Raw genomic sequence first — 288,358 nt, forward strand, 5'->3', positions numbered from 1 at the left:
CCCATTACGGTCGGAGGAAGGTAATGGCAAACCACCTCCGCTAGGACCTGGCCTAGTCTGGCGGTACGGGTCTCCCGCATTGTCTCCTACACTCATCGGAGTGTGGGACCGCATCATCACATGACTGGGGTTTGTACTTGGATTTCTTATTTATATCGTGGTAAAACATAATATGAACATTTGATCTATCAACAAACTTCCTGGCAGATTAAAACTGTGTGCTGGACTGAGACTCAAACTCAGGACTGTCACCTTTCACAGGCAAGTACTCTACTGACTAAGCTACCCAAGCAAAACTTATGACCTGACCTCGCAGCTTTACTTCCATCAGTACCTCATCTCATACTTTCCAAACTTGATATATTGAGGTGTAAAATTTTTAATGTAGTCTCTTTTAGTTATAATATTGAGTGGAATTTCTTAGTTGAGTGCTGCTCTTTGAACAAAAATTGATGGGTTGTAAGACTCCTTTCAGCTGATGACTAAGGACAACTTTCTTAACAAATATTTGGAAAATGAAGGCTTATGGTGAATATCCTGTAACCGACAATGTATTCAATGCTTGAACTAAAAGTATAACAGTCAATTAAGTATGTGTTGAAATTTCATAGCAGTGTTGATTGGTTTTTGTGTATGCTGTTTCTAAAATCTTTGCTCTTACCATTACAGTAAAACTCCTATTTAACGAATCTCTGGGTACCCAAATATTTTTTCCTTAAATGGAGGTTTTGGCAGAATACATGGAAGGAGTGACCCAGAATCATAATTCAAGCACGTTTAAGTGATATAAGTGTCAGTTAATTAAGAAATTACCAGTATCCTGTGCTACAAAATTAAAATGCAGAAATATATAATTTATATATCTAAAAACAAAGATGATGTGACTTACCAAACGAAAGCGCTGGCACGTCGATAGACACACAAACATACACACAAAATTCAAGCTTTCGCAACAAACTGTTGCCTCATCAGGAAAGAGGGAAGGAGAGGGAAAGACAAAAGGATGTGGGTTTTAAGGGAGAGGGTAAGGAGTCATTCCAATCCCGGGAGCGGAAAGACTTACCTTAGGGGGAAAAAACAGTTTGTTGCGAAAGCTTGAATTTTGTGTGTATGTTTGTGTGTCTATCGACGTGCCAGCACTTTCGTTTGGTAAGTCACATCATCTTTGTTTTTAGATATATTTTTCCCACGTGGAATGTTTCCCTCTATTAATTGAAATATATAATTTGTTACACTTTTCACTGTATGTATCTTTTTTTTTTTAAAAAAAATCAGTTAGTCTTGTTTCTTTTGTCCTTCCAGTATATTGTAGTGAAAGCTGTCACTACAACTGGTTAACCATAGTTAGAATTGATTCATCTGCATCAAAAGAAGTAAAATAAATTCTTGATAGTATAAATTTCTTGTTCAGCAGCAGTGAAACTTGATGAAACACCCTCCTCCTGTTATTCTTATTCATCATTCTCACCACCAGCTCCTATCTGTATCCCTTCATAAGCATTACACTTGCACCAGTGTCAGACTTGGAACCCAGGACTTCGTCACCACAACAAACAGTGTCCTGGAATGTTGCACTTTCAGAAATATTAGTTTTGCTACTCCATACTTCATCTGGAACAATGTTGCCTTCAACAGCAGCTGTACTGCAGCCAGCCTTTGTGGTACAATTTAACAAAGTCTGTTGTTTGACAGAATTCAAAGCAGCAGCAAATATATGCGTAGCCTGTACAACACTTGCATCTCATCACTTCCTGTATCCAACTGCTACTTTGTTTTTGGTTTTAACAGAGTGTGTTATACCCAGGCCCAGAGGCTGCAGATGACTTGTGCAGTTTGGGGGAAGGGACACAACATTTACGTGTGTCAGAAATGGTGTTTCCGTGGGATGTACATCGTAGGTCAATAATAAGTACAATTTTCTTTCCTGCTTCACTCTTCCTGGCATATAAATGCCCAAAAAAGTCATAAGGATTACTGATGTCTCCAGGGACTGCTTTTGTACTTTTGAGTGCAAGATACTGTTTTTGTATTTTGGAAACACCGGGGCGTTAATAGTGGCACCAGCTTTTCACTTCCATCACTATTTAGTGTACACACAATAGTGGCATAATCCTTTCTTTACTTTTTTTATGTCTTTGGCATTTTTTCTCCCTTCACAAAATGATTTTGCAGGATGTGAATTATAAAAGACACCAGCTTCATCAGTGCTGAAGATGTATCTGGGCTCATAACCCTTATCAGTCTTCGCAATGTAATGTTCTTCCAATAGTTTACGCTTCTATGACCAGAGCCTCACTTTCTCCACTTACACTTTAAAAAGACAGGTTATGACGTCTCTTAAGATTATTTAACTAGCCCTTCCATGCATAAAATTTTCAATGCTGACCTCCAGAGCAATTGTGTGAACTTTCTTTTATAGTATGTTTTTACTTACAGGAATGCTGCCAGTTCTCAGTGTGTGAAACTACTTTAAAAATATTTTCCACATCATTGAATGCAGACATACGAATGTTGTTCCTTTTTGGATCCATAGGAATCGTTAGCTTCAGCATTTAAGAATGCTTACTTATTTTTGAATATGCCGCACACGTAGATGGTGCAAAATTGTATTTCTTTGCCATGTAAGAAAGATTTATGATATTATTGTGATCGAGATTGCGAATTACCATCAACTTTCGCTGAAATGTAAGCTTTCTACATTTGCAAGACAGAACTTCACAAAAGTAGAATCCATAACTTTGACACACGAAGTAAACAGACAGTTACACTTTTCCCTGCTTTGTAGACTCGGTGACTATGACATCAGATCACATGACCTGAGTCACATGGAAATCAGTTTCCAGTTTCTTCAGTGCATCTTCCGATATCCCTACATCCCTACAATCTTGGGATGAGTTGACCGCTTGAATCAGTTAAAAGCGGACTTCTTCTCAAAGTGAGGTTCGTTAAATGTGGGGTGAAATAACATTGTTCTTATGAGAGTTTTTCTGGGATTGACAGAAATATTCGTTAAAAGTGTGTTTGTTAATTCAGGTTTTTACTGTATTTTGTTTAATATGTTGACTTTTAGCTAAAGGTAAGTTTTGACATACTGTACATTCATGTTGACATGGGTTAAGGTTTAACTTGTACAAAACACATTTTTACATAAAGACAGAGATAACACCACTCACCTGTTATGAGGAATTTGTAGGTGATGAGTATCAGAGGTAATTATAGGAAATCAAGCACACATGATGAAACAGAAACAGAATACTTATTTCTGCACAGAGAGAGAGAGAAAGGGGGGGGAGGGGAGGATCACATGGGAGTTGATGCACAAAATGTTGTTTGGATATAGAATGTAACATTGTATCACAAAAAGTACTAAAATTAAGTTTTTTCCTTCTGCCTCTTCTTCTTCTGGTAGGTTTCATGGATGGTATGCCAGATACGGAATAGCATTCACTTTTTAATGGTTTACAGAGTATAGGTGCAAGAGAAACACCTTGACCCTTCTCTGTAACATTTGTAATTTGTCTGGTTACCACATTTCCAAATATCATCTTTTGGTAACATTTTTGTGTCAATATTCTTGTTTTCCTACTCTTCTTTGTATCCTTTGAGCAGAGTGTCAAAATTACTTTCATAAACGCTCTGCTTAAATTTTCTTCATTTAACCCATTATGTGTCATTGCCGCCACTTGCTAAATAACATGCTTTCCGTCCTTTTATATGTTTCATCTTGGTGACCATTATCCTGGTAAATGTTTGCTGCTGAGTCTGACAACAATAACAATACTTCTTACCAACACCTGTGGTTCAACAAACAAACATTTACCATTGTCAAGACGAATTTTGAACATTTCACCTTCTCAAGTGAGTATATTGTCTCGTCCATTTTCTATAGATAGTGTCTTTGTAACAGAATGAAAAAGTACTATGGGGAATAGGTTTCTTTGCTTAGTAGAGCACCCATCATTTTTCTTCTTTCAGACTTAATGCAACATTCCATTTTCCAACAATGATTAACATTTCAGTTAGTTCTAACATTTGTTAAATTATGAAGTGGCATTTGTTAGCTACTTGTATCCTGCATGCAAACATAATCTTTAGTATAAGGATGAACAGTTCTGCTCTCAAAAAAAGACCAATATGAGGCATAAAGAGCTAGTGTACAATAGTGAAAAAAGAACTGCAAGTTTGTTCCCTCCCTCTTCCTATATTTTTGCTCATGTTTCATTCAGTAGTTTACAGTGTGGCAGCTGGACTTGGGTTAAGGAATGGTCATCCAAGAGAACACGCTTCATCATCAAATTTGTCTGTGTTATGTAAACTGAAATTTTGTCCCTTTACTTTATGAACAGTAAAGTCCCTCAAATTTAGGTGAGGAAATGTTCCTTTGAATGGATAATAGTACATAAAATTTTACCTCTTTTATTGACTTTGTAACTCACTTCCTAACAATGCCTAGATCCAACCACACTCATATTAACGGTTAAATTTATTCCATTCTCATTCTGAAGTTTGTCATTGCTGTACTGCTTTTCCAAATTAATCATTCATGGTTTAATGGTCCACAGTAACCTTTATAGCTGTTCAAACAATATCATTTCGCACTATCAAATGCTAATGACAAAGAATGATATTACTGATTTGTCCCTTGATATTGATTTCGTGTGTAATTATGTGTACTCTCTGTAAATAAACTAAATAATTACTCACTGTCTCCCCCCCCCCCTCCCCCCACCACCACCACCACCACCACCACCACCTACCTTCTGCTCCCTCCTCCCAATCAGTCTTTTGACTGGTTTGATGCAGCCTGCCATGAATTCATCACCTGTGTCAACCTTGAAGGGTAGCAATTGCAACCTGCATCGCCAATTTGTGCTGGATGTATTCCAATCTCTCCCTTCCTCTACAGTTTTTACCTTCTACAGCTCTCTTTAGTACCATGGAAGTTATTCCCAGGCATCTTGACGGGTGCCCTACCACCATGTCCCTTCCTCTTGTAAGTGTTTTCCATGTATTCATTTCCTCGTGGATTCTGCAGAGAACCTTCTCATTGCTTATCAGTCCACGTAATTTTCAACATTTGTCTGTAGCACCACATCTCAAATACTTCAAATTTTCTTCTGTCCTAGTTTTCCTACAGTCCGTGTTTCACTACCGTACAATGCTGTGCTCAAAACATACATTCTCAGAAATTTCTTCAGCCCATTCTTCATCATTACTAAATTGTGATCTGAATCGATGTCTGCTTCTGGGTACAACTTGCCATCCAATATTTGACATCAGAATCTCAGCCTGACCATAAAGTAGTCTCCAAGTAACCTGTTCCTCTTATGATTCTTGAACAGAGTACTCACTATTACTAGCTGAAATGTATTACAGAACTCAATTAGTCTTCCTCCTTTCACATTCCTACTACCAACCTCATATTCTCCTGTAACCATTTCTTCTACTCTTTGTGCTGCAATTGCATTCAGTACCCCATGACTATTAGACTTTCATCTCCCTTTCCGCACTGAATTAACTATTTAATAACCTCATATATTTTCTCTATCTCTTCCTCTCCTCCTTGCGATGTCCTGTTATACAGTTTTCTGATTATGTTACTTTGTACTCGTCTGACCAGAAATCCCAGTTGCTCCACTAAAAAAAAAAAAAGAGAAAAGGGGTTAATTCATGAAAAGGATAGATTGCTACTCACCATGTAGAGTAGATATTGAGTCACAGGCTACAACAAAAAGCCTGCTATACATTTGAGCTTTCAGCCAAAAGGCCTTTTTTAAGGTAGAAAACACACACACACACACACACACACACACACACACACACACACACACGCCAGGCCGGCTCTAAGTTTAACAAGTCGGCCGTAGCACTAAAATCAAAACTTCCGGTGAACGTCCTTCTGCGTCTGCTGCCACTGTGCCACAGCCCGGAAGTTGTGGTTTGATAACTGTCAGCTATATAAGTAATGAATCTGGAAATACAGTTTCAGTCGTCGAGCAGCCACACGTGCAGCAGCATCGAGATAGATTAGTTATGCCTTGTTATTTTAGGAGGAGTAGGTGTTCGCGTCTTACAGTTTTTAAAGCAATAGACAACATTTCTATTACTACCAAGGATTTCGTAGGTGCCCAAGCCATCTTGCATGGTCCATTGGTGTTTGGGGTCTAGTTTTGAACTTCACCCTCACTAACAAGGATACGAATGAATACGATAACGGCTGGGTCACCGTTGCTCTTGTACGTGGACCAAAAGTCTATAAAGTAAAAGGGCTAGATATTTTCAATTCACGTGATGTCATCACTTATCGGACATTTCAGATTTGTGAAGTGTACAACAGAGATAAGGGTTCATTGTATTACATGTCGAGTGCGAGCGATCACTTTCCCTGGCCACTGAGGCCAGACTGCAAGCAACTGTGCCCGATGGAGAAGCAATCTGTAAGTGGTAAGGTAAGGGAGAGGGAGGGACGGCAATATAGGAGTAGGGCAGTGCGGTGTGTTGCTTGTGGGATCGTGCATGGATGTCGTGGGGCTAGGGTAGGGCCGCTAGGTGCAGTGAGAGGTTTGAAGAGGGGTGGGAGGGATGGAGCAGACAAGGACAGAAGCAGAAAGGGAGAAAAAGACAAGTGGATGTGTTGGTGAATACAAGGCTATGTGGAGTGGGAACAGGGAAGGGGGTAGGTGGGTCAATGACAAGGGAATATTAAAGGTTGTGGCCGGGGGGAGTTCCGGGAAGGAAGGCTACATTGCAGGGAGAGTTCGTAGAAAGGATCCAAATGTCGCAGGCTGTGAAGCAGTCATTGAAGAGAAGCACGTTGTGTTGGGAAGTGTGTTCAGCAGCTGGGTGGTCCAGCTGTCCTTTGACTGCTTTCACAAGTATTCCTGCCTTTGATGGGATAGGTGATGCCTGTGAACAGACTGGAGTAGGGAGTGGTTGGAGGATGTATGGGACAGGTCGTGCACTTATGTCTAGGTTTTGAGGCAAAGGGTTGGGAGTAGAGGTAGAGCAGAGATGTACAAGGATATTTCATAGGTTTGGTGGGCAGCAGAATACCACTGTAGTAGGGATGGGAAGGACAGAGGGTAGTATATTCCTCATTTCAGGAAACGATGAGAGTTAGTTGAAACACTGATGGAGAATGTGAATCAGTTGTTCCACTCCTGTGTGGTACTGAGTCATGAGGGGGTGCTCCTTTGTGGCCAGATGATGGGAAAGTGGGAGGTGGTATGTGACTAAAGAGACGAGGCATGCCAAGGGTCTTGCTGGAGTGTACATTTGGATGATTGGTTGTGTGTGTGAATGTGTGTACTTTGGCTAGAAAAAGAGAAAGTGCTTGAAAGCCAGTGTGAATGCTGTTTCCTGTTATGTGTATCTGTCCCCTATAGATGAGTGGTTGCCTTTCCCTTATTTTAGAAAGATTACCTTGCTACACAGTAATTAGTACTGGACAATCCATATTAGTGGCAAATTTTGAAAAGCTGAATTGCTGTTGTTATACTTGTGCTACATATTACAAGAAAAAATGTAACCAGGAAAATAAACTGGTTTTCGTAACTTCCGTAAAACATCAAAACATCAGTGACATGGGAAAAAGAAAGAAACAGATGACATGACAAATGCTGTGTGTTATTATTACTGAGAAACTAACTACAGAGAGAGTTGGTGTAGCTGTGTTTCTTTGACATGAAACTTCAGATGCAGTGGATGACTTGAAATTTCCAACCCCGGGTATCATATGACACAAGTTGTGCAGTGCAACCAGCACTCCATACCGCACCAGTCGACATAACAGACACACTTGTTGGTGTGATATCACTGTTGACCCACTGCGAATTAGTTAAGTCACTTCAACTACGTTTCTATGTAAGCCGATCATGTGGGTCACTTCTGTGTTGCATCGCAAGTCGCATCGTGTTGTATCGCATACCATATTGCCTCAGTGTGAACTGTGTCCGAGACTCACAGTTACTGCAGTGTTGCACTGAAGTACCGCATCCAAACCAGCAACACTTCAATCCATTTGAGTCGTTTTTGTGCAGCAAACAGCTGCCCAACTGACAGTAGAATGGCAGGTGGTGTGTGTGTGTGTGTGTGTGTGTGTGTGTGTGAGAGAGAGAGAGAGAGAGAGAGAGAGAGAGAGAGAGAGAGCCAAAGCATCCTTTATTGGATCATTTGCAATTGGGAGCCGTTCATAGATTGGAGGCAAGTTAAACTGATAGAGGTGGCCATATTGTTAAATATTCATATTTCTGCTGTTCAGAGACAGGACAACAATTTTTAACCACAGGTTTGACATTCAGAAAGTGCTGCCAGAGTTGACCAAGACTCATAGTGTACTCTTTAATATTTATTTCTGCACACTTCCAAGAATAGTATTGTAATCCCATTTCAGGTTCAGTTTACCCTCATTTGCAGCCATGGAACAGTCAAATCGTGGAGTGATGTGTGCAATTGGCTTAACAAAGATGATGTGCCTGAGGGTCAACTACCCAGTACTGCTCACAAACTGTTACATGAGGGAGTGTTAATAGTTAACATGCTATGTACACAGGATTACAGATCAGCTGGTGACCATTCTCCTGATAAGTGAAACCTGTTTAACTGGCAGAGTGAGAGAAAACTTGTTTCCATTGCTGAGAAACTGAAATGTGCATCTTTTGTACATTAAATGTCTGTGAAAGGGTTGTCTTGAGGTGAGTTGTGTGTTGATGTATCTTGGAGCAGAATCAAAGACCTCCATATTTTTCCATTGAGAAGTGTTATGGCTGAGATCTATAAACAGGATGCCTGTCTTAATGCTGGTCCAATCAATGGTGACTGCATCCTACAGTACAATAAAACTTAAAAAAAGAATCTTATGGGTGGATATCTTCTACAGCAAACAATTCACCACTTAGTGTGGGGAAACTTTAATTTCCTGACTGACATAGCGTAGTTGGGATGTTCTTCGGGTTGTGTATCTTTTTGCATACCGTTACACAAAGAGTGGTGGTGTTATGAAGAACAATATCCTTTTGGACTCCTTAGAAAACCATATAAATACATAATTTTACTTGCTGTATTATTGCTCAGAGCGACCACACACTGTATTGAGATTATTTGTACTACACCAAAGTTTATAGACCTGTTTTGTATACTTTAAAGATAATGTAAGCTTTAGCACAGTTTTTTTTATATTCAGCTGGGCCTTAAATTTTTGGTTATGCTATATTCTCTTTTAAACTTCAGCAAAGCTTCATCACAGATATATTAGTTATTGCTATGTTTATGGTTTTTCTCTTTATTTATTGAAACCAATAATGATAGTCATTAAGTCATAAATAAAACAGTGTTTTCGCCTTAAGCAATTTTCATAATGAAATATTACTCTGTCATGATTTCTGAGATTGTCTCACCATGATTGATTGGTGTCACATATCTAGGTTACCACCTGTATTGATGATTCCATGTTTGCACAGGATATTTTGATGGCTAACCTAGTCATCTTCTTCATGTGCCACAGATTGTAAGGTAGTGCAGGTGACACCCCATGTTTATAGCAGAGTTTTAATTCTGGCATCTGCTAAGTCCTAAGATACATATATAGTTACAAGTGCTCCAGCTATTGTTTCCTCTATGTCCACTATCTTAGGTGCAGTTCACAGTGAGGCAATACAGCAAGCAATACAACACATGATTCGACTTGCAATGTTACAAAGACGCAACCTGCATCATCGGAGCACATAGAAAAGTTGTTGAAGTGACTTAACTGATTCACAATGGGTCAACAATGATATGGCACCAGCAAGTATATCTGTTGTGTGGATCAGTGCAGCATGGAGTGCTGGTCACCCTATGCAACTTGTTTCATATGGTACCCAGGAATGGAAATTTTCAGGTCACCCACTGCACCTGAAGTTTCATGTTGAGGAAGTAAATCTACACCCATCTCTCTCTGTAGGTAGTTCCTCAGTAAACCTTTTACCCTTTGTGTAAAAAATTAAAATCAACTGTTGTAGGGATCCCCATGTGTTCGCCGCAATGTGTTCTTTCTCATTAGATTTTGAGGAACCATTTTAGTAAAAAAAAATTGATTTTATTGCATCTTATTGTGTAACATCACAGCTTGATAATGAACTTGTTTCCTTTTTGTTATTGCTCATAGCTATTGTGATACTTTGCAAGTAAGTAAACCTCCAGTAATATTTTGAGAAGTTTGCAGTGAAGAATGTATTTGCTGGCCAGTTTGTTCGGTGGGTTTTAGGTCATACATTGCAGCATGCAAAATAGAGCTAATGTGTTGAAATTATCTTTAATGGTGTAAGGAGAGCAATACCTCATTCTGTTCTCAAGAAAGTACACGAGATACATTGGAAGTTGTCCGTGATGAAGTTGGCAGCTACACGTGATGCTATTGCTGCCTACTGTATAGAGTGCAGTGGTACCTCATGTTTCTCTTTTTTGTATGCTACCGATACAAGCCAAGGCTGGAAATGAAATGACACTGGGAGTCATCAATTGATGATGATGATGATGACTGGATGTTTTTTAATCTATGCTCCTTGATTTCATGAGACTTTGTGACAGACATATAAGAGATCTGAAAGCTAAATTCCTATTAGCTCTGAATGAGAAGCTGGACGACACCAAGAAGGTCATGTTGGTGTTTTTTCTTATCATCATGGGCTGCTTCTGTTTCTTCAGATACATTGTGTACCCCTGTGTGTTCACCACTCACTGCTATACCATTGTTGGTGACTGATATCGCTCCAGATCCAACAATGTTTCTTCGGTCTACTCCTCAAGCTGAATCATACACTACTTAGCAATACTGAAAGGTTGTAGAAATGCTATTGTCCATTTCTTAATTTGTAACCATTATTTATATACCACACTGAATAAAGTAGTGTGCTAGATTTTATTACAAAAAATATACTTTTTACTGTGGGACGGTACTGTTATTCACATACTTTAACCTACTTACGTTATTGTAATGAATAGCTGCTCAACAGGAAAAATAACAAGTCAAAAATTTGTGTCCTGCTGTGTCAGAATGGCTAATATTAGTTGCTCCAAAAAGTGGTAACTGTCTGGATTCATTCTGTAGAACTCATTCTGTAAAATTTGTGGAATTTTTTGTGTTGACAGACCCCACAAGAAACCACACCTGAATTATGTTTGATATTTATAACGTTGTACGGGTGCATCCAGTACTTCCTTTCCTTTTTCAGTTTTTTTGAGCTTTAAATGATGACAGGCCACAATAATGTCCTCTGCAGAAGCGCTCATGATTGCAACTGAAACTGAAACAGAAACACAATTCATACTGACTTGTCGCTTGCCATATGCTGAGTCACGTTCCTTATCATATCACATAACATGTCATCCCAGTTGGAATACAAGTGCCACATCAATAAGTGTCACGTCACTCTATGTTTATTACAATTTGTCGTATCACACATTGGACCAGCTCAGTGTGAACCATGCCTTAGAATCTTCTAGTTATTGATGGTAACAAAAAAGTAACTGTAGGCCTATATATTGAAACTTCTATCCTTGTTTCCCAACATCACTATTGTGATAGATTTCCTAGTTCGTCTGGCCCAAAAACTAGGAGTTTATATTTTTTCTTTGCATTTGCATCTCCTTCTACTGTTTAATGGAGCAAAATGTCAGGTAGATTGTTTTTGATAACTGCAAACTGGCAGCCACTAATCATATTTTTAATCATGTGATGTCTCGGTTTTTCATCATCTGTGATCATAGTCTTACCTATAAGAGTACTGTTGTATGTGGGATTTGCTCAAGGCCCACGGTTGCAGCTATAGTAAATCTTCCATATGAAACAATCCTATATCAATGCAGTTGCAAATAATTATGGTATTACTCTGATTTTGCAACTTATATGTGGTGTATAGCTTGCTGAATTTTCAAAATTATTAAAAGTATCCTCACGCTTCTCATTTCCTGTGTGTTTGCTACAGTACAGTTAACAGAGGAAAAACTTGAAGGGTCAGTAAGTGTTTTTAGACTGCTCTTTCAAAAACAAACTTTTCTGAAAACAATTCAGGTGTACTGGGATCAGTATTAATTTGCACTCATTTATATTCATTCAGTTTTATTAAATATTTTACCCTGGAAGTACTGTATATTACAGTTTTGGAAAAAACTATTTTATTTGGAATAATTGTAGGAAAATTGGTGGAAATTGTTTACACATATGTATCACATTTGAGAAATTAAAAAAATAAACATTATACATGCAAATGAACATAACATTTCATATATAAAGATCTTACACATTGTCTTCATGAGAACACATTTTATTTTGTCATCATTAAACCATGTATAAGGCAGCTTGTGTAATACAGATGACACTTTAGCAAACAGCATTATACAGAAATGTGGCATACGTTGTCTTAACTACTATCTTATCAAAATTTGTTTCTTCTTTTGCCACTACTTTTGAATACCATTAAATTTAATTACAACACTGAACTACATAAATTCCATTTACATCTTTATTCCTCAACATTTCTATGTATGTCATTTGCACTCACATGTCCATAGAAAAATGTTGCTACCATATTCTAACACAATAGTCGATACATTATTAGAGGTAGATGTGCCTTATTTTGGTTTGCTGGGTTTTAATAATACTCAAGGCAGTGTACAATTGTGAAATAAGTTTAATCATTAGCCCATTCATCTCTCTTCTGGTAAAGTTCAGTGGGTAAACATAACACTGGAGTTCAATAACTCTCAGTTTGCTGTATCAGCAAAAGAAAGATTAACAAAACATGGATTTTATTGCATAAATTATTCATTATGTCTTACATACTACCTCTGCCAACTTTATTTTCAGGTAAAATAGTTTACATTTTTGGAAATAGTGAAGATTGCTAAAGTAGCTGTGTATAGGAGTGTAGGACAATAATTTAGAGTGAATTTGAAAGCCAAATACAGAAAATATTGTGGGTGAGGGAGAGAAGGAAAGCTGACTGGAAGGTTGAAATAAAACCGAAATATGAAAATACTAAAATGAGCCAGTTACAAAACTTGGTTCAGAAATGTCGTTCTGATTGGGAAATAAATGTTTCTAATTCTGGGGTCTTCAGGTCTGATCATGAGGAGAATTTTATTACAATAAATTTCACTGTAATTTAGTGGTAATTGTAATATACTAAATAAGTGGCAACGATTGCAGTGGTACAAAAATGTTGTTAACATGTTCCAAAAAGTAAACATATGACATGTCACTGAATCTATGTGGATAATCACAGTTAAATATTTCAGTAATGACAAAAAAATCATCATCACAGTAAACTTTATTTGGTGATGATTAAATTTTTTATGTTATTATTCAGTAATGTTCATGCTAACAGTTGATACAACACAGTTTTAAAAAAATGATTTATCATTTAGCACTTAAAATTTTGATTCTTATAAAGCACAAATGTATGATGTAAGCAGACATATTTATACAATACTCTTATGTGAATCATTTTAATTTAAAACTACATGTTATTCGAATATGGAGAATATGATATTGCATTTTTACTGAGTGGTCCATCAGTTATTTGTGCCACAGAAAACTAGTGTAATCAGAACAACACAGTTATTTCAGATTAGATTCTTGGGCTAGAATCTGGCATCCAAGGCATAGTTATTAAATTTACAACATTTGAGTTGGCTGTAACTGTTCACAGATGTTTTTGTGGTGTTATTGATATCAAATTGCATTGAATAAAGATATCTGAACACCATCATAAATAGATAACTTTGGTACAAATCAGTTGCATACCAAGTCTTTATACACTCTCCTTGCCTGTGGCAGAACATGGGACCAATGAAGAGGTCTTGGTGAAGGCTGTCTTTTCCATTTACAGTGTGTAGTTTGTGTTTGGAGGGGAAGAGGAAAAGGGGGGGAGGGGGGGGGGAGAGAGAGAGAGAGAGAGAGAGAGAGAGAGAGAGAGAGAGAGAGAGAGAGAGACGGGGGGGGGGGGGGGGGGGTGCTTACTATCTGACTCTGACTGACAATAACCTGTAGAAAAGAATTGTGGGTGTCTCAATTATGAAATATACGATAGAACTAAGTAACCTAGTGAGCCTGTTTATTTCTGTAACAATTGTCTGTTTTCACAACTTGTCCAATTGCAATTTTTTTTCCAGTCATAATTTCTTCCTACAGTCATCTTTTCTGGCAAGAAATTCTCACCCACTCATTACCTCTTGTTAACCATTTTCTGTTCTTGTGATTTTTATACAAATTTTTGTAATCTTTTCCCTTGCTTTTCTTCCTTTTTTTTCTCTTTTCCCCTGCCTCTGCTTCTTTTTTGCCACTTCCAACATCTCTTAACACTCCAGCCTTCCTCTCTTGCCATGACGAATCCCATCAAATATTACATTTGGTTCTTTCAAAAACATGATTTTGCACTATCAGAACTAAGGTCTCACATTCCGTTTCTTGAAGCCTGCTCGACCCTGGGACATTGAAAGTCCCCATTTCTGGATGTAATCCTGTTCTACACCAGCTCCCCTTACAATTCCAAGTACAGCAATTTCTTGCAGTTATGTGGCTAATCTGTGTCCTATGTGTCTCATCTGTTAATTTCTTCTCCACCAGACTTCTCTCATACAAAATCTTGCGCTTATCTGGCATCTCTTGTTTCATTGGATGGTATCATTCAGCAAACCAAGTTCAGAATGCAACAACAGGCCAGGCTTCGCCTCAAAAAGCTATCCCACCTTCTCCTAAACTACATCAATAGTGGTTTTTCCTGTCCTGTCCCTCTCCAGCTTCCTAAACAGCCACAATATCAACCACCTCTCCTGTCTGCAAACTGAGCTTGGATAACCTGATTAATGTCTCCCAGCCTTCACTAATGTCTTCTAGAGCAATGATAACTCATGATCACAAGAACCAGCCAGAACAGCACAGTGTTCTTAACCTCTCCCCTCCTCAGTTATCTGTATTATTCAAAGGTGTCACTTTCACCCATAAATCTGCATTTAATCATGTGGTTTTGGTGAAGGACCTACTTTCCTTCACACACAATGTCTACTGGAAATTTAATTTTCCAACCTAATTCCTAAACCTTTCCAACAACAAACCTGATATTGAACCCTGCTTTGAACGTTCCAATCATGATTCAACTTGATGCACTGCCACAACCTCAAAATTGTTCCTTACAAGACTAACACCCAACATTGGTTCACAACCCTTCCTCAGGTCCCTCCAATATAACCTGAAGCTGTCCACCGTAGAACTCCAGGCTCTCATTGTCTAAAACCTAATGACTCCATCATTATCCTCCTAGCGATTTAGGGATCTACCACTGTGGTACTTGATCAACAGTTGTATGTAAACAACGGTCTACGCCAGCTGTCTGACAGCTCTACATACAGCATCTGACATCAGGATCCCATCCCTGTGATTCAAGCTGGCCTACAGACCCTCCTTAACATCTCTGGCCCCTAACACCTCAATCCATATAACTTCTTACACCACCCGAACCAAGGACTCCAATCTTCTACCTTCTTAAGATCCAGAAACCCAATCACCCTGGCTGTCCCATAGTTACTGGCTTCAAAGCACTCATTGAAATTGTATCTGCATTAGTTGATCAACACTTGCAACCAGTAATACAAAGACTTCCCTCCTATCTTACAGACAGCAATTATTTTCTAGACCATCTGAGGTCTGTGCCTGTCCTACTCCCATCACACACCTCGCTTGTCACCAATGATGCCACCTCCATCTATACCAACATCCACCACATCCATGATCTGTCTGCTGCTGAACATTTCCTCAATCAGTACGTATCTGATTGCTGATCTCGAGTCTTTCCTTCCCATCCCATCCATCAAGTCTTCCCTGACCTGGGGTTCTGGACAACTTTTTCGGACTCTCCCCATTTCCTAAACCTCACCAGTCCTTTTCCTTCACCCCTTGTCCTTCCCATTCAACACTTCTGCCAGAATAAGGAACTGCTGGCTCTGAAAGCTTACATATTTCAATACATTTATGTATATTTTCTCCTGCAGCGACTTGGTGAGTAGATTTTTTTATCAATCCAGTCAAACTATATTTTCAAAAATTGATTATTTTCTTTGATATATTAGCTTGGTGGAATATAAATAATTTAAGGAGTAAAGATAACAACTTACTGAATAGTTGAGGTGCTGAGTTACTGACAGACACAAAACAAAGATAAAGAACTGTGCTAGCTTTCAGTTGAACCCTCCTTCCAAACTATAGACTACATGTACACATACCTCTAGGGCTACATTGTTCTGGCTGACTACACTGTGCGGGTACTGCATCTCAATTTGAGTGAGAGATTTTGTCAAATGAATTGGTCAGTGAGGCAGGAGACAGGGAACAAGAGGGAGGGTTGGGGCAGGTGGATAACACCTGTTAGCAAGAGGCAGAGGATCAGAATGTGGCACCTGTGAACTCTTTTGAGCCACAGGCAGGGGCAACTGAACTGAGCACATGATGAAGTGGAGGAGACCAAACAGAGAGGTCATTGGATTGGGGAAGGAAGTCGGCCATGCCCTTTCGAGGGAACCATCCCGGCATTTGCTTGGTAGGGAAATCGTGGGAAACCTAAACCAGGATGGCCGGACGCGGGATTGAACCGTTATTATTCCGGATGTGAGACCAGTGTGCTAACCACTACGCCACCTTGCTCCGTGAGTGGATTGCAAGGGTTAATAGAACACAGGAAGGGAGAGGCTAGAGAAGAGCATGTGGGTGAGTGCAGGATGAGTGAAATTAGGGTCAGAGGGAAAGATGGAGGTGACTGTGGGGCATGGGCTAACAGAGATTAAGGCTGGGAGGATTACGGGATCAAAGGACATGTTCAAAGGACAACTCCCATCATGTAATTCAAAGAAAGAAATGAAGACTAGGGTTTAATGTCCTGTTGACATTGAGGTCCTTAGAGACTGAACATAAGATGGAACATTTCAAGGATGGGGAAGGAAATTGGCTGTGCCCTCTCAAAGGAACCATTCCAGCATTTGTCTGGAGCAGTTTAAGAAAAGTACAGAAAACTTAAATCAGGATAGTCACAGATGCATATTTGAACTGTCATCCTCTCGAATGTGAGTCCAGTGTGCTAACCATTGCAGTTTAATTCAGGGAAGCTTGTGTTGGGACAAGGATCCAGATGGCATAGGTTGTTTACTGTTTAAATTCTGAGTGTATACTTCCTAGGAGAATGGTCAAGAAGGTAAAACTAGATAGATTCGACTTCACACAGTGGTTTGCCAACAGTTGTTCAACCCAAGGACCATTTGCGGCTGGAACAGGAAATGAAGTAAGTAACAGTGGTACAGAAAGTACTCTCTGCCCACACCCTAAAGACGTAAATAAAGAAGAAGATGAAGCACCCTTTGAAATTGAGCATATTGTACTCCGCAGTGTGTTCTGCCAATGGGTGGTCAGCAGTTTGATCTGCCAATGGCTAGTCAACTCCGCTTTTGGTCCCGGTTTGGCAGTGGTCATTTGCGTGGTTGGACAGCACCTGCAAAGTTCAGAGTTGACCACCCAGCGGCAGAAAACACCGCTGAGCACAACATGCTCTCTTTCAGTAGTTGCAACACAAGTCTTGCCGCATCTGGATCCTTTCCCCCAATACTAGCTTCTCTGAATTACCTAGATCGGAGTTATCCTTGCAACACATCCTTTGATCCCATAAGCCTCCTTGCCTTAATCTGCACTAGTCCCTACCCCACAGTCATCCAACTGCTGCCCCATGACCCTAACCCACTCATCCTGTTCTCACAGCCTCTTCTACTTAGTCTCCCCTTTCCTCTGATCTGCCTCCACCTCTCAACCCCTTCCCCATCATTTTGCATTGCACACAAGTCCCCCTTCCTCCAGCCAGAATGTGCTTAATGGTGCTACATTTCTATCCTTACTTCTGGGTGCCTTTCTCTGCCGTCATCCAGCCACCCGTCCCCAATACTCCTTGGAACACTCCACCTCCTTTGAGCTGCAATGCCAGCACAATTTAGCCATCTAGAACAATACAGCTTTTGAGGTGTGTATGGAGTGTGTGTGTGTGTGTGTGTGTGTGTGTGTGTGTGTGTGTGTGTAGCTATGAAGAAGGTTTCCATCCGAAAGCTAGCAATATTCTCAGTTTGCTTACGTGCCTGTTGACGATTCACCTGGTCAACTATTCGGTGAATTGTTATTCTCATTAAATTAAAAATTCAAGTAAAATCTTTACAATGTAGGAAAAGATAGATTTCTACTTGCTGTAGAGATGACACATTAAGCTGCAGGCAATCACAATTAAAAGACACTTATACATAAGCTTCTGGCCCCAGCCATTGTCAGAAAAAGAGAAACACACACTATTCATTCACGCAAGCAAGCACACCTCACACATGTGGCCAACTCCGGCCTGACCTCCCAGAGTTGGAGATCATGTGTGATTGAGGTTTTCTTGCTTATGTGAATGATTGGTGTGTTTTTCTTTTTTTGTGATGAAGGATATGGCTGAAAGCTTATGTGTAAGTGTCTTTTAATAATGCCTATCTGCAACTTAATGTGTCAGCTTTATGGTAAGGAGCAATTTATCTTTCCCTACATTGTTGATATTCCTACGTGGTGTTTCCAAGCAAAATGTTTGATGTTTGTTTGTTTTTTTGTTCAGATATTATCTTTATTCCTTGAGTTATTACCACGGAGGGTGGGATATTGGATGTTTGATCACACTGTCTTCATTGCAGCTTCCTAGTTCAACAAGTCAAGCAATTGACAACTATTTTCTCAATTGATTCATACTTTTATCTTCCTGTGATGCAAACTTGACTTCAGAGCTTTGTTATTATGTAGCGGTCTGTTGACTCATTCATTCTGACTGGCAATTGTAATCCACACACTGACAATTCTTTATTCACAGTCCCTTTTTGCTGTGTCTTCAGTTGAATCTCTTAAACACATCATGTTGCTTTTTAGTCACTGCAACTTTCTTTATTTTCTTTTATTTACTGTCACATATAATCATGAGTATAACGGTACAATAAAACTGATACTTGCTTATTACCGTTTGCGGCTATTTTAAAAGTGAATTAACATTTTTCTTTTCTGTTCTACACTTACTTTTATTTACTGTCACATCTAATCATGAATAAAAATAATGATAACACCAATATATATTTACTTCCTTCTGTACTTACTCTGATGTTGAAGTAATGTGTCTCTCTTAAACATGTGATGAAGGATATGGCTGAAAGCTTATGTGTAAGTGTCTTTTAATAATGCCTATCTGCAACTTAATGTGTCAGCTTTATGGTAAGGAGCACATGTCTCTCTTCTGTTTCATATTCCTAGGACAACATAGGCTAATGAAAGCTTCTATGGAATGTCTGATTAAATTGTTTGGAAAAAAAGGCAAATTCAGTTTTTGATGGTACAACAGTAGTTCAAATCAATGAGGAGAGATGTTATTTAACAAGAAAATTTACTTCATGGTGGGTACCACAGCCAACTAATGGAAGCACATCATGTGAATTCTCAGTCATTTTCTTATGTATGGAATCTTCTTCTATCTCATCACTCAGTAATGGCTTAAAAATTGAAAATAGTTGTTAAATGAAGAACTGGTCAAAATAAATATAGCCTAAATGGAAAAATGTCACATGAAACGTAGAAATCATCTGGGACCAGTGGATAAGAAGACAGTTTAGTCAGGTGGTTGGGGATATCTTGATAAGTTTCTGGAACAATGTCAGACAGTTTACACTGTACAAGATAAAGACATGGCTACTGGGAATAATTGGTCAGGAAAAGGAAAATCAAAAAGAAGGGGGGAAAGCAGGAAAGTAATGAAGAGAGAAGAAAAAAAAGCTACTGTCATACAGAATTATAAAAGTGTACTTTAACAACATTATGAAAAGAATCATTGCTACTCATCATATATTGGAGATGCTGAGTCGCAGATAGGCACAACAAAGATTGTCAGAAAACGAGCTTTCAGCCAACAAGGCCTTCAGTGAAAACAGACAATAAAATACAAATGCAGCTCATACACATATGACCATAGTCTCTGGTCGCTGTAGCCTGACAGTTGGCTACAGCAGCCAGAGACTGTGGTTGTGTGTGTCTGAGTTACATTTGCGCGCGCGTGCAGCTGTGCGTGTGTGTGTGGGGGGGGGGGGGGTGCATGCGCGTATGCGCGCGCATTGTCTGCTTTCGACGACGGTCTTATTGCCCAAAAGCTCATTTGCTGACACTCTTTTCGATGTGCCTATCTGTGACAATCCTTTTCATAATATTGCCCCACATTCCATCCTGGATTTTCCATTGTTCAAAAGTGTACTTTATTTTTAGAAGTGGAAGAAAGTAGCAGAAAAGAAGGTGCAACAGATTAGAACTCCTTTTTTTGGTATCATCAGTACTGAGTACTTGTTTTATAATGTATTTTCATATATGGAGTTGTAAAGAACTGGTATAGAGAGGGACACTCAAGATTGAATCATTAGTCTGTAACATAGCAAAGTCTACATCATTGTGTTGCAGAGTGAGTTCTACAACATGGTGCTGTATGTTAATGTGTATAATATTTACTTGTGCTGTTTCATTCTTACATAAAGCATTGTGTTGGTCAGCATAGTGCAGAAACCTGAAATTGTGTTCAGATTAACTGATGTGCAACATGAATATTTTAGAGATGGATGTCGCTGAAGGCTATGTAGGGTCCATAGGGCGTATTTAGAGTAGGCAGAATTCTTCTGAGGCACAATAATCACTTCTCAAATACCTCTCAGCACCATTTCACATATTGCTGTCCTAACTTCAAAATGAATGTGTGTGTGTGTGTGTGTGTGTGTGTGTGTGTGTGTGTGTGTGTGTGTGTGTGGAGAAGGACTCCGCCTACTACTATCCACTTCATATCTGTTAGTGGCAAATCTTGTGGTATCTCTAATATTCTACATTAGTAGAAGCTACTCATACAACAGACCAGTTCACTGCAGTGTTCTGGAACACAGTAGAGGAAGTAGATAGCAACTCAAACCATCATGGTAGTTGCTCCCTAAATTAATATTTCAGATCTCTGCTGATTGTAACCTACTTTGCAGTGTGCATTTGATTCCTTTAACCGCCATCTCGTATCTCTCCCAGTCTTGACTAATTCTACACCCTCCTTATAGTTCTAGTACTTGCTCTTGTCTTCCATTCCAACTTTTTCATGTCTCTGTAATAATTCTTTTGCTTTTCTTTTCCTAACTACCTCTGCTAAGTTTACCTGTATTTTTCACTATATTGAAATCATGTGTTCCTTCTTCATGGGGTCAGTTGGTTATGCAATCCAAGTCTTTCTGAAATTTATTGCTTTTCATATTATGTACTTTTATTTTATGATTTTCTGTTACAGTTTCGTATTACAATGTATAAACACACCTTTCCCATATATACCACATTTCCTCCACAGTGACTTCCGTGGTAGTAGTACTACACAGGGATATAGCAGATGGCATTAAACGTGTCTCATCTGCAGAAACATAGCTGACAGATGCCCAAGGAGTTTTGATTAAGATGTGTGTTTCAGTTTTGCTTGTCAACCTTTATAAACATTGAAATCCACAACTACAACTGCCAAAATGTTTCTTCATTTTTATTGTACCTTTAATAAATTTTATTACCCTTTGACTGTTTCATGCTTATATACCTATGAATAAATAACAGTAGTAAAAATATTTCATTGCACATTTCAAGGAAAAAAATAGAAGCCCTTTGCTCAGGGGTGAGGCTATTCATGACATCTTAACAACATGTAAAAATGACTTCATGCTTTGAAATTTTAATATGCCAAAATAAAGTTTTGCTCACATTCTGTGCATTTCAAAAATGTGATTTTCCAGCAACTCATACCATCAGATTATTTTATTTTATTATGGTCTGTGAACATCGTATGTGTATCTGATGTTTTAAAAGAGCCAACATATCAACATAGCAAAAAAAATGAACATCTTGCATAATGGAATATAAGCTGTTGCCCTGTTATATCGTGCACAATATGGAGGCACATATCCTGTTTTTGACATCATCCAATAAAAGCCCTTCATTCTCTTCTGGTGTTTCAGTTCTGCTCCCACTAAGCTTCGAATCTGTGAGTTGTATTCATTCAGCCAGTCCCTCTGGTAACACAAGTACATATTAGTACAGCAAATAAGTTATAATGAATAAAATGTGTGTTTCTGATTTTGAATGGACTTACTTGTTCGCTGGTAAGCATTTCTTCCTTTATAAGTTTTGGTTCATATGGTACAAGTGTTACAGTTTTAAACCCATAATAGGTCTTGTGAGATTGGTGCTGGAAAATAAGATGGGAGATAACTAATGCCAGACTGCAAGTATATACACTGTAAAAGTCACATGACTCTTCATAATTAAATTATACTTAAAAGTCAGAGCAAGCAGGAATATTTCATTGTTCACTTGACTGGGCAGGCCCGCAATATCTAAACAAGTCAGTAAACTTACTCACAGTGATTGAAAAACATTTCGGACACATTGCTCCAAATGATAATTTAAAAATTATAAAATTTTAATTTTTAAAAAAAATTCCTAAAGAATATTAAGTAACTTACTGAGTAACCTGTTATGTTCACATAAACATAGTCAGTCTTATGTTATGCTATCTTCATAACTGTTGATTAAAGCTGGGGGGGGGGGGGGGGGGGGGATGAAAAAAGACAAGCATAGAAATTATTCCATTACTTTACATCGGTATTTTGGATTTACTTCAGGGAAGAGGTTACAAAGTTAATCAAGTCTCTCAAAAGAAGTAATTTTGCAGGTTATGGCAAATTTTCTTGCGCAGACTACTGAAGTTGGTGTCACAAGTGGGAAGAATGCAGTGAGGTGTGCTAGTGAGATTAACAGGTGCTGACCAAATGACCCCAAATGATGCATTGTTGGTAATTTTAGGAATATTCCTGTGGACTTGGAAATTGGGAAACATTAAGCCCTATAATTTCTTAGAGAAAGGTGGTCAGATTGAAGTTTAAAGGATGCTTGGAACTGAGGGGCCATTACAAAAATATTGATACAAGATCTCACGTTACAACTGTGACCAAATAAATTGGGCACTTCAGACGTAGGCAAGAAAACAGATGAATTTCTCCCTGACATCAGTGGGAAATTTCTTCACCCATCGAGTGGACCAGCAAATTACCTGACTGAATCAGTGCCCATGTGCTAAGCTTTTATACAGAATCAAAAGACAGAAGAATGATAGTTGCATCTGGAGCACTCCACAGCACTCACTGTGGGGCCATACGACTATTCCTGCCATACAGAGTGAGGTGGCACTGTAGTCAACACACTGAATTCATCTAGATTGAATTTTTCCAGGGTTTCCTCAAATCGCTTAAGCAAATACCAGTGCCGCATCTCTCTCTCTCTCTCTCTCTCTCTCTCAACTATTAACAGCTATTAAAACAGGTAAGTCAGCATCCACTCAGTTCCTACAAATATGAGAGTTATTTTTTCTCAGTGCTTTTTTGACTGAACGAATCAAAACTACAGTATATACTAATGAGATTAAGCAACTTATCAGCATGTAATTATTTTTCCTTTATCATTGCCTGAGACATTTTGCTTCTTGGGCTGAAGCATCATTAGAGCTGTTTTACTATGAAGTTATTCAAAAAGATAAATTTTGTAGTTGTACATTAACGTACCCACAATTGTGGAATGAATCCTTCTACAAAATTTTGGAGTGCAGCAGCCCTACTGATACACTGATATAAAAGGCGAAAGGTGTCTGATGCTAGTAAAAACATAGTTAAGTAATTTCTTGCAAATGACTTTAACCTCATTGCTCAAGGGATAACTGCTGAAAATGGGTACACAAATGTTCTTCAAATTAACTGCCTTGAGGCATAAAATCATTTGTGGTATAAATTATTGTTTCTGTGGAAAATTTTCTCCTGCTTCACTGAATGTTAACATTCTATCTATCATAAGTCATACAATAAATTGATATATTTTTTTCTATACTGTGGCCGTCGAGCACAGACTTGGATCAGGTGAAGGATGGAGAAGGAAATTGACAGTGTCCTTTTCAAAGAAACCATCTTGGCATTTGTGTAAACAATTTAGGGAAACCATGGAAAACCTTAAACTGGATGAACAGACACATAACTCAAATAAAAATATGTTATAACTCTTCAGGCTTTCCCGGCAAGATCTTGACATGTGGAATAATCGAGTCTACTGCTGAATGTTTGTGTCGCTCTGGCACAATATTTCGGCCATGTAACTCGTTGCCTTCTTCAGGTGGTACCTGGACAAGATCCTCCAATACGGCAGTCTCAGGTAGCACCTGAAGAAGGCAACGAGTTACGTGGCTGAAATATTGTGCCAGAGACTGCCGTATTGGAGGATCTTGTCCAGGTAGCACCTGAAGAAGGCAACGAGTTACATGGCCGAAATATTGTGCCAGAGCGGCACAAACATCCAGCAGTAGACCCGATTATTCCACACGTCAAAAATATGTTAAATAAAAATTCCTTGGTTTTACTCTAGAAAGGGCAAAGATGAAATCAGAAATGAAGACATATGGAAAGACCTGCAAGTGGAAGTGACCATGGAGGAAAGCCTTAGAGCAGCGAGACTGAAGCAGTTTGGTCATGTGAAGTGGATGCAGTCCAACTAAATTGTGCGTCAGTATTAGAAAGGAATGTGTCTGGACATCCAAGAAAGAGGTAGATGGGGCAGGTTAACAAAGAATTTTGAAAGGAAAGGATATGTAGGCAAAGCATCTGAAAACATCCTACCCACCTTGGTGTAAGAACCATATGACAACAATGATGTGGCACTCTAAATCTTAAGTGAAACATAAGATAAGGGAAAGCAACTACTCGCCTTTAGCAGGCTATGTGTGGTGCAGACACATGTGACAGAAAGTACTGTTCAGTAGCTTTCGAGTTTTGGCTCTTTTTGTAATAGAAAGGCGCACACACACACACACACACACACACACACACACACACACACACACACACACTGCCGAGCTGTTTGTTGAGAGCAGTTACCTGGACCAACGGATGGGGGCATGTGATAGGGAAGGACACACAAGGCAAGGGGGTGGGGGCAAGGTAGTGTGAGGCAGGAGTGGGAAAAACATATGACTCAGCAGCTGCACAAGAAGATGACAGGAGTTATGAGAGGGTAGATATAGAAAGATGGAGAGGGGGCAAGATGGAGTTGAGTGAGGAGGAAAGGGGAAAAGAGAGAGAAAATGGGGGTCGGGTGGGGAGGGTGGAAGATGATGGGAGAAGGCAGTACACAATCTAGTTGGGGAAGGAGTAGTGTGGAAAAAGGTAAGGTGAGGCAATGGGAAACAGGTTAGCAGACTTTTAGGCTAGGAGAATTGTGAGAAAGCAGGATATGGCTGGAGAGAGAATTCTCACTTTTGTAGTTGAGAGAAAGTTGTGCTGGAAGGGAATATCCAAATGGCATGTGTAATGACGCAGCTATTGAAGTATCTTTGGTTGTAGTTAGGCTTCTGGATAGTCAAGTTTGCTGTTGGCAACTGTTTGGCAGTGGCTGTTCATGCAAGTAGAGAGTTGGTCACCTACCATGCCCTAGAATGCTGCACAGGAATTGCAGCATGGCTGCTTTGACATGTGGCTCTGCCTTTTATAGGATGGCAAATGCCTATGACTGGATTGCAATTGCGGTTGGAGGTGGTAGATGGTTGTATGGGACAAGTCTTCCAGTACGGAATGACCCATGCGGTGCCGGACTAAAACAGGGGTGGTCAAGGATATTCTGTAGGTTGGGTTGGCGGCAGAACACAATGTTGGGTGTTTTAGGTGGGATATCCCTTATCTCAAGATTCAATGAGAAGCAGTCAAAATCCTGGTGAAGGATACAGTTGAGCTTTTCAATGCCTGGCTGATAATGGATGAACAACATCAGAGAAGGTTGTCAGTCAACAGGTTTATTGGTGCCAGACGAAGAGAGATTTTTGTATGAGCTGGATAAGATATTGTCTGTCAATAAAGGCTCTGGTAAGATTATCGGTATATTTGTGCAACTCTTGCTTTCCAATGCAGATGGAATGTCCATGGATGGTGAGGCTGTAAGGAAGAGACTCTTTTTGACATGGAATAGGTTACAGCTTTCAAAGTGGAGGTATTGTTGGTGGTTGGTGTGCTCGAAATGAACAGACATATTTATGGAGCCATCTGAGAGTTGGGGATCGACATCTGGGAAGGTGCATTGTTGAGGTGAGAACGAGGTGAACTGGGTTTGGCAGTAAGTGTTGAGGTTATGAAGGAAAGAGCAGATGTTGGTCTTTTGGTGAGTCCAGAACTAAAACTAAAAATTTCTGTTCTGTGCTGGATGAATATCTACTCGAAAAGTCACTTTCTAACAGCCTTTTTTTCTTGACTATCTGCAACTCAGCATCTCTGCTATATGGTGAGTAGTAACTGCCTTTTTCGTAAGATTTTTACATTCCATCATGGATTTTCCAAAGAATATATAGAATTTTGGTTGTACAATGTAATACAGAAGCAAATTCCACGGCATCTGAAGATGGAATTTTCAAGTCTGAAACCTGTCATCATGAGTCTCTGAATAAAGCTATTTAAAGCAAAATTGCACTTGGTTGAAATTTTTAATTCAATATGGTTACAATTTTATTTAACCTCATTTCTCAAATGCTAATGACAGAATAATAAAGTGTATGGTTTTGATACTTATGTACATATAAATGTGACAGCTTTTTTCTATAACATGCCTCAACTTTTTATCAAAAACATATTTTGTGTAAGTGTAAGAATCACACCATATCCTGACAAAATACCACCAATATGAAAGGTTGAATATGTTATCCACAAATGCTTTATACCTCCGTTTGTCTTCGTTCTACTTCCAAGATGTTTTCTAGACGAACGCCAAAGTGACCTTCCTTATAGTAACCAGGTTCTGAAAGATGTTTCAATGAAAATAGATTTACTAAAAATTAGCTTTTAGTATATTACTTTTGTTATTGTTTCGTATCATTTGAATGAAAATTGTTTCAGTAAATTAAAGATTAGAGTTTTAGGAATACTTGCCATTAGAGAAGAACTGACCCTTCTGGAATGTCTCATTTCCTGTGCTGTACACTACTATAATTGGAGCTGCAAAATACCATTAGTCCAATTTATGTCCTTCCACAAAATGCTTAGGGGTAAGAAATATCTTTTAAAGTGATTGATGACAATATGCATATGTGATACATAATCTTAGATTGAAAACCTTTTTAAACGAAGTCATTTTAGGACTGTTTTATTACTTACATTCATGTACACTTAGATAAGAACCTATTCCATGCCCTGTGCCATGCTGATAATCAAGACCAACTTTCCACAAAGGAGCACGGGCAAGTACATCTATGTTTGATGTTTGTACATCCTCTGGAAATATCAACGAGGCCATCTGTATGGAACCAATTAATACACGTGTGTATACTTCTTTCTGAAAGTCTGTGGGTTCCCCAAAATGCAAAGTGCGTGTGACATCAGTTGTCCCATCTGGAAAAAAAAAAGATTAATGCTAAGTATGAAAACTTTGTACCTTAAGTCCTGTAAACAAAAAGAAATTTTTAATGCCACATTATTTGGAAGCCTTTGCAATTACATTACAAGCCACAGCAAATTGCACCTACATATCTGCGTCTGACAAAACTCTCAGAAATTTAACATGTTTTATAGAGCCTGGTTCATCCCTTTTTAGTTTAATGGGTCAGCCAGCCACATGTATCTGCTGTAGAATTTTAATATCTTCTTGTTTGAGCTCTTTCGTCATTTTATAACCAGATTTTTAGTATAGTTGGTAAAGATCTTTACATCGGGTGCCCAAACAATTCTGTCACCACAATTACCATCACCACTGCTACTCATAGAGGCATTTGTTATCTGAAGCAAGTGCTTTTATAGATTGTTGGACAATTAATTGGTCAGTTTAGAAGTTACCACCATTTATTCTGATCATTGCTGCCACTTAATCATTTCCTGCTTTTTGATTTTTTTTTGCGTGGTTATGTACTATCACATCAATTGCCATTTGCTAAGAAATTGGTGTTTCCAAATATGTATGACTTGCAAGTTATAATGTGAATCTTTTTTTAAATAATAATAAATCATGGATGTAGCTTAGAAATTAGTAAAAGTTTTTAAAACATTATCTTCCACTTGGTTTCACTTACCTAAATATTGTCCACCAGAGTCAAGCACAAGCATGCTACTGTTATCAATTGTGAGGCTAGTGATGTTGTTTGGCTCATAGTGTGGTAATGCTCCATTGGGACCAAATCCTGCAATTGTAGCAAAACTAGGCCCACGACTCAGCTTTTGCTCCCTGCGAAACTCGTCTACTGTTTCTGCTACAGTGAGTTCATCCCAAATGAAGCCATCTTTCATCTGAAACATTCAGTCACGATTAATAAGACAGTTTTACCAAGGTAACTTTCCTAGTATGTATGTAATCACAGCGGGGCTTATTCATGTTACTAGCTGTGAAATAACTAGCGGTGGTAACTAAGTTTACAGAGATTACAAGAGTTTTAATATTATGTCCTCATATAAAATGACAAAGTTTGAGAATTACTGGAAGATTTTCATGGTTGATTTCCCTACTGCTGCCAAAAAGAACTGTCACAGGCATCTCCTATCCAATCACAGGCAGGGCTGCCTGTGAAAGCAGCCATGTGATCTACTAATTAAGGTGCAGCCACTGTAATGCTTTGTACATGGGCCTGATAACTAACAAGCTGCCTGTCCAACGAATGGCCGCCTCCAAACTGTGACCAAGACGCAGCTGGACCACCCAGTTGCAGAACATTACACTCAGCATGTTCTGCTTCACTTTAATGACTGCTTCACAGCCTGTGCCATCTAGATACTTCCTACCAATACCAGCTCTTCTGAACTGTGTAGGCAGGAACTCTCCCTACAACATATCCTTCGTCTCCCTGGCCTCAACCTTTGCTAATCCCCACTTTCACAAATTACTACTGAAAATGTCGTGTTCAGTTAAGGCAATATCTCCCCAGTCTTTGTCCATTTAGCAATAGAAATAGCTAAAACAAATTTTGTTTAATTGGATAGATAAAAAAACTACTCACCAAGCGGCGGCAGAATGCACATATAAAAGACTGCGGTGATTGACAAGCTGTCGGAGTCAAAGGAAAATGGGTGAAGGAAAAGGACTGGAGAGGTCTAGGAAAAGGAGTAGATTTTGGGAAAGTCACCTAGAACTGCAGGTAAGGGGAGACTTCCCGTACAAGATGAGAAGGAAAGACTGATTGTTGGGGACTGCATTGGATGAGATTTGAAAACCTGAGAGCTTAAGGGGGGAAACCACATTAGAAGGCTGTTTGACAGTGATTTTTTGGGATTGTTTTGGGTGGGAAGAATTAATTAGAATTTAATCAAATTTTGACATAATTTCATTCATATTTTGAACAGTTTTTTTAAATAATTTCAGCCAAAAATAACAAAGTTACGCTCTGATGCCTCCTGAAGGTTGTGAGTAAAGTTCTCAAATTGTGTACAGTGCAGTCATTCTGATTTTCACCTGAAATGGAAAAGGTTTTGATTTTACATTAATAACTTATTTTCTAAGAATATTAACCTCAATGCAGGTGAAAATTATGAAAATTTAAAATTTTGCAGACGTGGGAACAATTTACTTCGATTTTCATGATTTTTGCCTCTAAATGTGCAAAGAAAAATACCCTTAAAAGCATGATATCTTCTCACAAGTTGGTTCATATAATTCGTAATTTTATAAAGAATCAGACTATCAATTTTCATAATGATCAGTTCTATACTTTTTGAGTTAGGCTGCACACAAATGTGAAAAAAGTCATTTATAGATAAACGCGATTGAAAAATAAATTCTCGGAAACTAGAAATTCAAGGAAGTTACCAATAATGTAAAATGCTTACCAATTAATCTGCGATTTGAGCACCGCATAGTAATCCTTCTTCCTCACAGGCTTTGTTTTACGCTTGCAGCAATGCTTTCTGACCTTCCTTTGATTCCAATGAGCTACGTCAATTCTTCCAGCTCACGCACTGGTTATCGATTTGTTTGGCATAATTGAAGCTTTCCATGCCTCTTACAATTCCTGCCTCGTTCATGACCATCAGAAGGGATGAATTTCCTTCATGGAATAAGTCCGCCGCTAAATATATTGCCAATTCAATGACTTTTAGTCAGGAGTGCAAGTGTTTATGAGCTATTCGCCAAATAGTGGAATTAAAACTTTCATTCACATTTTGTGTGTGGCCACCTGAACATCTCTTCAGTAATTCAGCCCTTGATAAATCTTTACATATTGGAAGAATTTCCTTCTTTACGTCAGGGTGCAATGGAGTAGGGTGCGGTTCATGTTCCATTCCAAGGGCTGTTTGTTTCTGCCACTTGCACCAGCTGTATTCTCCCTCTGGGCAATACTCGTGTCGAGGATTTTCACGCATGGAAATCATATGATAGTATATCGCTTGAGTGGATTTTTTGAGCTTCCCCTTAAAGGTGGAAGACAGGGTAATATGCAAGACAGAGATTACTACTAAAACATTGTGCGCAAGTTAATAAGAGTGAAAAGCTAAGTGCATTGTATGTAACAGAGGTGGGAAGGGGGCAGGGTGGTGAAAATAGATGGGAAAGAAATGAAAGATGTAGAAAACTAAAATGGAGTGAAGCAAAGATTAGTTCCATGTCAAATATTCCCTAATATACAGCCTTGGCATCTGAGGCAGATGTATTTGTTCGGATGCAGACTCTTTACAGCGATACACCACCATTCTCACCTCAGCCTTCACTGTAAGTAATTACGCCACCAGCCTAGTTAAAAAAACAGATTTCCCAGGCCATCACATCCAATCCTGGTACTACTGATCCCTCCACAAAACAGCTTCGGATCACACCATTGGTGACACAGTATTATCCTGGTCTGGAATGCCTTCATCAGCTACTTTGACAGGACTATGAGTTCCTAAAATCATGCCCTGAAATGAGATCCATTCTCTCTGAAATTTTGCCCAGCACACCTAGAATAGCTTTCCGTCGCCCTCCCTATCTTTGCAATATTCTTGTCAGACCCTATGCTCCTTCTGCACCCATCTCCCTACCCTATGGCTCTTACCCCTGCGACCATCCCCATTACAAGACTTGCGCCACCACCTATAATAGCCCTGTAACTGGCAAAACATATACTGTCAAAGGGAGAGCCACCTGTGAAACAACACGTCATAACCAGCTATTATGTAAACACTGTTCAGCCTTCTGCATCGGCATGACTACCACCAAATCATCAATTACAGTGAATGGGCATAGGCAGAGGGTATATACTGGCAACTTGCAATATCCTGTTGCAGAGCATGCTCTACAACATGATGTTCGTGACCTCAGCACCTGTTTCACCACACACGACATCTGGATTCTTCCCCCCAGACACCAGTTTCCCAGAAGTCTGCAGGTGGGAACTAGCACTACAACATGTCCTTGGTTCTTGCCACCCACCTGACCTTAATTTATGTTAATTTCTTCCATCTCAGCTTTTCTTCACTGTAACTACTCTTTGCTTCACTCCATTTTACAGGGTGTACAACTTTGCTTCCGCTGTTTGCCGATAGGTGGCAACTCTCTCAAGGCTATGGGCATGATTCAGAAAGAAGGAACTTGGGTCCTGTGTGAGCTGAAACCAAGAGATGTTGAACGGCGTTTGTGTGTTTGTGAACAATTGCTTCAGAGGCAAAAACGGAAGGGTTTTCTGCATCCCATTGTAACCAGGGGCAAAAAATGGGTTCATTACGATAACCCTAAATGCAAAAAATCATGGGGATATCCCAGCCATGCTTCCACATCAACGGCCAAACCAAATTTAATGGCTCCAAGATCATGCTCTGCGTTTGCTGGGACCAGCTCAGCGTCATGTATTATGAGATGTTAAAGCCAAGTGAAACAATCACAAGTGCTCATTATCGAATGCAGTTAATGCATATGGGCAGAGCATTAAAAGACAAATGGCTGCAATACAGCGAGAGGCACAATAAAGTGACCCCACTTTGAAAAAGAGGTCAAAACATACTTGGAAACGTTAAAATGGGAAGTCCTACCCCACCTGCCGTATTCTCCAGACATTGCTCCCTCTGACTATCACCTGTTTAAACGAATGGTGCACGGCGTGGCTGACCAACACTTCCGATCTAATGAAGAGGTCACAAATTGGATCGATTCGCGGATTGCTTCAAAAGATGAACAATTTTTTCGATGCGGAATTCATACACTGCCCGAAAGGTGGGAGAAAGTAGTGGCCAGCGATGGAAAATAATTGGAATGATACATATGTAACCACTTTGTTTCATTAAAGCATCAAATGTTGGGGAAAAAAACGGAGGAAGCAAAGTTGTACATCTTGTAGTTTTCTACATTTTTCATTGTCTTTCTCATCTATTTTTCCACTGTCGTTTCCCACTCCTGTTACGTACAATGCACTTACCTTACTCACTCTTATAAACTCATGCACTATGTTTTAGTAGTAATCTCTGTCTCGCAATTACCCTGCCTTCCACCTTTAAGCTCTCAGGTTTTCAAATCACATCTGATGCAGTCCCCAACAATCAGTCTTTCCTTCTCATCCCGTGTGTTAAGTCTCCTCTGACCCGCGGACTTTCCCGAATCTACCCCTTTTCCTAGACCTCTCCAGTCCTGTTCCTTCACCCTTCTTCCTTCCCCTTCAACCCTTCTGCCTGAAGGAGGAGCCACTGGCTCCGGAAGTGTGCCAGTCACAATAGTTGTTAATGTGTGTGTTCTGCCGCCACTTGGTGAGTAGATTTTTTGTCTATCTAGTTAAATAATTTTAACAATAATGGATTGTTTTTGTTTTTATAAAACAAATATTAAGCTCATCAGTAACTCTACTGGTGTTATCTAGCCAACTTTGATTACAGTCAAACCTCGATATATCGAATAGGGAAGACAAAATTCATTCAATGTGTTGAAAGTTTAGCATAACAAAGTTTCTGAGAAAGGAAAAAAAAGTTTACAACCCATGAATTTTTTTATTATTGTTGTGCAATATTTTCACATTTGTGTATGAGGTGGCCCTATGTTTAGTTTTGGTAATATATAAAAGAAATCAAGATAGATTGTTACGCTTATTGTTCTACTGCTTCTGAGATAGACAAGAATTTTTAAGTTTAAAATAAAATATTTTCACCTTAAAAAAATTAAATTTGGTAAAAGAACACACAATACGTACATAAAAATTTCCAGAAATCATTGGCTTTAAAAGTAATCTGTAATTTTTGCTTGCTTTAAACTTTTGATCACCTGTGAGTTGATTTCATTGTCTGTGATTACTGTGGCTTTGGCCTGGCTGGCCGTCACTGGCAGTGATGCTTCGACCTCCCCCTCCCCCTCTTCCCCTTCCTCTTCAGGAATTTTGCCGCCACCTTTTTCATTCACTGTCTTCATGGAGTCAACAGTCTCAGCATCTGTTAATGATGCTGCTATGCAGCATCATTGTCCACATCCATGAAATCTTCAAAACAAACATGATTAGTGTTATAATGAGTCACCACTTTCGTCCTTTTGGACTCGAGGGTACTGAAAGGGAGCGTCTACTGTAAGTGCCATATAAAATAAAAACTTTAATCAAAATTCCCATAAACCAATGTCAGAATCAAACTAAGATTTTACATGTTGCTTATTTTCATTTGTCACCAAAAATCCAAATTTTTTGGGAAGTATTGATGGTCATTTGCTCTTTCACATTTCTCCTCACTTTGTCCAGCATTCCCATAGCGCCTGAAATGCCGATAGTTGCAGGTTTGTCATCATCAATGTTGCGGACTGTCATTCAGACCACTTCATACCTCTAGTTCTCTTTGGTGTTCTTGATTATTGCATCATCCAAGGGCAGGAATTTTGATGTGGTGTTAGTGGTAAAAATTGTATGTCCATGGATTTTAACTGCAGGATAGCATTGCGTGCACTGCAGATGTCCACAAACAACACAACTTTTTGATTTTTTTTGTCATTTTCATATTAAAATCCTTGAACCATTTGGAAAATACTTATGGAGCCATCCATGCTTTCTCGTTCGCAGCATACTCCACAGGGAATGACTTACACCCAGAAAAAATTCATAGTTTCGTAGGTTATCCAGTCATAAAGTGGCTTGAGTTTTTATTTTCTGGTCATATTTGCTGCCAAGGCATGTTCCCTTGAGTTGAGTGTAACAAGACGAGACAGATTGCGAAATGTGTGTGTGAGGGAAAGACTAAAGGAGGAACCAGTACAGGACAGGATAGAAAAATCAAGACTGCAGTGGTATGGACACATGAAGAGAATGGATGAGGGAAGAATTCCAAGGAGGATGTTTGATCTGCAACTGGAGGGGAAGAGGCCCAGAGGAAGACCAAGAGATAGATGGGTGAAGGGAGTGAAGGAATGTGTGACGAGAAGAGGAGAGAACTGGACGAAGGTGGAAGAGGGGGAATGGTGGAAAGACAGAACACGATGGAGAGGCTTGTGTTCCCGACAGACCCAGCCAGTGGCTGGAAACTGTCCAAGATGATGATGGTGATTTGCTGCCAACAGAGTGGTAACATGATCTTTGTTTAGCTTGCCCCTAGTTTTTCTCCTCAGAAAGTCAGTTTTGTCTGGAAGACATTGTAAAAAAGTCAAAGTTCATCTGCGCTAAAAAAGGCATCTGGTTTGTAATTTTGAAGGATCCTCAGCAATTTTAACTTCCACCCATCACAAACTTTGTTATCTACACTGGAACTTTCTCTACTCATTTTTTGGGAAACAATACCATGTTATAACCTGAAATTTTTTAACCCCCCATTACTTAACACAAACCTTATTGCATCTAATTGACTGTTCTTCTAAATCTGGAAACTCAGGCTTTTGTTGTCATTACCAATCTGTCCCTTCACCTCTGGTAATCACGTAGTCTTCACTCTTGATTACTGTCAACAGTGTACTTTCTGGAATCCAAAACTCTGCACCTATGTCTTTCTTTTTCTTCACTCCTGCTTTCACTTCATCAATTACCATTTCCACTTAGAGCCCATGGCTGACACTTACAGCTCACACTTAATAAAAACAAACACTGTCTAACATCTCACCTGCACAGAGGGTGTGGTAACTGCAGCGCAACTCGGATCTCACTAACGCATCGATGCAGGGAGAGAATGGACTGGGATTCCCTTATTTATGTCCACTTAGATATATAGAGGTACCATATGAAAGACTTAGATATAGAAAGGTGACTCTGATACAATGAGTTTTTGTCCACTGAACTTCGACATATAGAGGTAAAATCTGTCATTCTTGAGCCTTCCAAATACTTCAATATTATGGCAGGTTTTCTTCAAAATATCAAGGTTTTGGGCTTCAAAGGGAAGGAAATGAAGATTAAATTTGATGTAGACATGTCTTCGATATATTGAGGTTTGACTGTACATCTGTGGGTTTGGGGGGGGGGGGGGGGGGGACCTTCTCTATAGAAAATGGATTTATGTCCTTATTACCAGACACAGCAAATTCTAACTGACAAGCTGTTATCAACAATAAACGACGACGGTTCAAACCTGCACCTGGCCATCCAAATTTAAGTTTTCTGATTTCCCAAAATCACTCCAGGCTCTTTGAAAGAGCAGGGCCAGTTTCTTTCCCAACCTTGACACAATATGAGTTTGTGCTCCATCTTTAATGACCTCAATGTCGAGAAGATGTTAAACCCTGTTTTCATTCCTTCAACCACAAATGTGTAGTTGGGTACTGACAGGCAAGTGTAGGAATCCAAGTGCCCTTACTAAGTTTTGGCAATAGCTTTAATTATCAACTGCATTTTAACGTGTGTTTTATGTAATAAAAGCCATGAGTCAAAGTATGTAAATACATCCAATATGGAAAGGATAGTTGTTACCACATAGAGGAAGTGTTGAGTTGCAGAAGGTACAATGAAAAATAGTGCTCAAATATTAAAATTTTTGGGAAAAAGTTCTTCTTCTGCATTAGAAAACACTCACATGAGAAAATGCACACACAAATGGCCACTGTCTCACGACACTGGAACCCGAATGTCATTATTACTGATATTGTTGTCATTCCATCCTGGACTTTCCAGTGTTTGATTTCATGCAAGTACATTAGCATTTTCCTCTGACAGTGAAGACAGTGAGTAATACGGGCTGAACTGTGAGCTTATTGATCAGCTTATCATTGTATGATGCATTTTAATTCGTCATCCATCTGCCCAAGAAATTGTAGACATAATACTTCATCTAGTAACTGCTCAATATAATCAAGTTTTAATTTTTTGATCCATTTTCATCTACAGGTGCACAATGTGCAAGAGATATTTGGATTTTTATGTTAATATTAACAGTTTTACATATAACATACCTTTGTGCATAACAACACATATTAATATATCAATTAATGATGAATACTTAAATAAATGTTGTTACGCTATACACAGAGAGATAAAATACAAATGTTCTGAATGCGACTATGTTGGGTTAACATAGAAAAATTTATTTTTGTAGCTATTCATTTACTGTGTAAAAGCAGTGATCAACCAAGTATGACTTCAATTTGGATTTGAAGTGACCAATGTTTTATATGTGCTTAATGGTATCTGGTAAGGCACTGTATAGTTTGATGCTAGGATAGATAAGACTGTTTTGAAATAACTTTGTGTTGGTGCTTTGAACATGTACATCCAATTTTTGTCTTGCTGCCATAGCTGTGTATTGTGTGATTTTGAGTGATGAGTGGTCTTTTTGTATGTAAGTTTTGCTTTAAATACATTGTATTTTCAAGTATATATATATGCAAGGAAGTGGCACAATCATCCTTTTTTGAAACAATGGTCTGCATGATTTGCAATTATCTACCCCTTCCATTATTCTTATAATTTTTTTTTGAATTTTGAATATTTTGATGGCACCTCCACAATTTCCCCAGAACATAATTCCATACTGGAGGTGAGAGTGTACAACTGTATAATATACACACTGAAGAGTGTTGTAGTTGGTACAATTTTTAATGTATGTAACACAAAACAAGAAGTACTTAATTTTTTGATCATTTGCTCAATATGTGCTTTCCATTTCAAGTTGTCTTGTAGATGAAGTCCAAGAAATTTGGTACAGGCTGTTTTGGCAATTGTCTGTCTGTATAGCTCTAGATTGGGTGGTATCAGATTTTTTGTTTGTGCTGTGTGTATATCCATTATTACAGTTTTTCCGGTGTTTATTATTAAGTCGTTGTCATCAAAGTAACATGTTAGCCTGTCAGCAGCTTCTCTTATGTTTTTTTACAAGAGTTTCTTCTGAGTTTCCTGTAATTAGAACACTCGTATCATCAGCAAATTGAAATATTTTACTGCTGTCATTGCTTATGTTTAGGTCATTTACATAGAGTAAGAACAGAACAGGACCCATTACTGATCCTTGTGACACTCCATATTTAACAGTCAGTAGCTTGGAATTATATTTCCTAATGACACTATGCCTTTCCTGATCTATTTCCACATATTGTTCTCTGTTCTTAAGATAAGAGCTGAGCCAGTTGTTAGCTGTTCCCCTAATGCCAAGATTTTGTAGCTTGTGTAGTAATTTGTCATGAGTTATGGTGTCAAATGCCTTTGACGAATCTAAAAGTATGCCCATGGTAAGTATTTTGCTGTCTAATGCTATCATTGCCTCTAATAGAAGGGAGTGAACTGCTGATTTGGTTGAACGGTTTGCTCTAAATCCATGTTGTTTCCTTTCTTGTGTAATGGCTTTACTTTTGCTATTTTCAAGCATGAAGGAAAAGTTCCTGTAGCAAAAGATAGGTTTCATAGGTGAGTTAAGGGCTCAGTGATCAAGTTCCCACATTTCTTTATAAAGAAATCAGGTATATCATCAATGCCTGCAGAGTGTTTCATTTTTAGACTTTTTATTGTGGGATATTAATGTTTTCCATGCCAGCCTTTAATACTATATTATTAACTCCATTTTGGTAAGATTTGGTTTCTTTCTGTACAACTTGCCAGATTGCTTTGGTTCTGTTTGAAACATCTTCTATGCATTTGTCATTGTCTCTCATTTCTTTGCCTCCTTCATTATTTTATTTAATATAGATTTATATTTTTTAAAGTAACTATCGAACTCCTGAGTTGTGTTGTAGCTTCTTGCAATTTTGTGAAGGTACCATTTTCTAACACAAGATTTCATTATACCACTAGTAATCCACTTGTTACTTTTAGTGGTTTGGGTTGTTTTGGCTTTCAGTGGAAAAGCAAGATCACAATAATATTTAAAAATATTCATGAATGTCTGAAACTTATCAGAAATATTTTCTGTAGTATACACTAGCTCCCATGATTCTTGTTGGAGATAATTCTGGAATGTTTGTACTGAAAGTTCTGCCCGTGTGTGTAGTATTCTTCATATAATTATAGGATGGATTAGTGTTTACACAAAAGCTTATAGCCTGTGCATGATGGTCTGCCAGTCCAGCTTTAATTACAACTGATTTATATTTTGTTTTGGAGCTAATTATTATTTGGTCTATAGTAGTACTAGAATGATTCGTTTCACGTATAGGGGGGTGGATTGTAATCTCCAAATTATTGGCTGTTAATATGTTCATCAGCTCAGATTTTGAATTGCTTCACTTATTAAAGTCTACCTTTAGGTCCCCACATATAAGAACTGTTTTTCGATTTGTCACTACTTTATTTAGTAAAGTATCAAGCCGAGTGTTGAATTTTTTTAGGTGGGTATCTGGAGGTTTATATAAACATATTGCAATTAACTTGAATGCTGGAATTTCTATGCCTGATATTTCAAAATCTTTCTCAATGTTTAAGGATTCAACATTGTCTAAGTTATTGAATTTGATAACTTTCTTTATGTGTATGCAGTTCCCTCCATGTGTAAACTGATTTGTACAAGTTTGTGCTGCTAACACATAATCCGTTATTTTCACTGTCTTTAACTCATTTTCTTTCAGCCAGCGTTCAGTTAAGCAAAGTATATTAACATATCTGAGTTCACTTGAGAACAAGATTTCCAGCTCTCTTACTTTATTCCTAAGTAACCGTATATTCTCACGAAGAAGAGTGATGTGGTAAGATTTTAGGTTTGTTCTGATTGTACTTGGTTGACCACTTACTTTTATTCCTGAATTTAAATTATTTGGGAAATCTTCATTCTCATCTTGAAGTGTGAGTTGGTTTTTTCCCATTGGTCACAAGAAAATGTCCTGATGGTGAAAGGGGCAGTTCTCCATCTCTTTGGTCATTTTACTTGTGTGGTCAATGTTGAGGTGGATTCTGTTTTTGCTGCAAGGACTGCTACTGGAGGTGGTGTTGATAGGTGCATTAGTTATCCTAATTTGGTCTTGAGGCTTTTTGGGAATAAAAAATCTTGTAGATGACATGGTCACCTTACATTACTTCTCACTGGAATTGCTGAACTTCCTCCTGTTGCTGGGGTGGTAGTAGTTGATTGTTGGTGTTCACTGATACATGTAAAATTAGATGTCCTTGGTGACACTTTTGAGACTGGATCTGCTGATGTCCTTAGTGGGTCTCCTGTGGGTACTGCTTCTGGTTTCCAGTGCCCAGTTCTTCTTGTTGTATCTTGAATATCTTCGGGTGTGGAACTTGGTTCAGTTGCTTTTTTTGGGTTAGATGCTTTTCCTGGTATCACAGCCTGGTTTAGTCAATGGTAGTTTTGTTTTGCTGTGTCTTCTTTGAGTGATGAAGGTGTAGTACAGTTCTTTTTTGCGGCTCCTCGTTTATCTTTCATAACTATCGAGTTAGATAGGTCCGTTTTTGCTACTGATTTTTCTTGCGTTTTCACTGTCATATTTGCTGAAAGGTCTTCTCATTGTATGTGTGTTAGAGCTGGTATTTGCAGATTGGCACTTACTGCTATGTCTACATAATTTCTCTTTGCCTTCCATTCACAAGTGAAGGCCATGCTTTGTATAATCGCTTCTGCTGACTGCTGAGGAATGTATTGATGTCCATTACCATTAAATGCTCATAATTTTTTGCAGTGTTCATTAAGAATTCATTTGCAGCATAGATTCTGTTGTTCAGTTTTGGTGCATCGTATCTTTACGGAATTGTGCACAAGATAACTTTTGTGTGGATTTGACTGCCGTAAATCATCATATAAATAATAGGAATTAAGCTGTTGTATTTTATTAATGGGCCAGCTACTGTACACTTCATTCTTTCATGAAACATCTTTGATATACAGACTAATTGCAAAGTTTGTTCAAAATACAGCCTATTTGTGATCACATGATTTCAAAACTTTACTGGAAAGCCAGAAGTGTCCATGATGGGGTGGTGGGAGGTAGAAGTGGGCACATGCCTTCCTCCTGGAAGCTGGAGTGCACAGTTTTGAAGACAGTCTTAATTTAGCCATCAAAATGTATGTTTGGCACATGAGTAATATGAATTCATTACATTAACAATGTAGGAAAAGAAGACACATTAAGTTGGCGACAGGTATAATTAAAAGGCACTTACATAAAGCTTTTGGCCAGCAAAACAGAAACACAGACACCACTCATACATGCAAGCACACGTCATCCATACATGACTGCCACCTGATTGTATATACATAATGAGAATGGAGGATGTGAATAATTTGGCCACTGCCTATGCTTACTCACTACAAGAGAGAAGGCACTGAGATGTACAGGTTGTCCAAAAACTGACCATGTCATGTAGTGTTGGTAAAGGTTACTCCAGGAAACGGTCAGAAAAAATTTTACGGAATCATCCACTGATGTGTGCAGACTTCATTAAGAACATTGCAGTATCACAAGTAGAGCACACTCAGTACCACAAGCAGTATTACATATTACATTCCTCTAAAAATATACTTTTTGGACATCCTGTCGAGATGATAGCTTGTTGTCATAGTTACCCAGTCTCTCTTACCCTCTGTTCCATGTAAGCAAAGAAGTCACAAAGTGCAGCTGCATCTCGTATGTGAGCATTTTGCATTCCACGAATTTCAGCAGAATTTTTTACTGATTTCATGAAAATGATTGGTGACTGCTGAGGCATCCACTTGTTTTCACTGACCTTAAATAATGAGAGAGATTACACGATATATATTAATATCAGAGTAATTATTAATGCATATGTAAAACTTTTTTAAACTTGGTCTATATAAATATACAATTGTTGTAACAATTTTCTGATCCATATGAATAATTTTTAAAAACAGAAGCGTAAATTTCTGAATTTATTGTTCTAGTAGTTTGGATAAAAATTCCGGGCAGGCAACCACTGACCTACAGGTGGAATGTGGGTGGCACACGGCATTCGCAGAGATGATTTAAGTGTTAGTTTTTGAACATTTTTCTACCAGTTTGATCTAAATTTTGTATGACATTACATTAACAACATTTCATCTGTAGGTTTATTGTTTTTGTGCTGTTTTTATCATCTGATTTTTATTGTTGTACTTTTCTAGTTTTTTGTGTAGGACCTTAGAATTACTCATTATAGCACATGTTTGAAAAATAAATGACTTAGTTGATTGCTCATTTTATTATATCATAACCTATCTTCTTCATGTATTATTTTTGCAGAATTGCTGTCTCTACAGTTTTCCAAGGTGAAATAATTAGTGAGAGGTATTCTATTTTATCAGAATTTTACTTTCTTGGTAAATTAATGATAGTAATAGGAGGGAAGAAAAGCTGGTGTATTTTTGTTCTCAAGAAGAGATAAATGTACATCACAGTGTTGCTTATTTTCTGTGTTTCTTAAAAACACTATACTTTTCGCTTTGAAAAACACTACTTACTCTCTTTAAGAGATATCATGTCTAAAGGCACTAATGAAAGTGGGAGGCTTCAGGAAACTCTATCAGTAATTTTATTTGACAGTGGGTAACTGTAGATGAGATTGCCTCAACATCTGCATTTTCACTTACGTTGTTATGAAGCAGAGCATGCCATAATTTGGGTGAAGATTTAGTGAAGGAACGAATTCCTATTTTTTTTATTTTCTAATGATTATTTTTGCATAGTGAAAATTATGTGATACAATATATCTCTCACTGTGCAACAATCTGAGGAGAAAGTGTGGCTCATAGGCGTAATACTAATACAAATTTTTCTGTAACTAATTTGAAATTAAGGTATGCAGTAAGCTTACAGAAAATACAACAATTTGAAAATATGAAGGCTTTGTGAAACAGAATTCATAAGCTGTTCCATGCAATGCATATGAATAACTTGAAAACTGACTCAAAGATGCATGCACCTTACTAATTCAGCCAGACAGATGCTATCCTTACAGCTGAGTAGATGGCCTGGCTGGCACCTTTGCTGTAGGTACACTCTGTTGGGAGGAGCACAGTGTTCCACTGCTGTGACTCAGTGTGCAGACCAGCCAGGATACTTGAGTAAGGCCGTACGCTGCATAACACACAGAAAAGAAAACCTCTTATGAAAAACACATACTACATCAAGGAGAAAGATGGATGGTAAGTATTAAGTCTCAATTACAATGTTGTTGGAATTATTTTCTGTGGTCAGTTTTTTAATGTTCCATTGTGCACCAGACTTAGATGTGATCCCTCCTCTTTGAAGATAATATCTTATAATTAACACAGATGAGCATATGTTTCAGAGCAGCTCAGGGCCTGCCACTACTAATATGAATATTTGGAAACAAAATGAATCAAGCCATGACATATGTCATGAAGTTAATGGATAGTGACTTGAATATTAATCTGTATTAAGTTTCAATGTGGCATAAAGGTTAATGACATGTGTTGTGCCAACTAATAGAATATTCCATACAGAAATCATTTTTATTCAAAAGATACCTCCGCATGTAATAAACTACATGAGTTAAAGACTGAACCATGAATAATGTACCAAATATGTCAGTTAGATTACACATATTTTGCATTCTTTTAATATGTCATCAATTCATTCATTAACTGCTGTAGGTCTGAGATAAGTTAAACATTAACAAAGAGAAATAGCAGTCATAAACTAAGTTTTTATACTGTATCACTAAATTGCTGTGTACTAATCATGCATAATGATAATCAGTGATGACATTTAGACATTCCTGCTGGATAAAGGCCGCCTCCAGACTTCTTCATGCATTATAGTCTTTAGCTGTACACATCCATGTTACTCCTTCATGTTTTGTAATGTCATCTATTCAGCTGCTATTAGACTGTTACCTCTGTCTTTTCTTATCTCTCTGAATCCAACAAAGAACTACTTTTGATCATCAGTCATCTATTCTTTGAGTTATGAGTACATGTTCGGGTCACCTTCTTCTTGTTTTCATTGCAGTCATCATTACATTTTCCACTCAAGTATGTTTCATGACCCAGTTAGTTGCTTTCTTGTTTCTTGCAGTAAATTGCGACAAACACCTCTCCATTGTTTGCTGAGCTGTCACAGCTTCTGAATGGTTTTTACATTTGAAGTCCTTGCCTCAATATGCCACGACTTGAAACAAGCAATTATGTGCTGTGTAACCACTTGTTTCAGATTTACTACAAATTCCACAAAATGGCCTGCCTCAAGATTCATTTCTCATTCTTATACTGTTCAAGTTATATATCCATGATCTGCCAGAAACTGTCTTGCAAATGGCAATGACATTTGGATTAGAAACAGTGACCCTGTGTTTATTTCAGGATGTGGAAGCTAAAGGGGGGGGGGGGGGGGGGATGAGCAGATGGCATCGTTGGCCGGGAGGCCTGTATTCAGGGAAGTTCGGCCGCCAAGTGCAAGTCTTATTATGATGATGAGGACAACACAACACCCAGTCCGCGAGCAGAGAAAATCTCCTACCCGGCCGGGAATCAAACCCGGGCCTGCTTGCATGGGAGGTGAACACGTTACCACCCAGCTAATCAGGCTGACGGTGGAAGCTAAACCCAAACCCAACAAAGGTACATTTATGAATGAGAAGCTTCAATGTGGAACGAGTAAAGAAAGTCCACTAACGTAAGGTTTGTGTGTTTGCTATAACAGTAGATAATCACAATTAATATTATTCTACTCATGGCATTAATGAAAGCATTAGCTATAAATTTACACAGTGTAAGACTGGGGCTTATTCCACTCTTTAATTTATCCCTTAGAATATTTGCTGGTACCCGCAGTCCCTAAATCTAGGTATTCAGCTAATTTGTGATGGAACTGTTCAACGAAATATTTATTTAAATTTATCTGTGACTTCCTGACTCCCTGCATGCATTGGCCACTTGGTAAAAACTTGGAGCTCAATGTAGGGAGTTCCACTTTGAATATGAGTAATTGATGCTAAGTCTATGGGAGAATTGTTTCTATATCTGTTGTTGTTGTTGTTGTTGTTGTTGTTGTTGTTGTCGGTGGTGGTGGTGGTGGTGGTGGTGGTGGTATATGTATCAAAGGTGAAGCTGACTGCTGTTATCACTCAAAGTTGGCATCATATAGTAAATGCACTGATACGGGAACTCCAAGGTACTTAAAGTGTCTGTTTGATGTTAGGTTACCAATGTACAGAATATTAATATTGCTCAATTTTGTACAATATGTATTTATTTAGCACTGTTGTATTATCTTAGGGAATAATAGCCTTCTTGTCAACAAATCAGCAGACTAAGAGATTCTTCAAAGAGCATAGCCAGTCAAACTAATGTTTTGAATAGCTTACAACTTCAGTTTGTTGGGTACTTCAACATTAAAATTCCCGTATATGAGTGCTTGGTGTCTGTTCTTTCAGACATGCTGAAAGAACAGACACAATGCAGGATCCAAAGCTATGGTATGTACAAGGCCTGTTCAGAAAATTCCAGACCTTTGTCCACAAAATTTTTCCACACTTACCTTTTACTTATTGTGTACGGTCTTCTTCGAAATGCTCCCCTCCACAATGCTGTTTCCACTTCAACAAGTGATTTTGGTAAGCCTCTTTTTGGATCACACGAAATGCTGCCTGCGAATTTTCTTTTAACTTATCTGTCATTGCAAGTCTTCATCAACAGGTTTTTCAACTTTGGAAATAAAAAAAAAGTCTGCTGGGGCCAGGTCTCGAGAGTACGGAGGATGAGGCAGCACAGTGATTTCGTTTTTTGTGCAATAGTCATGCATGACTCATGAGCCATGGGATGAACTTGGTGGCAACATGATGCATTCCAAGATGCTGTGTCAGGATTTAATGACACAATCCAACTGAAATTTTACATTCTTCTGCAATCTCTCTGACAGACAGTCTTTGATTGGCATGCACAGTTTTGTTGACTTTCCTGACATGACCATCTTTGGTAGATATCAAAGGCCTTCCTGAACAAGGGCCATCTTTAACTTCTGTCCGGCCATTTTTAAACTGTGTGAGCCATTTGTAACACCAAGTATGGCTTATGCATTCATCACCGTAGGCTCTGTAAAGCTTTTCTTGAGTTTCATGCAAAGTTTAATGCAGAAGTGTTACTCCTCTAACACTGCCATCTCGAAATTTGTAAACTGTGCAACACAACGTTCTACTCAATAAAGCACTGAAGAATACCCAACTGACATACAACTATGAAACTTCTGGCAGTTACACATTAAACACAGGTGTGTACAGGGATGACAACTGCATTTCACTCCAACACACCATTGGCATGAAATTATGAATGTTCTGGAATTTTTTGAACAGACCTCATATTATGTAAATTGAAGGTAATGGGTCTGGAATTTTTTGAACAGACCTCATATTATGTTAATTGAAGGTAATGGGAAGGGAAGGAACTAATGATCCCAGCTGCATCAGGACTTTGTGCAGAATCAGCAGCAATGAGTGAAAAAGCATGCCAGACTGGGACTCAAACCCAGGATCTTCTACTTACTATACAGTTGTGTTACCCAATGTGCCACACAGACAGTGTCTGTCGCAAATGTGTGGACTATCTCATCATGCTCCAGACTGACTCGCACTTCCACGTAACACAACCTATCCGCAGTCCCCATCCATGTCCTCCAGGCTCACTAACATTAGATTCCTGCAGGAGGTCGAACACAAATGTGCATCCTCACTGAAGGTTTTGATTCACTGCTTGTCGAGGAAAATCAATTATATGAAGGTGTGGTGTCTGTTCTTTCAGACATGCCCAGCTAGGTAAATCAGTTATGTTAATGTGTGGTGTCTGTTATTTTGGACATGTCTGCAAGAACAGACACCACACATTCGTATAGTTGAATCACCTCAACGGGCAATGAATCCACAACCTTCAGTGTGGGTGCACACTTATGTTTGACCTCCTGTGGGAATCTAAAATTAATGACCATGGAAGATATGTACAGGAATCGCAGATAGGTGGCACTAGTTGGAAATGTGAGTCAGCCAGGGAGCGTGCCAAGATAGCCCACACATTTGTGATAAATACTGTGCCCTGGTTAATGCAAGTGCCTAGTAAGCAAGTGATCCCAGGTTCAAATCCCAGTCCAGCATGCATTATCACTCATTGTTGGTGATTCCACACACAGTCCTGATGCAGCTAATATTGGTAGTTTCTTCCTTTTCCCAGCCCCCCTTCCCTCCACCCCTCCCCCTCCAATCCTTCCCCTCAAATTAATATAGAATAAAATTACACTTTGGACACAAGACATTAATGCAAAGTCTGTATGGCAATTATTTTTAAATTTATTTCTATAACTGGGAACTGTAAATCACCATCTGAACATTGTTTTTGGAGGTTACTGATTATTAGATATTAGCAGTAGTGCTTCTTTCTACAGATATTAAGGAAGTTTACAAGTGGTAAAAAATTCCTTTAAACTGCTGTCTTTACAAAAATGCCATCCAGTATTGCATGGGCACTTCAAAACAATTTGTTAGTACTAAATCCTGGTGAACTCCTCTGTGTTTCCCAGATATGATAATTGTTGTTAATAGGGGAAAAAATATTTGTGTATTATGAACTTCACTTTCAGTTTCTGGACATTCAGCATAATATGTTTACTTTGAACATACATTATTGAGTGACATGCTTGATAATTATACAAACAGTAAATAGATGTGAAAAACAGAATGACAGAGCAGCTTACCTAAAACAGTTTGCACTAAAACACTTTTCAATCTTGAGATGTTCCCTTACTTCATCAGATAAATTTGCAGGATCAATGAAGAGGAGCAACATGTTCTGACTTACAATAACATACGCATGCACTACTGGATAATATGGAATGTCGTGTCCTCGTATGTTGAGCAACCAGGCAACTTCATCAAGAGCCGTCACTACCATAGCATCAGCTCCTGTCAAAGCTAGATGAGATCTCAGTCTCGAAACTTTATTTTCCCAAGTTTCTCCTGAAAGAAAAATATTTATTACACTTTGTTATACATCTTGGTAGCTTCTGCAAATTATATTTTCAGAAATACATTACAAAACAATCTGGTTATATCAGTGGCCACCCAAAGTAAATACAAACTTTGTTGATCTCTTACTGGGACATATTGTATTTTATAGACATGGAGCACAGATAGCAAAATTGTAAGTTACAACGTATTTATAAACTTAAAATATACAGGGTGGTGCAGGATAGGTATTAGAAAGTGCTTGTGTATTGTGGTTTAATCGTATGCCATTAATGGTTCTCCTTGTGATCTTGTTGTACTGTAGCACTAAAAATTTTCCCTTACAAAATTCAACTGTGCCAACCTTTGAAGGACAGGTATGTGGAACGCCAATATTATTTTGCAGATGAGACAATTGATGTCTTTGAAAATGGAATAATTGATAAGGGTCAGATCTGGTTTAACGATGAGGCACACTTTTGTCTCCATGGTTATGTCAACAAACAGAACTGGTGCCACTGGGATACTAAGAATCCATACATTCAAGCAGGTACTCCACTTCATCCACAAAGAGTTACTGTTTGGTATGTGATCAGTGCACAATGCATCACGATTTTTAATGAGGGACCTCTCAAAACAGAGTATTACAGACAGGTCCTGGAATACAAATTTGTACCGTCTGCATGCCATCACTGACTGCTCCGAAACTAGCAGTCCAGGCACAATGGGGTACTGCGGACATCTTTGATTGTCTTCAGGTGATGTTAAGAGATTGCATCATTGGTCTGGACACCTTGGCATTCACTAGACATGGCCTGGAATAGCCCCTTATAGTGCTGATATCAATTCAGACATTTTACCTAAAGGACAGAGTACAAAGATGTATCTGCAATACACCAGTATCTCTATACTGCAATTTCCATAGAGATTTGTGTAGTTGAAAAGGATGTTCTTCAGAAAATAATCATGAAATTCAGTTCAAAGCCCTACTTTTATGAAATTTCATCTTCTAAGGAATTCTTTTAATGTTATTTATTATAATGTTCGCACATAGACACTGAAGAACCAAAGAAACTGGTACACACGCCTAACATCTTGTAGGGCCCCCACGAGCACATAGAAGTGTCGCAACATTAGGTGGTATGGACTCGACTAATGTCTGAAGTAGTTCTGGAGGGAAATGACATCATGAATCCTGCAGGGCTGTCCACAAATCCATAAAAGTACAAGGGGGCGGAGATCTCTTCTGAACAGCATGTTGCAAGACATCCCGGATATTCTCAATAATGTTCATGTCTGGGGAGTTTGGTGCCCAGCAGAAGTGTTTAAACTCCAAAGAGCGTTTCTGGAGGCACTCTGTAGCAATTCTGGATGTGTTAGGTGTTGCATTGTTCTGCTGGAATTGCCCAAATCTGTTGGAATGTACAATGGACATGAATGGATGCAGGTGATTAGACAGGATGCTTATGTACATGTCACCTGTGAGAGTCATAACTAGACTTATCAGCGGTCCCATATCACTCCAACTGCACACGTCCCATACCATTACAGAGCTTCCACCAGTTTGAAAAGTCCCCTGCTGACATGCAGGGTCCATGGATTCATGAGGTTGTCTCATACCTGTACACATCCATCTTCTCGATACAATTTTAAATGATGGCCCAGCATTGAAATTTGTAGCAATTTCGAACGATTCTCTTGAGGCATTCTTGGTCCCATTCTTGCAGGATCTTTTTCCGACTGCAGTGATGTCAGAAATTTGATGTTTTATCAGATTCCTGATATTCACAGTACACTCATGAAATGGTCATACAGGAAAATTCTCACTCCATTGCTACCTCAGATATGCTGTGTCCCATCGCCCATGTACCGACTATAACACCACATTCAAACTCAAAATCTTGATAACCTGTCATTGTAGCAGAGTAATCAATCTACCAACTATGCCAGACAATTGTTGTCTTATATAGGCTTTGCTGACTGCAGTGCCATATTCTGCCTGTTTACATATCTCTTAATTTGAATATGCATGCCTATACCAGTTTCTTTGTCACTTCAGTGTAGTTATATGAAGATAAAAAAGTGTGCAGAAATTCTGCATACTACTTTATATGTCTAATTATCCTATGGCACAATACATGTACACCTGCTTTTGCACCTACGTGTGTACTGGTCCAGCCACCTTAAAGTCTGTGGTGGATGATACATGTAAGAAGGCACATTACTTGTAGTAGAAAATCCTGGTTAAAGAAACCACCATTTCTGCTAAAACTTTTCTTTATTAATTCTTATAAATGCAACTTACCAATCTCATTTTCATGTGTCTCTATTGGGAATGTACAAGCAAAACAAAAATCATATTTATTAATATCTAAGCATCACAGTTCCAGTTATCCTAGTCTACCAGTGTTTCATTTATTTATTGTGATATGTATTCCATAGGTCAATTTTTGCATTGTAATGTATGGATATGGAACGAGTCAAAACATTCAATTCTTTATTTTGTCCATGCCATTAAGCACGACAAACAAAGATTTAAGAGTACAAATCATGAAATAATAACAAAATATACAATCAGTAAGTTCTAATTACACTCACAAAGAGATGTTAAGATGCAGTTGTCAGATATTATCTAAACAGTTATTTACAAAGTAAAAAAGACCATTTTCTTGAAGTACAGAATTCATATTGAGAATAGAAAGATTTTTTGGGTAAGAACTCCTTTAGCTTATTTTTATTACCTCATAGACACTTAATATTACTTGGAAGCACATTGAAGATTTTTGTGCTTGTGAATTTTAAATCTTTTTGCACCAAACACAAATTTATCAGGTGACAGTGTATGTCACTTTTACTTCTTGTGTTATGATGATAGTATGACTCATTTGTTTTAATATGAATCTGTAATTGAAGTCATTCTCAGGTCATGTGATAGTGAACATGTTTATTCATAAAGAGATCTAGCTCACTGGATACCCTCAGTTTCAACTTTCCCCAGTAAACACTTTACTTTCTCCAAAAATTCATTAACTTAGAAATTATTCATGAGGCTTCAGTTCTTTGTGCACTACTGAGGACTTACAATAACATCACCATGTTAGTAGGCTTACTGTTATACAAGGCAGTTTCCTTAACCAGGATTTCCTATGTCAATTACAGCTAACTGAAGCAGCAACATAAATGAACAAATTTTTAAGCCAGTTGAGTATCAGTTTATGAACATGCCAATTCTATTTGAAATTAATTTAACATGATTTGTGGAATAAAATTCAATTAAATACCTGCATATTCCACAGGAAGAACATGTGCTGGATATTTCTTAAACATCATCCTCTCAGTCCATATTTTATCTATTAAATTTTCTCGAATTTCCACCAATGTCACATTAATACTTGCTGTAAGATGGAAACTACCATAAATATTTCATCACCAAATGAAGTACATTTTATGCATATAGAAATATTAAGTAGTGTTGAATACTCAATGCAAAGTGAAACATATTAAAACAAGTTCTTCAAATGAACAGTCAACGTGATGAAGTCCTGCCAGAGCACTGTCAAGATTTCCCTAGTGCTCACCTTGAATAAGAAGGAGAGAATATTACAAACATGAGATCAAACAAAAATTCAATATGAAGCCCTTGGGTTAAATCGTCAATATTTAGGAGCCCAGTCATCTGGAATGTACTTTATTACTCAGAAATGCAACTCCTGATCTGACTGCTCAAGACGTAAGTTCCTTTTCATCTAAGTTTCTAACTATTTATCACTTAAGGTACATCATCTGTCAAATGTATCACAGCATTTTAACAAAAAGGACAAATAAAGATCAAATAACTGAAATGACTGTGGTTAGTGCTCTGCAGAGACAGGAAAATGAAGGCAGAGAAAATACTTGATGTGATATCAATAAACGTAAGACACTGATTAATTGTAGGAAGTTAATGTAATCTCAGAATGAGAACTTTATTTACTTACATTATAGTGAAAAGTTAACTATTTTAATAACAACATAATAAAGATGCTGAGAACAACAAGGTCCAGAAGCACACCATTGCTGTTTTTGAGATAGTAGCATCTGTCGATCTTAAAGTGAACCATCTTTATCAGTGGTGTGCCCCTCTGCTGCATATATGAACATTTGCAAAAAGATGTGTCTCCCATTTCTCTGATATTCACTTATGTATGGGCCCAAAGCACAAATTTTTATTGCTGTAGGACTGCTCACTGGCTACACTGATGCCCCTTCATAAACAGCTGGAAGCTCTTGCAGGAATGTCCCATTGTAACCTCATGTTCCATGGTTTCAGCGTTCCAGTCTGTAAAATGGATACTGAGGATTTCAGGGTGCTACCAACCTCAGTACCAAACCACAAATGTATGTTCAAGGCAACAATGTACATTTCAAAAATGAAGTTTGTAAAATGTTCTCATGAATCATTCTTCCCACTAACACCAACCTATCTGAACTCCGGAGATGGGAACTTGCTCTTCAATATATCCTCTCTTCCCGTTATCCACCAGGCCTCAATCTCCGCTAATTTCAAGTTGCCGCCACTCAAGCTTTCGTGGCGGACGGTTGCTTCGTTGGGGGGGGGGGGATGTGGGCTGTGGGGGGGGAGGGCGGGGAGTCGCACCGGTCCCGGGGGCGGTGGGGCCCGCGTCCGTCCACACACGCACAGACACAAGCCTTTACAAGTGTCTGCTTGTGTCTGTGTGTGTGTGTGGATGGGTGTGTGTGAGTGTGTGCCTGTCCTTTTTTCCCCCTAGGGTGGGTCTTTCCACTCCCGGGATTGGGGTGACTCCTTGCCCTCTCCCTTAGAGCCCACATCCTTTTGTCTTTCCCTCTCCTTCCCTCTTTCCTGATGAAGCAACCGTTTGTTGCGAAAGCTTGAATTTTGTGTGTATGTATGTGTCTGTTTGTGTTTCTATCGACCTGCCAGCGCTTTCGTATGGTAAGTCAAATCATCATTGTTTTTAAATATATTATTTAAAGTAATATATTCTCCTCTGGAGTTGTGGGAGGCACCATTCTCTTCATGTCATTTTGAGGGAGACCACAAGTTGTTATTTTCCCACAATTTGTAGATGCCTCTAAAATCTATGGCCTAAATACATAGGTGGAAGGCAAATATCAGCCTTCAAGCACAAAGAATGAAACTACTAGATCAAGCTCAAAACATATACACTTAACAAAACTATTAGATTTCATGGCTGAGGTGAACACACAGTTTAATCTGAACATCAGGCCAGAGAATGTTCTTAATAAACATAATGATAATGCATATTAAGGTGTGTTGGGATAGGTCATAATATTGTGTGTGTGTGTGTGTGTGTGTTTGTGTGTGTGTGTGTGTGTGTGTGTGTGTGTGGTACGTATCTGTTTTTTTGTATGTTCTGGTTATAGTTTTACATTAATACAAACTAAACAGCAGTCAAAAAGATGGTCATTACTGACAGACCTGTAGTCTGAGGACCTAACAAGTTTGTGATCATAGACAGAAATAAAGAAATTTATTCTACAAAAAGACGCCATTGTCACTAATCTGTATATCAAAATTTTGTAGGTTAACATTAATAATAACAATAATCCTAAATAACATAAAGTGGGTACATTTTTTATAGGAAATATAGGATGATGAGATTTGGACAAAAAACAAGTCATACCAAACTGGCGATTTGCCTGTAAGTTTTATTTTCACAAACATATATTTTTCTCAAAACTTTGTGTCTGTGCTTTGGGCCCTTATGATTCTCAGTGCCTCATTTCTTCATAACAGTAACAATTGTTATCAGCAAGATGCAACATCTTGCATGGGTTTCGAAAAAGGATGATCTACAACAACAGAGTTAGCAACTTTTTTCCATGAACTACTGAACAGGCTGGATGAAGGAAACAAAGTTATAGGGACTTTCCTAGATCTGTATAAAGCATTCGATTCTGTGAATCACGCAGTACTGTTATCCAAGTTAGAAAATTACGGGATAAGAGGAGTAGCTCTAAAATTACTAAGTTCTTATCTCCGTGATAGAAGACAGTGCACAAAACTAAATTATAAGAATGAAAGTAAGATCCAAACAGTAAAGTCAGCATACAGAACTCTCAATTGTGGAGTTCCCCAAGGAAGTATACTTGGACCATTCTTGTTTATAGTATATATTAATGATATAACACGGCCACAAAACTCCAAACTAGTGAACTATGCTGATGATACATCTTTTATTAGCTGGGGCTGTACAGAGCGGACAGCATTCCAAAGCAACAAAGAGAACTTTAAAATGATCACAGAATATCTAACAGTGGATAAGCTTACACTGAATAAGGACAATACTGTAGTAATCAAGTTCTTGTTGCATTTTAATAATACTCATACTCAATCACTTCCTACAGTTGAAACATCTGACAAACATAAGTTTTTAGGCATATTGATTGATGAACATCTCACATGTAAAGAGCATATCAACTCCACCTGTAAAAAGGTTTCTAGTAATATTTACTTACTAAAATGTCTTGCAAATATAGTAGCTTCCCTTGTCCTTAAACAAGTGTATTATGGGTTAATACACTCACATCTGCAATATGGGATCGAAGTCTGGGGTGGGGCACCCACTGTCTATATGGATTGCATTTTCAGGCTTCAAAAGAGAGCAGTTAGGATAATTGCTAATATAAGCAAATCCCAATTCTGTAGGGATTATTTCAAAAATTATAAATTACTGACTGTTTACTCATTGTATGTATTTAAGACCATAATGTTTGTAAAGAGAATGAGGAAAATAGTGTAAAGAACATTGACACACATAATTACGATACTCAACCCAAAAGTGACTACCATAGGATACGGACTAACAAGAAAGCTACAGACCACAGTCCATATGTAACTGAGAGACAATTCTATAATAAGTTGCCAAAAAATATAAAGCAACTCCAAGGCAATATTTTCAAGGGCAAGTTGAAAACTATGTTAATAGAAAGGTGTTTATACTCATTAAAAGAATTCTGAGCTGCAGCACTGTTAGTTTATTCTTTTACGTACTGCAGTATATTAGTGGTGGTATTGTTATAATTGGCTAATTGATGTATATAATCATTATATGTATGGAGTGATATATAATGTGCTAATGTGTTTATAACATTATTGCATGGAATGATACACAATGTGCTACTTGATGTATATATTCATTCTTGGAATGACATGATATTGATATAATTGTACAAGAAATGACAATGTCCAAGACTGTAAAGTTAACATGGACAAATAAACATTATTATTATTATTATTATTATTATTATTATTATTATTATTATTATTATCTACACAGTTACTCTGCAATTAACACTTAAGTGCCTGGCAGAAGGTTCATCAAACCATTTTCATACTACATCTCTACCATTCCACTCTTGAATTGCGCATGGGAAAAAGGAACACCTAAATCTTTCTGTTCAACCTCTGATTTCTCTTATTTTATTATGATGATCATTTCTCCCTACGTAGGAGGGTGTCAACAAAATACTCATGCACTCGGAAGAGAAAGTTGGTGATTGAAATTTCATAAATAGATCTCGCCACAAAGAAAACTGCCATTGTCTCAGTGACTGCCACCCCAACTCGCATATCATATCAGTGACACTCTCACCCCTATTGCGCAATAACACAAAACGAGCTGCCCTTCTTTGCACTTTTTCGATGTTCTCTGTCAATCCTACCTGGTAAGGATCCCATACCATGCAGCAATATTCCAGCAGAGGACAGCAAGCATAATGTAGGCTGTCTCTTTGGTTGGTTTGTCGCATCTTCTAAGTGTTCTGCCAACAAAGCACAGTCTTTGTTTCACCTTCCCCACAACATCATTTATGTGGTCTTTCCAACTTAAGTTGCTCGTAATTGTAATTCCTAGGTATTTAGTCAAATTGACAGCCCTTAGATTTGTGCAATTTATCACATACCCTAAATTTATTGGATTTCTTTTAGTACCCATTTGGATGACATCACACTTTTCTTTGTTTAGTGCTAATTGCCACTTTTCACACCATACAGAAATTCTTTCTAGATCATTTTGTAATTGGAATTGATCATCTGATGATTTTACTAGATGGTAAATTACAGCATCATCTGCAAACATTCTAAGGGGGCCACTCAGATTATCACCTAGATCATTTACATAAATCAGGAACAGCAAAGGGCCTATGACACTACCTTGCAAAATGCCAGATATCACTTCTGTTCTACTCAATAATTTACCATCTATAATTACGAACTGTGACCTCTCTGAGAGGAAATCATGAATCCAGTCACACAACTGAGACGATACTCCATATGCATGCAATTTGATTAATAGTCGCTTGAGAGGAACGGTATCAAAAGCCTTCTGGAAATCTATGAATATGGAATCGATCTGAGATCCCTTGTCGACAGCACTCATTACTTCATGGGAATAAAGAACTATCTGTGTTGCACAAGAACAATATTTTCTGAATGCTTGTTAGTTATGTATCAATAAGTCATTTTCTTCAAGGTGATTCATAATGTTTGAGTACAGTATATGCTCTAAAATCCTACTGCAAATTGAGGTCAGTGATATGGGTCTGTAATTCAATGGGTTACTCCTATTTCCCTTCTTGAATATTGGTATGACCTGTGCTACTTTCCAGTCTTTAGGAACAGACCTTTCATCAAGTGGGCGGTTGTATATGATTGCTAAGAAAGGCGCTATTGTGTCTGCATACTCTGAAAGGAATCTGATCCGTAACCCATCTGGACTGGAAGAATTGCCTTTCTTAAGTCATTTGAGTTGTTTCACAACACCTAAGATATCTACTTTTATGTCCCTCATGCTAACAGCTGTTCTGGTTTTGAATTCTGGGATATTTACATCATCTTTCGTGAAGGAATTACGGAGAAGTGTATTTAGTAACTCCGCTTTAGTGGCGCCATGATCAATAACATTTCCATCGCTATCGCGCGGTGAGAGTATTGACTGTTTTTTGCCACTGGTGTACTTTACATACGACCAGAATCTTTTTGAGTTTTCTACCATATTTTGAGACAATGTTTCATTGTGGAAACTATTAAAAGCATTTCGCATTGACATCTGCACTAAATTTTGAGCTTCCGTGAAACTTAGCCAGTCTTGGGGATTTTGCATTCTTCTGAATTTGGCATTCTTTTTTTTGTTGTTCTGTAACAGTGTTCTGACGTGTTTTGTGTCCCATGGTGGATCAGTCCCGTCTCTTATTAACTTATGTGGTATGAATCTATCTACTGCTGTCGATACTGTATCTTTGAATTCAAGCCATATCTGGTCTACATTTACATAATTAACTTGGAAGGAATGGGGACTCTCTCTTAGGAAGGCATCAAGCGAATTTTTGTGTGCTGTTTTAAATAGATATATTTTGCATTTATTTTTAGTGGTTTTGGTTGATATGGTTTTGAGCCTCGCTACAATGACCTCGTGTTCACTAATCCCTGTATCCGTCATGACACTCTCTATTAGATTAGGTTTATTTGTATCTAAGACATCAAGTGTGTTTTCACGACCAGTTACAATTCATGTGGGCTCATGTACTAATCGTTCAAAGTAAGAGAAAGCATTTAATACAATTTTTAGTACATTATTAAGTCTCTGAAGAAGAACACTTTGTAGAACTCCAGAAAAAGATGGTGACCACATTTGACTTATAAAATCAGGTATAATTCTAATACCCGAAGTTAAACTGAAAGGAATTTCCAGGGGTAGATGTGGACTCTGACTACAATTTATTGGTTATGAACTGTAGATCTTTTACTAAAAAAAAAAAAACACTTCAAAAAGGTAGGAAATTAAGGAGATGGTAACAGGATAAGTTGAAAGAACCAGAGGTTTTTGAGAGTTACAGATGGACCATTAAGCAACAATTGACTGAAATGGGTGAAACGAATACAGTAGAAGACAAATTGGTAGCTTTGAGACATGAAATAGTGAAGGCAGCAGAGGATCAAATAAATAAAAAGATAAGGCCTAGCAGAAATTCTTAGATATCACAGGAGATCCTGAGTTTAATTGATGAAAGGAGAAAATATAAAAATACTGCAAATGAAGCAGGCATAAGGGAATATACATATCTAAAAAATGGTAGTGACAGAAAGTACAAGATGACAAACAGGAATTGTTAGAGGACAAATGCAGGGGTATACAAGCATACATAACTAGGTCTTCATAACTGACCTCAGCAACTAGAGACTGCTGTTATGTGTGTGTGAGTTGCAGTTGTACGAATGTGTGTGTGTCTGTGTATTTCTGATGAAGGCCTTGTTGGCTGAAAGCCTACTTTCTGACAGTCTTTTTGTTGCATCTATTTGCAACTCAACATCATTGCTACAAAGTGATTAGCAACTATTCTTTTCATAATATTGTGATATTCCATCCTGGATTTTCCATTGTTTGATTTTAACTAGGGGAAAGATAGATATCATCTACAGGATGTAACTGTATGAATATCAAGAGCTGAGATGGAAAACCGGTACTAAGCAGTGAAGGAAAAGCTGAAAGGTGGAAGGAATGTATGACATGAGTTCAGTAAGTAACCCAATACTTTTTTTTCTGGTCAAATTTGGTTTAAAAAATGTGGAATTTGTTGCAGGACATCGTGGAATATTTCTTCTCCAGCCCCTACAGTTTCATGAAGTTCTGGTGGCGGCGCTACACATAGCCTTCAAAATGGTGTTTGTAACAGAGGTGTATTACAGGCAGAGAGCTGTCACTGAGTTTCCTTTGATGGAAAGCCAGAGCCTCACAGCTATTCATAGGTGCTTATAGAATGTCTTCAGAAACCTGGCAGTGACAAAACCATGGTGAGTCATTGGGTGAGGCATCTGTCGTCATCGCAACAAGGTTACACAAACTTGTCCGGTCTCCCTATCCCCCAGATCTCGCGCCTTCTGACTTCCATCTGTTTGGCCCAATGAAGGATGCACTCCATGGGAAGCAGTACATGGGTGATGGGGAGGCTACTGATGCAGCAAGACATTGGCTCCAACATCAACCAGTAGAGTGGTACCAAGTGGGAATACAAACCCTCCCAGTAAGGTGACGTAAGTCCATTACATTGAACAGAGATTACGGTGAAAAATAGGGCTTTGTAGCCCTAAGAGTGGGGGATAATAGAGTGTACTGAAATCCTGAATAAAACCAACCTGCTGTCAGAGAAAAAATGTGTTGGAGCACTTATTGAACGCCCCTTGTATATAGAGGCTATATGACAGAAATGAACTTGGAAGGGAAGAGGAAGTAGATGAAGATGAGGTGGGAAATATGATACTGCAGGAAACATTTGATAGAGTACTGAAAGACTCCATGGAATAGACAAAATTCCCGCAGAACTACTGATATCCACCGGATGGCCAGCCATGACCTCACTATTCCAACTGGTGTGCAAGATATATGAGACAGGCAAAATACCCTCAGACTTAAAGAAGAATGTAACAATTTGAATTCCATAGAAACAGGTGTTGATAGGTATGAATATTACTGAACCATTAGTTTAATAAGTCATGGTTGTAAAATACCAACATGAATTATTTACAGAAGAATGGAGAAACTGGTAGAAGCCAACCTCAGGGAAGATCAGTTTGGATTCTGGAGAAATGTAGGGATGTGTGAGGCAGTAATGATCCTATGACTTCTCTTATAAGATAGGTTAAGGAAAGACAAACCTATGTTTATAGTATTTGTAGGCTTAGAAAAAGCTTTTGACGATGTTGACTGGAATACACTCTGAAATTCTCAAAGTATCAGGAGTAAAACACAGGAAGTGAAAGATTATTTATAACTTGTGCAGAAACTGTACAGTAATTGTGAGTCGAGCAGCACAAAAGGTGTACAATAGGGGTTGTAGCCTATCCCAAATACTATTCAATGTGTACATTGAGCAAGCAGTAAAGGAGACCAAAGAAAAATTTGGAGAAGAAATTAAAGTTCAAGGAGAAGAAATAAAAAGTTTTGAGCTTTACTGATAACAGCAGAAACAGCAAAGGACTTGGAATAGCAGTTGAATGGAATGTACAGTATCTTGAGAAGAAGATACGTAATGAAAATCAACAAAACCAAAAGAAAGGTAATGGAACAAAGTCGGCCTAAATCAGGTGATGCTGAGAGAACTGGATTAGAAAATGAGACACTAAAAATATTAGATGAGTTGTGCTGTTTTGGCAGTGGCAATGAAAGTGTTTCCAAAGAAGAGAAATTTGTTAGCATCAAATATAAATTTAAGTGTTAGGAAGTCTTTTCTGAAGGTATTTGTCTAGAGTGTAGCCTCGTATGGAAGTGAAACATGGATGATCAACAGTTCAGACAAGAAGAGAATAGAAGGTTTTGAAAGGTGGTGCAATAAAAGAATAATGAAGATTAGATGGGTAGATCACATAAATAATGAGGAGGTACTGAGTAGAATTGGGGAAAAGAGTAATTTATGGTACAGCTCGACTAAGAGTAGGGATCGGTTGATAGGGCATGTTCTGGGACCCTAGGAATCATAAGGTTAGGGTTGGAGGGAAGAGTGGGTGATAAAAACTGCAGAGGAAGACAGAGATGAATACAGTAAGCTATTTCAAAGAGATGTAGGTTGCAGTAGTTATTTGGAAGTAAAGAGGCTTGCACAGGATAAAGTAGCATGCAGAGCTGCATCAAGCCAGTCTTTAGACTAAAGACAACCACTACCACAATAACTACAACTACAACAACAACAACAACAACAACAACTCTAATATGAACTCAATAGGCTGCTGGGAATGGTAGAAGACAAACAGCTGTTAACAATTCGGTGAAGCTCATTGTAGATGATGAAATGGAAATTAGGAATGTAAAGTATTAGTGATCACGTACGGACATCAGATGAATTTTTGAGGGGGCGGGGAGTTGTATGCCTGACTCTACTGCAGAAAAAAATGAAAGGCTCACTTTTTTGAAACCCCATCATTTTCCCCCACTGCAATGAAGAAGTTCGAAATTTTGCTCAAAGGCACCTACAAGTCTCCCCTGTAAAAATTCATGTGAGGTATAATATGGGTTAATGACGTCATATTTGCACCAACTTCACAACAATTCTGCCCAACATCACTGTGGCTGTGTCATATGATGCGAAGATTGTCACACAACCCTTACCCACATCTCACCCCTTCTCTTGACACCTAGCTTTGAAATCATGCACTTTTCTTATGGGTGGCTGAGGAAAGAATTTCAGATGTACCACCACTCAGAATCAACATGAAAAGCCCTCAGGTTCATTTATACACTTTTCATTGTCGAAAATGACAGTTTACAGTGTGATGTGCCACAGAACGTCGTTCTTGACAACTTTTGCCACTGCGAACACCATCTGGATAATTCAGTCCTTCTCAAATGAGATTGTGAGGCTACAACCCCATTGAACTTCATCTGACACCTTTGGAGTGTAGGGTGATCACAATTTTTGCTCTGATATATACGGTTGAACCACTAGGGACCATTCAAAATCATTCAAGGAAATCTGAACAGGATCTGAAAGATGTTTATGGTTTTTCAGGCCCCACGTTTGACACCATCCACTGGCATGGTCATGGGAAGGTGTACAGAGACAATCCTCGACCAATTCCTAGAAGCCCGCAGCCATGCAACCAGTTCAACACTATTCAGATTCTGCACACCTGCAAGCAGCTGAAGAATGTCAAGGGATGCCTCTGCTTGTAGGTGCCTAGAATAGATCAAAGATTGTCTCTGTACAGGTGCATTTTTAAATTGCTCAGCAAAGGTGAGCAAGTGACACCAAGGGTCTTGCTGAACTGGGGTGTCTTTAGAGGGTCTGTCTGCCATTTTATTTACACACATGATGTTGTCGCACCTTCACCCTCCTTCCTCCTCTCCTGTGATCACACCACAGAAAGGTGCAAAACACAAGGGCTTATAAAGCTTTAACACCCTTTGCTGCTTCAAATCATGGCCGAATTTTGCTGAATGGTTTTGAACAATCCCCAGTGGTTTCACTCTGTATACCAGAGCAAAAGTTGTGGTCACGCTATGCTCCAAAGAGATCAGATTGCATTCAGTGAGTTTGCAGCCCCACAGTGTCTTTAGAGAATGCTTGAATTATGTGTGGGATCCCAGCAGTGTCAAAGGTTGTCACAGTTCTGACATTAATCATAGAGGTGTCAAGAGAAGGGATGAGATGTGGGTAAGGTGGTGTGCTACAACTTCCCTATCATGTGACACATCCACAGTGGCATTGGGCTGAGTTGGTTCCAATCTGAGATCATTAACTGGGCTTACACATCAAACAAACTTCTGAGCTGAAGTCTTTTTTATTTTGCATGTGTTGACACCTCGCTATTTGAAGTGTCACCAAACCTGAGGGAGATGTCTTAGGGCATACCATACTTTTGTACCATTATAGAGGAAGGTTATAGGAAATTCGAGCCAAATTTCACACTTCTGCAATGGAGTGAGGGAAAATGATGGGGGGTTCATAAAATTGATCCTTTAATTCCTTTGTATAGTGTAGATAGAAGTCAGCTGATGAGGAGTTGAGATATGGGGTGTACATAAAGTCCAGAAATACTTTCAGTTATTTATTGCACAAGAACCAAACATGGTACAGATGTCATATGTATTGCATTTTGAAGAGAGACTCTGAAAGTTTTTTTTTTTTTACAAACGTTCAATATGCGAACCATGAGTGATCTGGCAGATGTCAATACGGTAATCAAATTCTTGCCATACCTGTCCCAGCATGGCATTTTTGACTGTGGCAGATGCTTCCCGTATCCTCTCCCGGAGCTCTGCTACATCATGTGGTAGAGGCATACATACACCAGATGTTTAATGTGCCCCACAGAAAAAAGTCACACGGAGTGAGATATGGTGATTAGGGAGGCCATTTCATGAAACAGCTGTCTCCTTCTGTAACAGGGCCAATCCATCGATGTGGCAGCTCCGTTTTCAGGTACCCACGAACTTCACAATGAAAATGGAATGGAGCCCCATCCTGCTGAAAGGTGACTGGAGAGTCCGATTGCATTTGAGGCATCAGCCACTGCTGCAACATGTCCAAGTAGGAATATCCAGTGACAATGCCCTCGGTGCTCCACATTCACTTCACTCACACTGGACATTCTCTTCTCTTTGCTGGGCACAAGCAACCCGTTGTAACGAATTCATTGTGCCAGTGGTAAATGGCCTTCCTTGTTGGTGGCTTCTTACTGTACTTGGTCCTAAACATCCGTTGAACAGCCATAACACACTTGTTTTTGTCGAACTCCAACACACAGAAAGCTCACTCTGCACCTGAACTCGCCATGTTTGCGACTGGTGGTGACTATCGGCAAATTACCAAACTACTCTGTGGCGGTATAAGTGAAAAATATGAAAAAAACTTTCATGGTTTCTCTTCAAAGTGACATATGTATGATATCTGTACAATGTTAGGTTCTTGTGCAATAAATAAGTGAAGGTTTCCCCAGACTTTATGTACACCCTGCATAAAATGAACAAAGTGAACACAAGTGTGTCAGGAACAGTTACAAATGGGTGTCAGGTCTGGAAATGAGAAAAATATCTGGAGTTAATGACAGGAACATCATTCATTCATTCATAGCACATGAACAAGTGGAAGTAGTTGCATTTTGTTGTTAATGATCATTTAATTAAGCCTATATATTACTCAGAATAACATACATATGAGAATCAACTTGACTTTGGGTCTCTATAAACTGTTCTCCTTTCCAACCTTCCTAAACCTACCCTTCTTTCATCCTTGGTTAAGGAACTAGCAGATTTGAAAGCTACAAGTACCTCTTCTTAAGTTTTTACAAAAACAATGAAAGGGAAAAATTGGTACAAATAGTCCCACTGTTTCCAACAATATTTATTTACTTTTGCATGAATTTGAACTAATTCAAAACCTTTCAGGGGTGGCAAGAACAAAAAAAGTAGTTAGGTGATAAATCAGATGCATGACATTACTTGGACTTTTCTCTGTCAAACAGTCAACTTCCCAATGTTTTGTGTGTAGCCAACACTGTCACAATGAAGAATGTTGCAAAGTTTTTAATTTATTTTCCTGATTGCATCAGTGAATTGTAGTAAGCAAACTGTGGTATCCTTTTCAGCATCACTATTCTTTGATCCTCTAAAGCATTGGTTGCAACATGCCCAGTGTAACCAAAGGAACAAGCGATCATTTTCTTGGAAATGCTTCACAAACTGACCAGTTTTGTTGGTTTTGATTCATCTTGGACGTACAGACAGTTGACTGCTGATTAGTTTATGGCTGATATGAATATATCCAAGTTTTACTCCCTCCTATGATGTTGTATACAGAATTTCCATTTCCTCAATCAAATTTTCTGAACGTTTACTTACACTAATTAACAGGAGCCTGTTTCCGAGCTTGAGTCAAGTTGTGCAAAATCCATCAGGAACAGACCTTTTCCACAGTAACTGTTCACACAGAACTGAATGTATGCAATATTCTGTATGTCCAAGGATTCTCTCTTTTTCAATGAGCCACCTGCCATTCAGCTTGAATCATGTTTTGCACAGCACCAATGTTTTTCAGACCAACAACTGATTTGGGTCAACTTGATGAAATTCAGTATAGGTGGAAGAACAACCACGGCAAAAGGTCTGAATGTGGTTGCTTACTAAAAGATGACAATTCAGGATATTGTTCTTGGGTTAGTCCTTTACAAAAATCTTAAAAAAAATCATCCAAAGGAAACCTTCACATGAAATTTCCATTTTTTCACAGAACTGTTTCTTCAAATGTTTTTTCGTAAACAGACTGCATGGCCAGTTTCTGATCTGCCACTGTTTTAATGATAATAAATGACAAATTTAAAGCACTTGTTGTCTCACATCTCAATAACCCCATCCACTAATTGTCTGTAAAAACTGAAGGTACGGCACATTCTCCTTTAATTTGTCTATCAGTGGTACTTATGCTTTCTGAAGGTCAATACAATGTATCATAGAATTACTCTGTTTTTTACATGTGCAAATTTATGTGGACTCTAAAATATAGAAGATTAAGAGATAAACAGATGGAAGCACTTTTTTTTTAGATGCATCAGACAAACTGAAAAGTGCTTGGGGTAATACATGCAGAGAAAACCAAGTTATAAAGTAAAGAACATTGTTCATTCACTGATGTTGCCTACTTTGGCAGTATTACCAAGGTCAACCGATAATGCATGCCAATCGGTGTGAGGCAGTAAGTGTGGGTCAGCACCCACACGAGCAGCAGGCACATGGAGGACGTCTGACAGCCATCCCTGTAAAGCATTAGAACAAAGCTATCATTAGACATCAGTTTCTTAGAAAGAAGTTGGGTAAGTACTTAGAAATTAGTGTTTAAATTAGATTGTTCTTTTTATTCTGAACCCAGGAAGAGCAGTCAACAATTAATCTAAGTATTGTCAAAAACAAAACAGAAAACCACATTTATGGCAAGTGATGAGTAAGTCATATCTTAAATATTCCAAGATATATATGGACAGACACAGATTTTCGATGAAATACTTTGAATATGAAACATACCTAATGGAAAATGTTCACTAAGAACTACTGCTAATGTAACTCTAATTGTTGTCTTTATGGTCTTCAAAGATTCTGGTCATTGCAACCTACAAAAGCTGCACATTTATAATGAAACACATCATATACTAATTGAAACCCTAGATTTTAACCATTCCTTTTTTGTATAGGCCATTCGAAACCTTCCAGAGTCTTGACCCCAGAAAATGCTTTCACACACTAGGAATAACACGTTCACACATGACCCAGCTAGCTTTTCAAGCTGTGGACATGCCCAGGACAACAACTGAATATTACGTGGATTGATATGAATTATTAAAGATAGTGCTAATAACCCAATTATTGTGAAACTTTGTATAAACTTTTGTAATGATGATTGTCAACAACAGTATAAATTTAAGATTGCTCCTATACTAATTTTTTATGTATAAAAAATTACCTAAAATACACAATTTATGGCTTTCCTTGAGAAATAACAACCGGGGTGCTATGTTACTATATTTTGTGTTGAAGTCAGGGAAGAATTTAAATTAAATGCCTGACCTTTAAATTTTGGAATGAACAACATTTTGGTCAAAACATCAAAATATTTTGTAGTAACTTCAATTTCAGACCGCTATTGTTATTTGTAATGGCCAATATTCTTTTTATTTGTTTTGTTGTCTGAGTGGATGAGTGAATGAATATGGCATGCATGTGAAGTGTGAATCATTGAAATAGTGAATGGCTAAGTGTGAATGAGCATGGGAAATAGATATGCAGCCTTGATGTAAGTCACATGCATGGGGGAAAATTATGACTGTAAAACAGCCAGGCTGCTGGGTGGGCTGAAACCTGCACCATGCAGACTCTAGATGGGACCATACCAATCAGTTCACCCTCTGTATCTGCTGAGGCTTCACACACTAATGATTTCATGGACAAGTGATGAGCTCTCATTGATGAATCTTGTTCTACAGGACCCAGTGTAATTTCTTTAAATTCTACTGTGGGAACAATTCTTTGCTGATAACCTTGTGACTTGAACAACTCTGTTTCTCATTAAGTTTCTATCTACAGTGATAATTTTCTTATAGTTAGGATGGCACTTTTTGTGAAACTTGTCTCTGTACCTACATTCCCCCAGATTTTGGGGCTTGACATCTACATCTACATTTATATCTATACTCTGCAAACCACCATGGTACACATGACAGAGGATATGTCCCATTGTTCCAGTTATTAGAGTTTCTTCCTGTTTCATTCATGTATGGTGTGCAAGAAGAATGATTGTTTGAGTGTCTCTATGCATCCTGCAATATTCTAATCTTATGCTCATGATCCTGATGTCAGCAATAAGTAGGGGGTTGTAGTATATTCCTAGGGTCACCATTTAAAGCCAATTCTTCAAACTTTGTTAGTAGACTTTCTCAGAATAATTTATGTCTATCTTCAAGAGTCTGCCTGTTCAATTCTTCCAATGTCTCAGTGACACTCTCACATGGGTCAAACAAACTTGTGACCACTCATGCTGCCCTGCCCTGTATACATACACAACCCCTGTTAGTCCTGTTTGGTATGGATCCCACACACTTGAGCAATATTCTAGAATCGGTTGCATGAGTGATTTGTTAGCAATCTTCTTTGTAGACTGATTGCACTTCCCCAGTACTCTACCAATAGTCCAAAGTCTGCCACCCACTTTACCCATGAATGAGCCTATGTGATCAATCCATTTACGATCCCTACACAGTGTTACACCCAGGTATTTGTATGAGTTGGTCAATTCCAACAGTGACTCATTGACATTATAGTTATAAGATACTAATTTTTTTGTTTTGTGAAGTGCACAATTTTACATTGTGGAACATTTAAAGCAAGTTGCCAATCTTTGCACCACTCTGAAAGCTTATCAAGTTTTGACTGAATATTTATGCAGCCTCCGCCAGACAGTACTTCATTATAGATAACTGTATCATCTGCAAAATGTCTGAGGTTACTGTTAATATCATCCACAGGGTCATTAGTACAGAACATGAACAGCAAGGGCTTCAACTCATTTCCCTGGGGCACATCCAAAGTTACTTCTACATCTGACGATTCTCCACTCGACATAACACGCTGTGTCCTCTCCACCAAAAAAATCTTCAATCCAGTCACAAATTTCACTTGACACATCATGATGCAGCCTACTTAAATGCATGTCTGCAGGTTCTTGTAATTAATAATGGTCCATTTTTGATAATCAGCTATAAACCAATAACTTTGATACATTTATCACAAAGGATTGTCCATTTTTCTTTAAGATAGATAACCAACGCTTGTGTAAGTGAAAGTTGTTTGGTATGAAACTTACTGGTATCAGAAACAGAGGTCACTGAGTAAACAGAAAATGAAAATTCATGTGTGAAATCCTTTGGCATCCTGATAATTAACCAAACAGCTTCATTTGACTTACTTTGCACAGCTATAATATAACAAGTAAAAATAGTTTCCATATAAATTTTACATTAATATCTAGAGAGCAATGCAAAGTTTATATGGCATTTATTTTTGTTTTTAGTATTATAGTTGTAGACTGCACTGTTTATCCCGTGTTAGGTCTTGTTATTAATGATGAATACTATTAGAGAGTAAATGCAAACAACAAATACCGTTATGGAATTAGTGAAATGGCACATAAGTGTAAGAATTCATAGCTCCATGAAGATGCTTCTGTGAGATGTTTGCTTATCAATTTTACTAAATATTCTAAAAAGAAAGATGATGAAACTTACCAAACAAAAGCGCTGGCAGGTCGATAGACACACAAACAAACACAAACATACACACAAAATTCTAGCTTTCGCAACCAATGGTTGCCTCGTCAGGAAAGAGGGAAGGAGAAGGAAAGACATAAGGATATGGGTTTTAAGGGAGAGGGTAAGGAGTCATTCCAATCCCGGGAGCGGAAAGACTTACCTTAGGGGGAAAAAAGGACAGGTATACACTCGCACACACACACATATCCATCCACACATACACAGACACAAGCAGACATTTGTAAAAAAAAAACAAATGTCTGCTTGTGTCTGTGTATGTGTGGATGGATATGTGTGTGTGTGCGAGTGTATACCTGTCCTTTTTTCCCCCTAAGGTAAGTCTTTCCGCTCCCGGGATTGGAATGACTCCTTACCCTCTCCCTTAAAACCCATATCCTTATGTCTTTCCTTCTCCTTCCCTCTTTCCTGACGAGGCAACCATTGGTTGCGAAAGCTAGAATTTTGTGTGTATGTTTGTGTTTGTTTGTGTGTCTATCGACCTGCCAGCGCTTTTGTTTGGTAAGTTTCATCATCTTTCTTTTTAGATATATTTTTCCCACGTGGAATGTTTCCCTCTATTATATTCATATTACTAAATATTCTTATTTCTATAGAAGAAATAGTCTTTTATTCTTAACTGCCTAGTCCTCAAAAGATTAGGCAATAGAATGGAGCTGAGTGAAATTGTGGAAAAGTATGTTATCTGCAGGTTGAGAGAGATTTCTAAGTACAAAGCAAGCTAAATGGAGCATTTTTGTTAATTTAGCCTTGTGCTGATGCCACCTTGGTACATTATCTGCTCAGATGCCCAAGAATTTGCATATTATAATGAAGGTTAGGTAGGAAACTGTGAATCTCTAGCTATTCAGAAACAAACTAAAAGACTACTTTATTAGCAACTCCTATAATTTCTCAAATAATTTGTGTTTGAAGTTGTTAATTCTGATAAATATTAATTTTATTTGAAGATTGTTTTACCTTTTCCAGTATGTAGACAGTTTCATTTAGCAAGTGTGAAAGCGGCACTGAGATGCTTAGCCAATCCCAGTGGCAGATGCTGCAAGAAGTGTGCTTTACAGCACAGTGTGGTGTATTGTTAAACTTCTGAAACCTTTGATCCAGAAGAGTCAGGCAGTACATTGCTTCCTCATACTTATATCTTGCATAAATACCATGAAGATAAAATTAGAGGGATTTGAATTTGCACAAAGGCTTACTAGCAATTTTTCGTCTTGCAAACCTTTTGTGTCTGGAATGGGTAAGGGGGGAAGTGATACCGGCACACAGAGTACCCTCTGCCACACACTGTACGGTGGCTTATGGAGCATAGATATAGACTGCTCACAGTTTCTTCTGACATCACTAAAGTGCCTTTCTTAAAAGTAGCTGGTTTTCTCCTAAGATACTATAATATATGTAAACTAATGTACGAGGATTTGCTGAAAAGTAAGCCTCCCAATTTTTAATGTGAAAACTCTTAAAGCTTTTTAAATAAAACAAAATTTCTTAACATTCTACATCTTCATTCTTCATGTTACCATAACAGTTTCTCAGCATACTCCCCTAGTGACTACGTCATTGAAACATAAATGGTGTGATCAAGACTGAACTTTAGTCAAAATATAATAATAAACAGTTTCTCAGCATACTCCCCTAGTGACTACGTCATTGAAACATAAATGGTGTGATCAAGACTGAACTTTAGTCAAAATATAATAATCTATTGATCACTGTATTCCAAAAATGTTTACCAAAAAAGAAGACTAATTAGTTGATACCATCACAGTACAATGTTTGACTTCGTTGATGGATGGATGGAGGATGATCAATGGCAGTGAACCCAAGGCACTGGATTGTTGCACTTGTGGCAGTGTTCATGGATGGATGGAGGATGATCAATGGCAGTGAACCCAAGGCACTGGATTGTTGCACTTGTGGCAGTGTTCATGAGTGGTCTGGCACTGTCATGCTGAAGAAGAGAGTGCTCCATGTGTGGATGAATTCTTTGAGTTCAAAACTCTCCCAGCAGGAGACCAATTATATTTTGACTAAAGTTCAGTCTTGATCACACCATTTATGTTTCAATGACATAGGTAACCGGTTGACTTTGTAGCAGCTGAGGAGAGCTCCGCCAACCATCCTAAGGGAGCCATGGGTCTGATGATGGTTATGTAAAAATAATCGAAACCGGTCACCTACGTCATTGAAACATAAATGGTGTGATCAAGACTGAACTTTAGTCAAAATATAATAATCTATTGATCACTGTATTCCAAAAATGTTTACCAAAAAAGAAGACTAATTAGTTGATACCATCACAGTACAATGTTTGACTTCGTTGATGGAGCCACAACACCACCTCTGCTTCTATTGCTTCATCACTATCAAAGTGAAATCCTCAAAGCTGTCCTTTAAGTTTTGGAAACAGATGAAAATTAGATGATGCCAAGTTGGGACTGTATGGAGGATGATCAATGGCAGTGAACCCAAGGCACTGGATTGTTGCACTTGTGGCAGTGTTCATGAGTGGTCTGGCACTGTCATGCTGAAGAAGAGAGTGCTCCATGTGTGGATGAATTCTTTGAGTTCAAAACTCGATTACGTCACACTGTTTCTCATGCTTCACCATAGTTACGTTACACACTGTCATGTTACATGTTACAATTTGGAGCCATCTAGTGGTAAACTTTTATTTATTTATTTTATTTATTTATTTATTTATTGTTCCGTGGGGCCAAATTAAGGAGAAGTCTCCATGGTCATGGAACGAGTCAATACATGAAATTATAACACGATATTAGAAACAGATAAAATGAAATATAAAAAAACATATTCAGGTGACAAGTCGTAAATTTAAATGAAGAAAATCAACAATGTAACACTGGAATTTGCTTAATTTTTTAGCTCTTCCAGGAGCTCCTCGACAGAATAGAAGGAGTGAGCCATGAGGAAACTCTTCAGTTTAGACTTAAAAGAGTTTGGGCTACTGCTAAGATTTTTGAGCTCTTGTGGTAGCTTATTGAAAATGAATGCAGCAGAATACTGGACTCCTTTCTGCACAAGAGTCAAGGAAGTGCATTCTACATGCAGATTTGATTTCTGCCTAGTATTAACTGAGTGAAAGCTGCTAACTCGTGGTAATAGGCTAATATTGCTAACAACAAACGACATAAAAGAAAATATATACTGTGAGGGCAATGTCAGAATTCCCAGATTTTTGAATAGGGGTCGACAAGAGGTTCTCGAACTTACACCACATATAGCTCGAACAGCCCGTTTTTGAGCCAAAAATACCCTTTTTGAATCAGAAGAATTACCCCAAAAAATAATACCATACGACATAAGCGTATGAAAATATGCAAAGTAGACTACTTTTCGTGTTGAAGTGTCACTTATTTCAGATACTGTTCTAATGGTAAATAAAGCAGCATTTAGCTTCTGAACAAGATCCTGGACATGGGCTTTCCACAACAGCTTACTATGTATCCGAACGCCTAGGAACTTGAACTGTTCCGTCTCGCTTATAATATGCCTATTCTGTCTGATCAAAATATCGGTTCTTGTTGAATTGTGAGTTAGAAACTGTAAAAACTCAGTCTTACTGTGATTTAGCATCAAATTATTTTCCACAAGCCATGAACTTATTTCATGAACTACATTATTTGTTACTGTTTCAATATTACACACAAGATCCTTCACTATCAAGCTGGTGTCATCAGCAAACAGAAATATATTTGAATCACCTGTAATACTAGAAAGCATATCATTTATATAAATAACAAACAGCAGTGGCACCAGCACCGACCCTTGGGGAACGCCCCACTTAACAGTGCCCCATTGGGACTGAACATCACTACCACTCTGAATATTGCGGAGAATTACCCTCTGCTTTCTGTTCTTAAAGTAAGAGGTGAACCAATTGTAACCTACTCCCCTTACTCCATAATGGTACAGCTTCTGCAGTAATATTTTGTGGTCAACACAGTCAAAAGCCTTCGTTAAATCAAAGAAAACACCTAGCGTTCGCAACCTTTTATTTAATCCGTCCAAAACCTCACAGAGAAAAGAGAATATAGCATTTTCAGTTGTTAAACCATTTCTAAAACCAAACTGAACATTTGACAGCAAATTATGTGAATTTAAATGCTCCAGTAACCTTGTATATACAACCTTCTCGATAACTTTAGCAAACACCGATGGCATAGAAATAGGTCTAAAATTGTCAACATTATCAATGTCTCCCTTTTTATAAAGTGGCTTCACTACCGAGTACTTTAATCGGTCAGGAAACCGACCACTCCTTAAGGAAAAGTTACAGATACGGCTGAGAACTGGGCTAACATACATAGAACAATACTTCAGTATTCTGCTAGATACCCCGTCATATCCATGAGAGTTCTTGGTCTTTAGTGATTTAATTATTAACTCAATCTCCCTCTTGTCAGTATCATGGAGGAGCATTTCAGGTAACAGTCTCGGAGCACTTTTTTCTAAGAACGCTATATGATTCCCTGTTGGGACTAGGTTTCTATTTAGTTCACCTGCTATATTCAGAAAGTGATTATTAAATACTGTACATATATGCGACTTATCAGTAACACGGACATTCCCACTACGCACTTTCAAAGAGCATGAGAAAAGTCTTGAGGAAAGCATTATATTTATCGTCTACTGTATCAGCGCTATAAACATCTTGCCACTCTTGTTCCTTGATAAGGTTTACAAAGGTCTCTACAGCAACTGGATCAGCTTTCCTAAACAGCTGATGACTATATTTAACACATGTTGCAGCACAAAAATCTTTTAGAGTTAAAATTTGTGCATCATGATCTGAAAGGCCATTCACCTTTTTGCTAACAGAATGCCCTTCTAGTAATGAGGAATGAACAAAAATGTTGTCTATGGTTGTTCTACTGTTACCTTGCACTCTCATTGGAAAGAATACAGTTTGCATAAGATTATATGAGTTAAAGAGGTCTACCAGCATCCTCTTCCTTGCACAATCACGTATACAATTAATATTGAAGTCACCACATACATTTAACTTTTTGTATTTCCTATATAGTGAACCATGAACCTCCTCTGGCTTTAGCAAAAATGTTGTGAAATCGGAGTCTGGGGATCTATAAATAACAACAGTTAGAAGTTTAGCTCCGTTAAATTTAACCACACCTGCACAACATTCAAACACCTTTTCAGTGCAGTGCTTTGAAACATCAATTGACTCAAATGGGATGCCGTTTTTCACATACATGGCTACTCCCCCACACCGCAAAGAGCTCCTCTAAAAGCTGCCAGCCAACCTGTATCCTGGTAAAGGAGGCCTCTGAATTATCTCCTTATTTAAGAAGTGTTCAGATAAACCAATAATTTCAGAGTCAACATCTATAAGCAGTTCACTAACTTTACCTCTAATACCTTGTATATTTTGCTGAAATATACTAATTCCCTCATTACTCGGATACCTAAGCTTTGTCAAAAGTGATTCCCTTGTTAGAGAGACTTCCCTTAAGCAGGAATACCTATCAGCTGACTTCAATCTAAAAAAGGTGCAGCTCTAACACCCACTACTGCAGGAATTTTCCCATGAGTGATCCCACCAACCCCACCTATGCTGTCACCTATAAGCTTTGCTAGCCTCCCCTTCCCATACCTGTTGAGGTGCAGGCCATGTCTAGTGAAACCCGTCCTGCTGATGGACTCCACCGACACCACTGAAATGTGACCCATGCTTTCTGTCATCAGCGCACCCTAAAGTCTCATGTTATTACACCTGATGGCTGTATTAAGATGAGGCCGATTGTGATGCTGAAACAGTTCCACGAAATGCACATTTGTGTTGCCAGTCTGAGTGGCTATCTTTTCCAGGGCACCATCTATGTTATACTCCCCATCCCTATCAATACTATTACCAGCCCCACCCACAATCACTACCTGATCCTCTTTAGTAAAATCCCTACATAACCCACCTATGTTAACAGTCACCTGAGCCAACCCTGCATTAGGCTTCACAATGCTGGTGACCTGGTACTCACTCCCCAGCACTTCCTGCAACTGCTGGCCTACACCTCTACCTAACAGCAGAACCTTCTTCTTCCTCTTCGACTTTGCAACTGTTCTAGGCACAGTAACTACTGAGGTCTGCTGCATACTTCCTACATCTACAGCTACTAGAGATTCCTCTCCACTAGACTCTGACAGTTGGTCATATCTATTGTAAACACCAATAGTAAAACTATCTGAAAATCTTCTTCTCCTAGCAGATCTCTTGCCAACAGCCAGCTCCCATTCCCCATCCCCCTTCTCCCTCCTCATCCTATCTAGCTGCTCCTGTGCGTTTTTCAACTGCACCTGAAGGGCACAGATATTACGCTCCTGCTCCTCTATCAACTTACTCTTGCTTCATAACCTGAAGTTCCAGGAGAGGATCTCACCAGAATGCCCACTGGCTTCCCCACTGCATTCCCTCCAGTGAAAATACTTCGAACAAGTCTCACACCGCAATCCACTACTCACGAACCTACGGCAAAGCCCACACTTCTCACTCATTGTAAAATTTTACTTTTTCTAAGTTTCGCTACTACAATAAGAAGATGTTAAAAACCTGACTACAATAATCACAAACTTAATGTACAAGGGAAGTAACTACTATTATTAACAGTATTAATAAACAACAAATGTGAATATAACAAAAGACTAATACAGAAAGAGAATCAAACGTCTAATGACACAGTAACAAAGCTGAAAACAGTTCCCAAAAGGTTCTTCTGAAATTATTTCACCAGAAAACACCAAGAACACCGGTTGAAGACTACTAAAGTTCCTAAATAAACCAATATACACAAACAATTAATTAGTACTTAGCTTTTGATGCGCCGCTACAGCTGCAACTGGTCAGCGCGGAATGTAAACACAGGCAAGAAGTTAAGTTGCTCGATACGAAACACTCACAAATATCAGGTCACAACACAAGAAAGCAGAGGTGAATGAAGAAACCACTAATATGTCACTTATATAGTAAATATTATCACAAAACCCGTTAAAATATGTAGCTGAAACCTAAAAATATATGAAAACTTAGAGAGCGATCTCACACGCAGTCACTCGCTTATGATGTCACTACCCTTCTTGTAGACAGGTGTGACCTGTGCCTTCTTCCAAGAACTGGGCATGGTTTTTTCTTCAAGGGATCTATGACAGATTGTGGTTACAAGAGGGGCTAACTCAACTGTGAATTCAGTATAGAATCTGACCGGTGTTCCTTGGGGCCGTGGAGCTTTGTTCAATTTTAATGATTTCATCTGTACTAATACTTTTCTCTCTCGTCTTTTCAGTGGTATGAGGATTAAATTGGGACAATTCGCCTGGACTTTTCTTTGTAAGGGAACATTTGAAAATGAGTAAGCATTTCACATTTTGCTTTGCTACCATCAATTTCAGTTTCTGCCTCATTTGCTAGGGACTGGATACTAAATATGGCACCACTAACAGCCTTTACATGTGTCCAGAATTTCTTTGGGTTCTTGACAATATTCTGCTGCAGTAGTCATTGAATGCACCACACATTGCACTCTTGACAGCCAGATGTGTTTCATTCAGCGTATCTCATTCAGCGTCTCTCTATCTGTAGCTCTACAATTTGTTTTACACCTATTATGCAGTAATCTTTGTTTCTTTACAACTTTCTTTACAATGACTGTACACTGTGGAGATTCCCTCCCAGTAGCAGCTGTTCTACTAGGTATATATCCATTCAGTGCTTGGTCAACTATTCTTTTAAACTTGAGCCAGAATAACGAAGGAAATGACAACTATACGAAGGTGGGAGAAACAGAAACATTACATGGAGCTAATAGAGCGAGCCAAAGAGGACTGTATCCATCACTAGAAAACACAAATGTTCCAAAAAGTAAAGAAATATAAGTAATTAGATAGATAAAAATCTACTCACCAAGCACACACATATAATGGGTATCACAGTTTGCAAGCTTTTGGAGCCAGTACTCCTCTTTCTGGCAGAAGAGCTGAAGGGGAAGGAGGAGCAGTGAAGGAAAATGACTGATGAGGTGTAGGGAAATGAGTAGAATTTGGAAAAGTCACCCAAAACCACGGGTCAGGGGAGACTTACCAGATGGGATGAGAAGGAAAGACTGGTTGTTTGGGACTACACTGGATGAGATTTGGAAATCTGAGAACTTAACCATGAAAGATAGGATAATATGCAAGACAGAGATTACTACTAAAACATGACACACAAGTTAATAAGGCGAAAAAGCAAAATAGAGGTGGGAAGGAGACGGTGAATAATAGACAAGTCAGAAAATGAAAGAAGTGTGAAACTAAAAGGGAGTGAAGAACGGAATAGTAACAATGAAGGAATGCTTCGATCAAAGAAATTAACACAAATTAATGACAGGTGGGTAGTGAGAACCAAGGACATGTTGTAGCACCAGTTCCCACATGCAAATATCTGAGAAACTTCTGTCTGAGCAAAGAATCTAGATGACAACTGAGGTGAAACAGGCACTGAGGTCATTAATGTTAAGTTGTAGAGCATGCACCCATTCATCCTAACTGATAACTTTATGGTAGCCATGCCGATGTAAAATGCCAAATGGTGTTTGCGTAGCACTCTGTATTATCCTGGTGTTGAATGTATAAATCAGCTACTTCAACAAGGCTATGACTACTTAAAATTATGCCCTGACATGAGATCCACTCTGTCTGAGATTTCACCCACCAGGCCTAGAATAGCTTTTCATCACCCTGCCGATCTCCAAAATATCTTTGTCAGACCCTATGCTCCTTCTGCACACTTCTTCCTACCCCATTCAGCTTCAGTGCTTTCTATTAGTGCTTGGAGTTCTAGTTCTTTCCCAAAACAACTATGAAAACTTACAACTGCAATATTGATTGTTGGTGTGGCCACCCTCTTCCTGTGTTTGTCCTGCACCCTCTGAAACTGAAGCCCTTTCTTCACTTTCCCGAGAGCCTCTAACCTAAAAAAACAGCCCAGTCCATTCCACACAGCTCCCACCATCTGTGTAGCCACCTCCCACATGTAGTGGATATCTGGCCTGTTAAGAAAAACTTGAAATTCTACCACCCAGTGGCACAAGTTGAGGAATCTGCATGGTTGCAGAACTGTCTGAGCCTTTGATTCAGACCCTCTGTTTGGCTCTGTACCAAAGGTTCACAACTGGCCCTGTTGACGATGCTACAGATGGTGAGCTCTGCCTTCATATTGCAAGTAAGACTAACAGTCTTTACAATTTCAGCTAGCTGCCTGAAACCAGAGAGAATCTCTTCTGATCCATAGTGACACACATCTTTAATACTGGCATGAGTCACCACCTGCAGTTGGCTGTACCCTTTGCATTCAAAAGGACTTGTTCCATATCTGGAATGGCTACTCCCAGTATGCACACAGAGTGCTCACTGGACTTCTTACCACCCTTGGCAGCCATATCTGTAAGGAGCGCCATTATGTGCCTCACATTGGAGCTCCCAATTACCAGTAAATCCACCCTATGTTAATGCCCAGATCCTGTGGGCTGAGAGACTTCCTCAGGAACAGGATGAGCAACTGCCAGGTAATATCCTCACTGACTTCTGATATTTCCACAGGTCCAAATGAAATGAGAGATGGCTGTGCATGCCACCTGAAACTCTTGGTGCATGGCGCTACACTGGCCAGGAACCAAAAGATGGCATGTGCAGAAAAATAGCATATACAGTATACACCTATCACCATCATATGACCAAAGGTGACTAACATCAAACTTTATTTATAGTGAAATATTAATTAACAGTGAATGATCAAGTAACACTAACTCTGTTTCTCAGCCATTTGACCACGAAGAGTGCAGGATTCTGATAAGCAGAAACCTCCATCTGTATTTATAAGGTCACTTGCTAGTTTAATCACAACAGCTTCCTTAACAATACTATCCCAGTAACCGAGAGTGCAGACCAGAACCTCTTTGTTGTTATATCCCATTGGATGACTGGTACCAATGCAGTGATCTTAGTCACAAAGTTGCTGGTAGGTGTTGTAACTGTACATGATGCTTACGCTTTATGCACCAACCATCCACAGTCTTTATGGGCTGACCAATGTGTGACATGACAGAAATGTGCAATGTGTGGTAGACACCTGCCTTATGCAATCCAAGATCATTCTTTACAGACCCTGAAAGAACTGTGTCTTACATAGCGTTCAAAAACCACAATTTACATCATTTTCACTCAGTATACAATCAGTCCTGTTGGAAATACTACCTGCACAAAGAGAAAAAGTTCTTAACTTAGATGCCACCACATTATTCTCATTACTCATCTGATTCATGGTTGGTGGATGGTGCAACATGCATATGATCTGTCTCTCACTACAAACATTCCTATGAAAGGTAACGTGAAGGTGGGCTAACTCAACCAGTGATGAAGCAAGCTGGGGTCTTTTTACTTCCTCTCCTGTTTTGCCATCTGCCTCCTTGAATTCATTTTATTTCCATTTATGCCTAATTACCATTTACATATATGAGTATAATCTACATTTTCATAAAAGAGAGAGGTTGGTCCTCAGTCTTAAAGAATATAATACCGGGTCTAATTCTGTGTATGTAATTAATTTCCTAATTTATTTTGACTATTCCTAGTTAATATCTTTTGTTATAGGATGAAATCAGTAATTTTTTCGTGACTTAAATTCTATTGTTGACTTATAAACAAATATAAATTATTTATTAATTATAAACATGTGGAAGAAGAACTGTTAGGATTCTTAAAATATTTATTTGGCTCTATTCAAAAACATATTAGCAAAGCCAGCCCTTAATTAATTCCAAAGTAATTACCAGGTTTGTGAAAAACCTTGTTTGCTTTAGTATATCTGTTAATTTCATTATTTAAACAAATAATTTGACCTTACCTTTGTTATAGAAGGAACTGTTAAAAAGGAGGAATTTTTGAATGTATTCAGTTGATTAAATGAGTCATGTTTTAATTGCAATTACTGTAAATTAAACATCAAACAATGTATAATTTAAGTACCTATTATTGTGAGGATATATAATGGCCCAATTTTTTGTTCGAGTCAGTCAGTCCATAGCCGATTTTCAGAGGGAAATTATGTACTATTTCAAGTGGAATTAATGTAACACAAATAGGCCATGTGTTAAAACAAAGACAGTGTCTGTTCAATTTATTTGAGAGATAGTGTCACACATACCTTATTCTTCTGCGAGAACTGTGAACTGTGAGGTTAGGTATTTACTGCTCATAGATGTTCAACAGCAAACTATTGTAGCAGTATGCTGAAGGTTTGTCCACAACCTATTAATGAGGCTTAACATTTACCATTAGTGAAATGGCCATATAACTGTGTAATATAAGGGGGGTGAAAGTAAAGAACTGTGAAATGCAACTGTGCAACTGTTGCCTACATCATTTACAGTAGTCAGTGTTGAACTTCCACCCCACATTTTTCAGCCAGTATAACAGTGCAGTATGTTGACACCGAGACCTATCAACGAAGAAATAAAGTAAGTGAACATCACAAACTGGCAAACTTTTGGGGCCTGACATGACAAAGGCCCCATGAAGCAAGGTATGAAATATCTCGTCATGCTGAACAAGATGCTGCCAACTAATAGCCTGAAGATACAAATTAATTTTAGTTGATTTCCTAAAAGTGTCATGTCACAACATGCTGTCATCCTTCCTCCTTAGCAACCCATCAAGCAAGGAAAGCTACCCGTCCTTTCTCACCTCCATGGTGAAACAAATGCTCAGATGGACTGAATTGATATATCCTAAAAAGCTGTGCAAATTTTCACTGCAAAGAGAAAAAATAACAAAAAGTACCATCTATGTATGTAAACACAATATTATAAAGGCGATGAATAACCTGATGACACTGGGTGCAAACTCAGTTTAGCCCGCGATCATGCAATGGGGGCAGCAGGAGAACTCCATAGAAAGAAGGACTGACAATGTAGACATCAGAAACAAGCCGCAGATAGAAAGCACAGAAGAAACTTAAAGACTGGAATAACACATTCAAAAATTGTGGACTAAAAATAAGTAAAACAAAGGCAGTAGAAATGATCATCAACATTCAAGGAACAACCTTAAATGTATTTCTAGTAGTCAAAGCAGACTCTGTGTCCTATTTCAAGTATCTAGGAAATATGATCTTGAAAGACAACACCACTAAGCAGGAAGTACTCAGCGGGGCGCAGAAAGCATCCAGCTTTTACAGTCAAATCAGAAATTTTCTCTGGAACAATAAAAAGCCATGAAAAGCAAAAGCAACCTTATGTCACATGTATTTTGTACCAAGCCTGCCTCAGCAGAATTCAGGCAACAGAAATGAGATTCATTACAACTATGAGCCAAACAAGGGAGAAGGACAAAATCAGGAATAAGGTGAATAGAAAAGTGGTTGGCATTGAGGTTCCTGTTACCAGTGTCATAAAAAAACAGGCTTCAGTGGTATGGGAACATAACGAGAATGAACAGTGAAAGAACTGCCAAAAGGTATTTCAACCTGAACCTCGTAAGAAGAAGATCTCAGGGAAGACCAAGAAAATGCTGGATAGAGACTGTAAGATCAGATGTGGAGGAGGAAGGACACAAATGGGAAGTTGTCCTGGAACAGAAGATGTATGAAGATAGGAGGACTATTTATAAGATCTCACTTGCAAAATCGGCTGATATTTGTGGATGATTTGTTGATAGCTAAATCAACCTGGCAAGAACTTATAGAATTATTAGCGTGTGTGCTGGAAGCTTTTAAGGAGGCCAGAGTAACAGTGAACTTGTAAAAATTGCATTTCACATTTTACCATATTTAGAACAGATATGCACAAGTATCAAGGACTACGAGACAACTCAAGAGTTTCTTGGTCTCACTTAATTTTTCTGCTGGATCAGTTGTTGAATGCTGAAGCATTGATGAACGTGCTACGCAAAAATGTAGCATGTCAGTGAACCAATGAGTGTTCAGCGATACAAAGAGAGCATTAGCGAATTTGAGATTATTATATCATCTGGAGTTTGACGATGGATGTATCCTTGGTTGGACTGAGTGCATGTCTGTTTCAAATGAGGATAATTGATGGCATACTGACATTTTACCCCGTAGCATTCACCAGTAGGACCTTGTCTCCATGTGAGTGATATTTTATCACTACAGAGCAAGAAGCACTGGCTGTGATTTGGGCTTTCCACAAATTCAACTATCATCTGTGTGGATCACAAGCAGTTGTATTTGTAATCACAAAGCTTTAACATTTTTCCAAACTTTTAAGTTGTTACGTTCAAGACTTGTAAGATGGATATTCACTTTACAGGAGTATAGCTTTAAGACTGTATATACTAGTGGAAAGGAGAAGGGCTCTATCAGAAAGCAGCTGTAGAAGAACAAACAGAGTAGTTTACCATCTTACTAATGAAAGATCAATTGAATTGAAGATAATACTTGAAATTGTTCGTTAGTGTGCCTGGAATTCAAGACAACATGATTGATTGTCAAATTTCAGCAGTTACTTCAGTGGAAACAGGTCATAGTAACAGACAATTGTCCTCAGTTTATTTCAGCAGACTTTCAAGTTAATGGTTTCAGCATGTTACTACTGCTCTCTTCCATCCACAATCTAATGGGAAGGTTGCACTTTTTGTAAGAACCTTTAGAAGTCATATGGACAAACTGCATTCCTGCCACTCCCAGGAACAAGCCCTTATCACTGATAAAAGTGTGGCGTCACCGCCAGACACCACACTTGCTAGGTGGTAGCCTTTAAATCGGCCGCGGTTCGTTAGTATACGTCTGACCCGCGTGTCGCCACTATCAGTGATTGCAGACCGAGCGCCGCCACACGGCAGGTCTAGAGAGACTTCCTAGCACTCGCCCCAGTTAGACAGCCGACTTTGCTAGCGATGGTTCACTGACAAATTACGCTCTCATTTGCCGAGACGATAGTTAGCATAGCCTTCAGCTACGTCATTTGCTACGACCTAGCAAGGCGCCATTACCAGTTACTATTGATGCTGTAAAACATGTACCGTCAAGAGCGATGTTCACTAATTATGAATTAAAGTTAAGTATTCCAGTAGTTACGTACGTTCTTTGCTACTATAAATTCCTTGTCCTGTTCCAGACCTCACGCCAGCCTGCGTGAGCTTAAACGCGTGCCTTTCGGCTTCCTCATAGTGGCTTGGCTGTCTTGCCAGGCCACAGCAAAAAGTGGTTTAAAATCCATGAGCTTTCGGTCTAGTACTCCTTGTACATTGTCAAGTGGTGACTGTCTTCAAGTTGCTGTTGCCTCCTTATATAGCCGCACTGCCTTCTGTGACGTCACTGGTATCCGCTCTGGCACCATATATGGTAATGTTTGCGCGGTGTGGCCGCCGCGCCTTCTTAAACCTTCCGATGGCTAGATCCCACGCTGTGTGTAGCTTCAGGCCACGTTCTTTATTGCGCGTGTTGTCACAAATTTTTATTTCGATCAATTCTTTTATTATGCTATCCCAAAAACTGTTAGTCAATATAACACAGGCCAACGAAAAATTTTTTTGAAAAACGTTTTTTACTTTGATAGCTGATCTTTATAGATTTTTATGAGCTGAATCCAAATCTAGCCTTAGTTTTTTTGTATCACCCATAGTTTTTGAGCAATATGCCTTTTAATATATAGTATAAAAATCCTATGCTATGCGGTAAATGGGGAAATTAATGAAACTCATTGTTACAATGTAAGCATGGTTTGTATTTACAGTAAGCTACTTAAAACAATGATATGTGTTAATAGACGTTTCACTTGTCATCTGGAATTGGTTTGTATTTTCTTTCTGTTTTTTATTTGAAGCTTCTTGTGTAGCTTCTTCTACGATGAGTCGCTGCTGAACTTCTCGATGTATTTATTTTATTTATTTCGTCCTTCAAATCCTATATGTGTAGAATATATACAAGAATATTGGACATGGTTAGGTATTTACAAGATGAAATACAGTTTGTATTGCAATCCTAAGGACTAGATATTGAAGTAATTTTGCAAAGATTCATACATACAACAAACATTACAGGCAACATACAAAAGCCTTAAAACTACAGAGTTTACCTATTGATTTAATATGGTTAGGTAGATTATTGAAATTCTTTATCCCCGTATGTAGTGTGCCTTTTTTGCACAATGTTGTTCTCACCTGTTTCATATGAAGATCAGATTTTTGCCTTGTATTGTGTGCATGTATATCTTCATTTTTTAATAAGATATCTGGGTGTCTATCGATATATTGTTTGATGAAAACTGATGTTTCGTAGATCAAAATGCAAGCAAGAGGAAGAACTGACAGTTTTTTGAATATGGGTCTGCATGATTTCGTATTGTTTACCCCTTCAAGTGACCAACAGTAGCCCTCCATCATGTTGGCGTTACAGCGGCCTTGGTACCGTTTTTCCATCATTTTAATATCCTGGTGAAAATGCTATCCTTGCTCGGATGGCAGACGGAACTTTGGGTAGCTTATTACCTTCTTGTTCTTCAAATTATGACCAGTAATATTTACATTGCAAAAGTATCAGTCATCGGAATGATTTCTTAGCTCCCTCCATATCATAGGAACAGCAAATGTACAGGCTTTTTTCTCCTGTTTGGACCATTTTCTCAGATCTTCGACACACACATAACATATCTTATGTGGCGCCCAAGATTTATCTTGATCACCAAGTTTAGATCCGAAGTATTATAGATAAATCTTTTTCACAAAGTCTGTAATGTTTCTTTGGTACTTTTTAATCACAAATATAACAAAAACTGTCAGCAGAGTTCTTACAACCACGATTAGGCATTGTACTGAGCAAATGTACAGGAAACTGGAAAGTGAGGTTAGGTTAACAGTAAACAAAACACAATCTGTTAATAAAAAAATAAAACCGACCTTTTTTGCCAGCAAATGTTTTTCAGTAGTGCTATCAACGTCATTTACATTCATTACACCTCCTTTTTAAAATTATTTTAACTATATAAAAGCTGTTAAATTCTTTAAAAAATCGTTAAATTTAGTAAATTTAACTGTAAAATGTAAAGAAATGGTGGGTGATACAGTTTTTTAAGTATCGTATTTGGATTTCCCAAGCTAAAAAACATAAGAGTAAGGTATTTTCAGCAAAAAAGTTTTTTCCGTCATTGGCCTGTGTAATAGATGTCTCATCAAATGCAATGTGATGACCACTTTCTAATACATGCTCTGCTACTGCTGATTTTTCTGGGTACCACAGACGAAAACATATCTCATATTCTACACAGCGCTATTCAATGGTATGTGCAGTCTGTCCAATATAGAACTGTCCATGCCCACATGGTATTTTTTATACTCCTGGCGTTCTGAGGCCTACATCGTCTTTCACAGGCCTCAAGAGTTGTCGAATTTTTGTTGGATCCCTGAAGACCAAATTGATTTTATGCCTCTTTAGAGCCGGGTTATCTTTCCTGTTATTGAGTCACAGAATGGCAAGAACGTAAAGTTCTTTGAGTCCTCCTCGGAGTCTTTCTGCTTGCGTATTTTCGGAAAGATAGCTTGCGAAATCTGGCGGTTGTTGTAGCCGTTTTCCTGAAATACTTTCCGTAAGTGGCTCAGTTCCTTTGGCAAGTTTTCAGAATCTGAGACGGTTTCAGCTCAATGCACTAAGGTCCTCAGCAGAACGTTTCTGCAACGGATGGTGATAGCTGTTAGCATGCAGATATCGGTCTGTGTGGGTGGGTTTCCGCTAAACACTGTGGCTGAGGCATCCATTTGCTTTGCAGCAGACGGGGACATCAAGGAACGGCAAGGCACCATCTGTCTCTATCCCCATCGAGAACTTGATGTTGTCATGGATGTTGTTGATGTGGTCCAAGAATTCTCCCAGCTTTTCACGTCCATGAGACCAGACAACAAACGTGTGATCGACGTAACGATAAAAGCAACTAGGATTTTCAGAAGTCATGTCCAGGGCAATGTTATCAAAGTACTCCGTGAACAGATTGGCTAAAATTGGAGCTAAAGGCCTTTCCATTGCAGTGTCGCCCGTCTGGTTGAAATATTCTCCAGCATACAAGAAATACAATAGCATACCAGTGACCATTTTAGCTGTTTTAATTTTGATAGGAAAGGTCCTGTAGTAGAGTAAGTGCAAAAAATTTAAGTCACCTCTACTATAACATGGGCAACAGAAAACCTCGATTTATCCTTGGTACGGGACCAAAGAGATCAACAGTCACTAACTCTCCCAATTTTACAGGTGCTATAGGATACAATGAAGCCATGTGTGAAAAGTGGGAAGTTCCGCCTTCTGACTCAGTATGAACACAGAAGCCATTCAACGGATTCTCAGCTGGATTCTTACACCCAAAAAGAATATTATTCTCCACAAGATAATGTCCCAATGCCATACTCATCTTTTCAGTCCTTTGCTCCTTAACTTCCAGCCAAACAGGATCATCATCCTGTTTTCTTAAATATCCATAAGAGAAGAAGAAACAAAGTTCTCAAATGCAATCTTCTTATGATACAAAAGATTGAAATTATTCTCGTAGCAGTCTTCCTAAATTCCTCTTATTAAACCAACAAGATACCATGAATGATGTTCTGAGCCTCAGGAACATATACAGTAGTAAAGCTGAACTGCATATACAGACTCCAGTGCATTAAGCCGCCATGGGTTAACTCGACAGCCATGTGAAACAGGATGGGGTGATTATCAGTTTGCACTCTCACATTCCTTCCAAATAAGTAAAAACCAAATTCAAAGAAGGCCCAAAATATTAGAAATGGTTCCAGCTCCATGATGGAGTCATTGTGTTCACACATTGATAACATTCTCTTAGAAGTATTGAAACCTGTTCAGTAAGACTAAAAATAATAGTGACTGAGGGCTCATTTGTTTCAACTTTACTTCAGTTACTTTGTTCTTAGTATACGTCAATCACTGGACTTGTACTACTACTGAGATTTTCTGGTAGGAGTGTGGTATGAGTCGTATCACCAGGAGTAGAGCATTCATACGTCTCGTTGCTATTTTTTTCCTGAATTAAGAATCCTTCAGTAATAAAGCTAAGTGTATTCCTATAATTGGTTTCATATCTACTTGAAGGTTCCTCCCCTACAGCAGCAGAACTCCAGATTCAAAAGATTGATTAAGATCTCTAGAGTATGCAACCAGTGAAATTTCTAGAGAGAAACATTCTGTTAGTAGTATAATAATTCCCATGGTAAAATGAAACGCAGAATAAAGTTGAAGCATTGCAGCTTGATGGTTCTTTAGCAGGGAAACGTAAAGAAGATATGTATGTAAGTCTTTTTCCTTGAAATTAGTAATTAATTTATATAAAAAAATAACTGATGAAACTCTTTTTAAGTTCTTATTGGAGAAATAACTGAGGATTTCCAAAAAATTAAGAGCCTGTCGATCCTTGGTGTAAGCATTATTGGACGCAAGGTTCAAAGATTCCTGCTCTTCAAACCCAGTTGCTAAGGCTGAAGTTATGAGTGAACTGAATAAGATGACAATAGTGGAAAGGAATCTTCATGTCCTGGGATAGGTGCTGCTGCTTCAGTAGGTAAGGTCTTAATACTAACAACATAATTTAACATAAAGAAATCTAATAAGATAAAACAAGTATAATGATAATAATAATATACTGGGGAAACAAATAATTATTGTGTGTTTAGATGCGGATTTTGCATGTGAAATAGCCATCAAAATATTGTCTAAAAGTGGAAGCTGAACAAATAGACTTTAAAGAAACTTCTCCAGAATTACTGGTATATTTACAAGTGCCCCCTGGATGGTTAGGAGGTAAGCCATTCACAATCTGGAGGGAAATACCTCAACCTGGTTCCAGCCTGCATCAGATAGCTAGGAAATATTTATGTGTTGCTGGGACTTCAGTTCTGGCGAAAGGTTATTTTCAAAACCTTGTGAACAGATTTCTGCTCAAAGTAGACTAAAAGCAGAACATGCCAACAAATTATTTTTTTAAATTTCTTTAAAAATTAGTTTTGGACCTTATTTCTGTTTCATTTATATTTTCTCTATCTTGAGTGATTCTGGTTATCTTTTTTTTCTGTCTATTTCTTCATTTTAAATTTTTTTCTCTATTTATATTGTGGTGCCTCTGGCACAAAACGCCATATCTTTGGACCCAAGCATCTTTGACTTACTTTTGTCTATGTTCTTCACAGTGCGCTACGTTTGTACAGCTATGTTGTATTTGCCTTGTTCTGTGCTTAAATAAATGCTCATTCGACAGCTAAAGTGTGTTATTACCGATCTGTGACACATAATATCCACAGTGGTGACCCTGACATCATTGTCGTGCGTTTGGGAATTATTAATTATTTTTTGCTTTGTTTCATCATTAACGGACTGCGTGTGCCAGTCCACATTATCTTCGGAACAATGGATCTACCAGTGTCTTTTTGTGCTAGTGTCTCGCACCCTATTAACTGCACTTGCGTATTTACTAGTGTACCTAATGTGCATTTGGTGAAAAGTGAACAATTACCTGGGCCCAGCCATGCCAGTGGCCACTTGACTGTAACCAGTCCAAGATGGACACCATCAAGTGCAACTACGCAGCAACAGCTGCTACCCAGACAGTGCACACCGTTTAGTGACATTGTGAATGATAAACGAGTGATGGATATAATGGTTCATCCCTCAGCTAGGCAGTCCTCTTCGGTTTGGTCTGATGTGCCGACGAAATTCGAGAACTGTAATTCGAACGTTCATGTGCACGGGGTCGCACATTCTTGTATATCTGATGTCATAGCACTGCCCCCGCACGCTGTCTTGGCGACACCGGTCGCTTCAACCCTGCCGGTTTCTGCGACCATTGCTCCGTGATCACACCATGATCGCCTTCCGCCCGCTTTCGTGACGGCACCGGCCATTCCATCCATACCGGTTACCGGATCAGCCCCCGTGGCTGCGTCACGACTGTCTTCCACCCGCTGTTGCAATGGGACAATGGCACCGGCCATTACACCCGTGCCGCGTTCGCCTTCATGCTTGCAGCTGGGACACATCATGCCATCGGTTGCACCGGCTCACTCCACATCGTGTGTTGCTTAGGTCGCCCCCCCACGCAGATAGCGGGCGACGCATTGTCCACCGCTACTGCACTCCGAGTGTTGGGGGCTTCCTGTCCTGCTGACACAGATCTTCACCTCCCACTGCTGCATCAACATGTGTTACCCAGCAGGTTTCCTAAGCTGCCTGCATTGCAAAAGGACAACCCTAAGACTTGGTTCACTTTGGTGGGTCATCTACTTGATATCCACGGGAATTCGGACGACGACGCATGTTTCGTCTGCCTGGTGAGCCACCTCCATGCCCATCTGCACCTCATCAGTGACCTGCTCCTCTCACCGCCTGTCTCACCCAAGTATTTAACGATGAAAACATTGCTCATTGAACGGCTTTCTCGCCCACCAGCAGAAGCTATCCACCACATCATCCATGATGGGCACATCGACAACCGCACACTTTTGCAGCTTTAGCAGCACCTTCGTGCATTAATTGATGATCAAACACTACCAGACACCATGCTGTTGGCCTTTTGGATGGTCAGACTTCCATTGGGCCTACAACTTCACCTGCTTTCTCACGTAGCTGACCCCCTTGAGGTTTGTCTACACATGGTTGATCGGGCCTACGCAATCATTCGTCACCGACACCATCTGTCACGTACGACATCACCATCACCTTCAGTTGGCATACGTGCACCTTCAGTTCCGCACCCTGCCAGCAGGGGCCAGCACACATGCTTCAGCAGCCTTTCAGGAGCTGTCACCTGGCAGTCTTCAGTAGATCCCTCCTGACAGCAGCTGACCCCACCTGAGCAGCAGCCCGAGCGGTCTCAGGCAATGACGCAGTCAGCTGCATCACCCGACCACTCCACACTGCCTCACCTCCAGGCTTACCCGCTATGCTGGTACCATGTGACTTACGGGGACGCCGCTCACAACTAACACATGCCTTGTGCGTACCCAAACGATTGTGGCGGACACGTTTAGGCGCCACGTCTCGCCACGATCATCCACAGTGGCTACCGTCCAATGCCGCACCATTTGCTCCAGTGGCATGATGCCTCTAAGTCACGGACTTGTCATCGGGCACTCGCTTTCTCGTCGACACCGTCGCTGATGTCAGCATTATCCCGGCCAAGCACACAGGCAAAATGCTTTCTCCTGCTAACCTCGCTTTGATCACCGTGAATCACTCTCCTATAGCGGACCTTGGCTCCATCAACATGTCGCTTCGCCTATCACCAGTCGCCAGTTTTCCTTGGACTTAACACATCACTGACGTGGATGAACCTGTGATTGGGTTGGACTTTCTACACCATTACAAAGTTTCGCCAGACCTGCAAGCCACAACGCTCTGCCACGTGTCAGGTTCTACCGTTCCGTGTTTTAATGAATTCAACACAACTCCGCTCTCCGCCCCCTTGGCTACGCTTCCCGCATGTGCAACTCTGCTCAAGTGTATTACTGCATGGCTCTCTGATTTATTGAACATGCATACACAGGTTGATGAGCTTCGCACACACAACGAGGTGTTAATGCACCCGCATTGCCACCATCTCTGCTGAATTGGCTCACGCATGGAGTATGATTCGCTGTCTGTCTCCAGAGCTGCATCTTTCGGAACCGTCATCCACTTCTCCTGCGTCTGCACACTGCATTAGTCCTGTGTTGAGTTTCCCTCCTCCTACTGCCAGTTCCGTGCTGTCGCAGGTGAATCTACTAGACGCTCATGTTCTCGCTTCGAGAGATTCCTCGCATCGTGTACCTGCTGCGCTACGTCCTCCATAATTACCTTCTGCCGATGCCCTACCCACGCCATTCTGGCCTGGCAAGGAAGCTCATATACTCACTTCACAGGATTCCTCGCATCACGTGGCTGACGCACCACACCCTACACTGTCGTCTGCTGCCAATGCCATTCCGGCACGGAAAGGTAAGTGAACAACTCATGTCCTCCATCTTCCACCCCACCCCTCACCCCCCCGCCTGCCTCCCTTCACGATTATCAGCCATCAGAACAGCACTTGTCAAAGAATCCGCACCACGGACAGCCCACCTGTATGTTATAAAGCTAGACGTCTTAACAGTTCCAAACTTGTGCGAGCACTTGTGCGAGCGAAAGAAATTGTGCAGGATTTATTGGCTTCCAGCGTGCTCCAACCATCGGACAGCAACAGGTCTTCTTCATCTATCCACCTCGTTTCTAAGAAGGATGGCTCATTACACATGTGCAGGGACTATACATCCATAAATGCTCAGACAATTATCGATAAATATCTTATTCATATCCAGGATTTCACACAAGTTCTTCTCTGTCTTAGATTGTTCGAAGGTGTATCACCAAATTCCCATGCACCCACCAGATATTCCGAAGACAGCCATCATCACACCCTTTCGCCTATTTGAATTCTGTTACATGCCTTAAGGCTTGAAAAATGCTGCGCAGGCGTAGCAACAATTCATCGATTCCATTTTGCTGACTCTGCCTTTCGCTTTTGCTGTTTTGGATGACATCCTGATTTTTTCCTCATCTGCCAAGGATCACCAGTTTCACCTCCATGCAATTCATTTGGTTCTTGCAGCCAACTGCATGGTGATCAACCATGACCAATCTCAACTCTGTTCTACATCTGTTACATTCCTTGCCATATGGTCTCGGCCGACAGCCTCCAGCCAACGGATTCTAGTGTTGAAACCATTCTCGCACTGCCTTTTCCTGAGGATTACGCTGAACTCCGTCGTTTTCTGGGTATGGTAAACTTTTATCGACGCTATATCCCTTGGGCTGTCTCCATCCAATCAGCCCTTACTGACACCATCTCCGGTAAAAATACCACGGGGAAGCGAAAGTTGGACTGGACTAAGTCCATGCTTGACGCATTTGATAATCTGAAAACTGCAATAGCGAAAGCGCTCACTCTCGCCACCCCGACCCTGAGGCCCGTATTTCTATTACAACCGACGTTAGCGAGTCAGCTGTGGGCGCTGTCTTACAACAACACGCTGTGGACTCTACTCAGCCGCTCCGTTTCTTTTCAAAAAAACTAACCAGGAGTCAGCGTAAGGGGTCGGCTTTCGACTGCAAGTTTCTCGCGGTTTATGAGGCAGTCAAACACTTCCGGAGCGACTTGGAGGGGCGTCCTTTCACTACCTATTTGGACCAAAATCCTCTTGTTGACACAATACGCATCCCGGTGAAGGATCTCCCACCGTGATGCTTCTGGCACGTGGTCTTTATTTGCCAACATTCATCGGACGCTTGTTACATCCGCAGTGCAGAAAATGGACTATTTATCTCGTATCTCGGTGCTCTCCACACACTTGAACTTAGACGACCTTGCCCGACTCCAGACTGAAGACACAGATACACAGCGATTGGTTTCGGACGAGTCTTTGCTCACTATCAAACCTGTTGTTATATGGAGAACACCTCCTCCTGCCAGCTGAATTCGTCAACTATGCACCCCCGACTGATGCAGTCGACCTTCTGGTCCTTGTAGAATGGGTGCGTGCGCACATCGCCGGCCTTCGACAACCCCTGCCTCGCGCTCATTCCTCGCCGCCAGTGTTTGTCCGCAAAGACCTGGCATCGTGTGAGTTCATAATGCTGCGTGACGACTCTGTACATGCAGCCTTGCAACCACCTTACTCGGGTCCGCACCGCATGTTACGCTGCGGAGCAAATACTTTCGTGATACTTCTCAATGGACGACCCAATACGGTTTCAGTTAACCGATTAAAACTGGAGTGGTCCCTCGCTGAATCACGTTCCGTCGCCTCTGGTCTGCCTGCCATCGCCGCCGCCTTGCCCGCTGACACTGCCAATGTGACCTCCAGTGACGCTTCACCGCCTGCTCGGTAGTCCGGCGCACGTGACCCTGTTGCGTGGCTTCTGAGGTGCCCACTTCATGCGCTGGACGCCGCCTTGAACCGCCACGTGAGATTTTGTGTTCAAGTGAGAAAGCAGCTTCCCTCCGTCATGCTCCGCACTGCTGGGGGGGGGGAGGTGTCTCTGTGGCCCCTCTGGCGTAAAGCGCCATATCTTTGTATCTTTGACTTACTTTTGTCTATGTTCTTCACAGCGTGCTATGTTTGTACAGCCATGTTGTATTCGTCTTGTTCTGTGCTTAAAGTGTGTTATTACCATCTACGACACGTAATATCCACAATATGTAATGTAATGTACACTCCTGGAAATGGAAAAAAGAACACATTGACACCGGTGTGTAAGACCCACCATATTTGCTCCGGACACTGCGAGAGGGCTGTACAAGCAATGATCACACGCACGGCACAGCGGACACACCAGGAACCGCGGTGTTGGCCGTCGAATGGCGCTAGCTGCGCAGCATTTGTGCACCGCCGCCGTCAGTGTCAGCCAGTTTGCCGTGGCATACGGAGCTCCATCGCAGTCTTTAACACTGGTAGCATGCCGCGACAGCGTGGACGTGAACCGTATGTGCAGTTGACGGACTTTGAGCGAGGGCGTATAGTGGGCATGCGGGAGGCCGGGTGGACGTACCGCCGAATTGCTCAACACGTGGGGCGTGAGGTCTCCACAGTACATCGATGTTGTCGCCAGTGGTCGGCGGAAGGTGCACGTGCCCGTCGACCTACGACCGGACCGCAGCGACGCACGGATGCACGCCAAGACCGTAGGACCCTACGCAGTGCCGTAGGGGACCGCACCGCCACTTCCCAGCAAATTAGGGACACTGTTGGTCCTGGGGTATCGGCGAGGACCATTCGCAACCGTCTCCATGAAGCTGGGCTACGGTCCCGCACACCGTTAGGCCGTCTTGCGCTCACGCCCCAACATCGTGCAGCCCGCCTCCAGTGGTGTCGCGACAGGCGTGAATGGAGGGACGAATGGAGACGTGTCGTCTTCAGCGATGAGAGTCGTTTCTGTCTTGGTACCAATGATGGTCGTATGCGTGTTTGGCGCCGTGCAGGTGAGCGCCACAATCAGGACTGCATACGACCGAGGCACACAGGGCCAACACCCGGCATCATGGTGTGGGGAGCGATCTCCTACACTGGCCGTACACCACTGGTGATCGTCGAGGGGACACTGAGTAGTGCACGGTACATCCAAATCGTCATCGAACCCATCGTTCTACCATTCCTAGACCGGCAAGGGAACTTGCTGTTCCAACAGGACAATGCACGTCCGCATGTATCCCGTGCCACCCAACGTGCTCTAGAAGGTGTAAGTCAACTACCCTGGCCAGCAAGATCTCCGGATCTGTCCCCCATTGAGCATGTTTGGGCTGGATGAAGCGTCGTCTCGCGCGGTCTGCACGTCCAGCACGAACGCTGGTCCAACTGAGGCGCCAGGTGGAAATGGCATGGCAAGCCGTTCCACAGGACTACATCCAGCATCTCTACGATCGTCTCCATGGGAGAATAGCAGCCTGCATTTCTGCGAAAGGTGGATATACACTGTACTAGTGCCGACATTGTGCATGCTCTGTTGCCTGTGTCTATGTGCCTGTGGTTCTGTCAGTGTGATCATGTGATGTATCTGACCCCAGGAGTGTGTCAATAAAGTTTCCCCTTCCTGGGACAATGAATTCACGGTGTTCTTATTTCAATTTCCAGGAGTGTAGTATGAAGGGTAACGCTCTGTGAAATGAATGATAAGGTGGTATTGGGAACAGAGTGGTTTTGGTTTGTGTACTACCATCGACAAAAACTTTATTAAACACCTTCATACGTTTCTGAGAGCTTCTGGATCTTCTCGTTGTCAATAACTTACAAATTAACCATGATACATGGAAATGCGAGTGAATATTCAAAACATGTTGATTACCTAGTTAAAAAAAAACTGTACTCAATGGCAGAATAAGAAACATGAAAAGTGTAAAGGACTATACATGTGAGAAAGAATTAAAAAGAGATTTAGTTTCACCGTCCAACGCCTGTAAAGCATAAAAAATTTACTAGCTAGTTATTTTAGGAGATTTCTTTTCCAAAGAAGAATGTCCCCAAATAACGGAAATATGCAGACGAAATATATTCTGGTACTGGTACAGCCATATTCCTGTTGGTATTTTTTCTTGTTGTTTCAGGTTCTTTCAAGAGGCAAAGGAAGAATTTACTTTCCTGGCAAATGAGTTGTAATTTTTTTGCACAAATTAGAACACACTTTACACAGCCAGCACATATATTTAGCACTGGGGGAGCTTCTTAGGTACTTTTCGTGCTGCATACTGCTACGTAAATAATGAGTGCGAAGGGGGCAGCGTCTCACTCCAAAGAACGAAAAGACAGCGATAGTTTCCAAATTTGCAGTGAATGAACAAACTGAATATATAAATAATTCGTCTGCTAGAATGCCTGCCGCAATAAACACTATACCTTGATAACAGGGACATCTATCGGTGCCTTCGAGAAAGCCAAAGTACGTCCACAGTTTAATACATGAAGTAACGAAACTCTGAATAACCGGACATCACCCATTGGTATTTTTTGTGATCTCTCAAAGGCCTTTGGTTGTGTAAATCATGGAATTCTTTTATATAAGCTAAATCATTATGGTTTGAGGGGGGCAGTGCACAAATGGTTTAATTCATACTTAACTGGAAGAATGCAGAAAGTTGAAATAAGTGGTTCATCTAATGTTAAAACAACAGCTGATTTCTCAAACTTGGGGGCTATCAGGTACGGGGTCCCACAGGGTTCAGTCTTAGGTCCTTTACTGTTCTTGATATACATTAATGACTTACCATTCCACATTGATGAAGATGCAAAGTTAGTTCTTTTTGCTGATGATACAAGTATAGTAATAACATCCAAAATCCAAGAACTAAGTGATGTAATTGTAAATGATGTTTTTCACAAAATTATTAAGTGGTTCTCAGCAAACGGAGTCTCTTTAAATTTTGATAAAACACTGTATATACAGTTCTGTACAGTAACTGGCACAACTCCAGTAGTAAATATAGACTTTGAGCAGAAGTCTGTAGCTAAGGTAGAATTTTCAAAATTTTTAGGTGTGTCCATTGATGAGAGGTTAAACTGGAAGCAACACATTGATGGTCTGCTGAAACGTCCGAGTTCAGCTACGTATGCTATTAGGGTTATTGCAAATTTTAGTGATAAGAATCTCAGTAAATTAGCTTACTATGCCTACTTTCATTCACTGCTTTCGTATGGCATCATATTCTGGGGTAATTCATCGTTGAGTAGAAAAGTATTCATTGCTCAAAAACGTGTAATCAGAATAATTGCTGCTGCCCACCCACGGTCATCCTGCAGACATCTATTTAAGGACCTAGGGATCCTCACAGTAACCTCACAGTATATATATTCACTTATGAAAGTTGTTGTTAATAATCCAACCCAGTTCAAAAGTAATAGCAGTGTGGATAGCTATAACACCAGGAGAAAGGATGATCTTCACTATCCAGGGTTAAATCTGACTTTGGCACAGAAAGGGGTAAATTATGCTGCCACAAAAGTCTTTGGTCACCTACCAAACAGCATCAAAAGCCTGACAGATAGCCAACCAACATTTAAAAATAAATTAAAAGAATTTCTAGATGACAACTCCTTCTACTCATTGGCTGAATTTTTAGATATAAATTAAGGGAGGGAAAAAAAACCAACTTAAACATTAGTGTCATGCAATATTTTGTGTAATGTAACATCTTGTACAGACATCTTTTATTAACCTGACACAGTCCACATCATTACGAAGTGTCGTATTCATGATCTATGGAACAAGTATTAATCTAATCTAATCTTTGGTGCGAAAGTTGTTCCCGTTTGTTAGCTGGAGCGACACTAACGCTCCAAGCAGTGAAAAAGCAGTCACATGCGTCGTAGTGACCATCATCATCATCTTGGACAGTTTCCAGCCACTGGAAAGTGACAGTGTTTGTTTCTAATTATTTTCTAATTAATTAACGGAATAGTTGTTATATTTCTGCGTTCTGTGCGTTACTAAGTTTCCAAGAGACGTGAATTATCGTGAAATACAAATAAAAGTGAAAGTCCAAGTTCATGTAGGCAATGAACTGCTTGAACAAGTTGATAAATTTACTTATCTGGGCAGTAATATTACCAGGAATGGAAGGAGCAAGGCAGAAGTGAGAAGTAGAATAGCTCAAGCAAAGGCTGCTTTTAACAAGAAGAAAAACATATTAATGTCTAAGAGCATCAGCCTTGAAATCAGGAAAAGATTTTTGAAATCATATGTGTGGAGTGTGGCATGCTATGGGTGTGAAACATGGACTCTCGGGACAGAGGAAGACCAGAAGCTAAATTCTTTTGAAATGTGGTGCTATAGATGCATGCTCAAAATAAAATGTATCGACAAGGTCACAAACGAAGTGGTTCTGGAAAGAGCAGGTGAGAAGAGAAGCTTCTGGAGTTTCATTGTTAAAAGAAGAGTGCTATTTACAGGCCATCTATTAAGACATAAAGGACTCCTGAACACAATCATAGAGGGATATGTCGAGGGAAAAAGACCAAGAGGAAGACCACGACTGAGGTACATGGATCAAATCGTGAAAGATGTGGGATGTAACACCTATAAAGAAATGAAGAAAAAGCTGAAAGATGCACAGAATGGAGACAAGCTGCCATTGTAGCTGTTGCAAACCAATCCTTGGATTGACCACTACAGAAGAGAGACAAATAAAAACAGCCGAATCACTCTGATTCAACGACATGGGCTACAACTCAGTCATGAAGAAATACTTGCGAATATGTCTATATTTGCAGCTTATTCCGCTGAAAGCAAGAGATTATAAATACGTCTCATGCATGAGAAGCATATATTTCTGTAGTTGTGTGTTGATATTATCATAGGCAGTTCAATTTAAACTTAAAAAGTTTCTATGGAGTCCATTGATTTGCTCATTCCTACACTTCATTCGACTTTCTAATACACAAACACTTTTCTGAATGTAATTACTTATGCTTTAAAAGCGGATGTGTTGAAGATATGTGGCTCAGATTTAGCAACAATTGTGGAATCGATTTCTTCTGTTTTGGGGAATCAATTTTATTGCTTTTGCCCATTTATTATCGAATCTGTATGGTCTTCCCGTAAGCTATGGTTGTGGTGGCTTATGTGGGTATGACATTCCGTATAGGTGTCCTAAGTTCCACATTCACTGATTTAACTGAAAGCATAGCAAATAAAACTCTGCTTTCTTGGAGAGGTATGTGACATCTTTGTGTAAAAAGTAAGATCTTCTGGTATTTACAGGCAACTTTAGGTTATTAAAGGAATACGACATTATTCAGTAAGTGTCGTACATTACAAGAGAATCGTAAATAGACTGTCCTGTACAGGACTGTTTCGTTCCTCCCAGGGTCCTTAGGGAACTAAATAACGACTAACGTGGGGTTATTTTTTAGTTATTGTCGTTTGTTATGGCACTACATACACTTCCTATTATAAAAACTACGTTACGAATATCTGAACGTCAGTATTCGCAGTCATCCGATGTCGTATTTAGTAGTGTTGCTTGCTGGTCGCTTGTGGCGCTGCTATCGCTGTGGGAACAAAAACGAGATGGAGTGTCGCGACTGTTATTTTCAACGAGTTAAAATTTCATAGAGTGGCTGAGATACTAGTTACAGCGCTCCTAGCGGCAATCAACGCTAACTCGGCCGCCATGTTCTCCTTAGTCAAAACATTAGGAAAGCGTTACTGTTGTTTGTGTTGGAAGCGTGTCAGCTGTTGTGATATTACTGCAATATTTAGCTTTTCTTGTTGACTTTTTTGCTACAAAATATAAAGTCAACATGCCTGCAGTGTGTTCAGCGTTCAACTGCACAAATCGGAGCGATAAAACAACAAATATTTCATATTATAAGTAAGTATATTAGTACCGAAATACGACACACGTTTGTTAATGTTTATTAAAGAGTCATTTGCATTGGAACTGTAATTATGCTTAAGACAAATGCAGGAAAGTAATTTATTTATCGTTGATTACAGATTTCCTTTAAAAGATAAGGAAATTACAAAAAGATGGGTTATAAATATGAAGCGAGAATACTGGTTTCCTACAACAGCCAGTTACCTCTGTTCAGCTCATTTTGAAGAGAAATATATGTACCACACAAATGTCCAGAGGCGCCTTTTGTCAAAAGCAGTACCTACTATCTTTAACTTTCCGCCACATTTACAAAAGCAAGATAAAGTATTACGACCACAACCCAGAAAGCGATCTTTCGACAATTTGCAAGATAGTGCTGTTACAGTGACATCATTAGCACAAAGTAAGTCAATAATTTAATTTTACTCTGTGTTCTTATTACTTTGAATTACATACTTTCTATTATAATCTTATGGTGTAACTCTGTTATAAACTTAGGATGTAGCTGCATTCTTTCAGTGCCTGTCGGACCCACATCTGTTTCTGCTGACAACAATTACTGTCTACCAAGCCCTAAGAAGTTGAAAACACAACATAACAGAGTACAAGCAGAGAATGTGCGACTAAAGAAGCGGATAAAGCAAATGAAGCAACTTAGTGTACGACACAAAAGAAGAATAGTGCAGTTACAGACTTTAGTTGCTGGTTTGAGAAGAAGGCTATGTAGTTCAGTTTCTGATATGTTAAACTGCGAACATGTAATTGGTTTGTTGAAGGAGCTATTGGAACTTCAGTGCAGTGCTAAAGTTTGCCATTATTCTCAGCAAATAAGGAAATTTGCCCTGACCCTACACTTTTATTCTGCCAAGGCATACAGCTACTTACGAAAATTTGTGAAATTACCCCACCCAAGAACGCTTCGCCGTTGGGCAATGTCAGTGGGTGGCCATCCAGGTTTTACTGAGGAGGGGTTCACTAAAATTGCCTCTGAAGTTGAGAATAGCACAACCCAAATGTTTGCAACATTGATGTTTGATGAGATGGCTATTAAGAAGGACCTTGTTTGGGATGGGGAAAAAATAAGAGGCTATGTTGATTTTGGGGAGGGTGGCATAGAAAGTGCTGATAGCGAGGCAGCAAAAGAGGCTCTTGTGCTCATGGTCACAGCGCTAAACAGAAATTGGAAAATTCCTGTGGGTTATTGTTTAGGTCACTCCCTATCTACTACTGTAAAGCTAAATTTGGTACAACAGTATCTCCGAAAACTTGAAGACACTGGTGTTACTATAGTAGCTGTGGTTTGCTATGGTACTGCCACAAATAGAACTCTAATGGCAAATTTAGGGATCAGATGGGATGAACAGGGAGCACAGTGTTGGTTTCCCCACCCTTCAAATAATGATATGAGGGTATTTTGCATGTTTGACACAGCTCACATGCTAAAGCTGGCACATAATTTACTTGCAGAAAAGAATTTTTTGTTAGATGGTACCATTTCAGGCAGTGATAACATAATTAAATGGGAACATTTTAAAAAGTTAGTGGACTTGCATGAAAGGGAAGGTTTGCATGCTGCAAACAAACTTAGGAGGCAGCACATTCTGTACCATACTCAAAAAATGAAAGTGGCTTTGGCAGCATAAACCCTTAGCAATTCTGTTGCAAATGCCATGTTGTTCTGCAAAGATTTAGGCACTAAAGAATTTTATGGGTGTGAGGCAACAGTTAAATATATCAAAATGTTAGACAGTGCCTTTGATTTATTAAATTCTTGTCACACAATGGGCAAGGGCACTAAGGCACCAATTTTCAGAGGGAACAGAGACACAGTCTGTAAAAGGATCAATGAATACAGTAAGTGTTTCAAGTCTTTAAAGCTTTCTGATGGAAGTCCTGTTATTCTGTCTAACAGAAAAATGCCGTTGTATGGACTTATCCTGAATTTAATGAGCATAAGGCAAATTGCAGAATTGTATGTTTGGAAAGAAAATGCAGAGCTCAATTATATTTTGACCTGTAGAACAAGTCAAGATAACTTGGAATTATTTTTCTCCAGTATTCGTAGTAGAGGAGGAAACAGAAATAACCCAAATGCTGTGCAGTTTAGATCAGATTACAGGAAATGCTTAATTGCATAGATAGAAGGTTCTCAAAATGGCAATTGCCAAGAATCAAATACTAGTATGCTACCTCCTGCTACTGTTCCATCACTTCCTTTTGCTAAGGTAAGCCCTGCAGCTGTAGACCATGATTATGTGCCAGATTATGCCTCACTGAGTATGTACTCAGAATATGTCATTGTGTACATAGCTGGAAGTATAGACAGGTGACAAACAAAATTAACTGTACTGACTGCTTAGAAGTTTTTTTGCTTGTATTGAGGCTAAAAGAACTGGATTGATTGCAGTGAAAGATGTGAAAACCAGTTTAAACAATCCAGCTAATGATGTTAAACTTTGTAATGTTGCTGAGAAGGTTTTCAGAAATAATGAGGACATAATCCTGAAATGTAAGAAAAACGTTTTGTTGAGGTTCCAGACAGAAGTGTTGCAATTGGTGAGAGGCTCCTTATTTATAAACAATGAACATCTTTTTACAGAAACTGAATTTAGTGAAGAAACCCATTATGTTAAACTGATAAAACTGCTGCTCAAACATTATTTTGTATGTCGAATAAATCACTTATGCAAATCAAAATCATCTGAGCAGAGAGGTAAAGTTGTGAGACAACTATACACGAAGCTTATTTTATTTAAAGGTCAGCGAAAAGACTGAAAAAATACGAATGCCAGTTAAAACATTGTAAAAATTAAATGTAAATAAATTATTTTACTTTGCTTGTAGATTATTATTGAATTACTATGCTTGTGTTAACTACTAGTAACACATATTTCAAATAATATTCTCTTTCACAGTGTACTGGTTTTTGAGGCTTTGACAGTTTACTTTGAAATAGCGACAAAAATATCGCATTTCTGCGCCCGTTACTGTTTCTAATAGTTAACCACAGCATGTTTAGAAGTTTCACCGTAATATTCTGGTGGTACCTGCTCTAATTGCATTAATTTATGGGCAACAAGTAACGTTATAGTGGATGGACAGACTTATTTGAGTTGTCTTGTAGTATTATTTACATCGAAACGTTTAGCCATATGTCGACAAAAACATCCCTTTTTGCTGTCGGTGTACACTGAAATCACTGCTGTCTATTGCTTGTTTTAGAAAAAATAAAGCTAGTATGGGCTATTTCAAGTAAGTCAAACGCAGTTACAAGGGGGCGGGACACAGCAGATGAATGCCTTGACTAAAGAAAACATGGCGGACAGAACTTCAATTTGCTTCAAACATGGCGGACCTATAGCCACTCTATGAAATCTTAATTCGTTGGTTATTTTAGATTGTGGAATATCTTTGGAAGGAGCGCAACCACAGTACCTCTCGTGAAGTATGTACAAGTAAAAGCACAGTCTAACATAACAGTCGCGACACTTGGCCTCGATTTTGTCGCCTACCGCGCCAGCAGCGCCGCAAGTGGCCAGTAACTTATACTGTGAGTTCGGCGCGATCGTGAAAGCGAATAGTGGTTGTTTATTTTGATTTCTACAATGGTTTTTATAAGCGGGAGCTTTCGTAGCGCAATAAATTGCAGCAACAACGGGAAGAAGACACCACAGCTGCCTTTTTTTGGTTTCCTAAGGATGCTGAGAGGTATATACCATCATGTTACTAAACTGTATCGTCAGGATCCACTTGCTAACTACATGTGTATTAATGATTAATGTTTCGTTTTAGGAGCAGAAAATGGCTCGTTAATAGCAGACGAGAAGACCTTATGAAAAAAGACCCAGTTTAAATGTATAATAATTTAGGTTTTGTTCGCTAAATTTAGAATAAAACCAGTTCATGAACGCAGATAATAATAAACTCATGTGGAATGCAGTACGCACACTGTTTGACATCCCAAATAAGCCACCTCAACTGACGATGAGGAGGAATCTACAACAAAGATTCGACAATCCATCTAAAGCTGTAAAACAGTCCTATGACACAGAAGCAGCCAGTTCAGCTCTCCATGTATCAGTGCCAGGTTCGTGTGAGTCGTCAACACAGTCCTGCTTTGACGATGAAGTGGTTAGATTAAGTGCAGTTATTCGTGTCTTACAAATCGTAATGTTCGGTATGTATTTCATTCACTTCTGTTGTTAGTCACTTAATTTTCCTTGCTTCCATCGTGTGATGACATTATTTTGTCACTGACAGATTGTTTGCAAATTATTCAATATTTGGTTTTGCGTGAAATGTAATGTAATCAGCTCATTATAATGTTTTCAACATATTTCACCCACTATTTGGCAGTTGCTTGACCCACTTAGAATAATATAAAGATGAAGGTCGTACTTGTGGCAACAGGCGACAATGACAAACTGGCCTATAGAACGATAAATGAGCTGTCGATCCCTTTTGGATGTGCTTATTATGTGTGAATCTGTGTGTTTATATTCTTTTGATATCAACGACGTGAGCTGCAATTCTATCCAACGTCACAAGTGTTTCCTCACGAATGTGTTGTAGCTTGCCACTCGATGGTTTTTGTCCATACTTGCGCTTATTTTAGAATCATTTTTAGAAACATATATGCCTTATAATACTACACAAACCCTTGAAGGCAAGAAAATAACTCAATTATTTCGTAAATTACGTAGGCGCGCACTGGCGATTTTCCGTCGCGCGATTTATTTGTAGCAAGAATGAAACCCAGTGGCTCGAATAGGAGCGCGCGCACGTGCGACAAAAAAGTAGTGGCGATTTAAAAGACGCAACCGGCGCTATTTCATGCGCGACGCGGTTGTCGCAGGTGTGGAATGATTCACAGGCACTGGCATGGGCCCGCGCGCACTAGCGACGCGATTTGTCAGTTAGTCGCTCTCGCTCTGTGTTGCATACACACAAGTTCAGTGCGCCAGCATGTCTGATAACGGGAGTTGCGCTACGGATGACATTGTAAGCCGTGTTGTCGATTCAGAAAGACTAATTGCAGAAGTACAAAAGCGACCAGCTCTCTACAACAGGAAATTAAAAGAATACAGTGGCCGCAATTTGAAAGAGAAACTATGGCGAGAAGTATGCTGCAGCCTAATTCGGAACTGGACCGAACTGCCTGGACCAGAAAAGACTAACAAAGGTATATCATGGTTCACTTATTTCATTCATTCATGTAGACATTGTAACGGAACCTATTAAAGGCTTTACTTTACCGAAGTATGCGATACCCTCCAAATTCAACCAGTTTAACGAGTATTTATGATTATAGAAAAGTTATTTTGTATGTTAACAATGATTGCACAACATGTCTCCATAAACAGTCAACCCATTAAATTATACTGAATAACTGACCCACACAAAAGTTAATATCACTTGATCACTGATACAGCAAATATCATGTAAAAACACGAAGTTCATCTTAAATAATTAATATGAAGTACGAAAAATAGTGGCCAACTTACGTATTTTGGATCCCCTTAAATAAAAATCACCCAGTGAAACCTATTTGTTCACTAGGACAGTTTTCACTCAGTATTCACGTAAACACTCCTATTTTAGGCGAAAACCAATGTAATTCTTAATAATTCATGTTATTTACTTATTTATGCAAATTAGAGAAGTCAATTGACAAACTTCTAAAAAACGGTCTTTTTGTAACAAAGAATTATTCTGTCAAGTCAACAAATCTGTCTGTCATTTTAATACCGAGCGAGGTGGCGCAGTGGTTAGCACACTGGACTCGCATTCGGGAGGATGACGGTTCAATCCCGTCTCCAGCCATCCTGATTTAGGTTTTCCGTGATTTCCCTAAATCGCTTCAGGCAAATGCCGGGATGGTTCCTTTGAAAGGGCACGGCCGATTTCCTTCCCAATCCTTCCCTAACCCGAGCATGAGCTCCGTCTCTAATGACCTCGTTGTCGACGGGACGTTAAACTCTAACCACCACCACCACCATTTTAATAAGCTGTTAAATTATGTCACTCGATATAAATTAATAACTTTTCTTCACAAATTACGATAACGGATGTACATGTGACTTATAAACTATATTTCTTTTTAGTAGTTCTTTGACAAGGTTATAAATACAAGCAGCAAGAAGGGTCGGGGGCAGAGTCTGAATGTCACTTTGGTAAAGTGTATGTGTGTTATTGTTCGAGGTGGATAAACATTGCAAAGAACATGTAAAAGAAGTGCTAGTTTGTGTTGTGTCATTGTTTTTGGTGGACAGTGGAATTAAGATGGCCACCAGAGTAATAAATATTGAAGTTTAAATATTTGTTGGTTTCGCTCATTATTTATCATCAAAAGCACATAAAAAATACGGCACCATGTTTTTACCCCTAGATAACCAGATTTAGAGCCAGCATTAGCATCGAGACACAGCAGCGATCCAGCAAGCAGCAGCGTTTTGACACAATGCATTTTAATGGCGCCAACATAACATCAAGCGCTAACAAGCTCCGTAAGTGGGAGTGAAATAGTGCGATTATAGCAATATCTATGACTAGGCGACCATTATAACATCACAGTTACAACAATTTAAATTTTTTCATATTGCCAAGATACTGATCCTTGTGGAGTCACAAAGTAGTTTGCAAAATAATCCCTTATCTGCATACCACACGCATCAGCTCTTATTCCTACAGGCTCACAGCCTTGCAGAAGGGATTCGTACGACTCGTCCTCAGTTCGCACACCGACATTTCGTCTTACGAAATTATGCAGAATACAACATGCTTTTATGATTATGTCTGAAAAACCAACATCCACAGCCATAGGTCGATGAAATATTCTCCATTTGTTAGCCAAAATCCCCAAAGTACATTCTACCATTCTACGAGTACGACAATGTCTACAATTAAAAACACGCTGTTTCATTGTCAGGTTTTTCTTCGAGTACGGCCGCAGAATATGTCAAGCAGTGCAAATGCTTCGTCTCCTACAAAATTAAAAAGTTGAGCCTCTCCTTCTTTGTCGTCTGGTAATTTTTGAGGGTTTGGAATGTTTAACTGATTAGATTTCAGTTTTTGATAGAAGTTGGATTTCTTGAACACATTCGAATCCCCACTGGCTCCGTACGAGCCCACGTCTATCGCAGTGAAACAATAATCAGCGTCCACTACGGCCAAAAGTATTGTCGAAAAATAATTCTTGTAATTATAAAACTCTGAGCCACTGTCAGCAGGCTTCTTCAGTATCACATGTTTCCCGTCCACAGCACCAATGCAATTTGGAAAGTCAGTTCTGTCTAGAAACTGTTTGGCTATAATCTTCCAATCATCTTCAGTTTTTTCAGCCATATGAATAGGCTGTAGACATTGCCACAACTGCTCGCATGTATCCTTCACAATTTCTCCGATTGTAGTGGCTCCCAGTAGATATTCGTAGTGTAATGAGCGAAAGATATTTCCAGTTGCAAGGTATCTGGACGAAATAATATTCAGTAACACCATTAATATTTATTCATAGAAGTATTAAGGTAAATACTTACAATAAATTATATACAGTGATAATTTCATTTATGGCAGGTAAAGAAATTCAAAGCAAGTGGAAAAATCTGAAGGACTGCTTCGCGAGAGAACTGGCATCACAGAAAAAATCTTAGTCTGGCGAGGCTGCAAGAAAATGGAGGAAATATCTATGCTTCGATGCAATGTTATTTCTGCTCCCTCAAATGGAAGACAGACCGACCACCAGCAACATCAAAATTATGCCCAGTAGCACAGGAAACAAGGAAGTAGGTTCTCCCCCCAGTTTGTCTTCACAAAACAACAACGATACTGCACAGAGCACAGAAGTACGACATCCTACGAAAAGAGAAGCCAAGAAGGTTACGTCCTACGAGGAATCTCTATTAAATGTATTAAAAGACAGACACAAAGAAGAAGTTAACGGAGATCAGAATTTTGCATTTATGCTTGTCCCCATGCTGGAGAAACATTACACGAAAATAGAAATACTGAATGTGATGAGGAATGCCAGATATTATAAGCTTTCACTGATTTTTCCACAGCGTCCGAACGTGTGTTTAGCACAACTTAAGCGACTTCTAACACCACTCAAGCACTTATTCTCCAGCATATTCATTCGTTCAACCGTATTCTTCAAATGTCCTAAATGAAACGGAACCTCCACAAAATTTGTTCGTGTGCCCCTCTGCTGACAACCGCAACAAGACCACAGAAACCTCTATGCACAACATGGTTTTGCAGTTTTCTCATGAAACAAGTTCGCCAGTTTCTACTTTCAGTAGTGATTTTCTTGATGTATCTGATCAGTAATGTAAAATGGCAACAACAATCGTTGAATGAAATGATTCTCTTGATGTATCTAATAAATAATGTAAAAGGGCAATAAAAACTGTTTAATGAAATATTGCGTGCTGACCTCTAAGTCACTGATAAGCACTCCTCAGGTAGTACACACTTCCTCCATGTCGTATCTTGTTTTGTTATATTCGGTCCTACTGTCTGAAGCAGTGTATCAAAACTATTCTTACTCATTCGATAGTATTGAAAGAATTTATTTGGGTGATTTTGTAACTCTTTGTGTAATTTGTAAAACTGCCCTTTCACTAGTCTTTTGACTTACAATCGGATGCAGCCAGTAACGACATTTGCGCTGTTTTCTCACTCATTTGTAGTGTCGTTATGCTGTTTTCTCACTCTTCTTCGTAGTAAAAGTGCCACCAAACAAGCTGTTTCGATGAAATACATGCTGGTACTGAGAGTAGTTGCGATTTTCCTGCCGCATTGTGCGCACCACAATGTACTTCCGCGACAGCGATTGTTAAGTCGCGCCGACTGAAAAATCGCCTGTGCGCGCCTTGCCTTAAAAGCGCTTCCGTGTTCTGCCGCTAGACAACGCTGGCTGCGACTAAAAACAAATGCCTACCGGCCAGAGTCCTTCGGCTCCTAGAGACCGGCTAGAGCGCGGTGTGTGCGGCGTTGCAGTACCTGGACGGAGAGCTGGACGACGCCGTGGCGCACAAGCTGCCAGCCGCAGTCCAGCTGGTCGTCGGCCTGCGCGTGGTAGCGGCCGTCGGTCCACAGCGCGGCCTGGCCGCCCTCGCCGCCCCCGCGCTGCGCCGTCACCACCGCCTCGCCGTAACTGCCCGAGAAGCCCGAGATCCACTCCAGACGGCGGTCCGACCGCGCCAGGAACTCGCTCTGCGGAGCAAGGCGGCGCATGTCACAGGAGGTGTACACTACGGTACAGGCAACAGGTAGAGGGTGTATTGTGGCAAACAATACATCATCAAGCTGCAGTAGCATGCACCAATGTAAAACTAGCATGGTTGGTTGCGCAAATTGTTAGTACAAGGCTATTGATGAGCCAGGGTTCCAGTAGACAGCTACCTAATAAAACTGCTAGACGCAGAGAAAACAGACACATATGACATATCAGTGCTTAAGGCAACAAGTAACAACACTAATTTTTTCCAATAAAACTGCGTTTGTATATATGGTTCTCGAGCGAGACGTCGGATGTCATAGTGAAAACTCCACAATATTTCATCAGCGCAACTGGCCGACATCTTCAGGTGCGACGAACACACTTCTAAGGCAGGACCAGAGTCCACTATTTGTGCCAGCCTTAGGCAGTAAGTGCGCATGCGTGGAGGCGCCAAATTCGATGGCCAATAGCGACGATATCAACGGATAGCTGGAAGGACAGCAACGCCACCTGCAGGATGAAGAACCAAAGACTTCGGCGCACGCGCGCAGGCTGCCGCTGCTTCTCTGCGCTGCCATCGGCCGCCCCAGCGACCTCTGTAGGAAGCCGCAAGCAAAAATGCGCGTCCGCGTAAGCGCGTGACTATCCTGCCGTTGTCATCACAATATTTATATTTCTGGCGGATTGTCATCCGTCGTATGACCAGTAGTACTCCTCTCTGCTCGATGCGACTTCAATATGGCCACTGCTGGATCCCAAGCTGTACTGAGCTGAAAGCCCGTGTCTCTGTTATCAAGATTCGTCGAGCTACGTATTTTCACTGCTTCGTTAATAACACTGTCCCAGTACGGACTCGTCGATGGGAGAATTTTGATGTGTTGATAATTCATAGAATGGCCTGTACTGAGACAATGCTCGGCCACTGCAGACTTCTCTGGTTGCTCCAGACGAGTGTAGCGGCGGTGTTCAGTCCATCTCTCTTCTACAGTGCGACAGGTTTGTCCGATGTACGACATGCCGCAGCTATAAGGAATCTCGTAAACACCGGGTCTTCTTAGGCCAAGGCTGTCCTTAGATGAGCCCAAGAGAGCTCTGAGTTTTGCTGGCGGACGAAAGACACATTTAACTTTATGCCTCTTCAATAATCTTCCTATTTTTGAAGAGACACCGCCGATGTATGGCAAGATGAACATTCCCCTTTGTTCTTCGCCTTCTTCCAGTTCCTCACGTTGGGTAACCCGCTTCGGGTGTAAGGCACGGCGAATCTCCCGTTCGGAGTATCCATTTTGTTGGAAAGTGGTACACAGATGGAGTAGCTCATTGGATAAGCTGTCTGAGTCTGATATGGCTCGTGCTCTGTGGACCAACGTCCTCAGTACGCAACTTCGTTGCGAAGGATGGTGACAGCTGGTGGCCTGTAAGTATAAGTCCGTGTGTGTTGGTTTACGGTACACTGCGTGACCTAATGTGCCATCTTCTTTTCTCCGCACCAACACGTCCAGGAATGGAAGTTCGCCGTTTTTCTCCATCTCCAAAGTGAACTTGATGTTGGGATGAAGCGAGTTAAGATGCTCAAGAAATACATTCAGCGATGCAGTGTCGTGAGGCCAGATAACAAAGGTGTCGTCCACATATCGCCAAAAACACGTAGGTTTCAAATCCGACGACTGGAGTGCTCTCTCCTCGAAGTCTTCCATGAAAAGATTAGCCACAATGAGTGACAAGGGACTACCAATTGCGACGCCGTCAGCCTGTTCAAAGTATTGTCCATTAAATGAAAGGTACGTCGAGGTGAGCACATGTTGGAATAAGTCTAATAGTTCCCCATCCAGCTTCTCGCCAATGAGCAACGACGATTCCTGCAATGATACTCGAGTAAAAAGTGAGACTACGTCAAAACTTACGAGTATATCTGATGGTGCGAGTCGTGAGTTTTTCTTGAGCCGACGAATAAAGTCTTGTGAGTTATGGATATGATGCTCAAACTTTCCTACTGAAGGGCTCAGCTGCGCTGCCAGATGTTTCGCGAGATTATACGTTGATGGCAGCGTCGATGGCAGCGCAATATATCGATGGCAGCGCAGATCAGCAGCGGCAGCCCGCGCGCGTGCGCCGAAGTCTTTGGTTCTTCATCCTGAAGGTGGTGTTGCTGTCCTTCCAGCTATCCGTTGATATCGTCGCTATTGGCCATCGAATTTGGAGCCTCCACGCATGCGCACTTCCTGCCTAAGACTGGCATAAATAGGGAGCTCTGGTCCTGGCTTAGCAGTGTGTTCGTCGCACCTTAAGATGTCGGCCAGTTGCGCTGATGAAATATTGTGGAGTTTTCACAATGACATCCGACGTCTCGCCCGAGAAACATATATACAACATGTCCGTCGGGAAAGCCTCAAGCAACACAAAACTGCGTTTATTTACATTTCGATGTTCGTTTTTAAGAACGAGTGTAACTTTATTGTGCTATCTGTGATCTCATGTGAAGTAAGCTTTGTATACGGGTTGAATCACCTCAAACTTGCACCACATATATTGCAGAAATGGAAAGTGCTACTGATGTGTTGTTTCCACAGAATGGATTGGCAGGCAGGGGCCTGTATTGCTAGCCAATAAACAGAAAGTGTCTTTTTGAGCAAATATACACTTTTCTAAATACAACAATGCCTATTGACGTTAACAGACTAAAAGTAGAGTAAATTAGGATGTCAGTGGTGTTTGTTGCAGGATTCCAGTGCTAGTCGTTTATGGGGTTTCGTATCTTTGTGCCATTCAGCCAGCGTAGTTGCTAGGTGAGATGTTATGTTTGCTTACAGTGTACTTGTGTGTTCCTTGAGTACCTTGTGAATTGCTAGTCAGTTAGTATGTGACAGTCCAAGCCGTAGGTCGTGAGTGGTCGATGATATTTAGCAATGCAGAAAAAGTGTGGAGAGTGTAGGAAGAATGCAGTTCATTCTTGTATGGTGTATGCGGCAAGACATCCCAGTAAGTGTCAACCATCTCGGCAGTTATCTATCAACCTCTTCAACCAGTTCTATTCATATTACCAGCTTCTGCACGCGTTCCATCCTGCAAATTTAGCGCAAAATGCTTTTTGATATACAGAAACAACTAATCACTCCTATCGATCATTGTAATTTTTTTGCTCTTCCATATTCAACTAACTATTTAAATTCTTTCTGCATAGTATTGTAAAATAGTTTCGTAGCAAATATGCTGTACCTGTCACTTACGCGAATTGAGAATTCTCATCCCTCCCTTCTGTAGTTCATATTCATTTTAGAGGACTGTTACGATAGATCGCTAGACTGTCTCCTTTTGTGCAAACAGCCAGTGGACCTGTGAACGTCCTTCATACCAGGCGCAAATAGCGAAGGTAAACAGCGCTGACACCACTACTCCGCCGAACTCAGAGAGTTGTGCTGGCCGAAAAATGCCGCACTGCAATGCTGCACGTGTGAAGTCTGGTATGCGGCGGCCGGCCCTGCTTTACACTCTTGCCTTTATTTCAAATTGCCGACTCCTTAACTCCTCAGAATACATTTTTTATCAATTAATCCTTTCTTTTCATCGTGTTGTGCCATAAATTTCTTTTTTCGCCATATAGACTCAGTGCCTGTCTATTAGTCACTCGGTCTGTTACACTGAAGTGACGAAAGTCATGCGATAGCGATACGCACATATACATACAGCGATCGTATTACGTACATCATCTACATCTACATGACATCTACAGGGTTGCTCCGCAATTCACACTTAAGTGCCAGGCGGAGGGTTCATCGAACCGTTTTCACACTACTTCTCTACCATTCCATCCTTGAATGGCGCGTGGGAAAAAGGAACACCTAAATCCTTCCGTTCGAGCTCTGATTTATCTTATTTTATTATGATGATCATTTCTCCCTACGTAGGTGGGTGTCAACAAAATATTTTCGCATTCGGAAGAGAAATTTGGTGATTGAAATTTCGTAAAGAGATCTCGCCGCAAAGAAAACCGCCTTTGTTTCAGTGACTGCCACCCCGACTTGCGTATCATATCAGTGACACTCTCACCCCTGCTGCGCGATAACACGAAGCGAGCTGCCCTTCTTTGCTATTTCTCCATGCCCTCTGTCAATCCTACCTGGTAAGGATCCCATACTGCGCAGCAATATCCCAGCAGAGGACGGACAAGTGTAATGTAGGCTGTCTCTTTAGTGGGTTTGTCGCATCTTCTAAGTGTTCTGCCAACAAAGCGCAGTCTTTGTTTCGCCTTCCCCACAATATTATCTGTGTGGTCTTTCCAATTTAAGTTGCTCGTAACTGCAATTTCTAGGTATTTAGTCGAATTGACAGCCCTTAGATTTATGTGATTTATCGTATACCCAAAATTTATTGGATTTCTTTTAGTACCCATGTGGATGACCTTGCACTTTTCCTTGTGAGTGCTAATTACCACTTTTCGCACCACACAGAAATTCTCTCTAGATCATTTTGTAATTGTAATTGATCATCTGATGATTTTACTAGACGGTACAGCGTCATCTGCAAACATTCTAAGGAGGCTGCTCAGATTATCACCTAGATCATTTATATAAATCAGGAACAGTAGAGGGCCTATGACACTATCTTGCGGAATGCCAGATATCACTTCTGTTCTACTCGATGATTTACCGTCTGTCAATACGAACTGTTACCTCTCTGAGAGAAAATTATGAATCTAGTCACACAACTGAGACGATACTCCATATGCACGCAATTTGATTAATAGTCGCTTGTGAGGAACGGTATCAAAAGCCTTCTGGAAATCTAGGAATATGGAATCGATCTGAGATCCCTTGTTGACTGCACTCATTACTTCATGGGAATAAAGAGCTAGCTGTGTTGCACAAGAACGATATTTTCTGAATTCATGTTGGTTATGTATCAATAAGTCATTTTCTTCAAGGTGATTAATTACGGTCGAGTACAGTATATGCTCCAAAATCCTACTGCAAATTGAGGTCAGTGATATGGGTCTGTAATTTAATGGATTACTCCTATTTCCCTTCTTGAATATTGGTGTGACCTGTGCTACTCTCCAGTCTTTAGGAACAGACCTTTCATCAAGTGAGCGGTTGTATATGATTGCTAAGAAAGTTACTATTGTGTCTGCATACTCTGAAAGGAACCTGACTGGTATACCATCTGGACTGGAAGACTTGCCTTTCTTAAGTCATTTGAGTTGTTTCGCAACACCTACTACTATGTCACTCATGCTAACAGCTGTTCTGGTTTCGAATTGTGGAATATTTACTTCGTCTTCTTTCGTGAAGGAATTATGGAAAACTGTATTTAGTAACTCTGCTTTAGTGGCACCATCATCGGTAACATTTCCATCGCTATCGCGCAGTGATGGTATTGACTGTTTTTTGCCACTGGTGTACTTTACACATGACCAGAATCTCTTTGGGTTTTCTACCATGTTTTGAGACAATGTTTCACTGTGGAAACTATTAAAAGCATCTCGCATTGACATCCGCACTAGATTTCGAGCTTCCGTGAAACTTAGCCAGTCTTGGGGATTTTGCGTTCTTGTGAATTTGGCATGCTTTTTTCGTTGCTTCTGTAACAGTGTTCTGACGCGTTTTGTGTACCATGGTGGATCAATCCCGTCTCTTATTAACTTACGTGGTATTTATCTATCTACTGCTGCCTATTGAATTTGAGCCATACCTGGTCTACATTTAGATAATTAGCTTGGAAGAAACGGAGACTCTCTCTTAGGAAGGCATCAAGTGAATTTTTATCTGCTGTTTTAAATAGATATATTTTGCGTTTATTTTTGTGGTTTTGGTTGATATGGTTTTGAGCCTCGCTCAGTGACCTTGTGTTCAATAGTCCCTGTATCCGTCATGGCACTCTCTATTTGGTCAGGATTATTTGTGGCTAAGAGGTCAAGTGTGTTTTCGCAACCCTTTACAATTCGTGTGGACTCAAGAACTGATTATCCAAAGTAATTCTCAGAGAAAACATTTAGTACAATTTCGGAAGATGTTTTCTGTCTACCACCGGCTTTGAACATGTATTTTCGCCAACAAATCGAGGGTAGATTGAACAATTATAACTGAGTGGGGTACTTATTTGTAATGAGATTCAAGTTTTTTTGAACCTTTCAGCTATTATATCATCTGAGTCGGGGGGGGGGGGGGGTTTGTAGAAGGAGCCAATTATTATTTTAGTACGGCTGTTGAGTATAACCTATACCAACAGTAATTCGCAGGAACTATCTATTTCAACTTCACTACAAGATAAACTACTATCAACAGACACAAACACACCACCACCTACTTTATTTAATCTATCCTTTCTGAACACGGTTCGCGCCTCTGTAAAAATTTCAGCAGAATCTCCGGCTTTAGCCAGCTTTCTGTTCCTGTAACGATTTCAGCTTCAGTGCTTTCCATCAGCGCTTGAAGCTCTGATACTTTTCCAACGCAGCTACGACAGTTTACAACTACAATACCGACTGTTGCTTGGTCGATTCTCTTCGTTTCCTTGACCTGTACCCTTTGAGACTGGGGCCCTTTTTGATCTTTCTCGAGACTGCCTAACCTAAAAAAACGCCCAGTCCATGCCACACAGCCCCTGCTACCCGTCTAGCCGCCTCCTGTGTGTAGTGGACATCTGACCTATTTAGCGGAATCCGAAACCCCACCACCCTATGGCGCAAGTCGAGGATTCTGCAGCCTACACGGTCGTAGAACCGTCTGAGCCTCTGATTCAGACCCTCCATTGGGCTCTGTACCAAAGGTCCGCAATCGGTCCTGTCGACGATGCTGCAGATGGTGAGCTCTGCCTTCATCTCGCTAGCAAGACTGGCAGTCTTCACCAACCCAGATAGCCGCCGGAAATCAGAGAGAATCTCTTCCGACCTATACCGACCCACGTCATTAGTGCCGACATGAGCCACCACCTGCAGTTGGCTGCACCCTGTATCCTTCATGACATCCGGAAGGAGCCTTTCCACATCTTGGATGACTACCCCCGTTATGCACACGGAGTGCACATTGGTTTTCTTCCCGTCCTTAGCTGCCATATCCCTAAGGGGCTCCATCACCCGCCTAACACTGGAACTCCCAGTGACAAGCAATCCCACCCGTTGCGCTTGTCCGGACCTCTCAGGAAGACTGGCCACTGACGCAACGGGCGAGGCCGCCCTTGCTGGCTCAGAAGTACAGTGGGCAGTACCTCAAACCTGTTACAGGGGCGTAAGGGTACAGCCTTGTTGCCAGCACCAACTTTCGCCTTCCTCCCAGGGATTCGCTACCCCGCCACGGTTCGCCAATCATCGTCAGGCAAGTGTCGACTGGCAGGGACGACCAAATCTGAGGGTGCAGTGGCATCAGAGATCTCAGGTGATGCTACAGATTCCAGAGGCGCCAAAACGCTCGCCTCGGGTGTCCTAATGTCACCCCGGGCCAAGGCAACAGTCTGGAGCCTGCCGACCACGGCCAACACAGCTTCCAGCTGTTTACGGACGGTGGCAAATTCCCCCTGAATCCTTATACAACAGGAGCAGTCCCTATCCATCCCTAACAATTTTTTCCTCTCTTTTATCTCACAAGCCGTTCGAAACAAACAGATGACTGACGACTACGCGAATTTACATTATACGGGTACTAAAACGCGTTGGTGCAACTCTCAAATATTATTATACGCCCGAAATTTGTGAATTAAACTATATAAGTACCCAAAAACACGCAAAGAAATAAGTGAGCTAAGAGTACGACTTGCTGCTAGCTGCTGCTTATTCACCGGCGGCAGGGGGCGAGTTAAAAAACGCAGTACATTGGCGAAGCTGTCATTTGAACTCAGCTGATTCACGTGAAAAGGTTTCTGGCGTGGTTATGGCCGCAAGACGGGAATTAAGACTTTGAACGCGGAATGGTAGTTGGAGCTAGACGCATGGGACATTCCATTTCGGAAACCGTTAGGGAATTCCTAGATCCACATCGTCAAGAGTGTGCCGTGAATACCAAATTTCAGGCATTACCTCTCACCACGGACAACGCAGTAGCCGACAGTTTTCACTTAAGAATCGAGAGCAGCGGCGTTTGCGTAGAGTTCTCAGTTCTACTGGACAAGCAACATTTGCATGAAACAATCGCAGAAATCAATGTGGGACATACGACAAACGTATCCGTTAAGACAATGCGGTGAAATTTGGCATTAGTAGTCAATGCAGCAGATGGCCGACGTGAATGCTTTTGCTAACAGCACGACATTGTCTGCAGTGCCTCTCCTGGGTTCGTGACAATATCTGTTGGACCCTAGACGACTGGAAAATCGTGGTCTGGTCAGAGGAGTCTCCATTTGAGTTGGTAAGAACTGATGGTAGGCTTGAGTGTGCCGCAGACCTCACGAAGCCACGGACCCAAGTTGTTAGCAAGGCACTGTGTAGCCTGGTGGTAGCTCCATTATGGAGTGGGCCATCTTTACACGGAAGGGACTGCGTCCTCTGGTCCAACTGAACCGATCTTTGACTCGAAATGGCTACTTGAAGGTCATTGCAGCCATTCACGGACTTCATGATTTGGCCATTTGGATCGCCCGACATGAATGCATCGAACATTTATGGGACATAATCGAGAGGTGGAAGGAGTATATACAGGGCCTATACAAGGGCGATGTACTTGAGGACAATATTATGGAAATGGAAGAGGATGTAGATGAAGATGAAATGGGAGATATGATACTGCGTGAAGAGTTTGAAAGAGCACTGAAAGACCGGAGTCGGAACAAGGCCCCGGAGTAGACAACATTCCATTAGAACTACTGACAACCTTGAGAGAGCCAGTCCTGACAAAACTCTACCATCTGGTGAACAAGATGTATGAGACAGGCGAAATACCCTCAGACTTCAAGAAGAATATAATAATCCCAATCCCAAAGAAAGCAGGTGCTGACAGATGTGAAAATTACCGAACTATCAGTTTAATAAGTCACAGCTGCAAAATACTAACGCGAATTCTTTATAGACGAATGGAAAAACTGATAGAAGCCGACCTCTGGGAAGATCAGTTTGGATTCCGTAGAAATGTTGGAACACGTGACGCAATACTGACCCTACGACTTATCTTAGAAGAAAGATTAAGGAAAGGCAAACCTACGTTTCTAGCATTTGTAGACTTAGAGAAACCTTTTGACAATGTTGATTGGAATACTCTCTTTCAAATTCTGAAGGTGGCAGGGGTAAAATACAGAGATCGAAAGGCTACTTACAATTTGTACAGAAACCAGATGGCAGTTATAAGAGTCGAGGGGCATGAAAGGGAAGTAGTGGTTGGGAAGGGAGTGAGACAGGGTTGTAGCCTCTCCCCGATGTTATTCAATCTGTATATTGAGCAAGCAATAAAGGAAACAAAAGAAAAGTTCGGAGTAGGTATTAAAATCCAGGGAGAAGAAATAAAAACTTTGAGGTTCGCCGATGACATTGTAATTCTGTCAGAGACAGCAAAGGACTTGGAAGAGCAGTTGAATGGAATGGACAGTGTCTTGAAAGGATGGTATAAGATGAACATCAACAAAAGCGAAACGAGGATAATGGAATGTAGTCGAATTAAGTCGGGTGATGCTGAGGGAATTAGATTAGGAAATGACACACTTAAAGTAGTAAAGGAGTTTTGCTATTTGGGGAGCAAAATAACTAATGATGGTCGAAGTAGAGAGGATACAAAATGTAGACTGGCAATGGCAAGGAAAGCGTTTCTTAAGAAGAGAAAATTGTTAACATCGAGTATTGATTTAAGTGTGAGGAAGTCGTTTCTCAAAGTATTTGTATGGAGTGTAGCCATGTATGGAAGTGAAACGTCGACAATAAATAGCTTAGACAAGAAGAGAATAGAAGCTTTCGAAATGTGGTGCTACAGAAGAATGCTGAAGATTAGATGGGTAGATCACATAACTAATGAGGAGGTATTGAATAGAATTGGGGAGAAGAGGAGTTTGTGGCACAACTTGACTAGAAGAAGGGATCGGTTGGTAGGACATGTTCTGAGACATCGAGGGATCACCAATTTAGTATTGGAGGTCAGCGTGGAGGGTAAAAATCGTAGAGGGAGACCAAGAGATGAATACACTAAGCAGATTCAGAAGGATGTAGGCTGCAGTAGGTACTGGGAGATGAAGAAGCTTGCACAGGATAGAGTAGCATGGAGAGCTGCATCAAACCAGTCTCAGGACTGAAGACCACAACAACAATCAAGAGGTCAGTTCGTGCACAAAATCTTGCACCGGCAACACTTTCGCAATTAAGGATGGCTGTAGAGTCAGCATGGCTCATTATTTCTTCAGGGCATTTCCAGTGACTTGTTGAGCCCTTGCCGCGTTAAGCTGCTGCACTATCCTGGGCGACACAACATTAGGGGGTATCGTACGACTTTGGCCACCACAGTGAATTATCGTTGAATAGACCTAACAGAAATTGCTTATCTGCAGGAACAGTGCACACAGGCTTGTGTCCAGCAGTGTTTAACATAGTGCGGCAAATTCAGTAGAAATTTAGAACGGCTTATCACCAAAAACCTGCAGTACGGAGATGTATTTATCAATGGATGTGTAAATTCAAACGGGAAATGTCGTAGGGCCCTAATAACCTCGCCGTTGAGGGTCTAAATCCACACCCAAACAACAGAGAGACGGACGTATACTCTCTGTCTGTCTGTCTGTGTGTCTCGCTCTCTCTCTCTCTCTCTCTCTCTCTCTCTCTCTCTCTCTCTCTCCATCCCTCCCTCCCTCCCTCCCTCCCTCTCTCCCTCCCTCACTCTCTCTCTCTCTCTCTCTCTCTCTCTCTCTCTCTCTCTCTCACACACACACACACACACACACACACACACACACACACTCACAAGCACAGGAGACAAACTGTGGCAGAACTTCATACTAAATATGTCGGAAATGTAGGCAAGTCTTTTGCAAGGAGCCTCAGGATGTCGACTATCGTTGCCAGTTGTGAACACGCCAAGTCACGAACAACAATGCCTTAACATCTTCGTAAACAAGTTCGACTGTGTATGTGTAAGAAGATAATGGAAAACCTTCAATGAAATGAGAACCGATGTAACGCAGCATTTGCTGTAAGAATCAAATTCCCAATCACTGTCACGGATATATTTCTGTGATAAACAGTATTCATTATTTCTGCTTAACCTACAACTGAGCCTTGAAATCGTTGTATTTCATATCTCTACAAAGTGTTACAGCTAGGTATTTGTATGAGTTGACCGATTTCAAACGTGACTCGGTGATTTTGTATTCATAGGATAATGCCGTTTTCCGTTTTGTGAAGTGCACAGTTTTATGCTTGTGAACATTTAAAGCGGGTTGCCGATCTCTGCAATACTTTGAAATCTTATCAAAATCTAAGTGATTTTTTGAGACAGTACTTGATTATAGATAACTACATTACCTTCTGAGATTATTATTCATATTGTCTGCAAGGTCATTAATATGTAGCACGAACAGCAAGAGTGCCTTGGAGCACTTCTGAAGCTACTTCTACCTCTGTGGATGACTCTACATCCAAGATGACATGCTGCATCCTCCTCCACAGACTTCCCCTCTCGTGACGTGGAGTACAGAGTTTTTATTCATTAAAGAATTCACATACACGTCTAGAAGCTTGGCTGAAACAACAGTCAAGATCGCAATAACATTTGTTCATTATTACCGGTTTCGGCTTACGTTAAAGCCATCTTCAGATTTTTTGGCCCCCTACGTGCGGTACTGAAGGCTCCTCGGTTTTTCACATGTTATCACGATCGTACACGTAATAAATTAATGTTATTCCGATCTCGACCGTTGTTTTAACCGTTGTATAACACCAGATCGCTGCGCTCCGCGGACAATATTGTCTAAATTTATGAACGTCTAGAAGTACATAGGAAGTAAATATGCAAATTATACATTAGTTATAGGTGGAGACTTTAACCTATCATCCATTGACTGAGAAAATTACACGTTTATCACAGGGGGCAGAAGCAAAGATTCGTGTGAAGTTGTTCTAGGGGCGCTCTCAACATACAACCTTGAGCAATTGGTTAGAACACCAACTCGAGATGGGATCATATTAGATATCTTGGCGACAAACAGACCTGATCTTTTTGAGGAAGTTAATCTAGAAGAAGTTATTAGTGACCATAAAGTCGTTGTGGCTTCTATGTCAGTGGAAGTTAGAGAAAAGAAAAAAAAAGAGAGAGACAAAGAAACAGCATAGAGTTTTCTTGCTTGGGAAAGCAAATAAAAGTGTCATTATTAATGAATATCCTAATAGTCAGCTCCAAGCATTCACCGCGGGACACAAAGATATTGAGCATCTTTGGTCGGAATTTTAAAAAGTAGTGTCCACCATGTATTAGAAAAGTATGTGCCTAGCAAAAGTATAGGTGAGGGAAAGGATCCACCTTGGTACAACAAACATATTAGGAAATTGTTGAGAAAGCAGAGAATTTTGCACAGTCGTTTTAAACGTAGTCACTGCCCCGCTGACAAACAGAAATTATGCGAAATGAAAGCCGCTGTCAGAAGGCAATAAGAGACTCTTTTAACGAACTTGAAAGCAATATTTTATCTGCAGATTCTAAAAATAACCCCAAAAAATTTTGGTCGTACGTAAAATCTATGAACGCTACAAATAATTCAATACCTTCTCTTGCTGACAGTACGGGTAATGTAACTAATGATGATGATAAACAGAAGGCCGAAATTCTAAACCTAGCTTTCAAAAACTCGTTTACGATAGAGGACTGCAGCACCATTCCCCTTTTCAATTATCGAACAAACGAAAGGATGGCTGACGTAGTGTTTAGTGTATCTGGGATTGTAAAACAGTTAAGATCCTTAGACGCCAGAAAGGCATCTGGCCCAGACGGTATCCCCGTAAGATTTTATGTTGACTATGCTACAAATATAGCATCATTCTTATCCGTCATCTATCAGAGATTATTGGAACGGCGGAAAGTTCCACGGGACTGGAAGAAGGCCCAGGTCAGAGCAGTGTATAAAAAAGGTAGAAAATCGGATGCACATAATTACCGGCCAATTTCACTCACATCGATTTGTTGTAGAATCATGGAACATATTTTGTGTTCAGACGTAATGACATTTCTAGACTCTGAGAAGCTCATCTTCAGAAGCCAGCACGGTTTTAGGAAGCAGCGGACATGCGAGACACAGCTGGCCCTCTTTGTGCATGACATGCAACAGGCTCTAGATACCGCTCCCAGGTTGATGCCATATTTCTCGACTTTCGAAAGGCGTTCGACTCAGTTCCGCACTGTCGTTTGCTACAAAAAGTGTGCGCTTACGGTCTATCCAGTGACATATGCGGTTGGATAGAAAGTTTTCTAGCAGAGAGGGAGCAGGATATCGTCCTGAGCGGGGTAACTTCAACACAAACAAGAGTAACTTCAGGTGTGCCCCAGGGCAGCGTAATAGGTCCTCTGCTCTTTACGATTTACATAAACGATCTGGTTGATGGTATTGACAGCGGCCTTAGACTGTTTGCCGATGATGCTGTAGTCTACAGGAATGTAGTATCACACGAAAGTTGTGAACAAATCAATGAGGATTTGCAGAAAATAAATGCGTGGTGTAATGACTGGCAGTTATCTCTCAATATTAGTAAGTGTAACCTACTATGTATAACAAGGCGAAAATCCCCATTAATGTATGAGTACTAAATAAATGATCAGTCTTTGGGAGCGGTAACATCAGTCAAGTATCTGGGAGTGACTATTCGAAATGATCTCAAATGGAATGATCAGATTACACAAGTAACGGGTAAGGCGAACTTTAGATTGCGTTTTATTGGTAGAATCCTGAAGCGATGCAGTCCTTCAACAAAGGAAATAGCTTACAATACGTTAGTTCGTCCAGTGATAGAGTTTTATTCGTCTATATGGGACCCTTACCAGTTGGGCCAGATTCAAGAAATTGAGAAGGTCCAAAGAAGAGCGGCAAGATTCGTGACTGGTACGTTTAGCCATAGCGAGAGCGTTACAAATCTCATAGAAAGTTTGAAGTGGGACACACTTGCAGATAGACGACGCGCTAAACAGAAGGGGCTGCTCACTAAATTCCGGAATCCAATCTTCATCGAGGATGTAGAGCATATGTTACTACCACCAACTTTGAAATCGCGTAATGACCATCATTCAAAGATAAGGGAAATAAGAGCTCGTACTGAGGCGTTCAGACAGTCGTTTTTCGCTCGTGCGATACGCGAGTGGAACAGAGGAGGGGGGAGGGGGGGGGGGGGGAATATGACTTTGACGCGAATTATGCCCTCCACCACACACCTCTTGGTGGCTATCGGAGTATATATGCAGATATAGAAGTGATTTCCCGCCATTCTGCTAAGCCCCTCCTTTAGTGAATCGTAGCATTACATTAATTTAGTTCTTCTGGCATGGCACATCTCGAAACTGACCAACTGATTTATGTCAAAAATGATAATTTTAGGTTCTTGCACACCTCCCCCCGCTCCTCCCGTCTTCGGAATGTCTGCGAAGGCTACTGGGTCTCCCTAGCACGAAGTCCTCAGCCCGGTCACAGATTTCGCTGGATATCGCCACCAAGATGCACTTCTCAGCCGTTGTCGAGAAAATCTACAGTTAAAAGAAACCGTTGCGGTGAAATACTCTCTACGATTAACAATTTTCTACAGCGTCGTGGCGCAGCGGTAAGCGCTCGGGTTCGTAATCCGAAGGTCGTCGGATCGAATCTCGCGCCATGCAACCTTTTTTTTTTTTTTTAGTATTTGTTTTTTGTAATTCAATATATATATATATATATATATATATATATATATATAATTCCCGGCAATCAGTTGCAACAATTATGCATATAAAAAGTTGTTGAAAGTCGTTTGTCGTGGAAAAACTGGCGACTTCGAACATCATTATGTTTTCCGCAAACAAAGTTGTATTTCACAAATGTTATTAATTATCTTCATAATGTTATCCACGTATAGTTAACGGAAGACGTAGAAACGATATTCCGAAACGTATACGTATAGCGTAAGTCAACGTTCGAATTAGAATAGAGACACCACGAACACAAATTTGCTGTGGCAGGTATGAAATATAAACTCCGTTACTCGCTCGTTACACTTGAAGGACAGATGTTGAATGGGCCGAAACGAGCCGCCGCATAACAGCGTAGTTGCCTGCTAACTTCGAAAGAAGGTAGATGCGGTCTCTAGCGCAACTTATAACATCGTCGAAAATCAGTGCGGACGGGAGAGCTTTGGTACACCCTGTTAAAAAAAAAAAGGGAACAATGGAGGCGTTACAATTGGAGAGCGATCCGCCTTCACCAACATGCATAAGCAATTCATTAATTACAAAAAACTAATAATAAAAAAAAGTTGCATGGCGCGAGATTCGATCCGGCGGCCTTCGGATTACGAACCCGAGCGCTTACCGCTGCGCCACGACGCTGTAGAAAGTTAATAATCGGAGAGAGTATTTCACCGCAACGGTTTCTTTTAACTGTCGATTTTCTCGACAACGGCTGAGAAGTGCATCTTGGTGCTTTGCCACATTACACCTTTGGCCATGAGCTTCTATTATTCGCAGTATGAATCGAATCTGAATTTCACAATTGGCGGCCTCCCCTTGTAAGCTGCGGACGTCGATGTGAAGCGACCACTACGCAGTGAACGTTGTATTTCAAGAACCGGAAAATGCAGAGTGAATCAAGGAAACGGAGACGTGGATATTTTCTATCTTTTAAAAAGTAATGGGAGAATCACTTTCTCTTTGTGCAAAAACGTGAAAATTCGAAATGTTTAATATGTGGCAGTATTCTCGCTGGTCAGCGGAAGTTTAGTATTGAACGCCATTATAATAAATTTCACAAGGACTAGTACAATTTGTCGGATTCTGAGCGGATGGGGAAACTGGCTGAGCTTAAGAAGAGCGATCTGACGATACCAGATGAATCTTACGTAAGTTGGTATTGTCACGAGAGATCTGCGACTTTCAAATGGCTCTGAGCACTATGGGACTTAACATCTGTGGTCATCAGTCCCCTAGAACTTAGAACTACTTAAACCTAACTAACCTAAGGACATCACACACATCCACGCCCGAGGCAGGATTCGAACCTGCGACCGCAGCAGTCGCGCGGTTCCGGACTGAGCGCCTAGAACCGCGAGACCACCGCGGCCGGCTCTGCGACTTTCTTTCGTCATATATCTCATCTGATTTAACATTTTATGGAGCAGTGTTTTCAATTTTTCAGGACGACAACAATGATAGTGCAACGTTACGTGAAAGTCATAAGATTGCGGTTAATATAGCGAGAGCTGGAAAACCATTTGCTGAATGTTATTTTATAGAGGAGTGCATCAATGACAATGCTGCTTTACTTTGCCCACTAAATGCAAATCAGTTTGGAGGTATCACTCTTTCTCGGCGGACTGTTAAGTCGTATAAGTGCCATGGCAGGTGTCGTTTACCGTCAATTAAGGAGTGCAGTGCAGGAGTTTATTGCTTTTTCCATTGCACTTGAGGAGTCCACAGATATTTCAGACACCACGCAATTAGTGATTTATGTCTGCGGCGTGGACACTGTTCTGCACATAACAGAAGATTTTTTAGATATGATAAGCCGTTGAAGAAGCTGCCGATTTAGCTGGCTTAAACTGGGAACGTTTGGTGTCAGTGACAACAAACGGAGCCCCTGCAATGAAAGGGGAACAAATGCGATTTGTTAGATTACTCAGAAAAAAGCTACAGCGCACAGAAAAATCATTGTACAGTATCCACTGCATTTTGCACCAAGAAGTACTCAGTGCAAAAGCAGCAAAACTGGGGGACGTCATGCAAGTGGTTATTCAGGCACGTAATTATTTCAGATCCCACGGACTTACACATAGACAGTTTCACACATATTTAGCTGAAATTGAGGAAGAGTAGGGTGACATACCATACCACAGTGAAGTCCGCTGGCTCAGCCGCGGTAATGTACTCAAAAAATTTTTTGAGCTGAGAATACTAATAAATCAGTTTTTAAAGGACAAAGGAAGGTACGACCCAAGTTAGAAGATCCAGGGTGGGTTGCCGACCTTGCATTTTTGGTGGGCATTATCGGACACATGAATGCAATGAACACAAGTTTGCAAGGAGAAAATCAGTTAATTTGTGAAATGGCTGAAAAGGTGCAAGCTTTCACTAGCAAGCTTGAGCTGTGGGAACGACAGCTCTCGTCGGCAACGCTGTGCATTTTCCTACTCTGTCTACTGTGCGAGAACAGAATTGCAAAGAATATGTTTCCGTACTCAGTGGAATAAAAGAGGAATTTCTCAAGCGATTTGGAGATTTATCATATTTATCCCAAGCTTTTGGATGGTTCTCGAGAGCATTTGCTGTTTCTTAGATGATATTCATCCCAATTTGCAATTGGAATTAATGGATTTACACTGTAATTCTCATCTGGGAGACAAGTTCCTTTTGGTAAGACGTGTAATTGACTTTTATCACGACTTTCCACAGCAAGAGTTTCCTCATCTCCATCGTGAAGCCGCGAAGATAATGTCACATTTGTAAGAGATTTTTTCTGTCATGAAAATTTACGTAGCTGTTTCCGTTTGTCTGTGCGTAGAAATTTTGTTCCAGACGCTAAACGTATTGTAAACTCCACCTGTGACAATTAAATAAAACGTATCGTAGGTAATAGGTACTCTTTCAAACCATGATTTCTTTCAAGGACTCCTACTAACCTTATTCCTTCATTCAATAAAGCAAGGTAGTAAACAAAACTCATTACACAGGAAAGAGCGGAGAGACGGTATGTTGTGGAGGGGAGAGAAGCGGGTGGCCAGCTTGCCCCTGTGTGCAGGTAGAACACATGTTAATTGCACGCGTGCAAGTGCACTGCACGCGTGCGGGATTCCTGCCCACCCCTGCTCTTGGGTAATCTATGGGTTGGCTGGTTGATTTGGGGGGAGGGGACCAAACAGCGAGGTCATCGGTCCCATTGGATTGGGAAAGGACGGGAAAGGAAGTCACCCGTGGCCTTCCACTGGAACCATCCCGGTATTTGCCTGTAGCGATTTAGAGAAATCACGGAAAACTTGAATCGGGATGGCCAGACGCGGGTCTGAACCGTCGTCCTCCCTAATGCGGGTCCAGTGTGCTAACCACTGCACTAAATCGCTCGGTTGGGAAATCGAGAAATGCTGAAAGTGAATATCTGGACTGCGCGGCCCCCTGGCTCTACTGAGGCGCTACAGGCGGTGGTCCGCTGCTCCGCTGCCCTTCAAGCCGGTATTACACAACGATCCGCCGCGAACGGTACTGCTCTATCGCGACAGCCATCTAGCGGTAGAACGGGTGAAACTACGAAAATTAGCAGACACATTATCTGCACGCAGGAATAGAGAGCAGTTCTAAACTGCTGTCAATCTGCGCATGCGCAGTAGGCAGCGACGATTCGCGCATGCGCAGAAAGGCGTACCACGGTGCTTCCTGCTTGTTGTTTGGTTATTGTTAGGCCTCTAGTGGCTAATTTCAGACGTTCGTGCTGGGGATTTTTCGCGTTGGGGATCTTCTGCATTTTTTTTTAGTAAACAGGTTTCACAAATGCAGAAAAGAACCTTATTTTTGCAGTAGACTGTTTGTGAAAGGATTTTTTGTATTGCTAGCTTCGTATTCTAGAAATGAAATGGAGCAGAGAGGAATTAAGCGTCTGAAATCAGCCATACAGCGAGGAAAGGTCTATGTATGACCCACTGTATCATAATAAGGTAGTCGGAAATGGTTTCTTTCTGAGGAATATGCATATAACGTTATACAGTGATTTTCGATTTGTATCCTAATGCTTTGGTTTACGAAAGTTCAGGTTTGATTTAATTGCACCTCTTGCGTGATTTGAACATGCCAGAAAAGAGAAACTGACAGTGAAAGGGAGAAAGTCCTTGCAGTTTGCTCCAGTGCGACAGACGAGGACTGCAAAATTCTGAGTAAAGTCCAAACTTGGAAAAATAACACAAGGTCACCTAAGTATTGGTCATTTAATGTGTTGCAAATTGCAGTACATACATCCACAACAACTTTTGAAATGGTGGGCTGTGCTATTCTGTGGATAAAAGCCAGACTCTTAAAAGATTCCCCATTTTCCAGGAAATGTAATGTTACAACCAGCCAGCAACATAACAGCGCGTTCACCGGTATTTTATTAGTGATCTAGGCTGGTATGATCACAAAACATAACCATATAATTCTTACTCTCTAGAAGGTAAGATAGCCTCCCTCATGACTGTGTCAAACTTTCTGTTTCCATCTTCTATCATAGACAGCAGTTTCTCGAAACAGGCCATGTCCATCCTAACGAAGTTCTGAAATTCTCGCGAATCTTCGGGCCTCAGTTCTTTCATTAGCAGTGAATATATTTCCCTGCCTTCCACCCTTCTTGTCAGCTAGGGTCGAACCCAACAACGTTGACTTTTCGTTTTCGTCGCCGTTCTGCGCTAATCCGAAAATTTACTGTCACTGCCAGGGCAATAGCTCCAAAAACAAGTGGATCCTCCATGCGCAATATGATGTATAAATGTAAATTTCGATATACATATACCTGTGTGATCAAGTGTCGTAATATAAAACTGTTGCGTCTGTAATTCAGAACAGTACTAACCTACATTAGAGAAAAACTATTACGCAATACATAATGGTAGAAAACAATTTCTTTGTAAATAGGAACCTTGAGTTTACAAATAATTTGAACGTATGACGCTTCAGTATATCACACAGTCGCCCTTGAGTTGAGCGCGGTAGAAGGAACGACTTTGCAAGACATCAGGACATAAAGCATCTATTTTCTTTTCGCGCGTACAGTCTGCTGCGCGCATGCGCGCTAGGTATATCCCACGTGGATGGTGTAATAGGTCGGAAGTGAACCAGTCTCACTCACCTGGTGCTGGTCGGACGAGGTGACGAGGTAGGCGTCGAGCAGGTGCCTGGGGTCCCGCATGAGACTGCGCAGCCTGCGCACGCGCGCCTCGGTGCCCACCCTGGCGGCCGGCTGCGGGTCCTCCGCCGTCGCGGGGCACGCCCGCCGCCGCACCCAGTCGGGCGCCGCAACAGCCCCTGACGGCCACAACCCGCAACACGCACCTGCGGGCAACGGACGCAGTTCGCTCGTCAGCCGCGCCCCAACCGTGCGCACCGACTACACGGCTGCGCCAGGGCTCAAGCACGCACATACACTCGTGCTCAGCCGGCCGGTGTGGCCGACCGGTTCTAGGCGCTTCAGTCTGGAACCGCGCCACCGCTACGGTCGCAGGTTCGAATCCTGCCTCGGGCGTGGATGTGTGTGATGTTCTTAGGTTAGTTAGGGTTAAGTAGTTCTAAGTTCTAGGCGACTGATGACCTCCGATGTTACGTCCCATAGTGCTCAGAGCCATTTGAACCATTTTGAACACTCATGCTCATAAATTAAAGATAATTGCAGAATGTGGTGCCACACAACGTGTGTTGTTGTTGTGGTCTTCAGTCCTGAGACTGGTTTGATGCAGCTCTCCGTGCTACTCTATCCTGTGCAAGCTTCTTCATCTCCCAGTACCTAGTGCAACCTACATCCTTCTCAATCTGCTTAGCGTATTCATCTCTTGGTCTCCCTCTACGATTTTTACCCTCCACGCTGCCCTCCAGTACTAAATTGGTGATCCCTCCATGTCTCAGAACATGCCGTACCAACTGATCCCTTCTTCTAGTCAAGTTGTGCCACAAACTCCTCTTCTCCCCAATTCTATTCAATACCTCCTCATTAGTTATGTGATCTACCCATCTAATCTTCAGCATTCTTCTGTAGCACCACATTTCGAAAGCTTCTATTCTCTTCTTGTCTAAACTATTTATCGTCCACGTTTCACTTCCATACATGGCTACACTCCATACAAATACTTTCAGAAACGACTTCCTGACACTTAAATCTATACTCGGTGTTAACAAATTTTTCTTCTTCAGAAACGCTTTCCTTGCCATTGCCAGTCTACATTTTGTATCCTCTCTACTTCGACCATCATTAGTTATTTTGCTCTCCAAATAGCAAAACTCCTTTACTACTTTAAGTGTCTCATTTCCTAATCTAATTCCCTGAGCATCACCCGACTTAATTCGACTACATTCCATTATCCTCGTTTTGCTTTTGTTGATGTTCATCTTATATCCTCCTTTCAGGACACTGTCCATTCCGTTCAACTGCTCTTCCAAGTCCTTCGATGTCTCTGACAGAATTACAATGTCATCGGCGAACCTCAAATTTTTTATTTCTTCTCCATGGATTTTAATACCCACTCCGAACTTTTCTTTTGTTTCCTTTACTGCTTGCTCATTATACAGATTGAATAACATCGCGGATAGGATACAACCCTATCTCACTCCCTTCCCAACCAATGCTTCCCTTTCCTACCCCTCGACTCTTATAACTGGTCTGGCACAACGTGGCACTACACAAAACTGGCGCTAATACCATAGGCACATAGGGAACACACACGACACAGATCTGTAAGTCCACGGTTTTCGTGATAAGATCAGGAAACCCTCCCGAAACACATGTGCTACAAAACCGCTCTGTTTCCTGGTCATGTATCCCGACATCAATATGGGATATGATCACTATGCACACGTACACAGGCCGCACAACGGGTTGGCATACTCTGGATCAGGTGGTCGAGCAGCTGCTGTGGTATAGCCTCCCATTCTTGGACCAGTACCTGTCGGAGCTCCTGAAGTGTCGTAGGGGTTTGAAGACGTGCAGCGATACGTCGACCGAGAGCATCCCAGACGTGCCCGATCGGGTTTAGGTCTGGAGAACAGGCAGGCCAATCCATTCGCCCGATTTCTTCTGTTTCAAGATACTCGGTGGGGCCGTGCGGAGTGTGACCGTGTGCGTTTTAGTGCTAACTGTGCTAGTGTTGCATTTTTCAGTGCGAATAAATTGTTTATTCAAGGATAATTGGCATCTAATTTACCTACATTGTAACAATATAATAGATGGATCGTTATGTAATAATAAGAAGAAAAGTAGAAACATCTGAAGATTCCGGCCACCATTCAGCCGCAAAAACATCATCAGATGTACAGGCAGAGCCCAGTACTTCGTCGAAACTTCCACAACAAAGTTCATCGACTGATTCCTTTAATCCCACGGATATTGGCAATTATTTGGATATATTAACGTCAGGAAATATTAGTGATGATATAAAACACAAGCTTCTCACAGCTCCAAGGAAACTTGAAAAAGGTTATATCTTGTCTACTTCCGACCACAGCAAGTGGTTTGGAAACAGACAAGTGCACGATAATCAGTTTGAACAGTATCCATGGCTGCTCTTCTCACAAGATAAAAAGGGACTTCTTTGCATTAACTGTTCAATTTTTGTGAATAATGAAATGGTTGGAGGAAAGAAATCCATTATTGCCAAGAAACTTGTGACCTAACCAGTAACAAAGTTTGCCAAACGTCCTGGTAAAGATGGTGACCTTGAGATCGATTCTCAGCGTCAATAGATGCAAAATTATTTTTGGCGACATGGGACAACCGCGAACTTGAAGTCATAAATCAATTGTGAAGACAGAGAATGGAAAGCATTAGGGAAAACTGAGACCGTCTTGTAGCTACAATAAAAAGAATCATATTTCGTGGAAAGCAAAATATTTCTCTGCAGGGGCATAGATATGATGGGAGCCTATTAGAAAACGAAAATGATCGTGAAAGTATAGTGAGTACCGAGGGAAATTTTAGAGTTCTTCTAAGATTTAGAATTGACGCTGGAGACTTGTAACTGAAACAATACTTTGAAACCACTAAAGCGAATGCCACTTGCGTAAGTAAAACAACGTGTAACAAACTTATTTCGTGCTGTGAAACAGTGATGTTATCGAGAGTACTGGAGGAATCGAAAGATTCTCTTTATTACTGCATAATCTTCTATGAGACTACGGATATAGCGTACATCGCCCAACTGAGTTTAGCTGCAAGATATGTTGATGGTGACGGCAAATTACACGAAAGATTTTTGGGTTTCTTTGACATCCATAAAGACAATGATTGTAGGAAAAACACTGACGATGAACGTCAAGAGAGTCAAGATGAAGAGCGTAACTTTACTGGTGAAGTATTAGGAACTACGATTCTAAGGCGGATGGAAAGCCTTTCTCTGTCACTGGAGAACTCTGGTTGCGAGTTTATCATCACTCTGTTTACACTGAGTGAGAGAACTGTGTGATGGTTGCTCAGTTAATATGCCAGAATTGAAAGGCACTGTGGCTACAATAAAAAAGAAAGCTATCAACGCGCAAGTAGCACCGTGTCGAAGTCATCCGCTCAACCTCGCTGTCTCTCGCAGTAGAAAGTTACAAGTGTGAGAAATGCACCTGGTGCCATTGAAGAAATAGTATCGTTCTTTACAGCGTCTAGCAAGCAGTTCGCAACATTGAAGAGTCACCTAGAACACCCGCTGCAGTCACACTATCAAACGAGATGAGTTGAGCGACATGATGCTGTTAATCAATACACAACTGACCTTGGAACAGTTTGCAAAGTTCTTAAAGAAATACAGTGTTGGAGGGATAGAACAACGACTGCCAAAGCCAATGTTCTCCTTCGAGCTCTCTCTGGTTGCGAGTTTATCATCACTCTGTTTACAGTGTGTGGCATTATGAGGATAACATATCCAGTCGGCAAAATCTTAAAAAACCCTAGCTTGGATGTCGCGATGGCAAAAGTAAAATTAGATTCGACGCTCAAAGTGTACAACGGCATGAGAGATAATGCTGATAGCCACTTGGCTCGTACTGCTAAAGAGGCGAAGGCAGTTATGGAAGACTGTACTGAACAGATATTCGAATGTTGTGCGGGGGCAGTTGAATTTAGTGAAACTAAACTTCTAATTGTTGTTGTTTATAGGTCCCCTAACTCCGACTTCAGAGCGTTTTTGCTTAAGCTAGAGAGGGTTCTTGATTCACTTTGTAGGAAGTACCAGAAATTAGTTATATGTGGTGACTTGAATATTAATTTTGTGTATGATAGCGCAAGAAAAAGGATGTTGGTAGATCTCCTAAATTCATACGATCTGATGCAGAGTGTGTTTTTTCCAACTAGGGTGCAGGGGAACGGTAGCACAGCTATAGACAATATTTTTATTCATTCTTCATTACTAGATGGGTGCATTGTGTTAGTAAATGCGTGAATGCTCTTTCAGACCATGATGGACGAATTTTAACACTAAAAGGCATTTTTACGCAAACAAATGTCATATTTAATCACAAACTATGTAGGAAAGTTAATCCAACAGCAATAGAGAGTTTTTTAAACCTTGTCAAGGAACAAGAGTGGCTGGATGTTTATAGTGCCGATATCATAGATGATAAATACAATGCTTTCCTTAAAGTTCTCATGCTCTTTGAGAGTTGCTTTCCATTAGAACGCTCTAAACGGGGCACTAGCAGTCATAGGCAGCCCGGGTGGCTGACTAGTGGGATAAGGATATCTTGTAGAACAAAGCGGGAATTATATCAAAATGTTAGAAGTAGTCACAATCAAGCTACAGTAGCCCATTACAAACAGTATTGTAAGGTGCTTAAAAATGTTATTAGGAAGGCAAAGAGTATGTGGTATGCATATAGAATAGCTAATTCACAGGATAAAATTAAAACCATATGGTCAGTTGTGAAGGAAGTGTCTGGTCAGCAGCACAAGGTTGACGATATAAAGTCAGTTCGCAGCATAAATATTTCTGTTACTTGTAAATCAGATACATGTACAGTATTTAACAATCATTTTCTGAGCATTTCTGGTGAATTAAATAAAAATTTAGTTTCTACAGGGAATCATGTAACTTTCTTGGCAAATGCCTTTCCAAGATTGATGTCTGAAATACTCCTCTGTGATACAGACAAGAGGGAGATTGAGTGAATAATTAAATCACTGAAGACTAAGGACTCTCATGGTTATGATGGAGTGTCTAGCAGAATACTAAAGTGCAATGCTACACATGTTAGCCCTGTATTTAGCCATATTTGTAATTTTTCCTTTAGGAATGGTCAGTTTTCTGAGCGATTGAAGTACTCAGTAGTGAAGCCGCTTTATAAAAAGGAAAATAAATTTATCACATAGCTGCAAAGCATGAGCATTAGCTAGGGGTAACCATATTCCCTATTAACTGTTAAGATATTGTGTAAGAGTGATTCCGGTTTCCTTACACATACTTTCAAACGAGTATATACTGAATTAGAATGAAATGAACACCCTTAGCTACTTACAGGCGTTGACATACGTCAACGGGGACAGATGAAAATGTGTGCCCCGACCGGGACTCGAACCCGGGATCTCCTGCTTACATGGCAGACGCTCTATCCATCTGAGCCATCGAGGACACAGAGGATAGTGCGACTGCAGGGATTTATCTCTGGCACGCCTCCCGCGAAACCCACATTCTCAACGTATTGTCCCGCACTACATTCGTAGTGCCCCCACCCGTTATACTCATTACTCGCGGCGCGTTGCCGATTCCCGTAAAGAAGAAGAAGATGGTCAAGTGGCCGGTGAGCCTTAACTATATACAGGGTGTTACAAAAAGGTACGGCCAAACTTTCAGGAAACATTCCTCACACACAAAGAAAGAAAATATGTTATGTGGACATGTGTCCGGAAACGCTTACTTTCCATGTTAGAGCTCATTTTATTACTTCTCTTCAAATCACATTAATCATGGAATGGAAACACACAGCAACAGAACGTACCAGCGTGACTTCAAACACTTTGTTACAGGAAATGTTCAAAATGTCCTCCGTTAGCGAGGATACATGCATCCAGCCTCCGTCGCATGGAATCCCTGATGCGCAGATGCAACCCTGGAGAATGGCGTATTGTATCACAGCCGTCCACAATACCAGCACGAAGAGTCTCTACATTTGGTACCGGGGTTGCGTAGACGAGAGCTTTCAAATGCCCCCATAAATGAAAGTCAAGAGGGTTGAGGTCAGGAGAGCGTGGACGCCATGGAATTGGTCCGCCTCTACCAATCCATCGGTCACCGAATCTGTTGTTGAGAAGCGTACGAACACTTCGACTGAAATGTGCAGGAGCTCCATCGTGCATGAACCACATGTTGTGTCGTACTTGTAAAGGCATATGTTCTAGCAGCACAGGTAGAGTATGCCGTATGAAATCATGATAACGTGCTCCATTGAGCGTAGGTGGAAGAACAAACTAAAATGAGCTCTAACATGGAAATTAAGCGTTTCCGGACACATGTCCACATAACATCTTTTCTTTATTTGTGTGTGAGGAATGTTTCCTGAAAGTTTGGCCGTACCTTTTTGTAGCACCCTGTATATAGAGTATATACAGTTTCAGAACTTCCTTGATGACATATTTTCGACACTATTGTATGGAAAATGACAAGTTACGGAACCTTATCATGTTCTGCAACTCTACTGTCTTTCTGTCCATCAAATGTGCTCTCTTCTCTTGCTTTTGCTTAACTTTCGGGGGTTAGTGTTCGCCAGTGTTGTATAGTAGGAAACTGCGAGGTCTGCAGCAGGAGCTGTGCATACTGATGCGCGCAGAGCTGCGGGGAATTCTCGAGGAGTCCTGTGAGCTTCCAGTGAGCGTGCGAGGTCGCGCTCCCCCTGCCGCCGCCGTGTCGCTATCAGCGCAACGTGTCGGCACGTTCTAGACGGACGTGGCGCCAGCCGATCAGCGGACGGACAATCAGGGGAGAGGCATCGGCGAGCGGCTGGCGAGCTTCCAGCAGCTGCGCGCGCCGGCGATTCCTCGAAAGGCGCTCCAGCAGTGTTCCGAGGCTCCAGCCCTCCGCTGCCCTTCTGTGAGGGCGTACCTTGACACTTTAGTCCACGTCCTTCGTAAGCCGCGTATTTTAACCTCGAAAATCCTAATAATAAGACACTCGGAAAGATTTCAGAAAATACGAACAATCAGATATGAGGTAGGAAGACCAAGAACGCGTGTCCAACTGCCAACGTCCATCCAACGGACCATACCTTCACAGCCTTTCTTTTGCTGCCGACGTGTTACAAGGTTATAAGGCGTGTGCTTCTACTTTATGCCGTGCTACCACACTGTCTGATCCGTTATTCCCTTGTCACTCAGCGCATTGTAAGATATTCAGCAACTACTGTTCGAGCTTGTATTTGACTTTCATTATACGAAGGGCAGAAATGTGTAAATGGTTAAGGACGAAAGTAGAGTGGAAAGAAATTTTTTTACCGTAATTACACTACTGGCCATTAAAATTGCTACACCATGAAGATAACGTACTACAGAAGCGAAACTTAACCGACAGGAAGAAGTGGCTGTGAAATGCAAATGATTAGCTTTTCAGAGCATTCACACAAGGTTGGCGCCGGTGGCGACACCTACAACGTGCCGACATGAGGAAAGTTTCCAACCGATTTCTCATACACAAACAGCAGTTGACCGGCGTTGCCTGGTGAAACGTTGTTGTGATGCCTCGTGTAAGGAGGAGAAATGCGTACCATCACGTTTCCGACTTTGATAAATGTCGCATTGAAGCCTATTGCGATTGCGGTTTATCGTATCGGGACATCGCTGCTCGCGTTGGTGGAGATCCAATGACTGTTAGCAGACAATGGAATCGGTGGGTTCAGGAGGGTAATATGGAACGCCGTGCTGGATCCCAACGGCCTCGTATCACTAGCAGTCGAGATGACAGGCATCTTATCCGCATGGCTGTAACGGATCGTGCAGCCACGTCTCGATCCCTGAGTCAACAGATGGGGACGTTTGCAAGACAACAACCATCTGCACGAACAGTTCGACGACGTTTGCAGCAGCATGGACTATCAGACGATGGCTGCGGTTACCCTTGACGCTGCATCACAGACAGGAGCGCCTGCGATGGTGTACTGAACGACGAACCTGGGTGCACGAACGGCAAAACGTCATTTTTTAGGATGAATCCTGGTTCTGTTTACAGCATCCTGATGGTCGCATCCGTGTTTGGCGACATCGCGGTGAACGCACATTGGAGGCGTGTATTCGTCATCGCCATACTGGCGTATCACCCGGCGTGATGGTATGGGGTGCCATTGGTTACTCGTCTCGGTCACCTCTTGTTCGCATTGGCGGCACTTTGAACAGTGGACGTTACATTTCAGATGTGTTACGACCCGTAGCTCTACCCTTCATTCGATCCCTGCGAAACCCTACATTTCAGCAGGATAATGCACGACCGCATGTTGCAGGCCCTGTACGGGCCTTTCTGGATACAGAAAATGTTCGACTGCTGCCTTGGCCAGCACATTCTCCAGATTTCTCACCTACTGAAAACGTCTGGTCAATGGTGGCCGAGCAACTGGCTCGTCGGAATACGCCAGTCACTACTCTTGATGAACTGTGGTATCGTGTTGAAGCTGCATGGGCAGCTGTACCTGTACACGCCATCCAAGCTCTGTTTGACTCAATGCCCGGGCGTATCAAGACCGTTATTACGGCCAGAGTTGGTTGTTCTGGGTACTGATTTCTCAGGATCTATGCACTCAAATTGCGTGATAATGTATTCACATGTCAGTTCTAGAATAATATATTTGTCCAATGAATACCCGTTTATCATCTGCATTTCTTCTTGGTGTAGCAATTTAAATGGCCAGTAGTGAAACTCTGTCCACAAGCGGGATTGGAAGGACGTTAGCAAAAAGGTCGGGTGGAATCACATCTGATTTGTACGTATTACGAAGCAGGCGACCCCTCCAGTACTGCGAGTGTGACGGGCTAGAATGATACACTAGCTGGGTATAAGATCCGAGCTACATCGCACTTGCGCACTACGGCAAACAGGGCGGGCGGGCGGTTTCCCACCCCACCTAGTGAGTTTAGCATAATCTATCGTGGAACAATAAATAGTAATTATTCTTGCACTAATTGTGTTTCAGTATTTTCTAACAAAACCTCTGGTGGGCCACTTTCCTGATTCACCCTCCTAACGAAATAAGTAAATCTGAGTGACAACAACAATTCATAACTATGAACTGTTTGTAGAAGATCAAAGCTCTGAGGTGCGTTTCATGTTATATGTAAATTGAAGATGGAGAGGTGAAGAATAGAAATGAAAGGGAAGGGATACTGATACCAGCTGCATCAGGACATTATGCGGAATCAACGGCGACGAGTGAAAAATGTGGACCGGACTGGGTTTCGAACCCGGGATCTCCTGCTTACTAGGCAGGTGCGTTAACCACTGCGTCACCCGGACACAGTGTTATCACAACTGCGCGGACTGTCTGGGCACGCCTCACGGCCGAACCACATTCCCATCGGAAGCCACCTATCTGCAGTCTCTCTCCGTTTCCTCCACGCTCGTTGCTCAGAGATTCCCACAGGAGGTCGGACGTACTTGTGCATCCGCACTGAAGAATGTGGGCCCATTGCCCAACCAGTTAGGCCAATCAAATTATATGAATGCGTGGTGTTTGTTTTTTCGGACATGTCCGAAAGAACAGACACCACACAGTATCCGCAGCTGTTATACAAGGTGTACAACTTTGCTTCCGCCGTTTGCCGATAGGTGGCGACAACGGTAAGTGGCGGTCGAAAGAAACAGATCGCAGATGTCAGGCAGTTAGCTTCGACCTCGGTCAACATAACCTCATTCAAACATTAGTCGATTTGTGTCTGCATTATAAAGTTCTTCTTGATTGAAAATGTCAGTTTATGAGCCTAATTCTCGTCATTTGCGGGAGGTGTTTCTGTTTTGTTTCAATATGAAGAAAACAGTGGCTGAGTCTCATCGAATGCTCCCAAGTACGTATGGTAAGGACGCTGTTAGTGAAAGAACGTGTCGTGAGTGGTTTCAGCGCTTCAAGAACGGTGATTTGAACGTCGTAGACCGGCATAGTGGCGGAAGAGAGAACGTTTTCGAAGATTCAGAATTGGAGACATTGCTGAGTGAAGACTCGCGTCTAACTCAAGAAGAATTGGCACGATTAGTTGGAGTGACACAGCAAGCTATTTCAAAACGTCTCAAGGCTATGGGCATGATTCAGGAAGAAGGAACTTGGGTCCCGTGTGAGGTGCAACCAAGAGACGTTGAATGGCGTTTTTGTGTTTGTGAACAGTTGCTTCAGAGGCAAAAACGGAAGGGATTTCTATATCGAATTGTGACCGGGGACGAAAAGTGGGTTCATTACAATAACCCTAAACGCAAAAAATCATGGGGATGTCCCGGCCATGCTTACACATCGACGGCCAAACCGAATTTCACGGCTCCAAGATCATGCCCTGCATTTGTTGGGACCAGCTCGGCGTCATGTACTATGAGATGTCAAAACCAAGTGAAACAGTCACAGGTGCTCGCTATCGAATGCAGTTAATGCGTTTGAGCAGAGCATTAAAAGACAAATGGCCGCAATACAGCGAGAGGCACGATAAAGTGACCCCATGTTGCAAAAGAGGTCAAAACATACTTGGAAACGTTACAATGGGAAGTCCTACCCCACTCGCCGTATTCTCCAGACATTGCTCCCTCTGACTATCACCTGTTTAGATGAATGGTGCATGGCCTGGCTGACCAACACTTCCGATCCAATGAAGAAGTCACAAATTGGATCGATTCGTGGATTGCTTCAAAAGATGAACAATTTTTTCGATTTAGGATTCATACACTGCCCGAAAGATGGGAGAAAGTAGTGGACAGCAATGGAAAATACTTTGAATGATACATGTGTAACCAATTTGTTTAATTAAAGCCTCAAATTTTGGGGAAAAAAGGGCGGAAGCAAAGTTGTACACCTTGTATATTGTTTGTAAATTGAAGGTCGAGAAGTGAAGAAAGGAGAGGAAAGGGAGGGGATCACAGCTGTCAGCTGCATCGGTGCATGCTGATTTCGTTCCGTATTGATTTACGATTTATTTTTTCCGTCAGTCATGGTGTGTCATTTAACTCGTGAGTACAATTGCAAGTATGTCTAACCGTAGACGGCAGAACAATTATTAGAAGTGTAACGCTTGCACACTACAGTCCATTTTCCCAACTGCTGTCATTACGCCAAAGAACAACATCAACTTTGATCATCAAGTACACTGTTGCACGACGCAGTTTCTGTGGAAGGAGGGTGTAGACACTGCGGATGTCCACAGGCGACTGGTGACAGTGTGTGAAGGGCGGGAACTGTCATGGAAGAGGGCTCTTGCAACACGACATCGCTCTCCCCATACGAGTCGGAAAACCAAGGCTCCAATCACTGAAATGAGGTTCCAGGTGATATCACACACACTTTACACTCCTAACTCTGATTATCAACTGTTCGGGGCTCTGAAGAAACCTCTGCGTGGACACTGTTACGCAAGCTTCCAGACACTGCGAGCATTTGTCCTGCAGTGGGTGCCACAGACTCAAGAAAAATGGTTCGAGGCGGGCCTACAAAAGTTAAGGAGTGACGTCACGGGAATAGGGAGAGAGAATGTTACTCTCATGGTATTCCACTTCTACAAGAGGCGGCTTTCCTTTACAGCATCGAAGATCACTTGTCGTCACCCAAGGGATCTCAGCTTTTTATTTCGTCACTCGTTCCCGTCTAAGCATCGTATTCTCGGTTTTTTTTGTCATCAGTCTTCTGACTGGTTTGATACAGCCCGACACGCATTGCTGTCCTTTGCCATCCTCTTCATTTCAAAGTAGCACTTACTACCCACGTCCTCAATCATTTGCTGGACACTTTCCAATCTCTGTCTTTTTCTGTACAGCTTTTTCCCGCTACAGCTCCCTCCAGCTTCATGGGACTCGTTCCCTAATGACTTAACAGGTGTTCCTGTCATCCTGCCCCTACTTCTGGTCAGTCTCTTCCACATATTCTTTTCCTCTCCGACTCTTCGTAGAACCTCCTCATTCCTTACGCTATCAGTCCACCCAATTTTCGACATTCGTCTGTAACATCACATCTCAAACGCCTCGATTCTCTTCTGTTCCGGTTTTCCCACAGTGCAAGTTTCACTACTATACAATGCTGTGCTCCAGACGTACAATCTCAGAAATTTCTTCCTCAAATTAAGGCCTATGTTTGATACTGGTAGACTTCTCCTGACCAGGAATCCCTACTTACCAGTGTTAGTCTGCTTCTGATGTCCACCTTGCTACATCTTCATCTACATCTACATGATTACTCTGCAATTCACATTTAAGTGCTTGGCAGTGGGTTCATCGAACCACAATCATACTATCTCTCTACCATTCCGCACCCGAACAGCGCGCGGGAAAAACGAGCACCTAAATCTTTCTGTTCGAGCTCTGATTTCTCTTATTTTATTTTGATGATCATTCCTACCTATGTAGGTTGGGCTCAACAAAATATTTTCACATTCGGAAAAGAAAGTTGGTGACTGAAATTTCGTAAATACACTCCTGGAAATGGAAAAAAGAACACATTGACACCGGTGTGTCAGACCCACCATACTTGCTCCGGACACTGCGAGAGGGCTGTACAAGCAATGATCACACGCACGGCACAGCGGACACACCAGGAACCGCGGTGTTGGCCGTCGAATGGCGCTAGCTGCGCAGCATTTGTGCACCGCCGCCGTCAGTGTCAGCCAGTTTGCCGTGGCATACGGAGCTCCATCGCAGTCTTTAACACTGGTAGCGTGCCGCGACAACGTGGACGTGAACCGTATGTGCAGTTGACGGACTTTGAGCGAGGGCGTATAGTGGGCATGCGGGAGGCCGGGTGGACGTACCGCCGAATTGCTCAACACGTGGGGCGTGAGGTCTCCACAGTACATCGATGTTGTCGCCAGTGGTCGGCGGAAGGTGCACGTGCCCGTCGACCTGGGATCGGACCGCAGCGACGCACGGATGCACGCCAAGACCGTAGGATCCTACGCAGTGCCGTAGGGGACCGCACCGCCACTTCCCAGCAAATTAGGGACACTGTTGCTCCTGGGGTATCGGCGAGGACCATTCGCAACCGTCTCCATGAAGCTGGGCTACGGTCCCGCACACCGTTAGGCCGTCTTCCGCTCACGCCCCAACATCGTGCAGCCCGCCTCCAGTGGTGTCGCGACAGGCGTGAATGGAGGGACGAATGGAGACGTGTCGTCTTCAGCGACGAGAGTCGCTTCTGCCTTGGTGCCAATGACGGTCGTATGCGTGTTTGGCGCCGTGCAGGTGAGCGCCACAATCAGGACTGCATACGACCGAGGCACACAGGGCCAACACCCGGCATCATGGTGTGGGGAGCGATCTCCTACACTGGCCGTACACCACTGGTGATCGTCGAGGGGACACTGAATAGTGCACGGTACATCCAAACCGTCATCGAACCCATCGTTCTACCATTCCTAGACCGGCAAGGGAACTTGCTGTTCCAACAGGACAATGCACGTCCGCATGTATCCCGTGCCACCCAACGTGCTCTAGAAGGTGTAAGTCAACTACCCTGGCCAGCAAGATCTCCGGATCTGTCCCCCATTGAGCATGTTTGGGACTGGATGAAGCGTCGTCTCACGCGGTCTGCACGTCCAGCACGAACGCTGGTCCAACTGAGGCGCCAGGTGGAAATGGCATGGCAAGCCGTTCCACAGGACTACATCCAGCATCTCTACGATCGTCTCCATGGGAGAATAGCAGCCTGCATTGCTGCGAAAGGTGGATATACACTGTACTAGTGCCGACATTGTGCATGCTCTGTTGCCTGTGTCTATGTGCCTGTGGTTCTGTCAGTGTGATCATGTGATGTATCTGACCCCAGGAATGTGTCAATAAAGTTTCCCCTTCCTGGGACAATGAATTCACGGTGTTCTTATTTCAATTTCCAGGAGTATATATATATATATATATACTATGTGATAAAAAGTATCCAGACACCCCCAAACATAGGTTTTCCACATTAGGTGTATTGTGGTGCCATCTACTGCCAGGTACTCCATATCAGAGAGCCATTAGACATCGTGAGAGAGCAGAACGGAGCACCCGCGCAACTCACGGACTTCGAACGTGGTCAGGTGATTGGGTGTCACTTGTGTCATACGTCTGTACGCGAGATTTCCACACTCCTAAACATCCCTACGTCCACTGTGTCCGATGTGATAGTGATGTGGAAACGTGAAAGGACACAAAGCGTACAGGCCGACCTCGTCTGTTGACTGACAAGAGACCGTCGACAGTTGAAGAGGGTCGTAATGTGTAATAGGCAGACGTCTACCCAAACCATCAAACAGAAATTCCATACTGCATCAGAGTCCACTGCTAGTACTATGGTAGTTAGGCGGGAGGTGTGAAAACTTTGATTTCATGGTCGAGCGGCTGATCATAAGCCACACATCACGCCAGTAAATGCCAAACGACGCCTCGCTTGGTGTAAGGAGCATAAATATTGGACAATTGAACAGTGGAAAAACGTTGTGTGGAGTGACGAATCACGGTACACAATATGGCGATGCGATGGCAGGGTTGTGTATGGCGAATGCCCGGTGAACGTTCTCTGCCAGAGTGTGCAGTGGCGACAGTAAAATTCGGAGGCGGTGGTGTTATGGTGTGGTCGTGTTTCTCATGGAGGGGGCTTACACCCCTTTTTGTTTTGAGTGGAACTATTCAGCAGAGTCCTGCATTGGTGTTTTAAGCACCTTCTTGGTTCCCACTGTTGAGGAGCAATTGCGGGATGGCGATTGCATATTTCAACACGATTGAGCACCTGTTCATAATGCACGGACTGTGGTAGAGTGGTTACACGACAATAACACCCCTGTAATGGACTGGCCTGCACAGAGCTCTGACCTGAATCCTATAGAACAACTTTGGGATGTTTTGGAACGCCGACTTCGTGCCAGGCCTTACGGACCGACATCGATACCTCTCCTCAGTACAGCACTCCGTGAAGAATGGGCTGTCATTCCCCAAGAAACCTACCGACATCTGACTGAACGTATGCCTCGAGAGTGGAAGCTGTCATCAAGGCTAAGGGTGGGCCAACACCATATTGAATTCCAGCATTACCGATGGAGGGCGCCACGAACTTGTAAGCCATTTCCAGCCAGGTGTCCGGGTGCTTTTGATCACATTGTATATATGTATATACACACACCTCTGAAAAGACACTTTTGTTAGAAAGCAACGTTGTGACAAAATTTTGAAAGCAATCGATCAAGAACTTTTGGAGATACACGTTTTTGAACAAACGAACATTAACATTTTTATTTCTTTAGATAATCTTAGTTCCAATCAACAAATTCCACAACGGAGTTGCAAAGCGTTCTCTGAAGTCACTGCATGCAGATAGTTACCTGGAATGCAATCTCATTAACAAGCAACGCGGCTAATTGTATGGCACGCTGCGCTGTTCGGTGTGATCTCATTTCTCATTAAGAGCGTGAGTGCAGCGCTCATGCGGGAACTGCTTCCAGGAACAGCTGAGAACGGGCGCTGGAACAGGCGGGCCACAGTTAGGCAGGCCTTTTCCCCTCAGGACACGGAGATTTATCTCGCCCTCAAAAAAGTCGCCCACGGGCTCTCGCGTTTCGCGTTTCAAATATCGTGTGCCCGCAGTCAGACGTCAGACGCCGTTCTGCGCGGAACGTTCCTAGTGGCGTTTAAGCCCACTACCGCCTTCTGCTGGCGTCCGTATTTCGGGAGTGTTCCTCACAGAGGTAATAAATCATTACACTCTGCGCTGGCGCTCTTCTGGAGACCACGTGGAACAAGAATTACCTCTTACATCACAGCTGGTGTAGGAAAGGCGAATAATTTACTGTCGGCTGCTAACCAAGCAATTCATAAAGATGGCCCAGTTTGTTGCTGCTAAAAAATGATAAAGAAAGGAGTCTTCCAGAAGTGATTAATATTCCCGCCAGTTTGCCAGTTAGCACATCTTAAGTTACCACGCAAACTCTGCGACGCTGAGTAGTTCCGAGCGGCAGAAATCTGTCTAAATTCTCGAAAATGCGTTGTATGGACACAAGAGAATAACTACAGAAAGGCGTGTTCTAATGATTAAGACACTGGTCATTTATTCGGGAGAAGTTGCTTAAAAATATTTATTCGGCCGCCCATATTTTGACTTTTCATGTTTTCTCTGAAGCAAGTATGGCGAGCGCCGTGGCCAATATCCTCTTCATCATCGTCCGGTCACATCTTGCGCTCCGTCTGTAACGTCATAGACGTCCATGGGACGTTAAACTGTACTTTCTCTTACGTAAATTGTCTCACCTAACAAGTAATTACTTGTTTGCTCGATGTAATCGAGAAAGTTTAAGGGCCGTTCAAAAAAGATTCCATTTGAGGGCGTTGCTGCAGCGTATACGCAACATAGCACGACTTCGATGCGTGTATGTAAGCACCGACGTGTAGGCAGGGCATAACATCTACATCTACATGGATACTCTGCAAATCACACATAAGTGCCCGGCAGAGTGTTCATCGAACCACCTTCACACTAATTCTCTTTTATTCCACTCTCGAACAGTGTGTGGAAAAAACGAACATCTATATCTTTCCGTAAGAGCTCTGATTTCCCCTATTTTATCATGGTGATCGTTTCTCCCTATGTAGGTCGGCGTCAACAATATTTTCGCATTCGGAGGAGAAAGTTGCTGATGGAAATTTCGTGAGAAAACTCAGCCGCAACGAAAAAAGCCTTTGTTTTAACGGTGTCCATCCCAAATCCTGAATCATGTCCGTGACACTCTCTCCCCTATTTCGCGATTATACGAAACGTGCTGCCCTTCTTTGAACTTTCTCGGTGTTCTCCGTAAATCCTACCTAGTAAGGATCTCAGACCGCGCAGCAGTACTCCAAAAGAGGACGGACAAGCGTAGTAGTGTAGGCAGTCTCTGTAGTAGATCTGTTGGATCTTCCAAGTGTCCTGCCAATAAAACGCAGTATTTGGTTTGCCTTCCCCAAAACATTTCATATGCGTTCATACCAATTTAAATTGTTCGTAATTGTAGTCCCTAGGTATTTAGTTGAATTTACGGCCTTTAGATTTGACTGATTTATCCTGCAACCGAAGATTAACGGATTCCTTTTAGCTCTCGTGTGGATGACCTCACAGTTTTCATCATTTAGCGTCAACTGCCAATTTTCGCACCATTCAGGTACCATTTCTAAATCGTTTTGCAATCTGTTTTGATCTTCTGATGAGTTTATTAGGCGATAAACGACAGCATAATCTGCAAGCAAGTTAAGACCGCTGCTCAGATTTTCTCCTAAATCGTTTACGTAGATAAAGAACAGCAGAGGGCTTATAATACTATTCGTGTCTTTCCGGCGTGCGTGCGCCAAATGCAGAAACGCGAACTATGGCGACGCGTTAGTACCAAATGCGTCCAAACAGAACCAATGTGCACATAGTCTTCTTGGCTGCCGATGGACAAACACCGGTAGATATCCTTTGGAGAATGAGAATATGTATGGGGTAGCATGGCTGTCAAAAACAAGGGTTATGGAATGGTGTACCAAGTTTCGTCCTGTTTTATTAGATTCACCAGATCAGTAACAACAAAATACATGGAAATCGTGCTTTACTTTAACCTCGTACAGTTTGACGATGACTTCATATTAGCGAAGTTGCTGAATTGCGGGCAAAATCATTTATTAGCCGTTACTCTGTAACTAAACATTTGCGGACCTGTGTTTATATGAACTTGTTTCTTTAGTTTTACTTGTAGAATAACATATTGAAATATTTGCATATCTTTGTGAATCACCCTGTGTACGTATAACATAGTACAAATGAACGGTTGCAGAGCATACAGATAACTCGCTGAGGTCCTGGCTTTGAATGTGAGTTGCCTTTCATTACTCAGTGCCGGCTTTCTCATCCCTTTCAGCAAGTATCTCTAATCTCTGTTGTCTAAAACACAATGCATTTAAAGAAACTCGTACTTGTCACGCTTGAGCAAAAGAGTCGGCACAGCTAAAAATTGACGTGTGTGAAGATGGTGCTGCAAATTGGAAGATTAGGGTTGAACGTTCTGACAACGAGGAAGTCATTAGAGACAGCGCACAAAGTAGGTCAGGACAAGGACGGTGCAAGAAACCGTTCAACCAGTGCTCTACCCACCCGCTGAAGTCCTGGCTTTGAATCTGATTTGCCTTTCGGTACTCAGCGCTCTCTTTCACGTTCCTTTCAACAAGTATCTCTCATCTCTGTTGTTATGTCGAATCTGACATCAAATGGTTCTCCTAGTGGGTTCACGGTCAGATTGGCGAGTTTAAGAAGGACGCTGCTTTCATAATTCTCATGCGATCAATTATTTATTAGCTGTACCATCAGTTAGTAATGACTGTGATTTGCTTACACTGTCACCTCCAGCAAGTGGACGAGCTATGTTACCTCCAGTAATTGCGCTGCGTGCTAGTCCAGTAGAGCAAAAATCAGTTTTGTGGTACGTTTTTAATAACGTTATGGCTACGCGAATGGTCCACTGTGATACGGGTTTCAACAGGTCTTGAGGAGAGTACGTGGTTTACAGAATAAAAAGTATAGGGTGCTTTTTAAGAAAGGCGTATTACTGTTCATATCTTGGCAACGAACAAAATTACAAGAAGTCAGTCAACCTAATTAATGTCCCCGTGGTAGCTAAAAAACACCAGTTTTTCTCGCAGAAGGAGCAGGCGTAGCATGTATGAAGGAAGAAAACCGCTATAACAGCTGCTGTTCTCGAAGAGACCAAGATGTTGCTCCATTGTAGCCTTCCCTCAGTCTAGTGCAATAATCGCCTGTTTTTCATTTTTTCCTTTACCTTGAACGTCGTCACACGTCATTTTTCTTCCTTTAGATTCTTGAGAAACTTGGTCTGGCCTTGAACAAAGCACTCACGTTTCTTACTTACATTATCCTTGGAATTTTCTCTCGGCCTGTGTAGGTGACCCATCAGACATATTGTTCATTGCCGATAAACGGAGATTAGGTTTCTTACTCTGCTGGAAATTCGCGTACAAATACTAAAAAAAGCGAATGTAAGGAAGTCAAATCCTAATGCCCGCTGTTGTATCTTTGCGGCATGCCTTTTATGACGATCAAACATACAGCGGGACAGGGTAATTTCACAAGCAAAGAAAGGAAATTAAATAATGGATTACCTCAGGGGTCAGTATTATGCCCTAAACTTTTCAACATTTATATTTCTCACATACCTGAAACCGGCGCAAGAAGTTTGGATACGCTGACGATCTAGTACTTACGGTTTAGCACAAAGAGTTCAGAAGTGCTAAAAGCACTCTAGGTAACGATCTCAACAAAATACATAAGTAATTCACCATGTGGAGACTCATACAGAATCTCTCTAAAACCTAAGTCAGCAGTTTCCACTTAAACAACAAAGCGGGAGATTATTAAATGGAAGTCCGTATGGACGACACAACGCTTCCCTACCAGAGTCACCCAAATTATCTTGAAATAACTCTTGATAGGACTCTGCTTTTCAGGAAGTATCTAGAAAAAACTTACAAATTGAGCACATGAAACAGCAATCTCCAGAACCTCTGCAGTACTAGCTGGGGAGCATCAGCAGATATGCTTCGAACTTCGGCGCTCAGTTTAATGTTTTCTACGGCTGAATATTGTGCTTCGGCGTGGCTGAACAGTCCTCACGTAAATAAGACAGACACTCAGTTTAATAAACCTAGTGAATCATTTCCGGTTCCATAGGAACTACTCCCTTATGATGACTTCCAACACTTAGCAACATAGCTCCTCCTCTGTTAAGAAGAGAAGAAACCCTGCCGTATGGCTGTTCCAAAATAATGAATACTCTTCGACTTCTCATCCATGAAGATATTACCGGGTTGAGAAAAAAACAGACTTTGTTCCAGAAACGCAGCCCTGCGACTGGCCCAGCAGCTTGCTGACAGCAATTTCACCATTGACGGCAAATTGCGTGGAATCTGGACCACAAATACTCTACCTAAAGTGCAGCAGAGACAGCAAAGGACTTGGAAGAGCAGTTGAATGGAATGGACAGTGTCTTGAAAGGAGGATATATGATGAACATAAACAAAAGCAAAACGAGGATAATGCAATGTAGTCGAATTAAGTCGGGTGATGCTGAGGGAATTAGATTAGGAAATGAGACAATTAAAGTAGTAAAGGAGTTTTGCTATTTGGGGAGCAAAATAGCTGATGATGGTCGAAGTAAAGAGGATATAAAATGTAGACTGGCAATGGCAAGGAAAGCGTTTCTAAAGAAGAGAAATTTGTTAACATTCAATATAGATTTAAGTGTCAGGAAGTCGTTTCTGAAAGTATTTGTATGGAGTATAGCCATGTATGGAAGTAAAACATGGACAATAACTAGTTTGGACAAGAAGAGAATAGAAGCTTTCGAAATGTGGTGCTACAGAAGAATGCTGAAGATTAGATGGGTAGATCACATAACTAATGAGGAGGTATTGAATAGAATTGGAGTGAAGAGAAATTTGTGGCACAACTTGACTAGAAGAAGGGATCGGTTGGTAGGACATGTTCTGAGACATCGAGGGATTACCAATGTAGCATTGGAGGGCAGCGTGGAGGGTAAAAATTGTAGAGGGAGACCAAGAGATGAATACAGTAAGCAGATTCAGAAGGATGTAGGCTGCAGTAGGTACTGGGAGATGAAGAAGCTTGCACAGGATAGAGTAGCATGAAGAGCTGCATCAAACCAGTCTCAGGACTGAAGACCACAACAACAACAAAGTGCGGCATCTTACTGGTCCTCTACATAGACCCAAGGGCTTTGGACGCCCGTGGCACGAGTGGAACAATATGTATACATCGCATTCGAACAGGTCGCAGAGTGTGTGGCTACAACAACCATCACAAATGGTGTGAGCAGTCCAGCCCAAACTGTCCGTGATTGTGGAGCATCTAACATGACCGTCCGGCACATTGCCGAACAGAGTAATTTGAGAGCTTATCTGTCTCGATCCAAACCGACTTTTTCATCGCCACAGCATCAGCCCTTGACTGGATAAGGAGATTGGGCATTAGAATATAACAATATTATCTGTTAACAATATTAACAATATTATCTGTATTTATGCCTCTCATGCATTTTTACGTATTCTTCACTGTATTTCATGTGCAGTGCTACTCGCTAAATAAATAAATATCCAGCTAAAGAAATGAGATTAGTGTGAAGTGTAAAGAATACGTAAAAGTAATTGTAGGTGAACTGAGAAACAGATTGCGGTTCTTCTAGTGGGTTCTGGCAAGTCTGGCAAATTTACGAAGGAAGACGCTTTCAGAATTCTGATGCGACCAATTCTTGATTTCCGTGGATTGCTTAAGGCAGATCCTGCTATGGGTCGTTTGTAAAGGACACAGCCGATTTATTTCCCTACCATTCCCCATCTGCAATGACCTCGTTGGCGACTCGACGCTCAATCTCTCCTTCTTTCTTTCTTAAACTCGGATTAAAACTCTGGGATCGCTACAATATTACACTAGAGCACGAACTCAACAAGTACTAAGACATCCAGCGTGGTTTGTCATCGATGTAGCTAGAACGATAGCTTTGTGCAAGTACTCAAAGACTTTATGAGTACAAGAAAATGCGCCCAGAGAGAGACGAATTGCTTTCGAGAACTTTAAGTCGCAAAATTTTGAAAACTACCGCTTTATGTAGATATTAAACTAATTCTGCTGTCTACAATATATATTTCGCGTTCGCTTCTTAAAGGAAACACAAGAGAGAACGGGGATATGACCCACATAAGAGGCATTCAAAGAATTATTTATCCTACACTCCTTTTTCTTCGTTTTATGTCTTCAACTGTAAGGCTATGTGTTCGGTCTTCCTCTTATGGGCAATGTAGATGGTGCAGCTGGTATCCTCCATGATCTGGTTGACGTTTTCTAGTCTCGCTCTGCCTCTTGTGTTATGCCCCTCTTCTGTCCCTTCAACGATACTTCTAATGACAGCGTTACAGTTCAGCAGATGACCAATCCATATGATCTTGTTGTGTTGGATAGGTTCCTAGACATGGCCCCTGTTTTTCCAATCTTTGGAGCACCTCTTCATTTGATACCGTGCCTGCCCAGGCTAGTTTCAGTATTCTGCGGTAGCACCATATCTCGAAGGATGTTATTCTGTATTTTTCTGCGTTCATGTTTCACCTCAGTACAGCGGAACACTCCAAACAAACGTCTTTATGCTGACTTTCCTGAAATGTTTCTCTGTGGAGCTGGATATAAAAAGTTTTTTCTCTTGTTAAAAGCAGCCTTTGCCTGACAGATGCAGCTCGCAATATTCTTCTTGGATTTACCATCTGATGTAATTTCACTTCCTAGGTAGGCGAAGGATTCGACTGTCTTCAGTCTCTCACTGTTATCTGAGCAATCAACAACGGTTTTTTGTTCTACTCTCCACTAAGATTTTCGTTTTAGGTTTATTAATTTTCATGGTATATGAAGAGCTGAGGCTGGTTTACATCTGGGCCATCTTTACTTGACACTGCGGTACATTAGCAAATTTCAACACCTCTGTTTCCTTACCAGAAATTGTTATTCCTTCTAGGGTAAGATAGAGCTAAATGAATCATTTCAACTTTTTGGGTCCCAAAGGGATAGTAAATATTTTACTACGCATATTAAACTGCATTGGCGAATAGATCATAGTTAATAGTTTTGTATGATAAAGGTAGACTGCTTTAAGATTTATTCTTTTTCATTGTAAACAACAAAATTTAAAATGTTGAAACACTGGAAAATTAAAAATTTGTGTGGCTATTTGAATCGTAAATGGGGCTACTTGAATCATTTTGAACTGTCGTACAATTATATACAATATGAAAGACTACACTTTGTAACTGTTCCGGTAGTCGTGACATGCATTTCCCACAGCGGAATTGCTTACGACCAGCAGCCCCCCCCACCCCCCTCTCACACACACAAACATTTAATGAAACCATGGCTTGCACTTATCGCACGTGATCCATTCCCCTTTCTTCACAGATCTGGGGTCGTAATATTTGATGCTGCAGAAACCACAAAGTACGTTTTTTCGCCGGCCGGAGTGGCCGTGCGGTTCTAGGCGCTACAGTCTGGAACCGAGCGACCGCTACGGCCGCAGGTTCGAATCCTGTCTCGGGCATGGATGTGTGTGATGTCCTTAGGTTAGTTAGGTTTAATTAGTTCTAAGATCAAGGCGACTCATGACCTCAGCAGTTAAGTCGCATAGTGCTCAGAGCCATTTGAACCATTTACGTTTTCTTCCTCCGACTCAATTGCAGGTGATGATGAAGATGAATCCTCTTCTTCATTTGAATGTTTCTCTTGAACATCCAGCGCATTTCTGTAACCCTCGTTCTTCTTTCTTTGCGAATTTTCAAAAGGCAATTTTCTCTTTCCTCTTGTAAGGTTGATATGAACTGGTGAAGTCAGATGGCAAGCAGAATTTTCTCTCTCCTCGCACGTGTGGTATCGGTGGTTTTCGTTGGGGTTGGCAAAACAGAAGAAAATGTTGAAGCTGATGTTGCTGAGCTCTGACTATCAGAATTTGTGGGAGGATTAGGAGGAGATGCAGGGCATGGGTTAACTTCTGGTTCTGTGGCAACAGAACGGGCCTTATCAGTCTACACTCGGAATGTCGACGAAGGAAGGAATTTGTGCGACTGTACTTTGTTTGGATTGAAGGAAAAATTCCTGTGCACTCAAATCCCTTCACAGAGTTTGCTACATTAGCTCCACGGCCCCAGAAGACGTCGAAAATTTTACCAAAAACAAAAACACTATTGTGTGTAATTAGGCTACAAGAACACTTTAATAAAGAAGAAATAATGCGTTCTATATTCCGTTTCAGAAAGCCCCGCGAAGACTGATACACAGAGCCCCATTCCCTTACTTCGAAAGTAAGCAGTTGCTGAGATTTATAACAGGCATCGCTAGTTGCTCAGTTGACAGAGTTGCTGGATTCTGTACAACTGGTAGCGGGAAGATTTACAACTAGCATTCATGTATTTCAACAACGGACATTATTTTAAACAGACTTAATATTGCATGGCGGACTGTTGTAAGCAATACTGTCTTACCTCTTCTATTTGCTTCTGCGTTATTGCTGTCTGCGTTAGATATATTTGGAGAAAAGCTCTTTTGTCGCTTGTGCACGACTTGTCTAGCGACGTTCTTGTAACATAATGGCGTCCGAGATGCGCGCACGGACTAAGCGGTAGAATGTTTTCTTACTGCTATCCATATAGCCCCATTGACCTTACCCTATAACTTCTACTTTCTGTCAGATTTCACGTATTGCCCTCTGAATGTATCCACTAAACAAGAGCGGAGATCTTTCACGATTCTGTTGTACACCCTGCTTGGTAGTAGCTTCTTCTTGATGTTCTACACACCTTATGACACATCTTCTCTATACAGTCGCTACACTATTACTCTGAACTCATACTTTATGCCACTTTCTCTCGTCATCTCAAAAAGCTGTCGCCAGTCTACCCCGTCAGATTCTTTTTCTGAGGGGACGAAGGCAATACATGTGTCCTGAGCCTTCTTATGACTTTTCTCAAGAATTAATCGTAAGCCGCTTCTCGTGTTTCCTGACACCTTCTAATGCCAAACTGGTCGTCCGCGACCATTGTATCTATCCTGTCTTCGATCGTTCTTACAATTAAAGAGGTCAAGGCCCAGGAAGCCTATGTTGCCACACAAAGAGCCACATCTGTTTCCATATCATTTGTTTCGTACTGTTGGGAGCTCCCCGGTTTCGTTCATATATTTCTTCCTATACAATATTCGCGAATGCAACGAGAAAGAGGAAATTTAATTAACGGTACGAAGCACCCTTCGCAATTTTCGGACATTGTCTTATGGGTTTTAATTTCGCTTTATATAAAAAAAACAAACTTCGAAATAAATATTATTTTTCGTCGATCTATGGGGGGTGTAGAAACGCTCAACTGAAATTATAGTATATCTATGCAGCTTTTGTAAGGTTTGCGAAAAAACACGAGTCTAACTTTATTGTTGAAGTTTCCGTAATATTTTACAAGTACATTATATCTGTTGCTAGCGGTTGCATGCTCACCACCAATATAATCCTTGTGCCATGTTCTGAAATGTCTCCGGTATTCAAGGTAACGGTGCGAAATTGCTTCCAGCTCGTGACTTCAGATATTATAAAGGCACGCCATGTGGTTTCGTGTTTGAGGTCAGTTGGCTCTCCTATAGTCCTAGTTATTTAAGAGCCCTGAAGAGCATGCTGTTGGTATTGTACTGTTTGTAATGCGATCTTACTGTTTTTTGTAACCAACCGTTCAGTCACTGTCTCCGAGACTATTTCGATATCTAACGCTGCGGTTGTGTTCATGCATTTATTTAATGACGTCCATCGACGTTCCTGCAGCTGTTTTAACATTTGTTGTTGCTCCTCCACGGCATATCGATGACTGTACCATTCTGGGTCACGTAGCAGTATCAAACCTGAGGCAGAAGAAAGTTCACTTCGTAGTGAATGTCTATGAGAATAAGAAAATTAGTTGTCGGCCTAGCTGTCACAGACTGGGTTCTCTAGCAAAGACAATGATAATTTTTCAGCTTTGACTAACGTTTTTTGCAGTGAAAAAGTGGAAACTGAAGCGCGAAATGTCCATTTAGACATGACATAGCATATTTATTGAGCACAAAACGTTCTCCGAAAACAAATGTCCTTAGATACGAGAACAGTATGAAGTCAGAGGTTGCTAAACAGTGCGAACTAACTGGATGTCCCAACGATTACAACTTAAGACTGCTCTTTTCCCTTCCCGGACAGGTGCATTGCTCAGCAGAAAGATTATATAGGTTGACTCTCATATAGAAACTAACAGCGACCAGCCACTTTTTATAATGCTATTTATTTAATAAATATCGCCGTTACCGATATAGAACTGACAGGTTCATCTTCAGACGGCTAGTTCACCTTTACATTAGCTTTAGCCTTTTGTTTTCGCATCTGCTGAAACTTCTTTGGGGCGGTGGCACCCTACAACCAAAACAAGATGCGAGACAATGTCTTTTTAACTGTAATTGTGCCTCGCATCGATTTTAAGTGACGTAAACAATTTACTTACGATGAAAAACAAATTATTTACGATGAAAAGTCGGCGCCATTATATTCCAGGAACATAATGGCGCAGATTTTTCATCATAAGCAACTGAAACATCTTCCCTTTAATAATTTGTTTACATCACTTAAAATCGTTGCAATTGCACTGCAGGCCATCATGGAGGTCATGCTACGCGGAACGTGGAAGGAATTTGATTACCGTCTAGACGTGTGTCGAGCGACCAAGTGTGCACATACTGAAGTATTGTGATTTATGCATCAAATTCTTGGACAGTTGCCGCTGCTTATGCTGTAAGGTTTGCCCACATGAACTAATGAATCCATTTATTGTTAATTTCTAAAACAGCATCCTTCATTTATAAACTTCCCGTATTTTTTCTTACTCTACAGATGTGAGGGAAGCATATTCCATAGTATTAACGCTACAAGTGATTCTAGTGGTGCATCTTTTGTTTTAATTAGTAACATTAGTTCTTAGATGTAACGGTTTTGACTGCACTTGTTTCACACGCTACCGGTGAAAGCCACATAGCCCGCACGTCACCCAGCTTTGGCGTCACTAAGGTGAACAAAATATACTTCCCAGTGTTTTCTTCCCAACAGTTTCCCTGCTCAGCTGTGAAATCGGATCCGTTTCCGGGAGCCCCAAACGTCTTCCCAATGCAAAATGGCGAATTTATTAGGAAGCCTGCTCTTGGTGGGTAACCACGTTTAGTAGAATGTCACTAAGCATCCTCTCATCAGTCCATTTTTTTTTATTCAACGTAAACCGTGCGGCTTTCCGGGCTAATGGAGAAATTCGATTACGACCTGACTGGAAAACTGTGCGACAATATGTTTACTAGTGCGACTGGGCGAGCGATCTTGGTGAAATCTGATCGCACCCTAGTGGCCACTGTTCACTCGGACTGGGTGAAGCTTTGTACTTATTGTTATGGAGATAGTGATTGACACTTACGGTACCATCAGTTCATGTCAAGATGTCGGGAAAATTTACTGCTCCAGTAAACGCAGAGGTTGGGTCTAATGTGTGTAACCGTGCTTCCAGTACTCTACACACACAGAACCGTCCATATGGTGTACAAAGTGCCGACTCATTATTGAAAATCTGATATGTCTCCAGTCTTTAAACATGGCGCTGTATTTTGTGGTTCAAGGGAAACAGATCCGATTTTACAGTAGGTGAGGAATGCTGTTTGACAGTTAAGAAGAGCTGCAGAAAAATCGCGGCTGCCATGATGAAATAAGTTTAAGTGTGAGCTAACGGATGATGTACGGGAAAAGCTACGTAGTGACAATACAGGTAAAAAGTCAAATAACTTTCAATATATCACATGCAAGCCGCTTGTTCAGTTTCTACTAATCCGCTTCAAATCACACTACTGGCCATTAAAATTGCTACACCACGAAGATGACGTGCTACAGACTGGAAATTTAACCGACAGGAAGAAGATGCTGTGACATGCAAATTATTAGCTTTTCAGAGCATTCACACAAGGTTGGCGCCGGTGGCGACACCTACAACGTGCTGACATGAGGAAAGTTTCCAACCGATTTCTCATACACAAACAGCAGTTGACCGGCGTTGCCTGGTGAAATTTTGTTGTCATGCCTCGTGTAAGGAGGAGAAATGCGTACCATCACGTTTCCGACTTTGATAAAGGTCGGATTGTAGCCTATCGCGATTGCGGTTTATCGTAACGCGACATTACTGCTCGCGTTGGTCGAGATCCAATGACTGTTACCAGAATATGGAATCGATGGGGTCAGGAGGGTAATACAGAACGCCGGGCTGGATCCCAACGGCCTTGTACCACTAGCAGTCGAGATGACGGGCATCTTATCCACATGGCGACAACGGATCGTGCAGCCACGTCTCGATCCCTGAGTCAACAGATGGGGACATTTGCAAGAGAACAACAATCTGCACGAACAATTCGACGACGTTTGCAGCAGCATGGACTATCAGATCGGAGACCATGGCTGCGCTTTCCCTTGACGCTGCATCACAGTCAGGAGCGCCTGCGATGGTGTACTCAACGACGAACCTGGGTGCACGAAAGGCAAAACGTCATTTTTTCGGATGAATCCAGGTTCTGTTTACAGCATCATGATGGTCGCATCCGTGTTCGGCGACATCGCAGTGAACGCACATTGGAAGCGTGTATTCGTCATCGCCATACTGGCGTATCACCCGGCGTGATGGTATGGGGTGCCATTGGTTACACGCCTCGGTCACCTCTTGTTCGCATTGACGGCACTTTGAACAGTGAATGTTACATTTCAGATGTGTTACGACCCGTGGCTCTACCCTTCATTCGATCCCTGCGAAACCCTACAAAATGGTTCAAATGGCTCTGAGCACTATGGGACTCAACTTCTGAGGTCATTAGTCCCCTAGAACTTAGAACTAGTTAAACCTAACTAACCTAAGGACATCACACACATCCATGCCCTAGGCAGGATTCGAACCTGCGACCGTAGCGGTCTCGCGGTTCCAGACTGCAGCGCCTAGAACCGCACGGCCACTTCGGCCGGCCGAAACCCTACATTTCAGCAGGATATGTACAACCGCATGTCGCAGGTCCTGTACGGGCTTTTCTGGATACAGAAAATGTTCGACTGCTACCCTGGCCAGCACATTCTCCAGATCTCTCACCAATTGAAAACGTCTGGTCAATAGTGGCCGAGCGACTGGCTCTTCACAATACGCCAGTCATTACTCTTGATGAACTGTGGTATCGTGTTGAAGCTGCATGGGCAGCTATACCTGTACACGCCATCCAAGCTCTGTTTGACTCAATGCCCAGGCGTATCAAGGCCGTTATTACGGCCAGAGGTGGTTGTTCTGGGTACTGATTTCTCAGGATCTATGCACCCAAATTGCGTGAAAATGTAATCATATGTCAGTTGTAGTATAATTTATTTGTCCAATGAATACCCGTTTATCATGTGCATTTCTTCTTGGTGTAGCAATTTTAATGGCCAGTAGTGTTCGTAGTGACAATAGAGGTAATAAGTCAAATAACTTTCAGTATACCACATGCAAGCCGCTTGTTCAGTTTCTACGAGCACTAGTCCGTTTAAAATGAGTTCATAGCTGACGTCTTGTCACTAACAGCCACGGTGTTGGTACATCGGCCGCCGGCTACCGTTCTGTTATAGGTAACACACAAACATGACAAGTCACTTCACAAATGCTGTTAATGTGGAATGCGGAGCAATGATGGAAGCGACCGCCGCGAATTAGCCGGAAATCTGAGATGCTGTGTCGACAGCTGATTTTAAATGGCCAGTGACTGAAGTGCGGCGGGAGACGTGTTTTGTATCCCTGAATTCAAACTCATGTACTAAACGAACTACAGATTCGTGATGTGTAATGTATTCTGGGAAGCTGTGGTCAACAATCTGAGGCAGAACTAAAATCACGATCGCTTTGTTCGCGGCTGTTAAAGCTAACCTCTACGAGTTAAGTCAAGACAGAAAAAGTCCAGTTTCAGCGCTGAAAGTAAACAGTAATTTCTCGCTCTCATTCATTCGTTACCTAAAACTATCCTCGCACTGGCTTAACGAGCTGTGCGTTGCCAACCGATGAACAGTCCTCATTGGCACTTAGTTGCAGGCAGACTCCAGACGAAAAAGGATAATAGGCAGAAAAATAGGAGCAAATAAAAAAGTCAATACAATGATGAAAATGACGCATCAGATAATTAGAAGTAAAAAAATTACACTTAAGATTAGATTTAGAAATAAAAGAAATTACGACGTCTGACGAGATTCGAGCCGTTTGCGTTAAACTAGAGCACTCACTGAACTTGTTATGTTCCTGAGTGTGCTCGCCCATTCGCAATGATAAATTGCATCCTTCAAAAACTCAAATTTCACGCGACGTCTTGCGAAGCTTGTCTAATGTAAGCCCATTTCTGTGATCATGATAACCGCATAAGCGACGCTGAATCGCGTCTTGTGATGAAGTATCCAGTAGTGTTTAGTTAGCACTGTATATGAAACATGTGTACTTCATTACCATCGTTGTGTGAGTGTGTTGTTTGTGGTGTGGTTATCATGTATGATGAGATACGAAATAAAAGTGCCATATCTATCATTCGGGGTCCAAACACATCAAGGCAGAATGCCGGACAGGGAATTGGAAGCGACCTGACTAATGGTTGCGGCAGTTTGGCTACGGCGAAAGGTTCAGGCGCGACGTGGAGCGCTCTGATTGGAGGATACCAGCTCCAAAGTGTAAAGTGTCAATTATCAAGTAATTTTAATCAGACTATAGTTTCCTTTCCTATACTTTCCGATCCACAAATGTGTACCTTTTCATGCTGCCTAATCTTGCGCTGATTTTGCGAAATATGAAATGGGAGAAATGAAATCGCTGTACAATCTAGATCGAACGTCCACAGTAGCAAATTAGTTAGCAATTTTTTTCTCTAAAGGATAGTACTCTCATCAGCTGTTCAACTCTAAACTCGTTGTGTCTCTTTTTTGTAGGATTACAAAATACAGGGTCTGTGTGTAAGAATGGACTAGAAGCGTTTTTTATTGACGGTTTAATCCTACATTAGCTACGTCTCCCAAAAATGATTTTTCGTAGCTAGGCGTCATGGCTAGCTTTCATTGAGATGAATTTTTATACTGCAACAAAATATCTTATTGTAGCTTTTCTAGCAAAAGTTTTATTAATTTCTTTCTTTATCTATAGTGTAATTCTCTTTTTCCTCTTCAGTTTACGTAATGTTGTAAGAATGAAACACTGAAATAGAATCGCAGTCATCTTGTGCAGCAAAGTCATCTTTGATTGTCAAGCCGAATCTGTACACAACATACGTACATTACTAGACTGGCAAAGACGTAGCTTTTACTGAAGGGGAGGTAAGCTGGTGGCGCTAGAAACTTTATGTGTTGTACCAACACGATTTTCTTAAACTAAATGGCGTTATAAGCTTTACAAAGTGATTTAAGGATTTCTGCAGCTGAACAAATATTTGCATACCGGTTGAGTTCAACACATTCGCAATAGAACCGTGTTACGAGAAGAGCATCAAGTTACATACACACACGTTTGAAGGTAATTGTAGTTTTCGTAAGAATACTCAAATGAATAAAGACACTCGTTATCAACGACAAATACGTCCTGCTTTTAGAGCCACTTTCATTACGAGCATACTATTCGAAGAAAAGCCGAAGCTGACCAAAACTGGTTTAAAGCGCGTTATCGAGCTACGTTTATTAATACTAGATTATTAGACCCCCTAAAATATATATAAACTATTTAAATACTGCCAGTATTTCGGATAAGTCAAACCGTAATGTAATTATTTAGGCTTACATACAGTACAAAAGCAAAAAACACATAAGATGTTTCTAGTTAGGTTTCCATTGAGAGGCGTTCCTTTCTTGCATCTTCCGTCTGCTGTGCCGAAAATTAAAAGTAAACACTTCGCATGTATTGACCATTATGTCAAAACCCTAAAGGTGACGTGGTTGTATCAGTTTATTCAATTTTTTTACTACTGTATTATCAGCAAATTAACAGCTTTATACACATTCTTTGCACTCAACACCTTATTGCTGTTTCTGAACTGTGGCTTCAGTGACAAAAATGATACTGTGTACGGTATTGCCAGTCTAGTAATTTATGTCTATGAATCTGTATAATAAGTGGGTTTGTTCCTTCACGTGTTTCTAGATACCTCGTATTTTGAATCCATTATTGATTTTCCTAACTGTAAGATTACAGTTGATCTAACAAAATTTATTTAGCAGAGGAAAACAGTATTACACGCCTGAGGAAAAGGCTCATTACTGAAAACTCATCATAAACATCCAAAGGTAAGAGTTATCTGTGGTACGAAATATTGGTTTGACAAATGTTCCGCATCTGAGTGCATTTGTTTTTTCTTTGATTTTCTTTCCGTGCTATTTCAGATTTATGTTCAAGTAATATCTTTATACTCCCACGTACCGTAAGCACAACTTTTCATTTCAGCGCAAATGTTTGTTTCACTTACTCATATATGCAAGAAAATTCGTTACAAACAATTAGAGATGACGAAAGCCATTTATTAATTCAGTACTCCATCAGAGACACGTCAGAGTAAGGCATAATACGAGATAATTTACTTGGTCCGTCAAATCTCGTATAACCTTCCATCCTCACAACCTTGAATGCTTCATGTGTGTAGACAAAACAAATTTGGACGGTTTTGACCTGTATGTAGTGAATGGAAAATCGTCTGAAGAGCCTACAGCATCTGCACTGAATAATAGTTATGGGATATTTCACCTAGTTTTGTCTGCTGGAGTACCTGCAACTAAATGTAGCCATTATCTTTCCGTTGCTGCGGTATTAATGACAAAAGACATAGCATACCTCTTTATATCTTGTCGGTCATCCCTTTGCCCGGCGTAGTGCAGTAGCCTGACGTGCCATTGACTCAACAAGTCGTTGAGAGTACCCTGCAGATATAGTGAACCATGCTGCCTCTATAGACGTCCATAATAGCGAAAGTGTCACCGACGCAGGATTTTGTGCACAAACTCATCTCTAGATTACGTCCCCTAAGTGTTCGATTGGACTCACGTCGGGTCATCTGGGTGGCAAATCATTCGCTCAATTCTCCAGAATGTTCGGCAAAACAATCTCGAACAACTGTTGCCCTGTGACATGGCCTATCGTCATCCATAAAAATTCCGCCGTTGATTGCGAACATTAAGTCCACGATTTGCTGCAAAAAGTCTCCAAGTAGCCGAACATAAACATTTGCACTCACTAGTCGTTTCAGTTGGACCAGATGACCCAGTCCAGTCCATGTAAACACAGCCCATCGAAATTGGAGCCACCTCCAGCCTTGTTGACAGCCTGGGTCCACGGCTTCATTAGGGTCTGGGCCACACTCTAACCCTACCATAAGCTCTTACCGACTGAAATCGATACTAATCCGACCAGTCCGCGGTTTTCCAGTCTTCTAGGGACCAATCGATGTGGTCACGAGTCCAGGAGAGACGCTGCAGGCGATGTCGTGCTGTTACCAAAGGCACTTGCGTCGCTCGTCTGCTGCCATAGATCATTGACAACAAATTTCGCCGCACTGTCCAAACGGATACGTTCGTCGTACGTTCCAAATCGATTTATGTGGTTATTTCGCGCAGTGTTGCTTGTCTCTTAGCACTGACAACTCTACACAGAAGCCGCTGCTCTCGGTCGTTAAGTGAAAGCAGTCGGCCAGTGTCCTGCCTGTGGTGAGAGGTAACGCCTGAAATTTGGTATTCTCGGAACAGTCTTGACACTGTGTGTGGTGTGCGTACTGTAAGACCTTCGGTACACACACCATCAGATTATTTGACTTGTCGCTCTAACGAAGTAGGCGAGTGTCAGCAATAAGTCTCGTGGTCTTATCGTGGCGTGTTTATCTTCTGCCGTTAGGTCAGACGATAGAAATGCCACTTGCACGCTTAGAGTAGCAGATTGACGGTGACCAACTTTAAACAGAACTTGATTAATTTTCACACACATTTATTAAAATAATAACAATCGTAAACCTTACTTAACTGGATTCTGGATGCTATTTACAATTGACAATCTGAAGTTCCTTTGGTCTTGGTATGTTAATCTTATTCTCACAGATCTCTGATACTTGACAAAGTGTCTACTCATTTATCTTCATGGCTATGTACAGGAATATGATAATCTTATTAGGCGCAGACTGAAACTTGACTATAGACTGGTACAGACAAATGAAGACTGATTAATGGTTCAAATGGCTCTGAGCACTATGGGACTTAACATCGGTGGTCATCAGCCCCCTAGAACTTAGAACTACTTAAACCTAACTAACCTAAGGACATCACACACATCCATGCCCGAGGCAGGATTCGAACCTGCGACCTTAGCAGTCGCGCGGCTCCGGACTGAGCGCCTAGAACCGCTAGACCACCGCGGCCGGCGCGCAGACTGATTAATCGGAGGTCTGTACACTCGTTATAATACCTTGCGCGTTCAGGTATCACTGCGCGAGTGTGATCCGCGAGGAGGAAAGGTTCTACGTTAGCAGCAATCTCATTGGCTGCGTTACATATTAATACGCGGATCGGCGGAAGCAGAATTTGGTCCGTCTCTAAGACAGCGCCATCTCGTAGTGCGGAGACGGACGAGCGCTGTACCTGCGCTGTTGTGCTTGGCGGGGCGCGCTCTAGTGGGAAAGTTGTGTACGCGCTGACTACGCGGAACTATGTACACAGCACTGTGGATCTCGGAATATTGAATTCCCTAACGATTTCCAAAATGGAATGTCCCATGCCTCTAGCTCCAACTACCATTCCGCGTTCACAGTGTGTTAATTTTCATCGTGCTGCCATTATCACGTCGGAAACCTCTTCACATGAATCTCCTGAGTACATATGACAGCTCCGCCAATGCACTCCCCATTTATACCTTGTGTACGCCATACGATCGCCATCTGTATACGTACATATAGCTATCCCATGACTTGTCACCTCAGTGTAAAAATGGTTCAAATGGGGCTGAGCACTATGGGACTTAACATCTATGGTCATCAGTCCCCTAGAACTTAGAACTACTTAAACCTAACTAACCTAAGGACATCACACAACACCCATTCATCACGAGGCAGAGAAAATCCCTGACCCCGCCGGGAATCGAACCCGGGAACCCGGGAGTGGACCTCAGTGTAAATGCTGAACTAATATGAGTGATTATGAGGAAACGACGTAACGATTTCGGTTGTCTAGTGTCAACTATATACTTCACGGGTCTGTATGTTAACCGACTGTACGGATTTACAACGCCATCCAACGGGATATTACAGTGCCCCTTTGCAGAGGCTTATCACTGAAGTTGCCATCACTAAATTTAGGATGTTACCCGCTAGTCTTGTGTATTATCTTACATCTATCTTCATTAAGGACCCACATCCTTAACGTAGGTATGGCGCAGAATTCCTGAACGTATTCTAAGTTTGGATATAACAATTTCCTTGAGACAAAAATAGCTTCTGGCCACAAATCAGCAAAGACTTAGAAAGCGCCGCTCGTGTAAAACTCAACTTGCCCTGTTCTTGTACTATATCCTGCAAACCATGGATGAAGGGCAACATGCCGACCTAGATCTCCAGAAAGCGTTTGACACGGCCCCCCCACGCTGACTGTTAACGAAGGTACGAACATGTGGAATAGATTCCGAGATTTGTATGTGGCTGGAAGATTTGTTAAGTACGTTGTCCCCGACGGCGAGTATTCGTCAGAGACAAGGGTATCATGAGGAGTGTGTCTCATGGAAGTGTGACGGGACACCTCTTATTCTTTACACACGTAAATGATGTGGCGGACAGGGTGAGTAGCAACAGCGGCTGTTTGCTGATGACACTGTAGTATACGGGAAAGTACTATCGTTGAGTGATTGTAGCAGGATACAAAATGACTTAGACAGAATTTTTATTTTTGGTGATGAATGGCAGCTTGCTCTAAATTTTTGGAAGTTCGTGGTAAGTTTCAGTGCGACCAAACTGCTGATGTCATCGGTCCCTAGGCTCACGCACTACTTAATCTAACTTAAACTAACTTACGCTAAGGACAACACACACACCCGTGTCCGAGGGAGGACTCGAACCTCCGATGGGGGTAGCCGCGCGAACCGTGTCAAGGCGCCTAAGACCACGCGGCAACCACACGCCGCATTTAATGCAAATGAGTAGGAAAAACAGTTCTCTAATGTTCGAACATAGTATTAGTGGTGTGCTGCTGAACAAATTCACGTCGATTAAATATCTAGGCGTAACGTTGAAAAGCGGTATGAGATGGAATTAACACATAGGGACGGTAGTAGGGTAGGTGAATGGTCGATTTGGGCTTATTGGGAGAACTGTAGGGAATTGTAGTTCATCTGTAAAGGTTATCGCGTGTAGAGCACTAGTGCGACCCATTCCTGAGTACTGCTTAAGTGTTTCGAATCCCTGCCAGGTAGATTAAAAAAAGGCATCGGAACAATTTAGACGCGTTCTGCTAGATTTGTTGTCGGTTGATTCAATTAAGACGCAAGTGTTACGGACGTGCTTCGTGAACGCAAATGGGAGTTTCTGGAGGGAAAACGCGTTCTTATCGCGGAACGCTATTGAGAAAATTTAGAGAGGAGATATTTGTAGCTGACTACGGAACGATTATGCTGCCGCCAACGTAGATTTCGATTATTGTTGTTGTGGTCTTCTGTCCAGAGACTGGTTTGATGCAGCTCTCCGTGCTACTCTATCCTGTGCAAGCTTTTTCATCTCCCAGTACCTACTGCAACCTACATCCTTCTGAATCTGCTTAGTGTATTCATCTCTTGGTCTCCCTCTATGATTTTTACCCTCCACACTGCCCTCCAATGCTAAATTTGTGATCCCTTGATGTCTCAGAACATGTCCTAGCAACCGATCCCTTCTTCTAGTCAAATTGTGCCACAAACGTCTCTTCTCCCCAATCCTATTCAATACCTCCTCATTAGTTATGTGATCTACCCACCTAATCTTCAGCATTCTTCTATAGCACCACATTTATAAAACTTCTATTCTCTTCTTGTCCAAGCTATTTATTGTCCATGTTTCACTTCCATACATGGCTACACTCCATACAAATACTTTCGGAAACGACTTTCTGACACTTAAATCTATATTCGATGTTAACAAATTTCTCTTCTTCAGAAACGTTTTCCTTGCCATTGCCAGTCTACATTTTATATCCACTCTACTTCGACCATCATCAGTTATTTTGCTCCCTAAATAGCAAAACTCCTTTACTACTTTAAGTGTCTCATTTCCTAATCTAATTCCCGCACCATCACCCGATTTAATTCGATTACATTTCATTACCCTCGTTTTGCTTTTGTTGATGTTCATCTTATATCCTCTTTTCAAGACATTATCCATTCCGCTCAGCTGCTCTGCCAGGTCCTTGGCAGTCTCTGACAGAATTACAATGTCATCGGCAAACCTCGAAGTTTTTATTTCTTCTCCATGGATTTTAATTCCTACTCCGAATTTTTCTTTTGTTTCCTTTACTGCTTGCACAATACACAGATTGAATAACATTGGGGATAGGCTACAACCCTGCCTCACTCCCTTCCCAATTTCGATTAAGGATCGCGAAAACAATATAAGAGAAATTAGGACTCGTACGGAGGTTAGGTGGTCTTTTATCCCTCGTTCTATTCGTTAGGAAAGATGAAGACAGTACGTGGTACGTGATGCCCTCCACCACATACTATACGGCGGCATGCGCGGTACGTGTGTAGATGTAGATTAAAGATAAATGAGGTTTCATCTCATCTCCAATTATTGAATGTTTTTTGTTAATTTGCGTGTGGCACAAGGGACACTATCGGCAATTCCAAAGGCCATTTTTTGTCTAGGGTAAGCTTTTGGATTGCATCCATTTAAGAATCTTTAAGCGAGTCGTACGTCTGGGAGGATGTCACCCTCCGACATTTCTGATATCAGGTGACAGCGAGCAAGAGTGCTTGAAATCTTTTTGGAAGTGAAAATGCAAATGAATAGGGTTGCTAATGAGCACACTCTTAGCCAAGTTCTTAACACCTCCATCAGTTAGCTGCCGCGTCTGATTTTCCGACCAGAACACGACCGACTGTGTACTAATGACCGTTGCGGAGCACCTGTTTCGCTCCTCGCGGTGTGACAGATTCGCCGCCCGCCGTCACGCGTGACTGCCAGAGGTGCGTGTGACGTCACAATATGCCGCGCGGGTCCTATTTGCGGCCACCCGCGGCGGTCCCTTTGATGTGGGCGGCGGCAGGCGGCGGTCCGGTGTCGCCCGCTGCAGGAATAGACACTTACTAAGGCGCCTCGCCTACGATGCGGTGAAGTAGCGCCGCGCGAATTTCGATGACAGCCGCACGGTGTGTTTAGACATCGCCTCACAACTCACGTTCCGCTCTCCACTCTGAAATAAATTTCGCAGCCGTAAAACTATTGCACAGTAGAAATATCCAGTTAACATGCATATTCTGCGTCTTAATGGTGGTCTTGATTTACGGAATGCTTATGGTTGAGTGTTTCATCTGAAAGTAAGCTACAGACACCTCAAAAAACAAACGTATCACTTTTTCTGAGAGGAGGTATCTTGGAAACGAGGCTTCAGTACTGTGGGTGTGATAAAGTGGTTGCATCCTCTGCTGCTACTTGGCCAATGTGTATTGCAACGTGAATTGCTTCATTTGTTAACATCAAGGTGGTGTGAAAGAGCGCCACGTCCCGGCGACGAGACATCCGAGCCACGCCCCTTCTATCTGAACTGGGTCGAGCAGCTCGTCAAGGCTTCTGGAGCAATTGAAGAGAGAACAGAGCTGGGGCAAAATGAAGTCTCGCCGCCCAACGGCGACGCCAAGCTTCCTACGGTTTTCCAGGGTGGGAATCTTGCTGTTGGAGAAACAACAGCTAGCCGGCTCACACACACACACACACACACACACACACACACACACACACACACAGATATATATATATATATATATATATATATATATATATATATATATATATATATATATATTGATCGCGACCGGGCCAAATGTCTCACGAAATAAGCGTCAAACGAAAAAACTACAAAGAATGAAACTTGTCTAGCTTGAAGGGGGAAACCAGATGGCGCTATGGTTGGCCGTCTAGATGTCGCTGCCATGGGTCAAACTGATATCAACTGCTTTTTTTTTCTAAATAGGACCCCCCCCCCATTTTTTACTACACATTCGTGTAGTACGTAAAGAAATATGAATGTTTTAGTTGGACCACTTTTTTCGCTTTGTGATAGATGGCGCTGTAATAGTCACAAACAGATGGCTCACAATTTTAGACGAACAGTTGGTAACAGGTAGGTTTTTTAAATTAAAATACAGAACGAAGGTACGTTTGCATATTTTATTTCGGTTGTTCCAATGTGATACATGTACCTTTGTCAACGTTCAAAATGGCTCTGAGCACTATGGGACTTAACGTCTGTAGTCATCAGTCCCCTAGAACTTAGAACTACTTAAACCTAACTAACCTAAGGACATCACACACATCCATGCCCGAGGTAGGATTCGAACCTGCGACCGTAGCAGTCGCGCGGTTCCGGACTGAGCGCCTAGAACCACTAGACCACCGCGGCCGGCCTTTGTCAACGTATCATTTCTGAGAACTCATGCGGTTACCGTGTGAATACCTGTAAATACCACATTAATGCAATAAATGCTCAAAATGATGTCCGTCAACCTCAATGCATTTGGCGATACTTGTAACGACATTCCTCTCAACAGCGAGTAGTTCGCCTTCCGTAATGTTCGTACATGCATTGACAATGCGCTAACGCTTGTTGTCAGGCGTTGTCGGTGGCTCACGATAGCAAATATCGTTCAACTTTCTCCACAGAAAGACATCCGGGGACATCAGATCCGGCGAACGCGTGCTTCGACGACCAATCCACCTGTCATGAAATATGCTATTCAATACCGCTTCAACCGCACGCGAGCTATGTTCCCGACATCCATCATGTTGGAAGTACATCGCCATTCTGTCATGCGGAGGAACATCTTCTAGTAACATAGGTAGAACATTACGTAGGAAATCAGCATACACTGCACCATTTAGATTGCCATCGATAAAATGGGGGTCAATTATCCTTCCTCCCATAATGCCGCACCATACATTAACCCGCCATGGTCGCTGATGTTCCACTTGTCGCAACCATCGTGGGTTTTCCGTTGCCCAATAGTACATATTACGCCGGTTTACGTTACCGCTGTTGGTGAATGACGGTTCGTCGCTAAATACAACGCGTCCAAAAAATGTGCCATCGTCCGGTAATTTCTCTTGTGCCCAGTGGCAGAACTGTACACGACGCTCAGAGTCGTCGCCATGCAATTCCTGATGCATAGAAATATGGTACGGGTGCAATTGATGTTGACGCAGCGTTCTCAACACCGACGTTTTTGAGATTCCCGATTCTCGCGCGATTTGTCTGCTACTGATGTGCGGATTAGCCGCGACAGCAGCTAAAACACCTGCTTGGGCATCATCATTTGTTGCAGGTCGTGGTTGGCGTTTCATATGTGGCTGAACACTTCCTGTTTCCTTAAATAACCTAACTATCCGGCGAACGGTCCGTACACTTGGATGATGTCGTCCAGGATACCGAGCAGCATACATAGCACACGCCCGTTGGGCATTTTGATCACAATAGCCATATCGACCTTTTCCGCAATTGATAAACGGTCCATTTTAATACGGGTAATGTATCACGAAGCAAATACCGTCCGCACTGGCGGAATGTTACGTGGTACCACGTACTTATACGTTTGTGACTATTACTGCACCATCTATCACAAAGCGAAAAAAGTGGTCCAACTAAAACATTCATATTTCTTTACATACTACACGAATGTGTAGTAAAAAATGGGGGTTCCTATTTTTAAAAAAACGCAGTTGATATCCGCCATCTAGCGGCCCAGCCGTAGGGAGACTCCCGCCTGAAGCCTGGACGGCGCCAACTTGGAACCTCCGCTCCACTGCTGACTACCTTCTGCCGACGGTCACCTCCCTGGTGAGTCGTGAGTTCGAGCCTGGGCCAGCCGGTTGCCCAGCTACCCTCTCGCCAATCTCTGACCTGTATGGTCCTATATTGTTGCCTCCCATCGGCTGGGGCGGACGCGCGGTATCGTTTCCGGTCAAGACGGGCGCCACGGTTGAAGTGCAATGAAGATAACGGGGAACAGACCACGGATTACGGAAGAAATACTTCAGCAGATCGACAGAAATGAGCAGGGAAATTCAGGAATACAGAAATACAAGTCACTTAAGAATGAAATAAACAGGACGTGCAGGGAAGCTAAGGCGAAATGGCTGCATGAGAAATGTGAAGAAATCGAAAAATAAATGATTGTCGGAAGGACTGACTCAGCTTATGCGAAAGTCAAAACAACAGTCTGTGAAATTAAAAGCAAGGGCGGTGACATTAAGAGCGCAACGGGATTTCCACTGTTAAATTCAGAGGAGAGAGCGGATAGGTGGGAAGGGTTCATTGAAGGCCTCTTTGAGGGGGAGGATTTGTCTGATGTGATAGGAGAAGAAATAGGAGTCGATTTAGTAGAGGTAGGGGATCTAGTATTAGAATCAGAATTTCGCAGAGCTTCGGAGGACTTAACATCATATAATGCAGAAGGGATAGATAACATTACATTAGAATTTCTAAAATCTTTGGGGGAAGTTGCATCAAAAGGACCCGTGACGTTGGCGTGTAGAATGTATGAGTCTGGCGATATACCATCTGACTTTCGGAGAAATATCAAAAAAATGTTCAAGTGTATGTGAAATCTTATGGGACTTAACTGCTAAGGTCATGAGTCCCTAAGCTTACACACTACCTAACCTAAATTATCCTAAGGACAAACAGACACACCCATGCCCGAGGGAGGACTCGAACCTCCGCCGGGACCAGCTGCGCAGGAGAAATATCATCCACACAATTTCGAAGACAGCAAGAGCCGGCAAGTGCGAGGATAATTGCACAATCAGCGTAACATCTGATGCATCTAAGTTTCTGGCAAGGATAATATAAATAAGAATGGAAAAGAAAATTGATAATGTGTGAGATGACGATCAGTTGGCTTTAGGAAAGGTAAAGACACAAGAGAGGCCATTCTGACGTTGTGGTTGATAATGGAAGCAAGACTAACGAAAAATCAAGACACGTTCTTAGTATTGGTTGAACTGGATAAAGCACCCGATAACGTCAAATGGTGCACGACGTTCGAAATTGTGAGAAAAATTGGGTTAGCTACAGGTAAAGACGGGTGATACACAATATGTACAGGAGCCAAGAGGGAACAATAAGATTGCAGCAGCAAGAACGAAGTGCTCTGATTAAAAGAGTTGTAAAACAGGGATGTAGTCCTTCAGCCCTGCTGTTCAATCTATGTAGGCCTACGGAACAAGCAATGACGGATATAAAAGAAAGGACTCATGGGATTGAAATTCAAGGTAAAAGGATATATACATAAGTGATAAGATTTGCTGAAGACATTGCTATCCTCAGTAAAGCGCAGTCAAGGAGAGTTTTCGTTGGCTATGATTACGCTCCTGCCACTCAGAAAATATTCGTTTATGCGGATATACGGTTTCAGTTTTACAATTGCCACCATGTTCTTGAAAATTGTTAGTGGTTACCGCCTGGTTCCTCTAACACAACTGTACTCTCTTGTTAGTTTTTTTCCATTATCTACTGCAAAGTGGTTCAAATGGTTCTGAGCACTATGGGACTTAACTGCTGCGGTCATCAGTCCCCTAGAACTTAGAACTACTTAAACCTAACTAACCTAAGGACATCACACACATCCATGCCCGAGGCAGGATTCGAACCTGCGACCGTAGCGGTCGCGCGGTTCCAGACTGTAGCGCCTAGAACCGCACGGCCATTAAGGCCGGCTATCTACTGCACCCTTGTTGTTGTTGTATAGCGCCATAATACTGGATATCGTGAATTCCAACCGTTGTGCAACTACTTCATGCGAAAGCGTGCCAGGGCTGGGCTCAGTTGCTGGCAAGCTTTCGGATAAAGTAGTTGCACAACGATTGGAATTCACGATATCCAGTTTTATGGCGCTATACGATAATTTCGTTGATTTGAAACAAGCGTATGGGGCCTGAAGATGGCAAAAAGAATTGATGAAACTGGTTGCTTTCAAAAAATAAATAAATAAAAAATCTTAAAGTCTACAGCTGATGGCAACGTTTATTGAATTGAGAAGTACGTAATAGCCAATGTCCTCCAGCCGTAACGGACCAACAGAGATTTAACTGTACTTCTGTCGACAACAGATGCTCCATAGACGCTGCACAAGCGTTTGTACATAATCCCCACAGTTTCTTTCCCCGCAGTGAAAAATTCAGTGACGCCACGTTGCTTGTAACGTACATGCCCTACAGACGCCATTTTGAAACTGTCCTGCAGCTACGCTATCTGTCGGAAGTGACGGAAACTTGGCGCGCTCAATCAGGAGACTTCAAATAATACATACCTAACGTCGGCCGAGAAAAAAAAATGCGATGTATTACTTTCTGAGCAACCCTCGTAAAAAACCGTTGTAACTGGGAACCTGTTCTATCAGCGCTAACCGCCATCCGTGCAGCCACGGCGAACGAGGAACTCGGACAGCTACCTGGAGACAACCGCGGCGGCACGACAATAATAGTCCGCAGCTCGTGGTCGTGCGGTGACCTGTGGAAAACCTCCCGTATCCTCATGTTCCTTAAACCCGGCAAACCACCGTCCGCCGTCTCCTCCTACCGCCCCATCAGCCTTACCTCGGTCTTCAGCAAGGTCCTGGAATCTATCCTCACCCGCCGCATCCACCAGCATCTCCGCCAGCACCGCCTCCTTCCCGTCACCCAGTGTGGCTTTCGGCCGTCCTTCTCTTCCGACGACCTTCTCCTTCACCTCACTCATCTCCTTTCCGAACAGCTTAATTCCCGTCGCTCCGCAATCTTCCTCTCCCTGGACCTCGAACGTGCCTATGACCGCGTATGGCATTCCGGTCTCCTCTTCAAGCTCCAAACCTTCGCCCTTCCCATTAACTACGTCCGTCTGATCGGCTCCTTTCTCTCCCGCCGTCCTTCCTATGTCACCGTCCATAACTCAGATTCCTACACCTTTTTCCCCTCTGCCAGTGTGCCCCAAGGCTCCGTCCTCTCCCCCCTTCTGTACCTTTTGTACACGGCGGACATGCCGCCGCCGTCACCCCCCGTCCACCTTCTCCAGTTTGCCGATGACACCGCCTTCCTTGCCCTTGCCCCCACCCTACAGCGCTCCCAACACCTTCTCCAATCCCATCTTGACCGGTTCACCGCTTGGTGCAACCAGTGGTTGCTCAAGGTCAATCCCTCCAAAACCCAGGCGATCATTGTAGGCAAAACCACCCCTTCCTTCCGCCTCCTTGATTTCTACATCACCATCTATGGCCGTCCTATCGCCCTCACTCCCACCCTTAAGTACCTTGGCGTCACCCTCGACCGTCGCCTCTCCTGGACTCCCCACCTCCGGACAATCCAAGCCAAGGCACGCTCCCGACTCAGTCTCCTCAAGCTCCTCTCCGGCCGTACGTGGGGTCTGGACCCCTCCACCATCCTCCACACCTATAAATCCCTCATCCGCCCTATCCTTTGTTATGCCCATCCGGCTTGGATCTCCACCCCCCCTCCCTTTTATAAATCCCTCCAAATCCTTGAACGCCATGCTCTCCGCCTCGCCTATCGCATCCGTCTCCCCTCCCCCACGTGGATCCTGTATGATCTCATCCCCTTCCCCCACCTCCTCCTTTTCCTTGAAAGGATACGGATCCTGTACACCTCCCGTAAACTCGACCCTCCTCACCCACTCGTCTCCCCGATCCTCACCCACCCCCGCCCGCTGCCGCGCCTGTATTCCCATGTCCCACCCGGTCTCCATCTCTCAACCCTCCTTACGCTCTCCCAAGGTGGCTTCCGCCAGCTCCCCCTCCCTGATGATGTCCTCCTCCCCTGCATCTACCCCTCCTCTCAACTTTGATCCTCCCCCCCACCTCCAGTGTCCTTTCCTTTAGGCACCCTCCCCCCCCCCCTTTCCCTTACCTTCTCTTTCCTTTCCCCCCCTCCCTCCTACCCTCTCCCCCCGGCTTCCCCTCCCCCTTCCTCCCTCCCCCTCTCTCCTTTGCCCATGGCATCTCTGCTCTCCCCTCTCCCATTTCCCCTTCCTCCTCCTCCACCTCCTCTCTTGGCAGGTCCCGGACTCGTACACGCTCAGTGAACATTCGCGCGCCGGAGATCATCGCCATCAGTGTTTAGTGTGTGTGCATCGTTTTGTGTTTCGTGGAGTTACAACTCAACTGTTCACATGTGCCGTCGCCGTTCTCCGTGTTTTGTGCGCCGTGTCTCCAAGTGTTAGTGTTTTTTTCATCCAACGTGAACGGCTTCTTGTTTATTGTTTTTTTGTATCTCCATTTTTTGCCCGCCGTTTTTTGTATTGTATATATCACCTCTCTGTCCTGTTTGTTGTTCCACTTCAGGCTGAAGAGCAGCGTACTATGCTGCTGACAGCCCGCCTGTATAGGTGTTTAAAATTACAATAAAGGAAAAAAAAAAAAAAAGGTCGTGCGGTAGCGCTCCCCGCGCACGCGCACGGGTTCCCGGGTTCGATTCCCGGCGGGTTCAGGGATTTTCTCTGCCTCGTGATGACTGAGTGCTGTGTGCTGTCCTTAGGTTAGTTAGGTTTAAGTAGTTCTAAGTTCTAGGGGACTGATGACCTCACAAGGGGTGGCCGCCAATTGTGAAATTCAGATTCGATTCATACTGCGCATAATAAAAGGTCATGGCCAAAGGTGTAATGTGGCAAAGCACCAAGATGCACTTCTCAGTCGCTGTCGAGAAAATCGACAGTTAAAAGAAACCGTTCCGGTGAAATACTCTCTACGAATAACAATTTTCTACAGCGTCGTGCCGCAGCGGTAAGCGCCCGGGTTCCTAATCCGAAGGTCGCCGGATCGAATTATTAATGAATTGCTTATGCATGTTGGTGAAGGCGGATCGCTCTCCAATTGTACCGCCTCCATTTTTCCGTTTGTTTAGCAGGGTGTACCAAAGCTCTCACGTCCGCACTGGTTTTCGACGGTGTTATAAGTGGCTTCGAAGTTAGCAGGCAACTACGCTGTTACGCGGCGGCTCGTTTCGGCCCATTCAACATCTGTCCTTCAAGTGTAACGAGCGAGTATCGGAGTTTATATTTCATACCTGCCACAGCAAATTTGTGTTCGTGGGATCTCTATTCTAATTCGAACGTTTGACTTACGCTATACGTATTCGTTTCGGAATATACGTGGTTAACATTATGAAGACAATTAATAACATTTGTGAAATACAACTTTGCGGAAAACATAATGATGTTCGAAGTCGCCAGTTTTCCCACGGCAAACGACTTTCAACAACTTATTATATGCATAATTGTTGCAACTGATTGCCGGGAATATATATATAGCCGGCCGGTGTGGCCGTGCTGTTAAAGGCGCTTCAGTCTGGAACTGCGTGACCGCTACGGTCGCAGGTTCAAATCCTGCCTCGGGCATGGATGTGTGTGATGTCCTTAGGTTAGTTACGTTTAATTAGTTCTAAGTTCTAGGCGACTGATGACCTCAGAAGTTAAGTCGCATATATATATATATATATATATATATATATATATATATATATATATATGTATGTGTGTGTGTGTGTGTATACACACTCATTTGAATTACAAAAAACAAATACTAAAAAAAAAAGTTGCATGGCGCGAGATTCGATCCGGCGACCTTCGGATTACGAACCCGAGCGCTTACCGCTGCGCCACAACGCTGTAGATAATGATTAATCATAGAGAGTATTTCACCGCAACGGTTTCTTTTACCTGTCGATTTTCTCGACAACGGCTGAGAAGTGCATCTTGGTGCTTTGCCACATTACACCTCTGGCCATGAGCTTTTATTATGCGCAGTACTAATCTAATCTGAATTTCACAATTGGCGGCCTCCCCTTGTCAGATGCTAAGTCCCATAGTGCTCAGAGCCATTTGAACCATTTGAACGACAATAATAATATTTTGAAGCCCCTCCAGGCCTGAAGAGAAACACGACGGATTTGAGCAACGAGGATGCTGAGGCCTCGGCTGCTATATTTGTAGGTGGCAGCTGTAGTCGCAGGTTTGAAGTAAGTGCGGACGCAGCAGTTCTGGTTAGGGCGCGGCGCCGATCCCAGACCTCAGAAGTACGGGCAGGGCGCGAGGCGAGACCGCCTTTGCTGTCACCGCCACAAATACCCGCGCCTGGCACCTGCGAAGGGGTTAGAGAGTGAGGGGCGGAGGGGGGGAGGGGTCGTGAGGTGAGGTGAAGTATGACGAGGTGAGGGGAGGGGAGGGGAGGAAGGCCGCCAGGCGAAGACAGCGCGCCTCGCGGCGTTTCGTTTCCACTCAGCGCCTGCCGGCCAGATGCTATGCGGCGATAGGTGTGACTTACAGGAGCCGAGGGCCAAGCGTGTTGGCCACTTAACTGGCTGCGCCGAGCTGGCAGATAGGGTGGAAAGCCGTCGGCACACGGACCGTTGGACGCGCCGAGTTTCTGACTTCATGGCGTGGAACAGCACGTCGGGGAGTTTTTACGAAGGCGTAGAGGGATATATCTAGCACGTCCGTTTGAACGTTGATCAATGAGATGGCAACGCCACATACGTCACATGCACACCTGATTAACTTACAAAACCTAACAGGGTGTACACTTCAGAAACCATTAAGTAAAAGTGTGAGGGTGTTCAACCCAGTGTCTATAGATCACTTCAGAGAAATTTTGGGAAATGTAAACTGGAAAGATGTATACAGGGTGGTCCACTGATAGCGACAGGGTCAAATATCTCACGAAATAAGCATCAAACGAAAAAACTAAAAAGAACAAAGCTCATCTGACTTAAAGGGGGAAACCAGATGGCGCTATGGTTGTCCCACGAGATGGCGCTGCCATAGGTCAAACGGATATCAACTGCGTTTTTTTAAACAGGAACCCCCATTTTTTATTACATATTCGTGTAGTACGTAAAGAAATATGAATGATTTAATTGGACCACTTTTTTCGATTTGTGATAGATGGCGCTGTAATAGTCACAAACGTATAAGTACGTGGTATCACGTAACATTCCGCCAGTGAGGACGGTATTTGCTTCGTGATACATTACCCGTGTTAAAATGGACCGTTTACTAATTGCGAAAAAGGTCGATATAGTGTTGATGTACGGCTATTGTGGTCAAAATGCCTACCGGGCGTGTGCTATGTATCCTGTTCCGTATCCTGAACGGCATCATCCAAGTGACCGGACCGTTCGCCGGATAGTTAGGTTATTTAAGGAAACAGGAAGTGTTCAGCCACATGTGAAACGTCAACCACGACCTGCAACAAATGATGATGCCCAAGCAGGTGTTTTAGCTGCTGTCGCGGCTAATCCGCACATCAGTAGCAGAGAAATTGCGCGAGAATCGGGAATCTCAAAAACGTCGGTGTTGAGAGGAATGTCCGTACACGTATAGCCAAATGCATTGAGGCTGACGGACATCATTTTGAGCATTTATTGCATTAATGTGGTATTTACAGGTAATCACGCTGTAGCAGCATGCGTTCTCAGAAATGATAAGTTCACAAAGGTACATGTATCACATTGGAACAACCGAAATAAAATGTTCAAACGTACCTACGTTCTATATTTTAATTTAAAAAACCTACCTGTTACCAACTGTTCGTCTAAAAATTGTGAGCCATATGTTTGTGACTATTACAGCACCATCTATCACAAAGCGAAAAAAGTAGTCCAACTATAACATTCATATTTCTTTACGTACTACACAAATACGCAATAAAAATGGGGGTTCCTATTTAAAAAAAAAAAAACGCAGTTGATATCCATTTGACCTATGGCAGCGCCATCTAGCGCGCCATCCATAGCGCCATCTGGTTTCCCCCTTGAAGCTAGACAAGTTTCGTTCTTTGTAGTTTTTCCGTTTGATGCTTATTTCGTGAGATATTTGGCCCGGTCACTATCAATGGACCACCCTGTATAATGAGCCAAATGATAAATGTAGCATATTTCTTGATAAATTTATACCCCTTTTTGAACAGTTTTCCAAAGAAAATTACTAAATGTAACACCACAAACTTTTCAAACAAACCTTGTATTACTACAGGTATTAAAGTGTCTTCAGAAAGAAAAAGAAAACTGTATGAGACAGCAAGAACTAGTAAAGATCCAGAAGTAGTTTTACATTATAAAAATTATTGTAACATACTGAGAAAAGTTGTAAGGAAATCAAGAAATATGTATGTTAGAGAAGAAATTAAGAACTCCAGCAATAAAATCATATCAATATAGAATGTTGTTAGAAGGGAGACAGGAAAAGTAACCACTGGGGTAGGTAGTATTACTGTTAAAGAGAATGAGACCATCTTAACCAACAGTACACAGGTAACCAATGTATTTAACAATCACTTCTTAAGTGTAGGAGAAAAAATTGGTGAGAATAGTTCAAAAGAAAAAGCCAGGCAGTACATGGAAGAGTCAGTTTTGAAAAATTTTAGTCAGAGTAAGTTTCATCTAACAAACTCTTGGAAAATAAGGAAAACTATTAAATCTTTGAAAAATAAATGTTCTGTTGGAGTAGATGACATCTCTAACAAGTTATTAAAACAATGTGAAGCAATTACAGCTGATGTTTTGAGTCACATATATAATGCATAACTGACTCAGGGTACTTTTCCAGACAGGTTAAAATATGCCCTTGTCAGGCCTCTCTAAAAAAGAGGGGGGGGGGGGGGACCACAGATGTCAATAATTACCGGCCAGTATCCTTGCTTACAGTATTTTCAAAAATCTTTGAGAAAGTAATGTACAATTTCAATTGTACTGTAAATACCGTTTATTTTCATGTGACGGATAGGAGGATAACTATGTAGGTAGGTAACACGGGCCATTTACATATCCTCATTCAGTTTCCAGACAGTTCACTGTTTCCGATTTTTAGAGGCGTCTTTTAAGAAACTGATCTCATACACAAACAAGGCAATCGAAGTGAGATAACGGGCAATAGGTACGCAACAGAGCTGACGTAAAAGTAATGTGGTGGCGATCGTAATTGACAAAGGTTACTAGGACAACTACCGTAGTCTACACTTATTTAGTATAGCCTACGGTAACTTGAGGTACTTTTACAACTCTTATCGTGAGCAAAAAGAGCTATTTCTGCTTCTGTGGTTGAGGCTAAATCAATTTCTGCCTTATGTCAAGTAGACGAGTAGTGTTGGCAGACTGCTGCTTCCAATTCCTATTTAGCTCAGTCTATTACAATAATGTCTAGTTTAGGAAAAAGACTGGGTCCGTATCCTAGCCTGACACACGTTTTCTTTTCTGTGGTAAGTTTTACGAAAGCAGAGATTAAACATTCAGTCTTGAGTATTTCATCGAGTCTCGTAAACCCACTGAATTCTCTGGCAATCCTTCGAGGACAATGGGATAGCAGCCGGACATGACGTATTTGGGTAATGATAACTGAATAACTGAAAACTACAGCTGTATTGTAACCAAACGTCGTTTAATCAAAACATGCTACCAGTTTCGACGCCAAATCCGCGCGGAGTGGCCGCGCGGTTTGAGGCACCGTGTCACGGATTGCTCGGTCTCTCCCGACGCAGGTTCCAGTCCTCCCTCGGGCATGGGTGTGTGTGTTGTTCTTAGCATAAGTTATTTAAGCAGTGTGTAAGTCTAGGGACCAATGAGCTCGGCAGTTTGGTCCCTTAGGAATGCACACACATTTGAACATTTGAACATTTTTCGACGCCAAAAAGCGTCACCGTCAGGCCCCAAGCATAATCTGCCATCAATGCAGAACGACAATGACGAAGGCCAATGGAGTCTTGAAATGACAACAATACAACTTATTAAGCATGTGCAGCCAAGAAAGTCGAGTGCAGTGAGCCCACCAATGCTTGTTACTGGAAGTTTCCATCTGAAGATTACGTTGGTCTTTGTCACTGTGGAATGTTGATGGTAGATTATGCTTGGGACCTGAAGAAGACGCTTTTTGGCGTCGAAATTGGTAGCGTGTTTTGAATAAAAGACGTTGGATTACAGCTGTTGGTTTCGGTCATCATTATTCAGGTACCCACCGAGGGAGTCTGGTATCTTGCCGTAAGCTTGACAGCCATGTATGGATCGAAAGTTCGAATTCTGTTACTTTTTTTGGAGAAAGTACCTTTCGTGGTGCCAGCCGAGAGCGTTTATGGATGTGGCCACGGAGCTGGAAGCCGTCAATACCTGCGCAACGTGAAGCGGCCAGGCGCGTGTTCACGCCGGGTGCCGGCAACTTTCCACTGTGCGCGGTTTCGCCCGCCGCCCGGGCCCGTCTTTTGTGGGGGACGGGTTCGCCACGGGCGGTCGTTGCCCCGGCGACCTGCTGATCGGCCGATGAGTCAAGTACTCGGCTGTCGCCCTTCGCCATTCCGCTGCGGCTCCTCCAGCCGACCGCTACAGTGCCAGTAAGGCCCCCGTGACCGGAAAAATCCTTCCAGATACAACAATCGAAACACTCATACTCCCCATAACAGCAAAGTACCGGGTGATCAAAAAGTCAGTATACATTTGAAAACTTAATAATCCACGGAATAATGTAGATAGAAAGGTACAAATTGACACACATGCTTGGAAAGACATGGGGTTTTATTAGAAAAAAAAAAAAAAGAAAAAACAGAGTTCACAAAATGTCCGACAGATGGGGGTCGTTTGGTGATTATCGTATGCTCAGACTCCACTTTCGTCATGCTTGGCCTCTCAGGTCCCCAGAACTCAGTTCGTGCGATTATTGGCTGATGCTGAAAGACAACATCCGACACCAATGCCTCACCCTAACTCCGGACATGCTTTACAGTCCTGTTCACAACATTATTCCCCGACAACAGCTATTGTTGAGGAATGATGGTGCACATATTGAGCATTTCCTGTGAAGAACATCATCTTTGCTTTGTCTTACTTTTTTATGCTAATTATTGCTATTCTGATCAGATGAAACGCCATCTGTCGAACATTTTGTGAACTTTTGTATCTTTTTGGTTCTAATAAAACCCCATGTCATACCAAGCATGTGTGTCAATTTGTATCTATATATTTACATTATTCCGTGATTTATTCAGTTTTCAAATTTATACTGACTTTTTGGTCACCCGGTACTTACCACCAACGCGAGACTGCTGCTACAGATGTAATACGTGCAGTATCTTGTCTGCATCTGTGCATGACACCCTTTCTCATTCTTGATTTCAATTTCAGCCGTACGATGCGGGGAACAAAATACAATGGGCTCTCGTTTACCCGACCCCCATTAGTCCGTTTCTCTGGCCCATCCAAGTCGGTTTTAGGGTGTGTTGCCTCAATCACTAAAAACGGAACCCTGACAGTGACAGGATCACAATGTTATCTGTCCGTCTGCTTGCCTGAAAAAAAAAAAAAAACCACCATTCCATCATGGCAGGCTGTTACAGGAACCGGATTACAAATATTTCAGAACAAAAACAGTCGCCAATACAGACAGTGCCCTATGCGGCTTGTACCGCGGTTTTGTAGGCCTGGCCCTATCTGTACTGCCACGGCGGAGCCGGCTGGCATGCTCAAAGTCCACTCCATGGTTTAGATGTTTCATGACGGAAGGATTATGTATCTGGCTATCTTGTTGTCCACTTTACATTATATGTGGTTTTATGACTGATGGGTCGTGCATCCAGCTACTTTTACACAATCTGATGATGCCCCAAAAGAGGAAGACGCGTTATTGATATTAAATAACTTCACAACCGAAACTGTTTTTGTTCTGAGACACTCATCAAAACTCATTAGGGTATTTCCCGTTGATCGACAGTGCTGAAATTTGGCAAGAAGTAAAGTTTCACAGTACAAGTAAAGGAAAAAAAAAGAGAAACTGTTAATTTGTAATAATATCAACGAAAAAAATATACTCGCAACCCACTCATCAAAACCTATAGTATAGACATTTTTGGAAGGTTGTAAGTAGGCTGTTTATGTTTTCTCTATGTAAGTAGGCTGTTTATGTTTTCTCTATGTAAGTAGGCTGTTTAGGTTTTTTTATTGGTAACGCCACATCTGTATGAAAATCACTGGCTGTGCTGTGGGCAGTCTGTGTCTGCTTTGCATTGTTGTAATACTCGCCATTGTAGTGTTAGGCAGCTGGCTGTGAACAGCGCGTAGCGTTGCGCAGTTGGAGGTGAGCCGCCAGCAGTGGTGGATGTGGGGAGAGAGATGGCGGAGTTTTGAAATTTGTCATGAACTGCTATATTTATATATGATAATATCAAGGTAAATACATTGTTTGTTCTCTATTAATATCTTTCATTTGCTAACTATCCCTATCAGTAGTTAGTGGCTTCCATAGTTTGAATCTTTTATTTAGCTGGCAGTAGTGGCGCTCGCTGTATTGCAGTAGCTTGGGCAGCGAAGATTTTTGTGAGGTAAGTGATTTGTGAAAGGTATAGTTTAATGTTAGTCAGGGCCATTCTTTTGTAGGGAATTTTGAAAGTCAGATTGCGTTGCGCTAACAAAATATTGTGTGTCAGTTTAAGCACAGCCATGTATAATTGTTGAAAGGGGACGTTTCATATGTCGACCCTTAGCCTAGGATACCTCACTGGAATCTTCTGATTTTTTCTTGTAGTTTGTGTATTTAGTGTAGCTTTTGTTTATTGCTAGCGCGTAATTGTAGAGAGAATCTCCTTTGTAGTTGCAGTCTTTCATTGTTGTACTGTAAAACAGTTGTGGCATGCATGTAGATTTGCACCAAGTATTTCGCAGCTGCGCTGGTAATTAACTAGATATTATTTTCAGTGCTATGTTAATGTATTCCCCTATCTTTGCTCTTCAAATTGTGCCTTTCTGTGTTATCGTGTGAAATATTGTGACAATAATGGCGTGTGAAAAACGTAACACTCGGCTCCAAAGTAAACTGAGAAATGACAGTGAAGACGAAAGCAGTGTGTTGGCCCCACCATGTAATGAATTAACTAATATTCAAAGTAGTAATTTGGTAACTGTGCATAGGGAAATGGAGCGGGCGTCAAACAATGGCGTAGGCAGTGAAACAGGTAGTGAACAGGGAAGCATTATCGATCGATCGGTCGGCAACAGCTCGCCTCAGGAATCCGAAATGATAGGACACAATTTTGCAAACACTGTAGATTCAGGTTTTGCGTCCTCACCGTTTTCTCAAATGAGTCAAGACACATTTTCCGCTTGTCAAAATGTGAATGTTTCCGGTGTACATTCACTGCCGAAAAGCACTGAGGAACATGTTTCAGACACCAATGCATTGTTATTACAATTAATACAACAAATGGGACAAACACAGCAAAAGCTTCAAAAGTTAGACACAGTGGAACAAAATCTTAAAAAGTTAGACTCATTGGAACAAACTCTTGAACAAACACGTGAAGATATAACTACTGAGTTACATAACATTGAATCGAAATGTCAAAAAGTCTGTAATGACGTAAAAACTCAAATTTGTGAGCATTTTCAACCTATTTTTTCGCGGCATGAAAATGCATTACGGAATCACGAAGCAGCCATAAAAGAACTGCAAACTATTGTTCATGAAAATCATGAGACCTTGCAAGCTAAATTTGACTCAGTTGCATCTACCGATTCGGTTACGCAACTTGCAAAAACTCAGGAAAACTTAAAGGACACAGTAGATTCGATTTCAACACAAATGGACACTCTGAAGCTTGGTTCAGAAAAACACACTGAGGAAATGTGTTCATTATCAGAGAAAGTAGTTGAACTTTCGGATCAGCTAAATAATTTATCTACGTAGGTAGATGATAATCTGAATGACGCAAAACCGGTAGTCTTTAATGACACAGAACAGAGCGAACAAATTAGGAAACTGAAACAAAATCTGAATCAAATTGATACGCAACACCAAAGAGAAATCCGGGAAGTACAAGATCAGCTGACACAGGTAATACAAGAATTACGTATTTCAGAAGACACTCGCGCTCCAACACGGGAAGAGGAACTTAGAAATACGCAAAAGCCACAAAATAATAACACAGGGCATTTCGGTAATTATGAAAGAAATTGGCAAGGTACACCGAATTTTGAGATGGAACCGCCGACACGACGTAACTATGACCGAGATGCTACTCGCCGACACGATGATTTTGACTATAAGCTGTTCATGACTACACGTAAATTCAAAACATTTAAGAATTCTGGCAACGACATTCATCCACAAGCATGGCTCCATCAATTCTCTCATTGTTTTCCTCCCAACTGGTCATTAGAGCACAGATTAGAATTTATGTGTGGCTACTTGGAGAATGAACCAGCTGTAAGAATGCGATCGGTAATTCACGATTGCCACAGTGAAGGAGAGTTTTACCATGCCTTCCTCTCAGCATATTGGTCTCAAGCCACACAAGATCGTGTAAAACATAGCATCATAATGATGAAACGTTTCGAACAATCTGAATTTTCCAGTCTTGTGAAATATTTTGAAGACATGTTGCATAAGAATCAGTATCTTTCAAACCCATACAGCCCCTCAGAACTCATCCGCATTTGCTTAATCAAACTGCCTGAACATTTACGACATATTATTTTGGCAGGACGTTGCAAAGACGACATTGAAGCATTTCAGGGACTGTTACAAGAACTGGAAATTGACACTGACAATCGCGGAACGCAGGAGCACAACAATTACAGATCACATCCGTCGCAATTCCGCGATGAAAGAAATAATAACTGGACGCGACAAGGCTATTCTCACAACACAAATCGTGACCAAAACAGACACCACCCGTATGACAACCGTTGGCAGAGTAGTAATAATTACAGGGAAAGATCACCTCTCCGCGGTAATGACTATCACAGAGACAATCAGAGAAACAGACAATATGGGAACCAAAACAATTATTATTACGGGAGACAGAATAACTTGAGACGCAACGGTCCAGCGCGCAGTTACGATTCAGGGAGAAATTCTCCACCACTTAACCGACAAGAAAGAAACTACAGGAACTACCAACATGACGACAGACGATGTGATCGTAACGACAGACCTGAATTGCATCAGAACTGGCGGGATTCAAACAGAGCAGGGCCCTCTCGTCACAGTGAATTTGTAGAAGTTAGGTCTCCAAACTCCAATAACGACGCGCGCCAACAAAGAGACAATAGGCAATGACTCACACCGCTGGCAGCCACAAAACATACTTATGAAACTGACGACGCAGCTGCCGTAGCTAGTAATTACGTAAAAATGGAAGACATTAGGGACATCTTACTCCAGGAACACGACATAAAACATAACAACATTGCATATCCTGTGATTCACATTACAGTGAATGATGTAAAATTTACGGCAGTACTTGACTCTGGCAGTCCCATTTCAGTAATTAGTGAAACAGCCTTTAGCAAATGCAACAAATCGAACGATTGTCCCACACTTCCGTTACGTAAGATTAAATTACAAGGTGCAATCTTTGGAAAAAGTGTAGATGTACGCCAACAAACCAACCTAGAATTCTTTTGTCAAAGCCACAGCTTCTCTATGAACTTTCTTATTGTTCCATTATTGTCGACGGAAATTATACTGGGAGTAGACTTTTTGAATGAATACAAAGCAATCTTAAGCTTTCACGATGCTGAAATAAGTTTAGAAAAAGAAGGTAAGTCAATAGCTTTGAAATTTGAAGATTGGCTCTCAAACCATGACGAAGAAATTAATCGGCTTTACCTCCTGTTAGACAACAGTTCGGAATTTTCGACGGAACTTGACGCTAACAATCATTCTGCAAGTACTGACAGGGATGATATCGACGGCGCATTTGACACTAATAAGTTAATTCAGAATAAAATTCAAACAATTGAGAATTGTAATGACACTGATAGGCAGGACCTTTTTGAGATTTTACAATCACATTCCACAGTTTTTACTCACAAAACAGGAACAATCAAGGGATTTCAATACCAATTTCGTGTTCGTGAGCATACTAAATTTTGTGTTAGACCACATGTAATTCCAGCACATTATAGGGACCGTGTTAGAACAGAAATACAATCTATGCTCGACGAGGGCATTATTGAGCCTGCAGTAAGCTCATACAACAATCCATTACATGTTGTTGAGAAGAAAAATGGATCGATCAGGCTTGTCTTAGATTCGAGACAAATCAATACGATCATTATTCCTGAAACAGACAGGCCGCAAACGTTGGAAGAACTTCTTCAAAATTTTAATGGTGTAAAAGTGTTGTCTTCCATTGATCTCAGATCCAGCTTTTATCAGATCGAACTTCATCCAGAATGTAGAAAATACACAGCTTTCCTTTGTTTCGGCGTTTGTTATCAGTTTCGGAAACTTCCCTTTGGTTTGAACATTTCTTCAGCAGCATTCATTCTAGGGCTAAATTCCATATTACCTGAGTTCTTAAAACGTCACATCACCTTATATGTGGACGATATTCTAATAGCAGAAGCTTCATGGGAACTACATAATCGCATCCTCAACAGTTTGTTACGTATTTTTGCAGAATCTGGAATTACAGTTATCTTGGAAAAGTCTGAATTCGGTAGGTCAAAGGTGAGGTTTTTGGGACATATTATTTCTTCTGAAGGCATTCAGCCGGATCCTGAAAAGTTAGAAGCAATCAGAGCCATTCCAGTTCCATCCACAAAAAGACAAGTCCGCAGTTTTCTAGGTCTCGTAAATTTTTACCGTCGTTTTCTGAATATGCAAATTCTAGTTACACCAAAACTTTGTTCTCTCACTGGAAAAAATATTATTTGGAACTGGGACGAACAAGCACAGTTGGAATTCAATTCTTTGAAAGAAGCGTTACTTCACGCGCCAATACTAGCTCATCCTGATCTGTCACAAGATTTCTGCCTTAGCACGGATTCTTCTAAAGTCGGTCTTGGTGCTCATTTATTTCAAGAAGCCATAGAAAATGACATTACTGTTCAGAAAACCATTGCTTTTGCTAGCCGAGTGCTAACAAAATCTGAAAAAAATTATTCCGTTACTGAATTAGAAGCTTTAGCAATCGTTTGGGCATTTAACAAATTCCGTTTCTTTCTTTCTGGTAAGCACGTAAAAGTATACAGTGATCATCGTGCATTACAATTTCTTATGTCTTCAAAATTAAATCATGACAGGTTAAAGCGTTGGGCATTGTTTCTGCAAGAATTCCGCTTCACAATAGTCTACATTCCCGGCAAGGAGAACATTGTTGCGGACGCACTGTCACGCGCACCGGCTGGGCTTGAGAAAAGTGCCACAGAAGGCAACCTCGAGAAAAATTTCAGTATTCTTTACATTCAGAAAGTCGCCTTTGAAAACTTCATCACCACATCTTTAAAGGACATTGCTCATGAACAAGATAAAGATCCGATTTGGAAAGACATCAAGAGCAAATGGCATGAAAAGACACACACACAGATTCGGCATTATTATCTGGTTAGAAACAACATACTGTTCAAACGCTGCACTGTTGATGACAAGCTATGGGTACTTTGCATTCCTGACGATTTTGTTAATAAGCTCATTTGGTACATTCATTTCAGCTACGTACATTTTGGTCCACGAAAATGTTATCATATTCTTCGAACGACTTGTTATTTTAACAATATGGAAAAAAGAATTCGAAGAGTCTTGTCTATTTGTAAACTTTGTCAAAAGGCGAAACCATCTACTGTCTCACATCGTGCTCCGTTGTTTCCTATCATTCCTTCTAAATTAAAAGAATTTGCTGCTGTTGATCTCTTGGGACCGCTTGTCAGAACGTCTAATGGATTTTCGTACGTTCTAGTCGCTGTTGAACTTACTTCAAAATTTCTTTCTTTCACTCCGTTACGTAAAGCCACTGGACGATCTGTATCCAACGCCTTTGTTAAAAATTTCTTACGTGAAGTTGGACACGTTAGTAAAGTCATTTCAGATAACGGACCGCAATTCAGATCTGCTGCTTGGTCACGCATGCTTCGCAACCATAAAATCAAACCTGTTTTTATTTCATTGTACTCACCACATTGTAACTCGTCTGAACGTATTATGAAAGAAATCAATAAGCTTTGCAGACTTTATTGTCACAGAAAGCATCAGCATTGGGACAGATATTTACACTTATTTCAAAATGTGCTGAATGAAATGCCTCATGATTCCACTGCTTTACCACCTACTCTTGTACTAAAGAATGAAGAACCACCGAACAGAATCAGAGAGCTTGTACCTTTCCCAAATACACGTAAACTTCGACACAAAGACATAATTGATTTGGCTCTTAAAAATATAAAATCTGCAGCAGACAAAAGGAGAAAACTACACGGTAAAGCAAATGCAAAGAAATTGTATATTGGTCAGAAAGTTCTCATTAAAGCTCATTCATTGTCACATAAGAAGAGACACTTGAGTCACAAATTCTTTCTAGTTTACAATGGACCTTACAGAATCCGACGTATACCACATGATAATTGCGTTGAAGTTGAAACTCTGCGTACTAGGAAGAGTAAAGGTTTACACCACATTTCACATGTAAAACCATTTATTGAAAGATAATCTGCTTTTTAACTTAGTCTTTGCCATAAAATTTTTCACTTCACATTTCTAATATGCATTGTCAGACTTAGAATCTGTTAACATACAACAATGTTTGAAGTTAAATATCCAGTCAAGAACCAAGAGAACTTATTTAAACAGAAATTACGAATGCATTGTTATAATGAACAGACGACACTGTGTTGTTAATTGTACATTCTTGCTTGTTAGTTGCACGATTACGTAACGACTATCAGGCTTACGTACTTAGGACACATACTGGTACTGCTAATGAGATTTTAATGCAACTTTTGGTTTACTTGAAAATACATTCTGGGTTTAAAGTACTTTCTGTGAGATACCAGAGGACACAGTGGTTAGTTTATGTGACAGCTACACGATGTTATCACGACGCTACTAATGAGTGACAATTCACAATGTTGCTTTTGCAGTGTATCTGTTTTATATCTGCAGAGTTTTCTGAATTCTTCTAGGAAGAAAAACATGTTTTAGTAGTAACTTTTGTGGTATAGCAACAATGAGACAGCCTTTTTCGTGGCACAACATTACGTTACTGTACAGTACTTTCTTCATCACGCCAATAAGCATAATAACTACGACATCTATACGCAAAGCATTTCACTTTTGTTTATCATGTGGTAAGTACATTGACTTCTGCAGAACTTAGCTTTCGGAGGAGGATAACTACGACACTTCCACAAAGATTATGTTGCGACAAGATGCACAGTTTAGCGCTACAGTACACGCATTTGAGTGATTAATCTTATACTTAAAACACTTATTTTTAAAGATTTTTTTAATTACAAAGAAAGTTTTCCGTGATACATTTCATTCCATTGCGGTAATTTGTAACACCTGGGGGTATAATTACATTAATCCTCAGGGGGGTACACGCTTACTTTGTGTACCATGTGTGTGGCAACCACAAGGAACCCTAGCTAATATGGTATTTGCTTATACAACTTTACACATCGGTACCATATTTCTCTAACACAGAATTACACAGCTATCTGATTATTTGACAGAGAAACAAACATTCTTTTTACTATGTCAGTGACACATGTTTACGCAATTACACAGTTGGATAACTTCACACTTATGAAATTGTATTTTGTCTGTACTTTGTGAAATGCTCATATTTTTTCGGAACCATTGTGATACTATGAGAGCTTTGAATGATGTATTTGGTATGGATTCATGATTTTTAAAGTACGTTTGTGGCAGATGACACTTTTGACATGAGCAGAGAATTTTTTTAATTATTGGAGGAAGCTACGACGATTTTGAGATTTGACTGAGGTGTTATGATGTTATTATTACGATGACGATGTGTATTATGCTGCTGAGGTATGTTTATGATTAATAGGCTGATGCTATATGAGTTATTTGATTATGCTACTTATCTGTTATGATGCAATATTGAAGAAGTGTCGACGAATAAGGTAAGGAATAATGAGTAGTGTTTAGGGACTCTGGTTTGTGAAAAAGGATGTTGGAAACCAAGAATCGTACTTTAAGAGTTATGACATGTGTGAATCATGTGTGAATGTATCACAATGCCACTGAAAATTTTTTTGGACACTGTTATATTCATAGGATTTTGTTTCTATAGATTTGCAACGCTAATTCTTGACCTGTGAAATTTTGTATATATGACTGTCACTGTAGCGGAAACTGCTGTCGTAAATATTTCCGTACGAAAGTTAAGTGACCACCTGCACATAATGCGTCATGGGCACCCAGGTGTGTCAGACGCCTGGAGAACAAGCCATTAGTGTGAGTGCCTCGTCAGAAGCACAGGTAGAAAAAAAAAAAAAGAAAGGGAAGGCCATTGTCCACGCTACTGACATCTCCTTGTTGAAAGCATACTGTGGAGCTCGTAATTTATGATATTTACTGAAATGCCTAATGAAACGATGAGAAACATTTCACAGCTATTGCCTTGCTAGTTAAGAAAAATGCCATATGGCTTGCTTTATGTATTTATTTACACATTTTGTTTAATATCAAGTTTCTAGCTGCACTGCAGCATTGGTTAAAATAAAATTTAATATATGTACTAACATAAATATTTTATGCCTACAGATCCAGTAAATAATTTTATGATCTATCCAAAACAAAGGAGGGAGCACAAAAAGACATTTCCCTTCACAGGAATTGCATAAATAATTTTTTTACGATTTGGTAACTTATCTACTAGTGTAAGTTTTTGTGATGCATCACTCTAATGTTAAGATGTGACATAGGTATTAGACATGGCCATTTTAGTGTAATATTTTCTCTGCTTGCGCTATGTCATGTTTAGGTATAAGTTGCTGCTGTTTGCCAGGCATAGTGTTATTGAATTTGACTTTTGCTCATTTATGCTGCTAGCTTTGCCAATTTGCATTTTTTGCATTGCTGTTTGTGTTGATTTGTTATGTGATGCTGCATTGCCTCGTCCTTTAGTTTAGCATCTGAGCTCAGTAGATTTAAGTTAGCTTAAGAGGGGGTAGCCTCTAAGAGAATGAGTTGCGATGAATTGGAAGAAATGCATTGAGAAAACAGGTTTAGGTAGGATTTTCTTGGAAATAAATGTTGAGGTAAGAAATGTGTGAACATATAAATACAGAAAGCATGCTTAGATAGAATTTTTTTGGTGGAAACAAAGGATGAAATAAGGGGAAAGATATATGAAGTTTTGGGTTGGACTGCAGTACCAAATGTTACACTGAAAACGAACCCTGTCCTTTCCTATTGGTGTTATCCCACTATGTGTTTGTGTACCCTTGTGTATTTGTTTTCTTCCTGTCTCTGTGTAGTTTCATAGAATTTTTTCTTCTTTTAATATTAAGCTACATTCACTATGATGAGGAATACTGTCATCCTCGAATATAATTGGCATTAATAATATGTTATTTACTTTGTAAAGATGTTCAGACATTATTTATTCTGGTTTGTTGCTCACATGTGAAGGTGATGTTTCAATAATTATTCTGATCTTCTATGTATGTACTCATGTCATAATTCCTGTAACACTGACGTATATGTCTATTTCTATTCTTTTGTAAAGCCCCTATTACTACAAATGTTATCTATATTGTTATGTTTTTAATGATGTATTGTGTACCTTTGTTATTGTATTCTCATGTTATAAAATTGTAATTGTTACCAGTTCTTCAAATTAAGTAACATTTCACTGCACACGTTTCTGTTGGTCATAGTATATGGACAATATGTGAGAAGTAGGGACTGTTAGTGTTTGCACGTGTGTTAATAACTCAGCAAGGGACTGGATAACAGCATTGCTGGTTCTAAGGACAATTTCAAAAACTTTGTGAGTGCACAAGTGGTGGTTATGGACTTGCTACATTATCCGCAAGACTCTTCAATGGTGATTGTGCACCTGCACAGTCACAACAGATGGCTGCTGGATATCTCTCCAAGGACTATAGTGGGTCTGCATCTTTGATGACCCACCAGTACCATTATCTCTACAAGGACTACAGTGGGTCTGCATCTATGATGACCCACCATGCCATTATTTCTACAAGGACTGCAGTGGGTCTGCAACTCTGATGGCCCACTAATACCGTAATCTCTACCAGGACTGCAGTGGGTCTACTCTGTGATGAACTATCTACCAATCTTCTTCAAAACGTCGAATGACTCTGCTGTGGGTTTGCTCTGTTGTGGCCCATTACCTGTCAGCATGTCAAGAGTCAAGACTGCATGGAAATCCACTACTACCGTGTGCATTTTCTTCTACTGCTCAGACTTTGAGAAAAACACTACTATTTTACCGTGATGAATGATCAGGACTGTCTTTATGGACTGTGAGAAAATTTTAGCTTTTGACCAACATTGTATCAATAAGTGTGTGCATTTGATATGTTTGTTATTGTAATTATGAAAAATTTTATCAAATCATTATTGGCCACTGCCCAAAAATATTTTGTAAAATTTTTTGTGGGGAGCATGGGGGCTATGTAAGTAGGCTGTTTATGTTTTCTCTATGTAAGTAGGCTGTTTATGTTTTCTCTATGTAAGTAGGCTGTTTAGGTTTTTTTATTGGTAACGCCACATCTGTATGAAAATCACTGGCTGTGCTGTGGGCAGTCTGTGTCTGCTTTGCATTGTTGTAATACTCGCCATTGTAGTGTTAGGCAGCTGGCTGTGAACAGCGCGTAGCGTTGCGCAGTTGGAGGTGAGCCGCCAGCAGTGGTGGATGTGGGGAGAGAGATGGCGGAGTTTTGAAATTTGTCATGAACTGCTATATTTATATATGATAATATCAAGGTAAATACATTGTTTGTTCTCTATTAATATCTTTCATTTGCTAACTATCCCTATCAGTAGTTAGTGGCTTCCATAGTTTGAATCTTTTATTTAGCTGGCAGTAGTGGCGCTCGCTGTATTGCAGTAGCTTGGGCAGCGAAGATTTTTGTGAGGTAAGTGATTTGTGAAAGGTATAGTTTAATGTTAGTCAGGGCCATTCTTTTGTAGGGAATTTTGAAAGTCAGATTGCGTTGCGCTAACAAAATATTGTGTGTCAGTTTAAGCACAGCCATGTATAATTGTTGAAAGGGGACGTTTCAAGGTGACTATTAACAGCCGTCAAGTAATAGATAAAATGCATGTTTGACCTTCAGCTGCAACTTTCCGTTGGCTTTAGATAGTGAAAATTTCCCAAAAAGAAAAGTTTCATAGTACAAGGAAAGGAAAAATATCCGAAAACTGTAAATTTGTGATTATATCACACAAAATCTTTTTCTATGATTTCTTACCTGACTATCTGACTGTCGGTCCATCTGTTAAGACTCTTTATTCTCATGAATGGGTAAACGTATCAAGTTGAAATTTATATCACATACTAAGATTTATCGTGCTTGGCGGTATAATAATCGTTAGCTTCTAAGTCAATGCAATTAACTGGTACGGCCATTTATGTCACACATTTTGATATCGTGAAATCGCTCATTTAAAAAAAAATCGCGTTCTATCGCGGCAGGCTGTTGCAGCAACCGGTTTAAAAGAGTTTCAGAATCAAAACAGTCCCGTATGTGGCTTGTACGGCGGTTTTTGTAAGTGTGGCCCTATCTTGTACTACCACGGCGGGGCAGGTTGGTGTGCTCAAGGTCCACTCCATGATTTAGATGTTTCATGACGGATGGATTATGTATCCGGCTATCCTGTTGTCCACTTTACATTATATGTGGTTTTATGACTGATGGGTCACGTAGCCAGCTGCTTTTACTATTTTACATTCATGTGGCTTATGACTCATGGGTCATGTATCGAGCTACTTTTACACAACCTGATGATGCCCCAAAAGCGCGAAACGCGTTTTTGATATTAAATAATTTCGCAGCCGAGACTGTTTTTGTTCTGAATCACTCATAAAAACATATTAGGCTACTTTCCGTTGATCGACAGTGCTCAAACTTGGCAAGAAGTAAAGTTTCACACTGCAAGTAAAGGAAAAGATACGAAAATTGATAATCTGTCTTACATCAACGAAAGACATAATTATTATTCGACGTCAGACTTGAAATGAAAACAATCAGTAGTTCCGCATTCAGGCTAACTGGGCCCCAATGGCAAAAGTCGGACATCGGGCAAACAATGACTTCATTGGTCACATGACGTGTTTCGGAATTTATGCATCATCAGATAACCAGACTAGTTTGCGAATGTTTGTTTCACGTACAGCTTGGAACGCCATATCCGCGTACAGTAATCGCTCCTGGGTATCTGATAATGGATAAATTCCGAAACGCGTCATGTAAGCAATAAACTCCTTTCCTTGCCTGATGTTCGACTTTCAACGTGGCGACCCAGTCACTCATTTCTGTCACAAAAATGGTCGCCCACCTCCTGCAGGAATTTGTGCTACATTTATATTATTGAAATTAAAACATACTCGAAATTATTAAAATACCTGGGACCCATATCTTGCCAATATCAATGTAGTTAACGGGCAAAAGTGGTCGAGAATCTCAATTGCCGGAATGGGTCAACTGTCTGTATAAATAATTAAGTTTGTACGAAACCCTCAGTGCGCAAGTCCTGCTCGCACCGGGCCATTTTTTAAGTACGGTAACTGTACACTGGAAATGAGCGTTTGGCGTCATTGGCCGGCATGCCCCTTGCGGGGCAGGTCCGGCCGCCTTGGTGCAGGTCTTACTACATTCGACGCCACATTGGGCGACCTACGAGCCGGATGGGGATGAAATGATGATGATTAGAACAACACAACACCCAGCCCCTGAGCGGAGAAAATCCCCTACCCAGTCGGGAATCGAACCCGGGCCCGTAGGACGGCAATCCGTCACGCTTACCACTCAGCTATCGGGGCGGACACAATAGCTGTACAGAATTTGATACTCCGAAAATAACAGCATTAACAATAGAGGAAGGAGATCATTACATTTAAATTCCGCCAATCACCGTACGTGGATCATGGCACTGTGCCAGTGAAGAACTTAACACTGAGTTGAACAGTACCGTCATGCGCCGTTTCTTACGAGTGTAAAATGACGTTAAAAGGGAATAAAGTGGACAAATAATTATATGGACTGCATAGAATAGATAGAGGAGAACCATTTTTTTTAAAAAAAAATGGTGCTGAATTTGTTATTGGAGTGTGAACGGTGTCAAACTGGAAGAACAAGTGGAAGAAAATTGAACACTTTTGTTTCAAAAGGGTGAGTTCTGACGACGTAATTACCGTCGTTTGATGATCGACAGACAATGAAGATAGTGATGATGGAATATCTCATTAAGAAAGAGATTACGCCACATGCAGCGGCGACAACGCAACTGGGCAAAAAACATTATGATAGTTGAAACAGAGGGCGGGAAGAAGTTCGGTCGAACTAATGCTAGTGAAAAGCCTGCGTCATCGCGTTGTTCATAAACGACGTATCTGGCTGAAAAGAAACTTAACCGTTTATTTCAGTGTACAAAACTCGCTATTTTCTTTCTTTCAGTATCTCGTCAAAATGTATGTGAGAATAGTGCATAATTTGTGTTTGTGTATATTTCGTCAAAATTTAAGTGAAAATCATGTATAATGTGTGTTTGTGTGTGTGTGTGTGTGTGTGTGTGTGTGTTCGTGTATGTGTATGTGTGTGAGAGGGGGTGGATCATGGCGGCGGGAGCATTTATTCATGTCATACTAATTTTTCCCCAATTTCTGGATTATCAGAATTCTGAATAATGATGATGACCTACAGTCCCATCCAGCCCGTATAATCTAGCTCTGCTGCTTCCAGTAACCTGTGTCTCATCCAAAACCCACGCCGCATACAGCGTACCTATCACCTACCCTCGCACTTTTGTGACTAAGTTTGTATGGATGATTAATGTGACTGTATCATCAAAATACACAGTGACACGAATTGTGTAGTATACTGCGTTTACTCAGATATCGAAATATTGTCAGATTTACCAATAGTGACTTCTGATTCTGTATTTTGTACGCAAAATTATAATTTGGAAGAACTGTACGTCAAGCTACCTCTGCATGTCTATTTTTAGGTCTGAAGAAGGTCAACGATGAGCGAAATTAATAACCTGATTAACAAATATGTGTGATCCGTAACTCGATTTGTAATAGAATAAAATAAATTCCTGGATCGATGGAGAACCTTACAGCAACTATGTCGCACCTCGTGTAACCTTGCAGTCTTTGGAAGAGTTCTATCACATAGTTAGCACTACATTAGATTTCCTCGTCCCTACGCACTTCTGCATTTATCTTCGCTCTCAGCTGGTGCCTTTATTTCTCGCTCTTTTTCGGGCCAGTTAACTTATTTTTCAGATTTGTTTCTTTGTAAGCAGCTGTCATACAGTTTTGTTAATGTGTCACTAAACCAACTGGACAGGTGCGTTATTCTACAAGAATTGTTGTTAATTCAGTCTCAATAATACTGGAATTGCAGTAAGATCCCTATTCCTTAATACAACTATTATTATCATAATTAATATTAAGAGGGAGAAACACTTCCTTATGTTCTGTAAAATTGTAATTATTTTGTCACGAACCGGCTTTCGGCTTCTCAGACTATCTCCAGGAGCCGAAAGCCGGTTCGTGACGAAATAAGGATAATTTTGTAGAACATTAGGAAGTGTTTTTTTCTTTATAATGTTATTACTATGTTCTGCGAAGCACCGACGGAAAATTCGGTAAATATTGCGAGGGTAATCCCAAAAGTAAGGTCTCCTATTTTTTTTATAAGTACAGAACTCTGTGTGGCAGTTGGTCACACTGTTATGAAGAGTGCTTCACGCGTTGTGTGTAAACATGCGCACGCCGCGCTGAGGCGCTCAGTCTTGGCTTGGCAGCCGTTGAGAATGGAGCTCCCGTCGGATGTTACCGCCAAGTGCGGATTGCGTGCAGTTATTCGGTTTTTGAACGCAAAGGGCACTGCGCGGATTGAAATCCATCGCCAATTGACGAAAGTGTACGGTGTGTCGTGCACTGATGTCAAAAATTTTCGTAAGTGGTGTAGAGAGTTTGCAGCTGGTCGGACCGAAATTCACGACGAACAAAGGAGCGGGAGACTGTCAATTTCTGAGGAGGCAGTGTTGAAGGTTGAGCAAAGCATGCGTGAAGATCGGCGGATCACCATGGATGATCTCTGCACGTTGGTTCCTGAGGTTTCCCGAAGCACCGCTCACAGAATTTTAACGGAAACATTGAACTATCGGAAGGTGTGCGCAAGATGGGTGTCACGCATGCTGACTGAGGACCACATGCGGCAACGAGTTGATGCTTCCCGCGCATTTCTTCATCGCCTTGCAGCCTAACAGGACAACTTTCTGGACTCAAGGCGGCATCTTCTTCGCCAAACCCGCAGAAATTCAAACAAACACAGTCTTCCGGTAAAGTCATGACAACCGTTTTTTGGGTTCGGAAAGGGGTATTGTTGGTCGACTTTTTGCCCACTGAGACCACAATTAACGCTGACAGGTACTGTGAAACTCTGAAAAAACTCAAACGGTCAATTCAGAACCGGAGAAGAGGAAAGTTGAGCAAGGGCGTACACATTCTCCTTGACAACGCTCACCCACACATCGCTTGGCAAACCGTTGCTCTCCTGCAACAGTTTCAGTGGAACATAGTCACCCACCCACCCTATAGTCCTGACTTGGCGCCCAGTGAATATCACCTGTTCCCTAGGTTAAAAGATCATATGGCCGGAAAGCGATTCAGCTCCGACGACGAGGTGAAAGAAGAGGTTCATAACTTTCCGAACAGATTGGTGGCAAGCTGGTATGACATGGGCATACAAAAACTGCCAGAGCGTCTACAAAAATGCATTGACAGAAATGTTGATTGTGTCGAAAAATAGCTAAATGTTCAAGCTGTAAACTGATGTAAACCATTGTAGAAATAAACAGGTCTATGTACTTATAAAAAATAGGAGACCTTACTTTTGGGATTACCCTCGTAATATTTACTGAATTTTCCGTCGGTGCTTGGCAGAACATAATAATAAAATTAAAAAGAAATCGTAAATGTATTCAGCTCACGTATTCTCCGCATTGTAATGTTAACTGTACACTGAGGTGGCAAAACTCACGGGGTACCTCCTAATATCGTGTCGGACCTCATATCGCCCGACATGATGCAGCAACTCGACGTGGTATAGACTCAATAAGTCGTTGGAAGTCCTCTGCAGACATGTTGAGTCATACTGCCATAATTGCGGAAGTCTGGCCGGTGCAGGATTCTGTGCACGATGTGACCTCTCGATTATATCCCATAAATGTTGGACGGCATTCATGTCGGGCAATTGGGTGGCCAAATCATTCGCTCTAAGTGTCCAGAATGTTCTTCAAACTAATCTCGAACAACTGTCGCCCGATGAAATGGCGCATCGTCATCCAACAAAATTCCATCGCTGTTTGGGACATGAAGTCCATGAATGGCTGGAAGTGGTCTGCAAGCAGCCAAACGGAATTATCGGTTCATTTGGACCAGGGGACCCAGCCCACTCCGTGTGAACACGACCCAGACCATTACGGAGCCACCACCAGCTTGCACAGTGCCTTGTTGACAACTTGGGTCCACGGCTTCGCGGGGTGTGCACCACACTCGAACCCTACCATCAGCTCTTACCGACTGAAAGCGGCACTCAACTGACCAGGCTACGGTTTCCCGGTCGTGTAGGGTCCAACCGCTATAGTCACGAGCCCAGAAGAGGCGCTGCAGACGATGTCGTGCTGTTAGCAAAGACACTCGCCTTGGTCGTCTGTTGCCATAGCCAATTAACGCCAGATGTCACACTGCCCTAGTGGATACGCTCGTCGTACGTCCCAAATACGAGGTGCGACAATAAAGTAATGAGACTGATTTTCTTTGCAAGATGTGGCAACCGTGCAGGCTTCCGAAGGCACAATGTCTTTGACCTTGGTCTATAAGCTGCTTCTAGTCCAAGTGGCACATTGATGCAACTGCTCAGTCGTGAGTTGTGCTGTAATGAGTTAACACGTGTTTGAGTCTCTCGTCGCGGAAATGGAACTGCATAATATTGCGCAACAGTATGCCATTTCTTTTTGCGTTAAATTAGGTGAAAACGCGACGACAACTTACGGTAAGCTTCAGAAGGCTTTTGGAAAGGAGGTTATGTCAAGAGCTCAAGTTTTTCGTTGGCATAAAATGTTTAGTGAAGACAGAACGAACATTGAAGATGAAGACCGCAGTGTACAACCATCAACCTCACGGACGGATGTCAACTTGGCCAGGGTGCCTGAACTCGTACGATCTGATCGGAGATTATCGGTGAAAATGATTGCAGAAGAACTGAAAATCAATCGAGAAACGGTTCGTCTAATAATAACTGAAGATCTTGATATGAGAAAGATTTGTGCAAAAATGGTCCCCAAAAATCTCACACCACAACAGCGAGAAACACGGAAAAATGTGGCAGGCGATCTGTTACAGCAAAAGGAAATCAATCCAGAATTGTTGTGCCGTCGTATCACTGGTGATGAAAGTTGGTTTTTTCAGTACGATCCAGAGCCAAAACTCCGAAGTTCGCAAAGGTGCTCAAAGGGATCACCCAGACCACAAAAAGCTCGCATGTCAGAGTCAAAAGTGAAATGCATGCTTGTGTGCTTCTTTGATTCCAAGGGAAATGTTTATAAAGAGTGGGTGCCTGCTGGACAAACAGTTATCCACTATTACTACAAAGAAATTTTAGAAAGACTTCGTAAAAGAGTTCTTCGTGTCCGTGCCAACATCACTGATAATTGGCTTCTGCATCACGATAGTGCGCCATCCCATACTGCTCTGTCAGTACAGCAAGTTTTAACCTCAAAGCCGGCCGGAGTGGCCGAGCGGTTCTAGGCGCTTCAGTCTGAAACCGCGTGACCGCAACGGTCGCAGGTTCGATTCCTGCCTCGGGCATGGATGTGTGTGATGTCCTTAGGTTTAAGTAGTTCTGAGTTCTAGGGGACTGATGACCTCAGAAGTTAAGTCCCATAGTGCTCAGAGCCATTTGAACCATTTTTTAACCTCAAAACAAATTTCAGTATTACCACAGCCACCTTATTCGCCAGATATCGCTCCGTGCGACTTTTTTCTATTTCCTAGAGTCAAAACGGCGGTCAAGGAGCACCATTTTCAAACAACACAAGATGTCCAAAAAACTGTGACGAGGGTCGCGGAGGATATTACAGAAGATGAGTTCCAGAAATGTTACCATCAATGGCAGAAGCACTGGAAAAAGGGTGTGTTATCAGAAGGGAACTACATTGAAGGAGACAACACTAAACTTGACTAAAACGGTAAGCAACATTTTTTTCACATCAGTCTCATTACTTTATTGTTGCACCTCGTAGATCTCCGTAGATCTTCCGAACCACTGAAAAAAAAACGCAGGTGACGACTGAATATAAGAAGGGTAGAAGGACGGATCCTCAAAATTACAGACCAATATCCTTAACAACGGTTTGTTGCAGGATTCTCGAATATATTCTCAGTTCGAATATAATGAATTTCCTTGAGACAGAGAAGTTGCTGTCCATGCATCAGCACGGCTTTAGAAAGCATCGCTCCTGCGAAACGCAACTCGCCCTTTTTTCACATGATATCTTGCGAACCATGGATGAAGGGTATCAGACGGATGCCATATTCCTTGACTTCCGGAAAGCGTTTGACTCGGTGCCCCACTGCAGACTCCTAACTAAGGTACGAGCATATGGGATTGGTTCCCAAATATGTGAGTGGCTCGAAGACTTCTTAAGTGATAGAAGCCAGTACGTTGTCCTCGATGGTGAGTGTTCATCGGAGGTGAGGGTATCATCTGGAGTGCCCCAGGGAAGTGTGGTAGGTCCGCTGTTGTTTTCTATTTACGTAAATGATCTTTTGGATAGGTGGATAGCAATTTGTGGCTGTTTGCTGATGATGCTGTGGTGTACGGGAAGGTGTCGTCGTTGAGTGACTGTAGGAGGATACAAGATGACTTGGACAGGATTTGTGATTGGTGTAAAGGATGGCAGCTAACTCTAAATATAAATAAATGTAAATTAATGCAGATGAATAGGAAAAAAAATCCCGTAATGTTTGAATACTCCATTAGTAGTGTAGCGCTTGACACAGTCACGTCGATTAAATATTTGGGCGTAACATTGCAGAGCGATATGAAGTGGGACAAGCATGTAACGGCAGTTGTGGGGTAGGCAGATAGTCGTCTTCGGTTCATTGGTAGAATTTTGGGAAGATGTGGTTCATCTGTAAAAGAGACCGCTTATAGAACACTAATACGACCTATTCTTGAGTACTGATCGAGTGCTTGGGATTCCTATCAGGTCGGATTGAGGGAGGACATAGAAGCGATTCAGAGGCGGGCTGCTAGATTTGTTACTGGTAGGTTTGATCATCACGCGAGTGTTACGGAAATGCTTCGGGAACTCGGGTGGGAGTCTCTGGAGGAAAGGAGGCATTCTTTTCGTGAATCGCTACTGAGGAAATTTAGAGAACCAGGATTTGAGGTTGACTGCAGTACAATTTTAGTGCCGGCAACTTATATTTCGCGGAAAGACCACAAAGATAAGAGAGATTAGGGCTCGTACAGAGGCATATAGGCACTCATTTTTCCCTCGTTCTGTTTTGGAGTGGAACAGGGGGAGAAGATGCTAGTTGTGGTTCGAGGTACCCTCCGCCACGCACCGTATGGAGGATTGCGGTGTATGTATGTAGGATGTAGATCTCAGCAGTTACTCACGCAGCGTTACTTGTCTGTTAACACTGAAAACTCTACGCAAACGCCGCTGCTCTCTCCCGTTAAGAGAAAGCCGTTGGCCGTTGCGTTGTCCGTGTGGAGAGGTAATGCCTGAAATCTGGCATTCTCGGCACTGTCTTGCCCTGTGGATCTACGAATATAGAATTCCATGACGATTTCCGAAATGGAATGTCCCATGCGTCTAGCTCCAACTAGCATTCCACGGTCGAAGTCCGTTAATTCCCATCGCACGACCGTAATCATGTCGGAAACCTTTTCACATGAATCACCTGAGTACATATGACAGCTCCGCCAATGCTCTGCTGTTTTACACCTTGTGCACGCGATGCTATCGCCGTCTGTACATGTGCATATCGCTATCAAAATGGTTCAAATGGCTCTGAGCACTATGGGACTTAACTTCTGAGGTCATCAGTCCCCTAGAACTTACAAGGGGAGGCCGCCAATTGTGAAATTCAGATTCGATTCATACTGCGCATAATAAGAGCTCGTGGCCAGAGGTGTAATGCGGCAAAGCACCAAGATGCACTTCTCAGCCGTTGTCGAGAAAATCGACAGTTAAAAGAAACCGTTACGGTGAAATACTCTCTACGATTAATAATTTTCTACAGCGTCGTGGCGCAGCGGTAAGCGCACGGGTTCGTAATCTGAAGGTCGCCGGATCGAATCTCGCGCCATGTAACATTTTTTTTATTATTAGCTTTTTGTAAATTCCCGGCAATTTGTTGCAACAATTACGCATATAATAAGTTGTTAAAAGTCGTTTGTCGTGGAAAATCTGGCGACTTCGAACATCATTATGTTTTCCGCAAACAAAGTTGTATTTCACGAATGTTATTAATTGTCTTCATAATGTTAACCACGTATAGTTAACGGAAGACATAGAAACGGTATTCCGAAACGAATACGTATAGCGTAAGTCAAACGTTCGAATTAGAATAGAGACCCCACGAACACAAATTTGCTGTGGCAGATATGAAACATAAACTCCGTTACTCGCTCGTTACAGTTGAAGGACAGATGTTGAATGGGCCGAAACGAGCCGCCGCATAACAGTGTAGTTGCCTGCTAACTTCGAAAGAAGGTAGATGCGGTCCCTAGCGCAACTTATAACATCGTCGAAAGTCAGTGCGGACGGGAGAGCTTTGGTACACCCTGTTAAAAAAAAACGGAAAAATGGAGGCGGTACAATTGGAGAGCGATCCGCTTTCACCAACATGCATAAACAATTCATTAATAACAGTTTTAATCTGCCAGGAAGTTTCATATCAGCGCACACTCCGCTGCAGAGTGAAAATCTCATTCTGGAATTCATTAATAGTTTATATATATATATATATATATATATATATATATATATATATATATATATATATATTTGAATTACAAAAAACTAATAATTAAAAAAATTGCAATGCGCGAGATTCGATCCGGCGACCTTCGGATTACGAACCCGAGCGCTTACCGCTACGCCACGACGCTGTAGAAAACCATTAATCGTAGAGAGTATTTCACCGCAACGGTTTCTTCTAACTGTCGATTTTCTCGACAACGGCTGAGAAGTGCATCTTGGTGCTTTGCCACATTACACCTCTGGCCATGAGCTCTTATTATGCGCAGTATGAATCGAATCTGAATTTCACAATTGGCGGCCTCCCCTTGTTAGAACTACTTAAAACTAACTAACCTAAGCGCATCACACACATCCATGCCCGAGGCAGGATTCGAACCTGCGACCGTAGCAGCCGCGCGGTTCCGCGCTGAAGCGCCTAGAACCGCTCGGCCACAGCGGCCGGCCATATCGCGATCCTATGACTTTTTGTCACCTCAGTGTAAACAGATTAAGAAGATGGCTTCAGATCTATCGTGAAAGCAAAGAACAATTCCAACAGGAGTTAAGGGCAGTTAGACTCAGAAGCTGGGAAAGTTATGTAAAAAGCCAATTGGCTATAGACCCATGGGGAGTCCCATATAAATTAGTACGAGAAAAGATAAGATCACCAATGGTGCTATCCACCGTCAGGGACGGGGACCGGATGACGGGCACTTGGCAGGAAACTGCTGAGGCCCTCCTCCGGGTTCTGTTGCCTGACGACGTGGAGGAAAATGAGACGGAAGAACAAAAAAGGATAAGGAGAGAATATCAAAGGGACTATAACAATAACATCAGAGTCTACCCCTTCTCTGAGGAGGAGGTCGCTGCCCAGATCAAGGCCCTCAAAAGAGGGAAAGCTCCTGGCCCGGACGGCATTACTGCAGAAGTGGTGCAATTCCTTGCCCCCCAGCTCGTAGCTCCTCTCACTAAGTTGTATAACGAGTGCTTGAAACTCGGGAAATTCCCAGAAATATGGAAAAAAGCCAATGTAATTATCATTAAAAAGAGTCCAGACAAAGATCCGACAGAAATTAAATCTTATAGACCTATCTGCTTGTTGGACGTACTGGGCAAACTTTTTGAGAGGCTACTAGCGAACAGACTGACAGCACACCGCATGCTGTGCGGGATGAGTGACAGACAATTCGGCTTTCGGTCTGGGTGTTCTGCGTCTGACGCAATCGCCCTGGCTGCCGAGGTCTGTGGCTCCACCCCGCACAAGTATGTTGTCGGCATCATGGTAGATATCAGTGGCGCCTTCGACAACCTGTGGTGGCCCTCACTCTTTTCCTGCTTGCGGGAGAAGAACTGTCCAGGGCCGCTATATGGGTGTCTGAGGAGCTATTGTGCAGACAGGGAGGTCTGGCTATCGGCCCCTAGCGGCATAGTCAGGAAGGTTGTCACCAAAGGATGTCCTCAGGGCTCTGTCCTGGGACCTCTCTTTTGGGACATCAACATGGAGCCTTTACTTGAAGATCTCAAGAACTGTGACGATGTGCTAGAGGTCATAGCATACGCTGACGACCTCCTCCTGCTGGTCGGCGGCCGAAGCCGCGAGGAATTAGAGCCGAAAGTGGAAAGAGCCCTAACTGTTCTTACATCATGGTGCCACAGAAGCAAAATGACGATAGCACCCAATAAGTCCACATACCTACTTCTCAAAGGCCAATTGGTCAGGAACCCGACGGTTAGAATTAATGGTATACCAGTTCTTCGGCGCCGCGAGGCCCGATACCTGGGTGTAATCATCGATGAGAGGTGGAGCTTTGCATCACATATTGACACCGTATCACAGAAATCATTGGTTCTATTAAACAATCTTATCGGAATTGGTCACAAGCGGTTTCACCTCCCACCAAATTTAATTAAGTTATATCACAACAGCATCCTGACCTCAATAATAGGATACGGATCTGGAGTCTGGGCACACAGACTCACGAGGGTCATGCCTGCCATGGCCGTAAGAAGAGTGCAGCGGAATATGCTTCTACGTTCAGCAGGGGCCTATAGGACAACACCGGGGGGAGCACTGTTAGTGTTAATGGGAATCTGTCCATTAGATATAAAAATACGTGAACAGGCTGCCTGGTACTGGGTACAAAAGGAGAACAGGGACAAAATCAGGGAAATACTTGGGGTTTATGCAGGGGACAAGTACACCATTAAAAAGAGAGGGTTAGAACTATGACAAGATCAGTGGAATAATGAAGATACAGGTCGTAGAACCTATGAGCTGCTACCGGACATAGAAGAAAGAATAAAACTCACATTTTTTACGCCAACGAGAGGAATGCTGCACTTTCTTACTGGACATGGACCATATCCAACATACCTATGTAGGTTTGGGAAGCAGGCTACACCAGCGTGTGACTGTGGCGCAGTGCAGGGCACCCCAGAACATGTGGTGTATGAGTGCCACCTCTTCGATGATGTAGCCCAAGAGCTAAGACAACAGCTACCAAATAACGACACGTACCACTTGTTAAGGCGTGAAATCACCTTTGACATCCTAACCAAACTTACAGATGAAATATCAAAAAAGATACTTAAGAACTTTTTAAGGGACAACCATCATCACTAAAGACAAAACTCTCACCGACGTTGACTAGTGCACCCTTACTGTACCGCCGGGCAAGGACTGGCCAGCCGCCTCACGGCTGGAATCCGCCTTGCCCTGGACTAGGAGGGAGGGGTGTACATAAATACCGGACTATGACGCACACCGATTTTGACACTTAGTTAAATTAAATTAGAAGTAGAAGATAGGATAACACCTTAAAATACACTGCAGCGACACCAAGTCAAGAGCCAGCCCAGTGCCAGGGGCATGCCCACTGGGATTAGCTCAGTGGGCCTGGCTAACAACTAGTAGGTTTATAGTAGCTCTGGCACAACTTGTAACGCTGCAGGTAGCATGTAGTTTCCCCGTAGATTAATGCTTAGAGCCCTATAGCGGTAAAAAATTAGAGTAAATAATAGTAATAATAATAATAATAATATTACCTGTAGTGTAGAATAACATTGCTGCATCTAATTTGTATCATACTAGGACCCACTAATGTAGTTAGGTAGTGGGTTATCATGTATAATGTAATGTATTGAATAAAGAATTTTTTTTTTAAAAAAAAAAAAAAAAAACAGATTAAGAACGTCTGGTCAGATGAAAGAGGTGGCTCGAATGCCCTGACCTTAACATATAAAAGAAATGAAAAGAAAACAAGAAATGAATAAATATTAAGAACCTTCGCTAGCAAATTTGTGTAAAGCAGAACCGCTCTAGGTACCGTATCGTACAGTTGTTCGTTAAAAATTCCCTTACGTTACGTAGGAAAGTTTTCGGCTACGAATTTCTAAGCGTATCTGACAAAGTCAGGTCCGTATAAGTAAGGGAAAAACTTAAGAGGAAGCAAAAGTATATAGAAAAAAACGAAAACGCTAGCGTGTCAACATCACGGTGACCGTCGTGTTCCGAGTAGTGTGAACCAACCTGATGGTTGACACCACGTCGCCGTTCAATGATGTGGCATTACTGTTGTTCCGATCACAAAACCACAAAAAGGGCTGGGTGCACTCCCTCCTGTCTTCTATCCTTTTCACTTCAGAAGTATTGCTGCACCCCCTTAAGCTGCAGTATTCAGAAACGACCCATTTCATAATACGTACGTGGCCAATTATTTTATGTGGTATCGATAGCTACGGTGCCATAACATGGGTCCGCTCTGCTAAGCTGGCACTACGAGAGACGCCGACGGCAGCGCCCTCTAGCCGGTGCTGTCGAGGTCCACGAGGTCCGCGAATGCTTCAGCCCATTTCATCAGGTGCAGCCAGCCAGGACACTTCGCTTCAACTTCGCACCACCTCGCAAGTTATGTAATATGTTTGCATATGTTATCCGCTAGTAAAGGTGCCTTAACTGTATCTGCAGTACCGAGAGATTAGTACCTTTTCTTGTTCCTCCTGTTCTTTACCCATGCCCCGCCTCCCAGGCGGGATACAAAATTTTATTTCTTCCGTTTGTTATAATCATTATTAGGCATTTTTGTCGTCGATCCCTTCAGGACGTCTTCGTTTGTCACTCGATCACTCCATATAATCTTCAACACGTTCCTTCAGCACCACACTTCAAAGCCTTCCGATTTCCACATTCAGCTGTGCTCCCAACATAGTTTCCCCTCACCCTTTTTCCAAGGTTACGATTTTTATTTTTGAATGTTAGTAGACGTTTCGCTAAGGTCACTTTTACATTGAACGAGAAGGGGATGTCGCATCAACGTATGGCCATCCACCGTCAAAAGAGGAAGGTAGGAATTTTTACGTCCGACGACTTCGTGGTTACTGTAGATATACAGAGGATAGGCAAAAAAATGTGAACACCTGTAATTGTATGGGAATGGTTTATTAATAAGGGGTTGGAGCCAATTTGTCCGTAATACAGCTGCGATTCTTCTTGAAATACTGGCATATAATCATTGTATAGTCTCCGGTGGAATGTTATACCATACTTCTATCAGAATCTCCTGTAATTCCTGTATTGACGAGGGATGCAGAAATCTGCTCCGGAGTCTGCGCTCCAATACCGCCCACATGAGTTCGATAATGTTCAAGTCCGGGGACTGTCCTGGCCAGGGAAGATGCTGCAGTTCAGCTGCACGTTCCTCATACCACGACTGTACTCTCCTGGCTGCGTGAATGTGTGCATTATCGTCCTAAAATATGGTATCATTGTTGGGAACAACATTTGAATCACGGGGTGCACCTGATCACTTAATCGTTGGCTGTAACACGGCCTTTGAGAGTAATGATGGGACCAGCAGAACACCATGATATGGCTGCCCACACCATCACACTTCCACCTCTGTGCTTAACCACTTGAATTAATCAATCAGGACTGTAGGCTTCTTTTGGCTTTCTGCAGGCGTAAACCCGGTCAGATGTTGGAAATAACGAAAACGTTGACTCGTCGGACCATATGACGTGTTTGTACTTGTCAGTCGCCCAGGATTTCTGCTTCTGACACCACGTTTTAACCTTCTTTGCATTGGTTGCCGCCACTAATCGTTTCGGTACGGCAGCTGGTCCATGAATGTTCGCTTTATGGAGTTCTCGACGGACAGTGTCGACAGATACGGGGTCTCGAAGACGGCTATTGAAATCTGCAATCAGTTTAGCAGCCGTAGTTTTGTGTTGTTTTGACAAAATTCGTCTTAGCGTACGACGATCTCTGTTATTTACTTTTGATTTGCGCCCACTATTACGTTTACACGATCATGTCTTCCCATATTTTGTGTAGGCTGTCATGATTGTTGAAGCAGTTGCCTTTGGAACATCCTGTAAGTTGGCTGTCTCTGTTACTGATGCTCCAACTGCCGGCCGCAGTGGTTGAGCGGTTCTAGGCGCTTCAATCCAGAACCGCGCTGCTGCTACGGTCGCGGGTTCGAATCCTGCCTCGGGCATGGCTGTGTGTGATGTCCTTAGGATAGTTAAGTTTAAGTAGTTCTAAGTCTAGGGGACTGATGACCTCAGATGTTAAGTCCCATAGTGCTCAGAGCCATTTGAAACATTTGATGCTCCTACTAATCGGGCCCCCACAATCTGCCCTTGTTGTAACTCTATTAGCTCTTTCATTGCACGTCGACCTCGGCCTCTGATTGAAAATACGAAGTGTGCACCACTCGTAATCGACCTGCACTGATGCTTAGTCCGTACTGAACAAGCACAGTCCAGCACGACACGTGCCTTACCTGCGTTGTTGACCATCAAACACAATCATCCAATTACTAGCAATGTTCACATTTTCTTGCCTATCCCCTGTTTATATCTCAAATAATGGTTGGTGCACGTCGGACGTCACAGGATGCCCAGTGCTGGGCAGGTGGTGTCATTCCACAGGGGAGACGGGACTCAATATTAAGGGCCTAGCAATAGTATTATTTGTGTTGAACAAGGGAAAAAACAACCTCCATAAGAGGGGCGCACCACAAGCTCTTCACTTTATAGGGTACTAAAGGAAGACGGCGACACATTACACCATGACATCCGCTTCTCAAATGGTATTTGTTACCTTTGTAATGAAACGTCCCCTTTGAACAATTATATACGACTGTGCTTAACCTGACACACAATATTTTTTAGCGCAACGCAATCTGACTTTCAAAATTTCCTACTAAAGAATGGCCCTGACAAACATTAAACTATACCTTTCACAAATCACTTACCTCACAAAAATCTTCGCTGCTCAAGCTACTGCAATACAGCGAGCGCCACTACTGCCAGCTAAATAAAAGATTCAAACTACTGAAGGCACTAACTACTGATAGGGATAGTTAGCAAATGAAAGATATTAATAGAGAACAAACAATGTATTTACCTTGATATCATCATATATAAATATATCAGTTCATGAAAAATTACAAAACTCCGCCATCTCTCTCCCCACATCCACCACTGCTGGCGGCTCACCTCCAACTGCGCAACGCTACGCGCTGTTCACATCCAGCTGCCGCTGCCCAACACTACAATGGCAGACAACAATGCAAACTAGCCACAGACTGCACACAGCATAGCCAGTGATTTTCATATTGAGCGCTACGTAACGTTGCCAATAAGAAAACATAAACAGCCTACTTACATAGAGAAAACATAAACAGCCTACTTACATAGAGAAAACATAAACAGCCTACTTACATAGAGAAAACATAATCAGCCTACTTACATAGCCCCCATGCTCCCCACAAAAATTTTTACAAATTGGTTTGGGCAGTGCCCAATACAGATTTGAAAAAATTTTTCATAATTACAATAACAAAGATATCAAATGCACACACTTATTGATACAATGTTGGTCAAAAGCTAAAATTGTCTCACAGTCCATAAAGACAGTCCTAATCGTACATAACAGGAGAATAGCAGTGTTTTTCTCAAAGTCTGAGCAGTAAAAGAAAATGCACACGGAAGTAGTGGATTTCCATGCAGTCTTGAAGAAGTAGTGTTGTCCTTCCAACGGAAAGACAGTGCTGACTCTCGACATGCATACAGGTAATGGGCCACAACAGAGCAAACCCACTGCAGAGTCAGTCGAAGTTTTGATGAATATTGGTAGGTAGGTCATCACAGAGCAGACCCACTGTAGTCCTGGTAGAGATTACGGTATTGGTGGGCCATCAAAGATGTAGACCCACTGTAGTCCTTGTAGAGACGGCCAGCAGCCATCTGTTGCAAATGTGCAGGTGCACAATCACCATCGAAGAGTCTTGCAGAGAATATAGCAAGTCCATAAACCACCACTTGTGCACTCACAACGTTTTTGGAATTGTCCTTAGAACCAGCAATGCTGTTATCCAGTCCCTTGCAGAATTATTAACACACGTGCAAACACTAACAGTCCCTACTTCTCACATATTGTCCATATACTATGACCAACAGAAACGTGTGCAGTGAAATGTAACTTAATTGGAAGAACTGGTAAAAATTATAATTTGATAACATAAAAATACAATAACAAAGGTACAAAATACATCATTAAAGAACATAACAATACAGATAACATTTGTAGTACAGGCTTTACAAAAGAATAGAAATAAACATATACATCAGTGTTACAAAAATAGTGACATAAGTACATACATAAAATAATGAGAATAGTTTTCGAAACATTAATTTCACACATGAACATTGAAACAGAACAGAATTGTAAACAACTTTACAAAGAAAATAACATATTATTAATGCAACTTATATTTGAGGATAACAGTATTCCTCCTCATAGTGAATATAGCTTAGTATTAGAAGAGAAAAAAAATTCTATGAAACAGTACACAGAGACAGGAAGAAAACAAATATACAAGGGTACACAAACTCATAGTGGGATAACACCAATAGGAAAGGACAGGGTTCGTTTTCAGTGTAACATTTGGTACTGCAGTCCAACCCAAAACTTCATATATCTTTCCTCTTATTTCATCCTTTGTTTCCACCAAAAAAAATTCTAACTAAGCATGCTTTCTGTGTTTATATGTTCACACATCTCTTACCTCATTTTTATTTTCCATTATTTTACCTCATCATTTATTTCCAAGAAAATCCTACCTAAAATACCTTTTTTTCTTTGCCAAACCATTTTCTTATAGCGTCTAAATGCATTTCTTCCAATTCATCATAGTTAGTTTCTTATATAGTCTACCCCTCTTAAGCTAACTTAAATCTACTGAGCTCAGATGCTAAACTAAGGGACGAGGCAATGCAGCAGCACAAAATAAGTAACACAAACAACAATGACCAAAAAATTGGAAAATTGCAAAGCAAGCTACAGTATAAATTAGCAAAAGTCAAATTCAATAACACTATGCCTGGCAAACAGCAGCAACTTATACCTAAACATGACATAGCGCAAGCAGAAAAAATATTACACTAAAGATAACAATGCAGATAAGGGAAATGTATAATCACATCTTAATGTCTAAGTAATTAAAGTGGTGCACCACAAGAAGTTATTCTACCAAAAAGTTACCAATTACTTGAAAAGAAAATTATGAATGCAGTTACTAGTTCCTTCTTATTGTTCTTTCCTTTCCAAGTGCTCCTTTTTTAAAGAATGTGGATCATAAAATAATTATTTAATAGATCTGTTGACAGAAAGTGTTCACATTAGCAAATGCATCTAAGTTTATTTTATAAAACTAATGCTGTAACACAGCTGGAAAACAGATATCAAATGAAATAAGCAATTACGCAAACCAAAGCATAAAAATATCATTCAATAGTCATGTGACATTTCATAAGTTAGTAGAAATTCTCTCAACTCTCGTAGAAAGACGCTTGTCATAATCAGGTGTGCAGATGTAAAAATATATCCGAGGATAATGGCCTCCCCTTTTTTTTGTTCTACCTGTGCCGCTGACAAGGGCTCGCAATAATGGCTTTTTCTCCAGGCGTCTGACACGTTCTACCTGTGCCGCTGACAAGGGCTCGCAATAATGGCTTTTTCTCCAGGCGTCTGACACAGCTGGGTGCCCGCGACGCATTACGTGTAGGTGGTCCGTTAACTTTCTTACGGAAATATTTACGACAGCAGTTTCCGCTACAGAGACAGTCGCATATAAAAATATTTCACAGGTCAAGAATTTGCGTTACAAATCTGTAGAAACAAAATGCTATTGATATAACAGTGTCCAAAAAATTTTCGTCTGCATTGTAATACATTCACGAATATACACACACATTTCATAACTCTTAAAGTACGATTCTTGGTTTCCAACAACCTTTTCCACAAATCAGAGTCTCTAAACACTACTCATTATTCCTTACCTTATTACACATATACATATTCATATTCATCAACACGTCTTCAATATTTCATCATAATAGCTACATAGCATAATCAGATTCCTCATATAGCATCAGCTTATTTATCATAAACATACCTCAACAGCATAGTACACATCGTCGTCGTAATAATAACATCATAGCACCTCAGTCAAATCTCAAAAACGTCGTAGCTTTCTGTAATAATTTCTAAGCCTAAAAAAATTCTCTGCTCATTTCAAAAGTGTCAGCTGCCTCAAACGTACTTTAAAAATCATGATCTCATACCAAATACATCATTCAAAGCTCTCATAGTATCACAATGATTCCGAAAAAAAAATATGAAGAGTTCACACAGTACAGACAAAATACAGTTTCATAAGTGTGAAGTTACCCAACTGTGTAATTACGTAAACATCTGTCACTGATGTAGTAAAAACGTTTGTCTGTCTCAGTTAAATGATCAGATAGCTGTGTAATTATGTGTTAGAGAAATATGGTACCGATGTGTAAAGTTGTGTAAGCAAATACCATATTAGCTAGGGTTCCTTGTGGTTGCCACACACATGGTACACAAAGTAAGCGTGTACCCCCCTGAGGATTAATGTAATTATACCCTCAGGTGTTACAGATTACAGCAATGGAATGAAATGTATCACGGAAAACTTTCTTTGTAATTCAAAAAATCTTTAAAAATAAATGTTTTAAGTATAAAATTGATCACTGAAATGCGTGTCCTGTAGCGCTAAATGTGCATCTTGTTGTAAGATAATCTCTGTGGAAGTGTCGTAGTTATTTTCCTCCGAAAGCTAAGTTCTGCAGAAGCCAATGTACTTATCTCATGATAAACAAAAGTGAAATGCTTTGCGTATAGATATCGTAGTTATTATGCTTATTGGCGTGATGAAGAAAGTACTGTACAGTAACGTAATGTTGTGCCACGAAAAAAGCTGTCTCATTGTTGCTATACCACAAAAGTTACTACTAAAACATGTTTTTCTTTCCAGAAGAATTCAGCCAACTGTGCAGATATAAAACAGATACACCGCAAAAGCAACATTGTAAATTGTCACTCATTAGTAGCGTCGTGATAAAAATCGTGTAGCTGTCACATAAACTAACCTCTGTGTCATCTGATATCTCTCAGAAAGCACTTTAAATACAGAACGTATTTTCAGGTAACCAAAATGTTGCATTAAAATCTCATTAGCAGTACTGGTAAATGTTCTAAGTATGTGAGCCTTATAGTCGTTACGTAATCGTGCAACAAACAAGCAAGAATGTACACACACAATAACACTGTGACGTCTGTTTACTATAACAATGCATTCGTCATTTCTGTTTAAATAAGTTCTCTTGGTTCTTGATTGGATATTTAACTTCAAACATTGTTGTATGTTAACAGATTCTTAAGTCTTTCAAAGCATACTAGAAATGTAAAGTGAAAAGTTTTATGGCAAAGACAGAGTTAAAAAGCAGATTATCTGTCAATAAACGGTTTTACATGTGAAATGTGGTGTAAACCTTTACTCTTCCTAGTACGCAGACTTTCAACTGCAAAGCAATTGTCATGTTTTACACGTCGGTAAGGAATGCTAAATCTTTTCTCAAGGTTAGCGTCTATGTTATTTTTCTCTGAGCCAGCCGGCGCACGCGGCTGCCTGCGGTGCGAGTCATTGTCTGTCTCTTTGTTGGCGCGCGTTGTTATTGGGATTAGGAGACCGAACTTCTACAAATTCACTCTGACGAGAAGGCCCTGCTCTGTTTGAATCCCGCCAGTTCTGATGCAATTCAGGCCTGTCGTTACGAGTATATCGTCTGTCGTCATGTCGGTAGGTTCCGTAGTTTCTTTCTTGTCGGTCACATGGTGGAGAATTTCTCCCTGAGTCGTAACTGCGCACTGGTCCGTTGCGTCTAAAGTTATTTTGTCTCCCTTGATAATAATTGTTTTGGTTTCCATATTGTCTGTTTCTCTTATTGTCTCTGTGATAGTCATTACCACGGAGAGGTGATCTTTCTCTGTAACTATTATTACTCTGCCAGTGGTTGTCATATGGGTGGTGTCTGTTTTGGTCACGATTTGCGTTGTAAGAATAGGCTTGTCGTGTCCAGTTATTGCTTCTGTCGTCACGGAATTGTGACGGATGTGACCTGTAATTGTTGTGTCCTTGTTTTCGCGTTCCGCGATTATCAGTGTCAATTTCCAATTCTTGTAACAGACCCTGAAATGCTTCAATGTCATCTTTGCAACGTCCTGCTAAAATAATATGTCGTAAATGTTCAGGCAATTTGAGTAAGCAAATGCGGATGAGTTCTGAGGGGCTGTATGGGTTTGAAAGATATTGATTCTTGTGCAACATGTCTTCAAAATATTTCACAAGACTGGGGAATTCAGATTGTTCGAAATGTTTCATCATTATGATGCCATGTTTTACGCGGTCTTGTGTGGCTTGAGACCAATATGCTGAGAGCAAGGCATGATAAAATTCTCCTTCACTGTGACAATCGTGAATGACCGATCGCATTCTTACAGCTGGTTCATTCTCTAAGTAGCCACACATAAATTCTAATCTGTGTTCTAACGACCAGTTGGGAGGAAAACAATGAGAGAATTGATGGAGCCATGCTTGTGGATGAATGTCGTTGCCTGAATTCTTAAATGTTTTGAATTTACGTGTAGTAATGAACAGCTTATAGTCAAAATCATCATGTCGGCGAGTCGCATATCGGTCATTGTTAGGTCGTGTCGGCCGTTCCATCTCAAAATTCGGTGCACATTCCCAATTTCTTTCATTACTTCCGAAATGCCCTGTGTTATTATTTTGCAGCTTTTCCGTGTTTCTAAGTCCCTCTTCCCGTGTTGGAGCGCGAGTGTTCTCTGAAATACGTAATTCTTGTATTATCTGTGTCAGCTGATCTTGTACTTCCCGGATTTCTCTTTGGTGTTGTGTATTAATTCGATTCTGATTTTGTTTGAATTTCCTAATTTGTTCATACTCTTCTGTGTCAGTGAAGGCTACAGGTCTTGTGTCATTCAGATCATCATCTACCTTTGTAGATAAGTTAGTAACCTGATCCGAAAGTTCGGCTACTTTCTCCGATAGTGAACACATTTCCTCAGTGTGTTTTTCTGAACCAAGTTTCAGAGTGTCCATTTGTGTTGAAATCGAATCTACTGTGTCCTTTAAGTTTTCCTGAGTTTTTGCAAGTTGCGTAACCGAATCGGTAGATGCAACTGAGTCAATTTTAGCCCACAAGGTCTCATGATTTTCATGAACAATGGTTTGCAGTTCTTTTATGGCTGCTTCGTGATTCTGTAATGCATTTTCATGCCGCGAAAAAATAGGTTGAAAATGCTCACAAATTTGTGTTTTTACGTCATTACAGACTTTTTGACATTTCGATTCAATGTTATGTAACTCAGTAGTTAAATCTTCACGTGTTCGTTCAAGTGTGGTGTCTAACTTTTGAAGATTTTGTTCCATTGTGTCTAACTTTTTAAGATTTTGTTCGACTGTATCTAACTTTCGAAGATTTTGTTCCATTGTGTCTAACTTTTGAAGCTTTTGCTGTGTTTGTCCCATTTGCTGTATTAATTGTAATAACAATGCACTGGTGTCTGGAACATGTTCCTCAGTGCTTTTCGGCAGTGAATTTGCACCGGAAACATTCACATTTTGACAAGCAGAAAATGTGTCTTGACTTATTCGAGAAAACGGTGAGGATCCAAAACCTGAATCTACAGTATTTGCGAGATCGTGTCGTGTCATTTCGGCTTCCTGAGGCGAGCTATTGCCGACCTATCGATCGATAATGATTCCCTCCTCACTAATTGTTTCACTGTTCACGCCATTGTTTGACGCCCGCTCCATTTCCCTGTGCACAGTTACCAAATTACTACTTTGAACATTAGTAAATTCATTACTCTGCGGCGCTGATAAGCTACGCTCGTCGTCACTATTATTTCTCAGTTTAGTTTGGAGCCTAGTGTTACGTTTTTCACACGCCATAATTGTCACAATATTTCACACGATAACACAGAAAAGCACAATTTGAAGTGCAAAAATAGGAGAACACATTAACATAGCACTGAAAATAATATCTAGTTAATTGCAAGCGCAGCTGCGAAATACTTGGTGCAAATCTATATGCATGCCACAACTGTTTTACTGTACAACAATGAAAGACTGCAACTACAAAGGAGATTTTCTCTACAATTACGCGCTAGAAATAAACAAAATCTACACTAATTACACAAACTACAACAAAAGATCAGAAGATTCCAGTGAGGTATCCTCGGCTAAGGGTCGACATATGCAACGTCCCCTTTGAACAATTCTACAGGACTGTGCTTAAACTGACATACAATATTTTTTAGCGCAACGCAATCTGACTTTCAAAATTTCCTACTAAAGAATGGCCCTGACAAACATTAAACTATACCTTTCACAAATCACTTACCTCACAAAAATCTTCGCTGCTCAAGCTACTGCAATACAGCGAGCGCCACTACTGCCAGCTAAATAAAAGATTCAAACTACTGAAGGCACTAACTACTGATAGGGATAGTTAGCAAATGAAAGATATTAATAGAGAACAAACAATGTATTTACCTTGATATCATCATATATAAATATATCAGTTCATGAAAAATTACAAAACTCCGCCATCTCTCTCCCCACATCCACCACTGCTGGCGGCTCACCTCCAACTGCGCAACGCTACGCGCTGTTCACATCCAGCTGCCGCTGCCCAACACTACAATGGCAGACAACAATGCAAACTAGCCACAGACTGCACACAGCATAGCCAGTGATTTTCATATTGAGCGCTACGTAACGTTGCCAATAAGAAAACATAAACAGCCTACTTACATAGAGAAAACATAAACAGCCTACTTACATAGAGAAAACATAAACAGCCTACTTACATAGAGAAAACATAATCAGCCTACTTACAGTAATTTATAAATAAAATTAAAAACCACATTTTTATGTTTTCTTCCCTGGCCACAATAGTAAGTGTTTCAGTGTTAAGCTACGAAAAAGCTTTTCAGGAGGCTACTGTGTTGTCTTACTAGCTGCCATGTATTCATTTTGCCAATTTTATATTAGAAACGGGAACAAAAAATGAGCTGTGGTCGTAGTGTAGTATTGAAAAAATTAATTTCCATGTATTCATGAAAACACGTTTGAAATTATGAAACAATCGTACAGACAGATGTGCATAATTTACAGATATATATAGGTACAGCGTGTCTACAACGCGATTTTGCAAACGTCTCTGTGGCAACGCTTTTTCATAGCTCTATAGACGGTTATTGACGTTTGCGCTTCGTAGTTGAAACCTGTCAAAAGCGTTCCCAGGTGTCAGGGATTTTCTTAACTTGAATCGACTGTAGGAGTGTTTTAGTAGTAAAGAATAAATCTATTAAATGCTCGAGCATGATGCGGCATTTTCTCACGCATATCAGTGGTTATGACATCGTATCTTGGTTCAAATGGCTCTGAGCACTATGGGACTTAACAGCTATGGTCATCAGTCCCCCAGAACTTAGAACTACTTAAACCTAACTAACCTAAGGACAACACACAACACCCAGTCATCACGAGGCAGAGAAAATCCCTGACCCCGCCGGGAATCGAACCCGGGACCCCGTGCTCGGGAAGCGAGAACGCTACCGCGAGACCACGAGCTGCGGACCATCGTATCTCTTGAACTATGTGTCGTATAATGATATATTTAACTAGGTACAAGCAGCATCGTATGTGGATACCGTCACCAAAATATGTTGCGAATAATCAGTAGCAAAAAAATGCGGCAATTTTTCACGCACCTTACTGTTTATGACGTCATATTGTAATTAGGCGCCGGCCGGGGTGGCCAAGCGGTTCTAGGCGCTTCAGTCTGGAACCGCGCGACCACTACGGTCGCATGTTCGAATTCTGCCTCGGGCATGGATGTGTGTGATGTCCTTCGGTAGTTAGGTTTAAGTAGTTCGAAGTTCTAGGGGACTGATGACCTCAGATGTTAAGTCCCATAGTGCTCAGAGCCATTTTTGTAAGTAGGCTGTTTAGGTTTTTGTGTTGGTAACGCCACGTAGCGCTCTCTATTAAAATCGCTGACTGCGCTGTGTGCAGTCTGTGGCTGGTTGTACTCGTTGTTGGAAGGTATTTGCCAGTGTAGTGTTGGACAGTTGAATGTGAACAACCCGTAGCGTTGGGCAGTTGGAGGTGAGGCGCCAGAAGTGGTGGATGTGGGGAGAGAGATGCCAGAGTTTTGAGATGTTAATATGAGTACCATGGACCTTGCCGCTGGTGGGGAGGCCTGCATGCCTCAACGATACAGATAGCCGTACCGTAGGTGCAACCACTACGGAGGGGTATCTGTTGAGAGGCCAGACAAACACGTGGTTCCTGAAGAGGGGCAGCAGCCTTTTCAGTAGTTGCAGGGGCAACAGTTTGGATAATTGACTGATCTGGCCTTGTAACACTAACCAAAATGGCCTTGCTGTTCTGGCACTGCGAACGGCTGAAAGCAAGGGGAAACTACAGCCGTAATTTTTCCCGAGGGCATGCAGCTTTACTGTATGGTTAAATGATGATGGCGTCCTCCTGGGTAAAATATTCCGGAGGTAAAATAGTCCCCCATTCGGATCTCCGGGCGGGGACTACTCAAGAGGACGTCATTATCAGGAGAAAGAAAACTGGCATTCTACGGATCGGAGCGTGGAATGTCAGATCCCTTAATCGGGCAGGTAGGTTAGAAAATTTAAAAAGGGAAATGGATAGGTTAAAGTTACATATAGTGGGAATTAGTGAAGTTCGGTGGCAGGAGGAACAAGACTTTTGGTCAGGTGAATACAGGGTTATAAATACAAAATCAAATAGGGGTAATGCAGGTGTAGGTTTAATAATGAATAAAAAAATAGGAGTACGGGTAAGCTACTACAAACAGCATAGTGAACGCATTAATGTGGCCAAGATAGACACGAAGCCCACGCCTACTACAGTAGTACAAGTTTATATGCCAACTAGCTCTGCAGAGGACGAAGTAATTGATGAAATGTATGATGAGATAAAAGAAATTATTCAGGTAGTGAAGGGAGACGAAAATTTAATAGTCATGGGTGACTGGAATTGCCGGCCGAAGTGGCCGTGCCGTTCTAGGCGCTGCAGTCTGGAACCGCGAGACCGCTACGGTCGCAGGTTCGAATCCTGCCTCGGACATGGATGTGTGTGATGTCTTTAGGTTAGCTAGGTTTAAGTAGTTCTGAGTTCTAGGGGACTAATGACCTCAGCAGTTCAGTCCCATAGCACTCAGGGCCATTTGACTGGAATTCATCAGTAGGAAAAGGGAGAGAAGGAAACATAGTAGGTGAATATGGATTGGGGCTAAGAAATGAAAGAGGAAGCCGCCTAGTAGAATTTTGCACAGAACATAACTTAATCATAGCCAACACTTGGTTCAAGAATCATGAAAGAAGGTTGTATACATGGAAGAACCCTGGAGATACTAAAAGGTATCAGATAGATTAGATAATGGTAAGACAGAGATTTAGGAACCAGGTTTTAAATTGTAAGACATTTCCAGGGGCAGATGTGGACTCTGACCACAATCTATTGGTTATGAACTGTAGATTAAAACTGAAGAAACTGCATAAAGGTGGGAATTTAAGGAGATGGGACCTGGATAAACTGAAATAACCAGAGGTTGTACAGAGGTTCAGGGAGAGCATAAGGGAACAATTGACAGGACTGGGGGAAAGAAATACAGTAGAAGATGAATGGGTACCTCTGAGGGATGAAATAGTGAAGGCAGCAGAGGATCAAATAGGTAAAAAGACGAGGGCTAGTAGAAAACCTTGGGCAACAGAAGAAATATTGAATTTAATTGATGAAAGGAGAAAATATAAAAATGCAGTAAATGAAGCAGGCAAAAAGGAATAAAAACGTCTCAAAAATGAGATCGACAGGAAGTGCAAAATGGCTAAGCAGGGATGGCTAGAGGACAAATGTAAGGATGTAGAGGCTTATCTCACTAGGGGTAAGATAGATACTGCTTACAGGAAAATTAAAGAGACCTTTGGAGAAAGGAGAACCACTTGCATGAATATCAAGAGCTCTGATGGAAACCCAGTTCTAAGCAAAGAAGGGAAAGCAGAAAGGTGGAAGGAGTATATAGACGGTCTATACAAGGGCGACGTACTTGAGGACAATATTATGGAAATGGAAGAGGAGGTAGATGAAGATGAAATGGGAGATATGATACTGCGTAAAGATTTTGACAGAGCACTGAAAGACCTTGGTCGAAACAAGGCCCCCGGAGTAGACAACATTCCATTAGAACTACTGACAGCCTTGGGAGAGCCAGTCCTGACAAAACTCTACCATCTGCTAAGCAAGGTGTATGAGACAGGCGAAATACCCTCAGACTTAAAGAAGAATATAATAATTCCAATTCCAAATAAAGCAAGTGTTGATAGATGTGAAAATTACCGAACTATCAGTTTAATAAGTCACAGATGCAAAATACTAACGCGAATTCTTTACAGACGAATGGAAAAACTGATAGAAGCCGACCTAGAGGAGGATCAGTTTGGATTCCGTAGAAATGTTGGAACACGTGAGGCAATACTGACCCTACGACTTATCTTAGAAGAAAGATTAAGGAAAGGCAAACCTACGTTTCTAGCATTTGTAGACTTGGAGAAAGCTTTTGACAATGTTGATTGGAATACTCTCTTTCAAATTCTGAAGGTGGCAGGGATAAAATACAGGGAGCGAAAGGCTATTTACAATTTGTGCAGAAAGCAGGTGGCAGTAATAACAGTCGGGGGGTATGAAAGGGAAGCAGTGGTTGGGAAGGGAGTGAGACAGGGTTGTAGCCTTTCCCCGTTGTTATTAAATCTGTATATTGAGCAAGCAGTAAAGGAAACAAAAGAATAATTCGGAGTAGGTATTAAAATCAATGGAGAACAAATAAAAACTTTGAGGTTCGCCGATGTCATTGTAATTCTGTCAGAGACAGCAAAGGACTTGGAAGAGCAGTTGAACGGAATGGACAGTGTCTTGATAGGAGGGTATAAGATGAACATTAACACAAGCTAAACGAGGATAATGGAATGTAGTCGAATTAAGTCAGGTGATGCTGAGGGAATTATATTAGGAAATGAGACACTTAAAGTAGTAAAGGAGCAAAATAACTGATGATGGTCGAAGTAGAGAGGATATAAAATGTAGACTGGCAATGGCAAGGAAAGCGTTTCTGAAGAAGAGAAATTTGTTAACATCGAGTATAGATTTAAATGTCAGGAAGTCGTTTCTGAAAGTATTTGTATGGAGTGTAGCCATGTATGGAAGTGAAACATGGACGATAAATAGTTTAGACAAGAAGAGAATAGAAGCTTTCGAAATGTGGTGCTACAGAAGATGCTGAAGATTAGATGGGTAGATCACATAACTAATGAGGAGGTATTGAATAGAATTGGGGAGAAGATGAGCTTGTGGCACAACTTGACTAGAAGAAGGGATCGGTTGGTAGGACATGTTCTGAGACATCGAGGGATCCTCAATTTAGTATTGGAGGGCAGCGTGGAGGGTAAAAATCGTAGAGGGAGACCAAGAGATGAATAGATTAAGCAGATTCAGAAGGATGTAGGCTGCAGTAGGTACTGGGAGATGAAGAAGCTTGCACAGGATAGAGTAGCATGGAAAGCTGCATCAAACCAGTCTCACGACTGAAGACCACAACAACTACAACAATATGAGTGGACGATCAGATCGTGTGTCCTCCAGAAAAAGGAAATTTATTAAACTGGATGTCGCAAATTTATATAAATATATTATGACTTTTGAACACCAAATGGTTCAAATGGCTCTGAGCACTATGGGACTTAACTTCTGAGGTCATCAGTCCCCTAGAACTTAGAACTACTTAAACCTAATTAACCTAAGGACTTCCCACAAACCCATGCCCGAGGCAGGATTCGAACATGCGACTGTAGCGGTCGCGCAGTTCCAGACTGCAGCGCCTAGAACCGCTCGGCCACTACGGCCGGCTTTTGAACTCCATTAAGGTAAATACATTGTTTGTTCTCTATCAAAATCTTTCATTTGCTATATACCTATCAGTGGTTAGTGCCTTCAGTAGTTAGAATCTTTTATTTAGCTGGCAGTATTGGCGCTCGCTGTATTGCAGTAGTTCGAGTAACAAAGATTTTTGTGAGGTAAGTGATTCATGAAGGGTATAGGTTATTGTTAGTCAGAGCTATTCTTTTGTAGGGATTATTGAAAGTCAGAGTGCGTTGTGCTAAAATATTGTGTGTCAGTTTAGAAATGATCAGAGTAAGCAAAGAGAAAAGTCTCAGTATGTTCGGTTTCACTCTGGAGTTTGAAAATCAAGTAACGTAGAAATTTTACCAGCATAGTAATTCTTAACATTCAAAGGGGAATTATCAATATCTCACGAACTATAATAGGTAGCTAGTCCTAACACCCACAGCGACTTTTTGCCTGACATGAGGGAAAGGTGTACCAACTTTGGGTGGAATCGGTTCAGTTGTTTAGGAGATGTGGAACACACACACACACACACACACACACACATACACGCACGCACGCAGTTTTGTAATATGTGTGGATTAACGATCAGGATATGCCTATTTGTCTACTGCCAAATCTGATAAATATTTTTCTACCTGGTAATATTTCTCTTTTTCGTGTTCTTTGTTTGATGGAAAATCTATCACAAGAGATACATTAACACTTCACGGAAGAATAGCACTCGTGACAAAAACAAGTAGGATAAAAGATTACAAATACTAACAAAGAGCAGGTGAGCCTCGGATAGTGACATAATTGTAACACACAGCCACTTCCCCACGAACGCAGTGTCTAATTAGATTCTCGCTTAAGATAGTGGATGCCACGCGGCCGAAACTTCTCATTCAGTTCTGTTGATGGTTAGCGTGAATGGCACGACCTGAATTCCGGTAGCGCATGCTTTGCGTAATATGACGTAACATTCTCGTTCGTTCTGAGAGATGTCTCATAAAACGCTACCGAACGTCTCGTTGATAACAAATAATTCTTCCTTCTTAATCGTTTTCTTCGCGGGTTTATATCACTTGTAACTGGAAATCTGCCAGCAGTGTTCAGACAGGCAGTGCCCCACCACAAAAAGAACTTTGGACATAAAGGCAAATTATCGACGCAGCCTTATAAATCCTCCCTTTATTTCAGAGACAGCTCACAGTTGCAACTGCGTACTATTACTCCTACGATCAAAATTGAGCCTAGGATATAAAGAATTTCCTCTGGTCAGAGTGCATACGCCTCCATCGCCAAACGGATGGATCTCTTGTTCTGTGTACACAAAAGCTACCTCTCTCTGTCCGTTGTAATAACACGGACGTAAAGCGGAGACTGCACCGCTCCTAGGAAGCACCGCCACCGTTCCCTCTTGTTTTTAATCTTCCGCTGATAACACGACAACGTGAGTGCACAATGCCTCCTCCTCCACCACTCCTGGTGCTCCACATTGTAACACGGAAACACACGTGACTGCAGACTATTCAGCACACTTCTGTCTGGCGTGGATTGTTCTACTGCACTGTACTGCACTGCTGGTCGCGTGTACCACTGCACACAATAGAGGGCGCGCGTTGTGTTTGTCCACTGCAGCAGCGGCGTGCGTATTCAGCCGCATGTAACGTTTCCAGCACGCTACTGTCGCAGCGACACTTTATGAGTCCGACGTTTCACAATCTGCCACAGACTTCAGCGCTCTGAGTCACTCTGAAATTCAACGAATATCGAGAGAGGTAATTCTATTGGATGTTTGGAGAGAGGACGTGTAGTATTTTCCTACCTGCATTGGAAGTCTCACGTTTTACCACAAGGTCCAGGTAAGAGAGATTATAGCTCGAATAAAATAACTTTATGATCGACAGACTGCAGTGACTGGGAGCGTCGTTGCTCTGTCTGGAGTAAGAATGTTGATATTTTTTTAAAATATCGGGAATCAGATATATCGATATTTAAAAAAATATCATTACCGGCCCTCGATAGATCGTCAGATAGCATCGATAATTCGAAGTAAAAAAGATATCGACATATCGGCCTATAAAAATATCGGCTCCACATTGTAAATATATTGCCAGTTTTAGAATTGTATATTTTAGTATTGATTTATTAGTAGATATTCTGTACATGAACAGGCCAGCCTCCTGCCTATCCCCCTTAGAGCGAGAACGGAAAGAAATGCACTTAATTAAAAAAAATAATGTTAATAATGGGACTTTGTGCAGATGAAAGCTTGGATTGGATTGGATTGTTTGGGGGAAGAGACCAAACAGCGAGGTCATCCGTCTCATCGGATTAGGGAAGAACTGGGAAGGAAGTCGGCCGTGCGCTTTCACAGGAACCATCCCAGCATTTGGCTGGAGCGATATAGGGAAATCACGGAAAACCTAAATCAGGATGGCAGGACGCGGGATTGAACCGTCGTCCTCCCGAATGAAAACTTGTATTACAATTATTTGTTTCTAATTTTCTGCTACCAGTCACTTTTTAATTTTATGTTTAATCTAACATAATACAACGCGTTTCGAACATGTTCTGTTCGTCTTCAGGCGTTTATACACACATACAAACATACATACATACAGAGAAATGTTTATTAAAAGTAAACAGTCTTAAACTAGATTAATCTAGAACTCTTTTCCCATTGTTTGTTACTGTAGCGGCTGGTGTGGCGTTGGTGGGGGGGGGGGGGGGGGCAGTGGATAGGTAGAAATCGAAATAAGTGATGTCTTCCGCTGGTTTTCTTCCTTGTGGTTGACTATTTATGATATCACAGCCTGTATAGGATTCAGATAGATTTGCATCAGTTATGTTTTACGAAAATAGTGTGAAAGGCTTTTATATGACAGTTGATCACTTACGATTTCATCATCTTGCTGCTTTACTTGCATCACTGGTGTAATGGCGGAGCTGTTGCTTAACATTACACTATTGCACATTGTATTTTGTCACTGACTGCCAACGTAATTCACTGCACAAATTGCTTCGACATACATGTAAACGTTATGCACACAACACAAGATGGAGGACTGTAGCATTTGAGTCTGTATCGATTATCGAGGTTTTGTGTCGATTTTCTTGGTACCGATAGATTTGTAGCCAATTATTTACATTGACACATCTTGAATCTATTGAGTCAGAACTGGCTTAAGACTGTTGAAGAATTTTGAGTTTTTGAATTCGGTTAAAAATGTTATCTCCATGCTTTGTAAAAATGTATGAAAATGTCCATTTCTTCCATGATATTCATTCTTTTACTTTTTCCTATTTTGTGTAAAATTTGGAGGTGGTCTTCGATTTTCAAAGGGTGGCCTGTGTCTTTAATGTGAGTTGCTACTACTGATTTGTTACATTTATCAAGCCTGTAGCAGTCTAAATGTTCTTTGAATCGGGTTCTGAAATTTCTGCCTTTTTGCTCGATATAATATTTATTACATTGACTGCAGGTAATTTTGTAAATGCCAGATGCATCAAGACTTGTACCAGGTGGTTTTATATTGTGAATAAGCTTCCTACTTAGGTTGTTGTTAGTGCTGAAGCTGGTTTTTACTTATGTGTTTTTGTGTAGTCTTGCTGATTTGTCAGATACTATTCCAAGATGTGGCATTCTTACATATTTGACTTCTGGGGCACTGGTATTAATTAGAGAAGGATCATATACTATACTTTTTTGGTCGATTGTTGTGTTATTAATAAACAACTGTGCACAGGTTGACAATTATTCAACTATATGAAAAAGAAGTAAATTAATTACAAATCACGGCGCGCACACACTGTATTCAACATGCAAACGTCACTGCAGATATTCGGATTTAGGTTATGACAAGTTCGATATGCCTGCCATCATTGGCGATGATGTGGCGCAGAGGAATAGTGAAATTCCGCATGGCCCGCTGAAGTGTCGGAACATTCATGCTGTCGATGACCTCCTGAACGGCTGCTTTCAGCTCCGCAATGGTTTTGGTGTTATTGCTGTACAGCTTGACTTTAATACCACCCCACAAAAAGGAATCTGGAGAATATGGCAGCCAGTCGAGGCCCATGTCAGTTGTCTCTGGGTACCCCGGAGCCAGAATGTGGTCCCCAAAGTGCTCCTCGAGGATGTCAAACACTCTCCTGCTTCGATGGGGGTGGAGCTCCGTCTTGCATGAACCACATCTTGCCACTTTGGATAATGGGGATGAAATCATCTTCCAAAACCTTCACGTGCCATCAAGAAATATCGCACCGATTATTCCGTGACTGGACACTGCACACCACAACACAGTCCCCCGCTGAGCGTGAAGAGACTTCTCGATCGCGAAATACGGATTCTCAGTCCCCCAAATGCTCCAGTTTTGCTTATTGACGAACCCACCCAAATGAAAGTGGGATTCGTCGCTAAACCAAATCATGCAGCGCATACTAATTCCCACCATGCCCCGTGGCAACCGTGCAGTTTGAACGTCCGAAGGCAAACGGTTCACAAGTTATGACGATTTATTTCATATAGTTCACTAATTGTCACCTTGTAAATGGTGCATTGTCATGCAATACTTCATTCCAGTTAATCTCTCATACCTTATTTTCTTAATATATCATTGCTTACATGTTGAAAGGCAAGGCCTTGCCGCAGTGGATACGCCGCTTCCCGTGAGATCAGCACAGTTAGGCGCTGTTGGGCGTGGCCGGTACTTGAACGGGTGACCGTCCAGCCGCCATGCGCTGTTGCTATTTTTCGGGGTGCACTCAGCCTCGTGATGCCAATTGAGGAGCTACTCGACCGAATAGTAGCGGCTTCGGACAAGAATACCATCATACCGGCTAGGAGAGCGGTGGGCTGGCCCCACGCCCCTCCTATCCACATCCTCCTCTGAGGATGACACGGCGGTCGGGTGGTCCCCGGTAGACCACTCGTGACCTGACGACGGAGTGCTTTTTTTTTTTTTTTTTTTTTTTTTTTTTTTTTTTTTTACATGAAATAAACCTTTTCTCAAGCTGATGTAGGAGAAATACGTGGTGAAGCTAAACGCTGTACTTGCTGTTGGTATCGATGAGCGCCGATTACGTCAGCATATCCCCTCGCACGTCTCCACCCGCCGCAAAGACAAGTATTGTCATTTAGATTTTCGTTCACCACTTTCAGCTGCTGTTGTTGAGGAATGACGATGTGAAGAAGTGGGATACTAGTTGCGATAAAAATTGTTCTTTAACACAACTGGTGTGCTATTTCTTCACTTAGGAAATCTCGTTATTCCATTCACACCGCCAACCCCCAGTGCAACCGGACTCCTTTAGCGCCACCTATACGTGCTTCACACAGTCAAAGAGAAAGATTGGACACGACGCGAGCTCAAAAAGTAGTAGGACTCCTTCACACAGGGAAAGTAAAATTATGTTCTACTACAATTCCAAAAGAACAATTTCAAACATTTACCGAAAGTTGAGAAAAACATAATATTAAAATAAAAACAACGCCATTCGATATTGCCATTTTGATATCGACTTCTAGATATATCGGGCAAGAAAATATCACCGACGTATATTTTCTGCGGAAGTATCGCTATGTCGATGTATCGATATTTTATTACCAGCCTTAGTTTGGAGCCAGTCACAACTGACGAAGCTCTGCACGGAGCAACAAAAAAGGCAACACAGCACAGAACAGCACAGAGCACGTGACGTTCGGGAGGGAAGTGCGATTCGCTGGCGGATGGCACCTAATCCGTCGGTTCGCTGGAACAGTCACTGAGTTATTGTAACGAAAGTATAGGTACGGCTCGTACAGAGGATTAAGGCAATCATTTCTCTCTCGATCCTCGCGTGGAATAGCAAAGATCATTTTTTTCGGTGTTTGACGACTTACTGGCGGTGAACAGTAGCAACTACATATTCCTTTACAATCCAACAATCGCATAAAATATTTCTGTTCAAATGGCTCTGAGCACTATGGGACTCAACTTCTGAGGTCATTAGTCCCCTAGAACTTAGAACTAGTTAAACCTAACTAACATAAGGACATCACAAACATCCATGCCCGAGGCAGGATTCGAACCTGCGACCGTAGCGGTCTTGCGGTTCCGGACTGCAGCGCCTTTAACCGCACAACCACTTCGGCCGGCTATATTTCTGTGTTCAGTCACTTTTAATGTCCGCCCCCGGTAGCTGAATGGTCGGCGTGACGAATTGTCAATCCTCTGGGCCCGGGTTCGATTCCCGGCAGGGTCAGGGAATTTTCTCCGCCTAGGGACTGTCATCATCACCATCATCCTCATCGACTGCAGGTCGCCGAAGTGGCGTCAAATTGAAAGACCGGCACCCGGTGAACGGTCTGCCCGACGGGGGACCCTAGCCATACGATTAAATAAATAAAGTCACTTTTTATGGTCTATGGAATGATCGTTAGCACAAAGCTCTGTCAAAGTATGCCGAAGATCGCCCCGTGTGCTAATTGACTGGCAAGACTTTTACCGCAAACTATTGAAAATAACATGTCGAAAGCGACAAAGTAACAGGAATATTTGGTGCGAGTTTTTGACTCTGATAAATATTGTCTTTAGGAAAGGAAATGACACTCGGTTACAACGTACCCTCGACCATTCACTGTACTGTTGTTTCCGGAATGTGTTTGGCGATACGTTTCTGGTGTGGCGGAGCAGATGACGCAGTAAGCCGTGCTCACGTATACACATCGGCAATGTCGCTACCTCGTCTGCCTTGCATTTTGACTCCGCACGCGCGTTTATCTCCACAATGATTCTGCCGACGTAGTCTGACAAAACATTTACGTGCAGGATGACTCAGGACTCTACCAATAAGCTTTCAGTGGCTGATCAGGACTGATCTCTGAGCGTTTAGATTTAACGAGCTGTTGTTCCGCAGCGAATCTGGATGTTTACAGTGCTTACCTTTAAGCCTGTACTGCAGTGATAATATAGTTGCCCACCGGTGCAAATCCAAAGTGTGTGGATCATCTTTCCAAATATATTCTTTCCGAATTTCGTAAAGTTCGCTGCTGGCCTTCTCCTGCAAGCACTAAATCTGACAACGGTAGAACGCTATCGTGCATCACGCTAACGGAAATTTAGAAAAGGGAGTGTGATGTTGCAAACAATTGCGATACGGTACGGCACGGAACGGAACAATGTGAAGGTTAGTGGTAGTTAATAATCACCCCGACGAACTAAGGTACGTAATTAATTGTTTGTTTCTTCCCGGGTAAGTGTCGGTAAACACTGAAATCCCAGCGCCGCTATAGGAGCCTAAATGAAATGACCACTTATGAAGTGGATTATCGTGCCGTAATCCGTATTCTACGTTTGAAATCGAACAACGCGGCAGCAGTCCATGTTGGATCAATCTTCTCATTTTGAGAGTACTGAACGGCGATCTGTTTTAATTGTAAAATACCATTCAATAGTCAAGATCGCATAAAAATCCACTTTTATCCACTTATGACACCTTGCGCGTGAAATTCAGTGTAAAATGAACATATTTTATAACAAAAATATTTCAAGACCTGAGGATGACACCAAAGTCTGTTGAAATCGGTTGTCTTAAATAAAGAATCATTTTATGCGATCTGACAGACCGGCGCAGCAGCGGAAACGTTGCAGTCGATGACGTCACCATGGGTGATTGCTGGGTGTATCAATGCGAATCCGAGAATAAAGAAGCAAAGCAAGCAGTGGAAACGCCTGGGTCCACGACCGCTCCAACCATTACAACCGCCACGAAACGCATGTACCGTATCGTAGGCATAGGAAAAGACGACTGGTTAAAACTGGTTCGGTATTTTAGTTTTGAATAACCGGTATATTTCGGTATTTATTTGGTGTCGGTTATAACAGGTTTTTTTCATTTTTTACTAATAACTCCCTAAAAAGTCTAGCATATCCGTTTGCCATAGCAGCGGTGCTAAAGTTGTGGGGTTTTAAATTAAACTTTTTTTTTTAAACGAGTGATGTTTATTCATAAAATTTCCATTGCTTTGAAATATTGGGAGAAACAATTATTGCTATTTTAATAACAACGACGAGAGTTAGGAATAGAGAAAAACACCTGACGTAACAATTGGTACAGTATTGTAGTGCCAATAAGGTACCTGTTGCGGCGTGGCGTGGCCTGTTAGGCATTACACGAGTACGTGCAATGTGCTGGACTTGACCCACCTGGTGCCGCCCAGGTGGACGAGCGGTTCTAGGCGCTACAGTCTGGAACCGCGCGATCGCTACGGTCGCAGGTTCGAATCCTGCCTCGGGCATGGATGTGTGTGATGTCCTTAGGTTAGTTAGGTTTAAGTATCTCTAAGTCTATGGGACTGATGACTTCAGAAGTTAAGTCCCATAGTGCTCAGAACCATTTGAACCATTTTTGACCCACCTGGCCTATACGGCAGTTTCTCACGGTCGTCATCAAACATCGGTTGTTTTGCAGACTGACACCATGCCTAGCTGTGGTAGCAATGAAGAACAATTTTTTTTTTTTGCTTTAAAAAAAATAGGAGGAGGTACCACAGGATCGCGACATAATATGAGGAGAAAACGTCCACAATGTCCCTTGGAAGAGAAAGTAAATTTGTTGGACATGCCCATAGTTTTATTGTCATGCCATAAACTTGAGATAATAGCTTGAACCTTAATTTTGTGGTTGCTTCCGGCCGAAAAATTGATACCACACCAAAGTGACGGCTCAGGGAAGACATCAACTAACCTTTTGTTCTCGTTGTCGATACGTCGTCTCTTTCATCTTCGCTACCTTTGTGTGAGATGAGACCGATTTCTGCCCCACTCTGAACAAGATATCGATCGACATCTCCTACTCCTTCAGCTTCATCAGAATTTTTCAGTCTTTGTTCGAAGTCTACGTCTATTACTTCGAAACAATAATAAAAGGAAACCTGAAATCTGTTATTTCAGAAATCGGTTATTTCCAGCTGTTTTAACAGTCACGTTGAACTAGAGCCGGTATAACGGAAAACCGATTGTTCCAGCTAAAACCGTCATCTGTAAAGTATTACGGAGACGCTTCAGGAACTCAAATGGGAATCCATGGATGCGAGGCGACGTTCTTTTCTAGGAAGACTATTGAAAAAATTTAGCGAACCAACATTTGAAGTTGACTGCAGAACGATTCTCCTGTCGCTAACGCACATTTCTCTTAGGGACCACGAAGATAAGGTACGAGAAATTAGGGATCTTACGGAGGTATATAGAAATTCGTCTTTCCCTCGCTCTGTTTGCGAGTGGAACAGGGAATGAGTAGCAGTGGAACAAGGTATTCTCCGCCAGGCACCGTGCGATGGCTTGCGGAACCTGAACGTAGATGTATATGAATCTCATCGGATGAGATGAAACTGACTATTTTTGAGATAGCTGTTGTCTGCTGCTGATAGATTATGGTCGTAATTGGGAAATTGTCGCAGGACCATACTACGGGAGGCTGTCAAAACGAATCTGTCAAAGAGGGTGTTTTTGGTCCATGACAACGCCTCACCACATACTGCAAACGGCGCAATCACGCACGCTGCTTGTTTGGGCAACAAGTTCTTCCTCTTTTCTCGAGGACGTACTACATCACGATCAAGGGTTGCTGAAGCCTAAACAGCTCTAGCGACTGTCAGAAACTGTTGTAGGACTACCCGTTGAAAACCGATGATCTGGCTTTCGAGAGACTAGACTGCTCCTCAGGAGAGGTCGCAGACATAGCAGACATCGGCGTTTCATTAGTTGTTCCAGAAGTGGTCCTCAAAATTTTTCCTAGCCTGTATAAAGGTTCCTGAGCTACCGTTTGGTAGGTAGACTGTAGGTCCTGCATTTTTTAAGGCGGTCTCGTAAACGAGTAGCCACTGCATTGTGTTATATGGTTCCACAGTACCAACACGTGGCTTCTGTTTTCTGTTGTACAGTTCCTACATTTCCGAAAAATGACGCATATCGAAGAAAGCTGGTCGCGTACTAACGTCCAGTACTTTATGTGGCCCTTTATACATCTGCTGTCAGTGTCTAGACGGTTCAACGCATCCGTTAGTTAGCGCAATCTAGTAAGAAACTGAGCGCATACGTAAATGACGTAACGCCCGATACGTATGCAACACACCTAACTTACAGATACTGCGGGTAGGAGCTTGACTGAGCAAGTCTACTGGGAAAACTATCGTAGTCTACGCTTACTTGATATTCTACGGTAGCCTAGTGTAGTTTTGCAACTCTACTAGGTCCACGTCGATAGCATAGAGACATTACGTCAAAGTGCGCTGTGAGACGGGCTTCGGATTGGCATTTCAAACCGACCACGCGTTTCGCCGCCGCGCCAGACTGCTCGGTGTGTTTGCCCTGCGGGCCTGATTACACGGCCGCGGCAGGCTAGTTACTCGGCTGTGGTGGGGGGGGGGGGGGGGTGGGGGGGGGGGGGAAAGGGGGGGGGGGGCGCAGGCTGCAGCTGGTCCGGCGCCAGGCGCTCGCGTTTCTCCCCGCCTGCACAAACAGCCCGCTGTGCGGTCCCACGGCTGCGATCCCCGCGTTTTCCACGTGCCGTTTTCTCCGTCTAATATAATTTCGTAGTCACGTTGCTCATTTGTAAAACTCTAATTCCTCTCTCTCCATCCCCGCCCTATGGGTAGAGACGGAGAGTTTTAGTTTTAGCGAATCAAAATTTACGAAGTAAATAAGTATTTTTTATTTATCCGTAACCATTTTCCACGCAAAATGAGAACATGAATTTTCTTGAATTATAGCGCCAACCTCCAAGAATCAAAACAAATGCTTAAGACAAAATGTTAGCTTTTTATGTAGAATCTGATTCTGCGATAAAAAATGGGGGTTCCCATTTGAAATTTTAAAGTTGCCTCCCGCCCCACTGGGGCTGGGATTTTAGCACCAGCAGATGTCCCCCTCGAAAATAGGATTCTATACATTTTTTCGTGTGAAGCTTACTTTTCGAGTTATTCTGGTTTGTCAACTTAAAATTTGTACCCTGTATATGCTTAATTTTTTATTTTTAGTCACTCAGAAACACCCTGAACCATACTGTATGTCATCCTCTTGGTTTTTTCGAAGTTTTTTCTTCTTCTTTCTGGACTATCTGGACTACTTAGTGGCCAGCTGTGCTGCAAACTCTGCTTTATCAATGCGAACCTTGTCCATCTGTTCAAGTTCTCTGGTGCAGTTTGCTCCAGGATTAATTCCCACATGCTGCAGCACTTTCACCCTACCAGTGTTGCCATAATTAAAAGCAATAACAGCATCATTGACTCCATCCCCCCTTTAGCGTCTTCATTCCAACAAAAACATTTTTTGGTAAGCGAGCCCATATAAGATTACTGAACGACTCACTGGGATTTTGAGTCTGGCCATGTGGACACGTCTTCAGTAATTCAGGATTTTTCAGGCCTCCGTAAATAGGTTTTATGATATCCATTACTGCTGCTGGGATGCAATGTTTATGGCTGTATCAACTGTTTGAGTACTGGGTATTGCGGTAATTGGACTATGAATCAGGTCCAAGAGGGCAAAAGTGGTGTACTGGTTTTTCATCATTTGACAGTCTGTGGAAGAAGGTAGCCCATACTGCCTGCTTCATTTTCAACAACTCCTCAGTATTATTTCTAATGGCCATCCCACAATACTGCTATAGTGCAGCCACCTAATCAGTTTGTCTGTCAGCCTGCCTCTTATGGTTTTACCATCAGAAAATTTCTTGTCTCCCAAACTTTGCTTCAACTTCCTCAACCTGGTGCCCATTCTCTCCTGCACATGACCAACACATTCCTGTTTATAACACAGCAATTCACTGCCTTCTATATAAAAAATTACCGATTTTATTAGATCTTGAAGTAACGCACGTAAATATTTTAACATTTTCAACCGGTATAGATTATGTTTTAAATATAAAATACTTCCCATGTGAGTTTATAAGTGGTATATATATATATATATATATATATATATATATATATATATATATATAATTTTATTTGAAAAATTGTTAATTTTATAATGAGATAAAAATCCTAAAATGTGAAACTTTTTTCTGTTCTAACTCCCCTTAAGTTTTCCGTAATTATCCTGATTATTTCAAGCAAAACTAGACCTCACGCGATGGGACACACAATCTCCGAGCTAGCGATGAAGTGGGGATTTTCCCGTACGACCACTTCATGAGTGTACGTGGATATCAGGAATCTGAGAAAACATCAAATCTACATAAACGCTGCCACCGGGAAAAGATACGGCAGGAACGGGACCAACGACGACTGAAGAGAATCGTTCATCGCGAGAGAAGTGCAAATCTTCCGCAAATTGCTGCAGATTTCAATGCTGGGCCATCAACAAGTGTCAGCGTGGTGCGAAACATTCAACGTAACATAATCGATATGGGCTTTTGGAACGGAAGACCCACTCGTGTACCCTTGTTGACTGCACGACACAAAGCATTACACCTCACCTGGGCCCGTTAACAGCGATGTTGGACTCTTGATGACTGGAGATATGTTGCCTGATCGGATGAGTCTCATTTCAAATTGTATCGACCAGATGGACGTGTACGGGTATGGAGTCAACCTCATGAATCCATGGACCCTGCATATCAGCAGGGGACTGCTCAAGCTGGTGGAGGCTCTGTAATGGTGTGGGGTGAGTGCAGCTGGAGTGATATGGGACCCCTGACAGGTCTAGAAACGAGACTCTGACAGCTGACACATACTTAAGCATTCTGTCTGATCACCTGCATCCATTCATGTCCATTGTGCGTTCCGACGGTCTTGGGCAATTCCAGCAGGGCAATGCGACACTTCACACGTCCAGACTTGCTATAGAGCGACTCCGGGAACAATCTTCTGAGTTTAAACACTTCCGCTGGCCAGAAAACTCCCCAGACATGAAGACTATTGAGTGTATCTGGGATGCCTTGCAACGTGCTGTTCAGAAGAGATCTCTACCCCCTCGTTCTCTTACAATTTATGGAGAGGCCTGCAGATACATAGTGTCAGTTCCCTCCAGCACTACTTTAGACATTAATCGAGTCCATGCCACGTCCTGTTGAGGCACTTCGGCGTGGTCGCAGGGCTCCTACGCGATATTAGGCAGCTGTATCAGTTTCTTTGGCTCTTCAGTATACGTGCTCCTTCCAAATACTCCCTCGCTTTATTGGTCTCCTACCCTCGCTCTTTGTCTGCAGTTACTTCACTTTTGTTGTCACAGCTTACAGTGTTACCTCCATACACTAGTGTCGCCACACTGGTGCTCTGGTCAAGGTTTTCCCCGATGTACTTAGGAGCCTCTGACGTTTCATGCCAGCTCCCTCCAAATTCTGGCTGTTATCGCGCCTAGGTGACCAGAATCTCTCGTCTCGTAACTTTACCTTTGTTATGTATCGAACTTAAAAGACTTGGCCGTTTTCGTCTGTGCTACACTGGACACGGAGGCAAACTCAGCTCGAATGGCATATACAAGTGCGTCATTCCGTGCAACTTCAGTTGTGAGCCGGAGTTTTATCAGTTGCAACGAGTGACAAGGGGTGGTGTCTCTGTGGCACAGCAACCCAACACCAAAGGCGTTCAGCGGGCGTGAGAGTTGGAGAACGCGCTGACCAGGACACCGTGCGTATCGACAGCGGTCAGAATAGTGAGAACTACACCCAGTCTTGCGTTATCTTGTTGAAAGATAGCGTCACAGACGCCTACCGGCCGTAATAAGTAGTAAATGTAAAGACTGCTGTGCAGATGACAGGCTGTCAGAACGAGAGGTGGTCGTGTGAGGACCCAAGTCACTGCTTAACATCGTGCCAGGTGCTGGGCTCATATGACGACGACGACGAATGCTATCCGGCAACGCCAGTCGTCCTTGGTGACTCTACAGATGGATCTTTCCCTCATGGTGGCTTACGTAGAGCTGAGACTCATCTGAAAGAGCGATGTGGTGGCGTCCTTGTCACGAGCGTTGTCGTTGGTTCAAAAATGGCTCTGAGCACTATGGGACTCAACTGCTGTGGTCATCAGTCCCCTAGAACTTAGAACTACTTAAACCTAACTAACCTAAGGACATCACACACATCCATGCCCTAGGCAGGATTCGAACCTGCGACCGTAGCAGTCGCGCGGTTCCGGACTGTAGCGCCTAGAACTGCTAGACCACCGCGGCCGGCGTTGTCGTTGGGCTCGCGACTGTCGGGCGGTCACCTCTGCTGCAACAACAACCGCCGTGAGGAGAGTCAGTGCTACTCCACACGACTTTCGCACAATACCTGCGTGGACTCTTGCTCCAAAAAGGCTCACTTCCTGATGCGCCGTACATGACCCGACTATACGGTTCTGTGCGGCCGAGCGAGCAGTACGCCCGTCGTCTAGAATGACAGTTGCACATTGCGTTGAAGAGACGATTCCATAATCGCAAGACATTTCCGGAGTACGAAAATAACCTCTATAAAAACCAACATGGGCTCCAGAAACAGAGATCTTGCTAAACTCAGTTCGCTGTGTTCCTCTGTGGGGTCCATAGCGCTGTAAGCAACGCCGCTCTCATTGACACAGTGTTCCTCAACTCCAGGAACGCATTTCACACCGCGCCGCACTGCCGTTTAGCGGAAAAAATACGAGGGTACTCAGTATTGGTCCAGATTCTCGACCGGATTCAAGACTTCCTTGCAGACAGAACTCAGCACGTCGCCCTTAACGGAACAAAATCGACAGATGTAATTTTCTGGTTACCCCAAGGACGATGGGTGCCGCCTGGTGGCGTTGCAGCCACGTGACGCGGTAACAAAAGTAGCCTATGTAAGCGGAGCAGAAACGGGCGGCGGTTCACCCTAGAGAAAATACGGGCTGCGAATGGGGAAACCTATTGAGATAAGCGACTTTGACAAAAGGAAGATTGTTACTACACTACTGGCCATTAAAATTGCTACACCAAGAAGAAATGCAATTGATAAACGGGTATTCATTAGACAAATATATTGTACTAGAACTGACATGTGATTACATTTTCACGCAGTTTGGGTGCATGGATCCTGAGAAATCAGTACCCAGAACAACCACCTCTGGCCGTAATAACGGCCTTGATACGCCTGGGCATTGAGTCAAACAGAGCTTGGATGGCGTGTACAGGTACAGCTGCCCATGCAACTTCAACACGATACCACAGTTCATCAAGAGTAGTGACTGGCGTATTGTGACGAGCCAGTTGCTCGGCCACCATCGACCAGACGTGTTTTCATTTGGTGAGAGATCTGGAGAATGTGCTGGCCAGGGCAGCAGTCGAACATTTTCTGTATCCAGGAAGGCCCGTACAGGACCTGCAACGTGCGGTCGTGCATTATGCTGCTGAAATGTAGGGTTTCGCAGGGATCGAATGAAGGGTAGAGCCACGGGTCGCAACAAATCTGAAATGTAACGTCCACTGTTCAAAGTGCCGTCAATGCGAACAAGAGGTGACCGAGATGTGTAACCAATGGCACCCCATACCATCACGCCGGGTGATACGCCAGTATGGCGATGACGAATACACGCTTCCAATGTGCGTTCACTGCGATGTCGCCAAACACGGATGCGACCATCGTGATTCTGTAAACAGAACGTGGATGCATCCGAAAAACTGACGTTTTGCCATTCGTGCACTCAGGTTCGTTGTTGAGTATACCGCAGCCATCGTCTCCGAGCTGATAGTCCATGCTACTGCAGACGTCGTCGAACTGCTCGTGCAGATGTTTGTTGCCTTGCAAACGTCCCCATCTGTTGACTCAGGGATCGAGACGTGGCTGCACGATCCGTTACAGTCACGCGGATAAGATGCCTGTCATCTCGACTGCTAGTGATACGAGGCCGTTGGGATCCAGCTCGGCGATCCGTATTACCCTCCTGAACCCACCGATTCCATATTCTGCTAACAGTCATTGGATCTCGACCAACGGGAGCAGCAATGTCGCGATAGGATGAACCGCAATCGCGATAGGCTACAATTCGACCTTTATCAAAGTCGGAAAGGTGATGGTACGCATTTCTCCTCCTTGCACGAGGCATCACAACAACGTTTCACCAGGCAACGCCGGTCAACTGCTGTTTGTGTATGAGACATCGGATGGAAACTTTCCTCATGTTAGCACGTTGTAGGTGTCACCTCCGGCGCCAACTTAGTGTGAATGCTCTGAAAAGCTAATCACTTGCATATCACCGCATCTTCTTCCTGTCGGTTAAATTTCGCGTCTGTAGCACGTCATCTTCGTGGTGTAGTAATTTTAATGGCCAGTAGTGTATGTCGAGCCTGTGAACGAGTATCTCGAAAACGGCGAAGGCGGTCGAATTTTCACGTGCCGCTGTCGTGAGTATCTACGGAAGGAGGTAGAAAGATAGTGAAACTACCACTAGACTCTAAATGGTTGGACGTCCTCAACTCTTCACAGAACGTGGGGTTCGGAGGCTTGTCTGCTGTGCAAAGTAGAGTAGATTGTGATCTGTGACATCTCTGCCTAAAGAGCACAATGCTGGTGCACGCACAAGTGTTTCGCAGCACACCGTTAATCGTACGTTTTGAACATGGAGCTCCGCAGCAGATCACCTCTACGTGTTGACATGTCGCCCCAACGCCATCGTAAATTACGATTGCAGTGGGCACCGGACCATCTGGATTCGACTGATGATCAATGGAAACGTGTCGGCTCTTCAGGCGGAACACATTTTTGCTACACTAGGTCGCCGGTCGTCTCCACAAACGCCGTCATCGAGGAGAACGCCAGCTCGAAGCGTGCAGCGCGCCACGGGCGCAGGCTGGTGGGACCAGTATTGTGCTATGGGAGACATTCTCCTGTGCTTATATGGGACCTGTGGTAGTAATCGAAGACACGCTGACAGTTACGAGCCACCTGCATTCCGTCATGCTTGGTGTCTTCCCCGGCGGCGATGTTGTCTTTCAGCAGTATAACTGTGCGCGTCTGGGAGCCAGAACCGCGCTGCAGTGGTTTGAGGAGCATTGTAGTGAACTCACGTTGATGTCTCGGCCATCAAATTCGCCTGGTGAAAATCCTATGGAACCCATATGCGTCGCAGATCAGCGGCGCGCTATTTAAGCGAATTACATGACTTGTGCGTAGACATCTAATGCCACAGACCTCCACAAACCTGCCAACAAACTGTCAGATCGCTGATACGCAGAATCAGTGATGTATTTCGTTCCAAAGACGGACAGACAAGCTATTAAGCAGGTAGTCATAATGTTTTGGCTCATCAGTAGATAAGTGATCTAGCAGAAAGCGCTGGAAGCTCTTCAAGACTGTTTGCAGATAATGTGGTCGACTGTAACAGAGTAGCAACGTCAGAAGACAGTACCGGTTTGCAGAACGACGTGCAGAGAACTGATGAGAGCGTTAGAGGGATGCTCAACAGACCCCAGTGGCAGACGCTGCAAAAGAGGCGTCGTACATCACGGAGAGGTTTGCTACTGAAATTTAGAGGGAGCACTGTACCGAGGAAGAGTCGGACAACGTAGTAATTTCTGCCACATACGTCTTGCGAAATGATCACGACGACAAAATTCGAGAAATTTCAGCCAATACAGAGGCTTAGCTTGTGGAACAGGGGAGGGGTGGATCACTCAGTAGTACCAGAACTAACCTGTTGATGTAGTTTAGATGCAGATGACAGTAGATCCCTAAGAAAACGAACTGCAATAGCGCGGAATCAAAAACAGCAATCTCGACAGCCGACGATTCTGCCACTGAGGCACTCCGACGTGCTGGCAGATGGTTCAAACGGCTCTAAACACTATGGGACTTAACATCTGAAGTCATCAGTCCCCTAGACTTAGAACTACTTAAACTTAACTAACCTAAGGACATCAGACACATCCATGCCCGAGGCAGGATTCGAACCCGCGACCGTGGACTGAAGCGCCTAGAACCGCTCGGCCACAGCGGCCGGCCGTGCTGGTAGACGAGCTGGTAAGTTACTCCTGCTTACACGACGCGCGACATGATCTTCTCACAGGCAACATTCAAACACCATTTCTCACTGAGAAAGCCGCTGCGTAATCTTTCCAAATATAGTCTACACCATGTAAATGTCGTTACTCCTACGTAACTCCTGCTGTTGCGTTGAAATGCTAATCATTTTCGTGTCCAAGTATGTAATATACTGCACGTTAATTTGAAGTTTGTTGCAAGCAGCTATATAGTGGTACATCTCTAATGAGCAGCAGTGTACTTGGGACGGTGGATGAGTAACAGAAGGAAACCTCTACCTCATTTTCCGTGCCAAGTCCCACGCTGTCACCAACTCCAGAAAATATAGATGACGCTACAGACGAGCAGCAATATAAGTTGTACCAGGAGCACCGGTGGTAAAACTGGCATTATTACTAATCCGTGTTAAAACGTTATAGCACTTCTTAAAGACATAGTAAGCTATTAATGTACCGTTTACACATTTTCTTAGCATCATAGCTAGCAGTTAACAAATATTTCACGAATGCCATCATCTTTATAAACAGCGTATAGTACTTACGAAGCTCTGAACATAAGAATGTCAATTTTCGAAGTCGTCGTCGATTATGTTAAGAGATGTGAGCGCTGTAATTAGTCGCCGGCAGCTGTAGCCAAGCGGTTCTAGGCGCTTCAGTCCGGAACCGCGCTGCTGCTACGGTAGCAGGTTCGACTCCTGCCTTGGGCATGGATGTGTGTGATGTCCTTAGGTTAGTTAGGTTTAAGTAGTTCTAAGCTCTAGGGGACTGATGACCTCAGATGTTAAATCCCACAGTGCTTGCAGATGATGCCCTCGTTTATCGAGTAGTAAAGTCATCAGAAGATCAAAACAAATAGCAAAACGATTTGGAAAAGAAATGTGTGTGGTGCGAAAAATTGACCCTAAATAACGAAAAGTGTGAGGTCATCGACATGAGTGCTGAAAGGAATCCGCTAAACTTCCGTTACACGATAAATCAGTCAAATCTAAAGGCAGTAAATTCAACTAATTAAGCAGAAATTACAATAACGAACAACTTAAATCGGAAGGAACACATAGAAAATATTGTGGGGAAGGCTGACCAAGGACTGCTTTTCATTAGCAGGACACTTAGAAAACGTAACAGATCTACTAAGCAGGCTGCCTACGCTACGCTTGTCCGTGCTCTTTTAGAATACTGCTGTGCGGTTTGGGATCTTTAGCAGATAGCACTGTCGGAATACATCGAAAAAGTTCAAAGAAGAACAGTACATTTTGTATCATCGCGATATATGGGAGAGAGTGTGACTGAAATGGTACAGGATTTAGGATGGTCATAATTAAAAATGGTTCAAATGGCTCTGAGTACTATGGGAGTTAACATTTGATGTCATCAGTCCACTAGAACTTAGAAGTACTTAAACCTAACTAACCAAAGGACATCACACACACCCATGCCCGAGGGAGGATTCGAACATGCGACCGTAGCAGCCGCGCGGTTCCAGACTGAAGCGCCTACAACCGCTCGGCCACACCGGCTGGCTCATATTTAAAACAAAGTGTTTTTGCCGAGGAATGTTCTCACGAAATTCCTATCACCAACTTCCTCCTCCGAATGAGAAAATATTTTGTTGACGCCGAAGTTCATAGGGAGAAACGATCACCATGATGAAATAAGGGAAATCAGAGCTCGTACAGAAAGTTGTAGGTGTTCGTTCTTTCCGTGCCCTGTACGAGATTGGAATAATAGAGAATTGTGAAGCTGGTTCGATGAACAATCTGCCAGGCACTTAAATGTGACTCGCAGAATATACATGTAGATGTAGATGTAGATGTAGATGTGAAGAATCTGTTGGCACGCTCTCCAACACTGTCTCGTCAACTTCTTCTGAGCGAACAGTTCTTTGTCGAGGCCCTTGGTAGCTGTCTGTGCCTTGAACGATCCAGTTTCCCGCAAGTTTATATCCTTAGCGTTAAATTTGTTTCCATTAGGGTGACGCCTATGGAGAAAATTTGTCTGTACGTTCGTATGCTTATCCTGGCAGTATGTATGTATCGTTGCACCATACATTACAAGCTCGACTGCAGGTTCCTGCAGCAAGTAAATAATCCGTATTCCAGAGACAAACATAAAATGTTAACAGGGATTGTACGATGGGCATGTCATTATCGATACTGTGCTGATTTTCATGCACTTGTTCTTTGTGAACCAGAAGCAGTGTAGAAAGGGTACATCACTCGCGCTTGACAATCCAGATGTCGTATGGCCTGAAATATTCGTTCAAATGGCTCTGTGCAGTATGGGACTTAACATCTATGGTCATCAGTCCCCTTAGAACTTAGAACTACTTAAACCTAACTAACCTAAGGACATCACACAACACCCAGTCATCACGAGGTAGAGAAAATCCCTGATCCCGCCGGGAATCGAACCCGGGAACCCGGGCGCGGGAAGCGAGAACGCTACCACACGACCACGAGCTGCGGACTGAAATATTCGTTTTCAACCATAGGTTCCATGTCTCAAACCTTTCAGTTTATGATCCTCTACCGGTTTCATAATTGCCAGCCTAGTTAGAGTCCTTGTTATTGTCAGAAATTTCAGCTCTCTGTACTATGTTTGCCGGCCGGTGTGGCCGAGCGGTTCTAGGCGCTTCAGTCTGGAACTGCGCGACCGCTACGATCGTAGGTTCGAATCTTGCCTCGGGAAGTTTGTTAGATTTAAGTAGTTCTAAGTTCTCAGAAGTTAAGTCCCATCGTGCTCAGAGCCATTTGAACCATTTTTGTACTATGTTTCGCTCCCTGCACACCCCCAAATCACTTACAAATTAAGTCACGTACTCTTCCTATTGTACTAATACATGCAAAATATGTAAAATTTCGTAATTCGCTATCCTTTCCTGGTGTTGCAGTTCTATTGGCCAGTGGTGTAATATGAAAATCGAATGCAGAGTGTGGGTTGGGACTGCAAGAGAACGGCGAGCTCAAAACTTTACGTCCTGCAACAGACAGACAGGTGGGGCTGAATAAGAGATGCGACGCGTGAGTAGTATTCGGTGTAGGTACGACTCCGCGCTGGTCCCGGGTGTGAGGTGCGCCGCGACGCCGCTACGGAATTATCGACCAGCAGCCAGGTCGGCCAGGGCAATCCAGAGCCGACCAGATGGGAGCCCACTCCTCTCTGGGGGTACACACAGGCATGGCGCGCGCTCATGTACCGTCAGCTGTAACCAGGGCGGTCGGCAGCTACCTGCCTCCCCATATGCTGCGCATGTACTCAGTAAAGGTCACAACTACCTTACACGGTCCCATTTCCTTCACTTGGCAAACGAAAAACGTTAAATAAGTCTATTGGAAGTCCTGGACATCAATAAACATCTGGCACACAGTTCTCATTTAATTTAAAATGGCCAGACTCAGCCTAGTACGCCCCCTCACCTAACTTCACTTACGCCTCGCATTTTTGCGATTATTCATACGCTGCCTTTCCGTTCCATTACTCATTTCACCTGTTTTTTTTTTTTTTTTTTAGTTACTGCCCGCCATCCATGTGGTGCACTTATTGGTGTCTCTGCTGACTTCTAGCACTCAGCCACACACAACTGATATCATCAAAGTGTACGGGCCTGAAGATGACGTTGACGCAACGTCAAAACTAGTAGCCAAATAAATATGAAATCTTAAATACAGCTGGAGGAGTTTCATTTTCAATAAAAAAGATCGAATTTATTTATTTTATTGTGGCTGTCACTGTGTTCCAATTTGTTATATATTCTGTTGTTCATCACATATAAATCTTCCGTGTAGTAAATGTAATTCTTAATACTTACTGATAAAAAGTTTACGTAATAAAATGGAACAGATACAACCGTCCTTACGGTGTTGTTTATTGCATGGTTCAAAAAATGGCTCTGAGCACTATCGGACTTAACAGCTATGGGCATCAGTCCCCTAGAACTTAGAACTACTTAAACCTAACTAACCTAAGGACATCACACAACACCCAGTCATCACGAGGCAGAGAAAATCCCTGATCGCGCCGGAAATCGAACCCGGGAACCCGGCCGTGGGAAGCGAGAACGCTACCGCACGACCACGAGCTGCGGACGTTTATTGCATGGCTACCAGTTTCGGTGCATCAGTGCGCCATCTTACGGCCTTCACTGATGCTGAGGGGGTTTACTCCAATCGTGTACACGATCCATCAGTGGCCAACGTCTATGAACTGGTTATCGCGGACTACCTGTAACGACGATCTCGTGTGTGCAACCAACGTAAGGACGGCTGTAGACGTTCCACGTAATCACATAAGTGAACGGCCGAAGTCCCTCCAAGAAGAAGGATGGACATACAAGAACTTGATATAAAGATTGGCTTAGCTATTTCCAGCTGTAGCACAACTATATATACATGAAATTATTCGTAGGTGCGAATACGAGCAACCATCGACTGTGTAAGGGAACGACGACAATGAAAAATTGTGCCGGAGCGGGACTCGAACCTGGATTTCCCACTTTAAGGGAACGGTCGCCTTAACCACGCCCCTCCTTTTTTTTATTTTTTTTTTTAGTGCGCGTTAGTTATAAGGAGATTTTTGTCCACCTACGCCAGGAAAAGTGAAGATTTCGAGGCTTCTGCAGATGGAATACGAACTGTGTTTTGTCGCACGTATGCACTGAGAAAAAATGTAGAGCCCAATGCAATGCTAGTTGAAGAGAGAGAAAGTGATGGTCGGGGCAAAGTAGATGTGGTTCGCCCCAACCTGAGGCCTGGCTATACTGTCTCGTTATCCCTCTCAGAACTAAGAAGGGTGGAGGGCATAGGATCCAAGAGGGCCAAAATGCATCAAGCAAAAGAACAAAAGAATTTCTTTTCTTTTTCTTTTACCATCACCACTGTTTTGCAAAAGCTCTTGCTATGACATGTCTCATAATACCGAACGGAAGGTAAGTGAAATCCGGTCCTCGTCGGCTTCTAAACGGAACAAAAACAAAAGAGGTCGTCTCGTTATGACGTGAGGGAGCTCCATTATGCTATTTGGTGCGATGTTAACAAAGCATGTCTTCTCGCAGCAATGTGGCCGCCATTGGAGTCCAGTCCTAACAGAAAGGGTATGAGGTTTGTGAGGTAACGGGCGAGTTGTGGCGCCCTGAAAATATTCTAAGTTCAGAGTTGGCGGCCACCGCTGGGGCCGCTCGGCAAGCTGCGGGTCGTTGGTACCACGTGATGCTGCACAACAGCCGGAACACGTGGTCCACCGGCCGCGTGGCTGGGAATTCCATGGTGACGCTGTGTCGATGAAGGAGACATGCAGGGCAGACATTTCACAGTTCGTATAGAAATTAATAGTAGCCAGATGAATCATGATACCTTAAAAGGAAACATGTACACTACCATTATTTCCACAGCGATTCTGATGGTGTAATCAGATTTTCAATATCTTTATTAGTTTAAAGTTTGGTATCTAAAAAAATGGCTCTGAGCACTATGGGACTTAACATCTGAGGTCATCAGTCCCCTAGAACTAAGAACTACTTAAACCTAACTAACCTAAGGACATCACAACATCCATGCCCGAAGCAGGATTCGAACCTGCGACCATAGCGGTCACGCGGTTCCAGACTGAAGCGCCTAGAACCTCTCGGCCACTCCGGCCGGCGTTTGGTATCTGACTGTTAATATACAAATTACACCAAGCAACGAATTTCCAAAATCTAAACGGTCCATCCGATTTTGTCGATTGACATATCCTCAGAAAGCTATTAGTGTAAACCTAAATTGGTACAAATTACAGGCATCTAACTTGAATAGTACATAAGTTATTGGAGGTCCAAGTGGCTGATTACTATCGATTGCGTCAGGCCATAAGTACTCCACAGTTACACGAAAAAAAAAAAATCGGTAGCAACGTGCTTATAAATATATTTATTCATCTATGTCTTTTGTTTATATCCCATATATACTATTCATGAAGAAATTGGTCAATTATTTACTGTGTTTTAGAAAGCACAGAGACGTTAGGGTACTGGCTTACTGCTGTTCTATTCCTTTGATATACGTTTATTTAATTAGTTTATGTATTTAATAATGTGTGTTAGAACGTGTTTATGGTCCAGCTGTAGGAATATTTATTTAATTTCAATTTATTTTAATGTAAATCCAGTATTTCGAATGTGTTTCATTACGTTTGTAAGTGTGCGTTGGCTTGGAGACAAGGCGGGAGCACTCTAGTCAATCACAGCGATCGTTTCTTTCAAAAACGGGGGAGAGTCCATTTGCAGAGGACCACTTAATTATTCTTAGGAAAATATCAAATTAAAGCAATGTATATATTGTAATACATGAACTTCTTTGGCACTGCTTTACACCAAAATATAGCTACCTGCTTAGTCACACTTTATTGATTGCATCTACACTTGAGTCAAAATTTCAGTGCGCCACTTGATGTTAATATAATTGTTACTGTCATCGTATTCATTTTATCTCTATGTTGCTCCCTGTATGTAGCACAGTATTTACATAATACCATATAAGTAGCATTCACACAAGCTGGTTACTACATCTGTCAACTTCATCTGCAGTATTATATGCTTATAATGTAAGGTTTATCTTTGTGTTTTAATTTTCATTACGTTATGTCTATTCTTTAAAAACAGCCATACTATGAAATCAAAACAATCTGTATATTGTAATATCTCTGTGAGAGAACATCTCTGGCACTGTTGTATTTGTAAAACTGCAATCTTTCAGCCGGCCGGTGTGGCCGTACGGTTAAAGGCGCTTCAGTCTGGAACCGCGTGACCGCTGCGGTCGCAGGTTCGGATCCTGCTTCGGGCATGGATGTGTGTGATGTCCTTAGGTTGGTTAGGTTTAAGTAGTTCTAAGTTCTAGGGGACTGATGACCACAGAAGTTAAGTCCCATAGTGCTCAGAGCCATTTGAACCATTTTTTTGCAATCTTTCACACGTGGCAAATACTTTTTGGAGTGTGTATGTGTGTGTGCGTGTGTGTGTGTGTGTGTGTGTGTGTGTGTGGTGCTTTGCACAGTATGGTGATGTGCAAATCATATTAATGCTGTATATATTTTGGAATATTTGAAAAATACAATCCTGCAACTTCGCAACAAAATTGCGCGGAATTTTCGATGTAAGTACCATAACCACTTAACCTCACACATTTGTTTACTCTGTATTTCATTGTTCGGAGGTTAGTTATGTTCACATAGGGCGCTTCTAACACTGTTTTCTACCGTAGGGCACCAACGCACCAAGAATATTTCGCCACAGTGGAAGAATAAAAATCGAAAACTGACGACTATGTAAAGTGCATCTCGTAAATCTTGTGAACAGCCGTCTGATGATGAACTTGTCAGTTCGAAACCGTTTACGGTGCTATTTACTTAAATAAATTGCAGTATTCATAGTGGCTGGTTGCTGTCTTCTTCTTTGTAAGAATCAACCTACATTAAAATATCATTTACCAATTCTTCCGTTGTTTCTCACAATTGGGATTCATGGTAACACTAGTGTCGTCTGCCAAAACCACCAATTTTGCTTATTGAATGTGAAGTGGAATGTCATTCACATATGTAAGGAAAGGAGTGGGCCCAAAATTGAACCCTGTAGGATTGCATTTGAGAATTTTTTCCCAGTCACTAAAATTTTGTGCCTTTTCAGTATGGTCTGAACTATTCAGCACGACATTTCGCATTCCGTTTGTTAAGTATGATTCAAACCAGCTGTGTGTAAAGCCATAATTTCCATAAAACTTGAGTGTTTCTAAGAGAGTAACATGGTCTACACCATCAAACGCCTTGGAAAGAGCGCAAAAAACTAACAACTGGCGATATATTATAATTTAGGGGTTGTAACAATCGATGAATGAATGTATAAACAGCGTTCTCAGTCAAGCAATCCTTCTCCAATCCAAAATGTGATATGCTAAGTAAGTTGTTCCTCTTAAGTATGTGACTACTGTTGAGTACATTACTTTTTCTAATATTCTGGAAAAAGATGTCAGTAAGGAAACTGAAGGGTAACTGTCTAAGATCGTCGAAAGGTTGCGGTGTTTTAATACTGCCATCCGGTTTGAAACCCGACAGTTTTTCTCCAGAACCAGCCATTGACAAGAATTTAAAGTTCGCCTAGTTTTGACTCTTTATCCGACACCAGTGCCTTCAGGTATTCTAATTACTAACTGCGTTCTTTAGCATAACGACTGTCAGCTGGTGTAAGTTAGTTCAGATGAATTTGCCCCTGGGAGCTCGTCGCTGGCTGTCGTTTTATGGCCCAGACCTCCACAACGTTGCACCTATGGCCATCTGTAAGATTATTTTTCGAGTCGATGTCCACTATCCTGCTCTGACCCCATTATCAGCTGGGTTCTGTCCCTCCTGTAGTAAGCCAGGAAAACATTTTGACTATAATGACAGGAGAGGACTGATCAAATATTCTATCGTGTGCTTCATGATGTTCTTCCCGGGTTGTTTAAGTAGACAATAACGTTTAAGTGAAATTTGTACTCGCAGAGACATTTGTAGATAATGACAGTAGACTATATATTTCCTTGTATTTCCTAAGTTCGTGTGAATAATATTCTACAGCACTTAGGTCAAAAAATGTTACCGTATCTGGTACAACTAGGATATACACAATAATTTTTATGATTACTTCCAAGACGTGGAGTGTCTTTCAGTTTGTGTCAGAATAAATGAAACATCGTCATAAATTGCAGCATTTACATAATACTTTGACTGATGGCAGGCGATTAATTTATTATGAGCTATATTGGTGATGTGTGAACATTGCTACTTTGCTGAGCTATGGTGGTTAAATAGCACTCTTCCCCACACACGAAACGTCTTTGAGTTTCCACTACTGGTGGCTGCAGGGTGGGAAACGAAGGAGGACACCTCTCAGGTTGTTATCAGAGGAGGCGAGCCGACGTGTAGACGGTGAATTACGCCACCCCCAGTTCGTCGCGTGGCTGGCGCGTCTTCCGTTCCGGGGAGCGCTTTAATCGACTCTAATCCCTCAGGCGCCGTTCTGGGTCGGCAAAGTAGGCCAATTGCTTCCTATATTCTGCAGAGGTCGAAGCAGTTTGTAGGGCGTGGCTAATGGCGAGCAAGACGGGAAGTAACGCAAAGGTTTCGCTTGGAGACGGGCTGACTTTGTTCCGAAGTTAAAAGTATTCCCGAGGTAGCAATTACCACCAAGTATTTTAAGCACCTGTTTGCTCGATAGCAAAAACATTGATTTTTTTAAAATAATTACTTCAAGCTTGGGTCTACAGCTGATACAAAGTTAACAAATGATACTGTTTTGCCTTTATTGGCTGTAATTATTAGACGAAAGTCTACATTTCATAAAATCAGCCTCTGCGGTCAGTGTAAAGCGATCAGCACTTGCAGATAACTCAGAAAAATGCAAATCTAATTTGGACTTGCATTTTTCTTGTTGTCACTAGTTTCGTCAGTGCTTGCTAGAACAACTTCAGATTTATAAATAAAAGCTACAGAAACTATGGATTTTCTATAGTATTAATTTATTATTTTTGTTGTCTGTCACTGTATCTAAATGAAGGACTGCTTCTTTTTTACCATACGCGTTTAGCATCTTTTTATCCTCAGTAGCCTGTAATATGTTTTTCTTTTATGTATATAACTACACTACACAATGTTTCCAGACTTATTATCAAGAAGGCTATTTGTCTTTCACCCTAGGATCTAGAGCGAAATGGAAACCACAATGAAAATCAGAAACGTTGTATCTGCAACATTTAGCTACACCTTCCTGCAACTTCACTACGTAGTCGCCGATCCCACTCAGACATTTGTCGTGGCGTAATGTCAACTTTCCAATACCTCATTGTAGAAGACAGCCGCCTGCGATTTCTTTCCAATCCCCTGAGCTGGTCTGCATCTCGTTGCCTGTGCCAAAATTCTGTCCTCATTGCCAGCGGTTCATGTGAGCTAAGAGATGAAAATCAGAGGGAGTCAAGTCCGGGCTGTACTGTGGATGATCAAACACTTGCCATCGAAAACGCTGCAGGAGCGTCTTTGTTGCCCCTGCGGTGTGCGACTGGGAACCAGAAGAAGCAAACACATGACACTTGCGTTATGTGGGCTGCATAAAATCAGGCGGAACCTCTGAGAAGGCACGCCACACTTGGAGGGAGACACTGTGCAGTCAAGTCATAAGAAAAGTTATTAAAACTTCGCACAAAATACACTTATGTTCAGAAAAGCACGACACCTTGAACCACTAGAGATAGGACTTTCATATTCACAGAACATGTACATTAGTGTGTTCTGCAGAAATGGTTAGCGTTCCAGACACTTCGGTCCAGCTTGTGTCCTGTTGTCTAGTAGGCACTAGGTCCACCATGGGCCCTGATAGCTTGCTCCATGCGTGATGGCATCGACGCGTATAAGGCGCGAATGGCGTCCTGTGGTGTAGCCATCCATGCTGCATTCACCTGGTTCCAAAGTTCATCCTGTAGAGGTTCGCATTTGGTCATAGCGCTGCACCCGTCTTTCACCGTATCCCACACAATTTCGACTGGCGACAAGTCTCGTGATCTAGCGGGGCAGACACCAAGAAGGCACACGTTCGTGCAGCAAAATGTGGTCGTGCATTGTCTTGCTGAAAAATGGCGTCTGGAGTGTTGTGCAGAAAGAGTGTCGCTTCGGATCGCAGAATATCATTCACCTAGGCCGCATTGGTCACCGTGCCCTGGACAAGCAACAGCTGTGATTTGTGGTTGTGCCCAATAGCAACCCCCACCATAATGCGTCGAGTTGGCGCTGTACGTGTTATGCAAATGCAGTCACTGTGATGCCGCTCCCCCGGATTGCGGCGAACCAAAATGCGGCCATCATTTTCAAACAGAACCTGGATTCGTACGAAAACACTATATGATGCCATTCCTGTCCCCAGTGACGTCGTTCCACACACCATTGCCGTCTGGCATGTTTCTGCACGTTCGCCAAAGGAAGGCTGAGAAGTGGACGACACGCAAATAACCCGTGCCGTAATAAACGGAGACAGACTGTGACCCCTTATAGTGTGCGATGTGTTACACTGGTCCACTGTTGCGCCAGAGCCGAGGGGGACGCAGTTCTGTCCTGCAATGCCATTCGGATGAGGTGTTGATCTCCTCAGGGTGTGTTCTGGGTGGTGCGACATGATCCCCTCTCGTCGTGTTTTACGGACTTAGTAGTGGGACGCGAAATTGAAGCGTCACCCATCCACCAGTGTCAGCCCAGTTTGCAGGTGAATATACACTCCTGGAAATGGAAAACAGAACACATTGACACCGGTGTGTCAGACCCACCATACTTGCTCCGGACACTGCGAGAGGGCTGTACAAGCAATGATCACACGCACGGCACAGCGGACACACCAGGAACCGCGGTGTTGGCCGTCGAATGGCGCTAGCCGCGCAGCATTTGTGCACCGCCGCCGTCAGTGTCAGCCAGTTTGCCGTGGCATACGGAGCTCCATCGCAGTCTTTAACACTGGTAGCATGCCGCGACAGCGTGGGCGTGAACCGTATGTGCAGTTGACGGACTTTGAGCGAGGGCGTATAGTGGGCATGCGGGAGGCCGGGTGGACGTACCGCCGAATTGCTCAACACGTGGGGCGTGAGGTCTCCACAGTACATCGATGTTGTCGCCAGTGGTCGGCGGAAGGTGCACGTGCCCGTCGACCTGGGACCGCACCGCAGCGACGCACGGATTCACGCCAAGACCGTAGGATCCTACGCAGTGCCGTAGGGGACCGCACCGCCACTTCCCAGCAAATTAGGGACACTGTTGCTCCTGGGGTATCGGCGAGGACCATTCGCAACCGTCTCCATGAAGCTGGGCTACGGTCCCGCACACCGTTAGGCCGTCTTCCGCTCACGCCCCAACATCGTGCAGCCCGCCTCCAGTGGTGTCGCGACAGGCGTGAATGGAGGGACGAATGGAAACGTGTCGTCTTCAGCGATGAGAGTCGCTTCTGCCTTGGTGCCAATGATGGTCGTATGCGTGTTTGGCGCCGTGCAGGTGAGCGCCACAATCAGGACTGCATACGACCGAGGCACACAGGACCAACACCCGGCATCATGGTGTGGGGAGCGATCTCCTACACTGGCCGTACACCACTGGTGATCGTCGAGGGGACACTGAATAGTGCACGGTACATCCAAACCGTCATCGATCCCATCGTTCTACCATTCCTAGACCGGCAAGGGAACTTGCTGTTCCAACAGGACAATGCACGTCCGCATGTATCCCGTGCCACCCAACGTGCTCTAGAAGGTGTAAGTCAACTACCCTGGCCAGCAAGATCTCCGGATCTGTCCCCCATTGAGCATGTTTGGGACTGGATGAAGCGTCGTCTCACGCGGTCTGCACGTCCAGCACGAACGCTGGTCCAACTGAGGCGCCAGGTGGAAATGGCACGGCAAGCCGTTCCACAGGACTACATCCAGCATCTCTACGATCGTCTCCATGGGAGAATAGCAGCCTGCATTGCTGCGAAAGGTGGATATACACTGTACTAGTGCTGACATTGTGCATGCACTGTTGCCTGTGTCTATGTGCCTGTGGTTCTGTCAGTGTGATCATGTGATGTATCTGACCCCAGGAATGTGTCAATAAAGTTTCCCCTTCCTGGGACAATGAATTCACGGTGTTCTTATTTCAATTTCCAGGAGTGTAAGTTTAATATAGTGTTTTATTTATGTATTTTGTAATATTTGTAATGTTTGTGAATTATCTAAAGTTTTTTATTTATTTTTATGTTTCATGTACGGAGAGGGCGGCGCAACGAACGGAGACAGCATCTTCACTGCCGGGACCAGAGAGAAAATTGCTGGCTACTATACGCCGCGGGTCGACAGCCAAAGAGCAACAGAAGATCCTGAAACCGAGTTGTTGCGTCGTGCTTCCAAAAACTGAAAAAATAAGAATTTGTAATGTTTCTACAACAATGACGTCTCAGAAAGTTTAATCATGTTGTAAATGTTCAGTCCTCTCTTGTCAAGGCTCATGTTCACGTCTATATGTAGTATATATGAAGATAATAAACTAGTCTATACTACAAAAGTTTAAATACGTGTTGCGAGAATTTATTTATGAAGAATTATATTAAGGAAGAAGTATTACTAATTTATTTGACAAGATTATTAATTTTTGACAACGTTCATCGCGAGTTTGAGTCTTAAAAGTTTATTCAATGTGGTTTTAATACTTATTAAAGCAGATAACTTGCATTAATATAATTTCTGAGAAGAAACAAATGACATCTAAATTGAAAAAAAGTTTGCGCAAACCAATTGGTTCACACATGGCTCTGAGCACTATGAGACTTAACGTCTGAGGTCATCAGTCCCCTAGAACTTAGAACTACTTAAACCTAACTAACCTAAGGACATCACACACATCACACAAATCCATGCCCGAGGCAGGATTCGAACCTGCGAAGTAGCGGTCGCGCGGTTCCAGACTGTAGCGCCTAGAACCGCTTGGCCACTCCGGCCGGCAAACCAATTGGACTGAGTGACGTAATTCTGCGCATACGACTCAAATGATGATGTATTAAATACAGTTTCGTTCAAGAACCATTCAGAGACAACTTTAAAAAGAATTTAAATAATTTTGAAGTGTTTTGTAACTGACGTAGGTGACGAAGTCTGCACATGGTCATATATCAAAAGGAAATCGTTTATACAAAACTTATGTCGTTACACTACAACTTCTGTGAACCATTCTGCACTCACCCGTTGCACTACCGAAACACCTCGTCCCACATGAGCAACAATGTCCCGGATGGATGCATCACATTTTCTCATGCCAGTAATGCGTCCCCTTTCAAACTCGCAAATTCGACAATACGGTTCGCGCATACGTCTGCGAGCCGTCCTGTACGCCTGCTCAAGTCCCACTGATCCGTTACCTTCGGTTCATAGCAACAACGAGAGCTGCGGGCACATTTTACAGGTAGGTGGTGTTGCTCTGCGATATCGATGTTGACCTCGAACCGGTAGGCCGACATGGTTAAAATGATAATCATTACTGCAGAACATACTAATGTACACGTCTGTGAGTATGAACGTCCTATCTCTAGTGGTTCAAGGTGAGTTACGTTGTCAGTTTCTGCTAGCAAACAGTGCCATAGGCTGGTGAAAGATCGTAGCCTACATACATATCATCTACGGTAAGATAATTTAACTGAATCCTGATGATAGAGATATAATACTCCGAAAAGTGTATTGAACAGATAAATAAAAGCGTCATCTTAGCGTGATGTGTGTAAATCGGTTGACGAGTTTTAACACCTGTTTTTGACGTATTTTGCATTGTAATATTTCTGGCTTATTCAGCCATCATATTAGGCTCCAGGAAGCTACTCCTAGGGCAGTGGAGATGCAAGAAGCATAGAGATGACGCAATGTGAGATGAGGTACCGGTGACAGATGTTAGATTCGGTACCATTCCCGTGAGAAAGACCGCCTGCATGATTCTGCTGCTCTGTGATTGGCTGCTGTATTCGGCGGTAGGGCGCCAAAACGTTAAACTTTAGTTGCTATTATTAATTAAATCTGTCATCCAAATTACTTCATTTTTTAAATAAACATCTCTTAACAGCCAGCTATCAATCAGCCATTTCAAAATTATTAAAATCAAAGTATTACTAAAGCAAAAGACTGACGATATTACTGCCGATGCACTTCGGTGGCGTTCGGGTCACGCCTTGCTGGATTGGCGCGCGAAGTGTCTCGGGCAGTCCGGCTCTCCAGTTCTGACCGTTCCAGTAGACAGACATGCTGTCTGTTATAGCAGTATTTGTATCATGCAATTTTATTTACTACAGTTCCGACCGTCGCTAGGTACAGACATGTCTTCTGTAGTAGTAGTATTTGATTCATATAATTTTATTCTCCAGTTCTGACGGTTCCAGTAGACAGACATGTTGTCTGTGGCAGAATGTATTTCAGGTTATTTTAGTCAGATATAATGACTGTGGAAAGATATGTTCAGTACGTTCTGATCGAGAATAATTTCTCGTGTCTATACCAATAAAAACGCGAGTGGCATCCCAAATGAGTTATAGTTTATTCGTAGCAGCAGTTCCTTGCGAAGTTAATTTCAGCCTCAAGAAAAAGAATGCACGACCTGCGTGCTGTTTTCTGCGCTGGAGACATCATCATCACGAAGACAGAAGATTAGTGAAGTGTACAAGAGCTTACGTATTTCACACAGGGCAATGGAAACAACTAGGCACCTCACGTGTACTGCATGCACAGTACAAATGTGCTCAGTGACACGTCATCTGCAGTAATGCAGAGGAGGTAAAGAAGAATGAAAGTATTAACACTATCTCACTTTTATTCCTTTTTCTTGCCGTAGTATCTGTATCGATATTTCTATGTCAATTTGTAGTACTGCTTAACAATAATGTTGTATCTGTCATGGGAAATCTTTGACTATGTATACATGTTTCAGTTATGTAAAACTTTTGAACGATGTTGTTTAAATTATGGTTGTGAACTTAAATAACTACTAAAATGATTGTTATATAATGTACTGTAAATGACTTGGTCCATAGTTAGGGAACGTAGTGTTGAATGTAAAAGATGTGCGAAAGCACCGCAGCTACGGAAGTAGCCTGGCGGAGTGGAAAAGGTGTGGTTGGCGCGGAAGAGGCAACTCGTCCTTTATGACGGCTAAGGAGTCTGGGCTGAGCAGTGCTGTGGTTAACACCTCGCCAGCAGTAGCGGATCTCTGTGGCTCATATTCCTGGAGTTTTAAAGCCAGGACTTAAGGGCAGAGTAACTATGGGCCTCGGATGCTGCACTTGGTGGTACCGGTATCATGAGATGGTTTTTGGCTCTATAAAAGTATAATTCCGACACCAAGAAGATATGTAATAGGGCGAGGCCAACAGTACCGCCGTGACTGCACCACCGCCAGGTTAACAGCCACTGCAAATTGCGCTACAAGTGCCACCAGCCTTCCACTAAATTGCTTATATTTGGTGCTCTGTAAATGGACCAGGTATTTGTGAAACTTTGTTGATTTTATTATAATAATTGTGGTATTCCTAAAAACTCTACCTTACACTCGTGACTATCCCAAGTCACAAACCTGCACAGGAATCCTATCCCAGTGAATTTAATTCCGAGTGTCCTAATTTATTATGAGAAAGTGGTTGCGGTTGAATTTAATTTTGTGTTGTCATTTGTATAGCCAATTATACACTCCTGGAAATGGAAAAAAGAACACATTGACACCGGTGTGTCAGACCCACCATACTTGCTCCGGACACTGCGAGAGGGCTGTACATGCAATGATCACACGCACGGCACAGCGGACACACCAGGAACCGCGGTGTTGGCCGTCGAATGGCGCTAGCTGCGCAGCATTTGTGCACCGCCGCCGTCAGTGTCAGCCAGTTTGCCGTGGCATACGGAGCTCCATCGCAGTCTTTAACACTGGTAGCATGCCGCGACAGCGTGGACGTGAACCGTATGTGCAGTTGACGGACTTTGAGCGAGGGCGTATAGTGGGCATGCGGGAGGCCGGGTGGACGTACCGCCGAATTGCTCAACACGTGGGGCGTGAGGTCTCCACAGTACATCGATGTTGTCGCCAGTGGTCGGCGGAAGGTGCACGTGCCCGTCGACCTGGGACCGGACCGCAGCGACGCACGGATGCACGCCAAGACCGTAGGATCCTACGCAGTGCCGTAGGGGACCGCACCGCCACTTCCCAGCAAATTAGGGACACTGTTGCTCCTGGGGTATCGGCGAGGACCATTCGCTACCGTCTCCATGAAGCTGGGCTACGGTCCCGCACACCGTTAGGCCGTCTTCCGCTCACGCCCCAACATCGTGCAGCCCGCCTCCAGTGGTGTCGCGACAGGCGTGAATGGAGGGACGAATGGAGACGTGTCGTCTTGAGCGATGAGAGTCGCTTCTGCCTTGGTGCCAATGATGGTCGTATGCGTGTTTGGCGCCGTGCAGGTGAGCGCCACAATCAGGACTGCATACGACCGAGGCACACAGGGCCAACACCCGGCATCATGGTGTGGGGAGCAATCTCCTACACTGGCCGTACACCACTGGTGATCGTCGAGGGGACACTGAATAGTGCACGGTACATCCAAACCGTCATCGAACCCATCGTTCTACCATTCCTAGACCGGCAAGGGAACTTGCTGTTCCAACAGGACAATGCACGTCCGCATGTATCCCGTGCCACCCAACGTGCTCTAGAAGGTGTAAGTCAACTACCCTGGCCAGCAAGATCTCCGGATCTGTCCCCCATTGAGCATGTTTGGGACTGGATGAAGCGTCGTCTCACGCGGTCTGCACGTCCAGCACGAACGCTGGTCCAACTGAGGCGCCAGGTGGAAATGGCATGGCAAGCCGTTCCACAGGACTACATCCAGCATCTCTACGATCGTCTCCATGGGAGAATAGCAGCCTGCATTGCTGCGAAAGGTGGATATACACTGTACTAGTGCCGACATTGTGCATGCTGTGTTGCCTGTGTCTATGTGCCTGTGGTTCTGTCAGTGTGATCATGTGATGTATCTGACCCCAGGAATGTGTCAATAAAGTTTCCCCTTCCTGGGACAATGAATTCACGGTGTTCTTATTTCAATTTCCAGGAGTGTACTTTTGAGTAGGTCAAAAGATTGCTTATCAAAGCACATTTGTTATTTAAAGGTTATAGTTTGTTGTGCTTTACTTAATTAATAATTAAACATAAGAATACTTACCATTTCTCGTACAAACTGGTGTAGTTTTGTTCAAAATGGTTCAAATGGCTATAATCACTATTGGACTTAACATCTGAGGTCATCAGTCCTCTAGACTTAGAACATCTCGGTTCTTCAAACCATGAAAGTTTAGCGGTGCTCATGTATTAGGCTAGCTAGTTAATCAAGCAATGCAAAGGCTCCTTCAGAGCCAGTGTAGTTAAATCTGCATTTTGTTTAGTTGCTTCAGACCGAGTTTAAGAAAGAACTACTTACTGTGTTATCTGTTCTAATGCACGTTGGTTAATGCACAGGCATAGAGACCCTGTACTATGCAAAGAAGTTATAGATTACGATCATTAGCAGACTCCCTGGTTTAAATTCAGAATCATTTCAAGCTTTTCCCTGTTCAGTATTGCTACTAGTTTCATGTGTGTCGGTAATTGGTTTTATAAGCTGTTATACCTAGTTCATTTAAGGTACGTGTTGTTGAGGGGCATATGTTACTATTTACTATCTCACTGATCATTTGTTTGTTAGTAGAACATTTACTTGCAAGGTTAGCTTACTTGTTGTGGTATGAGCAGTTGTAAGGAAAGAGTTTAGCGTGCGTATGTGTGTGTGTGTGTGTGTGTGTGTGTGTGTATGTGTGTGTGTGTGTGTGTGTGTGTGTGTGTGTGTCAAGAAAGCTTAGGTTAGCATTATCACTGTCTTCTGCTTTATCCTTTTGCTTGACACAAGAAGGCCTAATTTGGCTGGTGACCTGTTTTAATATGTAATGTTACAACTTGGTTTTATGGTGGGAGAACGTCTGTTCTTGACCCACCGTTTAATATTGGTTATACTCTGCTGGAGTGTTTCGGAAACGAATCCCAGTTTGATTACTCTGTTTCCATTAGGTTATCTCACGGCCACAACTTTCAAAAATTTCTCGCAGAGGTATAACGCTAACATCGATTGCCTTTTTAAGGTGGTCGGTGGTGCCGTTACAGAGTGTTTTACATACAGCAGTCTGACACAGAGCATGTAACTTAGGACACTATTCACAGCCACAGGAAGGCGGAATAAGAGCCCAGAATGGGAGATTCAGAGCACTTCGTGGAGGTACAGCACGATCAGATGACTGAGTGAACCGTTCCACACCGAGGGGGAGTAGAGTGGCTTTCCATGCCCGGCTAGGTCTTCATTAGGGGTGCGTCGTTTGTGATAAATGACCGGCGCAGTCTGATGCGGGGTATAGAGCATCCAACGACATCAAAGTCTGCACTGAAGTACTGTGCAGTACTGATTACGACAGCGTGACAATTTGGAAAATGGATGGTCATCGGATTTATCGGCGTGCGTAGCGAAATTGTAAAATCGCTCTTTTCCTCGGCTCTTGATAGTCTATATGCTAAAGTTGCGAGGAAGAGGTGTTGGAACAACTTACTTGCTACCTCTACACCAATATAAAGGCTATGAATTCGACTTAACACTTTGCCGTCCTCACGTCTCGTACACATTTATTCGCTTGGCACTGGCAGCGCTAATTCGGATTACTTGGCTTGTCGCCTTTCCGTTCATGACGAGCTTCAAACACATTGACTTTTGCATGCTTTAATTCTCCGGAAATCCTCTATTTTGCCGTATCGTTCCACAAATTCGAATTTTCTTTTCAAGTAACTTCTCTGCAAGTTCTACACTGTTATAATAATTATCCATGCAGAGGTGATGCCACTTTCCAACAGAAGGTGTCAATAGTTCCATCAATGTTTTTGCTAAAGGCTGCCCAGCGCCGGAATATATCTTGAAAGAGGAAATGTATCTCGTACTCGAACCACACAGCATCCGAATGAGTATGCCTATTTCGTAATTTTCGACGGATTGTAAATTTTAAAATTTAACCGTCCATGCCACGGTATCATTCCTTCATCAATTGAGAAGTTTTGTCTTAGATTAAACGTTTCTTAAACTTTTTGGAAAAGTAATCAATTACGAATTGCACTTTGACAAGCCGGTGGGCATTATTCGGTTTATTGTTGCTGTCGGAAAATTGTAAAACTGATAATATTTGTCTGAATCGGTTGCGGGACATCGTTTTGCGAAATATCGGTGTGTCTATCAACGGATTCGTTGACCAATGATAATCGACCCTTGATTTTTTTTTTTACTATTCCCATGAGAATAGCAAGCCCAAACCATTTTCTAAGTTCGAGTCCCGTAACGTCGACAAATGTGGCATTTTTTAAATACAGTTTTGTCACGTGTTGAAGGCATTCACCACAGCACTCCTCAACACCCGACAAGTCGTGCATTTTCGAAATGCTCGTGCGGAGCCTCCTGGCCATCACGATGTGCCCTCGGTCAAACCCAGATAGATCGCGCGCCTTTACCATTCCACACACGGACAGCACGCTCACTGATACTGCATGCTCAGTGCGTGTGTCTGACCAGCAGTCGTTCCTCACCAGGTGACGCTGCAGTTGGCTGGACGGGTTTATATCGATAGGGGCCGGTGGTCATAATGTTCTGGCCGATTAGTGCATGTGAACATATCCACACCCACAACCAGATTTTGCGTATCGACGTAATACAGACGCACAAAGTCGATGTAACGTGGGAGCAGCAGTGGCCAACCGAGCGTCAGCCAGCGAAGAAATGTGAGCACCTACTGTGTCACCAGGGACCATTGGGAACCGTGTGCTTGCAGCAGGACTGAGATGGTGTGTGCCCCTGGCCAGGATATCACTGACAAGGCACGGCTACTCTGGCGTTGTGAAAGAGTCGCACTTTGTTGCGAGTGATGGACGCACACGTGTAGATCTGGTGAGCGACCTATTCCAGAGTACCTTCGCCCAAAGTGCACGGGTCCCATCCCAGGTGCATGGTGTGCGGATCGTCAGTTACATCCCGGGGTTATATCTGGTGTTTCGGCAGGGTAAAGTAACCAGTGGCCGCTACATTGCACCGGCTGTTATCCACGTACCACTGCCATTTCTTCGATAGGAAGGTGATGCAATTTTTCAGCGGACAATGTACGACCACATACGGGTGCTGCGACGCAACACGTTCATGGAGTACGACAAATGCCCTGACAAGTAAGATCACCAAATCTCTCCCCAATTGGAACACGTATGGGATGTGATGAAGCGGGAATTGACTTGTTCACCAGGACCTGCAAGAACAACTGCCGAATTGCAACAGAAGGCTGAATGTTCTTGGAATAACCTATCGTAGGATGCCATTCGGCAACATAATATGATCGTCTGCATGCCAGAATACACGCCTCCAATGACACCAGAGAAGGGTACACAGTGTACTGATGCGACTACATGGGCGCCCTTTACTGTGTGCTTCATTTGGTCTAAATTTATGACGTCGTCTTTAAGAATGTTCCTTTTTTTTTTTTTTTTGCACCGATTCATTGCCCAGCCGGACAAAAGGTGCTATTGCTGTTGAGGCAACTCTGTGTACTAACTTTTGAGCGTTGTACAATCCTAAGTCACCAACGGTTTTAATCACGAATCTTTCTCACTGTAGTGGTTACGCACAATAAGTAAAACTTCGCTATTTGCTATGCTTCCTGGTGTTGCAATTTTGATGCCCAGGAATGTAATATGGTGCTGGATGCATAATGCCAATAAAATTAAGTAAAAACTGATTACATCTCAAAGCTCAATTCTACAGCTGTGAGATTCAACCTTCAGGCAGTCGTAGAGTATTTTCTGTTGTACCGTATTGTATGTCAACTGGGGACCTAGAAACGACGGAGAGGCTTCGTTCCCGCCGCAGCCGCAGTGATCCATAACCCCACGACAATTATCGCAGTTCACTGCACCCCGCCGCCGCCCCACATCGAACCTACGGTTATTGTGCGGTTCGGCCCCCGGTGAACCCCCCCCCCCCCCCCCAGGAAACGTCTCACACCAGACGAGTCTAACCCCTATATTTGCGTGGTAGAGTAATGGTAGTGTACGACGGCCAGAGTGTCCGAGCGGTTCCAGGCGCTACAGTCTGGAACCGCGCGACCGCTACGGTCGCAGGTTCGAATGTGTGTGATGTCCTTAGGTTAGTTAGGTTTAAGTAGTTCTAACTTCTAGGGGACTGATGACCTCAGCAGTTAAGTCCCAAAGTGCTCAGAACCATTTGAACCATTTTTTGGTGGTGTACGCGTACGTGGAGAATTTGTTTGTGCAGCAATCAAATGGTTCAAATGGCTCTGAGAACTATGGGACTTAACATTTGAGGTCATCAGTCCCCTAGAACTTAGAACCACTTAAACCTATCTAATCTAAGGAAATCACATACATCCAAGCCTGAGGCAGGATTCGAACCTATGACCGTAGCAGTCCCGCGGTTCCGGACTGCAGCGCCTAGAACAGCACGGTCACCGCGGCCGGCCATAGTGTAACTGAGGCAGAATAAGGGGAACCAGCCCGCATGCGCCGAGGCAGATGGAAATCCACCTAAAAACCATCCACAGACTGGCCGGTTCACCGGACCTCGACACAAATCCGCCGGACGGATTCGTGCTGGGGACCAGGCGCTGCTTCCCGACCGGAAATCCGTGCGTTACACCACACGGTCAACCGGGTGGGCGTATTTTCTGTTACTTGTCGGTTCTTTCACCTCTGGCAAAGGCGTGCTAATGGCAAGATAAGAAAAAGGCAAAGATGCATCGCTGTTCCCCCTATAACTGGCTGCCTAAGTCAGTTCCGATGTGGGAGGAATGGGACCATGCGTAGCGAAGTTCTGTCGTATTCGAGCCAAGTTTTGGACTATGACAGCCTTATATCACCTCAGACATTTTGGCCCATTTCCTAAGAAAAAATAGAAGTAACTTCTAATCTACAGGAATCAAGCTGAATCTAAACTACCACCTTTATAGCCGAGGTCGCCAACGCCCACCAGTGTGGTTGTGTTCGACACGGAGGGAGATTGGTTCGAATCCTGCACTGCTTTTATTTGGCCGGCAAGGGAATGAGAGGTGGTGGTGTAAGGTTCCTTATTACCAGTCTTTCGCCAGTGTCCTGAACTGAATCCCAAATCTCTCCACAGTGTCTCATGACATGTAGGCAGGTGACATAGTTGATGGTGATTCGTTTGTTGGATAAGGACTTCAAGCTCGATGCCCGCCTTGGTGCTCTTCGAGAGAAGAGGAGTAGGCCATGTGTGCCAATAACGGGTTTCACCCTTCACTTCCCTTCATCCACAACAACACAGCACAATACTGTTCAAGCACTCATCACAATCATACACACGACACAGATACACACTTGACTGGTCATACCAGGTAGGAGGATGGCAACGGCTAACCACCTCCACCAGGACCTTGGGTAGGACAGTGAAGCGTGGTTCTCTCCTCTGGTCGACTGCGCTAATTTCCTGGCTGGTTAGCCGAGAGCGCTAGTGCGCTGCTTCCTGGACTCGGGTAGGCGCGCCGGCCTCGGATCAAATACGCCCGGCGGATTAACGACGAGGGCCGGTGTGCCAGCCAGCCTGGATGTGGTATTTAGGTGGTTTTCCACATCCCAATAGGTGAATACTGGGCTGATCCACACATCCCGTCTCAGTTACACGACTCGCAGACATCTGTCACACGTGATTTACACTAGATGCAGACAGTTGGGGTACACTGATTCCGTCCCAGCGTGTATGGGGTGGCGGCAGGAAGGGCATCCGGCCACCCCTTCATATTAACCTTGCCAAATCCGATTGTAACCACGCCGACCGTGTGACAACTGCTGGACAAAGGCGTGAGCAAAAGAAGAAGAAGAAGAAGAAGAAGGACTACTTTGACTTGCAAAAGTGACTGCTAGCTAGGAGTGATGTCCGCTTCTTTTGTACTTTATGCTCTGCTGCACACAGTTCGATTTAATGAGATTATAAAGTAATCTAGATGGAATACCCAGCCGGCCGGTATGGCTGTGCGGTTAAAGGCGCTTCAGTCTGGAACCGCGTGACCGCTACGGTCGCAGGTTCGAATCCTGCCTCGGGCATGGATGTGTGTGATGTCCCTAGGTTAGTTACGTTTAATTAGTTCTAAGTTCTAGGCGACTGATGACCTCAGAAGTTAAGTCGCATAGTGCTCAGAGCCATTTGAACCATTGAATACCATAATATAATGTAACTTAGGATGGCCATTAGAGGATTACGAACAGCAACTTTCCTATTAGACTGTTCACTTTTTCCAACGCACCGTCTCGCTTACTGTAGTCGGATCCACGAAAGGTGACGGTTCGCACATGTCAAGGCACGGACGGGGACTCGTTTTTGTTGATTCCAAGTAACAGTTGCGGTACGCGCAAGAGCGTGCTTTCCGCTTGAACAAAGCTTGTATCCTGCAATTTACGAGGGTTGGAAATTAAATAGTGACAACTATTTATTCACAACCGATACAAAAGAGTTACATGTTTGCATCTGTTACTGTCCTTTAAAGTAGTCACCAGCGTTGTGTGCCGGCCGGTGTGGCCGAGCGGTTCTAGGCGCTTCAGTCTGGAACGGTGCCACCGTTACGGTGCCAGGTTCGAATCCTGCCTCAGGCATGGATGTGTGTGATGTCCTTAGGTTAGTTAGGTTTAAGTAGTTCTACGTTCTAGGGGACTGATGACCTCAGATGTTAAGTCCCATAGTGCTGAGAGCCATCTGAACCAGCGTTGTGTAGAACCCGTTGCCAGAGATGTGGAAGGCGCAGTATACCGTTAGCAGAGCCTGTTCTGTTGATGGTGCGAATGGAGCGGTCTACTGCCTGTCGAATCTCTGGAAGAGTTCTGAAGCGAATGTCGTGAAGTGGTTCCTTCATCTTCGGAATCAAATCAAAGCCACAAGGACTTAAGTCGGAGGAGTATGGTGGACGGTACACTACTCCCCAGTCCCATCGACCGAACAGAGCAGCCACAGCTTGCGCTGTATGCGCCCGCGCATTGTCGTGCAAAATGATGGGTGGGTTGCGCAGAAAGTGTCGCCGCTTCTTTCGCAAAGCCGGTCGCCGGTGATGCTCCAAAAACGAACAGTAATTCGAGTTAAGTCCTTGTGACTTTGATTTGATCCCGAAGATGAAGGAACCACTTCGTGGCATTCGCTTCAGAACTGTTCGCGAGATTCGACATGCAGTAGACCGCTCCATTCGCACCATCAACAGAACAGGCTCTGTAAACGGTATACTACGCCTTCCACATCGCTGGAAACGGGTTATACACAACGCTAGTGACTACTTTGAAGGACAGTAACAGGTGCCAACATGTAACACTTTTGTATCGGTTGTGAATAAATATTTGCCACTATTTAAGTTCCAACCCCCGTATTTGTGTCGCTTACTTATGCAGAATTGATCGCTTACCACCACCATCAGCGATGACAACTTGCAACAAAAGGAATAGAGATTCACCCAACAACTCGCTACGATTATGTTTAACATCTCATTAGCTACGGCATTCACAGAAGAGTGCTCCAAACGCTTCTGAACGCTCACTGGCTGTCGGAGAAAACGTGACGTAGATGCGCTGAACAAGCCTAAACTAGATCGCAATCGCTCGTGGCTCCAACTATAGTACATGTTATACTGGAAGCTTTTCCATCGCCGTGCACATTTTAACTATGCATAACAGCTTGTGCGGGGTAAAACAATCGGCTCTGGGATTTAAGGTGCGCTATCCAACCAAACTATTGCGAATCACGCGCCTCGCCGCAGTTCTGTTTGTCTGTTATTGCCTGCCGCGGCTCTGTTTCTATTTGAACAGACTCTGTTTGTAGAAAGTGAGATGGTTGCTCGTGAAATGAGGTCACGTTTATTTCAATGCTTCGCCGATGCAGCCCCCGGACGTGTTTCTGGTGTATGTGCGATCCGTTCCTCCAGTTTATAGAACACGGGTGAACGTGACACCATTTTCACTTAGGCAGATGTATGTTTTGCTACATTTTGGCTAACTTCGTAAAAGAATCAGGGAGACACCCGTAATAATTCGTAAACGGATTAAACATTCACTTTGTAGGAACCACATAGTTTTGTCCGTTTTATTCGAAGAGCAATTTGCATTTCTTGTAAGGTTTGGTAAGTAGCGAGGAGTATTATCGTCTTGTAAAACGATTTGTTGTCCTCATTCTTTTCTTGAACTGTCTGACATGTTGTTGGAACCTCGTCCTTATTCAGAGTTTTTTTTTGTAACATGTGGAGATGTTTGCGTCATCCACGAAAGAGGCGACAACAAACAAAAGTGCATGTTGAAATTTTTATCTTTTTCAGTGCTACTGGATCAAAAGTAACGTACAATGAGCAGCCACAATATTGAGACCACCTACCTAGCCGCGCTTAGTGGCCGTGCGGTTTGAGGCGCCATGTCACGGGTTGCGCGGTCCCTCCCGCCGGAGGTTCGAGTCCTCCCTCGGGGATGGGTGTGTTCTTAGCATAAGTTAGTTTAAGTGGTATGTAAGTCCAGGTACCGATGGAAATTGGAAATTTGTGGTAAGTTCCTATGGGACCAAACTGCTGAGATCATCGGTACCTAGGCTTACACACTACTTAATCTAACTTAAACGAACTTACGCTAAGGACAACACATACACCCACGCCCAAGGGAGGACTCCAACCTCAGACAGGTGTACCGGTTACCTCAGCAGTTTCGTCCGTTACGAATTCACACACACCACCTACCTAATAGCTGGTATCTCCAGGTTTGGCACGGATAACAGCGCAACGTGTCGTGGCATGGAAGCAGTGATGCCTTGGTAGGTCAAAAATGTTCAAATGTGTGTAAAATCTGATGGGACTTAACTGCTAAGGTCATCAGTCCCTAAGCTTACGCACTACTTAACCTAAATTAACCTAAGTACAAACACACACACCCGTGCCCGAGGGAGGACACGAACCTCCGCCGGGACCAGCCGCACAGTCCGTGACTGCAGCACCTCAGACCGCTCGGCTAATCCCGTGCGGCCTTGGTAGGTCGCTGAATGGAGTTGGCACCGCATGTGCACAGACATGTCACCTAATTTTCGTAAATTCCGGGGAGGGGGCGATGAACTCTGACACCACGTTCAATCACATCCCAGATGCGCTCATTCGGATTCATGTCTGGTGAGGTAGTGGACCAGAACATCAATTGGAACTCGCCACTTTGTTCCACGAACCAGTCCATGATACTCCTGGCCTTGTGGCATGGCGCATTATCTTGCTGAAAAATACCACTGCCACCTGAAACGCCGGCCAGTGTGGCTGAGCGGTTCTAGGCGCTTCAGTCTGGGGCCGCGCGACCGCTACGGTCGCAGGTTAGAATCCTGCCTCGGGCATGGATGTATGTGATGTCCTTAGGTTAGTTAGGTTTAAGTAGTTCTAAGTTCTAGGGGACTGATGACCTCAGATGTTGAGTCCCATAGTGCTCAGAGCCATTTGAACCATTTGCCACCTGAAACACGATAGTTATGAAGGGGTGCAACTAGTGTAAGATACACATTGGCCGTCATGGAGCCTTGCACGAGCTCCATTACACCCATGGATGCTCACGTGAGTGTTAACTAGGGGAAAATGGAAACGCCGCCAGCTTGTCTCCGTCCCGCAGTACAAGTGTCAAGGAGCTTTTCTCCTGGAAGACTACGGATTCACGCTCTGCCATCGGCATAATGAGGAGTGCATCGGGATTCATCAGAACGTGCATCGCTCTGCCCCTGCGCTAACGTCCAGTGACGATGGTCACGTGCTCATTTCATTAGCAGTTGCCGATATCGTGGTGCTAATACTGGCACTTGCATGGGTTTTCGGCTGCGGTGGCCCATCGTTTGGAGTGTTTGGTGCACTGTGTGTTCAGATACGCTTGCGCTCTGCCGAGCATTAAAGTCTGATGTTAGTTCCACCACAGTTCGCCACCTGTCCTGTTTTACCAGTTTGCCCAGCCTACGACGTCCGACGTCTGTAACGCTACGATGTCTGGTTTTGGCACAGACACTCACCACAGAACTCTTATCACACACGACAAGTCGTGCCGTTTCCGAAAAGCCCGTGCTGAGCCTCCGAATCATCACAATCTGTCCCCGGTCAAACTCAGATAGATCGCCCGCCTTCCCTATTCTACAAATGGACTGCAGGTTCACTGATACTACATGCACCGTGCGTGTGTCTGATTAGCAGTCATTGCTCGCCAGGTGACGCTGCTATTAGAGAAGGGTTGTTCGCGAACTAACGGGCCCAAAGGAACGGTTCACCAAGATGAACGTAACGAGCGAGGAACGAATTATAAGGAACGGTCTTTCATAGTTCACTTCGATCGCGGCTTTCTACTTATAGTTGTCCGGAACGGGAAACGGTCGATCTCGTTCCAGCCTCGGACCCGTTCCCGTGTGTCTCGGTCACGGTCGGCCGCACACGTCCTTCTTCGCGTGGCATCTCGTCGCAGTTCGACTGCTCATAGTTAGTTTAGTATCGAGTTGTTGTTGTTCGTTTCGTTCGTTTCGCACGACCATTGTACACTACTGGCCATTAAAATTGCTACACCACGAAGATGACGTGCTACAGACGCGAAGTTTAACCGACAGGAAGAAGATGCTGTCATATGCAAATGATTAGCTTTTCAGAGCATTCACACAAGGTTGGCGCCGGTGGCGACACCTACAACGTGCTGACATGAGCAAAGTTTCCAACCGATTTCTCATACACAAACACCAGTTGACGCGTTGCCTGGTGAACGTTGTTGTGATGCCTCGTCTAAGGAGGAGAAATGCGTACCATCACGTTTCCGACTTTGATAAAGGTTGCATTGTAACCTATCGCGATTGCGGTTTATCGCATCGCGACATTGCTGCTCGCGTTGGTCGAGATCCAATGACTGTTAGCAGAATATGGAATCGGTGGGTTCAGGAGGGTAATACGGAACGCCGTGCCGGAACCCAACGGCCTCGTATCACTAGCAGTCGAGATGACAGGCATCTTATCCACATGGCTGCAACGGATCGTGCAGCCACGTCTCGATCCCTGAGTCAACAGATGGGAACGTTTGTAAGACAACAACCATCTGTACGAACAGTTCGACGACGTTTGCAGCAGCATGGGCTATCAGCTCGGAGACCATGGCTGCGGTTACCCTTGACGCTGCATCACACACAGGAGCGCCTGCGATGGTGTACTCAACGACGAACCTGGGTGCACGTCATTTTTTCGGATGAATCCAGGTTCTGTTTACAGCATCATGATGGTCGCATCCGAGTTTGGCGACATCGCGATGAACGCACATTGGAAGCGTGTATTCGTCATCGCCATACTGGCTATCACCCGGCGTGATGGTATGGGCTGCCATTGGTTACACGTCTCGGACACCTCTTGTTTGCATTGACGGCACTTTGAACTGTGGACGTTACATTTCAGATGTGTTACGATCCGTGGCTCTACCCTTCATTCGATCCCTGCGAAACCCTACATTTCAGCAGGATAATGCACGACCGCATGTTACAGGTTCTGTACGGGCCTTTCTGGATACACAAAATGTTCGACTGCTGCCCTGGCCAGCACATTCTCCAGATCTCTGACGAAATGAAAACGTCTGGTCAATGGTGGCCGAGCAACTGGCTCGACACAATACTCCAGTCACTACTCTTGATGAACTGTGGTATTGTGTTGAAGCTGCATGGGCAACTGTACCTGTACACGCCATCCAAGCTCTATTTGACTCAATGCCCAGGCGTATCAAGGCCGTTATTACGGCCAGAGGTGGTTGTTTTGAGTACTGATTTCTCAGGATCTTTGCACGTAAATTGCGAGAAAATGTAAGCACATGTCAGTTCTAGTATAATATATTTGTCCAATGAATACCCGTTTGTTGTTGTTGTGGTCTTCAGTCCTGAGACTGGTTTGATGCAGCTCTCCATGATACTCTATCCTGTGCAAGCTTCTTCATCTCCCAATACCTACTGCAACCTACATCCTTCTGAATCTGCTTAGTGTATTGATCTCTTGGTCTGCCTCTACGATTTTTACCCTCCACGCTGCCCTCCAATGCTAAATTTGTGATCCCTTGATGCCTCAAAACATGTCCTACCAACCGATCCCTTCTTCTAGTCAAGTTGTGCCACAAACTTCTCTTCTCCCCAATCCTATTCAATACCTCCTCATTAGTTACGTGATCTACCCACCTTATCTTCAGCATTCTTCTGTAGCACCACATTTCGAAAGCTTCTATTCTCTTCTTGTCCAAACTGGTTATCGTCCATGTTTCACTTCCATACATGGCTACACTCCATACAAATACTTTCAGAAACGACTTCCTGACATTTAAATCTATACTCGATGTTAACAAATTTCTCTTCTTCAGAAACGATTTCCTTGCCATTGCCAGTCTACATTTTATATCCTCTCTACTTCGACCATCATCAGTTATTTTACTCCCTAAATAGCAAAACTCCTTTACTACTTTAAGTGTCTCATTTCCTAATCTAATCCCCTCAGCATCACCCGATTTAATTTGACTACATTCCATTATCCTCGTTTTGCTTTTGTTGACGTTCATCTTATATCCTCCTTTCAAGACACTGTCCATTCCATTCAACTGCTCTTCCAAGTCCTTTGCTGTCTCTGACAGAATTACAGAATACCCGTTTATCATCTGCATTTCTTCTTGGTGTAGCAATTTTAATGACAAGTAGTGTAGATCTGTTTCAACCTTTTCTGAACTCTGAACATCTGGTTCTTTTCGTATTCTCTTCAGCGTCCAAGACCAGTAGTTAAAATGTATTTTATAGTTACGTAAATTACATAAAAATTACGTGGTATGTAATACACACATCTTTTCAGGTAACGAAACAGTGTATTAGCTTACTTCGCAATTTCGATAAATAGCAGAAGAAATAGTTAAGGCAAGATTTTTTTATTACTACACATGCAAATGACGTCGGCACGGCACACACTAATGGCCATTTTCCTCTTTTTTTGATCCAAGGTAAAAGAGCATGTTCATTGTTATGGATGGCAGACTGACTTACAACCGAATGAAGCCTGCGCTTCGTAATCGATTGTATGACGTCACATAATATAGAATGTGATAACTCCTACGATATTATTTCAGTGGTTCAGGGTGGCGCACGAAAAACCGGCCCCGAGTACTAGACTGCTCACTGTCGCTTACCAGTCGTCATCCATTGTTTCGAAGTTGTTTGCATTAGCTTATTTCTTCACTGCCTAAAATACAAATAAGAAAATCGGTGTTCGTCAATTTGGCCTCTGAAGGCTCTAACGAAATGTTCAGTTGCCACGGAAAGTACTGTTGCCTGCTGGTGCTTGAATTACTGAATGGCGTTAAACATTTTAGCCATTGAAAACATGTGTGAGGTTTTCGTAATCAAAAGTAGAGCAATTGTGAAAAATGGAGTTAAGTCGGTCTGGCCCCTGTGTGGCACCATGCGGCAGTTGCCTCCTGCGCCCCAAAACACGTTTTTGAAAGCGTCCACGTACAGCGCACGTCGACCAAGACAGTGGCAGACACACAATGTACACACACACAATTTGTGTGACCTGCCACACCTGTTTGCACGAACAGCCACGCGGAAGCGTCGGCCATTAACGGTCGATGTTACAGTCGGCCATTGTTAATCGTGCAGGGCGTTTAGTGCAGACCTGCCCTTGTCTTTCTTCCTGTTTTCCAGCTGCTCCCTGCCCCAGTTCGTTAGGCACAAGTGACTGCTACCTATTTCGACACTTCCCATTTACGAGCGCACTCCACAAGCGCTGTAATTACAGTTGTTCAGCAACTGTGAGAAGCGGGCGTGTTAAGCTAAAACTCCGCTCGTGTAATGGGACAGCGCGGTCACAACTTTACCGTCGTTACGAGCTTGTAGAACGCACTTCGCTTACGTTACTTCTTTCAGAGTATTCTTTAGTTTTCCCTTTGCATACTATTTCGATTCTGCACAATTACTGCTCTTCGCTATTTAATTTGTGACACATTGTGCGGTGGCATTGTCCAGTTTATTGCCCAGTTCAAAGTAGCAACAATATTAGATCGAATACTAACTTCGTTGACTTCTTGGTTAGTTACCACAACAAAGCATATCTATTATGTTGTTTTCTGTTTGCCTTCTCCCAGTTGTTATTTGGTTTGTGCCTGTTCAAAAAATGGTTCAAATGGCTCTGAGCACTATGGGACTTAACATCTGTGGTCATCAGTCCCCTAGAACTTAGAACTACTTAAACCTAACTAACCTAAGGACATCACACACATCCATGCCCGAGGCAGGATTCGAGCCTGCGACCGTAGCAGTCGCGCGGTTCCGGACTGAGCGCCTAGAACCGCGAGACCACCGCGGCCGGCTTTGTGCCTGTAAAATACCCTTTGAGTGTTACAGGTTTTAAGGATGTTTGTGCTGACTTCCTTGTAGGGACTTAGTTTGACGATTCCTCTGACGTTTCGCCAGCCCGAGTGGCTGGCATTGTCAGAGAGTCACCAGCAATGGAGGCTGAATCTTTGACAACACCAGAAAGTCATGCTGGCGAATCGTCTAAAAAGTCATTAAACTAACCTCGGCCGAAGGTACTGAGACGAAGCCCAACAGACAAACCGTCTTACCTCCTACTGGTTTTCTCTGCCTCGTGATGACTGGGTGTCGTGTGATGTCCTTAGGTTAGTTAGGTTTAAGTAGTTCTAAGTTCTAGGGGACTGATGACCATAGCTGTTAAGTCCCATAGTGCTCAGAGCCATTTGAACCATCCTACTGGTTGCAGTAATCTATCTATTGAGACGTGTTGACGCTCTTTGCTGCTAGATCTACGACGAGTGCGACGTCAACGTAACTTCACGTCGCTCTTCGACTGTCATCCCCCTTCCCCAGTCGCCGGGCATCTGTCTAGTCACCTATTTCATACGTTGTAGAGGAGGGGTGACAGCGATACATTAATACTTCCCTCCCGTCTCATTTATTGAAAATTATTGGCTTACTTTGGCTTAATTGTTAGTGCAGAAAACCTCGAAAAATCTACTAGCGAAGTGACGCAGTCGTAGAGCGGGGTTTAAATACCAATGGCACCATTCAGGTTTACGCTTTTCGTGGTTACTCTAAATCCTATGAAGCGAGTACCTTGAATGGTTACTCTAAAAAAAAAAAAAAAAAAAAAAACCGTAGGTGATTTCCCCTTCCACCCTTGTCCATTTCTCGCTAAGGGTCTGACACTAATGGCTCCGTTGTCCGCAAAACGTTCTGCCCTGATTTCCCTTTTATCTTTCGAAGAATCTAAACGGGTGTATTCAATGCCTCAGAAAGGGGGTGGACTGGTCTGATGACGAGATGGAACATGAACATAAAGTGAAGGTGTTATGTGGAATGTTGGCTGTTTTATAATCATTAATATTATTATTTATTTGAATAACATTTTTTATCAAACTCCTACTCTGTTTTATCTAAGTAATCATTCAATGTATAAAATGTATTGCATATCAGGTACTTTTTAGCTGCCTTTTTAAGTAAGTGTATTTTTCCAATTTCTTTAATCTCTTTCGGTAATTTATTGTACAGTTTTATTCCTTTGTAGAAAATGCTGTTTTGTGTTTTATGTTTACTTTTTCTTGGTAAATGTAAGTTGACTCTATCTCTCGTTGCGTGGTCATGGACAGAGCTGTTTGTGCACTAATTATCAATGTTATTTTTGATATGTACAACTGACTGGTAAAGTTATTCACATGGAACAGTTAAAATACCCAGAGTTTTGAACAAATCTTTACAATGGGCTCGACTAGTAAAGGTGTTCGTTTTTTCCGCGCACTTTTCGAGAGTGGAATAGTAAAGAATTATTGTGAAGGTGGTTCGATGAACCCTCTGCCAGGCACTTATTAGTGATTCGCAGAGTATTCATGTAGATGTAGATACTTCCGAGAACTTGTCTCTGCTCTGCGTTATGCGCGGCTGCGAGTCCCCCGGACAAATTGTCCGCCCTTTCCCCGCATTCGGCGTACGGCCGTGGCGTGCGAGGCCTGCCCTATAGAATTCCATTTCGCCGGCGGCAATCAATACTTGATTATGGCCCCTATGGCAGGCCCGGCCTCTCTTATTATTATGGAGGAGCAATTCCGGCGCCACTGCCACGATTATTACACACGATGGCCACCTGTGAACGCAGAGCGCAGCAAACTTGTTAAGAGGAAATTCGAACGCTTTTGTGAACTTTTTTCGTACGAGATTGGAACGTTTTGTTAGATTGGGAGTTTCTAACATCTGTCAGTTGTTTTTTCCTCTGTTATTGTTTGCATAAGGTAATACTTTTATATCTTGTTGATGAAGAATGAGTGAACTGGATGGAGACAAATGTTCTAAATCGATATTTCATCCCCTGAAGAATCGGTACAAGGGCAATAAAAGCGAGAGAGTCTCCAACAACATTTCACATACATAATTTGTTTTTCCACTCATAACTGTTTTCATAGATTTGAAGCCTTTCAAATGGTTCTGAGCACTATGGGACTTAACTTCTGAGGTCATCAGTCCCCTAGAACTTAGAACTACTTAAACCTAACTAACCTAAGGACAACACATACGTCCATACCCGAGGCAGGATTCGAACCTGCGACCGTAGCGGCGGTCGCGCGGTTCCAGACTGTAGCGCCTAGAACCGCTCGGCCACCCCGGTCGGCCTTGAAGCCTTTCTTCTCGCTTTTGGCATCTACTGTTCTCGCCAGCTCTCATGTTTGTAACAGTGCCATAGCTCGTTGTTTAACATCTTTTTCCGTTTTCTTGATCAACCGCTGAGTAATTATTTACTCCTTTGCTTTTAAGAGGTATCTTTCTTAAGTTTTATTTTATGCAGAGACGTATTTTTATGAACTGTTGCTTCAAACACCTCTTCAATTTTTGTCTTTTCTGTCCATTTTGATTTAATACAATATGCTGACTCGGTAGTCCGCCCCCAATAGCTGAGTGGTCAGCGCGACAGCATATTAATCCTAAGGGCCCCGGGTTCGATTCCCGGCGGGGTAGGAGGTTTTTCTCCGCTCAGGGACTGGGTGTTGTGTATCCTAATCATCATTATTTCATCCCTATCGACGTGCATGTCGCCGAAGTGGCGTAAAATCGAAAGACTTGCACCCGGCGAATGGTCTACCCGACGGGAGGCCCTAGTCACACGACATTTACATATATTTATGACTCGGTATATAATCATTCTATTACACAATTCATTTGATGTAATATGTATGTACTATGGAAAATGTTTAATTTCACAATAACTGGGTGTCTTCGCATATATTAAGTAAACAGAATCGTCATCTCGGAAACATACTTCTACGAAATTGACGTCATGCGGTTATAAAACTGCAGCATCTGTACGTAGCGCAGTGTCTGACTCTGAATAACAAACGAAAGGAATATGGAAGGTAGGCTAGACACAGAAATCGTAATAAAAAAAAGGGTTCAAATGGCTCTGAGCACTATGGGACTTAATAGCTGAGGTCATCAGTCCCCTAGAACTTAGAACTACTTAAACATAACTAACCTAAGGACATCACATACGTCCATACCCGAGGCAGGATTCGAACCTGCGACCGTAGCGGTCGCGCGGTTCCAGACTGAAGCGCCTAGAACCGCACGGCCACTCCGGCCGGCAAATTGTAATAAACAGACCGTTACGTTAGATGCAGAACATTATGACAGCAAATGTATGTTGATTTTAAGAAGAAAGACCAATCTCTAAATTCATTTCTGAAAACGGCGGGGCCGGCCAGTGTGGCCGTGAGGTTCTAGGCGCTTCAGTCTGGAACCGAGTGACCGCTACGGTCGCAGTTTCGAATCCTGCCTCGGGCATGGATGTGTGTGATGTCCTTAGGTTAGTTAGGTTTAAGTAGTTCTAAGTTATAGGGGACTGCTGACCACAGATGTTAAGCCATTTGAACCATTTTTTTGAAAACTGCGGAGAAGCTTAGAAATGTCCTATGGGCGAGAATTTTTGATCCAGTCTTCCTCACTAAGCGAAGTGGGATAGTGGTAAAGGGCGTGGGCAAGCCAGGTCCAGATCCCCGTCCGACCATACAGTCATATGTAACACATTTATTGGTTCTGCACCCGTCTTTAGTTTTTTTCGTGTGTTTGCATTTACTCTCACTTAAGTTCCGCTGGACAAGACTTTTGGCATTGCCAGTGTTTTTGTTGTAATCGTTTATGTATTATCAAATTATAGATTGCTGTCACATGTTCGTAGGCTATAGATCTACATCTACATCGCTACTCTGCAAATCACATTTAAGTGCCTGACAGAGAGTTCATCGAACCACCCTCACAATTCTCTATTATTCCAATCTCGTATAGCACACGGAAAGAACGAACACTTGTATCTTTCCGTACGAGCTCTGATTCCACTTATTTGACAGTGCTGATCGTTTCTACCGAAGTAGGTCGGTGTCAACAAAATATTTTCGCATTCGGAGGAGGAAGTTGGTAATTGGAATTTCGTGAAAAGGTTGTCCCAACGAAAAACGCCTTTGTTTTAATGTTGTCCAGCCCAAATCCTGTATCATTTCAGTGACACTGTCTCCCATATTTCGCGATAATACACAAAGGTGCTACCCTTCTTTGAACTTTTTCAATGCACTCCGTCAGTCCTATCTGGTAAGGATCCGACACCGCGCAGCAGTATTTTAAAAAGAGGACGGACAAGCACGCACTCTCCTCAGTAGATCTGATGCATTTTCTAAGTGTCCTGCCAACAGCCTTCCCCTCAACATTCTATATGTGTTCCTTGCAATTTAAGTTGTTCGTAATTGTAATTCCTAGGTGTTTAGTTAAATGTACGGCCTTTAGATTTGACTGATTTCTCAAGTAACCGATGTTTATCGGATTTATTTTAGCACCCATGTGGATGACCTCACACTTTTCGTTATTTAGTGTCAATTTCCAATCTTCGCACCATTCAGATATCTTTTCTAAATGGTTTTGCAATTTGTTTTGGTCTTCTGATGACTTTATTAGTCGATAAACGACAGCATCATCTGCAGACAACCGAAGACGGCTGCTCAGATTGTCGCCCAAATCGTTTATATAGATGAGGAACAGCAAAGGGCCTATAACACTACCTTGGGGAACGCCAGACATCACTTCTGTCGTACTCGATGACTTTCCGTCAATTACTACGAACTGTGACCTTTCTCATAGGAAATCACGAATCCAGTCAAATAGCTGAGACGATATTCCATGAGCACGCAGTTTCACTGCAAGCCGCTTGTGTGGTACAGCGTCAAAAGCCTTCCGGAAATCGAAAAATATCAAATAATTTTGAAATCCCTTGTCAATAGCACTCAACACTTCATGCGAGTAAAGAGCTAGTTGTGTTTCACAAGAATGATGTTTTCTAAAGACATGTCGACTGTGTGTCAATAGACCGTTTTCTTCGAGGTATTCATAAAGTTCGAACACAGTATATGTTCCAGAATCCTGCTGCATATCGACGTAATGATATGGGCCTGTAACGTAGTGGATTACTCCTACTACCTTTCTTGAATATTGGTGTGACCTGTGCAACTTTCCAGTCTTTGGGTACGGATCTTTCGTAGAGCGAACGTTTGTATATGGTTGTTAAGTATGGAGCAAATGCATCAGCATACGAAGAAAGGAACCTAATTGGTATACAGTCTGGAGCAGAAGACTTGCTTTTATAAGTGATTTAAGTTGCTTCACTACTCTACTACTTCAATGTTACTCATGTGGCAGCTGTTCTTGGTTCGAATTCTGGAATATTTACTTCGTCTTCTTTTGTGATGGTATTTCGGAAGGCGGTTTTTGGTAACTCTGCTTTGGCACCACTGTCTTCGATAGTATCTCCATTGCTATCCCGCACAGGAGCATTGATTGTTTCTCGTCACTAACGTACTTCACATACGACCAGAATCTCTTTGGAGTTTCTGCCAGGTTTCGAGACAAAGTTTCGTTGTGGAAGCTGTTATAAGCACTTCCATCATAATCTGGACGTAAATACGTATTCAGATAAGAATGACATCTCAAGTCACCACAGCCGTCACAAAATTACTTGTGTAGTGATACAACAAATTCAGCAGAGCCAACACGACAACGGAAACCAACCCCCCCCCCCTCCCTCATTCGTCCACTCCCTTGCCTCCCTTCCACCATTCCAGTTCTACACTCAGGTAACAAAAATCACAGGATAACGATATGCACATACACAAGGCTATTACAAATGATTGAAGTGATTTCATAAATTCACTGTAGCTCCATTCATTGACATATGGTCACGACACACTACAGATACGTAGAAAAACATAAAGTTTTGTTCGGCTGAAGCCGCACTTCAGGTTTCTGCCGCCAGAGCGCTCGAGAGCGCAGTGAGACAAAATGGCGACAGGAGCCGAGAAAGCGTATGTCGTGCTTGAAATGCACTCACATCAGTCAGTCATAACAGTGCAACGACATTTCAGGACGAAGTTCAACAAAGATCCACCAACTGCTAACTCCATTCGGCGATGGTATGCGCAGTTTAAAGCTTCTGGATGCCTCTGTAAGGGGAAATCAACGGGTCGGCCTGCAGTGAGCGAAGAAACGGTTGAACGCGTGCGGGCAAGTTTCACGCGTAGCCCGCGGAAGTCGACGAATAAAGCAAGCAGGGAGCTAAACGTACCACAGCCGACGGTTTGGAAAATCTTACAGAAAGGGCTAAAGCAGAAGCCTTACCGTTTACAATTGCTACAAGCCCTGACACCCGATGACAAAGTCAAACACTTTGAATTTTCGGCGCGGTTACAACATCTCATGGAAGAGGATGCGTTCAGTGCGAAACTTGTTTTCAGTGATGAAGCAACATTTTTTCTTAATGGTGAAGTGAACAGACACAATGTGCGAATCTGGGCGGTAGAGAATCCTCACGCATTCGTGCAGCAAATTCGCAATTCACCAAAAGTTAACGTGTTTTGTGCAATCTCACGGTTTAAAGTTTACGGCTCCTTTTTCTTCTGCGAAAAAAACGTTACAGGACACGTGTATCTGGACATGCTGGAAAACTGGCTCATGCCACAACTGGAGACCGACAGCGTCGACTTCATCTTTCAACAGGATGGTGCTCCACCGCACTTCCATCATGATGTTCGGCATTTCTCAAACAGGAGATTGGAAAACCGATGGATCGGTCGTGGTGGAGATCATGATCAGCAATTCATGTCATGGCCTCCCCGCTCTCCCGACTTAACCCCATCTGATTTCTTTCTGTGTGGTTATGTGAAAGATTCAGTGTTTAAACCTCCTCTACCAAGAAAAGTGCCAGAACTGCGAGCTCGCATCAACGATGCTTTCGAACTCATTGATGGGGACATGCTGCGCTGAGTGTGGGAGGAACTTGATTATCGGCTTGATGTCTGCCGAATCACTAAAGGGGCACGTATCGAACATTTGTGAATGCCTAAAAAACTTTTTGAGTTTTTGTATGTGTGTGCAAAGCATTGTGAAAATATCTCAAATAATAAAGTTATTGTAGAGCTGTGAAATCGCTTCAATCATTTGTAATAACCCTGTACAGATAGCGGTAGTATCGTGTACACAAGGTATAAAAGGGCAGCGCATTGGTGGAGCATTTTGTGTGTGCTCAAGTGATTAATGTGAAATGGTCTCCGATGTGATTAGGCCGGACGACGGGAATTAACAGACTTTGAGTGCAGAATGGTAGTTCGAGCTAGACGCAGGCGACATTCCGCTTCGAAAATCGTTGCGTAATTCAGTATTCCGAGATCCACAGTGCCAAGAGTGTGCCGACGATACCAAATTTCAGGCATTACCTCTCACCATGGACAACACAGTGGCCGACGTTCTTCACTTGAACGACCGAGAGCAGCGGCATTTGCGTAACGTCGTCAGTGCTAACACACAAGCAACACTACGCGAAACAACCGCAGAAATCAACGTGGGACGTACGACGAACGTATCCGTAAGGAAAGTGCGGCGATGTTTGACGTTAATGGGCTATGGCAGCAGAAGACCGACAGGAATGCCTTTGCTAACAGCACGACATCGCCTACAGAGCATCTCCTGGGCTCTTGACCATATCCGTTGGGTCTAGACCAGGGGTCTCCAAATTACGGCCCGCGGGCCGAAATCGGCCCGCGAGGGCCGGCAAACCGGCACGCGTTAGCTGGCCGGACACCCCCGCTATCCGGCCCTCCAAATACTTGAGGTGGTACCTATACTGCCAACAATTGAGTTTCGAGGCCTCTCGCGACCAATACACCGCGACATTGTCGGACACAATCACGCAACAGAACTATCAAATATATGCTCTGGCGCTGCTACTCGTTACAAGACTACATAACTAAACTTATTGTTGCGCCGCTTGAAATAACAATGCGTTGACATTCTCTACCTCTACGTCTTGCAGTAATAGTGTTTCTAACAATGATTTTGAGATTTCGTTAACTTTGCAGGACGCTTTCGTGATGAATGTGCAGTGACATACTTTTTTGTCGGTGAAATTCGCCAGAATAAAATACGCCAGAATTTCGGTCAGGTACGTCCACCAATCAAAATTATGTAATTAAATAAAAATCGTAGTTCGTTTCAGTGTTAGCTATTCCCACAACCTTAGATTTTTGCGATTTCATCTTTCCTTTAACCTTACATTACGGTGATCGTGGAGTGCTAGGGTGCTTTAATCCCACTAGGTAGATCTTGGCCCTTATGACTTCGTGGAGGAGTCAATGTGGCCCGCAGACTAAAAAGTTTGGAGAGCCCTGATCTAGACTACTGGAAAACCGAGTCCCGATTTGAGTTGGTAAGAGCTGATCGTAGGGTTCGAGCGTGGCGCAAATCCCCACGAAGCCATGGACCTAAGTTGTCAAGAAGGCACTGTGCAAGTTGGTAGTGGCTCCATGATGGTGTAGGCTGTGTTTACGTCCAACTGAACCGAGCACTGACTGAAAATGATTATGTTCGGCAACTCAGAGACGATTTGCAGCCCTTCATGAACCCCATGTCCCAAACAGTGATGGAATTTTATGGGCCGGCCAGTGTGGCCGAGCAGTTCTAGGCGCTACAGTCTGGAACCGCGCGACCACTACGGTCACAGGTTCAAATCCTGCCACGGGGATGAATGCGTGTGATGTCCTTAGGTTAGGTTTAAGTAGTTCTAAGTTCTAGGGGACTGATGACCTCAGAAGTTAAGTCCCATAGTGCTCAGAGCCATTTGAACCATTTTGGAATTTTATGGATGACAGTGCGCCATCCCATCAGACCACAATTGATCGTGATTGGTTTGAAGAAGATTACACACAATTTGAGCGAATGATTTCCCACCCAGATCGCCCGACATTGTTCCATCGAACAATTATGGGACCTAATCGAGAGGTCATTTCGTGCACTAAACCCTGCACCGGCAACACTTTCGCTATTATGGACGGCTATAAAGGCAGATGGCTCAATATTTTTGCGGGGGACTCTCAGTGACTTGTTGAGTCCATACCACGTCGAGTTTCTGCCCTACGCTGGACAAAAGGAGGGCTGACACGATATTAGGAAGCATCCCATGACTTTTTGTCGCCCCAGTGTATATTAAAATTTCTTTTTATGGCTTGGGAGGGGAGGGTACATTTTTCTCAATATTCCGCGCTGTCGATTCTGCACAACCGTTGAACTCCATAACGGCGGCGGCTAGCAACATGTTACATCTGAGGCAAGTCGCCTTTGCGTTTGCGTAAGTTACGTGATTCCTCATTCTCCGACAATGACATAGCCTCAAAATAAGTAACTCTCATTAGCTCCAGACCTTAAAATTGAGAACGAACAAAATTTGAATTTTCTTCGTAGTCCTGCTATGATTGATTGAGTGACTGATTTTTATTGCCCAAAAACAAAACATTTACAGGGATGTAAAGCTTGTATAAGCAACGTCAATAAATGTAGAAACAACAATGACAATAAATACACAAATAATTAATCTATGTTAGAAATTATGCTCACAGAAATCTTCCACTGTATAAAAACAATTCTGAATTAATAAAGTTCTTAGAAATATCTTAAATTTTTTCAGCTCCAAACTCTTAACTGTTGGTAGTTTATTAAATAGCTTTACAGATGAGTGTTTGAAGCTGTTTAGAGTTTTGGTATATGAGCAGTAGTCTTTTCTTACATCATTACAGTGTCGTGTGTTATAACTATGTACATCAGAATTCAGATCAAAACTAGACAAGTTCTTTTTTATGTACAAGAGACATTGAAATATGTATATACATGGCGAGGTCATGATACTAAGTTTAATAAATAATTCTCTACAGTGAGTCCTAGGTGATACTTTACATATCAGTCTGACAGATTTTTTCTGGGCTGTAAATATGGTAAAGAATATGGTGACAGTAGGTTTGACTTCAATACGAACAAAAAAAAGATAAATGACAGATGAAATAATTTTATTTTAGACTAAAAGTGAATGTGAAGGTAAAAGAGGCATTCGAGCGATCCCCATAGGTCTTTAAAATGCTTGAAAATTGTAACAGTCCACTGTGAAGACCTTCCAAATTCGTAGTCCATTCGTACGGATGACACAAAAATAAACCAGAAAGTAAATATCAAAATGAGCTTAATTTTCCTAATTTAGATTTCCCCTAATGATGAGAACATGATTTACAGTCGCGTAATCGTTAATGCGATTGAGTTTATTTTTGTTCTTATGAAGGAATCTGAAATAGGACGCTCCGATTTCCGCCAAAATGCCCGTATTTCTCGTGCACGGCTGGTGACACTTACTACGCCAACAACTTTGCTTCCGCCGTTTTTTCTCGAAGTTCGAGACTTTATTCTCAAAACCTACAAAAAATTTACGATTTAAAGTATTGGCCATCGTTGGCCACTGCTTTCTCCTAACTTTAGGGCAGCATACGAATCCCACAGTGTAGAAACTGGGCATCTTTTGAGGGGAGCCATGAATCGATACAATTTTGCACTTGTTCATGTGACCGCAAGTGCTAGTCAGCTAGGTCGTGTGTCACAGATCGAGAAAGGTGACAGTCAAAGGGAGGAATATCTGGAGAATACAGCGGGTGGGGTAGAACTTCCCATTTCAACGTTTCCAGGTATGTTTTGACGGGATTTTCGACATGGGGTCGTGCACCGTCATGGTGCAAAATCATTTTTTCCTGTCTATCGCTGTATTGTGGCCGTTTGTCCTTCAGTGCTCGGCTCAAACACATCAGTTGCTTTCGATCGCGATCTCCTGTGATTGTTCCCGTCGGTTACAGTAGCATCGAAAGCTTTCCCTCTTTACAACCATGCCGGTCTTCAACGTCAAAATCACCATTCTTGAAGCATGGAAACCATTTTCTGTGAAGTTCCGTCACTATCAGGCATCTCATCATAGGTCTTACCCAGGTTTTTATGAGCCTCAGCCGCAGATTTCTTCATATAAAAGCAGAAAATTATAATCTCTCGCAGATGAGAATTGGGCTCATAAGTTAACGTATTCAGTCGAGAATAACTTTATGATGCAATCAAAAGTCGACTGATATTTTGACGGCGTTATGTTCTCAAATGCCTAAGCTTACTGTATGACACTTAAGACGAACGAATTGCACCACTACTTTCCACTGCTGCCGTCTGTTGCAAAACGGCAGAAGCGAAGTTGCAGAGCTAATAGGATCTCGTTCTCAAAAAAATGGTTCAAATGGCTCTGAGCACTATGGGACTCAACTGCTGTGGTCATTTCGTTGTCAAAATGCTTCTTAAAAACTTAAAATTGTTATACAGACTAGTGTATGAGATTATCTTGAGGTGCTGTTCTGAAGTCCCGATTTAAGATAAATGTAAGGCGTCATAAAATATTTGAAAGATGGATGCTTAAGGCAGGAGAAAGAAATGGTTCAAATGGCTCTGAGCACTATGGGACTTAACTTCTGAGGTCATCAGTCCCCTAGAACTTAGAACTACTTAAACCTAACTAACCTAAGGACATCACACACATCCATGCCCGAGGCAGGATTCGAACCTGCGACCGTAGCGGTCGCGCGGTTCCAGACAGCGCCTAGAACCGCTCGGCCACTCCAGCCGGCCGAAGAAAGAAAGAATTGTAATATACGTGGTAGGCTGATAGGGAAGCAAGAAGCTGGCGGGAACATGACGACAAAGTGAATTATACTAAAGATGCTTGCAGTAAGCAGCGGTAATAGGAAGAGAGCAATGGACTTCTCTTGAATCATCGCTAGTACTGTTGTCCATTTTCGTTCAGTACTGATAATAGAATTGTAAGACGTTTACTCGTGATTTTAATGTGTGGCTGTATAGTACAGTTTCTCCAAAAACGGAGCATTAGACAAGGTATGTTGATGCCCTAAACTGGAGAGAGAGCGTCAGAGCTGCAGATTCGAACGCTAAGTTAATCTGAAATTCCTTATTCAGCATCTAAATTGCCGTAATTTGAATCTCAAGCACCGCAGTATCTTGATAATTGGCGCAGCCTTTAAAAGAAGGTATAATCATGATGCAATATTAAGGGGCATCAACCTCGATCTCACAACTAGCCTGTGGTCCATCAGGGTAATAGCTTGGATAGTGAGGCGAGGCTACAACAACACACAGGAAGTAACAGAGGCGTGGATGCAAGAGAAGAAATCGTGCTGATCTCTCAGGACATCAGTTTCCGTTCCTTTAGCAGTACATATCCCGACGAAGGGCACCAAAACATATCTAGACCAAGATCCATGAATGGTAACTAGTTCATCATCTCTCTGCGAATATAAGCATATCCAGACACTCCGGGATGATGATGGCATTGAAACAGAGGATGACACGCGTAAAACTGAAATACTAAACACCTTTTTCCAAAGCTGTTTCACAGAGGAAGACCGCGCTGCAGATCCTTCTCTAAATCCTCGCACAAACGAAAAAATGGCTGACATCGAAATAAGTGTCCAAGGAACAGAAAAGCAACTGGAATCACTCAACAGAGGAAAGTCCACTAGACCTGACGGGATCCCAATTCGATTCTACACAGAGTACGCGAAAGAACTTGCCCCCCTTCTAACAGCCGTGTACCGCAAGTCTCTAGAGGAACGGAAGGTTCCAAATGATTGGAAAAGAGCACAGGTAGTCCCAGTCTTCAAGAAGGGTCGTCGAGCAGATGCGCAAAACTATAGACCTATATCTCTGACGTCGATCTGTTGTAGAATTTTAGAACATGTTTTTTGCTCGAGTATCATGTCGTTTTTGGAAACCCAGAATCTACTATGTTGGAATCAACATAGATTCCTGAAACAGCGATCGTGTGAGACCCAACTCGCTTTATTTGTTCATGAGACCCAGAAAATATTAGATACAGGCTCCCAGGTAGATGCTATTTTTCTTGACTTCCGGAAGGCGTTCGATACAGTTCCGCACTGTCGCCTGATAAAAAAAGTAAGAGCCTACGGAATATCAGACAAGCTGTGTGGCTGGATTGAAGAGTTTTTAGCAAACAGAACACAGCATGTTGTTATCAATGGAGAGACGTCTACAGACGTTAAAGCCGGCCGCGGTGGTCTTGCGGTTCTAGGCGCTGCAGTCCGGAACCGTGGGACTGCTACGGTCGCAGGTTCGAATCCTGCCTCGGGCATGGATGTGTGTGATGTCCTTAGGTTAGTTAGGTTTAAGTAGTTCTAAGTTCTAGGCGACTGATGACCTCAGATGTTAAGTCCCATAGTGCTTAGAGCCAGCCACAGACGTTAAAGTAACCTCTGGCGTGCCACAGGGGAGTGTTATGGGACCATTGCTTTTCACAATATGTATAAATGACCTAGTAGATAGTGTCGGAAGTTCCATGCGGCTTTTCGCGGATGATGCTGTAGTATACAGAGAAGTTGCAGCATTAGAAAATTGTAGCGAAATGCAGGAAGATCTGCATCGGACAGGCACTTGGTGCAGGGAGTGGCAACTGACCCTTAACATAGACAAATGTAATGTATTGCGCATACATAGAAAGAAGGATCCTTTATTGTATGATTATATGATAGCGGAACAAACACTTTTAGCAGTTACTTCTGTAAAATATCTGGGAGTATGCGTGCGGAACGATTTGAAGTGGAATGATCATATAAAATTAATTGTTGGTAAGGCGGGTACCAGGTTGAGATTCATTGGGAGAGTCCTTAGAAAATGTAGTCCATCAACAAAGGAAGTGGCTTACAAAACACTCGTTGGACCTATACTTGAGTACTGCTCATCAGTGTGGGATCCGTACCAGATCGGGTTGACGGAGGAGATAGAGAAGATCCAAAGAAGATCGGCGCGTTCCGTCACAGGGTTATTTGGTAACCGTGATAGCGTTACGGAGATGTTTAACAAACTCAAGTGGCAGACTCTGCAAGAGAGGCGCTCTGCATCGCGGTGTAGCTTGCTGTCCAGGTTTCGAGAGGGTGCGTTTCTGGATGAGGTATCGAATATATTGCTTCCCCCTACTTATACCTCCCGAGGAGATCACGAATGTAAAATTAGAGAGATAAGAGTGCGCACGGAGGCTTTCAGACAGTCGTTCTTCCCGCGAACCATACGCCACTGGAACAGGAAAGGGAGGTAATGACAGTGGCACGTAAAGTGCCCTCCGCCACACACCGTTGGGTGGCTTTCGGAGTATAAATGTAGATGTAGATGTAGATTACTCGATCCGCATTTTACTTGTCATATGTGACGATTTATTGTGTTTGGTTCGTGACCAACTGACTGACTGCTTCAACACGTTCAACAGTCATTGAGAATTTAAATGCGCACAGTTTCAATGTAGCTTTGCCATTATGGGTATTGATACCGTTTGTTACCAGTCACAATTTATTTTATGTCCAGTATACGTTTCAGGGTTTTAAACCTCCGTCATCAGGTTGATTCACTTGAACTAATGCTTATACGTATGTGTTGTGTTTACGACTTTGGGGTTACCTGTGACACTCTCTCCAGTTTCTGTCGTGTTCCGTCACATGCAACACTGCATACATCTTGTGAACACTGAAGGGACGAAAACAGATGGAAAAGGAGGCTGTGACCGCTGGAGACAGTGGCACAGGTTATCCCGTAACATACATGTATTATTAATTCACATAAATCTACCTGATGACGGAGGTTTAAACCTCTGAAACACATTTTGCAAGTAAAATAAACTGTGACGGATAACTTGCCGTTTCAGTCGAGCCTTGTAAATATCGTTCGCGCTTACGACAGCGTCTCAACAACAGAACTGCTGAACTTGGACAAGAAAAGCAAGATGTGAGGCAATTGTTTTAACAGTGTTAAATTTCAGTCAGCAGTTTGGCGTGATTCATTTTTCAAATAAATAAGTGGGCAGGTGTGAAAGCTACAGCAGAATCAATACATCGTCAACGGAACGAAGATATCGTCAAGAAAAAAATTATGTTTACCAATACTCTCGCAACCCTTCTAAATCAGTTTCGGTGATTCTTTATTTCCCATTTGTTTCATTTTCATTCCATGTATTTTGATAAGCTCTTTGAGTACATATGTTGTACCACAAAAACATCTGTGCTATCATGTCAGACACGAATGATCAAGTACACAAAACTTTGATCTCAAAGATTAAAAGTCATCTTTGAAATCTTCACGGGTTATCAGCCTAGTGGCGTCGTCTTCCAGTCGCAACGTTTCAATGGAAGATTCATCTTCGCCTGAAGATGATGGATACGCAATCCGTTGAAACGTTGCGACTAGAAAACGACGCCACTCGGCTGATAACCCGTGAAGATTTCATAGCTGAAATACGCCGAGAAAGCCTTCAATCGCACATAAAAGTCATCTTAATACTAGATTACCTTATTGAATAGAGAAGACTAGGACTAGTTGTTACAGTTTTTTCAGTAATTTATTTTAATGTGAAATGCCTTGTAATTTAGCATTTTATTATGGACTCACTGCATATGTTTTTCCTTCTGCTCAGGAATATCACATTATTTCTCGTCATGCATATTATAACAGTTTATCCCACAAAGGAACATGCTGTTACTGTGGGTAGAGTAAGTTGTTACACAGGTTATAGCTTATTAAACATTGATCAAAAATGTTGTGTTTGGTGTTATTTTTTGTAGTTTTTCTCGTATATGTAATTTGTTATCAATATTGCAGAAAAGTCAGTCTGATTTTACAGATTTCTGGTAATAAGACATTAATTCTTTTGCCTCTTCACTATGTTTCTTTGGCATTGTGCCTCTGTTTCCTTTTTATAGTTTCACATGTTGCCTTCACAGGAAATTTACATAACACGAAACTGCACGTAATACGGGACAGGTTGTTACACCATAACAACTAGCCCCAGCGAAATTGTAACACATCGCACTATCTATCGCCATTTTATATTCGGTTACAGATAAGCATCAGTTTTCAGGCGGAGAGAAACTTTAAACAATTTATCACTCACACGAAGTTAAGACTTTCACGTGATACAATACTTGCATTGATACACAGAAAGGCTACGTTGCAATTTAAAAAATATTCAGGTAACAAAAAATTACATGTACTAGATCTACAACTTTGATTTCGCCGTTTTTTTTTCTCGAAGTTCGGGGCTTTAGTGTGAAAAACTTACAAAAAAATTATGATTCATAGTATTGTCCATCGCTGGCCACTACATTCTCCCATCTTTCGAATAGCATACGAATCCCGTGGCGGAAGGACTGGGCGTCTTTTGTGGGGATCCATGAATCGATTCAATTTTGCACTTGTTCATATGATCGGAAGTGCTGGTCAGCCAGATTGTATGCCACTGATCGAAAAAGGTGATAGAGAGAGCAACGTGTGGAGAATACGGTGGGAGGGATAGAACTTCTGATTTCAGTGTTTCCGTGTATATTTTGACGGGTTTTGCGACATGGGGTCGAGCACTGACCTACTGAAAAATTACTTTTACGTATCTATCTCTGTAATTTGGCCGTTTGTGTTTCAGTGCTGGGTTCGAACGCATCAGTTGCTTTCGATAAAGACGACCTGTGACTGTTTTCGTCTGTTTCAGTAGCTACGAAAACGTTCTGCCTTCTACCGCCATGCCTGTCTTCGACATCAAAATCACCGTTCTTAAGGCGTTGAAAACATTCTCTGCACGTTCTTCCACTAATAGTTCCCTCACCATTGGTTTTACCCAGCATTTTAAGAGCCACAGCCGCATATTTCTTCATGCTAAAGCAGAAAATTAAAAATTCCCGCAAATGGCGAGAAATGGGTAAGTAAGTTGACGTACTTAATAGAGACTAACCTTATGATGCAATCACAAATCGACTAATATTTTCATGGCATTATGTTTACATGTGCCTAAGCTTATTGTATTACACCTATGACCAACTATCTGAACCCCACTTGCCGCTACTGCCGTCTATTCCAAAATGGCAGAAGCAAAGTTGTAGACACATGGAGATGCAACATTTCGTCTTACAGTCTCTCTAGCCCTGAAGCCCACCATACAGCGATCGCCAGGGGGACTTTACTATCAGGTTCTACCATCTTCTGGAAGGAAAGGGCATTGTTACCAGCGGTTAATTCAAAAATAGCGGGTGCAGGATGCCCCGTTTAATAACTAGGCCCAGTATTTCCTATGGGGAGAAAGATGGGGACTTAATCATGGGCAGTATCTCAGGTGGCAGCATGCAGGAATCCCTTGTTATGCCTACGCGCTTTTCAAACATTTACTAACGTGTGTCCATCAAAGGTAACATAGAAACTTTACCACTAGCTTGTTGTTCTGACAAATCTCTGCTACCGCTATGTTGTAGAAAATGGTGCCGACAGGGAATCTGTAGTTCAGCACGGACTATAAGGCGCACCTTAATTTTTAAGCATTAAAAAAAAAAAAAAGAAAAATCAGCATTTCTATTGCTGGATTGCAAAGCCAGACTAAAACAATTCTTAGTCTATAAAACCGAACTAACCTTTAAAATCCCAGAAAATCTTAAATAAGTATCTTTTATCGGTAACCATTTTCCAAGCAAAAATGAAAATATGGATTTTCTTGAATTACAGCGCCAACTACGAAGAATAAAAACAAATGTTTAAGACAAAATGAACGTATTTTTTTGTAGAATCTGATTCTGGAATAAAAAAATGTGGGTTCCCATTTGAAATTTTAAAGTTGTCTCTTGCCCCACCCCCAGGGGGCTGGGGGTGGCGGGCTAATTTTAGCACCAGCTGAGGTCCTCTCGAAAATAAGCAACTTCGTATTGTACACATTTTTTCGTGTGAAGCTTATTTTTCGAGTTATTCTGGTTTGTCAACTTAAAATTTACACCCTGTATATTAACATAACATCAAAAATTCTGCAACAAAAATCTTCAAATTTATATAGATCAGTTCAACCATTTGGGAATTTCAGCTTCAAGAATCAGATCCCCAGACAGCAAGAACTGGAGCCAATTCTACACGAAAAGCTAAGTAAAGAAGAAAGTGTATTCTAATCTTCGCTCTACTCAGTTTTTTCATAAAAGACTTTGCTTATTGTGGACAACAGCTGGAATTAAGAAGGAGGGGGGAGATAACAAACCAGAGCCATGAACTTCCATTATACCACGAACAGTTAGCGAAAGACAGAAAGTGCTGACACCACGATTCTGCCGAACTGAAGAAAGTCGGGCTGCCCGAAAAGTGGCTCACTGCAGTACTAAATTAAGTGTCGTGCTGTACCGACTACTTCCGAGAAGGACTGAGCAAAGGCGAGACAGGCCCGCAGACGTGCTGTGTGTCGTGCATGAATACAGTTTTGCAAGCCGTAACCGACCCTGCTATACGTACTG

At 42.2% G+C, this 288,358-nt stretch overlaps 1 protein-coding gene and 1 non-coding gene across 2 annotated transcripts; both read right to left on the minus strand.

Moving 5' to 3' along the window:
* Positions 1–21,236: 21,236 nt before the first annotated feature.
* On the minus strand, positions 21,237–177,924 carry LOC124778169 (xaa-Pro aminopeptidase 1-like). The gene is made up of 14 exons (XM_047253626.1): positions 177,741–177,924; positions 126,739–126,914; positions 106,590–106,802; positions 64,533–64,632; positions 50,630–50,743; positions 47,099–47,360; positions 42,355–42,475; positions 40,983–41,129; positions 28,209–28,422; positions 27,301–27,534; positions 27,076–27,141; positions 26,868–26,944; positions 22,218–22,313; positions 21,237–22,137 (listed from the first exon to the last, which is right to left on the minus strand). Exons 1-14 carry the CDS (start codon positions 177,922–177,924, stop codon positions 21,928–21,930), a joined length of 2,214 nt encoding a protein of 737 aa, XP_047109582.1. The 3' UTR covers positions 21,237–21,927.
* Trnat-ugu lies at positions 132,132–132,205 on the minus strand. Its single transcript has one exon. It is a non-coding gene; the product is annotated as a tRNA-Thr (tRNA).
* Positions 177,925–288,358: the final 110,434 nt, after the last annotated feature.

This window comes from Schistocerca piceifrons, chromosome 1, assembly GCF_021461385.2.
Source record: "Schistocerca piceifrons isolate TAMUIC-IGC-003096 chromosome 1, iqSchPice1.1, whole genome shotgun sequence".
In the NCBI taxonomy this organism is placed as follows: domain Eukaryota; kingdom Metazoa; phylum Arthropoda; class Insecta; order Orthoptera; family Acrididae; genus Schistocerca; species Schistocerca piceifrons.

Bases quoted from the DNA above. Each gene is read 5' to 3' on its own strand.
- LOC124778169 (XM_047253626.1), bottom strand. From the start codon at position 177,924: ATGGCGAAGGGCGACAGCCGAGTACTTGACTCATCGGCCGATCAGCAG. The intron at 26,945-27,075 runs GCAAGTATTCCT...AACATCTTTCAG, and splicing joins GGGTCAGTTCTTCTCTAATG to AACCTGGTTACTATAAGGAA. The intron at 22,314-26,867 runs GTATAAAGCATT...CTTATTTTCCAG, and splicing joins TAGAACGAAGACAAACGGAG to CACCAATCTCACAAGACCTA.